Here is a 281,229-nt window from a genome sequence, read left to right on the forward strand (position 1 = left end):
ACAGGAAGAGATTGTACAGGTAACAGATAATTTTTGCTAATATAATTGTGAAATTAATTTAAAATATTTAAGGATCAATTAAAATAATGTATTCGACCAAACTAACCAGAAATTTTTGTTTATTAATACGACGTTTCGACCATATATCGACTAACTAACAAGATTAACGAGTTAGTCAAATCATGGCGCAAGAATAGTTTGATAAATGAAATGACATATAAACATTTAAATTGCACGAATGGTAATTTACCGCGTTGTTACGGTCTGCCGAAGATCCATAAGGACGGTTTTCCATTAAGAGTTATAGTATCCGCTCTTGGAAGCCCGGTATACAACATCTCAGGTTACATCCACAATATTCTGTACAAATCGATAAAGAAACCGAATTCATATATCAAAGACGGTTGGTCCTTTGTTGAAAATATTAAGAATACAGATATCAATGATGACAACATTATGATTTCGTTGGATGTAACCTCATTATTTACAAATGTTCCCAAGGAATTAGTTATAAATGCTGTAAAGAAGCGTTGGGACGATATCGCAAAAAACACGAAATTTAATTTATCTCAATTTATATATGCAATAGAAGCGATTTTGGATTCAACGTGTTTTTCGTTTGACGGACGTTTTTATGAGCAAATCTTCGGCACACCCATGGGTTCTCCGCTATCATCCGTCCTAGCAGATATGGTGATGGACGATCTGGAGACACAATGCTTAAATTCACTGAGTTTTACCGTTTTTATTTACTATAGATTTGTTGACGACGTTTTTGCAATAGTGCCACGCACAGGAATGGACGAAATTCTAACGACGTTCAATAATTACCATGAACGCTTGAGATTTACTTATGAGATGGAAGTTGATTCGTCGATTAGTTTTCTAAACGTTAAGATCATTCGGTCGGATAACAGACTTATTACCAATTGGTTTAGAAAACCCACATGGTCTGAGAGATACATCAATTATTATTCGAACCACCCGTTAAAATATAAAATCAACACTATCTACAATTTAGTTGACCATGCAATTTTATTATCTAACGACTGCTTCAAGCAAGAAAATATCAAGCTAGTACATGACACCTTAATCAATAATTGCTTTCCAGAACATATCATACACAGACACATTCAAAAAAGAATCAATTTTTTAAAAAATCGCGACCATAATGATACTGTTGACGTGAATCCCACTCGTTTAGACAAGACTCATTTTATTACAATACCATACGTAGATAATACGAGTCACGACCTGTACCGTCTATTGCGAAATAGTGGCTTTAATGTCGTCTACAAAATGACAAAAAAACTAAATAATTTAATAAGACGCGGGAAAGACAGCTTACATTATTTTAATGCCATCACGTCGATAAAAATAACGATCCTCAACAGCTAATAACATATCTATTAATGTGTCTGGAAAGCTGGATCTTGGTATAAATAATCTTTGTTGTCCATTAGGAGCATATAGAATGGAGATGATTTTGGGATCAAGCCGAAATAATCCAAAATTATTCTTTGTGTCTTGATTATAAATGCGGAGTAACTTTTCTTGATTAAAAAAAAAGGATGCATGTATTTCTCCTTCTTCTCCGCTTGAAAAGTTAAAAGGTCTACGAAATAACAATGATAAGACAAGTGTTGTATACAAATTAAACTGTAAGAATTGTAATTTATCATACATTGGGCAAACAAAAAGACATTTACGTACGCGAGTGAAAGAACATTGTAATAATATAAAGTTACATGAAATCAATCACTCGGTTATAAGCAAACATAGATTGGAAGCTGGACATGATTTTGACTGGTTGAATCCTAATATTTTGCATAATGAAAAATATGTTCGAAAGGGGGAAATTGCTGAGATATTCTATATCAAGAAACTCAATAATTTAATTAACCTACAGAAAGACACAGAGAGTTTAAACAACATTTACGACAAAATAATAAAGGTCACTTAGTTTCGTTTTTCCTCCCGATGTATTTAGTTTCCTGACGAAGTCTCACATGGACACATCAATTTGTCTCTAAAGTTCAAAATCTAGTTAACGTTTTTTTCGCAAATGTGACTTGTGTAGTTCACAAAATTATCGTCTATGCCTATCTCCTGATCGGTATGAGAATTTTTCACACCCTAATTTCGTGAGCGTACTATGTATTCTAACCGTTAATTAATTAATTATAAATCTTTATTCCAGTATATACTTGATAAGGACCACAACCATATGGTCGAAACGTCGTATTAATAAACAAAAATTTCTGGTTAGTTTGGTCGAATACATTATTTTAATTGATCCGTTGATTAATTGACTAGCGATATTAAGACATTTTATATTTTTAAAATATTTAAGTAATTATTTTAAGTGATTTTTTTTTGCAGGAGAATGTTTCAGGAGAGATGAGAAATCTGAATGAAGATCAGAATGGAGATCAAAATGACGATCAAAATGATGATCAAAATGGAAATCAAAATGGGGATCAAGATGGAAATCAAAATGATGATCAAAATGGAAATCAAAATGGGGATCAAGATGGAAATTAAAATGGTGATCAAGATGTAAATTTTGACGTCAATTTTGATGAGCTGTTCGCATCCTTATAACGGCTTAAATTTTATATTGTTTATATTTTTATTATTATTAAATATTATTTTATTAGACACACACACACACACACAATTGTATTACACACACTTAATAAATTTTATATTTTAATTGTGAAAAGAAAAAATTGCAATTATTTATACGCCTTTCCCTTGCGCTCCCATCCCTTGCGCTATCTCTCTCGCGCGCTAGTTGTAAGTATTGCGATATTATCGTTCTCTCTTTCGTACGCGTTGTCTTGCGCTATGATTCTCTCTCGCACGCGTTGTTCTCGCGATATTATCGTTGTCTCGCTCGCACGCGTTATCTTAGCTATTATCGTTCTCTCTCGCACGCGTTGTCTCGCGATATTATCATTCTCTCACACACGTTATTCTCGTTCTCTCTCGCACGCGTTGTCTCGCGATATTATCGTTCTCTCTCTTTCATATGCTCGTCGCTATCACTCACTTACCTTTGCGTCGTCCTTCTCCCACCTATGCGTCATCTTACAATGCGTCGTCCTTGTCCCACGTTGACGCCATCCTTGTCGCACGTTGACGCTATCCTTGTCACACGTTGATGCCATCCTGGTCGCACTGTCCTTTTCCCACACGTAGCGCTATCCTTTTCCCACCACCGTCTTCTTTCCGCGGATCCCCCTTCCCCGCGCGGACCCTTTTGTCCATCGGTCACGCCGCGGATCCCCCCCGCGCGGACCCCCTCGTCCATCGGTTGTGCCGCGGATCCCTCTTCCCCGCGCGTGACGTCACCCCCCCTCCGCGTGACGTCACCCCCCGCGCCGCAGTTCCCCTCGCACCTCACCCCCCCTAAGAGGACCTGAGTTAGAACCCGCCTTGTTACACTACTGACAGGTTTTTATGTCCTGGTTTTGAACATAATTGACAGGTGACGGGTTTTTCCTGCATTACATTTATCATTTGTCGAGCTTGAGGATCGCGACATTTGTCAGCACCGTGCCCTCGCTTCTTACAAATCTGACATATTAATATTTCTGTACCTAGATCGGATTTATGGTGATTTTGCGGTGAAAATTGAGAGAGTTTTCGACAATTATTCGCTACATGCCCTTCTTTGAAACAGATCTGACATGTTTCCCGCAACCGATTAGTAGGTAATATTTTTGTTTTGTTTGAGTCACTGCTCTGTCCCTGTCGCAAGTCTGTCATTACCCGCAGTTCTCTTTCTATTCTTAAGGCGTCGGCGACCGTTTCTTGCACATCTAAATCCCTCGCTATTCTTTGTTCGATTTCAGGCTTAAGTCCCCTTATAAAACATTTACTCATGTCTTTTTCTAGCGATGTCTTGGTAGTTTGGTCCGGCAATGTATTTCCGGGTCCTCTATACGCCTCTAATATCTGTTTCCCTAGGATTTTGACGCGGTTAGCGTAGGTAACTACATCCTCGTCATTTTTCTGATAAATACAACCTAATTCTCCTTGGAGTTGATAAACGGTTTTTACCGGCCCATAAATTCGTTTTAAATAGGCAGTTAAATGTGATACTTTAACGAAATCTTGATCTTAAATGTTCGGCGCGCTTCGCCTACTATTCGAGTTCTTAAAATTTTAGTAAACTGCGGTTCGGCTTCCTTAGGAAGCATCGATTTTGCTTCTTCGCATCCCTCAATAAAATAATTGAGCGGAATGTTGCTGCCATCGAAGAAGGGGACAGCGTCAACCGCATATTTTAGTGTGGCGAAAGGATTTTGTTGCGTCATGGTTATAGGGTTTTCAGGATAATTTTCAAAGTTATTACTATCAACTATTTTACTTATACTAGCGTTTGCGGCGGTTGATTCGGAATCGTCGGAAGACGGCTTGGGCGAATCGGCAATTAGGGTATTTTCAGTTAAGTTGGAAGAATTTTCCTCAATAAATTGAACTTGTTTAGATGTCGCTTTAGGGGTAGATATGTGTAGGGGAGTAGAAATAGATCGAGTGTTTTTCGGTTTACTATATCGCTCTAATGCAGTTTTATAAAGATCTTCTATTTCGTCTTTATTGACTTTACTTCGAGTCCCGTCACTCATTCCGGTTTCCAAGATCGCACATTTCAATCCCGGACGAGCCCCCAAAATTTATCAATATGTTACGTCCAGACCCTTGAAAGGTCGGGCCATCTGGAAGGACGCAACCTACTTACCCGGTGACACACTTTGCGGGCGTGTGTACAGATCGGGTCGAGCGCACTGTCAGGGGCCTGGCACATGTCAGTGACCAGAATGGTCCCTTTAACTCTGTGAGTGTCCTAGGCCGTTACGCTCGTCGGCTTTTCGGTAAGAGAATCGAATCTCTTTTACTCGGAACGGGACCTTGTGCGATTTCGGTCTTCAGGGAATGAGAACGGGTAGAAAAATAAATGAAGAGTTTATCGTAAATTAGAATTTATTCATTAATTAATTATTTGAGAGATATGAAACATATTTACAGTTATATAAAAATCTTTTAAAAATACAAAATATAATTATTAGGCAATTATAAGGCTAAAGGGGAGAGGACAAAGGGTCAAAGATTTTCAAATTGGATAGTGGACAGCGGGAATTTTTTCCACAGAGCTTGGATTGGGACTCCTAGTGGAAAGTGGGAACCGAGGAGGTACCAGGGGATGATTGAGTTGGAAGGGGCGGTGGTCAGGTAATGCAATAATTCTGCGTGGTCCACTGGACCAGGGCCCACGCAGAAGGCTCCTTCTGGTAAGGGGAAATCGAGGAGGGGGAACTGAGATAGGAAATAATTTAAAGGATCAGGATGGGGAGGTTCAGAAGTTTCATCAAGGTTAGGATATTCCGACGGGGAATCGGCAGGGAAGTCGGAGTCGTGGGAATCTTCTTCAAGGTCGGGAAGATCTCTCGCGAAATCTTCCAGGGCCTCGCCGAATTCTGAAGATTGTGAAGGGTGGAAGGGGAAGGAGGGTCTGACTCAAGGGTGATAACAGGTATAGGGGAAGGAGAGGGAGATTCTAAGGAGGGTGCGGGAGAAGGCAAAGGAGAGGGTTCAAAAACAAGGGTAGAGGGAGTAGCTGGGGAAGGAGAAAGTTCCGGTGGGGTCGGGGTAGGAGATCTGCGGCCTGAAGCAGACGACGGCGCGGGGCCCGAAACAGGTGTACAGGAGGAGGAAGAAGGATGATCTGGGGAAGAGACTGGAGAATAATTCGGGATAAGGGGTGGGGAAGAGGGGTTAGGAGGGTGTGTGCTAGTGTCGAGTTTTATACTGCTAACGGCCGAATCAGTATTAATATTATTTAAGGTATCGCCATTAGTGGGTTTCGGTCAAGATTGAGCCTGTCTCTCTCTCGACCGTTTGTTCTGCCGATTCCGCCACCGCAACGCTGCCCGCCGTTTACCGGGGCGAGGCACTAATAATAATTTGATGCTGAATGAGGGATAGCTTACAGACTTGATGTTAGACTAACTATTATTAATTCTATTACTGTTGTCATTGGGAAATGATGGCTAAGACTTACGGCCGTATTCATAGTCCTTCCCTATTTTAAGGACGGAGGAAGCCTCCATGAAGGATTCCTTGAATCTGCAAGGCCACCTTGTTTCATAGATAGACCTCGAGTCTCCCTTTCAGAAGGAAGGAATGTTTTAGGGATTTTTAGTGATCGACTGGAGGCAGCACCGTTTTATGCTGCCTGCAACTAATTTTATTATGAAAACTTTTTCGTATCGTTAATCGTGAAGCATTGTTGAATATTTTTGATAAATTAAATCGTAATCAAGTATTGTGCAATAATGGATAAAGATAAAAATGTTCATTATACGGAGCAGGAGCGAATGCTCTTGACTCAGCTGATCTTGGAAGAAAAAGTTATTGAAAATAAGAAAACCGGTGCAATAGATTTGAAAGATAAGGCGGATGCATGGGAAAGAATTACAAAAAAATATGCTAGCGAAGGTTGCATGCCTCGCTCCACCAAGCAACTGAAGAAATGCTGGGACAATATGAAGCAAAAGTAAGTAATAATAATCTCGGTGGTAAATAGTAATGATGATTGATAATTAATCAGTTTATTATAAATTTGTTTTGAGTATACATTCTCCTCCTAATATATATCCTAAAAAACCACTTCAAATATGAAAAACATACAGGTAATCAAAAAGCTTATGAATTAGGTTGATATTAATTATTAATATTACTTAATATGAGTTAGAATTCTTTGTCATTTTAATAACACATTGCTATAATAAAACATATAAAAAAAATATACTAATAGTAAAGTAATTGATTTTCAGATCATCCGTGATGAAAAGGAATTAAAATTAATAAAAATTCGAGAAGCAATTGAGCAGCAGCGGGAGTTTCATGTTAAAAAAATAAAGATTGCTGAAGCGGAGGAGAAGATTGTTCTGCTAAAACTTTTAAAGGAGGAAGAGGCGCTTAGACAAACTGCGTAGCATTATATATTAGTATATTATATATTAATGTTATATATTAGTATATTATATATTAGTAACGTAATAATATATATGATAAATATTAATAATATAATAATATATATGTTAAAATATCAAAATATATAGTTTTTAAAATATAAAGCTGTTACTATCTTAACCTTTTAAAACTATCCTATAGATACAGATACAAGTTTCTAAATATTTAGTTATTATTCTTATTAGTGAGTGTAACGTAAAATGATATTTATATATATTTACGTATAATAGAAACTATATTTACTAGAAATGATAAAATCTTGTTTAAATTTTGAAATCACTTTAAATGAGAAACATTCTATTTTAGTTTTGCTAAATAAATAAAACACTTTTTAAATTAAAATTATTTTTTAATCCATATGTACAGGGTGTTGTGCTTGAATACACGGCAGTATGACGGATTGCCTATCCCGTCGGAGTCGGTCGATCGGTCGAGAAATACGCGTGCCGATATTATCGATGAATACGTGCGCGGATAAAACATAACAAGCGGGCGTGCTGTATACGGCGCGAAGCCTACGAGTCGTAAGTTGTTTATCTCATAATCTGTGAACTCTCAACGCGCCTGTGCTAAATCCTTTTTTAATGTAGTAATGGTGAGCTGAGGGAATAGCGGGAACTTAAAAGTGTTAGAATCTTGTTCACAGTTTGAAGGAAATAATGTCACATACAAATAATATAAATAAATATAAATATAAATATAAATAATAATATAAATAATAATATAGTAGGTATACAGAGCCGGTTCTAACCCAGGGGCTCCGAGGGGAGGTGAGGGGCGAGGGGGAACCGCGGCGGGGGGGTGACGTCACGCGGGGGTGACGTCACATGCGGGGGGTGACGTCACGTGCGGGGGTGACGTCACGTGCGGGGGATGATGACGTCACGTGCGGGGGTGACGTCACGTGTGGGGGAGGGGGTATCCGCGGCGCGAGCGATGGACGAGGGGGTCCGCGCGGGGAAGGGGGATCCGCGGAAAGAAGACGGTTGTGTGAAAAGGATAGCGTAAAGTGTGTGAAGAGGACAGTGCGACAAGGATGGCATCAACGTGTGACAAGGATGACATCAACGTGTGACAAGGATGGCGTCAACGTGGGACAAGGACGACGCATTGTAAGATGCTGCATAGGTGGGAGAAGGACGATGCAAAGGTAAGTGAGCAACGAGCATATGAAAGAGAGAGAATGATAATATCGCGAACAATGCGTACGAAAGAGAACGATAATAGCGCGAGAACAACGCGTGCGAGAGAGAACGATAGCGCCAAGAGAACGCATACGAAAGAGAACTATAATATCGCGAGACTTAGAACGATAATAGCGCAAGACAACGCGTGCGAGAGAGAGCGAGAGAGCGCGAGAACAACGCGTGCGAGAGAGAACGAAGATATCGCGAGATTTACAACTAACGCGCGAGAGAGAACACAACGAAGATATCGCTATACTTACAACTAGCGCAAGCGAGATAGAGACGCAAGGGATGGGAGCGCAAGGAGAGGCGCGTAAATAAATTTTTTTTTAATTAAAATATAAAAATTTATTTTAAAATGTGTGTGTAAATACATTTATGTGTGTGTGTGTGTGTGTGTGTGTGCTTAAAATTAAGAATAACAGTAATATAATAGTAATAAGAATAGTAATAATAGTAATATAATAATCTAATAAATAATAAATCTAATAAATAATATAATAATCTAATAATATAATAAAAAAGATATAAAAAAGATATATATTGGGGGGTGCGCCGGTCTAAGGGGGAGGCCGCTCCTGCAACAGAAAAAAAAATGATGTGTTAGTAGAAGTATATTACGATAAGATTTATAAAAAAATACTTACATCTATCGATCCATTCCTGTTCCTCCACTCCTTTTTCCTCCTCCTCCTGCTCCTCATTCTCCTCTTCTCTTTCCCCATCCTCCTCTTCCTCCTCTTCCTCCTCCTCTTCTCTTTCCTCTTCCTCCTCCTGCTCCTCTTCTTCTATGATCCATTGTTCCTCTTCTATTTCTTCGTGGGACTCTTCCCCGAAGAGCCGCCGCAGGTCGAAAATATCTTCGACCTGGTGACTCTCCGGGGTGTCGCCCCACATATATGAAAAGTGGCTTCTCCTAGCCCGACGCACCGTCCGCACCCATTGCCGACGCTCTATATTGATAAAGCCTGGAATTTGAACCTCATCCTGGAACTATATCAAAAATATTTATTTAAAAATACACAATTTTAACAATTTTTATAAAATAATCATAATACATTCAATACTTACATTCCATAGGAAGGTTAGTTTTAAAAACACAATGCACAATAGATCAAAAAATGTTCTTTTCCACTGGGGGTAGATGTTTGTACGATCCATTTTTTTTTCTTCTTTTACTTATACTTCGTGCACGATTCAGAACTTTTTGATGAGAGAACGAGGTCTCGGCACGAGATTTTATAATAGAGATGTGGCATTATCACCATATCAAAAACGCGTCGTAAGACAAAAGTACGGTACCATGAAACTCAGCATGGTATATAATATAATATTAATATTATCATATCGCTACTTTGTGAGGAGACAACGAGGTCTCGGCATGAAACTTTAGAATAGGGACATATTATTATCGCTTTACCAAAAACGCATCGTAAGACAAAAGTATGCATGTTCCCATGCAACTTAGCATGATATAATATAACACTATAATATAATGCGTCAACCCTGCTCGAACGGTAATGAAACGATCATCGAACGGCAATTGAACGCTCGTCGAACGGAAACGAACGCCCGTCGAACGGCAATTGAACGGCTATCGAACGGAAACGAACGACTGTCGAACGCAAACGAACGCTCGTCGAACGGTCATCGAACGGAAATGAACGACCGTCGAACGGCTATCGAACGGTAATTGAACGGTCATCGAACGACTGTCGAACGCCCATCGAACGGAAACGAACGCTCGTCGAACGGAAACGAACGCCCGTCGAACGGAAACGAACGACTGTCGAACGCCCGTCGAACGGAAACGAACGCTCGTTGAACGGTCATCGAACGGTAATTGAACGGTTATCGAACGGAAATGAACGGTCATCGAACGGTAATTGAACAGTAATCGAACGCCCGTCGAACGGAAACGAACGACCGTCGAACGGTTATCGAACGGTAATTGAACGGTCATCGAACGACTGTCGAACGTCCATCAAACGGAAACGAACGCTCGTCGAACGGAAACGAACGCTCATCGAACGTAAAACTATATGCAATTATCAAATATTTAAATGTTTTATCATGTACCACAATGTAGTATCGAAATACAATATCTGCGGCAGCTGTGTCACGTACGGAAACATGATACTGCACACGTACATAGATAGAGATGAGGAAAGAAAGGAGAGAATAAGAAAGACGATAAAAGTATATTGCATCATCAATTTATTATAAATATGGATTCGATGAATCATTATCATGATGTTTCAACCACCAATTATAAATCTTAAATACATTTTGTAAAGCGCAATTTTTTATATGATTTTCACAACGTACAGTATTCTTAAAATCTAACTTATTTAAAGAAGCTACATCCTCATAGTCTGCATCCAAAGTTTCGATAATCACATCGTTTCTCGCATCATTGTCCAGTATATCTGCTAACCATTGCCGTTTTTCGTGTTCTTTAACGTACACGAGAGGTGACGCATCATCATCCTCCCCCGTTGCACCCATCACCGCTGTCGTAATTAAACGTTTCGATTTCCAATATGGAACGTGTCCATCATTCCACGATAATCCATGGTGATTTTTCATCAGCCATAAAACCTGACATCTCTCAGATTTTGTGAGCATGTGCCATGGTTCGGGACATGTAAAAATGTAATGAGAAAGTATGGATCCCTTTCTCAGAACCGCAGCTTCCTTCACGACAAAATTTTTCCCAACGATAAATCCTTGTAGATCCACAAACGTTGGCGGAGCCATGATGACAAGATCCGATCGCAAACTGATGTCGATCGTCAAACATCTCAATCTTTTATATTTTTCATCATATGCAATGGAGGGGATATTTGCTGACTTATGTAATTTTGCGGACTACATTGGTCAATGGATTATATTCGACAACCCGATCGTGCAAGATCAGACAGTAGGCGGTAGTATTCGCCGGTATATTTTCCCTGCATTCAAACTCTATTCTCACGTCCACGGTAGCAGTTTTGACAGACTCGTTTTGTCGCGAGCAATCAATGACTGCGAGAGGACCGCAATGTAGAAACTTTGAAATGGTTAATAGCGTTGGATCATCATCGCATCCGTAATAAGATTTGCGAAAACGAGAGTACATGTTGAATAGGACGGCGAATCTATTTTTTTCAAAATCTAAATTTAAATCATCGTAGGAATAAAATTCCGAGTTTAAATAGAGTTTAACGTTGGTCAATTTGCAGTCGTCGAACAATGTAACATCTTGTGGCACTGAATTCTTTTTACCAGTTTGCAGTGCAAAGATCACGTATCGTGGTTTCTCTAGCTGGGAGGCAGCTTTCACGGTCCACGAATGCTTAGTCGTGCTATGCAGCAGAGGAAATTCGTATAGATCCCAAGATCGGAAACTCATGTTCAAGTATCGTCCGCTTTCCAACATTCGCAACATCGACAATTTATTAATCTCGTTCAATATTACATGAGGCATACGCCACTGTATCTTGAGTAATTCAATCTCTGCTTCCGACGATGGGTGTCCGAATAGACAATTATTATCGTTGCGCGAACGTATCAAAATCAATTCGTGACGAGCGTTAATCACAACGCGTTTATAATCTTCGCAAAATCCCAGCAACATGTTGAGCGGTACGCAATAGTTGAAATAATTTTTGTCACCGTTGTACGTCAAATCCCACGCATTCTTCAAGTTTATATTTTTCTGGTGCGTTAGAGAGACATAATTTTTGAGCGTCGAAGTTATTCCAACATTTCTGTTGCGATCAATCTCTACTCCGTCGAGTCCGTATCGAAGCTCATCAAACATGAATGCGGCGCAATTGTTTCCCAATACAACCTTCATTTCGTCATTCGCTTTACGCACATTAAACCATCCCTCGATGTAAAGAAAGCTTTCGCACGGTAACGTGTACAAATCCTGATGTTGTATAGGTATTCGTATCTCATCGCTGTATCCAAGCGTCGTATTTGCGTACGGATTGTACGTATGAGTCTCAATCTTGACGATGCGATCGTCAAAGACTGGCTCACCTCCGATATTCAAAATATCAATCATTCTTTTCGTACCATGAATCCCAATGATTTTAAAAATTCACGATTCAACGCGTTCAGCTTCTTCTTAACGGCTATCTTATTATTGTCACCCGATACTGCAATAGTATTGTCCCTCGTAAAAGTATTGTCTCTCGCGTGCTCCGTTTCGTTCAGCACGAGCATACTATGTTTGTCGCCGCCGTATATGCAATCTTACGGTAATTTCCTCTCCTCGAAAATCGAGCAATCGACCTCTTTGATCCACAATACGTATCGTTAAATCCGTAATGCTCCGTACGATGATCGGCAGATAAATGATCTGTGCCGGCGTTTCCGATATCTTATATCCTGGTGGTACGCTCGGTGAAAATTCATGTATCGTGTGTACGTGCATGCCATTGCTGTACGCACCAGTAGTCACGTTACATTCTATACGAATAATATTTACGTTTTTAATATTAACCGGTTCGTCCGATTCATACCACTTGCGAGGTTGCAATATACGATTCGATGAGAATCCAAGCAAGGATCCTACATTGTCGGGTTTGGTAAAGTTTATTCTGTCGGCGCATTTGATTTCGCTCTTTAGCGTGCTATGATTGGCGCGGAGCGCTATTGGATATTCCTCATCATAATCGTTTTCAATATCTCTGGAAAGGTGTTCATCTTGCAAAATTGCGCGTTTGAGATAGTCATTTATAGCGTGCAATTCGTACGATCCTTCGGGAATCGTAATTTCTTTGTCGTCTTTGCTACAGTAAAATTTATTATTCGAAAAATTTACGTTCGGAATCGTATGATAAGTTTCGAAATCCGTTAATCCGAGCTCGTAATCGGCATCGGTCAAATTTATAGCGGGAAAATAGCTTACAGCGAGAACGCTGCTTCTGCCAGTCAACGTAAGTGTCAGTGACATGTCGAACGAATACTGAGTCGTGACGATGGATTGTTAGGCTTTAAATTGATCGTCAACTGTTTGAAGAAATTTTAAACACAACTGTCCACAGATGCTCTGATTGTAACTTTGATAAGATGTGTAATTGTATTCAATTTTCACTCGTCCGAAATATCGCACAAGTTCCTTAGGTGGTCGAAGATTTCCAAAACTGTCGAAATATACGACACGATCTCCCCTCTTTGCGTACACTACCCAATGAGTACCAGGGCCATCAACGTCATCCAAATTGACGATACCGCTCTCGTTTCGTCGTACACCGCTTATTGGTAAATTATTGCGCATGAAAACATCTCTAAAGAACGGTATGTGCATACGTTTCGCCAATTGTTCCAATTGCACGTTAGTTGTCGCACCCGTAGGCATTTTCAATGTTTTTTCGACGTTTTTTTTTCTCTTAGACTTTGTTGAGAATCCCTGTCCACGCTTGTACGGAGCGAGATAAAGTCCGCGACCTTCCATAGCGCGATTGTGACGCTGCAACTTTTCCAGCTGACGTTGCGCCGCCTTGCTATCGTTTACCGCCTTTGCGATTCCCGCCGCACCGCCGACTAAAGAACCGACAACTCCCAACAACGGTAAAAGTGGTAAAATACCACCGCGTTTCGCTACTGGAAGTATTCGTTTTTTCCTCCTCTTTGTCGTCGATGGCTTTTTCATCCCCATGCCGAGTTTTGTCTTTGTCTTCATTGTCGCCCAAACAGTCGTAGCGGCTGCTCTTTCGCCAAGAGTCGAATCCCTCGCGGTAATGCGTTCTCGCGCTCTTGCAGCTAGTATGCGATCCGCGACGTGTCGTTGACCGAGGTCGTTGCTTCGCGAGTAAGCAATGTCGTGCTCGTGACAAGCGGCGTCCAATGGATTGATGCCTCGATCGCCTCTAGCCAATCGTTTCTCTAATCGAGTTCCCGGGCCACAAAACTGATAACCGGGAATATGTAATTCGATGGGAAGCGCGTTTATCGCACGATTTAAGAGACCGCTACCTCTTACGATTCTCGCTGACATTCGTAGCAATCTTTTATTAACGGTGGCGGACCGTCGATATGTGTTCGCTGCCACGGCTGATTGTAATGTCGCATGCACGAACGATATTGTCGAACCTCCGAATCAGCCTTTATATATTCTGGAAGCTTGTTCCACAATCGTTCCACGTAATCACCAAAATTTTGTAGTAAAACAATCTTTGGGATATACTGCAGTTGTCCAGCGGTAAGCCAGAGAATGTCTCTGTTATCCGACAGAAGGAGAAACATTTTTGATACTGAGCGGTTTCGAGTTGAGACACCTCTATAAATAGGTCTCCCCCTCGTGATCATTCGCAAAATTGATTCGAAAGAGAAAACATGCGGTTCGTGCGACAATCAAGGCGGATAATCAAAGTATCAAATTTCGACGATAGACTAATATCGGAGAAAAAAGTACGCAAGCATGGAAACATGCTACCGACTACTATACGCGGTATCGTTTGCGGCCCTTCAAACTGCGGTAAGACAAACGTGTTGATTAGTTTGATAGAAAGTCCGTACGATGTACGTTTCGAGAACGCGTACGTATACTCGAAATCGCTTCAACAACCGAAATATAGATACTTGGAAAATTTATTAGCACCTATAGACGAAATTGGTTATTTCACATTCTCTAATAACAGCGATGTCATTCCACCGAGCGAGGCGCTTCCGAATTCCATCTTTATCTTTGATGACGTGGCATGTGACAAGCAAGATACGATAAGAGAGTACTTTGCAATGGGTCGACACTCGAACGTCGACTGTTTCTATCTTTGTCAAACGTACGCCAAGATACCTAAGCATCTTATACGCGACAATGCGAATCTTTTGATTTTATTTAAACAAGACGGCACAAATTTGAAACATGTGTACAACGATCATGTAAATACCGACATGTCTTACGACGATTTCCGCGCATTGTGTCAGAAATGTTGGCAACACAAATATGGCTTCGTAGTCATTGATAAAGACAGCACGTTGATCAATGGACGATATAGAAGAGGATGTAACGATTTCGCGATACCGTAAAGCGATCAGTCGTCATCGACACATCGATCGAGCATCATGAACGGCGATCGTGAAAAGATTGCGAGAGAGATTGCAAAAACGAGCGAATCAATTCGCAAAAAGTATCGTGCTTTGAAAACTGGTAAAATGGAGGAAGACGTTGCATTGGAAAGACAATTTAAGCCAATTACCGAACCTTTAAAACAGCTTGTCGAAAATACTGTGGAATCTGATGCGCCGAAAATCGAGCCATTGAGTTTGACGTTCGGAGAGAAGCACGAGGAAAAAATAAAAGAGTCAAATCAAGGAATAAAGCGAGCACGGATAAATATGCCGATAAACGATTCGCCGATATATTCGACACCGAATCGATCAAAACGAAGGAAACAATTTTCTAATATGGCTACTGTTTCTACTCCGATAAAAGTACAACCGCGTCAAACAATACCATCCCCGTCCGTCGAAGGAATTTACGAGACCACGCCCGATTCGTTTGTAACATCGGTCCGACACGAATTAGAAACGTCCGAAGGTCAGAAAACGTTCCGAGATCATTTTGGTCCACTAGCGCAAAAATATATAGGAGCTATCATGTTGATAAAAATAAGAGTATGGATTACATCTACGGTGTTAAATTTACCAGCAAAGGAATGATGCTCGGTGATAAACGTTTCGATGTGGACATGGAAGATAATATAATTATCGATGGAATAAAATATACGGAAACCGAAGGTATCTACGATTTGATTTTTAGAAAATTTCCCAATCATAAAAAATACACTCAAGACGATTTGTATAAATATCAAAGTATATTAAAAGCAACAAATGCGCATAAACGTGACAACAAAGTTAATAATCCTATTAAAAGTAACAAAGGATACAAGTACAAATATATAATTGCACCATTATTCCCCGATAGAAAGGTGGGAAGAGGTCTAGATGCGCCGCGCACCATGACGCTAAGCGACAACATGATCGATTACGTGCATTGGAACGATCCCAACGAATTGGTAGATCGTTTGCGATTGCTGGATGCCTCGCGTCGAGCCGGCAACAATGCTCACGACAATGAAATCTTGTCAATTATCGAAGAACTTCGCGAGGCTGACATTATTATAAATTAAACTGTGCGTCAACGATACGTGTCATTTGATCAAAGTTCTCGGTACCGAAATGTCGATTAATAAATTTGGATTATCGCTCGGAACGTCGAATAATTTGTACTATCAATGGAATGGATTATTGAGAAACTACGTTCGCGATAACGCTCTCTGCCAGACTACTACCGGCTTTGACGCAAGGTCGCGCAAGATTCAACGTGTAGCGCAACCGGAAACTGATACTGACGCCGTCAATAAACGATACGTGGATAAACTTTTGAGAGATCGACAGGGAGAAATTGAGCAAAAAATTATCGCGCTCGAAACAAACGTGCAGGCGCTACGAATAATGATGGACGAGATAAAGAATGTGCTGAGATATGCAACATCTGACTCGACACAGTAAACGAGACATACTAATATCGCAATATTAATTATGCCTCGATCAAACGTGCGAAAGAAGAAAAACACCTCCGAAAAGCGACAACTAGTCGAGGAACTACATCCTCCGGCGAGAAGAAATTTTCCACGAAGACGCGTCATTGTACGCGGATACGACGATCTGTGGCAGGCGGACGTGATCGACATGCGTTCATACTCTCGACTCAACAAGGGTCATAAATATATACTCACAGTTATCGATGTGTTGAGCAAGTATGCGTGGGCCATACCGCTCAAGAGTAAGAGCGGAAACGAAATGTCCGAAACGATTGCAAAGATTATTGGAGATGATAAAAGGTGTCCGAAAAATTTTCAAACCGACAGAGGAAAAGAATTTTACAATGCGAGTGTGCAGAAACTCATGAAGAAACACAACATTAATCATTACTCGACATATTCCGTTATGAAAGCCTCGGTCGTGGAACAATTCAACCGTACTTTGAAAAACAATATGTGGAAAATGTTTACGCTCAACGGAAATTACAAATGGATCGACGAGCTATCTCGACTCGTTGCAGAGTACAATACGCGAAAACATCGCACCATCGGTATGAGACCTGCCGACGTCACTCCAGCGATCGCTGAAAAACTTTTAAATATGGTGTATAGCAACGTAAAAATTGCGGCTTCGACAAAATTTAAAGTAGGCGATTCTGTACGCGTGAGTAAATACAAGACCATCTTTGAAAAAGGTTTCACACCTAATTGGACGACCGAAGTTTTTAAGATTGTCGAGGTGCAGAAAACTAATCCCGCGACATTCATACTCGAAGATTCGCGTGGAGATCTCGTCGCTGGAGGATTCTACGAATACGAACTACAACGCGTCGCTAATCCCAACGTATATCTCGTGGAAAATATTTTGCGGGAAAAGGGTGATGACATATACGTGAAATGGTTGGGAATGGATAAATCATAACTCTTGGATACATAAAAATAATGTATTATAAATATTTATTAAAATATATAAAATATGTGTATAAAAAATATAAAATTTATTAAAATATAAAAATATATAAAATGTATAAAATATAAAAATATATACATGGTTATGTACAAAATATACAATTAATAATAAACAAAATATACATTTATTTACAATGGTATTCTATAATGTCCCCACGGTAACGTATCGATGGTTTCGGGTACGATATACCGCTTATCGTCGTACGGACTCAGAGCAATTTTCGTCTAGCAGATCGTGTATACTTGATGTAATTTAGATCGTATACACGACTGCTGACGCGTCATTTCAATTTCTTCGTTTAAACACCGCGTGTAATCGTCAAACGTTATCGTTCTCGCGACAACGTTACTCTTGACACCTTTAACTTTCTTTGTGTCCTTTTTCCCATTCACTCGTAACGCGTACATCTTTGCTCTGAGCCCGACGAATTCGGTCATTATGGTACCGTTGTTTTCGTCCTTCATTAGACCCGGTACCTTTTTATTTACAAGCGGTATACCGTACGCATTATCCACTGCATAATCGCTCGTGTCGAATCTCACGATATCACACTTCATATTCTCATACACATCCGCGCACTCAATGTGATATATGAGACTATCCGTATCGGTGTACATTACCCGGCATTTGTCGCGATACATTGGCGTCATATACTCGTGATGAAACTCGTACAAACATGTCTTGGATATGTCGAGTTTGGACATACCCACGTAAATCGGTTTGTAGAATTTCACCTCGAGTTTACGCAATTCCACAGCGATTAAGTTTTCTGAAAAAACGCTTCTGCTGTGGAAATTTGGTTTCGCGATCATTGCCTCTGCGCCGTACCGACCATCCCACTTTATTAATAATTTAACATCGACACGATTGCGCACATTTTCCATCGTTTTATCAAACCGCATTATTCATTAATTTATATAAATTTTTTTCGAAATCATTTTTAGCCAATGTTCTAAAATGTGTATTTAATTCTATGTAATTTCGAAGCCACGGAGATTGTGAAAACTGTAAAATTCGATATATTTTTGTAACGCGAAGACCGTGACGCGTACACTGCTGCAGGTTGCGATAGTGTATCACGTAACGCTTCTTATCGTATAGCGTTGCAAGCAGTTTGAATTCCCGCTTGCCAGGTGGTTTGTCGCGTGTCGGGCAAAACGGTAGGTCAGTGTGCGCATCGTGAAGATGTTGCGGGTACTCGAGGTCCACTTCGAGGACATAGCCTGTAGGCGAATCTAGCGCGATGGATGATACGTTAAAATTGGACACGTCATCGACCCATTGAAAATCGGCATAGGGCAACGGTTGACACATTGCCTTTCCGTACAAATTATTTACATCAAAGTACATCAGGTACGATGATGGTTTTGATGGATCGTACGACTCCATGTACTTGTTATTAGCGCGAGCGTATCTACCCGAACATTGACTCAGACCGCCGCGTATACCACGTTCGATGAACATAACCATGTCGATGTCAGTAAGCAACTCGAACGTAATCTTTGTATGCTTCAACATGGCGTCTCACGTGTATCCGGGGAGAGTATAGTAATACGCGGGGTCGAGTCCGTAACTTTCGATACATTTATCTCGAAAGTTTTCGAAAATGTCGGCTAATAACAAGACATCAATTTTGAGGTACAAGTCGCTATATTCGCCTAGCGTCCGAATGGAGAATCGCGTCCAGATGTTCTCGGCGTGCGTGTAATCGGTCTCGGATACAGTGTCACCGGTCAAAGAACTGTAAAATGATTCGCGCGGCGGTAAACACGTATCTTGCAACTTGTCAACAGAGTCGATGTATTCGTACGGAAATACACCTTTTCGCGTTAACAAATTGAAATTTTCTGTTGATAAATTTTGAAATTCTGATTTAAAAATTTTGAGTTTGTCTTTGTCCAAAAATGATGCCAATTTATCGAGACTCGATGCGAGAAATTTGTATGAATCGATGAAACGTAATTTTACATGATTTTTTGATTCTTCTTCCATACAAACATTTTTAGTAAACGAAATATATTTCTCTTTAGTTATTGGTAATAAATCGATTCTCCCTTCGAATGCTGTAGCTATTTCCTCGATAATGAAATGTGAATCGTAACCGGATAAATTGTGAAAGACTATGGGAATGCAAAAACATTCCTTATAATTTAAATTGCAATTTGAGTGTGCTGGACCTCTGTACCGCCCGGTCAGATGGCAATGATCGCGGACGCGTGTATCGTCTTCCGCGAACGGTTTTTCGCATATATGACATTGAGTGGCGCTATGGAATTTCTCCCACTCTTCGGACGTCAAATTTACCATGGGGACATTTGTTTTTAAAATATTTTTTACACGTAACGCTAAATTTTTAAGATCTTCAACGAACCATGCTATACAATCGGCGCTACGACGCGAATGGTACGCCGATAAAGATTCGTCGAACGAACAATGTACATAATAGGCTAAACTAAATACCCGATGGTGTTGATATGCGTTTTTCTCTTCTTCCGTCTTGGCCAGAACGCATTCCAAGTCGGCGTACACGACGAATGGAAGCCGTTCCTTCCGATTAAAGTTGTTGAACGATAACCACTTGTCCTTATCGCTCGGCAATCGGACAGCGCAATCGTTCATCTTTCCGCAGTCGACCGTATGCGACTGCAACTTGGTGTCCGAATTAAAATAATGCATGCATCTGTAAAAGAAAAATTTTTTAAAGATTTATATAACAAAGTGTATAACCTATAAATATTCAAATAATATAAATTAAACTTACCGATCGCAGATATATTTCTTGTGATCCTTTTTGCTCAGTTGCGAGCTCACGAGCCGGGATAAATTCTTAATCCACGCAAAATGTCCGACGCTGTTGTCGTCTTCAATGTACAGCAAGTTGATATGCTTATCCCGCTTCTGCTCCGTAAGACGCATCGGGACAATGCTGTTCTTGTCTTCGATGCTGTAGACGTTGATCGAAATGTTATTAACATGTTCAAAATTTTTTATTTGGTTTACAGTCGCTGGAAACTCAATGTCCCGGAGATTCAGCACTGTCGTGTAATGCGGATACGATGATTCCCGTCCCGCCTTTCTTTCGGCGGGGTATAGTGCGGCGACCACTGCCCACGCGAAACACGCATTGTCCTTTGATTGCACGTTAATCACTGCTCTTTTCAACATAATCTCCCGCGGTAATTTGATGTGACATCCCGCACGCATAGGATTATACTTATTTATATTTACAGTTAAATTTAGTATTCGCGACAAAGCCCACCCGCTATCGCGTTCCTGAAACTCTTCCAGAGATGCTAGGGTGGGTTCGATAACGCGCCGTTCGTACCACTCGCGTAAATCGGATGTGCGAAAGAGTTCATAGTTTCTCGTATTGATACTTTTGTTGGCGTGTTTATCCCCAGCCACGAATTCGCCGTTAAATATTGTGTTCACTTTCACACAATTGTGTCTTTTCATAACGTTCTTCACATGTTCTATCACAATGTCTTTGGCGTCATCGAGAAATTGGCGAGGTTCGATGTGATTATAATTTATCACCGCACCAGTCGATACGTGACTCTCGAACGCCGTATCAATCTCACGCCACACAAGTCCATTTTGACGCGTGCTGCATCCGGCACCCGCGTGTACGAAACGTCCACGTACCGAATTTTTCAACCCTTCGAGGCGCGCGATCCGAGCAATCAGCGATTGTCGATTTCCGATCGATAATCGCGGTCGCTTGATTCGACTTTGCTCTTCCAACGACTTGATGTATTGGTCGCATCGTTGCTCCCACACAATGTAGTCTTCCAGCGAATCAATCAATGTGGATTGCTCTCGCAAATTTTGTTCCTCCATATTGTATCAGACTTGTGAAAAGCGCTTCCCAATGATAGTTCCGAATGTACTTTAGCAAAAATACTGGCGGGGTGTGCCTCTTGATCATGATTTATATACTGTCTCGTGCATATCATCGAACATTCTAGAATGATTTCATCTTAAAAAATTCCCCGGAATAGCGTGTGCAATTTAACCTTGATAATTTCACGTTTTGTCACGTACATTTGAAAAATCTGACGTGGTTGCATCAGGAGCAGCCGTACATCGGCGCTCGATTTTAGCACATTCAGCTAAATCTTTGTCTAGGGGTGATGTGCAATTTAACCTTGAAAATTTTACGTTTTGTCACGTACATTTGAAAAATCTGACGTGATTGCATCAGGAGCAGCCGTACATTGGCGCTCGATTTTAGCACATTCAGCTAAATCTTTGTTCCGATGCGCAATTTAACCTTGATAATTTCGCGTTTTGTCACGTACATTTGAAAAATCTGACGTGATTGCATCAGGAGCAGCCGTACATCGCTCGATTTTAGCGAATTCAGCTAATTTTTTGTTCTGGGGATGATGTCATCGCAGCCATACATCTGCGCGACAAAATTTTAGAGGAAATTAAAATGATGCGTTGGCAATAATCCCCTCTACATTGCAATTTGCGATACTATTTGAATTGATATTAATTCTAATACGATCAGTATTACATCAATCACGCGTGTGAAAGGTTCGCTGAAGAAATCAACATGAATTTTTACGTTCCGATTCGAAACGATGAAACTCCACCGTAAGAAGCAAAAATGCGACACGTAAGTTTCGATCGTTTAAAAATTTTATTTATTAATTTTTTTTAAATATTGATCTAATTATTTATATTTTTATAGCATTCAGCCTCATCGTGCGACTCGCATACTTGGAAGAAGATACGCTCTAACCCCAACGTCGTACAAGTATTTGGACATTGGAATAAGCGTGGGAGCTGTATCGTACGTGGAACTGATTCTCGGCGATAATCGAGGCAATCAAATAGTATTGCCTTTTTCAACGTGGAATTTGTTGATGCAGAAGCAAGCAGACGTTGAACAATTTCTACAATCGACTGCTCTCCCATTAAGGATTGGAGATTTATCGATCGAAATGTATCAATCGAAAATTGTAAAACTCACATTATGCGAAAATTCTTTGTACATGAAACCACAAACATTATTATGTTTATTTAATTTTGAAAATTGTATCGATCATATGCACAATTGGTTATGCGAGAATACGTATCTCGTGAATGAAAAATTTAAACAATTTGAAACTGTATTACAACGTAACAATATTACTACTGTATGCGATGCTGTAAAAACGATACGCGAGAGTGATGTCCTTAACAGCGAATCATTAATCGATTGCGAATTATTAACATGTGCTGTAAATGATATTCTTTACGATGCTTGCAATAAATAATTATTTTTATTCCATCTGTGATTTTAATTCTTTCCTTCCATATGAATAAGAATAGTTATACTTTTCTCAACACGCTCCGCTAAAGATGTAGAGAAATGCTGAGGTAGATGAGACGTGATGCTCTAGTTGGAATGAGACAAAAGATATTAAAAGGTATATAATGAAGAGGAGTCTGCGACATTAGAATATTATTTCTTTTGTTGTTCTGTGCTTGTCACAAAGTTGTGGAGAGTGTGTGAGGAAGAAAAGTGAAGAAGAGACAAAATTATGTGTATTCCTAAACCATACAAACCGAGGTCCGATCCACGCTTTCACTCCGATCTCTCGAGAATACACATTGCAAAATGTTTCTGGACCGAGTCCTACCGACGTCGAAACCGACACTACTGCAAGGATTGTCGGTACGGATTTTATCGAAATTATGCATTAAAACATAATTATTTCCACGGGTTCTTCGAGGGACCGTTTACACCGTTTAGGTGCTGTCACTGTGGCACGGAGGTAACGGTGATAAGATCTGTCCTAGACTGTAAGGATTGTTACCAGGAATACTGTCATACGTTCCGTACCCTCAAGAAGCAAGGATATGATGTGGATAATATGTCCATCATAGTATATAATACTGACCGTATGGAAATATGGAAGATACATTTTTTACCGTCTGAACCTCCTAGTATAGAAGAACAACGAGAGGAGTTGCTGGAACCTTATTATATGCTGCCTACTCAGAGCGAGAATTCGGCGACGCGTAACGACCTCTTCTTTCAAGAAACATAAATTGTAAGTAACTTTCAATTTATATTACATGAAAAGTATCTTACAATAAATTATTAAAAACTAATGAAATGTCTCTTTTTCTGTTGCAGGAGCGGCCTCCCTTTAGCCCGGCGCATCGCCCCCTCCCCCTTATATATATTTTTTTATTTTATATTATTATTATATTATTATTATTATTATATTTCTTAAATTTTATGTTTTATATCTTTTATTATTATTATTATTATATATTAAGCACACACACACACACACATACACACACACATAAATGTATTTACACACACATTTTAAAATAAATTTTATATTTTAATTTAAAAAAAAATTTATTTACGCGCCTCTCCTTGCGCTCCCATCCCTTGCGTCTCTATCTCTCTTGCGCTAGTTGTAAGTCTCGCGATATTATAGTTCTCTTTCGTATGCGTTCTCTTGGCGCTATCGTTCTCTCTCGCACGCGTTGTTCTCGCGCTATTATCGTTCTCTTTCGTACGCGTTGTTCGCGATATTATCATTCTCTCTCTTTCATATGCTCGTTGCTCACTTACCTTTGCATCGTCCTTCTCCCACCTATGCAGCATCTTACAATGCGTCGTCCTTGTCCCACGTTGACGCCATCCTTGTCACACGTTGATGTCATCCTTGTCACACGTTGATGCCATCCTTGTCGCACTGTCCTCTTCACACACTTTACGCTATCCTTTTCACACAACCGTTTTCTTTCCGCGAATCCCCCCTCCCCCACACGTGACGTCACCCCCGCACGTGACGTCATCATCCCCCGCACGTGACGTCACCCCCCCCGCGTGACGTCACCCCCTGCCGCGGTTCCCCCTCGCCCCTCACCCCCCCTCGGAGCCTCTGGGTTAGAACCGGCTCTGTATACCTACTTAATATTAATATTAATATAAATATAAGTATTAATATAAATATAAATATTAATATTAATATTAATATAAATAATAGTAAAATAAGTAACATAATAAATATTAGCATAATATTACTATGTTTGTTATAACGCGTTGCGTAACACGGCTGCACATGTCGAAAAGCGCGTTGAGGCGTTAAACTAAATCTTTGATTTTGGATCAAGGAAGGTTTGTAATGAGGACAATATGAAGGACTTATTCGATGGAAAAAATGACGGAGGTAGAGAGGAAGATAAAACAAATGCGGAGTTTTTGAGACATTCCACGTTCATATGTCGGCTTAGATTCATTTTCGTTGAAAAATTAGATTACAAGATTCAATACTATTTATTAAATTGCTCATCATTGTAATTTGTGAACTGTATTTCAAGATCGACAAAAGTGCGAGGGGAAAGCAGATATAAATAAGGACAACACGTTTGGCGTTATTATAAATACATTTATTTATAACAAATGCTCAAAATAACCACCGTTATTCTCCAGACAAATAGCCACTCGGCGCATAAAATTTTCGCGTACTTTTGATAACATTGCAGGTGTTATCGTAGCGCTTGTTCGTCGGATACGATCGATAAGTTCTTCTCTAGTACGCGGTAATGTTAAATATATTTGATCTTTGAGGTAACCCCACAAAAAATAATCCATCGGAGTCATATCCGGAGAACGCGGAGGCCATTCAAACAAAGAACTTCGAATGCCTATCCATCGATTGGGGAAAGTGCGATTCAAATGAGTCCGCGTCAAATATGATGTATGAGCCGGGTGACCATCCTGTTGAAATATTATACGTCGACGAATATCTAGCGGGACGTCTTCTAGCAACCCGGGTAGATGATCTTCTAAAAATGCGGAATAACTTTCCGCATTAATAGTCTCGCAAAAATGTGGGCCGATGACATACTCATCAACGATGCCCATCCATACATTAACGGCGAACCGTCCCTGCACATGCACCTCTTTGTGGCAGTGTGGATTTTCTACGGCGTAATGATGCTCGTTGTGACGATTTACTTTACCATCGCTATGGAAGGTGCATTCGTCCGTCCATAAAATTTGTCTTAAGAAAGCATCATTGTCGATATTATCTATATCAACCTGCAAATAAATCATTATTATATTACATTACATTACATTAGCTAAATTCTTTCCTTTCATTCTGACATAATTTCGATGCACTTTGCTCACCTGCTCAGATATCCAGTTACAGAAGGCCTCTCTACGAAGGAAATCTTCACGACGTAACAATTGAGTTGTGTGACGTTTGTAAGGTTGCATTCTCAAATTTTTCTTTATAATACGATGTACCGTCGTGTGATTCATTTGCAGTTCTCTTGCAATAGCCCTTGTACTTGTATGCGGATTATCAAGCACTGCCATCCTGACTGCATTAATTGTTTCGTCATTTCTACGACGCACGTTGATTCTTAGATTTGGTGCATGCAGTGATCCATATCTGCGCATCCGCTGCTCTAATTGTCTGAAAATGCTATAGTGTGGATGGCGCCTTTCCGGAAAACGTGCTGCATAGAGTGCTGCAGCTTGCCTTTCATTGCGTTCATATTGCGCGTAAATGAACACCATGTCAGTAAGTTCGACGTTCCCGTATCGAGCCATAACACTTCCTTTTCTGCTTTCCTCTTTAACGTGATTATCGGACACAGGAGCAATAATCGCCGAAGCAAATATTTAAAATATTAATTTAACATTTAATATGTTTAACCTACAAGTATGCTCCTTAAATAATTCAAGGAAAGCGCGTACAGATTTTCAATTATTTTACGTGTTGTGATATAGCTACGTTGTCATAGTGATACAGACAATTGCTCCTGTGTCCGATAATCACGTTAAAGAGGAAAGTAGAAAAAGAAGTGTTATGGCTCGATACGGGAACGTCGAACTTACTGACATGGTGTTCATTTATGGGCAATGTGAACGCATAAATGAACACCATACAAACATTTCACATTAAAAACATTTCCTTGATCTAAAATCAAAGATTTAATTTAACGCCTCAACGCGCTTTTCGACATGTGCAGCCGTGTTACGCAACGCGTTATAACAAACATAGTAATATTATGCTAATATTTATTATGTTACTTATTTTACTATTATTATATTAATATTAATATTAATATTTATATTTATATTAATACTTATATTTATATTAATATTAATATTATTATTTATATTATTATTTATATTTATATTTATATTTATTTATATTATTTGTATGTGACATTATTTCCTTCAAATTGTGAACAAGATTCTAAAACTTTTAAGTTTCCGCTATTCCCTCAGCTCACCGTTACTACATTAAAAAAGGATTTAGCACAGGCGCGTTGAGAGTTCACAGATTATGAGATAAACAACTTACGACTCGTAGGCTTCGCGCCGTATACAGCACGCCCGCTTGTTATGTTTTATCCGCGCACGCATTCATCGATAATATCGGCACGCGTATTTCTCGACCGATCGACCGACTCCGACGGGATAGGCAATCCGTCATACTGCCGTGTATTCAAGCGCAACACTCTGTACAAATGTAAAAGTTTATGGTCCATACTATAATATATATTATACATACATATGTATATATTTTAATTAGATATTTTATCTTGATTCACATTATTAAAACATGCACATTGTAAATATAAACTAATATAATATATTATAAATATAATTGATTTGCAGCACTGTTTCATGATTATGAAAAATGCCTTAAAATAAAAGCATTTCTATGCGCAAATCCTATGCCATTTTGTTCTCTATTTACAATATCTTCAAATACATTTTCATTGAACTTGTCTTCGACCACTTCGCCTAGATTATGTTAAATGCATACATTGCGCAAAACGGCAGTCGCACAAACAATTGCCACTGATGTGCTCAATTTCGTTCTTAAACCGTAATGCAGACATGGAAATCGACGTTTCCAAACTCCGAACAATTGTTCAATGATAACTCGGATTTTCTTGTGTGCAGTATTGTACCGAACTTCTGCATCTTTCTCAGGTCTTAAAACAGGCGTCAGTAGATAGCTGCGGCAAGCATACCCACTATCACCAAGTAAAATTCCATCCAAATGTCCCAGCTCGAAACGACAGCGCAGACCGCTTCGATCAAATATTACGGCATCATGAGTTGAACCTGGATGTCTGACAACTATATCAAGAATTTCTTGTTGGAGTCCAGCTACAGCCTATAAAAACAATAAATTATAAAAATTATTAATTTATTATTAAAAATTATTTAATATATAAAATTTGACATGCAAAATAAAACAATTGAAAAAATATACCTGTACATTAAGAGAAAACCATCCTTTTCGATTCCGGAATATCTCTCCATTATTCCCTCCAGGATTCGCAATGCGTATATGGGTGCAATCGATACATCCTATTACGGATGGAAAGTTGGCCACCTCATAAAATTTATTTTTATTAACCCGACGTTTTTGTTCAGTGGAAAAATTAATATATACACTCAAATGTGATGCTAAAATTCTAGAAACTCATGCAACAATTCTCGATACTGATGCTTGGCTGTATCCTCGCAAGTCTCCATTAACAATCTGCAATTAAAACAGCATACAAATGAAATGAAAATGAATTATCTCTTTATTTACCACAGTGTTAGAATAAAATTTACAAACCTGAAAGCTGCTCGTTGCATAAAAACGCAGTGTTATTAAAAGCTGCATCAACGGAGAAACTGGCAGTCCACGATTATTCAATCGCCTTAAGCGAGCATTTACCAAAGGTAATAAGATCTCAATCACAACTCCTGTAACGATGCATCCCAGTGCATCGTTACGATTCCCGGCAATTCCATCCGCCAAAAGCTGCCGCCTGGCAGAACACCCGCCGGGCAGAGGCAGGGGCGCGGTGCGCCCACCTTTTTTAATCCGTTAATCTTAAATCGGCCGAATACCGCCGATCATAGCCGACGTGGCCCAAACCACCGATCGGCGAAAACCCGTGTTCGGCGCACAACCCGAACCCCTCCGAACGGGCCCGACCGCACCGTTTCCGAAAAACCGTTCGGAAGGGGTTACGCCGCCGCGCGCGCCGACGCGGGCAATTAGCCGGTGTATAAAAAGGGCACATTTCGGCGTCTAATCACCATTCTCCTGATCCGCTCTTAGCTGTACGCTACAGAAGCAAAGCCTGAGAATTCCTACCGAGCACCAACTACCACGGACGAAAGGTCTCCGTCTTGGCCGAGTGATCTCGATTCCAAGGTACAGGTGTATCCGCCTAATCCTGCAGCTCGGCCATCACGGAAGGTGGAGCTCAGAGCCGCCCCGAATCGAGTGCTCTCGACCCAGCTGCAACGCGAATCCCATCCTTCGCGACGCGATCCTGTTCTGCGCATCAGAACTACCGCAAGCGCATCGCGCATTCCGTTATCACGGCCTCCGCCGCCGTCGCTAAAGCGCATCGCGCAGTCATTTATCGCGGCTTCCGCCGCCGCCGTTAAAGCGCAGTCATTTATTGCGGCCTCCGCCGCCGCCATTAAAGCGCATTCACTTATCGCGGCCTCCGCCGCCGCCGTTAACGCGCATTCACTTATCGCGGTCTCCGCCGCCGCCGTTAAAGCGCATTCGTTTATGGCGGCCTCCGTCGCTGCCGTTAAAGCGTATTCAGTTATCGCGGCCTCCGCCGCCGTTGTTAAAGCGCACCGCCTAAAATAAATCGAACGCCGGCTTTAAGCTAAACATCTGGGAACAAATATTCCCACGAAAGCGACCGTCGATCCCGAGAAACTGAAGATTCTTGGAAACGCCGGGATTCCTCGCGGAAAAAGCGTTGCAAAAACATGCGCTGTCTCGCGCGTCGTAAACACGAACAGGTGTTCGAAACCGAGACCGGATCTCGAACGAAATTGCATTCGCGACGTTTACCGTTTACCGCGTGAATTGTAATTCAGCGAAATTAACACACACATACACACACTCTGTACATTTATACATTACATTTATACATCATTACAAATACATACATTCAGTCACACACATCGCGTATTTTCTTATCAAGAACCTTACACCGGCGATCTATCCGCAGCACGAAAACGACCGAAAATACGACCGTTACACTTCTTTGTTGAATCTGTATCTTTTCCGAAAAGGAATATCTTCAAAAAATTCCACGGGATTTTCTCAATCGCGAATGTATCTTTTCGGAATCCGCCACAGAATCCGATTCTCTGGATTTTCATCTTCAAATCCATCGTCAGAATCATTTAAAAATTCATTGTCCATTATCCCATTTTCTCTTTATACACTTTCAGTTTCAGAGCGCGACAACAAATAACCACAAAACCACAGATTGAAATATAACGAAACTAACTTTTGGAGGTTATATTTGGTTATATTTTGCGTATCGTCTGCTAAAAAGGTCGCATCCCCTCCTCAAGGAAGCTCGTGACCTTCCTTGAGATTAGGGAGCCAATAAGATTCCTTCGGTCAAGGAAAGTTTATGAAACGTGGAACGAGGAACAAGGAATCCTTATTCCTCAAGGACGGACTATGAATACGGCCGTTAGACAAAATAATAACCCGTTCCGAAAGATTTCACTCTTAAGTTTAAATTGATTGTACAAATAAAGAGATAGTTAATTAATAAATAGAAGAGAAATGAAAGGAATTAACATGACTCGGAAATGGTTTCAAAGAAAGATTTCAAATTTAGGAGACCTCAAAACGGAATCGGCTCTCAGATACTCAATTCGGATTGGGAATTGTTCGCGAATCGCCTTACGGAGATTCCCGGCGAACAGGGAATTGTTCGCGAATCGCCTTGCGGAGATTCCCGGCGAACAGGGAATTGTTCGCGAATCGCCTTGCGGAGATTCCCGGCGAACAGGGAATTGTTCGCGAATCGCCTTGCGGAGATTCCCGGCGAACAGGGAATTGTTCGCGAATCGCCTTGCGGAGATTCCCGGCGAACAGGGAATTGTTCGCGAATCGCCTTGCGGAGATTCCCGGCGAACAGGGAAGAATGATGGGTGGATTAGGAAGGGGAGTGGGACAAGGAAAAATAAAATGATTATCGAATTATTGAAACTTATTTTCTCAAAGCTGGATGTGGAATATTTCTTTCATTTATCTATCGGTCAAGGATCATTCCCAATGACAATCAGTTAACACGAGAGGGGGAAGACGATAAAATTAAATTAGACTTACTAATTATAGTGAGCGTTGAAATGTGCTGAGAAAAATTTGATCTGGCCGGAGCTGGAAGCGCACGTGGCTGGTTGGTGGTTGATGATGAATGGAAGGCTCGGTCGGTCCAACGTGTACACCTCACTCACTTCACTTTACTTATCGAAAATGATTCGTGAATTTTAGCGGCACGTGAAGAGAGAGTTCGTTCACTGATAGATATTGGACATCGGAATTTAGAAAAAGATTCTGTGTCTCCGACTTCAGCTCGCGAGTTTTAAAGTTTTTGCTCCTCCTCCCTTCTGGATGGTGGGGAATCTTTTTTAGGCAATGAAATAATTTCTATTACTCCCTTCCTAAGGTCAAGGAGCTTGATTTTTAGGAGGAGAGGGGTGTCTTAAGATTTTAATTGGTTAAGCCCTTTGGCTCGAGACTTAGCTTCATCCAGTAGAGAGTGGGAGTGAGCTGATTATCTTATCGCTTGATGATTTGGCGATTCGGAGAACGCTTGAGGGTGGCCTGTCGAACGAGCGCACGTGCACTATCAATTTCGAAAGGTTTGTCTTATGTTTATTATTTGTCAATCTCCCGAGGACCAGCGGATCTTTGTTTTAATAATCCCTGAGATAGAGCGGTTTCAAGAGTAAGCTATACCAATGAATACGGCTGTTGGAATTTCTTATAATAATTTCGTGTCTCTTAATTCGAGAATTTATTTAGCGTTCCGTTAGCGCTATCTCGACTGGCCATTCTCTGAATTAGATTTGTTAAAGTTTAATGGCGATACACGCGGGTTAGGTTGCGTTCTTCTACGCGCTATCTTTATTTCTAAGAAGAATCGCTTTGCATTCCAAATGCAAGTCGATCCTTGTTCTTCAAGGTTTCTTTCTTCCACGATATCGTTTCGAGGAAAGAAAAGAATCGTGGAGTCCACCGGACGTAACAATAATTTTGCATATGTATTTAATAATTTCGCAACCTCTAATTCAAATTGCGCACGTTGCTACTGGCGCTGCTGCGTCTTCTGGAGTGCCTTCAAAAATCCTACCCGTAAGGTAGAGTAGCTTTTAATTGCCCAATCAGAACAAAGAAATCTTTGCTCTTTTTCTTCCGATTGGTCAATTAAAAGCGACTTTACTCTACGAGTAGGATTTCTGAACGCACCCCTGCACGTAGCGATCACAGCATGAGAAGTTTACACAACCATTTTGTAGAATAACAGACATATACGCTTGTATGCAGTTTAGTGCATTATAAATCAATTAATTAAGGTAAGTGATTGAAAAAATGCTAATAATTATTAGAAATAGAAAATTTAATACTTTTCGAACGAATAAAAGCATTAGGTATGAATTACAAATAATCTCACATTAATTCTCATAAATACTGCTATTTTTTCAGATGTATTTTGTTGTATTTTGCCATGATTGGTGTGCGACTGTACCAGCATGCTGGTTAAATCTTAAAATACATAAAGTACAATGGCCCCCGAAAACTAGTAATCCAGCGATGGAATCTAAAAAAGCGACTAATCTAAAAGATAATTGGGCAGCCATCAAATACGCAAGAGTGTTAGGATCGTATAGTAAGTTCAATGTAATGTTAATAAATGATTACTTATTATCTTTAACACTTTTTCCCCTCCCAGTAAAAACAAGCTAACATAACATCAATGTTATAATTTCCCACTCAACAATGTAACTATTATGTACAAGGCATGTTACGTTGGAGTTTCATCGTTGAGGAAATTATAAAATTAATGTTATGTTGCTATTAGCTTGTGTTTACTGGGCTGATTATTATTAAATTTATATAAATTAATTTTCTCCAAGGTAATTACGAAACTGCCAGAGCAGCAGAAATTGCTGCTGTTAATTTATCGACTAACGATGATGAAGAGCCATTACAAAACATTACTAACTAAAGTGATCAACTTCCGCAGAAACGCCTTCGAAAAGAACCGGCACATTTAATTTCATCTGATGATGAAGAAGATGCTGATAATGAATCGGAGAGTAGTGTATCAATTTGTTATTGTCTATACATTTATATATTTTATAAATGCACACTATAAGTTCTTTATACTTTTTTCTTAGCCATTACGACTAAAATTTAAAAAAATGTTCCCAAACCTACATTTGCATATAATGTTGATGATAAAGAACAAAAAAATTTGGTGGAATCTAAAGCAAAAGGTAAAAAATCTTGTTTAATGTTAAATAGATCATAAAAAAATAATTTCCATTATTTTTTGCATATCTAGTACTTGTCTAAATTTGATATTTTACCACTCTGACGTTATCATTGTATTTTTATTTAGTTTTATGTGTATAATTATTTAAGTCCAACAAATGCCTCTAAATGTCAGAAAGTAAAGAATATTGAAGATCAAAATATATTTGGAACCTGACAATAACAATAACCATAAGGATGATGAATTACTCGAAGACACAGAACCCTTGGATTACGGAGATTATTTTGCAGACCCAGTACAATCTGAAAAAGCTATTGATTTAAAAAAAGTTAAACCTGTTAATAAATGTGACAAAAATCTCAATTCTGATTAGTTTTCCCAAAAAATATAAAAATAAGATTGCTGTGTCAAGTTTTGTAATATTCATTCTAAATTTTTATATTTTTAGATTCAGTTTATTTCCAACCACGCAAAGATGTTAAACCAATTATTCATAGTATTGTTAAAACCAGTAAATTGTACCATTATGGCCAGTTATTGTACCATTAGGACCACCTGACAAATTCTAATCATAGCTATAACAAATTTTTATTTTTTTTACAAAATATGCAGCTTTATATAGTTATGATTATTTTGTAGTTATTGTAATGAATATATCTTGAAAATATCGGTTTTGTTTCAATAGATATACCAATGCGTGTGATAAGCCAAGAAAAGCCTAAGTCTTCTCATGTTTCTTCAGTTGTAAAGCAAAAAACTACTGCTGCTACTGTTAAAGATCCATCCTCCACGAAGTGTCATACACATTGTTGTTGTGAGTATAAGAGTCCATGTAATTTTGGCGATTTTCTAATTAAGTTTTTTCAATAAACAGCTTCCTAAACTTTATAAAATTTTGATAATGATTTTTTAAATATCAAAATCTACAAAATTTTTTTTATTATATATTATGTAACGCCCCAACCTCCTTAATAAGATAGAGGTACCGACTAAGCATGTTTTTTAAATAACTTAAGAGAAGACTCATCTTGATTATTTCACTTATCAACAAGAAGTCTTACAGCTTACACATAACTGACTAATGCTATCTTTCTATTTACAGCTGCATGTCGTCACAATATGGGCGCGTTCAGCAGATACAACTGTTGCACAACTGTTAGATGAGTGTCTGCTGAACGCACTTCGCTCAGTTACCGCTACTCAACATGTTTAGGGAGCGGACGCCATTTTTTCCATCAAACTTTTTCTCCGCTACCTAAGCGCAACATGTTGTTAAACAATATGGCGGCACATTTGAAAAGTGACACATGTCAAAACACGGTTAATGTAAAATCATTTTTTTGAGAAAATGAGTTGTGAACGAGAAATGTATAGTGTAAATTATATCATCGGTGATGCGCAATATAGTATCACTGATACAGAAGAGATCCATACAAGATTACAATCAGGTAAATACATATATGTATAAAAATATGCCGTTTGTATCTCCGCTCTCGCTCTCTTTCCGCTCGCGCTCTCTCTCTCCGCGCTCTCGCTCTCTCTCCTCTCTCTCTCCGCTCTCTCTCTCTCTCTCTCTCTCTCTCTCTCTCTCTCTCTCTCTCTCTCTCTCTCTCTCTCTCTCTCTCTCTCCGCTCTCTCCGCTCTCTCCGCTCTCTCCGCTCTCTCCGCTCTCTCCGCTCTCTCCGCTCTCTCCGCTCTCTCCGCTCTCTCCGCTCTCTCCGCTCTCTCCGCTCTCTCCGCTCTCTCCGCTCTCTCCGCTCTCTCCGCTCTCTCCGCTCTCTCCGCTCTCTCCGCTCTCTCCGCTCTCTCCGCTCTCTCCGCTCTCTCCGCTCTCTCCGCTCTCTCCGCTCTCTCCGCTCTCTCCGCTCTCTCCGCTCTCTCCGCTCTCTCCGCTCTCTCCGCTCTCTCCGCTCTCTCCGCTCTCTCCGCTCTCTCCGCTCTCTCTCTCTCTCTCTCTCTCTCTCTCTCTCTCTCTCTCTCCCCGCTCTCTCTCTCTCTCTCTCCCCGCTCTCTCTCTCTCTCTCTCTCTCCGCTCTCTCTCTCTCTCTCTCTCTCTCTCTCTCTCTCTCTCTCTCTCTCTCTCTCTCAACAACTTAAGTTAACCGAAGCGAAGCCACGTGACATATGCTATCTGAAGCTTGGAGCTCAAGTCGTTCAGCAGACACGATCTATATCATAAAGCGCTCACTGATCACTCGCTCAACCGCTTTGCAACTGTTGGAATCTGCTGAACGCGCCCAATATTGAAAGAATATTGCATAAACTTGAAGCTTTAAGTATGTTTCTTATGGACTCTAATCACTTTAATCCGCAAAATGCTAATGCCCTACCACAATTTCCTATACAAAATATAGAAAGTTTAAAAGCATTTAATAAATTATTAGATGACGATGCAGGAGCACGTACTCAATACGTTAATAATTTTTAAATTCTACTTACTACTTGAAAAATTTGCTTTAGTTTCAACTATCATAAATTCTTAAAATTTCTGGTTGTAATATATATCTAACCATTTTGTTGTATATTTATATATTTATTAATCTTTATTAAGTAAAAGCGTACAATCTTAAGAATAGGCAGCGAAAAGTATATAATCAAAGGTACAACTGAACAAAAAAAAAAGGGTAAGAACAAAGAAACTACTTTTAGCGCCACATGCCGGCTTATTATCATTGGTCGAACCAATCAGCAGAGTTCGCTGTCTAGTGAGATTAATAATAAATGTTTAGCCAATAAAAGACTCGAGTCTGCCGCTTTACACAACACTCCCACTCGAGAGACTCGAGCCAAGCCCCATCATATCTCTGAATTTAATGAAAACTCCTTTTGATAGCGCCTTCGTTAATGGATCTGCAAGCTGCTTATCCGTTGGTACATATTCCATCTTAACTCGTCCATCTTCAACTTCATCCTTTACGAAGTGATATTTATTATCAATATGTTTTGTTCTACGATGTTGTTCTGTATTTGCGTTGTATTTAATCATTCCTTGATTATCGCATCGAAGTATAACAGAATTTTCTTCGCTTCTTTCAATAGATGCAAGTAGACGACGTAGCCATTTTATCTCTTGTATTGCACTTGCAGCAGCTAAATATTCGCTCTCTAAAGTTGAGAGTGCATTTACTCCCTGCTTACGTGATCCCCAAGTTACTGGTTCGTTCCCGTACATCATTATATAACCACTTGTACTTTTTCGGTCATCTTGATCACCGGCCCAATCGGCATCGCTGTAGGCAATTAAAGAATTAAAATTATTCTTATTTGAAATGAAACTATAAATGATTCCAAGATCTGCTGTCTTCTTTAAATAACGCAGAATCTTCTTTGCGGCTATCCAATGCTGTTCGCCAGGATTTGATTTAAAGCGACTCAGCATATTAACACCAAATGCGACATCCGGTTTCGTTAGATTTACCAGAAACTGAAGACACCCTAAGAGTTCGTTATACGGTTTGTTTTTCATTTCTCTTTCTTCTTTGCTTGTAGTCGGACTCATCGCTTTTGAATAACGCACATTTGGATCCACCGGTACTGATAACTCTTGTGCGTCATTCATTAGGAATCGGTTCAGTATCTTGTGAACATATTCGAATTGATGTAATCTTAAACTCCTCTTGACTCTGTTCCGCTCAATCTCAAAACCGACGAAGTATCGAGGTTCGTTGACTTTAATCTCAAAAGAGTTCTTCAAATCATCTAGAAAACTATCCAGTACAGACTTCGATTTACTTATCACCAAGCCATCATCGACGTACAATAGTAAATAAATGATTTCGCCATTACGCTGTCCTATATAGAGACAATCATCGGATGGTGAGCGCTCCATTTCAAATCTCTGTAACAAAGAATCAAATTTTCGATTCCAACAGTTTGGGCTCTGCTTAAGTCCATACAAACTTTTGCTTAATTTCATGAGACGTTCGGTGTCTGGCCATGATCCATCTGGCAGTATAATCCATATGTCTTCGCGTAGCTCACCATGAAGAAACGCCGTCTTCACGTCAAATTGTATCATCTCTAGGTCTTCCATCGCTACTTTTGCAAATAAAACACGACATGTATCATATCGCACGACAGGAGCGTACGTCTCTTCATAATCTACCCCTTCACATTGAGTGAATCCACGAGCAACTATTCTTGCTTTAAAACGGTCTTTTTCACCAGGTACATGTTTTACCTTAAATACCCAGCGACAGGAAATAGGTTTACGGTCCTTTGGTATGTCAGACTTGAACCATGTCTTATTTTTATTATGAGCATCGATCTCTTCAAGTATCGCTGCCTCCCACTTCTTTGCATCAGGTCCATTTAAAGCTTCTTGATAAGTTCTTGGCTCAACAATGGCCACATATGCTCCATTGCTATAACGATCTGGCCTTTTTATCTTCGTTCTGTCGCGTAAAACCTTTTGTTGATAACTCGTCGACGACTCGTCCAATTCAGATGACGTTCTGTCATTTATTTTATCTTGTAATTCCTCTTGCGTATCTTCATGTTGTTGATCTTCTAGATGTTGCGCTTCAGGATTATTGTTGTCTGGCTTCTTCGCATCATCTTTAATTTTGACGACCAATTCATTTGAATTTTCTATTTCAACGGTCGAGTGTTCAAATTCAAATTCAAAATTGCCTGCTTCAATTTCGTCAAAGGATACCGTTGAGGCTATCTGCAATTTTCTCGATTTCGGATTAAACACCTTGTAGTTGTTGGAATCATCCTTATATCCAACGAAGATCATTGGAACTGCTTTCTTGTCGAGCTTCTTTCTTGATATCTTAGGTATTTGAGCCATGCATTTGGAACCAAACACATGAAGATTCTTCATGTTTGGTTTTCTTCCATGCCAATGCTCGAAAGGCGTTTTGTTACTCTTTTCTGTGGTCACTCTATTCCGAACTTGTGCTGCCATTAACACGGCCTCCGGCCACAGAAATTTCGGACAATGTCGACCATAAATCATTGATCGCATAGACTCCACCAAGGTCCTGTTCTCTCTTTCGGCCTTCCCGTTCTGCTGTGGAGTATGTGGCGCTGTAGTCTCAAACGTAATTCCACGTTGTTTGAACTGGTTCAGCAAAGTCGAATTTACGAACTCCCGACCATTGTCCGATCTAAACACCTGCAATTCACGACCGAATTTATTGCGTACTAGATTTAGATACTGAATTACCTTTTCAGCGACTTCTTCCTTATTTCGTAACGGAAATACGACGCGATATTCTGTTGCATCGTCTTTTAGTAGCAAAAAATAATATTTTCCGCCAAGTCCTTCGACGCTAAATCTTCCACACACGTCGCTGTGAACCATCTCGCCTGGTTCTGTCTTCCTGGGTATTGTGACTGATCGATGACATACGGAAACTTGCTTCCCATATTCACAAGCCTCACAAAAGAATTTTGTTTTATCACTGAGCTTCAAATTGGCAATTGTTCCATTTTCAGGCATTTTCTTTATTGTCTCAATGCTTGCATGTCCTAATTTTTCGTGTACAAGTTTGAGCGATTCTCCTTCAGGTGCATTCACCTCCGCCGGCCAAATAGTTTTAAATTTCATGCGTAGAATTCCTCCATCCCTGATGCCCATACCAATTAGTAGTATTAGTTAGTTGATTATTGAGGAACAACTTGATATTTCCCTCTTTCAACTTTATATCGATTCCACGTTCCATTAAGACCAAAAGCGAGAATAAATTCTTTCGTAGTTCAGGTATCCAGCGTACATTCTTAATCGTCAGATTTTGCCAACCTGATCCGATCCATGCCTTCACACGCACATTACCGATGCCTTTTGATCTTACTTGATGATTATCAGCAAGCGTAACTAATTCTCCTCCTCGCTGTTCATCTAACGTTGTGAACAGCGAGGAGAATGTGAACATTTTTCGATCATACGCCATGTGAAACGTTGCGCCACTATCCGCAATCCAAGTCGCACTGCCGAACGCACAATTTGCTTCTATAGGCATTATGGCATCTGACGAACCAAGTACCGCTACTCCATCATCTGATTTTCCTGATGATTTCTTTAATTTTGGACATTCTGACTTATAATGGCCGTTCTTACCGCAACTGAAACATTTAACATCATTAATATTCTTTTGTCTGAATCCGTATGCTCTCCCACTAGAACTAGAATATTTTTCTTCCTTATTTCTTCGTGACTGTTTATCTTTATTGATACCACCAGTTTTCTTTTTTGACGCGTTTAACGCCTGCGTATCCTCGTTATCCACAAAGCGAAAGTCAGCATTCTTTAGAGCTGCAAAACATTCTTGTAATGTTTGCTTATCGTCATCACGCTGATCCCAAGAGTTGCACCAATGTAAATAATTGCTTGGCAATCCTGACGTAATAATTGCTACAACGTGTTGATCATCGATTGTGCCTTTCGCTGCTTTAAGTTCCGTCAGCAGCTGTCTAATCTCACCAATATAGTCATCAATCGTCTGATCTTCTTGCATTCTAACCGAACACAACTTCCTGAAAATTCTACATTTTCGCTGATTAGACTCCTTACCATACTGATTCTGTAGATAGGTCCATATTTCGAATGCACTGTCAAGACCGCTAATATGTTTCATGACATTCCTGGTCACCGTTCGAAGAATAAGGCTTCGAACATGCTGGTTCATCTTATTCCATTCAGCCTTCCTCTGGGATACATCTGCGAGAGGTGCCGTTAAGATAACCTCTGACCAGTCCTCGTAAATAATGGCCTCGATCATCACCTTCCAGAAGAAGTAATTATCGTCACCTGCCAACTTCTCAATCGTTGCAATTTCCGATTGAGCTGCCATGTTTCTAATTTACACTAGTATAGTCCGTTTTTATTAGACTTAACCTTAAATGCACAATGCACTTTTCCTTTAACCACGCTTTTACCGTGACGCAGTGATCTCACACAAGCGTTTTTTTATTTTATATACAGGCGCAGTAGAAATCGGACTGGGCCCATAACCTGTTGTATATTTATATATTTATTAATCTTTATTAAGTAAAAGCGTACAATCTTAAGAATAGGCAGCGAAAAGTATATAATCAAAGGTACAACTGAACAAAAAAAAAGGGTAAGAACAAAGAAACTACTTTTAGCGCCACATGCCGGCTTATTATCATTGGTCGAACCAATCAGCAGAGTTCGCTGTCTAGTGAGATTAATAATAAATGTTTAGCCAATAAAAGACTCGAGTCTGTTGCTTTACACACACAACACATTTATTTACTATTTCTGTAGTACACACACACGCACATACACACGCGCGCGCACGCGGCTTTTATTTACGTTCATTTGACATATCAAGAATTTCTTTTTAGAAATTTAACCAAAAATTTTGATTTAATTTATTTTAATTATTATTTACTTATTATTTTACTTATTATTCGTATGTTACTTAAACAATATTTTTTCAGAAAAAGATGATTCAGATCAGAGGCGGCAAAGACATTAAGAAACATGTCCGTCAAATACTAATCACCATATTAAACGACGATTTGGCATGCAAACTGTCGTGGACAGGTCAAAAAAAAACGATCGGAGTCAAAGACATGAAATTTGTGGATGTTTTTATAGGTAAATAAATTTCGAATCAGACCGATAATTTGTAATTCATATTAGCGTGACCAAGGCTGTAAATGAACAGAACAGTGAATGAACATCATTTAAATTTAAGGAGGTACAAAAGGAGGAGGTGCGAAAGTTCCTTTGTGAACTTTGATAATTAATTGTTTTATACACGATATAGTTAATAAACTCAATTGACTATTGATGAAGTTTCAAGGCCCGACTCGATAAGCGCAAATTATTGTGTCAAATCGGCGTAATAAAATAAAGTCTCATGAAAAAACAAGTAATAAAAAAGAAGTTCACAAGATATATATGTAATACAATAATACTAAGTATTCAAAAATTTTTATACATTACTAATAGGATTTATTAGATATTAAAAACGTTTTTTTCAAGTCCCATTTAGAAAGATGCTTGGCAGTATCTTTTACTTGACTGGTATGCATCGACGGTACCTCCTTAAGCATGTAATCAAAATTTTTCCTCATAACTACATGATAAAAATGGTTAATAACTACTTAAGTCGTCATTCTTTAAATATTAATTGTAATTTTTTAAATTTCTCCATTATTAAAAAATAAAAACTGTTATTGTTAACTGATTGGTTAAATCGTTTATTCACTAGCTTGGTCACCCTATCTTTTTTTCATTAAAATCAATATTCAAAGGTGTTTACACAGCTTAATTATAATTTCAGAAGCCATGATCGCTTCGGAGGCTTGCACCATTCATGAGGTCCAGACAATAATACAAAGCTGGCTTCAGCATGCCGGCGATCGCGTTCGATACCATTAAAAAAAACACAATGCATAATTTATATTATATATATATATATATATATATATATATATATATATATATACAGGGTGACCCATTTTAACTTAGGCAGCCAAATAACTCGAAAAATAAGCAAGATAGAGAAAAATGTTTTAGACAAAAGTTGTATGGTTTCGAGGGGGCCATAAGATGGTATCATTGGTTTGACCTTGAAGAGTCATTTGAAGGTCACGTGAAGGTCACTTCAATTTTTTTAAATGGAATACCCTATATATTTTTGTACATTCTTGTAGCTTATTTCGAGAGCTTTCCAAAACACTATAATTAAGTACCTTTCCGTTAAGTACTTTTTGAGTTATGATGCTTGAAATAATTTCTTAATTTTACATAAACCGTAAAATATCTTGTAAAATATTCATTTTTCGATTATCTTACCTTAATACTTTTATGTACAAAATAATGAGAGGAATCAATTGGTGTAAAGAAAACACATAGTTGTTTTTAAGAAAAAATATGGAATTGTTAATTGCAAATTACATATTTTTTCTTCGAAACAACTATGTGTTTTCTTTACACCAATTGATTCCTCTCATTATTTTGTACATAAAACTATTAAGGTAAGGTAATCGAAAAATGAATATTTTACAAGATATTTTACGGTTTATGTAAAATTAAGAAATTATTTCAAGCCTCATAACTCAAAAAGTACTTAACGAAAATGTACTTAATTATAGTGTTTTGGAAAGCTCTCGAGATGAGCTACAAGAATGTATAAAAATATATAGGATGTTCCATTTAAAAAAATTGAAGTGACCTTCACGTGACCTTCAAATGACTCTTCAAGGTCAAACCAATGATACCATCTTATGGCCCCCTCGAAACCATACAACTTTTGTCTAAAACATTTTTCTCTATCTTGCTTATTTTTCGAGTTATTTGGCTGCCTAAGTTAAAATGGGTCACCCTGTATATATATATATATATATATATATATATATATATATATATAGAATGATATAAATTATGCTATGTATTTTTATAAACATATATGTGATTATGCTTTACTTGTATTATTTATAAGGCATAATTTATATTTTCTTTATAAATTTATAAATCAACAAAAATCAAATAACTGAAATAAAACTTTTTTTAATACATATGTATTGAAATAATAATATCATTTCCGAAACATCAATTCTCAAAAAAAGAGTTCTTATTGTCGTCTTTAAGAAATCAGAAAAAAGAAGTCTTTAAGACATCTTTTTGAAGAAGTCTTACTTATTTCTTAAAGTGGCGCATTAGACTACTTTCTGAAGTCATTAAGTCTTCTTTCAGAAAATATATTCGGATGTCTAAATCTTACGTGGGAACTCTTTAAGAGTTCTTTTAGAAGTCATATTGCTGTGTGGGTCATAAAAACGTCAATTCGTGACGTCAAGAATAGACAGTGAATGACCAATTTGAAACGTCAAAATGACGTGTATTTGCTACCTGGGAACCTACCTGAAAAAGAACATGAACTTGTTCATGATGTCCAAAATCAATCTCAAGATAAAGAAGTAAGTGTGGAATATGATATATAAAATTTATAAAAGATTAAATATATTTAATTGTTTCTTTATATGCACACACATTAATTTTAGGTAACTACAAATGAAACTCTACAATCTAATACATCGCCAATCAATACAGCTTGTGAAAATGAAGTTTATAGAAAGAGAGAAAATGAAGACAAAACGTTTAATGAATTTAATTAGAGAATTTATCTCAATTTAATTCGGTTACGTAAACAAAATAAGGCTTTAAAAAAGACAGTTCAAACATTAAAAAATAAAATTAATAATGATAAGTATAAGCAAGCTTTAAGTAAGATGCTAACTGATAATCAAATTGAGGCATTATGTACAAAAAACCGCAGTGTAAGAAATTGGTCAAATGAGACCGTTCAACGTGCCCTTAAATTAAAATTGACTTGTGGCACCATCGGTTATGAAGAGCTTCTTAAATAAAATATGCCATTGCTATGTCTTCGCACTTTACGACGAAAACTAGAAAACTTCAAATTTGAAAGTGGCATTTCAAATGAAATGTTTGAGTTTTTAAAATTTAAAGCATCTTATTTTCAAAATAATATTGATAGAGAATGCGGATTAGTTATAGACGAAATGAGTATAACACCGCAAAATATTTATGATCCTTCAACAAAAAAAATGCTTGGAAATATATCCAGATAGCACAGAACATTCTATGGACGTTCATTTTATGTCCATTTTACATCTGCACGTCCATGGACATGAAATGAACGTTTATCGTACATCCGATTCCAGACATCCGTTAACGGCCAATATTTGGACGTCCACAAGATGTTCAATCTTGGATGTCAAAGTTTCGCACTAGCACACAAGGATGTGTTAGTTCGTTCGTTTACCGCTACGCGACGTGCGATGCGCAATCTTTCTCGTATTTAAGTTTTAGTTATGAGAATTATATAAAGTTTGCAAAGGGTAATAAATAAAATTAAAGATATATTGTTCAATTTAATTTCTGATTACAAGAGCTTCAGATATTAAATTGATTTTATAAATTGGACAAGTAAATGCCCGGCGAATAAACGAAAATAATCCGGTACCTATTTAAACTTGGTTGTTGCACTTTACATTTTTAAATTACCTATTTAAAATGTAGAGTGCAATAACCAAGTATAAATATAAATAAAATTTTTACATGAATTTTATGTAAAGTTTTATATGAAATAGATAAATTATATTATTTTATTATATTATTTAATTTTGTTGGGCCAAAAAATGTATGTTTTATATGTTATAAAGGATGCATAATGCGATTTATTTATGTATAATAAAGAATAATTTTTTATATATGATTAAATTAGGTCAAAATCCATACATAATTATATCTACACAATTATACATAATTAAATATAAACTTTTTTCTGAGTTTATGAATTTTTGATGTTTATTTCAACAATAATTTGGAAGAGTAGGGCACTGAAAATGACGTCCATTTTAGGTCCTTTTTTGAGTATTATTTTGAACGTCCGAAGTTGTGACAAACCGACACCTTATGGGCGTTCAATGGATGTCCGTCGAACTTAATTCACACGTCTTTTGGATGTCCCAATGTCCGAACTCGGACATCCACTGGACGTCAATGGGACGTATCTGGGTAACGTTTCCAAATCAAAAAGGTACAGCAACGCATGTTTTAACATTTATGATTGTAGGTACTGCCAACCGTTGGAAACATGTTGTGGATTATTTTTTTTACAGGAAACTCATTTGATGGAGAAATTTTAAAAAATATTATTTTTCAGATAATAAATAAAACCGAAGAAATTGGTTTATATATTAATTATGTAACCTCCGACATGGGTCCTGGAAATATAAAAGTATGGAAATCTTGCGGAATAAATGTAGGACGGTATTCGGAACCTAAGAATTATATACTACATTCATCTGATCCTAACAGATATTTATTGCGGATGTACCACATTTGTTAAAAAATTTAAAAGAATCGTTAATTAATAACGGATTTTTTATTTTGCCACAAGATTTTGTTTTAAAATATAAATTACCATCTAATAAAGTTGAAATTGCACATTTTAATGCTTTAATGAAATCTCAGGAAGATTTAGAATTTCTTTTAACACCTAGATTGAGTATTAATGATATTAAAAGTAATTCTTTTAATAAAATACGAGTAAATAAAGCGAGAAATGTATTTTCAACAGACGTTAGCAGTTCATTAGAATTTCTAGCAGACGAAAATCATAAACCAGAATTTCTTGCTACTGCATGGTTTGTGAAAAATATATCTAAGTGGTTCTCGTTAATGACCTCAAGAAATTGCAATACAGCATTAGGTGTAAAAAATCAAGAAATATATAATGCTAATATTTCATTTTTATTCGAAATTATTCATCTTTTTATGAACATAAAAATAGGCCAAAAAGAAACATTTAAGCCTACTCAAAGAGGAATTATACTTTCTACGATCTCAATCATTAATCTTGTAGAATATCTTTTAAAAGATCGTAATTTTAAATTTGTGTTAACTGGTCGTTTAAGCCTACTCAAAGAGGAATTATACTTTCTACGATCTCAATCATTAATCTTGTAGAATATCTTTTAAAAGATCGTAATTTTAAATTTGTGTTAACTGGTCGTTTCACACAAGATTGTATAGAAAATTTATTTTCACTTTTGCGTAATAAAAATGTTATTCCAAATTGTTTGCAATTTAAAAATGATTTAAAACTTATCGCTATATCAATGTATATGAAATCAATTAAATCAGGAAATTATGATTATGATGAAAATGAATCTTTTTCTGTTGACTTTTTAGATTATTTATCCAGAACTTACAACAAACATGATGTAAATAATAATAATTATTCTATTGCTTCCTCTGCAATTATAAGTAAAATTCCTTCTTTTGATACTAATGTAACAACAGAATATAATAATAAAGAAAAGAACTGTTTATATGTATAATATAGTAGGATACTGTTTGAAATCTGTTGAGAAAACATCCATTACATGCTGTAACTGCACATATGTATTAATAAGAACCCAGAAGAAGTCTATATCTAAGACAACTAGCGTTATGGCGTGGCCGCATTTCCGCACTTTGAACCACTGTAGCTCTAAAACGGCTCATAGGATCGGGTTGCGCCCGTGACAACTTTTGATCAGCATGACTCAAAGTACAAAATGGCACAGTTTTATCAAATATGGCCGGGACCGAATTTCCCCATGTTTTGTGCGGAGTCCTTTAACTCTGTTCCAGCAAATCATATTCTAAACTGTCATAATTTGCGCCACAAATTATTTAAAAAATTTGCTACACCGATTAAAATTAAAAAATAAACATAGAAATGTACTATCTAAATCTAAATATTACAATATAAACTTAAATTTAAACGGGCCATCAAAGCCAAACGCGGATGGTAGTGCGTAAGTTCAACGAGAATTAAGTTTTCGTTGAAACTTATTTGTGTGCACAGGGCACAAATTTTCTTGGTATGATACCAAGCAAATTTAAATAATTCTCAATTCGAGAAATTATTTAATTATTATCTCTCTTTTCCCCCCTGTAGTGTTGTAGGCGAGAAAAATATCCGGCAAGCGAAAGACTCGGGTTCGATTCCCCATTCATCGACTTTCAGCCCGATATTTTTCTCGCCTACAACACTACAGGGGGGAAAAGAGGGATAATAATTAAATAATTTCTCGAATTGAGAATTATTTAAATTTGCTTGGTATCGTACCAAGAAAATTTGTGCCCTGTGCACACAAAAAGTTTCAACGAAAACTTAATTCTCGTTGAACTTACGCACTACCATCCGCGTTTGGCTCTGATGGCCCGTTTAAATTTAAGTTTATATTTCAATATACAGAGCCTAATTTCTTATAGTTATCTAAATATTACAATAGTAAATCGATGGCGATGCATCATTTTTTTAAATAAAATAATGCATATCTCTTTATATATAAATAATAATATATGTAATGTTGTATACTTTATAAGTATAATTTATACTTTAATAATATATTATATTTTAATATATATTTTAATATACATATTGTTTAGAAAAGTAAATAAAAAAATATATATTTTAATAATAAATTATTTTCTAACCATCCTAATAAATTCTTTTCTAACCATCCTAATTGCCATAAAATTGGAACGATCTATAACCTTGTTGATAGAGCAATGCTGCTTTCTCACCCCGTATTTCACAGGAAAAATGTGGAGATTTGTGTATATATTCTGTTGAGCAACGGTTATCCTGTACATCTAATTTTTAATGAAATTAATCGCAGAATAAAAACGATTTACAACAAAAAATTAATTCAGACAATTAACACCACGGATAATGAGAATAATAACAATTATTTTGTCATTCCTTACATTAACAACATTTCGGATTTAGTTGCATCCAACATTAAAAGGTCGGATTTTATAGTTGGGTATCGTTGTCTCAACAGACTGGATAGAATTATTAAAGTCCAAAAAGACAAGAATGAACATTCATCTGAATCTAATGTTGTTTATAGAATTAATTGCAAAGACTGCGAAGCCTCATATGTGGGCCAAACAAAAAGACAATTAAGAACTAGACTTAGGGAGCACGTAAAGAATATTGCGTTAGAATCTGCGAGGCATTCGGTGGTCTCAGAACACATTCTCAATACAAAACATACCATGGATTGGGAAAATGTTAAAATATTGGACATTGAGTCTAACTACAGGAAGAGACTTATCTCTGAAATGATACATATTAAAGAACAAAAACATGGTATTAACTATAATACAGACACCGAATTACTCGATAGCGCATATTATGATGTTTTAAACGAGTTGTCCAACGGATAATCGTTGCTTTGTCCTTATTGTGTCACCTACACATTATTGATGTTTACCGTGATTATGACATTTATTATCAGTCGTGTTCTTGACTTCGAAGTGATGGGAAGCCTGTGGGAATATCTTGAGCTTTGTAGAGACATGTTTATGACAAATTATGTAAGCAGTTTTAACTTTTTTTGACCGTTTTCATTCGTTTTTCATTTATCATGGACAATATGTAGTATTTTATTGATTATTAATTCATTAATATTTATTAATTTAATTCATAATTTCTTTTTCTTAATTATTCTCAATTAATATTCAGTAACAATTATCGAATTTGAATAATACAATTACAGCATGAAAATGATAGACTCGGACACAGCTGTTATGGCCAGTTTCAAATCAGGAGCTTCTCGCTTCCCAACGAAGAAGTTGTGATTGAATAGGAGGCCAATTGTCACTCCGGGTCACTCATTTGTTGTGCTGCCGGAACATGTTCTTTTGCAGGGGTTCTTATCGGCTTCTTTTTATTTATTTATAGCGCTCTAACGATTGTTTCTTTTTATACTTATGATTTCTTTATCTCTATGCGGCACTTCATTGATTTTGTTATATTTCTTACTGAAGAAGACTAAGTAAAGTCGAAACGTTTTTGTTTTTTATTAAACGAATTTATTATTATATGTATTTATTTTATTTAGACCTTAGTAATTAGCTCGTATTATTGGCCCTGGAATTTTTAATTTTTATTATTGCTTTGCAACACACGAGCAGTATTAATATTATTATTGTTGTAATTTTCGTTTTATGTTTATACGCTGGCCTGAGAATGCGTTACAATAACTTTCCGTTCAAATATCATCGGTTTAATTTTAAATTTATTTATCACTCATTCGGAGATCAAACAACAGGTCAATTAAAACAATGGATAGATACGAATTATAGAATTGTTAGAGCGAGATCCAAGTTGAACTTTTTAAAACAATGTAAATTTTATGGCGTGTTTCCTAATCACATTTATGGTGTTTGTACTACCAAGTTTATATTGCATCATTTCAAATCAGAGAAAAAACTAGAGGGTTTGCTATATAAATTCAGAAATGGGATCTTGAATATAGAAATTGGGGACTTATACAGACTAATTGACTCCTTACAAAATAAACTCTTAGATAACACAAGAATCGTATCCTGCAGCCTTCCTAATTACATATGGAGAGAAATTTGGAAACATCATTTTATCTCTTTTAAGAATTTTCAAAAAAAGCTATATTATACCCATAAAAACAAATTTTTATGGTTACCTCAAAAAAAGGAAGATGACTACATGGATAGTATTGAGCCGATTAAGCTTCGTCATCCTATTAAGGACAATAACATGCCACAAGTCTTGATATCCACGAATGACAAACATTTCACAGATTTAAATAGCACTAACACTAACAATTTAATATTTCCCAATCATTTTCAGACAAATCCATCTAATCCGTTAAACTGCACAAATAACAAATGGTTCATTAATCTAACTAACACTGAGATACCAACTAAGGTATCTAACTTATTACAACTAGGGAGCAAATTTAGCCTACCTATTAATAATAATAAAAAGTTGGCCATTCATGAATTTATCAAGGACTTAGAAGGTAACTCGAAACGGTCGAATATTAAGAATTTAATGACAGTACGCAACATTATAGTCCCTCAATTTTCCCGTTTTCTACATAATAGAAATAAAATGGACCGGACACAGGATGAACTTTTTAAATTGCATAAATTCACAACTAAGTTTTGTCAGGACAATCCAAATATCCTTTTCACAAGAGCTGACAAGGGCAATGTCACGGTTGCAATGACCAAGGAGTATTACATTGGCAAGGTGGAGAATCTACTGAATGATAGCAATACATACTCCATTATCAAAAAAAATCCATCCTTAAAGATAGAAAGGGAGTTAAATAACACTCTTAAGAGGTGGTTAAAAAAGGATTACATCTCTAAAAAAGATTACTATTTTTTAAGATCCAGCGATTCTCTCCTCCCTAAAGCATATGGCCTTCCGAAAATTCATAAAGAAAACATTCCCTTCAGAATCATCGTCTCCTCTGTTAACACCGCTTTATATTCCATTGCTACTTATCTACACAAGGCTCTATCAATTAGTATTCCTCAAGCCAAAAGCAATGTAAATAATAGTTTTGAATTATATGGCACACTTTCTGGTAAGACAATAGATGCGTCGAATATATTGATATCTTTAGATGTGGTATCGCTATTTACTAACATTCCTGCAAATCTTGCAATTGACAGTATTAATAACAGGTGGAATTTTATTGAAATGCACACGACAATTCCAAAAAGTGAGTTTATCTCGATGGTTACGTTCATATTGTCTTCCACATATTTTACTTTTAATGACAATATTTATAAACAATCTCATGGGACTCCTATGGGCTCGCCATTATCTCCTATTATAGCAAATATAGTTATGCAAGATTTGGAGGAATCGATACTCGGCACATTGGATGTCGGTATTTCAATTTACCACCGCTATGTCGATGACATTATTTTGGCTGCACCCGTTAGTGAAGTCACCAACATTTTGAACAAATTTAACGGTTATCACGAAAGATTGCAATTTACAGTGGAATATGAGGTGGAACGCAGCATTAGTTTTCTGGATTTAAATATTAAGATTTTCAACAACACCATTTACATTGACTGGTTCCACAAAAAAACTTTTTCAGGGAGATTATTATCTTTCTTTTCTAACCATCCTAATTGCCATAAAATTGGAACGATCTATAACCTTGTTGATAGAGCAATGCTGCTTTCTCACCCCGTATTTCACAGGAAAAATGTGGAGATTTGTGTATATATTCTGTTGAGCAACGGTTATCCTGTACATCTAATTTTTAATGAAATTAATCGCAGAATAAAAACGATTTACAACAAAAAATTAATTCAGACAATTAACACCACGGATAATGAGAATAATAACAATTATTTTGTCATTCCTTACATTAACAACATTTCGGATTTAGTTGCATCCAACATTAAAAGGTCGGATTTTATAGTTGGGTATCGTTGTCTCAACAGACTGGATAGAATTATTAAAGTCCAAAAAGACAAGAATGAACATTCATCTGAATCTAATGTTGTTTATAGAATTAATTGCAAAGACTGCGAAGCCTCATATGTGGGCCAAACAAAAAGACAATTAAGAACTAGACTTAGGGAGCACGTAAAGAATATTGCGTTAGAATCTGCGAGGCATTCGGTGGTCTCAGAACACATTCTCAATACAAAACATACCATGGATTGGGAAAATGTTAAAATATTGGACATTGAGTCTAACTACAGGAAGAGACTTATCTCTGAAATGATACATATTAAAGAACAAAAACATGGTATTAACTATAATACAGACACCGAATTACTCGATAGCGCATATTATGATGTTTTAAACGAATTGTCCAACGGATAATCGTTGCTTTGTCCTTATTGTGTCACCTACACATTATTGATGTTTACCGTGATTATGACATTTATTATCAGTCGTGTTCTTGACTTCGAAGTGATGGGAAGCCTGTGGGAATATCTTGAGCTTTGTAGAGACATGTTTATGACAAATTATGTAAGCAGTTTTAACTTTTTTTGACCGTTTTCATTCGTTTTTCATTTATCATGGACAATATGTAGTATTTTATTGATTATTAATTCATTAATATTTATTAATTTAATTCATAATTTCTTTTTCTTAATTATTCTCAATTAATATTCAATAACAATTATCGAATTTGAATAATACAATTACAGCATGAAAATGATAGACTCGGACACAGCTGTTATGGCCAGTTTCAAATCAGGAGCTTCTCGCTTCCCAACGAAGAAGTTGTGATTGAATAGGAGGCCAATTGTCACTCCGGGTCACTCATTTGTTGTGCTGCCGGAACATGTTCTTTTGCAGGGGTTCTTATCGGCTTCTTTTTATTTATTTATAGCGCTCTAACGATTGTTTCTTTTTATACTTATGATTTCTTTATCTCTATGCGGCACTTCATTGATTTTGTTATATTTCTTACTGAAGAAGACTAAGTAAAGTCGAAACGTTTTTGTTTTTTATTAAACGAATTTATTATTACATGTATTTATTTTATTTAGACCTTAGTAATTAGCTCGTATTATTGGCCCTGGAATTTTTAATTTTTATTATTGCTTTGCAACACACGAGCAGTATTAATATTATTTTTGTTGTAATTTTCGTTTTATGTTTTAATAATAAATAAATATTTTATATTAAATCAAAATTCTTATATACAGGGTGTCTCTGAATGGTCTGTATAAACTTCGTGAATAAGTTCCAGGGACCTAAACAAGCAGAAAATGTCCCATAAACATGGGGTCGGAAACGCTTGCTTCTGGAGTTACGACGGTTCGAAGTTTTCCTGCAATAGCTGGAGAAATTATCACGTCAAATCGCATAGGTGTTACAAAACTGTTTAAAAACATGAATGAATCAAATTATTCATTACCCAGTATTAAGTGCGAGCCGATCACGTGTTATAAGAAAACTATTTTAAAGGTTATTATCGAAGACGAAGGACAAGGCGGAAAGACTCAACGAAATCAGCAGAAATAAGAAAGGCTTCTGTACGAATTGATGTATATTCCGAAGATTAAAATACAAGGTATAATTAAAACAGAAAATATATTAAATTATTAAAAGCAGCCGAACCCCCGGCTCCTGATCCTTCGGCGGCCTAAGATATTTTATATCTCCCGACTGCACCCCACATCCCGTGCCGCTCCCGATCCAGCCACTTGCGCCTCACATATTTTTCTAGTCTGCGAATATTGTTTTCTAGCAATTATTCGTTAGGCTGAAAAATGTGTGAATGCTCTCTCCACAGGATATGCGTCGATGCCGTTGCCACGGATGGATTCTGTCGCTCGTTGATCAAATGGGCGTAAAGACACGTCCGACCTCCTCCCACATACATCCCTATCTTTCTCTGGAAGATAGGGCCCGCCGCCACGGCACAACATTTTGGTGGCAGCGGTGGGATGCACGCCGGAAGAACCGCCGAATTCAGACCACTAACGGCTGGAACGGAAAAGAAAAATACAAATTAAAAAATACATCAAAAGAAAGCCTAAGAAAGCAAATACATTAAAGCGGATGGACTAAAACAAGCCACCGAACACGCAACACATACGGACGACGGAAAGCAGATAAGGGATCACGGTCAAGCAGCTGAAAGCCGAAAGGGGACACCAGCGCTCAAGGACCAGCACCGATCCACAACCTTCGCAGAGGCAACGCATCGCCGACGGACAACGCCTCACCGTGGGACAACGACCCAACATATCAACACGCAGCGTCAGCAATCGAGCGACCCAATACGCGACCATGCGAACCATCGTACTACTAATGTAAGTCGCAAATTTATAATTAAATGTCGGAACAATTAAAGCGAGTTAGATTCCAAAGCCCGCGATTTTTGAGCGAGCCAGCACGATTGGCAAATAGATTAGGACTTGTAACACCGATACAAGTAGCGGAAGAAGCTGCTCGTGACATCCGAAATAGCGTACGAAAAAATTTAGAAGACTGCTATTCGAGTTCCGAATCGTCCGAAGCGCGCGAACTAGACAATAATGATAATTTCGAACGAAACGAACGAAGCGTTAATCGAGTCACTTTTAGAAGAACTTATTCACCATTATCCGTCGATCTTAGTATTTTCGAGCCAAATCCGGAAAGAAATATGGATAATATCCAGAGAAAGATAGGGATGTATGTGGGAGGAGGTCGGACGTGTCTTTACGCCCATTTGATCAACGAGCGACAGAATCCATCCGTGGCAACGGCATTGACGCATATCCTGTGGAGAGAGCATTCACACATTTTTCAGCCTAACGAATAATTGCTAGAAAACAATATTCGCAGACTAGAAAAATATGTGAGGCGCAAGTGGCTGGATCGGGAATCGAACCCGAGTCTTTCGCTTTCCGGGCAACTGCTCTAGACCACTGAGCTATCCAGACCTCACACCTAATACTGCTTTTTAACACAGTGATATGCGACTCCAGAGCGATGTTGGTATCTCACTTGATGGATGCAATGCCGATTACCACGGAGGATCCCTGAAAGGTCGCTCGCTGATCAAATAAGTGCCGGTGGAGGTATTCGCGTGCATGCTGGCTTCCGACTGGCCTTCCGTATGAAACGGCACCGACGAGCACAACGCCGTAGAGTGACCACATCCCCCAAGATCCATCTAGTATATACTAAAATCCCCACTGTACCAAATAGCAGTGACGGATGGACCCTAAGATAGGGCCAGGGCAGGCCTCCAGAGAAAGATAGGGATGTATGTGGGAAGAGGTCGGACGAGCCCGAAGTCGTCGATAGAGAAATCGAACGCTTATGTACACAAGCCGGACAAGAGGCTGCCGCGAATTACGAAGACGCAGATCACCCGGCCGAAGACACGAGTAATATCTTGTTAGCCGAACTCGTACATAGTTTCCGCGAAATGCAAGAAGAAATAAGAAATTTACGCGAACAAATGCACAACATGCATACTAATCGAGGAAATTTTAATGAAACACGAGCAAATCCAGATGACATTCCCCTCGACATAACGTACGGTCGCACTGAACGAGATGTAAGACATAGGCGTAGCACCGCTCCGCACTATTTACTGTTGAAAGAAGCGCGAACAATGATTCCAGAATTCGATGGAACATCGCGACATAAATTACAAGAATTCTTAAATGCTTGTACATACGCGGTACAAAATATAAATCCCGCAGACGAAGAATCATTAATGCAAGCAATTCTATATACCAAATTAAAAGGCAAAGCTATGCAAGAATTCGAGACGCGAGACATACAAACGTTCGAAGAACTGAAGCAACAACTTGAAACTTGCTATCAGACAAAACAGAGCACGACACATTTACAGATAGAATTTAATTCTTTAAAGCAGAAATCGAGTGAAACTGCTTACGCTTTCGGGCAACGCGTCGATATATTAGCCATGAAACTATATGAATCCATGGTGGAAGGAGAAGAACGCCCTCCTTCCTTCAAAAAGGCGATTCAGGAAACAATTAAAAACAAGCATTAATAAATTATCAAATCGGATTGCGAGATGAATTAAAAATTGTCGTGCGTTCACAAAGATACACCACGCTCCAAGAAGCAATAAACGGCGCGAGCGCGGAAGAAAAGCTGATCGGGCCGACAGTAACCCGAGCATACGGCTTCCCTAACAAAAACAAAAACGACATAAAACACACGCGACCTAATCGCGATACAGTTATCCAATGTTATAAATGCGGAAAATCTGGGCATTACGGACGTGATTGCAGAAGTAGCAAATTTACGTTACCAAAACCGGGAGGAAATCCGCGAGTAAATACTTTAAGTAAATTTTGTAAATATTGCAAAAAGACCGGACACACCCGTGAAGAGTGTTGGAATTTGAATGGACGTTCCAAAATAAATAACAATAATAATAATAACAATCCTAACCCGTTTAATAAAACTAATCGCCAAGAAGACAAGCGTGAGCAAAAGGCTCCGTATAGGCAACGGAAAAAGAGCACTGACTCTGCCAGCAATAGCGAAGAAGAGCAGGAGGAAGCAAGAAAGAAGCAACCGCGATCTGCCTTAGAATATCGGATAACGCATATTAAAGATCTGCCTGCACCGACCAAAGACGAACTGCTGCAAATAACACTACCAATTCGCGAAGTAAAAAACGGAAAACTAAATATGTTGTATGATTCCGGATCGACAATTTCTTTAATCAAATTAAAAAATCTAATAGATAGCGCACTGATCTACGAGGAGAAAATTGCACTTACCGGAATAAGCGGACATAAAGTATATACACTCAGGAAAATGTACGCTACAATTAAAATTAATAACCATAAAATTAAACACGCTTTTTACATAGTAAAAGACGATGTAGCAGTAGAGCACGAAGGAATCCTAGGATTAGATTTCCTTAGAAAGCAAACGGCAAAATGTGACTACGAGAAAAGTCAAATAACGATAAAGGATAGCATATTAAAATTACATCCATGTAATAAAATTACTTTGAAGCCACATAGCGAAACAATTATACGAGCCGCAACCAACCACAATCAGATAGGGATAGTCCGAACTGAAGAAACAGCACCAGGAGTTTATTTTGGAAGCTGTCTGGTAGAAACAAAAAAATTTTCATGCCCTGTAAGCATAATAAATATAACAGATAACGTGATTGAAATGCCCACTCCAATAGTCACCCTGGAGGACATGGAGAGAAACACGAAGGAAATAAACATAATAGAAACAGGAAGGAAAATTAAAAATACCATTCCTCGTGAACAACAAATCTGACAATTACTGCGAACGCAACATTTAAACGCAGAAGAGAAGCAGACACTCTTAAAACTCTGCGAAGATTACAGTGACATATTCCACTTGGAGGGAGAACCACTGACATGCACTGCGACGGTAGAGCATGAAATAAACACATGTGTCGACACCGCGCCGGTGAACGTGAGACCATATCGCTTGCTAGAGAAACATAAAACAGAAGTCAATCGACAAATAAATGAAATGCTAAAAGACGAAATCATTCAAACTAGCACAAGTCAATGGAATGCACCATTGCTAGTGGTACCGAAAAAAACAGACGCATCAGGAAAACCGAAGCTCCGAGTAGTGATAGATTTTCGGAAGCTAAATGAATTAACAATAGGAGATTCATTTCCTCTGCCTAACATAACTGATATTCTAGACCAACTAGGAAATGCAAAATATTTCACTACATTAGATTTAGCGTCAGGATATCATCAGATCCCAATGAATGGTTGAACGGGATAAAAATAAAACAGCTTTTTCAACTCCCTACGGTCATTACGAATTTAATCGAATGCCGTTCGGACTAAGGAATGCGCCAGCACATTTCAAAGATTAATGAATTCCGTCTTAACATGAATACAAGGACTCAGATGCCTGGTATATCTCGACGATATTGTAATATACGAATCAAGTTTACAAGAACATAATGAACGACTTAAAGAAGTGTTAAAAATTACGAAATCTAATCTAAAGTTGCAACCCGATAAATGCGAATTTTTGCGCAAAGAAGTAATTTATCTGGGACATATAATTTCAGAAAATGGAATATCACCCGATCCATCAAAATTAACCGCAGTAAAAGAATTTCCGATCCCAAAAAAGGTCAAGGATATTCAATCCTTTATAGGGCTAGCGGGATACTATAGGAAATTTATAGAGAATTTCTCGCGAATCGCTAAGCCGCTCACAAAGTTAACCAAGAAAACAGAAAAATTCGAATAGACAACGGAGCAGCAAGCGGCATTCGAAAGACTAAAAGAAAAATTAATGACTGCACCAGTGCTAAAATATCCCGACTTCACAGAAGAATTTATTGTGACCACTGATGCCTTCGACTATGCGATCGGAGCAGTGTTATCACAGGGAAAGGTAGGCAACGACCGACCGATTGCTTACGCCAGCCGACAAAAGCGGAGCAAACCTATAATACAACCGAAAAGGAATTATTAGCTATCGTTTGGGCAGTAAAACATTTCAGACCATATGTTTACGGAACAAAATTCAAAATAATAACTGGCCACAAACCGTTAATATGGTTATTTAATGTAAATGACCCCGGATCGAGATTAATCCGATGGAGATTGAAACTCGAAGAGTATGATTATGAAATTATATATAAAGCCGGGCGAGCAAACACGAATGCCGACGCCTTAAGTCGCAACGCAATACCGGGACTATCCACAGAAAAGGATGACCAAGACATTTTATTAATAGAAAAAGAAGAAAGAGAAGAAGAAACCAACACAGATAACAAAAAGATATATTCGGAAACAGAGAAAAAACAAATTCTAGCCGAATATCATGATGCATCTATAGGGGGGCATCAAGGAATCGAACGAACAATAAAACGAATTCGACTTCAACATAATTGGAAAGGTCTAACAAAAGATGTCGAACAATATATAGCAAAATGTGAATCTTGCCAGAAAAACAAATTATCACGGAAAAATTAAGTGCCGTTAATAATTACGGATACGCCCAATAACCCATTTGAAAAATGCGCATTAGATATAGTCGGACCGCTAACAATTACGACTAACGGAAATAAATATTTATTAACCTTTCAAGATAATTTAACAAAATTTAGCAAGGCAATACCGATTCCGAATCAAGAAGCGAATACAATTAGCAAAGAATTTGTTACAAAAATAATACTTGAATACGGAATACCGGAAAAAATTCTAACGGATCAAGGAACTAATTTTATGAGCGAGATATTTAAAAATACTTGTAAATTATTAAAAATAAACAAAATTCAAACAACCGCGTATTACCCAGAAAGCAACGGCGCGTTAGAACGATCGCATCGCACATTAGCCGAGTATCTACGACACTATATAAACGAAGATCAAACGGACTGGGATGAATGGATACCGTTCGCGATGTTTACCTATAATACAACACCGCATACTGCTACAGGATATACACCCTTCGAATTGGTGTACGGACATCAAGCCGAAATTCCGACAGCATTGACAAAACCGCCTAAACCGACGTATAATTACGACGATTACGCGCAAGAGTTAAAAGAAAGATTGAGAGCGACTAATCAACTCGCGAAAGAACATGTCAAAGAGGAGAAAGAAAAAGCTAAAAAGAACTATGACAAAAACACAAAGGAAGCTCATTTTAAAATAGAAGATAAAGTACTAGTGTACGACGAAACGTTACGACGAGGACGATCGAAAGCTCGAATCATTATGGACAGGACCATACACGATTATAGAAAAGAATTCAGACGTAAATTATACAATACAAAGAAGAAGAAAAGCAGTGCGCATACATATAAACAAATTAAAGCTATTTATAGAAAATTAAAAATAGACTCACCGAAGGGGAGGCTGCAAGGGGCGCTCCGGACCTGGTCCAATTTTGAAGAATGCACGGATTTTGTCGCCCCGCCGCTTGGACTCGATCTCAACGAAACGAATGGCATCCAGTCGTCGGGCTAACTTTAAAAATGCCCACAGCCCTGGCAGCTCCTCAGGGGACGTAGGCATCACGCGTTCCCCCGTGAGCACATTCACGTGCACGGTTAACCCGTACGGCTCATTCGAGCCGTAAACGCGCGAAAAAGCCTAAAAAGTGGGTCTGAGGGCAAATTATCTCCACAGATATATATAGGTGCCCGTTCGCGCGGTCGTGAAGACCACGACGCACTCGTGATGCACAAATGCATTAACGTTAGACATCACAAACTTTTCGTCAAGAAGACAGCGAGAGACTGAAGCTCGCAAAAGAATATAAAGTATAGCAGAGCTAGTCAAGGAAAACTAAAATCATTCTCACACAGATAAGAATAGCAAGAAACAAAAGAATATGACACTCGCAGAGTGCATAATATAATACTTAATATATATTATTACAGAACACTAACACTAGGGATCAACCCCGTTCTCACCAAGCAAGACGAAACCCGCCTTCCGTTTGAAGTGACAGAATTTGATCGCACTCCAGGAATTTATTACGAGAAGGTTGGACACCTACATCAAATCCAGAAGACATGGAAACTCATTATCAAATTAGATATAACAGAACTAAATGATAGGACTTGGCAAATAAATAAATATATAGAACAAACAAACGAAATGTACGATAGCATAAGAACCGAAACTAATATCAAACGAACATGTGATAATTTAAAACACATTATCAATAATGATTCTAATACATTAGCCAAAATAATAACATTAATAAACACCTTATATAAGACGCCAACAAACAGACGAAGAGGCCTCATCGACGGAATAGGTTCAATAACAAAATCCTTATTTGGAATAATGGACGCAAACGACAGACATTTAATAAACGAACAGATACAATTATTACAGAACAACCAACAGTATTACAACACGCCGCAAAAAACCAAATCAAAGTTTTAAATACTACCATAATTCACTTAAACAAACTAGAAAACATATTAGATTACAATGGTAAATTAATAAATCATTATATTCGGGAATACACTACACGCGAAGAGATCGACGAACACTTTACTGTTATTATAGCAATGATAACAGATTTAGTGAGAGATGCGAAAGACATTTCAGAATATCTGACGTATGTTCAGAAAGGCATAATGCATCCCCTGTTAACGCCGATAAACGAAATTATGGTTCATTTAAAAGAAGCGGTATTACAATTACCACGAGGTAGCTACTTTCCATTCGACATAAAAATTGACGAATGGCTAACGATCGAGAGTTATATAAAAGTAAGCGCGTATAGCGATAAAACAAATATATACACGATCTTAAAGTTCCCAATAATTACGCAACCAATATTTGACGTTTTAAATGTAATTTCGTTACCAACACTTAATTATGAAAATAAATTTATGTATACAGAAATAACTAATAGACTAATAGCTACAAATAAAGAAACACGTACATACTTAATTTTAACAAAACAAGATTTAGACGAATGTATTAATAATAATAACATATACCTATGCGAAAAAAATCAGCCGATCTATCATGTAAGCGAAAATACACCGTGCGAAATCAAAATATATACACAAAGACAAAAGGACCACGAAAATTGTAACATAGGCCATATGATAGCAACCCGCACAATATGGATCACATTACAACAGCCACACTCCTGGCTATATTCAACCGCCTCCGAGCAGCAAATTACGATAACATGTAATACGTATCCTGAACACAAGAGGATAATTAAGAAATCAGGTCGAATTACTCTACACGACAATTGTAAGATGACAACTACAGACATGACGATACAAACGGAAAAGCACATACAGTACAATTATAAAAACATTCTTACCAGAATTTAATATAACAGTTTCAAATAAAAGAGATAATGACGACAAACTTAAAGACATAATACATGATCCATTAGAGTTAAAAAATTTAAACAATAACAGAAGAAATAAATAACGATTTAAAGAATAACAAAAATAATTTCTTCAAACAAAAACAATTTATTTACCCAATGGCATCCAGCGGAATAACCACTATAATTATTATAATATTAATATTAATAATATGGATAATATTAATAATATTAATAATATGGATAATTATCCAAAATAGGAAAAATAAACCTAAACAAACAACTGTTAGAATAGTAGATGAAATCGACAAATATCAAGCATACGGAATGCCTAGACCAATCTTAAAAAGAAGTAAAAGCACACGGTTTTAGAAAAAAAAAATATAGGCTAGATGTAAGAAACGATTGTAATCAACATTGTAAAACGGGAAAAGACATTATATTATATTTAAAATTGCAAAAATTATAGAAAAACCTCGTTTCAACCTCCGTTTTTCTTTTTTAACGGGGGAGAGGTGTTATAGTCTCACAGATTATAACCCGTACATAATTAAAATATTAAACGTTAGCATAAAATATTATTGCTAAATGTGATATTGAGCATTCACCTCATAAAGTCACTGTCTCAGCGAACCACCAGCGAATTCGCCAAAAAACGCGGAAGTGCAACGAAGGATTTCGACACCAAATCATCTTCGCTTGCACTTCAACTTGACCGCACCATGACCCCGTGTGGCCATGTTACTAAACGGTCCCCCTCTCAAAAAACCTCCTCAAACAAGGGTTTAAATACGAACCACCGGAGGAGCACAGCGAACAGTTGTAAAGCAAGTGTAACCAGTATTAAGTGCGAGCCGATCATGTGTTATAAGAAAACTATTTTAAAGGTTATTATCGAAGACGAAGGACAAGGCGGAAAGACTCAACGAAATCAGCAGAAATAAGAAAGGCTTCTGTACGAATTGATGTATATTCCAAAGATTAAAATACAAGGTATAATTAAAACAGAAAATATATTAAATTATTAAAAGCAGCCGAACCCCCGGCTCCTGATCCTTCGGCGGCCTAAGATATTTTATATCTCCCGACTGCACCCCACATCCCGTGCCGCTCCCGGCACAACAATTAATACAAATTTTATATTAATATATAAATTATAAATAAATAATAAGAATATATATACAGGGTGATTCTAAATAACTTTATGCTTTTGCAAAAACATAATCTTGACCGAATTCTAAGACGATTTTTCCTTTGGCAAAATTTCGTCCGAAGCTTAGTTTTTGAATTATTAAAGGAAGTAGTTAACGTATGACGGGTCGAATACAAGAGGCAGGCAAGGGTGACGCGATTCACCGTCAGACGCGGGTGCTTACGCGGGGCGCCTGCTGCGATCAGCTGGTCGCTATACACATACAGACACACATGCGAACACATACATTCTGTCTCTGTCTGTCTGTCTGTCTGTCTGTCTGTCTGTCTGTCTGTCTCTCTGTCTCTCTGTCTCTCTCTCTCTCATTCGCTCACTCATCTGTATTTTTTTTTTTTTTTTTACGAGAGAGGGGAAAATGCATTTTATGCATACCCACCGGTCGATCCAGTGAGTTATGTGGGACTCGAGTACCAAGTCGAATTACCAACTCGGTACTCCCTACCCACTAAAAAACCCTCTCTTTTCACGAATATCCTTTGACACACTGTCCCTCTGACTTCCCGAGATCTGTTTTCACATAAAGTCAAAAAATAGTTATTATTACCTTGTTCGATGACTTTTGATGTATTGCTGTAATTGCTTGAAGGAGAAATGAATTTTCCGATAGATCGTACGTTCTCAAATTTAACGTAGATATCACGTTGCAAAAGACAAGAAATCCACACTAAATTATTAACTGAAAGTTTTTCTTCTTTCATGAACTGTATTCTTTTATAAACTTTAACGTAATCACATTTATTTACTCACTCGATGAGACGAGAAATTTATTAATGACTCTATCACTAATCACTATTAATCACTGTCGAATAATAACTGTTGGCGATTAAAAATCACTCGATGAAAGAAACACGCGCGGACACGTTACTACACGACGCGATGACGCGACAATGCGACAATAATTATTCGGCGACTGCAAGCGGTTTTTTGTCATGGTAGGTTGCGGTAGGTTAAGGTACTACTGGCGCTATCGAACGCGATCATATGTTCGATTGAAGAATGCGGTAAACATAATAAACATTTAACATATTAATATTATTATTATCATGAATGTGTGTGATATCCATACATCGTATGATATCTATTTCAAAATTAATTAGATTAAATAAGTGTTTTTAAAATATTTATTACTTTTACTATTATCATATAAAATATTAATATTAAATATTTATTTAAGATAATAGTAAAAGTAATAAATATTTTAAAAACACTTATTTAATCTAATTAATTTTTAAATAGATATCATACGATGTATGGATATCACACACATTCATGATAATAATAATATTAATATGTTAAATGTTTATTATGTTTACCGCATTCTTCAATCGAACACATGATCGCGTTCGATAGCGCCAGTAGTACCTTAACCTACCGCAATCTACCATGACAAAAAACTGCTTGCAGTCGCCGAGTAATTATCGTCGCATTGTCGCGTCGTCGCGTCGTGTAGTAACGTGTCCGCGCGTGTTTCTTTCATCGAGTGATTTTTAATCGCCAACAGTTATTATTCGGCAGTGATTAATAGTGATTAGTGATAGAGTCATTAGTAAATTTCTCGTCTCATCGAGTGAGTGTAAATAAATGTGATTACGTTAAAGTTTATAAAAGAATACAGTTCATGAAAGAAGAAAAACTTTCAGTTAATAATTTAGTGTGGATTTCTTGTCTTTTGCAACGTGATATCTACGTTAAATTTGAGAACGTACGATCTATCGGAAAATTCATTTCTCCTTCAAGCAATTACAGCAATACATCAAAAGTCATCGAACAAGGTAATAATAACTATTTTTTGACTTTATGTGAAAACAGATCTCGGGAAGTCAGAGGGACAGTGTGTCAAAGGAAATTCGTGAAAAGAGAGGGGTTTTTAGTGGGTAGGGAGTACCGAGTTGGTAATGCGACTTGGTACTCGAGTCCCACATAACTCACTGGATCGACCGGTGGGTATGCATAAAATGCATTTTCCCCTCTCTCGTAAAAAAAAAAAAAAAAATACAGATGAGTGAGCGAATGAGAGAGAGAGAGACAGAGAGACAGAGAGACAGACAGACAGACAGACAGACAGACAGACAGACAGAGAGAGAATGTATGTGTTCGCATGTGTGTCTGTATGTGTATAGCGACCAGCTGATCGCAGCAGGCGCCCCGCGTAAGCACCCGCGTCTGACGGTGAATCGCGCCACCCTTGCCTGCTTCTTGTATTCGACCCGTCATACGTTAACTACTTCCTTTAATAATTTAAAAACTAAGCTTCGGACGAAATTTTGCCAAAGGAAAAATCGTCTTAGAATTCGGTCAAGATTATGTTTTTGCAAAAGCATAAAGTTATTTAGAATCACCCTGTATATACATTTAATTTAATTATAACATCATTATTAAACATAACTTAAAGCAAAGTAATTATTCGTTATATTATATACAAAACAGAAGTATCTAATATATACGACAGCTTATACATAAAAAAATTGCATAAAATTTAATTAAGTATGCAAATTAGTACAAATATTATATACATAATTTACGTTATTAAATTATGATATTTATGGAAATTATTTGTTATATTGTTAATTATATATATTATTTATCATAGAATTGATCATATTTGTTTAAAATTTTTTTTTCTATATTTTTTTCATGTATGTATATATGAAATTAGTTTAAAGAAACTATGCTATTTAATAATATTAAGACAAATGAAATAATAATAATAAAATTAAATTGTAAAATTTTTGAAAATAAGTTTATTTTGTTTGATAACAATAAAAATTTCAAAAATCTGGCGCGAGTTGACGAAAAATGGCGGACCAATCAGAAGTTACCCCTTTATGTCCAGACCACAGACGTCTATATATAAACTAGACTGCTAACTCCTTATGTACAAGGCTAAAGTCACTAGATATACAAAGTACCGCAATCATTCGCCATTTTGGCTCCAATAAGCGGTTCATTCAAATTATATATTTACATGACCCCTTAATGATAATGTATTTTTGGCAATTAATTTTAGCCTTTTTTGCATTTTTTGTTGTTATTTTCGCTTTTTGGGATGCGAAATAAACGAAAACCTTTATCGCTTTGATTTCTATAGCCTTTTACACAACAACCTAGTCACGAATGCTTCTCAGATTTCACATACATGTTAGAAAATTGCACTTAAAGTGTACATACATACGTAACAAAAGTGTGCACTTGTACTTTTTGGCGTCATTTTGGCTCCAAATCCTTATACATTGAGTCTTATGGATTGCGGATATACTTTGGATATCTAGTGACTTTATACAAGACCACTTGACTTCTTATGTACTAAGCGGCTTATATACTGTCACATGACTGTCACTCATTTTGCGCATGCGCTTTGACACATATATAACCCTGTATATAATCTTTTTACCTGTTCGCAATGTTGGATTCTCTACGTTACTGTCTGCATATACATTACTGTCTGCATATAAATCTAAAGCACCTAAAGAAAGAGAAATATGTTTTACCCATAATTTAATTTCAATATTTATGTAATTGATTATGCAATATATGTATATACTTACGATTATTCTCAATACTTTCATTATTTAAATTCTGAGATGGTATAACATCTTCTTTTAATCTCAATATTTTTGATGCATTTGTAAAATTGATATTTTTGAAATGTAATTGACATACACGGCTTGATATTGTCGGTGTCCAATTTTCTTTATTAACTGCCTTAATCTATTGTGGCAGTATTATGGGTTCAGTTGTGGGAAATCTATATTATTTAACAACATTTTATTTATCACAATTTATGATGAAATATTCATATTTATATTTATTCTCAAAAGTATTGCAATATAAGTACTTTTTTGCTTGATAATACTTACCTAAAAAAGGCGATTTTATTTTTAGTGTTGTCGCACATACAAATAGCACATTTATATACCATGATGACCTTGATTTTTCTAATTTTTTAAAAATTATTCCCACAAATTTTTTCCACAGATTGGATTTAAAGTAAGGTTAAGATTTTCACATGTATTCGCCATATGCAAAAATGACGCAATCACTATGTGCGCATGCGCGAAATGAATGACTTTTGTACATACTTTTTGTGGTCACTTTACATCAGTGATGCCAGATTCCGGCCTTTCGGTAGCATGCGGTAGCATGGAGGGGATAATAGAAAGAGACAAAACATCATTCTCTCTCGCTCTTCTCTGCGAGAAAAAAGCGAGACACGCACGTCAAGTCAAACCCAGTCAATCATCATCGATAAGCTATCACCTTCTAATGTAAAATCGAGAATTACAGTATATAATTAATATGGATATTGTCGTAAATCTTATTGTAGAAAATGCAAATAAGAACCAGGAGGATATTGTTCTGCGGATTAATAGAAGAAGAATACATGACACTGCCAATCCATTTGCGTTACCAGAAAAATAATTTCGAAGTCTTTATATATACAGGGTGTCCCATTTTAAAAGTTCCACCCTCATAACTTTTCAGGATCAACGTTTGAAGGAAAACGACTCGGATAAAAGGTGTAGGGAACAAAGGGGGCTATCTAATAGTGACCTTGGATTCGACATTAAAGGTTATTTTCAAGGTCATTTGAAGGTCAGCTTCCGTTTTTTAAATGGAAACCCCTATTTTTTATTACTCATTCTTGTAGCTTGGCACCTTGTAATGGCACCCCCTATTTTTTATTACATATTCTTGTAGCTGACCTCGAGAGCTTTCCAAAACACTATAATAAAGTATTTCTTCATTCAGTACTTTTCGAGTTATAAGGCTTGAAATAATTTCTTAATTTTATATAAACCATAAAATATTTAGTAAAATATTCATTTTTCGATTATCTTACCTTAATACTTTTATGTACAAAATAATGAGAGGAATCAATTGGTGTAAAGAAAACACAGTTGTTTTTAAGAAAAAATATGGAATTGTTAATTGCAAATTACATATTTTTTCTTAAAAACAACTATGTGTTTTCTTTACACCAATTGATTCCTCTCATTATTATGTACGTAAAAGTATTAAGGTAAGATAATCGAAAAATGAATATTTTACAAGATATTTTACGGTTTATGTAAAATTAAGAAATTATTTCAAGCCTCATAACTCAAAAAGTACTTAACGAAAAGGTACTTAATTATAGTGTTTTGGAAAGCTCTCGAGGTCAGCTACAAGAATATGTAATAAAAAATAGGGGGTGCCATTTAAAAAAATTGAGGTCACCTTTACGTGACCTTCAAATGACTCTTCAAGGTCAAACCAATGGTACCATCTTATGGCCCCCTCGAAACCAAACAACTTTTGTCTGAAACATTTTTCTCTCCCGGGCTTGGTTTTCGAGATATTCGACTGGATGGATTAAAATGGGCCACCCTGTATATATAATTTCATAATTATAACATATATTTTCAACATAATAAAAATCCATTGTGACAAACTTTTCTTTACCATAATCCTTTTATTTTCACCTGCATAACGCAGGCGTCCCCTACCAAAGTCGGCATGTTCTTTCATGTAATTTAAGAAAATTCTTTTTTGATCTTCCGAAAAATTCATTTTCTTTCACTTATATTATCTTCAAACAAATATTTTGTCATTTATCATTAAACGTAATATGTTATATGCATACGTAATAATATTAATGACATGTCGACCGGTTCTAACGGAAATCTAGTGATCTCACATTTTCACTTATTAATTCTGGGGGTCGATTGTGTATCACACAACTTGGTGAAAATTACAAGTAAGCAAATGTGCTAGAATATTTATAATTTCATTAGTCAATATCTAGTAAATTTGCTCACTTTTGTAATTTTCACTTAATAATGTGATACACAATTGATTCCCTGTAATGCCGGGAGTAAATTCCCGTGAAATGAAAATGCGAAAAGTGAACAAATTCACCCAAGATACGTAATAGGCCCCCTGCTAGCATGACTATTTTATGGCCTGCCTTACACCGTACGTCTTTTGATACGCGAATCAAAAGTAATGCGCACCAAACGTTTAATTCGACTGCGTTTACATCAAATGTATAAATACATGCGCGCGCTTTAAGGAATGCAGCTAAAGTACGCAATAAAGTACGAAGAGTCGACAAGTGATACACAGTAATGTTATATAAACGAAAAATGGCCGACCAGTCAGAAATAATCCTTCGTTCTTTGATGCACAAGTGTTTACAGTGCCACACATATGCTTGATTCGCGCATTATTTTGATACGATACGCCTTCTCGATGCGAATCGTACCAACTCAAACGGCATTGTTTACACCATACATTTAGTACGAACATAATATTTGATACGCGTATCAAACGATCGGTGTAAACCAGGCCTGTGACGTCACAAGGTTTACTATAGCATCTCGTAGCGCTAAGTGAACCAACCGTAGTGCTGTTACAAATGCTCTGTAGTACTTGTAGCGCTTACTGAACCGCAGCCTGTATATAATATTCTTCATCAGCTTATTTGACGCATGCGCAGTACAGTACTTTTAGTACATACTTTTTCGGGACACGAATATAAAGCTAGTATATAAGGAGCTCGCAGTCTAGTATATTATATAGAAGTCTGTGATCCAGACTCCTATTTCTAGAGACTCTGCACTCTACTATTTCTTCCCTAGTTTTTCCCATCACCCACCTGGGAGTTGCTGGGAGTGTTTTCGAACACAGCCATAAGAAGTTAGCAGTCTAGTAATATATAGACGTCTGTGAGTACGTTTACGACAACGTTAATCAAGTTTAGTAACCGCTGTTGTAACTACTGGTGTTAGATGCCGTGTAAACCGTGCTTTACGCCGATGTTATTACACCAGTTGTAGTAACGCTACTCCTGCTGAAGAAAAGGAATCGACTTACAAATCCGGCTTTAAGAGGACGTGTAAACGCTACGAGAGTTATAACAATCGTATTGCCAACCTGAATAATCAAGTATCAACGAGTGACGAGTACTAGTATACAAAAACTGTCAAAGTTAAAGTAAGTGTGTTAAAGAGGAATAGTGATAAAATAAATCCTTGCGTGTAAACGAACATCACTTTTAGGGAGTTATAACTACGATTGTTACTAAACCAGATTAACGTTGCCGTGTAAACGTACTCCATGATTGGAACGCACTTTGTGTCACTGTGGCCGGTATTTACAATCTGAGGGTCGATTGTGTATCACACAATTTGGTGAAAATTACAAAAGTGAGCAAATATACAAGAATATTTATAATTTCATTAGTCAACATCTAGTAAATTTGCTCGCTTTTGTAATTTTCACTTAAGGGTCGGCTAAAGTGACGGGCAAACTTCGAATTGATATTGGAGACCTCACGCGGTGACAATGCGAAACTCCGGTTTCAGGGTTACCAACCTGAGAAATAAATTTTCGATCTCTATGTAGAGGTGTATGTCCGTACAAACACCATTGCATTGCTCACGCGGACGCACCGCAGAGAAGAAAGACAGAAAAGGATCGATAATCATGCTATCCTTGTTCCTCTAACATATTGTTTTACGACCGAGATACGGCCTGAAAATGCTTTCTGGCCTCTCGTGGCAGAAAGCAGTAATGCAACAAGATTAACGGGCGCCCACTTTTTGTGAATTTTATATTTGCATGTATACATATGTGTATATATATGTTTAAATTATAATTAAAATTATATATGCGATTAAATATTATATGTTGATAAATAATAACAGTAGGATCATAGATAATAGGGTGAACAAATATACATATATACAGGGTGGCCCATTTTAATCCATCCAGTCGAATATCTCGAAAACCAAGCCCGGGAGAGAAAAATGTTTCAGACAAAAGTTGTTTGGTTTCGAGGGGGCCATAAGATGGTACCATTGGTTTGACTTTGAAGAGTCATTTGAAGGTCACGTGAAGGTGACCTCAATTTTTTTAAATGGCATCCCCTATTTTTTATTACATATTCTTGTAGCTGACCTCGAGAGCTTTCCAAAACACTATAATTAAGTACCTTTTCGTTAAGTACTTTTTGAGTTATGAGGCTTGAAATAATTTCTTAATTTTACATAAACCGTAAAATATCTTGTAAAATATTCATTTCTCGATTATCTTACCTTGATACTTTTACGTACAAAATAATGAGAGGAATCAATTGGTGTAAAGAAAACATAGTTGTTTTGAAGAAAAAATATGTAATTTGCAATTAACAATTCCATATTTTCTCTTAAAAACAACTATGTTTTTTCTTTACACCAATTGATTCCTCTCATTATTTTGTACATAAAAGTATTAAGGTAAGATATTCGAAAAATGAATATTTTAATAGATATTTTACGGTTTATGTAAAATTAAGAAATTATTTCAAGCCTCATAACTTAAAAAGTACTTAACAAAAAGGTACTTAATTATAGTGTTTTGGAAAGCTCTCGAGATAATCTACAAGAATGTGCAAAAATATATAGGGTGTTCCATTTAAAAAAATTGAAGTGATCTTTACGTGACCTTCAAATGACTCTTCAAGGTCAAACCAATGGTACCATCTTATGGCTCCCTCGAAACCAAACAACTTTTGTCTGAAACATTTTTCTCTCCCGGGCTTGGTTTTCGAGATATTCGACTGGATGGATTAAAATGGGCCACCCTGTATAAGATACGGGTGCCTATTAGACTTGGTAACTTGTTGCTTTCTCATATCGATACTTCATATATTATGGACAGGATCATCAGCGGGATAGAGAGATAGCATAATGTCAATTTTATTTTGATTATTTTTTTAGTAACTCCATAATCATAGTATCATAGATCAATAACGATATTATCTTTTTTCAATTATATCGATATCGTATAAACACATACTGGTTCATAAATATTAGTAACATAAAAACGTTTATCAGTAATACGTAACGACGAGATGCAAGATAGGTCTATCACCCTGTAGGCATGCATACATATATATACACATACATATACACTGAGCAACAAAATTAGCGCAACAAAAATTTTTATCAAAATTTCACTCAATTTTAAATAATCATAACTCCGCGAAAAATGGTCGTATCAGAAAAAATTTTTTTTTATTTTAAAGTTTGAAGACTCTACTTTAAAGTGAATTTGTCATATTTTGACTTCCTCCTTTCCTCCCTCCCGCCATCTCCTTATAAGTGAGGTCATGTTTTATTTTAAAAAGTTTGCATATTTTGACGCGCTCCACGGGATGCAATGAATTTTTCTCGCAAACGTTATAAAAATTACCGTAGAATATAAACTTTTCCGCACAAATTAAAAACAATTGAAGTCTGTACGATTTTTTTTGGCGGAGTTATGAATGTTGACATGTCAAAGTTACCCATGCATTTTAGTCTGTTTATGCCTGTTACCGCCAGCATTAGCGTTACCCAATGCACGCCACGAGGAGGTTGCTGGTCGGATTTTGTCGTGTGTGTGTGTGTGTGTGTGTGTGTGTGTGTGTGTGTTGGACGAAAGAAATGAAACATATTGCACGGAAGAAATGTGTATGTTATTGCATTTAATAATGTGTATTCCCGCCTCGTCTTTGAATAACTTCCTGAAGACGTTCGTGCATATTGATGCAGGATCTTATTGCATCTTGAGGAATTTCGTGCCATATGCATTGTAGTGTTAACTCCAGTTGTTGAAGAGTAGTTGGCGGTCTCTCGAAACACACACACACACACACGATGCACAAAATCCGACCAGCAACCTCCTCGTGGTGTGCATCGGGTAACGCTAATGTTGGCGGTAACAGGCATAAACAGATTAAAATGCATGGGTAACTTTGACATGTCAATATTCATAACTCCGCCAAAAAAATCGTACAGACTTCAACTTTTTTTTAATTTGTGCGGAAAAGTTTATATTCTAATTTTTATAACGTTTGCGAGAAAAATTCATTGCACCCCGTGGAGCGCGTCAAAATATGCAAACTTTTTAAAATAAAACATGACCTCACTTTTAAGGAGATGGCGGGAGGGAGAAAAGGAGGAAGTCAAAATATGACAAATTCTCTTTAAAGTAGAGACTTCAAACTTTAAAATAAAAAAAAAATTTTTCTGATACGACCATTTTTCGCGGAGTTATGATTATTTAAAATTGAGTGAAATTTTGATAAAAATTTTTGTTGCGCTAATTTTGTTGCTCAGTGTATATATATATATATATATATATATATATATATATATATATATATATATATATGTGTAGACTCAAGTTCAAGTCCGTGCACGTTAATAATTTTTTTTGTAATATATTTTATTTTAAAAAATATTACATTTTTTGTCAATTTAAGGATAATTTTTAAAACATTGAAAATATTTTTGTTTATTCATAATTACATATATATATATATATATATATATATGTAATTATATTGACAAAAATTTACCTTAAATTGACAAAAAATGTAATATTTTTTAAAATAAAATAAATTACAAAAAAAATTATTAACGTGCACGGACTTGAACTTGAGTCTACAGAGTGATAGACCAAAAACATTGCACTTCGCCATTACGTATTACTTATAAATGTTTTCATGTTACTAATATTTATGTGCCAGTATGTGTTTATACGATATCGATAAAATAATTGAAAAAATATCGTTATTGGTAAATATAAAATAAAATAAATATTATATATCTATATATAATATACAAGTAGAAATACTTATTTATTCTTTATTTTAATATATTTATTCTCATACACATCCAATAATTCAATTTATTCAATATACATATGTTCTATAATTTAATATATATAATGCAATGTATTACGTATATGATTATTGGAGTATTGGAAGATGTCAGACAATAACTATTGCTATCCTTATTCTTTCATCATATGTATGATGAAGAGAAAAAAGAATAGTAGCCGGTTTTTATCTGACATCTTCCAACAGTTATATTCGTGTGCGCAGTATATTGGTACCCACACAGCACATGATATCGTACGAATATTCTATATTCATTCTGTGAATGTACGTACTGTACGTAATATACTGAGAACATCTCTATAATATCTTGTGTAGTATATTATTTTTCGTATATTCACAGGATATTATCAGAACATCTTGTGTAGTATATTATTTTTCGTATATTCTCGTATATTCTCAGAATGTACTTTTAATATCTCTTATAGTATATTATTTTTCGTATATTCTCATAATATACTATTGAATTACGCGCATTTTTACTTATGACCGGATATGTATGCCATTTTGGATACGTAATTTCCGCTATTGCCGTCATTTGTCTTTTCCTTCTTCTTCTTCACTGACCACGTGCAAGTGCTATGTGCAATCTGGTGCAATTATATTACGATTGTGATTAATCGCAGGTAATCCTTTTTATTTTCAAATAAATTAAATGTAAAAAGGGTATTTTATAAAAGCTATTCAATGATTTATTAATACTTCATAATTATAAACACACAAATTAACCTCATTAATGCAAATTATAACCTCACAATCGAATATTATAATGTATCAAAAATATGTATTTTTATGTGAAATTCTTATTATTATGTTACAGCATTTGCACAAAAAAGGACGTCATTATCAATTGTCGTATATTATATCAATTATCATTTTGTGATCTCTGCAGAATCTTTCTAAAGAAAAAGTATCTCCGCATACACACATATATATATATATAGATGGGATATGTAAAAAATAAAAGTAAAACTCTGGATTCGCAAAAATCAAGTGAGTTTTATAACATATTTTAATTATATAGTGTGCGATTAAGTAAGAGCTAAGTTATTACTGCAATTAATTTTTAAAATGATTTTAAAAGTTAATTGCAGTAACAACATAGAGCTTATTAAATATATGTTAGATATTAAATGTATTCTTATGTGAAATTATTATTATATGTTACAGCGTTTGCACAAAAAGAACATTATTATCAACTTCGTGATCTAATACTTTCTGGGAAATAAGAAAAATTATATACATATATATACGTGGGATATTTACAATATATATTTAAAACAAGGAAATATAAACTGCGGACTCAACAAATCACAACAAATCAAGTAAGATTTAATGATATTTTTTAGTGTAAGTAAACTAGCTGTTATTGCAATTACTTGTAAAACGATTTAAAATTACTAAAGTCTTATTTAAATTCACTACTACACTAAATTATTTTATATTTTACAAAAATGTTTACGTATCAAATATATAATTATGTATATATAATTTAACTGGAAAGTACTAATTAATGCTAATGTTAGAGGCAAAATGAATTTAAAAATAACTAAAATTTATTTATTAAATTACTTAGAAATGTTCCAATTGTTTTATATGTTTATAGTTTTAAACGCTCATCTGTATACATATATTGTAGAAATGAGGTCGAAATTTTTTTTTCAATATTTAACTTGAAATTTTAAAAAAATTAAAGAAATTTTATTTATCAATAATTCATAAACAATTTTAAAAACTTTTCCAGGTGCAGTAAGAAAATTGCACAGCAATGCTACAGACGAACAGATTTCAGCTCCAATAAAAATATGGTTGGCTCATGCCAAAGAGCGTATGCAGAGACAAACATTGAATAGTGAAAAGGACTAAAATAGTACTTCGTTGAATTTTTCTTCAGTCTTTTCTTGAATCTTTATAATTTATAATTTGTTTTGAGTTATTGTTGACAACGTTTATAATTACGGTGATTATCCGTCCTTTATTTTAAGTAGCTATTCTTTAGATTTATTCATTTTTCAAAACTCACACACACAATTTTGTCCTAAGTTTTCTTTTGTTTTATCAGTACTAAAATTTTTTTAGTGAATGTTATAATGTATGTAAACTCTTTTATATTCATTAAGAAGAATTCTATGAAAATCTCGCCGGTGGGTGCTGGGACTGTCAATTTTTAAATGACAGAGTCCGCACCGACGAGATTTTTAGAGTTTAAATATATATATAATATAGCTAAACATATAAACTATAAAAATGTCATGTTTATGTAAATGTTTAATAGTATGTGTTAAAGTGTTTCATATATATAAAGTATATTATAAATATATAAAAGAATAAAATTTTATAATAAATAATAATAAGTAAAATGTTTATATAAAAAAATATAAAAGTGCAATTATATGTTCAAATAATATATGTGCAATTATAACATATATTTAAGAAATTTGAATAAAAAGATTTTATATGTGAACAAAATGTTAATATTTTACACCAATAATCCATTTATAGTATAAATATAAATGGATTATATATATATGTACCGTAAACACTCGAAATCTGTTTTTCCGTATACTTAGTAGTCAAAATTTGTATATTTTTACTAGTAAGTATATGAAAAAACGGATATGGGGTGTTTACGGTAACATATATCATTTATATTTATATATAAAATATAGAAAATATAAGTTAATCTATAGAATGTCTTGAGTATATTATTAGTACATTATTAGTACATATATGTATATACCAATGTCATACTCAAGACATTCTATAGATATACTTATTATATACTAAAAGATATTTTCAGTATGTACTGAGAAGCAGGAAAAATCGGACATAGTAGCATTCTTAGTACATACTCAGTATATCGCAGTATGTATTTCGAATGTTCCTGGAACATACGCAATATACTTTTGTGATATTCTCAGAACATTCTCGGAATTTACATGTGCTGTGTGGGGTATTGTATCTATACAGATGTTACCTATACATACGAAGTGTAAGAGAGAGAAAGACAGAATGATAGTCTTTCCTTATCAAGCCGCCAGTATGTTACCACAGAAATTTTCCCATATGTGCGTTAAATATAAATCTAGTAATATCCGCTAAAGCGTTATTTCTCCTTGAAATAGTTATATTTTTCCATGAATTTTTTTTAAATATATTCCTTATAGAATGAAGTCGGGCGCTACAGAGCCAGATTTTGCATTTTGGTTCTTAAAAATTTATAATAAATAAAATACGCGAACTCTCGTACCTAGCTGCACCTAGAGGTCTAAATATCAGAGAGGCGCCAACTCGTGCCTCCTTCTGATTGGTGGTGAGCTATCCGTTCTTAAGATGGCGGCTACGGTGACAAAGTGGGAGTAAACCTAGGGAATACTCAGGTAAACTAACCTTACATCTGTATTCTAGTCATCGCAAAGCATTTGTTTATAGGTGACAAACAATTAAGTGTGTACTAAAATACTGACTAATATTGAAACACCGTCACTACCACTATAACATCACGTGCGTTTAGGATCTGAGATGGCGGCGCGGCGGCATGGTGGGGGTAGTTTGGCGTCTCTCTGATATTTAGACCTCTAGCTGCGCCTGACCCGCTACTAGGCACGCATCTACCATTTATTAGCAATTTTATTTTGACTTTTTATCCAAAAAATTGCTCTGTAGCGACCTGCTTGAGGTCCTACTGATTACAAATATCATAATTTTAATATAATTCTCTCTGTATTTTGGCTAAAATAACGCTTTTGCGAATTGATAGTTCCCGACTCTCCGCGGGAGGTCTCCACCATGCCTTTAGCCGACCCTTAATAATGTGATACACAATTGACCCCCTGGAATGCGTTCGAAAATATCCCCTGTGCAGCGTGAGACTAAGGGCCAGCGCACAAACATTGCCGTAGCGCCTTACGCCACCTTACGTAAGAACCTTATGTTACGTGACACGTAAACCAATCCTACGGCAACGCACAAGAAATTCTTACGTTACGTTAATTACGTTAATTACGTTATCGCGTATACATAAGACTCGAGACATAACACACAGTATTGTGCGTTACCTAAGACAAAGACTTAAGGCATAAAACATAGTTTTAAAATTATAAGGCAGCCATTCTGCTCAGGCCCAAACATGGGCGCCGGCAGAATTACTTTTAGGAGGGTGCACTCAAAAGAGGATGCACTGGAAAAACGGTTTTTTCCCAGTTCATAATTATATTTTTGTTAACGTCGTTTATGTTATTTATTGAATTTTAATAAAGATTCATTACTGTGTCAGCGTTCATAGAAAAAGAGTGCAAGAGGAGACTGAATTTATTGATAATGTGACAAATGAATTTGGAAAGCAACCAAGACGGCTCAAGTTTTTGTTCAAACATTGATTTTTCTAAAATTGATTTCCCAAAGGCTTATTACAAATGTTAATTAATATTTAACCATTGCATTTTTGTTCAATTGAAAAAATTATCGATATTATTCTATATTACATGATTTTTTTATTGAATTTTTTCTCTGTCCCTTCCCCACTTATTTCATAGGCCAGGGCCAGGGGGTGCAAGTGCACCGCTTTGCACCCCCCTTCCGGCGCCCATGGGCCCAAATATCGTTTCATTATCGGCGGGCTGCATCATGGCGAATGCGCGGTTTCATCCAAAAGTCCAAAATAGAGCAACCTTAAAGGGTCGTCTACAATGGCCGTAGCATTGTGGCGTCCCTCCATCTGGACAAAATACAGATGAATGGGTTTACGAACGCACTAGCGCCATCACATACCTCGCCCCGATCCACCAAAGACATAGAGGCACTCACTCTAGTGTGTCTCGTCGTCCGAAGCGGACGTAAGTTACCAAAGACTGAAACCATAGTTGTAAATTCCTTTGTTGTAAAATATATTTTTATAAAGACAAACTGAATGTATCAATCCACCCGGCATCGAACGACAGTTAATAGGAGGTCTTTAATAACCTGACTCCCTATAGTGGTAACCACCGACGTGAGATATATTTTTTTTTCCCGCCTCGCACCACGTGGCGAACGAAGACACGTGGCGATATTTAGGCAAGAGGTATGCCGATTGAACATTCGCCAACAAGACTAGTCAAAGGAAGCAACACCGAGCACACGACGTCCGTCGAGGAAAAACCATTCGACAACCCTTATCCGGAAGCTATGAAAAACGACGGAGAGGGATCAAAAAGCGCAAACATCGACGCAGTCCAGGCAGTGCGCTTACCACCATTTTGGAAAGACAATCCGGCATTATGGTTCGCACAAGCCGAAGCAGCTTTTGCAATACACCGAATAACAAGTGACGAATCAAAATTTCGCTACACAGTACTCAATGCTGATCAACCCGTTCTTCCCTTCGTGGCGGATTTGATAACTAACCCACCTGAGCAAGACAAATATCAAACCTTGAAAGATCGCATATGCTCGATTCTGGGAGAGACAAGTGCAACGAAGATCAGAAGACTTTTAGGCTCACATGAACTAGGAGACGAGAAACCCTCCATCTTCCTACAACGTCTACGGAATTTGGCAGCAAATCAGGTAACGGATGAAATTCTAAAATCTATATTTATGGAACAACTCCCAGAAAGTGTGCGTACCATCCTGGCAATTAGCGAAGTTCAAGATTTAGCAAAGCTAGCGGCCCAGGCAGATAAGGTGGTAGAAATGGTCAGACCAGCAGCGACAGCAATCCAGACTATCACCGAAAAACAGACAGACGTAGACAACCAGATCCTGCAGGAGATTGCGGAACTGAGGAAACAAGTCAAGAAACTCTCCGTAAGAGATAAATATAGGCGACGCAGTAGATCGCGAGGACATTCCAGCGGCCGAGAACGAGCAGACAACCGCGAACGTTCACATCACCGTCAAGACCGCGAAGGTAACGCCGAGTACTGCTATTATCACAACAGATTCGGCGACAAAGCGTTTAGATGCGCACAACCTTGCACATTTAATAAGCCGAAGGCGGTGGAAAACTAAACCCGCCGTCGCGAGTACAGGCGGTCGTCGACGGGGTGGTTAGAAATAATAAACGCCTGGCAATAACCGACAAGAAGAATAGCATTACGTACCTTATAGATACGGGAGCAGACATCTCAGTAATCCCGAAGAGGATGATGAGAGGAAAGCTCACACCCGTAGATTTTCAACTGTTCGCAGCAAACAACACAATCATAAATACTTACGGCAGCAGCTCACGAGTAGTGGATTTAGGACTACGACGCTCATTTAGATGGCAGTTCATCATAGCTGATGTCCGACAGCCGATCATAGGCGCAGACTTCCTGGCGCACCACGGGATTCTACCGGATCTAAAGAACAGAAGACTGGTCGACGAACAGACTCTACTGAGTACCAAGGCAAGGATAACCACAGGGAAACAGCCCACCGTTGCCACAATAGACAAAGGATGCAAAGTCAAGGAACTCTTACGCAGGTACATCGAAATCACACGTCCTACAGCGCTCAAGAAGACCGTACACGATGTGAGACATCATATTGTGACCAAGGGATCACCATTGGCAGAAAGACCACGCAGACTGCCCCCAGAAAAGTACGCAGCCGCGAAACGAGAGTTCGAGACGATGTTGGCACAAGGAATATGTCGCCCCTCTTCATCACAATGGGCAAGTCCGTTACACCTAGTACGTAAAAGCAACGGAAAATGGAGACCGTGCGGAGATTTTCGTAAATTGAACAGTGTGACGATCATGGATAAGTATCCTCTACCTCACATACAGGACTTTACATACCACTTAGCTGGATGCACCGTTTTCTCCAAAATAGATCTTGTGAAAGCATACTTTCAGATTCCAGTAGCGGAAGAAGATTGCCATAAAACTGCAATAACTACACCATTCGGATTGTATGAATTTTACAGAATGCCATTTGGTTTGCGAAACGCAACGCAAACTTTCCAAAGATTTATTGACGCAGTTCTAAGAGGACTCGACTTTTGTCACGGCTATATCGACGATCTGTTGGTAGCATCAAGAGACGAAGAGGAACACCGAAGACATCTCGAGCAAATATTTCAACGTTTAAAGGAGCACGGACTATCTATCAACGTGACAAAAAACGAATTTGCGGAAAAAGAGGTCGAATATCTCGGATACACAGTCAACAAAGAAGGAATACGTCCGACGAACGATAGAGTAAAAGCCATCGTTGATTTCAAGAAGCCGAACAATATAAAAGAGCTTAGGAGATATCTTGGGATCATCAACTTCACAGATTCATCAAAAATGCAGCAGCCATTCTAGCTCCATTAAACGGATACCTGACAGGAGCGAAGAAACGTAACAAGCGGCCAATAGAGTGGACTACACAAGCAGAGGAAGCCTTTCATGAAAGTAAAAGACGTTTAGCAGAGACTACCCTACTGGTTCATCCACGAGGAAACGCCAAACTACTCCTCAGAACAGACGCTTCCAACGTAGCCATGGGAGCGGTATTGGAGCAGTATCAAGAGGGAGAATACAAGCCATTAGGATTCTTCTCTAAGAAGTTATCTGAGGCACAACAAAACTATAGCACATACGACAGAGAACTCCTAGCAATTTATTCCGCATTAAAATTCTTTCAACATATGGCAGAAGGACGAAACGTAGTTGTGTTAACGGATCACAAACCACTACAATACGCGTTCTCACAAGCTTCTAATAAAGCCTCTGAACGGCAAAGGAGACAATTAGACTTTATAAGTCAGATTACTACTAATATTGTCCATATTGCAGGGCATGAAAACCAGGTAGCGGATGCACTGTCACGAGTAGAAGCAGTCAACCTACCAGTTATCGTCACAACAGACGAACTTTACGAGGAACAGCAGAAAGACGAGGAACTCAGAGCTCTACTGGAGACTGAGACATCACTCTCACTAAGGCCACTACGGTTAGACGGAGGAGACAAAACCATATACTGCAGTGTCAACAAGGAAATTCGAATATACGTACCGAGAGTATTACGGAAGCAAATTTTCGACAACATACATAATCTGTCACACCCAAGTGGAAGGACAACAAAGAAAACAATCGCACAAAGATTCGTTTGGCCAGGTATGCAGAAAGATATTGCTAACTGGGCCAAGACATGCTTACCGTGTCAGAGAGCGAAAGTCCACAGACACAATCACAGAATTCCAGAGCGAATTCCAGTCCCGGACGATAGGTTCCAACACGTACACCTAGACATCGTAGGACCGCTACCCAACTCTAAAGGAATGAGGTACTGTTTAACCATGATCGACAGGACAACAAGATGGCCGGAAGCTACACCAATAGCGGACACATCAGCGGATACTGTAACAGACGCATTTTTTAATACATGGATCGCACGATTCGGAGCACCATACATGATTACAACCGACAGAGTAGCGCAGTTCGAGCAATATTTGAAGCGATGGTCAAGCTAATAGGAAGTCGGAGAATCCGAACGACAGCGTATCACCCGCAGGCAAATGGGATGATCGAGCGATGGCACCGATCGCTCAAGGCAGCAATCATGTGTCACGGCACCACGGATTGGACTAATGTACTTCCTATGGTACTTTTAGGATTGCGAAACAGTTACAAGGACGACATTAAGACATCCGCAGCAGAGATGGTCTACGGAAAAACACTACAGGTACCCGGTGAATATTTCGCAGCCGAGGAGCCCACTGGATGCCCGGACATGTTCCTGCAGAAACTACGCGAGCGAATGCGGCGAGTAGGACCGAAGCCCACAGCGCATCACATCAAACAAAAGGCCTTTGTTCACAAGGAATTGGAGGACTGTACACATGTCTTCGTCAGGGTCGATCGAGCGACCAGATCCCTAGAACAACCATATGAAGGACCTTTTCCCATAATCAAAAGACTGACTGATTCTTTGTACAGGATCAACTACAAGGATTGACCGACTGAGATCAACATTGACAGATTGAAGCCGGCGTTCATTGAAAGGGCTAGGGAGAACCAACAATTATCTGAGGATAATTCCCTTCCAGAACCTTCGCCAGCTGAGACAGAGAAAGGACATCTTGCACGAAAAATTAGATTCGCGACTCCATGAACGGAGTCACTAAGGGGGGAGTGATTGTGGCGTCCCTCCATCTGGACAAAATACAGATGAATGGGTTTACGAACGCACTAGCGCCATCACATACCTCGCCCCGATCCACCAAAGACATAGAGGCACTCACTCTAGTGTGTCTCGTCGTCCAAAGCGGACGTAAATTACCAAAGACTGAAACCATAGTTGTAAATTCCTTTGTTGTAAAATATATTTTTATAAAGACAAACTGAATGTATCAATCCACCCGGCATCGAACGACAGTTAATAGGAGGTCTTTAATAATCTGACTCCCTATAGCATAAGGTTGTAAGGCCGGCGTCCCATGGAAATATTCAGCGGAACGGAAAGTGAGGAGCCAGGGCGACCAATCACAGCCATTCCGTTTTTTTTGCGGTGCTTTTTCTATGGCTGTGATTGGCCGTGTTGGCTCCGCGCATTCCGTTCCGCTGAATAATTCCGCTCCATGGGACTTCAGCCTAAGGCCGTAGTCGTAAAAAATTGACCAATCACAGTTGATTATTCTCCTGAACTTCAACTGGAATTGGTCAATTTCTTACAACTACGGTCTTACAACTTTATGCTACGGCCATTGTAGACGACCCTTAAAGCCATGGCACACAAAAAAACGTAAGCAGTAAAACGTAGTCAGTAAGCAAATTGACCAATCATGATTGAGCAGTAAGGCAGCCGTATTAAAACGTAAGAAAACGTAAGAATTCCGATTGGTTCCTTACTGACTACGTTTTACTGCTTAGGCTGAGTTTCCACTGAGCGCGTCTCGCGTCGCGTCAGCCGGCGCGTCACGAGTTAACCAATCAAAACATCCCATTTTATTGCATAATTTGTGACGCGTCTTTTTGAGTGACGCATTGGTAATGCGTCGTCTACAATGAGATTTTAAGGCGTAAGATTTAAGAAATTGATCAATCACAGTTGAGTATTCTCTTAATACTTGATTGTGATTGGTCAATTTCTTAAGTCTTACGCCTTAAAATCTCATTGTAGACGACGCTTAAGGGCCCTGGCACACAAAAATACGTAAGGCTGAGTTTCCACTGAGCGCGTCACGCGTCGCGTCATCCAGCGCGAGCCAATCAAAACATTCCATTGTAATAACACGGAGGCCGTGTTCCGAAATTGCTGCCAATTTACTGCCAGCACTGAAAATATGGGTACTTTCCGATTCACGCATGATGCGCATGAAGTGACAGAAAATGTATAGTTCATGTCACGCATATTATACATTTTCTGTCACTTCATGACCTCCGGGAACTTAGCCGGGCAACTTCGACTTTTTTAATTTTTTTTTTTTTAATCGTTTGTTGGTCGTTTGTCGGTGATTGTTGGCCTAATTTCAACGTTTGTTGGTTTATATTTTTTTTTAAACAAAAATATAAAAATTAGCGTGAAGTTAGCCGGAAAAATTTCATTTTCGTTCAAAAAGCGGTTAAATCGATACGCAATCATTCGCTGATGATTGTTGGTTTAATTATAACGTTTGTTGGTTCGGTTTTTGCCTTAAAAACGAAAAATAATCTCTTTTATTAAGACCGCATTTACAAAAGTCGTTAGGATCAATCACAGTTGAAGGTTAAACAGTTCTCGAATATGATTGTTTAATTTCTTCCCAATAACGTATGTCATTGTTTCTTACGACTTTAGGCTTAAACATCTATATAAACTTGGCTGATGCCTTTCCGCATTCCATTTTCGTATCACATAAGTTTGATACGTATTGTAAATATTGTAAATATATAATTAGGAATAAGTTAAAATTACATATGCGTGGTTCTATAAAAAAAAACAGAGGTTGAAAGGTTTGTATCTTATGTATTTTCTGATATATATTACAATTTCTTATTTAAGTAAAAATGTATATAGCTATTCATTTATATAGCTCATGCTATTTGATTTATAAAGTTGATTTATGTTTATTAGGAGATTATGCTGCTTGGAAATTTATATTTGAAGCTGAGCGTGGCAGAACACATGACTCAATAGAGATACCCAATAATGTAGACATAACTTTTTGCATCGGAGAAGTGGCATATGTTTGTAGCAGTATGTTTCTTCTTTCCGTCCAATAAGTGAGTACAAAAGTTAGTTTTGCATTAATTAAAATATATTGTTTTCTAATTCTTCTATATGTGATACAATACGCTGATACATAGTGAATTAATACAATTAAGTTATTCTTATATATAATGTTAAATTGTACAATGTTCAATTGTTTTCAGTTGGAAGTTACAGAATTCGAATTTAAAAAAAAAGCACAGCACAATCTTTTTTAAACCATTGAGATAAAAGAAGTATTATATATTCAAGCACATGTTAATGATATGAATGAACAGGAATCATCGCACTATGTAAGTGCTTACTTTATAACAAGATATCGCACATTATTAAATTTTATAATTGTATCAAGTCTCTTTATTAATACTTATTTCTCTCTTTTGTTTTTATAGATTAATTTAGATAATGGCCATTTTCTATTCGATCTAAATACTAAAACTGAAACAGATCTTCTAGAACCGAATTATTCTTGCTCGAGTAATCATTTTACTATAGAAAAGTCTTCTGGATTCTTAGATGCATCAGAGTAAGTTTAAATATTTTATTCATATATTTGTTACACATTAATTGTAAGTAGGAATAATATTTCATATCCAATCTATTACTTTTTATATTATAGGTCACGTACATTTTCCAAATTTTCCGCATTCCATTTTGATACACATACAGATACACCATATGATATACAATATACAAAATTAAATCTTTACATATTTCTATGTATAATAAATTTCCAAATCTGATTTTATCAATAGAAACAATAAGAGATCCCAGAAGACAAATATTGAAGAGTATATAGAATAACTGCTTTTCAAATAGTAGGATATGATGATGACATTGATTACGTTTTATTCACATCAATATCTAACATAAATAATCAAATAATATTTTCTATATTGCTTTATATAGTTATTAGCAACAACATATCTGCACAGTAAAATGATAGAAAAAAAACCGCCTCAATTCACCTACTATATTGTAGATCAAATTAAGATGTGGGAAAATGAAAGATTCTTGTTTAGTGAAGGTGTTTTATACAGTCAATTTCTTTCACAAACTGATTTTGAGATTCTTAAAAGATCATGCACTTTCTATGGGAGTATGAAATTAATATTATATTATATATACATATTATATGTACATATATATACATAAATTAATATTTGGGAAAGTGAAAGATAATTATTTTAGAAAGAATATTTTATGAAATATGAATACAGTTTATTACTACAAAATTTTATGACAAATATCACAATTGAGACATATTGTATCTTATAGGAAAGGAACTATGGTAATCGCTAATGCTGATCATGGTGACGTAAAAAAGTTTAAGAAACGATATTCAAAGGGTTCGAGTTAATATTGCGTATTAATAAAATCTAATTGTAAGCATTTTACATACATTATATTGTTTCTTCAGTAGCAATACTTACAAAAAAATATTGTCTCAAAGAAGTGCCTAGAAAAATTGGAAAATAAATTATTTTTATTTTGACATTCTAATAAAATAAGAAAAAAACTTGTTTTAATCAATGCCAAAGCTTTTCTCAGATCGGATTTGATAATATAATTATGATATAACGAATTATAATAAAGTAAATTTTTATATAATATTTATGTAATAATATTGTCTATATTTTTTTATCTACTTCTGCAAATCATCACATTTATACAACAAAGAATTATTTAAAATTCGATAATTCATCATAATAAAACTTATTGTAATCTTGTACATCGTATAATAAATAAATGTCATGTTGAAAAAAATTCAGCTATTACTCTGGCATTCTTTTAACATTAATTTAACATTAATTTAAATTTTTGTAGCAAATGTAGCACATTAGGCTGGCTCTTTATATAATGTTTTCAATCAATATTTGTATGATGGACAAAAATAATTAAACATATATTTACAGTATTAACATTCAATATTGCAAATGATGAAATTAGACATGCAATTAAAGTGCAAACTGATAATCCTTTGTACATATATTAGATATTCAAGAAAATGTAATTAAATTCAACCATAATTAGTTAAAATGTAATGTTTCGTAACTTTTGACCATGTTATATCGAGAATATTGAGAAATCATTGCGAATAAAATATAAGAATATTAAGTAATGCAGTATTACTCGTCATAGTTTTATGTAAAAATAAAAAGTGTTAGACGAGTCGCGCAAAAGCCGTCCACACTTTTTAAGCAAGACGTCGAGAGAAAGAAACTTTCTTCTTTTTTTTCTCATTCGAGCGGTTTCCAGGCTTCAGCCAAGTTTATATAGATGTTTAAGCCTAAAGTCGTAAGAAACAATGACATACGTTATTGGGAAGAAATTAACCAATCATATTCGAGGACTGTTTAACCTTCAACTGTGATTGATCCTAACGACTTTTGTAAATGCGGTCTTAATAAAAGAGATTATTTTTCGTTTTTAAGGCAAATACCAAACCAACAAACGTTATAATTAAACCAACAATCATCAGCGAATGATTGCGTATCGATTTAACCGCTTTTTGAACGAAAATGAAATTTTTCCGGCTAACTTCACGCTAATTTTTATTTTTTTGTTTAAAAAAAAATATAAACCAACAAACGTTGAAATTAGGCCAACAATCACCGACAAACGACCAACAAACGATTAAAAAAAAAAAAAATTAAAAAAGTCGAAGTTGCCCGGCTAAGTTCCCGGAGGTCACTTCATGCGCATCATGCGTGAATCGGAAAGTACCCATATTTTCAGTGCAACAGTAAACGGCGGAAAGTACCCTATATAATATACGTAACTATATAATTTGCAGTACTGGCAGTAATTTCGGAACACGGCCGGAAAACATGTTATTACAATGGGATGTTTTGATTGGCTCACGCTGGTTGACGCGCTCAATGGGAACGAGCCCTCAGCCTCACGCTCACGTGAGAACATTCAAGAAACTTCTGGACGCCCTCTGTTCCATTTATTACCCCTTTCTATCATTCAATTGCGCAATCAAAGAATCGCAGCATCTATCGTAACTTGTCGAACGTAGTCGAGGGATCAAGGATCAAGTTCAGAACTCAGATTCGCACATTGCGAGATTATCTTTCGAGTCATTTCGCAAGTCAATCTAGTAAGAAACAAGAGAAAATGCCACGACGTGGACGCGCCGCACCTCCTCCAAGAACGTAAGTTAATATAATACAAATTTCATCATCTTGATATCGATAATGCGTCATTTCTGCATGGCGTTACATCAGTAGTCGTAGTCGTAGTCTCCCAGAAACGTAGATATCTTAAATGTCCATAATCCTGATTGTACTCGACTTCGACGAATGTCTCTGAAACTGTCTGAAACCTTTGTTTCGTTTCAGCGTGAGACCGGCCGTGACTGCATCTGCACCCGTACCCGCGCCCGCGCCCGCGCCAGCGCCATCCCGAGTCCCAGCTCAGGCCCCACCGTCGGCACCCATGGTGGCCCAGCCACAGCAACCCTCGCTCATGGGCCAGATGGCCGCTACCGCTGGCGGTGTAGCCATCGGATCCGCCGTGGGGCATACCATCGGTCATGCCATGACTGGACTCTTCAGTGGAGGATCCAGCGAGACCGCCGCTGCTCCTGCTGCACCGCCGGCTGCGGCCCAGGTTGCCCCAGCACCAGCCACCGGAGCTGCTTGCTCATGGGAGGTTAAGCAGTTCCTGGACTGCGCCGAGAATCAATCCGATTTGAGCCTATGCCAAGGATTCAGCGAGGCACTGCGTCAATGCAAAGTTGCCAATAGTCAGTAATCTTGTCGGGTGTTATTTTGTCACACTAATGTTATTCTTTCTAATATTGTTATTTTTATAAACAGTCCTGCTAATTGAATTTGTAATTGTCTTGTTTTCTGTTTTCAGATATCTAAATTAATGTAGAAGACGAAGAATCTAGAAATTCTCTGGGTGAAATTCAAGTATATGCTCTGTAATTCTATAGATAAAGATCCTATATGTACAATGAAAAATTTGGTTTATTTTTATCATTATATGCATTAATATTGTTAAATACAATATAAGACAACCCAGGATTTTGATCCATATTTTAGTTCCATGTATCCATGTTTTAGTTTATATAAATTTTAGAAAAACAAATTATATTTAAATTTTATACAAGTGACTCATTTTTAATCTTCCTTAAACTATAAGTACTTAAACTAAAAATACATGTAACAATAGCATAATTTAAAAGAAAAAAATGTAAAGTATAGTTGGAAATTATATTAACGAGAGAGAGAGAGGGGAGGGCGCGACCTTCGGAACACCCAATGACGTATATAACTAGACCAAGCATTCAGAGAGGGGTGAAGCCGGAAATTGGCAGTTTAAGACAGAGTGAGAACGTTGAACGGCATCTATGCTTTCCTTTTCTATCATACAAGAAGCAAATGGCCGTCCCAAAACTGTCAAGAGCTATATATAAGGTGATACAGAAATAAAAATGGAATCGAAATTTTCATTTATCTTGATACATTATTGATATTAATACTATTTTATGCAGTATACACATGATCATAATACAAATATTGTTATATTTATTTAGTAATAAAATTGATTTTGGTGCATAATCGATGCCACAAATACAGCAAACAGCCATTTTGTCCTTTTTTTAATGCAATATTTGTAATATTTTTTCCAAAAAATTTATATATGTATATATTTTTACGTGTATTTTTACCAATTTTACTCATATACTGTTTCGCATGTCCAATTTGCGTTTGTGTCATGTTACTTTTGACAGTCTATAGAATAGAAAGAGAAAGCATAGAGGCCATTCAACGTTCTCTCTCTGTTTTAAACTCTCTCTCTGTTTCAATATCCGGCTTCACTCCCCTCACCTATAAACTATATGAAAGCTTGGTCTAGTTATATACGTCATTGGGAACACCGAATTAAGGCTGCGGTCAAAGAGACACTGAAGATGCTTCGAAGCGTTTGATTGACCAATCAGGTTCAAGAAATCTTTACTCCTTTTATCCTGATTGGTCAATCAAACGCTCCAAAGCATCTTCAGCGTCTCTTTGACCGCAGCCTAAATCATACTTTAATACAATATACTACTCTATCTAAAGAGTACTCGGGTAAAATATTAGAGGCCATTCAATGCTCAGCCATTTTCGAAAAAAACCGATTGAAAAAATACCGTGTATCTTGTATACAGGTGAGTTTCGAGCAGTTACCGAAAAGGCAGCGTAGCTCGGGTGGTAAAGACCGAGGCTATTATGCTGAAGGCCCAAGGTTCGATCCTACTCCTTCGAACTTTTTTTTCAATTTTTTTTTATAATGCAATATTAAAATATAATTAATTTGATCAAGTTTGTGTGCTTCTTTTTAATTTGCACTATCAAATTATTTTAATTTAAAATATATTTTATATATTCCGATATAAAATGAAATATAAAATGCCATTATTATATTAAATATAAATTAATATAAACACTAATTATTTAAATAAAGGTATAATTTAATAAAATGAAATTACAAATGCAAAAAATTGTATTCTTTTATTTATTATCACTATCATCTAGGCCGAAATTCATAGTCCGATCTTATATTTAAGATTGTCTTAAGTCTGGTCTTAGGTCGTCTTAAGATTCTGTTCAGCCAATGAAATAGCCGTATAACATTTTCAAATCTTACTTAAGATGATCTAAAATATAAGAACGGACTATGAATATCGGCCCTACATTCTCTCTAGATCGAGTACAATTGTTGGGTGATAACTATATTTAAATAATGGCGTTTCATATTTCTTTTTATATCGGAATATATAAAAAAATTTTAAATTTAAAAAAATTTAATAGTGCAAATTAAAATACAAAATTGATCAAATTAATTATATTTTAATATTGCAGATTGCATTATAAAAAAAATGAAAAAAAAAAGTTCAAAGGACTAGGATCGAGCTTTGGACTTGCAGCATAATAGTTTCGGGCTCTACCGCCCGAGCTATACCACCTTTTCGATAAGCGGTCGAAATTCACCGATATACAAGATACCGGTATTTTTTCGATCGGTTTTTTCCGAAAATGGCTGAACATTGGCCTCTAATATTTTACCCGAGTATTCTTTAGGCAGAGTACTATATTGCACTAAAGTATGATTTAATTCGGTGTTCCGAAGGTCGCGCCCTCCCCTTGTAAGATCTGACGTGATAATTTTTTTTTTCAAAGATAGGTAAGAATGCATCATAGAAAAATAAAGATGACATTAACAAATAATATACAATGCATCACGTTTTTCTTCCTTATTTTATATATATTACAATACATTTAAACAATAATTTATATTATAAGATGAAAATAGTTCTTACAAGATGATACATATCGGAAGAGAAAACAGCAAATAAAAACTGGAGTATTCTGACCAGAATAAAATAAGCGCACATTGCTACACAAAAGTATTTGCACTTATCGCGTAATTCTCTCTCTAATACTTGGCTATTTTATATTTTGAAAATTAGAGTATGATTTATGAATATATATATGTATATGTACGTACACCGCATATTCAGCCTATATAACGCGATTATCTATAATAACGGATTTCTCTTTCTTTATTCGATAATAGGAGGCAGTTAAACGCGCACGAATAGCACGAATATGGTAGACTATCTTTTTTCTGTATTTAATACGCGCATCATTACGTAACCAGCGACCGTAGCGACTGCGATTCCGAGTCCTGCTTTCCACCACACCAAGGAATCCCCTTGCATTAGGCCGAATTGATTTATGTGTCTGAAATGTCCAAGTACAAAACTTTGCTGTAATAATTCGAATGTATGAAAAATTTCAAATGTTTCAATATGCTAAAACTACAAAGTCATTCTTAAATAATCTTAATTATTTTAACGATACACCACGAGCACATATAAACACAAGTGTAGATGAAATTCTGATCACAATTATGACAATGAAGTTTTATCATATGCGATAAGCAACATTAGATCGAAAGAGAAATCTCTCCTGTTAAAATATCTAAGCACATAAATTAAACCTCATAAATTGACAAGAAATTTGCGAGAGATTGACCGTGTTGCATGCTCATGCTTCAATGAAAAGCGGTCGATTTATTATTAAGCTACGACTCGTGACAACTGAATCGCGAGCAAGAAATATACAAGCAATAATACGAAATAAAACCTTGTGAAAGAATTCCACCACTGAGAGGGTGAGGTTTCGACAAGCAACATGTGGACCATACGCCTCAAATGGCTGAAAAGAGCCAATATGTTGTTACGTATAGTTTTATCCGTGCGATGACAAAATTTTCTAATATGTGAGCAAATCGCCCGACAGTACATTTAACTGACAAGATGGAGTTAACGCTTCAATGTGAATGCATGCATTGACAGGAATGTTGACACAATGATGATGGTCAAATGCAGTTTTTACGATTTGCTCAAGCTTCTAGATCTTTACACAGTGCGAATTGAAATTTGGACCAACCTGTCTCTGTAAAATAATACCCATGCTCCTTGAAAGCGGCTAAACACGAAATATCTTTTTGTTAATACCGATTGTTTTTTTTTAATTTTATATTACATTATTATCTTTCCTTAAAATTAAAGAAAATATAAGAAAATAATTGGGGAGATACCTTGAAAAAGATATAGAAATAAATGCAAATCATTGTTGCCTCAACATAACTTCACATGTGAATATAAATATAAAAGAAGAAACAAGCGAGAAAGCTCTAAGTCTCGATATAATCGATATACTTTTAAATATATCGACTAAAAAGAAAAAGAAATCGTCTATTTTTTCTAAATTGAAAAAGCCTCGAAATCTATCTGGCAGTTTCGTTACTCTTTCCTAATTTGTGACATAGAAAATTTAACTTACGGGAATGCCGCCATTGTAGCTAGTTTGACGAAGATTTCACGGCGTATTGTGCGCGAAATACTGTACGGCTGTGGAGGCATCAGTTTGTATTTGCTGCAAAAAGCAGCCGGTTGCAGTAGATATCCTTGTTTCACTTCGGAAAGGTCGCTTTTGTTCGCTACTATCAGAACAGGAATTTTGCTATCGGCAAAGTATTTCTGTAAAAGCATACATACGTTTATCATAAAAATCATATAATCAGTCTAATGAGATCATTACATTGGATATGAGAAAGTACTCACGATATAGATACGTGCTATATATTCGAACGATTTTGGATTACTGGCATCGTAAACGAGAGCCGCCGCATCGCACTGTATTTCTGCTGGCGTTAAGGCGTCCTGCACATTCAGCACGTTTATATCCTTCAACACCACCATCTTTTCCTGCCCATATACATGCAACGTATTCACAGTAATATGGGCATTTGACGGTACCGTCTCATCATTTAATTTCTAGAATCATACAAAGATAATTATAATACATGATCAAGATTTCTTCTCTAACCAACTATTATAATATTATTAATAAGTGATAATTTACCTCAAGTTTAGGATCGATAAAAGTTCTACATAATGTAGTTTTTCCACTACTTTTCGGACCTATCACATGACAGGTGTAAACGTTTCTACTCGATTGCTTCTTTGCTAGATCTACTTTCTTTTCACGAGTCACGATGATTGAGCTCGTTTGAGACTCGTTATGATACATATTGTAACCTAAATACGCCATATATTCCAAGGTCTTACGCACGTTCGTCAGTGTCAGTAGCGCCCATTGGCACATGTATCCTTGGAACGTAATCCATCCCTAAGCATTATTATATAAATTAAATTATGTTCAATTATATTTTACTAATATATAGCTTTCCGGTTCTCAGAAACAGATATACCGGTTTTTTATCATTTTACATATATGTTTTTTTACATTTTACAAATATTTTTCTAAGAATAATAAAAGCGAGAGTAAACCTTTTCGTTTGTGGGTACAGTGTACTTGTATTCGTCGCCCCATGGTGCGACGAGGCAACGCGAGAACAATGACTCCATTTCTAAGGGCGAAAGCGCTCCGTCACGATCGCGATCATGTTGCATAAACAATAATGTCAAAAACTCCTGTCCCTTATGTGATAATTCAGTGGTGCAGCCAGGCGGGACTTTTAATCTAAAATAAAGATATTTAATTATTAATATGAAAATATATTAATTTAAAATATATTAGTAACGTAACTCTATTGACTTCTTTATACATACGAAGGATGAATATATTCTTTTGACATTTGCAGCTCGTTATCATATCCGAATTTTCGTAACACAGCCCAAGTCGTTTCGTTCCTTCCGCGTTGTATGAATAAACATTGTAAATACATAAAACCTATATATAATTAGAGATAATTATATTAATAGCTTTAGTATATCTTGTATAAGTTTAACATTGAATTAACTGCATACCTTTCATCGTGACACATCCGTTACATATACCATCACAAATATTTTTTGATAACACAGCTTTTACATCCTCCAGTACTTGTGGTTGTAACGGTGTGTTGAAGCACCACTGTTGAAACGCGTTCAACTCCATATCGTTTAAAAGACCATCGTTATCTACATCGCATATCTATAAGAAAAAAAATAATGTAATAGAGAATTTGTAGAAATAAAGAGGCCAATACATACAATATATTTATTATAATATTACTATATGCAATTATTTTTGAAATTAATAATTGTTCAAGAAAATAGTCAATAGAACTATAGTTTAAACAGAGTTGCACTCAAGACTGTAAGCAACTATATTTTTTTAAAAATAAAGACATATATATAATTCTTTTAAAATAATTTATATAAATTACTTCTTTCAATGATTTTGTGTAAAACAATTTACTATAAAAATATTAAGATACACAGGTATCAAAAAATATATATTTTAGAAAATATTTTTACTTTTCATATTATAAAATAGAATATATATATATATGTAGAGATAAAAATAAAAGATATCCTGCATATCTATGGTGTATACTTACTTTAAAGACTCGCTTTAGGGCAGTTTTGCATTCCTCTGTGAGCTAGAATAGGAAATATTAATAAAGTTTAGTCAGAAAACTTAAATTAAAAAGCAACCAAATATATATATATATATATATATCACCTCCTGTGTGTCATAATTGTACAAAGGTGTGGTAGGGTGCAAAACTGCTTTTTGTGCATAATAAAATGTTTCTGAAACATTTTGAAGTGTTTTCGCCGAGCACTAAAAACAGATAAATTATATTTCTTTATAGCTTTCCTCCAGCTTCCTTCATTATATATCATATTAATCAATCTTACCTCTATGCAGCTCTCAATCTCTGTAAACTCTTTCATAATGGGGTATACAGCCTAGAATTGCAAATGGAAACAACAATTATTAACATTGTTATAATAAAATAAATGCTTGCTATTTAAACCTCTTTACAAACCTCAATAGTAGAATAATCTACGAGGTCGATCTTATTGCCTACGAGCACAACTGGACATCGATTGTCAGGCGAACATCTTCTGATTAAGGGTAACCAATAGCTAGCGGCTCTATCCAGAGTATCTTCGTCGTCCACAGAGTAAACCACGCATATCACATGCGCCTTCTGAATCTCTTCCGCCAGCTGATCATCCGTTTGCTCCACCGCTGTATACATGTAGTATAATAGTGAGTGACAAGTAATAAAGAAAGGAATGTATATACAGAGCACTGTATGATACCTGAATAATCGACTATATGCGTCGGCACCTGTTCTGGCGTGACGTCGGCCGGTATCGTGATCTCCTCAGCCTTGCTGGGCACTTCCTCCGCGTATTCTTCACTCACCAGAGACAATATTAGGGAGGTCTTGCCGACGCCTCGCTCGCCGATCAACAATATTCTCACGTTGCGCCGAGGCGCGACCGGACGTTGCACCATGCTGTCTAAGCACCGTAATGATTATTGCATACAGCTTTCGCCGTGTTTCAATTCCTCGTGGATGGCATCCTTCCGGAGGAGAGAGAGAGAGAGGGAGGGGGGGAGAGAGAGAGAGAGAGAGAGAAAGAATTTCAATTAACACCGCAATGTATAACCTATGAGCGGACGTCAACAACCCGCAACACTCCCGTCGAGTGTCATCGATCGTGATTCTCTTCACGGTGACATTTTGATGGCGATGAGGACGACGATAAGGATGACGACGACGAGGATCAACGAGGCATCTTTTCTATCTTTACCTCTGCTCGTTGAAAATGATTATTTTGCACTATGTCTCAATGTTTTTTGGAAAAGAAGGATTGTGGCCAATTGTGATTACAGTTGAAAACAGACTGATAGTAAACTCTGATGGATTCACAGGACTAAAACGTGTAGTAGCGCTTCGAGGGTGGTCTTTTCAAGGTTACCTATGCCACCGCAATGAATGGTGTTATGTGTGTATGTATCTGTGTATAGCGGTACCGCATGTACACGATGCGCGCGCGCGTGTGTGTGGGGGGGCTCGTTACACTTTGCACTTTAATTATTTCTCTTTCGCTTTCCAGTACACGCGCATCTGTGACATATAACGGATAAGAAAAAAGATATTTTTTTTACGTCTCATCTCTCCTGCTTAGAATAATTTTTACATACAATATAAAAAAATACTACAGCAAAGTGTTGTATCAGAATATCATTATTTTCGTTTATATCGAACAGAGCGCACACGTCACACACACACACGTACGCACATACATACGTACACACATACACGTACACACACACGACACACACACACATACATCACACATATATGCACATACGCGCGCACTCGCACACCCACATATGCAGAATTTCATGAAAAAAATGACATGTATCAATATATCTTGTACTTGCTGTATTTTTCTTCAAGTGTAAAAATTTACAATTTTAAACAAAATAATTATACATAATTATATAATAATATAATAATATAATTTATTTTTATACATTGAAAATGAAAAAGGACTGAAATTAATAACCCAGACAGCACCCAATATTTATAAAATATGTACAAAATATTTATAATAAATTATTTGAATATTTTATAAATATTTATCAAAATATTTCATAAATGTTTTTGTGGTCTCAGATTCAACAGATTATAAAGATTTATCATAAATGTAATAAAAATTTTTATCGTGAATATTATGTAGTAAATATTATAAAATACTTTTTAAATTATTATAATAAAGATTTTTAAAGCTATCTTTATTTTTTTTATAATAGTTTTTTACGAAAGATTTTTGATATAAAAAATAAAGCAAGCAAAAGGTTGAAAATTAATAAAAATTTTTATTTTACCAGTTTAAATTCTTTTTTTAACTAAATTATTTTACAAAAATTGCATACAAATGGCAATGGTTGACAAGACCGATTAACAATATAAATTTTGATTAACAATAAGTGCTTAACTTACAATATAATGCGTAACTTACAACAGAAAGTTATTTTATAATTAATTCAGATATTTATATTATAATGAAATAAAGGTCCGTTAGATAAAATCAATACAAGTTAAAGGCTTCAAGGACCAAAGCATTGGTGACATGTATGCAAAAGTAGAACGGTTATTTCACTTCATGTAGCAATCCATGTGAAAACGTTTATTTAATTTAAACACGACAAACGCTGCGTTTCGATCCAATTCGGATCCTTTTCAATGTCAGAAAACAAAGTAAAAATAATAAGCATAAAATAAAAATAAACGTCAATGAGCAAAACATAATAAAGTATACAAAAGTTTCGGAAACGCAAAACAGAATAAAAAGTGCTTACAAAGTCAAAAAAGTCGGAAGCGAAAAAACGTAAAATAACGGATAATTCAAAAAATTGATTAGAGGAGAGCGCAAAATATTAACAGTCATAGTCGAAATGTCGCAACAAAAATCGGATAAAAAACCCCTTTCCTCCCATATCCGCAGTGTACACCAAAGAATACGCCGCTCACCTCGAAAGCAAAAACCGAAAAGAAATCCGGAACACAAGTCACGATCATTTCCAATTAAAAATGAAAGGTAGTTAAGGATGCGTCAATCGATGAAAATTAGAATCTTGATGGTCCTTAGGTGATGAAGATTGTGTAATAAGGCTTAAACGAGGTGACCGCCTGTAAAAGAAAAACAGACGGAGCAACATTCTCCAGCGACAATTCGGAAAACAAAAATTAAATATTAAACATCCGAAGATAAAAACATGTAACGTGCAATGTAAAAGTAATGTAGATCTAATAACAAAATTATTATACATACGGGTCTCAAGATTGAACGCAATCACAGACATTCAACAACTCCCACAAAAAGGGCGAGCAAATTAAGAACACCGCTGTATCAAATGGCGCTGAACAATGGTGTAAGACACATATATAGCCTAGTAACCTGAAGCGTCCGAAGAGGGGGGGGGGGGGGGAAAGAGCGGACCATCACAAAAGGAAAGAAGACAGAACGAAAGACAAAACGGAATTCTCTTTTTTAATTATTAATGCGAAAATTTTTTTAAAATTGGCAAATACAACTTATCCAAGAATTCGGTGTCACTCTGAATGTTGATGCCATGATTCTGACTAGAAATGTGCAACATTTCCCCAATCAATCTCTTTCTATATCTCGGCTTCTCATCCAAAATGGAAACATTTTCCCAATCAAAGTCATGGCCTTCAAGTCTGTGGAGGGACACAACCGAAAGCGAACCAGAAGTTTTATTAATATCAGAACGATGTTCTTTATTTACCAGAATTAAAGAAAACACATAGTTGTTTTTAAGAGAAAATATGGAATTGTTAATTGCAAATTACATATTTTTTCTTAAAAACAACTGTGTTTTCTTTACACCAATTGATTCCTCTCATTATTTTGTACATAAAAGTATTAAGGTAAGATAATCGAAAAATGAATATTTTACAAGATATTTTACGGTTTATGTAAAATTAAGAAATTATTTCAAGCCTCATAACTCAAAAAGTACTTAACGAAAAGGTACTTAATTATAGTGTTTTGGAAAGCTCTTGAGATAAGCTACAAGAATATGCAATAGAAAGTAAGGGGTTTCATTTAAAAAATTGAAGGTGACCTTTACGTGACCTTGAAGCAACTATTAAAGGTCAAACTAATGACACCACCTTATGTCCCCCTTGAAACCATACAACTTTTGTCTGAAACATCTTTTTCTAAAATTAAAAATAAGAAAGTTATTTGGGGTGAGACATTAAAATGGGACACCCTGTATATGTGTCTTACACTATTGTTCAGCGCCATTTGATACAGCGGTGTGATGTTTTTAATTTGCTCGCCCTTTTTGTGGGAGTTGTTGAATGTCTGTGATTGCGTTCAATCTTGAGACCCGTATGTATAATAATTTTGTTATTAGATCTATTCAATTATATATATATATACAGGGCCCATTTTAATCCATCCAGTCGAATATCTCGAAAACCAAGCCCGGGAGAGAAAAATGTTTCAGACAAAAGTTGTATGGTTTCGAGGGGGCCATAAGATGGTACCATTGGTTTGACCTTGAAGAGTCATTTGAAGGTCACGTGAAGGTCACTTCAATTTTTTTAAATGGAACACCCTATATATTTTTGCACATTCTAGCTTATCTTGAGAGCTTTCCAAAACACTATAATTAAGTACCTTTTCGTTAAGTACTTTTTGAGTTATGAGGCTTGAAATAATTTCTTAATTTTACATAAACCGTAAAATATCTTGTAAAATATTCATTTTTCGATTATCTTACCTTAATACTTTTATGTACAAAATAATGAGAGGAATCAATTGGTGTAAAGAAAACACATAGTTGTTTTTAAGAAAAAATATGGAATTGTTAATTGCAAATTACAACTTTATATAATTCCCATAACTAAAACTTAAATACGAGAAAGATAGCGCATCGCACGTCGCGTAGCGGTAAACGAACGAACTAACAGATCCTTGCGTGCTCGCGCGAAACTTTGACGTCCAAGATCGGATATCTTGTGGAAGTCCAAATATTGGCCGTTAACAGATGTCTCAAATCGGATGTCCGATGGATGTTCATTTCATATTCATGGACGTGCGAACGTAAAATGGACATAAAATGAATGTCCATAGGATGTCCTGTGCTGTTTGGGATTATACTAGTAGTTTTTTCGTATTCTTTTGTATAGAGTTTTTTCCGAGGGGGAGGTGGCATTGTATAACAAGATTATTTTTATATGATGGAGAAACGAATCAATTATATATTTATTAAATATTTTTTGTCATTTCTTTCCTTATTTTATCAGTATTTATAACGTAAGTATACAAATTTATAATTGCGAAAGACAAAAATAAGATATTTTCGAAAGAGATGATTTTATTATATAAGATCATTAAGTCTAATAATATATAAAATATAAAATTACAAAAAATATAAGGTGATATATAAAAATATTAAATAATTATTGTTGCACATGGAACATATATAATTTTTAATAAAATGCGCGTGGTACTCGTTGTTCATCCGGAACCGTTAATAACGCAAAATCCTTTTACAATGAAAATTTTCTCTCGTCTTGAAAGGAGAGTACACCAGGATTTTCATTGTTTATTTTTATTTTAATTGATTTGTATGTAAAAACTTTTCATAAACATCGTGTAAACGTTTCAAATGTTACGTTTCTATGTTATGTTTCTTAGATGTTTTAGTGACGTTTCAGTATAACTTAGAAACTGTTTTGAAACTTTGAAACGTTTCTGCAACATTTCTGTTGAGTTTTGTGCTGTGTGGGTAATTACGATTTACTCTAACATACATTGCTGAAAGGGTCGCCATCTTGGTATCGTTAGCAGTGAGACGTATTTTTGTGTGCCTCCTAAAGATTTTATCAATCAGCCCATTTCTGGGCTACTTTGAGTGCTAAATACTAATAGTATTTGTTATTTCCACTGTGTGCTTCCTCTGGATTTTCAAATTATTGGCGGCCCCACACGTGCAAAGCAAACAACAGGGCAAATTCAACAGCGGGCGTCATCACGCCTTTGTTCTTGGCTTCGGCCATTGTGCTACATTTTGCCTCGTAATCTTCCTTCACCTCCTTTTCCCCCCTGGAGAGAGGATTTTACCGGCTTTTTCTAACGACCCAGGACTACAACATCATCTTACTATTTGTAAGTACACTCTTACTTATATTATTATTTGAGAGTGACTACGAATATGGACTTAAAAGATTCTGATATGATCGCCGCTCTTGAATCGCTTATTTCTGAAGCCGGCTCTCCACCCGCGCCTCGTGCAAAGATCTTAGGCAAACGACCTAACGAAAAAGAATATTCACCAACCTCCACCAAAGTCTCGCGTTCGAGTACCGAAAGCAACTTAACCTCTCATCATAAATCGATCTCTGGATCTTCATCGTCATTAACGGACACTATCCGCAACAACAGATATTCCGAAAATAATGCTGGACCATACGATGTCCACATACAGCGCATATCTAATCCGAAACCACAACTTCATCCAATATTCGTAGGAAGAGCTGTGTGTGAACTAGGTATAGAAGACATTCTCGAGATCAAAAAGATAGGATTCTCCAAAGTATCTATCTACTTTAAATCTAGAGACGCCGCCAACGCTCTAATTAACGATAGAAGGCTATCCGTTAAAGACTTAGAGGCTTTCATCCCTCCTTTCCGCATCTCTAGGAAAAGCATTATCAGAGATGTACCGCTGGACCTTACTGATCAACAAATTTTACACAATATCACAAGCCCTATCAAAGTCGTTGTAAACAGACTAAATCGCAAAATCACAACAACCTCTCACTCGGATTCTCAAATAGATATATCTTCAACAGCCTCTTACTCCCCGTCTCTATCAGTGTCGCTTACTTTTGAAGGACAAAAAATTCCTAAGCATATTTATATGTACCACGTTAGTTATCCTGTATCGCCATACATAGCGAGAGTCTCATGATGTAATAATTGTTATAGATTTGGATACATAAAAGCTAACTGCAAGAGCCAGCCTCGCTGCTCACATTGTGGAGAGAAGGGACATTCCTTCTCCGAAGAACATTGTCAACAAAGACAACAACCACCAAGGTGTGTCTGTCAAGGCGACCATCGAGCGGATTCATCCACTTGCCCAGAATTTTTGACGCAAAAAGAAATAAGGAAATACGCCGCCCTCAGAAATATTTCCTTACTGGACGCAAGAGAAATCTTCAAAGGTAACAGATCCCCACCCCCTTCTCCTCATCCTCTGAAGAATTTCCTGCGCCAATTTCCTCTCATTCCACAACTCGTCCCTTACATCCTAATTCACACTTATCACCCTCCTCATTTGGTCATACTTCACCCTATCTCTCTTACGCCCAAGCTACAAAAAATTTCTCCCCTCCCAGCCCCCAATCCCCTCCCTCCCCCACCCCTACTCGCGGTTCTGCCTTATTAGGACCTGCCTCCCTCCCCCAGCTCACTCGCTTCACCAAAAATCCTTACTATCCCCCTCCCTCTCACAAATCTCCTCGTCTTAACGTATCATTTCCCGTACTCCCTTCTACTTTTTTAACTTCATCCACCAATCATTCTGCTTCTTCCAACCCTCCTCCCTCAAATCCTACAACAACTCCTCAGGCTGCTTCTAAACTTATTTCTTCCCTCATTATTGAATTATTACCTCTACTCACCTCTTCTAATCTCTCCGAATTTATCCCCATTATTATTCAATTCTTTCGCAATCTTCCCATTAATTCAGCCAATTCCCCCCCTCCTCCTGTATAATATGACCAACAAAACTACTCATAGCAACCTCACTTTATTCCAATGGAATTGTCACGGTATAATTAACAAAAGGGATACCCTTACTCAAATCTGTAGTCAATTTGATATCCTTGCGCTATCCGAAACTTGGCTCTCCTCGGACAAAACATTCTTCTTAAATGACTTCCACATTCTGCGGAAAGACGGGCCTTCCAACAAATCCGGTGGTGTCCTGTTGGCAATTAAAAGGTCTGTCCCGTTCACAAAACTCGATTCTATCTTTTCTTTAGACGGCGTTCTTGAGACGATCGCTGTGAAAATCACTTCTTCGTATAATGATATATTCATTATTTCCATTTATAGACATCCATCCAACTCTCCCCCTTCTATCTGGGAAGAACTTTTTAACTCAGTACCTACCTCTGGACAGATCATCATTACAGGTGATTTTAATGCGCACCACACTTCTTGGGGCTGCAATCGTTCCGACTCCATGGGCAATTCTTTATTCGATTCCTCCCAGGACTTCTCACTCTCCTTCATCAATGATGGCTCCCCTACATATATTTCCTACTTCATACACTTCTCTTCAGTTATTGATCTTACCTTTGTTTCCTCCGGCTTAGTTCCTTTCTGTTCCTGGAGATCCTTTGATGACTCGCTTGGCAGCGACCACATTCCATCCATTATTACTGTTAGTCATCCCATACAATCCCGCTCTTTCTTCTCTCACAAACTTCATACCTCTAAAATTAACCGGAAACTCCTCTTTTCCACTTTTTCACTCGTTTTCCCTTCTCTCTCCAATCGCCTTGATTCTGTCATTTCCCCAATAGAAAAATATGATATCTTTTGTAACTTTCTTAAAGATACAATCACTTCCTTACTTCCTGAAAATAAATCCTTCACCAATAGCTCCCCCGTCCAAGGTCGCAAGGAGAACAAATCAAACAACAGAGTCCAATCTTCCCAACTCATTCGACCTCCCGCCCCCTGGTGGAACGAGCAGTGTTCTGAAGCTGTTGAACTTAGGAAGCAAACCCTGCGCGCGTTTCGCAGAAATCCTTCCCGCTCCAACTACCTTAATCTAAAAAAACAAGAAGCAGTCACAAGAAAAGTCCTTCGACACGCCAAACGCATGGGATGGAGATCCTTTTGCGAGTCCATCACTTCTACCACCAGCATCTCTGCTCTATGGCGAGTCGTTAAGAGATTCAAAAACAGATTCCTCAATCCAACTACCTCTCTCCCTCCTTTCAGCAGTGGCATGTCGACTGAAATTCAGGATTTAATTAACTCTATCTCTCTTCCTTCATGCCTACATAAACTTTCTATATCCCTCTTTTATCCGAACCACCCTTATTCTTGTCACATCTTCGACAATCCCTTTCAACTTGAAGAACTATATCATGTCGTTTCTTCATTTAAAAACAAGAAATCTTCCCCTGGCTCAGATCAATTAGACTATCTCATCCTTTCTAATCTTCCTACTGAATATTATCCCCTCTTCCTCTCAATTCTAAATAGTCTCTTCTTTTCCGGAGACTCCCTTGAAACGTGGAGTCACTCGTTGGTCTATCTCATTCCCAAAACAACCCCAGGTAAATTTCGACCCATCTCCCTCACTTCTTGCTGTCTCAAAACTCTCGAAAAACTTATTCTTCTCAGATTAGATTGGTGGATAGAGAGGTATGAAAAACTCCCAACTTCGCAATTTGGCTTTCGCAAATTTCGCTCATGTCAAGATAACCTATCCATTCTCACTACAGAAATTCACACCAGCTTCACTCGAGGCACTTCCACTGCACGCCTTTTTCTTGATCTTTCCAATGCCTTTGATGACGTCATTCCCTCTATTCTTATTTCCGACCTCGTCGACCTGGGCCTACCCCCAACCTTATGCCACTTTATCTATTCGCTCATTCACGCTCGTAGGCTTCAATTCGTAGTTAATGGTGAAATTACCGACGTGCGTTACACTTACAAAGGAGTTCCACAGGGCTCCATCCTCAGTCCTATCCTTTTTAATATATATGTTTCAAAACTGAACAAACACATCGGCGAAGACTGTGAGTTAGTCCAATTCGCTGATGACATTGCTATTTTTGTTAGCTCTCTTCATGTTGAAAAAGCTCTTACAGAGCTAGAAACTTCGGCTAACAGAGCCGTTAAATACCTCTCTTCTAAGGGACTCACAGTCTCACCCTCAAAATCCTCTTTAATTGTCTTTACAAAGAAACATATAAACCCTTTTGCTTTTCCCATCAAAGTGGCAAACTCTACTATTCATTCAACCGACTCTTACAAATTCCTGGGAATCTCCCTCGACTATCGTCTCTCCGGCAACAATTATATTCGCACTCTTTTCACCCGCTATTCGAAGCTTCTCAACATACTCAACATGCTGAGGGGAACCTGGTGGGGAGGAGCGCCTTCTTCTCTTTTGAACATCTACAAAGCTTTAATTAGAGGCTCCATGGAATATGGCTGTCTTACCTTTCCTTTCAACAATCATTCCTCTATGCGCCACCTTGAAAACATTCAGCTTCGAGCCCTTCGCGCGTGCCTAGGCTTGCGCAAGACCACCCCAACGAATATTGTTCTCGCGGAGGCCGGGGAGGGCCCCCTGAGATTCAGATTCGAACTTCTCACCTCTAAATACATCTTAAAAATTTTTGCCTTGGACTCTCACCCACTCATAGACAAATTATTTGCACTCCTCTGGTACTCGCGTAAATCTCGGAGGACTAATCCTTCTGAAAAATTCCTTTTGTTTAAAGCCTTCAGTCCTCTTCTTCGCATAAAGCCTTACATTTCGAAATTCGACTACTCTGCTGTTTACTCCACTGATTATAACGCTCTTATTTCTCTCCCTTCAATCACCATCATTCCTTCGGTCGAAGCAGAGAGAATTAAAAATGCTCCTATTCCCCAAATCATTTTTCTCGAAATCTACAAGAAATTAATATCTTCCTGTACATGCTTCTACACTGACGCCTCCAAAAATGATTCCGATGATTATGTAGGATTCGCTACATATTCCCCCTCCCCCCACCAACAACTTCTATTCAAAACTCATTCTCATTCATCCATCTTCTCCGCAGAAGCTCTTGCTATCCTCTATACTCTCGAACATATACTATCCAAATGAATCACGAAATCTGTCATCTTCACTGACTCCAAAAGCGTTACTGAAGCACTTCTCTCTGTCAACCTGGCTCATTCATACAATTACGTCATCTATGCTATTAAACAAAAGCTCTTCGATATCAAGCTAGCTGGCTATGAAAACACCATCATTTGGATTCCGGCACATACAGGCATCCTAGGGAATGAAACCGTCGACCACCTGGCAAAAAGAGCCATCTCCACAGGAAAATTATCCGAGAGACAACTTCCTCACTCCGACTTCTTCTCCATTCCCCGAAGAAAATACATCGAAAGTTCTTCTAAATTACTCAAGATTCAAGGTAGACACAAAGGGACAAAATATTTTACTTCCTTTAACGAAATTACGCTAAAACCCTGGTTCCACAAGCTCAAGCTCAATAGGGAAAGCATAGTAATCTGCTGCAGACTTAGGAGTGGTCATTACGCTCTCAACTATAGCTTAAAACGCTGCAATCTGGTTCCAGATCCTTCCTGTCAATGCGGTTTCTCTACTCAGGACGCGGATCACATCTTTTGGAACTGCCCTCAATATGATACGCAAAGGATATTACTTCTAAAGCAATTATCAAGATTTAAAGAGATAACACGACCCTACAAGACTCAAGATATTCTAACTAAGCCTTTCTCTGGGGTTATTCATGTATTGCTTTCCTTTCTAAAATCTTGTAACCTCCACCTCTGAACAGAACATCCTTCTGATACATCACCTTTTATTTACTATATCATTCTCTCGCTCAAACCAGTTGTTGGCCTGAATTTACTGATCGCTCACAGATCAGAAGTGGCCATTAAAATCTAAGGAAGAAGAAGACATTGCTGAAAAACACTATAATAGCTTAAAGAGAGTCATTTTTTATATGATAACTCAATTAAAATAAAATAGCTGTCTTTAAATCATTGTAGTTTTCCAGCAAAATACATAGTAAAATAAATCATACTTGTATGTTTATGACATATAAACTGAAGTTCTACTATTTATTCTACTATTTATCATTTTAATGAATTGTGTGCTTTCACCTTTAACGGCCTTGGCACACAAAAATACGTAAGCAATAAAACGTGAACAGTAATAAATCGGAATTCTTACGTTTTAATATGGCTGCTTACTGTTCAATCGTGATTGATCAATATTTTGCTTACTGACTACGTTTTACTGCTTATGTATTTTTGTGTGCCACCGGCATAAAGGTGAAAGCACATAAAATTGCATAGGCGCATAACCATAAGCATAAGGAAATTGATTGGTCCACAAATATATGCATAAAAAAATGAACCAATCAATTTTCTTATGCTTATGGTTATGTGCTCCTGCAATTTTATGTGCTTCTACCTTAAGGCCTCCGCTACAATGGGTACTTTTCGATTGACACATGATGCGCATGAAGTGACAGAAAATGTATAGTTCATGTCACGCATATTATATATTTTCTGTCACTTCATGCGCATCATGCGTGAATCGGAAAGGGCCTGAGCAGAATGGCTGCCTTAAGATTTTAAGGGCCTGAGCAGAATGGCTGCCTTATAATTTTAAGACTATGTTTTATGCCTTAAGTCTTTGTCTTAGGTAACGCACAATACTGTGTGTTATGTCTCGAGTCTTATGTATACGCGAACGTTTATTTCTTACAAACGTTCGCGTATACATAAGACTCGGAACATAACACACAGTATTGTGCGTTACCTAAGACAAAGACCTAAGGCATAAAACATAGTCTTAAAATCTTAAGGCAGCCATTCTGCTCAGGCTCTAAAACTATGTTTTATGCCTTAGGTCTTTGTCTTAGGTAACACACAATACTGTGTGTTATGTCTCGAGTCTTATGTATACGCGAACGTTTATTTCTTAGGGCCTGAGCAGAATGGCTGCCTTATAATTTTAAGACTGTTTTATGCCTTAAATCTTTGTCTTAGGTAACGCACAATACTGTGTGTTATGTCTCGAGTCTTATGTATACGCGAACGTTTATTTCTTACAAACGTTCACGTATACATAAGACTTGCTGTATTTTCCCTGTATTTTTGGAAATTCAAATTGTGAAGATATAGATTTACTAGAAATTCCACATAAAATAAAATTAATAACTGCCTTAGTCCAGCGCTATTTAAAAATACGATTGTATTCATATGCAAAATTTTATACTCAAGAAATATTAAAACCATTGCGAAAGAGACATAGGCTTACTAAACAAATTTTATTTGCATGTGAGTAATAATTTGTATTTACCCACACAGAAAATAATATCTATTAGATATCTATTAGATATTCTCAATGGGCATTAGGGATATCCACGAATATATAGGAAACATTTATTAGACGTGCTTTAGATATCCAGATGTCCGCCATTCGAGATCTCATAAATATCCATAGGATATCTACATAAATATCCACTAGATATTCATACAATATTTAGTGGATATTTCTGTAGATATCCATTGCATGTATACTGGATATTCATCAGATTTCTGCGTGGATATTTATTCAATGTTCCATAAATATCTACAGGATATGTAAACCAATATCCTGTAAATATCTATACAATATTCAGTGGATATTTATTATATATAGATACATTTATTACGTATATATTGATATTTATTTTTGAATGGATATTGATTTAATGTTCAGTATATAGATACCATATATAACGGAATTTAAAAAAAAATTAACCGTCTGCGGTTAATTATATGGAGCTCTGGAGCTCCTCGCAAAAGCTAGAGGACATGCGGCTATAATAGTCTGCGCTCTTTGACCGATAAGCCGTGACTCGTGGAACCTGTGCTGCGGCCTTATATACTGTCTTAGATGGATCTCACTTTCGGGTTAGGCGTTTTCCTTTTCGCCACCTAGCGGCGAGGCGTGAAGCTCGTGGAAGTATATGAATATCCATTGGATATCTTTGGTAGATTTTCAGTAGATATGGATATGTGGATTTTATATGGATGTCCAATGGATATCCTTGATAGATTTTCAGTGGACATGGATATGTAGACATTATATGGATGTCTAATGGATATCCTTGGTAGATGTTCAGTGGACATGGATATGTGGACAATATATGGATGTTCAATGGATATCTTTGGTAGATTTTCAGTAGATATGGATGTGTGGATTTTATATGGATGTCCAGTGGATATCTTTGATAGATTTTCAGTAGATATGGATATAGGGATTTTATATGGATATTCAATGGATATCATCATTGGTTATTCAGGTGATATAAACATTTTAGACATCTTTCAGATATCTATTGGTTATCCATATCCAGTGGATATGGACATTACTGGATATGTAGATATCCAGTAGATATCCATTAGATATTTTCTTCTGTGTGGGTAAACTTACCTTTTTCAATAAAATAATTATAATCAATATTAACAGAAGTTTATTATTTAATGTTTTTATGTACAAATATATACACAAGTACTCCTTTGAATTCTTTGAGTATTTTTTAAATATTATTTTATTAATTTGGATTGTATTATTGTAAATACAAATTTTATATATATATATATATAAAATTTGTATTTACAATAATACAATATAATTAATATACAGAGTGTCCAAAAAGTTCCGATACAGCTGAATATCTCACAAACGGGGCATTTTAGAAAAAAATGTTTCAGACAAAAGTTGTATGGTTTCAAGGGGGACATAAGGTGGTTCCATTGGTTTGACCTTGAAGAGTCATTTGAAGGTCACGTGAAGGTCACTTCAATTTTTTAAATGGAACACCCTATATATTTTTGCACACTCTTGTAGCTTATCTCGAGAGCTTTCCAAAACACTATAATTAAGTACCTTTTCGTTAAGTACTTTTTGAATTATGAGGCTTGAAATAATTTCTTAATTTTACATAAACCGTAAAATATCTTGTAAAATATTCATTTTTCGATTATCTTACCTTAATACTTTTATGTACAAAATAATGAGAGGAATCAATTGGTGTAAAGAAAACACATAGTTGTTTTTAAGAAAAAATATGGAATTGTTAATTGCAAATTACATATTTTTTCTTCAAAACAACTATGTGTTTTCTTTACACCAATTGATTCCTCTCATTATTTTGTACGTAAAAGTATTAAGGTAAGATAATCGAAAAATAAATATTTTACAAGATATTTTATGGTTTATGTAAAATTAAGAAATTATTTCAAGCTCATAACTCAAAAAGTACTTAACGAAGAGGTACTTAATTATAGTGTTTTGGAAAGCTCTCGAGATAAGCTACAAGAGTGTGCAAAAATATATAGGGTGTTCGATTTAAAAAAATTAAAGTGACCTTCACGTGACCTTCAAATGACTCTTCAAGGTCAAACCAATGGTACCCTCTTATGGCCCCCTCGAAACCAAACAACTTTTGCCTGAAACATTTTTTTCTAAAATGCACCGTTTGTGAGATATTCAGCTGTATCGGGACTTTTTGGACACCCTGTATACATAATATATAAAATGTAACTATATGTGTATATATCTTGAAAAGTATCATATGCCATAATTCCGATTAATATATAACACATTCCAATGGGTTACTATGTCATGTATAAATTGCACTGAAATATATACTAACTGGAATGAGCGCTGGCGTACAAAACCATTGTCTTCATGCGTGACGAGAGAGAGGTCTCAAGTTCCTCGGTTATCTTTGTCTAACTTACATTATGGTCAAGAGTGGGGAGGATAGCATACAGTCCAAGCAAAAAGTCATAACATCAGAACACTGAAATATATAAGTTACAGTGTAGCTAATAAAGACTAATAATTTTGATTCAGACTGTATTAAACAAGGACAGAGCGATACGAGAGACACCTTGACATGCTCTCTCTCGTCACGCACCGACAGGCCCAGCGCTCATTCCAGTTAGTATATATTTCAGTGATAAATTGTACATAATATATAGGTACACTAATGGCGTCCAAGTTAGCAGTCTAGGGGATAGTATATATGTCTATGGTCGTAAGTCGTAGGCAAATTGACCAATCATGGTTGATTATTTTTGAAATAATCGACTATGGTTGGTCAATTCGCTCACGACTTATGACTTGCGACTCATTGGTCTAGTTTCCACCGAAGTCTTCAATCCGATTCTGCTTCGGTGCGCATCGGATTTAACATACTGTTTCCATCGAAAGTAGAATAGAAGTGAGGAAGATTAAATTTCAGTGCAGCCAACTTAACTTTTTTTATTTTGGATTGCATGTGTGTGTGACGATCATATAGTTAGCAGACAAATTTGATATTCCCTATTATCTATTAAACCAATCGCTTGGGAATCGTTTGGGCACATTTAGGAATAGATTCTCATAGTTTAGGAAATAATAGTTTATTTATAATTAATTAAAATAAATTGAGCGTATAGTTAGCAGACATAAATATTTAAAAAAATTTCTTTTTTAATTAACGTGAAATTATTTGGGAAACATGTCTGTAATATTTCTAACGTTTGGGAAATAATTATTTTATTTGAAAATCGGTAAATATGTCGATGAAAGGAGCCCGCCTCGATTACCTTGACCTTGACATATGTTGTCAAGGTCACTGCCCTGACTAACATCCAAAAGGTTTTAGCCGTCGCTCGCTGTTCGTTAAAAAGTTATTAGTAAAAGAAGTTAGAAAGAGAATATAGATTTTATTGACACCGTGTAGATAGAACTATCCCACATAGCATCTATGTTCAGAAGACATTCACAGGACATCCTGAAGATGTCAAATCTCCCAAAGATGTCTTCTGGATATCTTCTGGACGTCTTTTGGATATGCATGCTATGTGGGTATAGTATGAAAATACAGTTCGAAAGTATTTTTCACGCAAAGTATGCTTATAGTCCGAAATATGTAAACATAACAATAATACAGACTTAAGCTGTAGAAATATTCCTTGTATTTATAGTACTTGCAGAACTCTTAATACGTGAACATGAGACTTCACGAGTTTCTCCGTTTAACTAATAATTACGAAGAATTAGTTTCTTATCTTTAATAATAATATTGCTGAATAAAATATAAATATAAACATAAATTTGAATATTTTTCTTTCTCCGACCATGCATGTACTTAAATTTATATAGAATTTAATACAATTTAATATAATTAAAAAATATCACAAATGTATGTGTACACACACACACACACACGCGCGCGCGCGGGGGGTGCAAGGGGGGCCAGTAGGGGACGCATTGCGAAGAGTTCAATCACAATGAATATATGCTGTAAGTTGTAAAGCGAGGTCCACCTTGCCTTACCGGCGGGGTGGTAGCGGGAGGGGGCCCGAAGGCCCTCCTTGCACCCCCCGCGCGCGCGCGTGTGTGTGTACACATACATTTGTGATACTTTTTAATTGTATTAAATTCTATATAAATTTAAATTGTATTAAATGTATTTAAAATTATTATTTTTTCATATAATAGCTAAAATAGTAGGTTTATGAAAAAAATGCATATAAATTTTTTTGTAGTTTTTCAGCGGCTTTATTTTCTGCTTAAAATTTTTTTCTCAAATCAATATTTTCGGAGATAAAAAGCATTAAAATTGTAAAATTCTTTTGTTAATAACTTTTTAATAAACAACGAGCGACGGCTAAAACCTTTTGGATGTTACTCAGGGCAGTGACCTTGACAACATATGTCAAGGTCAAGGTAATCGAGGCGAGCTCCCTTCATATTTACTGGTTTTCAGATGAAATAATTATTTCCCAAACGTTAGAAACATTACAGACATGTTTCCCAAATAATTTCACGTTAATGAAAAAAAAAATGTTTTTTTTAATATTTATGTCTGTTAACTATACGCTCAATTTAGTTTAATTAATTATAAATAAACTATTATTTCCTAAACTATGAGAATCTATTCCTAAATGTGCCCAAACGATTCCCAAGCGATTGGTTTAATAGATAATAGGGAATATCAAATTTGCTGCTAACTATATGATCGTGTGTGTGTGTGCTAAAGGTTAGCACATGAAAAGTAAAGGTTGGCACTATTTATTATCAAGCGTTTCCACCACGGTCTTAGGCCGGTATTCATAGTCCGTTCTTATATTTAAGATCGTCTTAAGTTCATCTTTAGATATTGTATGTATCATTTCATTGGCTATGGATTATCTGAAGATGAACTAAAGACGATCTTAAATATAAGACCGGACTATGAATACCGGCCATACATACAGGTCTGGAAACTCCGGTGGTGGGAGGTGTCCCGCTTTTTGTCTTCGGTTTGTGTAGTTTGAATATTGGCCGCGTGGTTCGCAACATGCATGGGATGTTAGTTAAACAAGATGGCGGTATTTGGTGTCCACAGCACGTCCGTCCACAGGTTCCACTGACGCGGTCTTATTATTATTTTATATTGTTTTTTTTAAATGTTTTATTAATAAGTTTACATAATAAGCGATATAAGTGGTAATCGGAAAGGATAAACAAATGTATCTTTGTCAAAAGAGAATTGCGCGCCTGAACATCCCTCGATTGCAACGACTTGTGCGGACATACAGGAAACTATCAATTTCGAGCCACTAAGCGGGACACCTCCACCACCGAAAAAGTAAACCAGTTTCCAGACCTGTATGTAAGACCGTGGTTTCCACGAACTAAATTTGGTATCAGTTCACTGCCACTCCGATAAAACTTGTAGAGCGAAGCGGGAGTGAAATGAGTACGGTTAGTCGCGTTTCCATCGACTTAGGCCCAGTTCCACAACTTATTCTAACCGAAGTTTAGCTCGTTAAAGGAGGATTTACGTTGCGTCCCAAATCCATTGTATCCAATCGGACGTCATACATCCCCACACGGAACTTGACATCCATTGGACGTCTATACAACCTTCAGAACTCCATACGACATCTATGTCCATGGTGGATATTGAATAGATTTCTAATGGAAGTCCATATTACCTTTCATGGTAGATATCTTCTACAAATCCATCATGGATGTCTACTGGATGTCTTATGGATATATGATAGATTTTTACATACATATATCTCTAATAGAAATCTATATTACCTCCATGGTAGATGTCATCTACAAATCCATCATGGATGTCTATTGGACATCTGTTATAGATATATGACAGGTTTCTACATACAACTATATCTCTAATAGAACTCCATATTACCTCCATGGTAGATGTCATCTACAAATCCATCATGGATGTCTACTGGACATCTGTTATGGATATATGACAGGTTTCTACATACAACTATGTCTCTAAAAGCCATGGCACACAAAAAAACGTAAGCAGTAAAACGTAGTCAGTAAGCAAATTGACCAATCATGATTGAGCAGTAAGCAGCCATATTAAAACGTAAGAAAACATAAGAATTCCGATTGGTCGATTTCCTTACTGACTACGTTTTACTGCTTACGTATTTTTGTGTGCCAGGGCCCTAATAGAACTCCATATTACCTCCATAGTAGATGTCATCTACAAATCCATCATAGATATCTACTATACATCTGTTATTGATGTATGATAGATTTCTACATATTATTTCTCTAAAGAGCAAAAAATTTAATTTTTATTTAAAATTCTTAGCTAACGTTTTAAAAGTATTATTTTATAAGTCGGATTTTATAAGACAAGTAAATGTCCGGCCAATAAACGAAAATGATCCGTTCATTATCTATTTGTTACTCCATATAACGTACATATGATATCCATGAAAGCTCGACAAAATATTTATAATTACTCCATATAACGTATATCTGACATTCATAAGAGCTCCACAAAATATCTATAATTACTCCGTATAACGTACATATGACATCTATGAATACATCTAATGGATGTCGAATGGAGGTATGAAATGCGGAACTGTGGATGTTAGTAGATGTTTACAGAACGTTTCATGGATATCTAATGGAGGTTTCGAATCTCCATGATAGACGTCTAGTGGACATCCATTAGAGGTTTTTGTTCCGTGTGGGTCGGACATTGAACGCAATGTAAATTCTCCTTTAACGAGTTAAACTTCGGTTTGTGCACGTAAGTTGTGGGACTGGGCCTTAAATTTGATTCTACGCCGCACTAGATGCGAATTAACGCTTCGGTGGAAACTAGACCACTGTTGCGCAGCGCTTCGAAATCGTTCCGTTTTATCAATGCGCATGAAGCGCTTTAATTATTCGGAACGGTGTCTGCGCATTCTATGCGCTAATACGATTTGAAAATGGTAAAATAGTAAAAAAAATAAATAAAAATAGAATAAAATAATAAATACAAATAAAATAAAAAAATAAATAATAAATATAAATAAATAATAATAAATATAAACATAAATAAATATTAATAATAATAAATATAAATATAAATAAATAATAAATATAAATAAAATAAAATAATAAATCAAGGTAAAATAATATTAATATTAACTTGGCTTGCTTTCTCCATATCATTTTTATTTAAAAACAAAGTTATTATTTCATTAGTTTCTTCAATTAAAACTGGAAATTCATATAATTGTTGTTTTTCCATCGTCACAAAGAATCTGTTATCTGTTATTGCGTTCCGAATTAGGGCCATCACACACGAAATTGCATAGCTGCATATGCATAACATAAGACCATATGGATCAATGAGCATCGAGTATTATGTTATGTAAGTCAATATGGCGACTTAATACTCGATGCTCATTGGTCCATATGGTCTTATGTTATGCATATGCAGCTATGCAATTTTGTGCGTGATGGCCCTTACGCATAAAACGCATAGATCGCATAAACGCATCAATGCATCAACTGCCTCAAGTCGAAAGTAGAGGCAGTCAATGCGCTGAAAGGGTGCTAAGAATTCAGTACGGTTAGTACAATCTAGAGAATTCTCAGCGCTACTAAAGCGCTACCAATGCGCGCATTGGTTAAATCGGAAGGATTTTCTATGCAGTCTACACGCTTCATGCGTAATTCGGAACGCACCCTATATATAGGTACACTAATGGCGTCCAAGTTAGCAGTCTAGGTATAGTATATATGTCTATGGATTGAACTCAACAAGTCGATAAAGCTATATGTTTGAATTCACCAATCACATTCGATTGCTACTCAGTGTTCCGATTAGGGATTCCGTGCGCGCTCATGTGCGGCTCTGTGCTTGCGCAACCGTGAGATTACAATAAATAATTTCAAAAGTCGCGCATGTGCAGAGCCGCACATGCGCGTGCACGGAAACCTTAATCGGAACACTGTTGCTACTAAAAAGGTGGAAGCACATAAAATTGCAGGAGCACATAACCATAAGCATAAGAAAATTGATTGGTTCACAAATATATGCATAAGAAAATGAACCAATCAATTTTCTTATGCTTATGGTTATGTGCTTTATGGCCTTCACACATAAAATTCCATAAGCACGTAAGACGTAAGCAGTAAGAAAATCAACAAATCGGAATTCTTAAGCGTCGTCTACAATGGCCGTAGCATAAGGTTGTAAGGCCGTAGTCGTAAGAAATTGACCATTCCCAGTTGAAGTTCAGGAGAATAATCAACTGTGATTGGTCTATTTCTTACGACTACGGCCTTACAACCTCATGCTACGGCCATTGTAGACGACGCTTTACATTTTAATGGCTGCCTTACTACTCGACCGTGATTGGTCGATTTCCTTACGCTTACGTCTTACGTGCTTATGGAATTTTATGTGTGAAGGCCATTAAGCCGGTTATACAATAGCTGTCGTAAGTCAGGTGTCGTAAGAGTTAACCAATCACAGTTGATTTTAGAGAAAAATAATCGAATACGATTGGTCAACTCTTACGACACCCGACTTACGACATCTATTGTATAACCGGCTTTAAGCGTCGTCTACAATGAGATTTTAAGGAGACTTAAGGCGTAAGACTTAAGAAATTGACCAATCACAGTCAAGTATTAAGAGAATACTCGACTGTAATTGGTCAATTTCTTAAATCTTACGCCTTAAATCTCCTTAAAATCTCATTGTAGACGACGCATTAGCCGCTCACTGAGCGGCTAAGTAGCAATTGAATATGATTGGTTTCTATCTTTGAATTCACCAATCACATTCGAGTGCTACTTAGCCGCTTAGTGAGCGGTTGTGCTTCTGGATGCACCTTATGACGTATTTATGACGTCATACCACCTCAATATAGTTAGCAGACAAATTCAATATTTCGCATTTTCTATTATTGCATTCGTTTGGGAATCATTTGGGCAAGTTTAGGAAAGCATTTTCATAGTTTGGGAAATAATAGTTTATTTATAATTAATAAAAATAAGTTCGGCGTATAGTTAGCAGAAATAATTAAAAAAATTTTTTTTTTTTTTTTAATCAACGTAGAATTATTTGGGAAACACTTCTGTAACGGTCCCATAGTTTGGGAAATAATAATTTCAATGTAATAAATAAATAAAAATTTCACGATCATATAGTTAGCAGACAAATTTGATATTCTCTATTATCTATTAAACCAATCGCTTGGGAATCGTTTGGACACATTTAGGAATAGATTCTCATAGTTTAGGAAATAATAGTTTATTTATAATTAATTAAAATAAATTGAGCGTATAGTTAGCAGACATAAATATTTAAAAAAAAAATTTTTTTTTTTAATTAACGTGAAATTATTTGGGAAATATGTCTGTAATGTTTTTAACGTTTGGGAAATAATTATTTCATCTGAAAATCGGTAAATATGTCGATGAAAGGAGCCCGCCTCGACCTCCGGGAACTTAGCCGGGCAACTTCGATTTTTTTAATTTTTTTTTTTTTTAATCGTTTGTTGGTTAATTTCTTACGACACGGCATGGAGCACACACACACACACACGGGGTGGAGGTGCAAGGGGGGCCTTCGGCCCCCCTCTCGCACCCACCCCGTCCCCCTCGCTTCGCGTGAAAAGTTGCAAAGTGGAACCTCGCTTCGCGTGGAAAGTTGCAAAGTGAAACCTTGCTTCGCGTGGAAAGTTGCACCCTCCTGCACCCACCCCGCCAGTAGGGGTGCCTACGGTAGGGTGCAACTTTCCACGCGAAGCGAGGTTCCATTTTGCAACTTTTCACGCGAAGCGAGGGGGACGGGGTGGGTGCGGGAGGGGGGCCGAAGGCCCCCCTTGCATCCCTCCCTGTGTGTGTGTGTGTGTGTGTGTGTGTGTGTGTGTGTGTGTGTGTGTGTCAGCTCCATGCTTGTCGTAAGAAATTAACCAACAAACGATTAAAAAAAAAAAAAAATTAAAAAAGTCGAAGTTGCCCGGCTGTGTTCCCGGAGGTCGAGGCGGACTCCTTTCATCGACATATTTACCGATTTTCAGATGAAATAATTATTTCCCAAACGTTAAAAACATTACAGACATATTTCCCAAATAATTTCACGTTAATTAAAAAAAAAAAATTTTTTTTTAAATATTTATGTCTGCTAACTATACGCTCAATTTATTTTAATTAATTATAAATAAACTATTATTTCCTAAACTATGAGAATCTATTCCTAAATGTGCCCAAACGATTCCCAAGCGATTGGTTTAATAGATAATAGAGAATATCAAATTTGTCTGCTAACTATATGATCGTGAAATTTTTATTTATTTATTACATTGAAATTATTATTTCCCAAACTATGAGACCGTTACAGAAGTGTTTCCCAAATAATTCTACGTTGATTAAAAAAAAAAAAATTTTTTTTAAATTATTTCTGCTAACTATACGCCGAACTTATTTTTATTAATTATAAATAAACTATTATTTCCTAAACTATGAAAATGCTTTCCTAAACTTGCCCAAATTCCCAAACGAATGCAATAATAGAAAATGCGAAATATTGAATTTGTCTGCTAACTATATTGAGGTCGTCATACCTATTGCTAGAATGCTTTGAAGCGCTCGATTGACCGCACTCGAAACGTTCCAAAGCATTTGCAATGGCTGCGTTCAGCAGGAAAAGCTGCTTTGCAACTGTTGTAAAATTCGTGAATCTGATTGGTGTATGCTCTTAGATTCAGTCAAAATTAAAAACATACACCAAAAAAGGCTCACGAATTTTACAACAGTTGCAAAGCAGCTTTTCCTGCTGAACGCAGCCAATGGCCGCATTCAGTGGACTCAACTGCTAAGTAACAATCGAACATGATTGGTTTCTACTTTCAGATCTGACCAATCAGCGTCGAATTACATCGGAAAATCTAGTAATGTTGCCCAACTGTTGAGTCCGCTGAATGCGGCCAATGATACTTTGACCGCACCCACGATCAGGGAGACGCTCTGGATGCTTTGAAGCATTTGATTGACCAATCAGGACAAAAGGAATAAAGATTTTTTTAACCTGATTGGTCATTCAAACGCTTCAGCAAAGTGTGAGTGAGGGGGAGAAATAAGAGTTTTTAATAGCCGCATTCAGCAGACTCAACCGCTAAGTAGCAATCGAACATGATTGGTTTCTACTTTCAGGTCCGACCAATCAGCGTCGAATTACATCGGAAAATCTAGTAATGTTGCCTAACTGTTGAGTCTGCTGAATGCGGCCAATTTCAGCATACCTAACGTTATATTCCGAAACAGAAACAAATTCTCCCAATATGGATAAAAGAAAATTAATATTTAATACAGGCTTGCATAAAAATTTACAACCAGTCAGTCAATCATTAGAGCGAACTAGTTCTAATTGTTCTATTATGAACGATAAACAAACAAATTTTCATGCAACCAAGATTGCAATGCAAGAAAAGGTAGATTTATTTTGTGATGGAAAATTATCAAATATTGGATCATCAAGATCATTAAATAGACAGTCAGTGGTAAAAACTAAATCCTTTGTCGAAAATAAAGAAATAAATTTTTGTGAAACTGAGGAAGATGTATCGAAAAAGGAAAATTTCATTGTTGACAATAAATTGTTGAAGACTAAACCATTAATATCAAAACAGCTTAATAGCCAAATATTACAAAACACATCTGCAACAAGTCAACAAGACAATGATGATCATTTGTCAGGGATAAATAGGCCCTTACATACTGTTAATTATTCAGTTAGACGGAAACGTAAAGTTGCTTGTTCACCAGAGGAAGCTTCAGAGAGCGATCTTGACTTTTCATATAATGAGCATACAGCTATAAAGAAGAAACGGAATGAAATTATACTCGATAGAAATTTGGAACATGATGCCCATGATGTTAATCTCAATGATTCTTCTGGAAAAAGATTTTCTTTGGGTTCTAAGTCATCAATTACTGAATCTACTTCCCAAAAGAAACAGAATAGATGTGAAGAATCTCTTTCACCTACAAAGTTAAAGAAATATAAACTTAACAAGAATTCAGAGCAATATAGAATTAACAATGAAGAATATCTTTCAAAAAAGCAAAATTTCTATATACCACCTATTTTTTCTAATTTTTTACAGAAATGTAGTATCACAATATCAAATGATAGTACATATGTACTTAGTAAGTTTTTAATACTTTTATATTTAACTTTTATATTTTATTAAAATAATGTTGAAATTTTTTTCTTTATATAGATGCTCCTTCAGCTATTGCTAAATGGAAGATGAGAAACTTATTAAATTCAAAGCAATATCAGAAAAAAGATATAATTAATTCAATAGAGGAATATATTAGAAATGAAGATAGTTTTGAAAAAATGTTAAATGATATGGAATTATCTACTAATAATAAAAGTTTTAGTATTCTAAATAAGATATCTTTGGCAAGAATACTACTAGAAGTTACAGAAATTCAAACAGAAATATATAATATATTAATATCTAAACTTAATGAATCTATTCTTTTAGTGTAAGTATATATATATATATATCATATATATATATATATATATATATATATATATATATATATCGTGTGTATATATATATATATATATATATATATATATATATATATATATATATATATATATATATCAGAACAATATCAAAAATTAAATTTTTCTAATTACACTGATTTTAATTTTTTATTTATATAAATACATGTAAATTATATATAAATTGAATTGTTTCATATACAAGCATCCTACAAGAAGTATTACAAGATATGTTTTCTTTGGTATTAGATATATTAAAAATCACAGGTAGAATTTATAGGTTTGAGAGGCAAAAAAAGTTAATAATCTTAAATTTTAACTAATGACATTTTTCAAGGTCGTGTAAAAGTCAACCTAATTCTTTTTAAGTGGGACTACTCTAATTTTTCATATAAATAGTTCTTCACAATATTTAGTATAAGAAGTTATAAGGACAGGATAATCAAAAATTGAATTGAGTTTATAAAATATTTTATACTTCAATTTTTGACAATTTTACATAAATTGTGAAATATCTTGTATTCACTTTTTGATCATTATATTCTTGTAATTTTTTGTGCCGAATATTGCAAAAATTTATATAAAATTATTTCATTAAAAACTAAATTAATCTGCAGAAAAATTATTTCATTAAAAACTAAATTAATCTGCAAAACGATTTTAGTTAAAATTTAAGATTATATCAACATTTTTCTCTCTCAAAATCCTATAAATCTTATCTAAATCATTTTTTTGTGCAATGTCCAGTTTTGGAAAAAGCAAAGTTTTGTAACATTTTATATGAAACATCTTATTTAATGTAATTGTAATATTGAAAAAATAATCATATTTTAATGAATTTGACATTTTGTGTATTTTTATAGAGATACTCCAGAGAAAATACCTTGGGCTATACCATTGTTACATCAGTTTCGTTTTTTGGATACTATAACCAACGTTGATGTAGTAACTACAAATATAGAGCAATTATTAGAAACATGTCCATTATGGTTTCAATATGAACTCATTTTATTCTTGCCTGATATTTTGTCAGATATTCAACATCGAAATATTGCTGAAATACTAACAAAAATGTTGGAAGAAAATTGTGAATTGACAAATGTAATCTTAAATTGCATTGCTAGTTTTAATCTTGATAAAGAATATTTAGAAGAATATAAAATTAAAGTATTACATTTGTTAAAAACAAATATAAAAATAGAATTTATTCCAATTGTTATCAGGTATGTATATATATATATATATATATATATATATATATATATATATATATATTTGTATCTCTAAATTGTTATTACATATGATATAACATTTACTTATAATAACTTTTCCAATTTCTAGATTTCTTCTTAATAATTATACATGTTCTAATACTGTTAAACAAATGTTACTTATACTACGTAATATAGAAATGCAGCCTCTTGTTGGAGATAAAGTTGAGGATTGTTATAAACATCAAGTACAAATAATTCAAACATTAAAGACGTTTATGTTATTAGATAAAGATATTATAAATATTGCAATAATGGTAATAAAAGATATCAATAAAAACCCCAAACCATTAGATTTAATCATTTTACTTCTTGTATTCTCTGGAACAATAAAACAAAAAAATGCTGAAGCCTTATTAAAACAGAACATCCGTTGTGGTTTTTATAGAATAAGTCTGCTTCATACACTTTACAGTGATTATAAAGAGGTTTGTATCTTTTAAATAAAAATATATATGCAAAATCTCTATTTAGTAAATATATATGGATTGTTATGCTTATATATTTGTTTCCAGGTCATTCGGATATTACAATTATCAATATTACAATTAGCAAGTAAATTGCTAAAATCTGAAGAACAAGTGTTTATTAATTTTGCAATTGAATGGTTCCGATTGCAGTTTCTCAGTCAGAAAGGGGCCTTGTTTAAACAACGTGAGATTATAGAAAAGATTATTTTACTTATGGGTAATAATGATCAAACTGTAAAACATGCGATGACTATACTTTGTAAAATGGCAGAGAATACAGTTGAAAGAGATTGTTTAGTATCTCAATGCAATCATCTAAGAATTTTATTAGAGAAAATAGATTGTTTTGGACTTGAAGAAATTGGCACTTTGAGTGATTTATTGCACAAATTATGTTTAATTGACAATGCTACTTTAGAATCCTTACGAGATGACTTATTTATATTGTTGCAAAAGCAATTATCCGCCGCCAAACCAATGTAAGCAAGTATAGAATTAATATAATATATTTTATTTTACTATATGAGATATATAAATATTTAAATAATTTTCAGTACAAAATGCAAAGGTGTCATGGGAGCAGTAATGGCAATAAAACATCTAGCGGGAAAAACAGAAAGCTGTGATAAAGCTATAAAATTATTTAGTATGTGCTTATTATTTTGTCTTTCAAATTCTTGTATGATATATAAGAAAGTATATAATAAGTTGTTAAATTCGAGAGACTTATGTTTGATGAAGTTTAAAATATTCTTTAATGCATTATATTTTTTTTTATAAAATAGTGATAGATTAAAAAGAAATTTAATATGAATATTTTTTTGTGTGGGTGTGTGTATACATAGATAAAGTAATGAAGAGTGTGAAAAGTTGTTCTAAAGCACAACCTTTGTTTTATGACCAATTGGCACAAGTAATTGCAGAAACTGAAACTATTAATGTTAATTTTCTTCACAAAATTACCAACTACATTGAAGACGAGTTTGTTAATACATATATGACAGATAAACCACAATCCAGGTAAATGACATCTTAAATTTTTGTGTGTTATGTTTTTTTATAAATATTATAGAAAAAACCTATAAAATTGATTTAATTTCATAAATATTTATTCTAAACGTCATAAGTTGCAACACATACGCGCGCGCGCTTGTGTGTGTGTGTGTGTGTGTGAGAGAGAGAGAGAGAGAGAGAGAGAGACAGAGAGAGAAATTTATTTATAATGTTTACATACAGGATGATATAAATATATATTGTAATATGTAATTTTTGTTTATATTAGTGAAGATTTAGTACCTAAATTTGGACTAAATAATGTAGAACATGAACCAGAAAATTATGTACTAAATTTTGGAAACAAAAGAAATGGTCCAATTGCACCAATATTGTTTAAACTTCTCAAGACATGTTGTATGAAGACTAACGCGCATGGAGAATTGGAAGCTATAGATGCTCTTTTAGGGTGTAAAATGTTAATGCCACAAAATTTTGATATACCAGAACCTCCAATATTAGATCTTATTATGTGTGGTATTAATTGGTGAGTATTCAAATTAAATTTCTTTTTTTTCTATAATATAAAAGTATGCACATAATTTCTCTTTAATATTTTGTCAAGTCTAACTGAAGTAATTAATTGTGAAAGGAATATTATTTTACAGGCTTAGGGAGATAATCACAGGCTTTGTCACACAAACAGATCCTTTATTACGAGAACAAGTATTAAAACGTTTAGATACTTTGATATATTTGCAAGGTGAATTGAATATGCTATTAACATTATGCGACGTTAAATATCAACCTCCACCATGTTACTTTCATTATTTTCCACTACCACAATTTATCAAAATTGAAAGAAAGACTAGTAAAAAAGGAAAGAAGCCTATGAAAGGAAATAAATTGAACATTTCTGTAAATGTAGAAGATGAATCCAGAGAGATAAGTTCTATATTATGTTCTAAAAATCCAGCATATTTCAGAAAGTTTGATGCAAAGGTATTAATAATGACTTTTAGCATAGCTATATATGGAATATATGTTTCAACAAACGGAGTTATTCTAAAGACATCCAATTGAAAAAAAAAAAAATTCGTATAAATATATATTCTCGCTTTTATATCTGAGATACAATGTTTCTAAGTTATATTTGTTTATTGCTGCATTGAGTTTTATTTCATAGCTATCAATTGTACATACTTTGTAATTTTGCCATAAAATCTTGTTGATAAAGTTTGCATTATTAAAGAATTTAAAAGTTAATTAAAGAATAAGATTAATTTGCAAAAATTTATTTTTAATTATTAATTATATTTAAAAGTTAGAGGAATATGTTATTTTTTTAAAGCATTAATAATTAATAAATTAGAAAAATCTAAAAATTGATAAAATTAATATAATCTAAAAATCTTATAAAATCTGAAAATCTTATAAAAAGATTTTATATACAGGGTGTTCATTTTAAAACTTTCCACCCGTTTATTTCATGATTGACTATTTTTTGCAAAAAATGCCAAGATATCAATTTTGTTTTCGAGGAGGACATTTAAATACATTAAATATAACGAAATTTTTTCATCCGCTTCGTGGGAGTAACTACTTCTTCAAGAATCTTAAATGGGTAATAGGGCTCAAGTGGTATATCATTTTAAATGTCTTTTGATTCTCTATACTCTCTTTTCTTTTTTTTTTTATTTAAGTGAATATTTTTCGAGAAATCGCACTTGGAAGTTTGAGTGTAAAAAATGTTTTACATACAAAGATACATGTTGGAGTAGAATTTATTTATTATAACAAATATTCAAAATGTTCTCATTTATTATAACATGTTCAAATCGTTTTGTAAACAATATAAACGATTCTCAAATTCTGAACGAACATTTTGAAAGTTTCTACAGGAAGCAAGCTCTGCATGCTTGTACAATTCGATGCAAATCGTTTACATTTTTCACTGATGTTTCATAAACAACGGATTTTAAGTGCCCCCACAGAAATAAATTTTTTTCAAAATGTTCGTTCAGAATTTGAAAATTCTTTATATTATTGTTTAAAAAACAATGGAGAACATTTTGAACATTTATTATAATAAATGACTAATAAATAAATTCTACTCTAAAATGTATCTTTGTATAAAACATTTTTAACCTAAAACTTCCAATTGCGATTTCTCGAAAAATATTCACTTAAATAAAAGAAAAGAAAAAGTTTTATAGAGAATCAAAAGATCTAAGAATTAAAATGGTATATTACTTGACCCCTATTGCCATTTAAGATTTTTGAAGGGATAACTACCCCGACGAAAGAGATGAAAAAGTTTTGTTACATTTAATGTATTTAATGTTCCCCTTGAAAACAAAATTGACATCTTTTGGCATTTTTCGCAAAAAATAGTCAATTATGAAATAAACAGATGGAAAGTTTTAAAATAAACACTCTGTATAATTTCTGAAATCATTAAATATTGACTGTTTCTTAATACTGTGTCATTATTATATCTCTAGATAGCCCATCTTTTGGATGTTAAAATAAATTCACAATCATCACAATCTGAGACAAAAGGCATATCGATAAAACAAGTTTGTTTTCTTGTAAGAGAACTTTTAGCAATATTTGAAAATGAACCTTCCAAATCTTTTGTGAAAGATTTAATACATCTATTACCAAAAATTTGCTCAAAATTAGAAGATGTTGTTGGCAGATTGAGACAAGATAATACTTATGATTTTAGAAAAGCAGCAAAACTATTATTATGTCTACTCGCTACAATTTTTAATTGGAAAGGATTTTTGAGTGTAACATATAATACATTGCTAAGAGGTACGATAGTTTTGCTGAAAGTTTGAAAAGAAATTTATATTATAAAATTTTATTATAAAAATTGTATACTTATATTTTATCAATAAATTATATATATATTTTTTTTCTAGAGGGATTACGTAGTTTAGCTGGACAAATTAATGCAGAAAATGTACGATTACGATCTTGTAAGGAACTTGTTACGGAATCGTACAAATATTTTGAATCATTGTCAGACATTGCTACGGAAATATCGTTAGCTACCGCTCTTGTTAATATGTGTCAATCTTTAATGAAACATTCTGAGACTTATACTCAACAGCATAAAAATAAACATGGTAAGTAATACATAAGTTTTTTTATTGAATACCAAGAATTTTTTAAATTCTTTATTATATATTTTATTACTACTATTCTTTTCTATATATTTTATAACTTTAGCAAAACTAGCTTATGGATTTCTTTGTCTGGAATGGCCTGAGGACAGATATACTGATTCTCAATATAAATTATCCATTATTCAATTATTAAATAATTGGATAGATAATGAACCGTCGCCACTAGATACGGTGACATCAATTTTGGAATGGTTACCAGACGAAGTTTCCAATTTTGAAAATATGCAAAGTATTTTAACAAGAATGCCTTCTCTAAATAGAAAGATTTTTCATTTATTATACAAAAAACTCTTTGATGGTTTAAATAAAGGTATCGATATATCACTATCAGCAGTCAATTCGTAAGTATAGTTATGTTATTCTTATTAAGAAATAACTTTTTTTTCTAGAATAACGAAGCTCATTATATTTTGTTTTAAAATAAGTATTTAACGAATTTAAATTAGTACATAATACAATTTTCATTAAGAATTTGTCAATATAAATACATTTTTTTTAGAGATCCAAAGAGAATCAAAGTATGGTACAGTATTGCATCAAATGTTCAAAAACTTGTGCAAATTTGTAAAACATTGAAAACAAATGTTAATATACAACTATATTTAAGATACATGCCTCTTGTAATAAAACAATTTTTAAATATTGGTATGCCAATATTAGAACATAATTTAAAGTATCAAACAGATGATGTAACTTGTATTCTAAAAATGATGCAAGGTAAAGATTAATTTTTTTGTGAATGAGACATATGCATGGCAGATATTTTAATTACATAAGATATTATCTTAATTTTAATAACTTCTCTGGTGAATTTGAAATGCCAATTTTTTAATAAAGCACATAGAAGATCATCATTTATTATAATTTTATTTATAACTAAGTTATACATTTATTTAATTTTATTTGTAAGTTACTTAAAATTAAAATATATCTTTTTATGATCCTATTAATAGGAGAAAGCATTCTGTTTTTTTGGTTAATTTAAATTATAAATAAAAAGTAATTTTACTTCAGATAAATCAATATCAAAATCGTCAAAATTTATTCGTAAAATTAGAATTATGAATTATTAACTATGTATATATAATTAACAATATTATATATAATTAACAATAAAAAATATTCTTTTTTAATTTATATAATGTTACTTTTAGGTGGTACACGATATTTACATGCTATATGTTGTGACTGCACAGAAAAAAAGAACTTACCATTGACTAAATATTCTTTTTTAATTTATATAATGTTACTTTTAGGTGGTACACGATATTTACATGCTATATGTTGTGACTGCACAGAAAAAAAGAACTTACCATTGACTAAATATGTGCCTGCAGCAAAATCTATATTGGAGAAATTAATTTATAGTGTGAAAGGAATGTTAGTTCTTAATGATAGTGCAGCAGCTTTTTGGATGGGAAATCTTGTTAATAAGAATTTAGAGGGTCGCGAAATTTTTTCACAGGTTTTTGTCTAAATTACTTTAAACTCTGCGAAGTTTTATTATGTTTATAAACTGAAAGAGAAAAATAAGTAAAAATTTTAATGAAGCATTAATTTATTACATTTTTAGACATCGTCAGAAGAAACCACTTTATCAGAAATTAATGCAGCTTCTGATGAATTAATAAATGCATCATCTGAAATTTTAGATTCTGACTTAGATGATCCAATAGAAGAAACAGAGATTGAAGATAATGACAATGACATCGATGATTTATAATTTTTTTACACAATGGGTAAGTTAGAGAATAAAGTAAATTTCCATAATACATATAATATTGTATATAATATAATGTAATATTGTGAAAAATATTTGTAAAAATTTGTGTACTAATGATGTATTTTAGATAAAAATTTATTAATTTTTTGCTATTACATTTTATACAAAAATTTAGAAAAATTACTAAAATTTAAAATTTGTGATATTTTTAGGTCAACAATGGAAATAAAAATTCACAAAATCTTAATATAAAGAATTAATAAAAGATAGATTAATAATAAATATTCATTTAAAATTAATATTCTATTAAACTTATTAGGATTATATTAAGATTATTACAACTATGTTAATATTATATATTCACATGTTATTATAAGATAGCCACTAAGAAACTATTTAAAAAAATGAAGTACATATATTTTATTTACATATGAAACAATACACTTATTCATTATATTACAAAATCTAAAATAACAAGTTTTAATAATTTGTAAAATATTATAGGAATGGTTTATATATGTTTTCCATAATTATTTCAATAAATAAGACAATATTTTGTAACAAATAATATTGTTATTTTCTTTTGTTATATTAACGATTGAAAACAAAAATGTTGAAATGAAAAAATGTCATTGAAAGTAGTGAAACAAATAATAAATAATAATAATAAAATAAATTATATAAAATATAAATAGTAATAAATAATAATTTTTATTAAGAATATCTTATAATCTGTAGCACACATTTGTGATACATATTCTTGATAGAATTGAATATATTTGGATATATTTGGATATAGATTTAAATATATCCTATTTTTTTACTTTTATTATTATACAGAGTGTGCCAAAAGTGTGGAAATGGTCGAACATTTCATAAACGATTCATTTTAGAAAAAAAAAGTTTATAAGGTTTAAGAAGGCGCATTCAATGTCAGTATATATTTGACATGGATGGCGTTGTCAAGGTCAGATTAAGGTCAACTTAATTTTTTTTAATGTAAATTATATTTGTTATTATGTATTATTGTAACTGATGTCAAGACGTTTTCAAAATGATAGAATATTAAAGCTCAATTTCGTTCAGTACTTTTCAAGTTATCAGTTTCACAAGTTTCAAGTACCGTGTTATTCGAAATGTATGTACTACGCGAAGATTGCATGGTTAGGTTTATAGTTACCGTATATGAACAGAAAAGCGCATTTCGTAGCTTTTCTGTTCATTCTCCTCCAGCCATGATATCCCCTCTCCTTCAATGGTGCGAGAGAGAAAGAGATCCGATCGCTATCGCTCTCTCTTTCTAATGTTTAAGAGTCTTTTGCGCAGTCTAGGGCCCGTATTCAGAACGCGCTTATAAAGATGTTAGTGCGTTGTTATCCAATAGAAGTATCTGTTTTATGTAAAACAGATGGTTTTACATAAAACAGATACTTCTATTGGATAACAACGCACTAACATCTTTATAAGCGCGTTCTGAATACGGGCCTATTTCTATAAGTCTATGGGTAAAATACATAGATTTATATTGTTTGAATATGTTAACTATTTAAAGTTATTTCACATATTCTAATATATTTTTTTATGTAGTATTAGAATTATGTTGTATTAGAATTATATATCGCACTTGCACCCATACAGCACAGAAGCTTGCATCAACATTGCTGCAACGTTACAACATTGCTCACTACCGTATAATGTTGCAAAAGTAATGCAGAGACATTATTTTGTAATATTACTTTGGCAATGTTGCAGCAACATTTTAACATAGCGAAAATGTATAACATGTGTTTCTTTACTTGCCGCTACGCGACGACACCAAATTTAACTAACTCGTATTCGAATTCATCTAAAGTGGATATAAGGTCTACAAAGGACTAATGTAGTAATTATATTTCTTGTCTTGTGTCAGTTTAATTTCTTATAAACTGACTTAGTTTATTTAATATTCTGAATCCTAATGAGGGATCTAGATTATTAAACAAATAATTTGTTTAATAATCTGGATCCCTCATTGAGTTTCAGAATATTAAACAGATTTTTCTCAATTGAATGGATAAATAGAAAATAGTTCATTTGCACGTATTAAAATATTCTGGTGTCGAATGTATATAAAATAATTGTATGTATATTATTGAGATAAATATTTAAGAAACATTTAATAAAAAACTAATAGATGTTTTTTTAAAGGCATTTTTTCCTATCTTTCTTAAACATTTTTTATATTTTTTTATATTTTCAAAGTTTATTTATTAAATTTAAAACGGTGTCTGCATTTGTAACAAAACGCGTTTTAATATTACAAATAAGTTGCACCGTAACATTGCTACAATCTTACATTGCAATATTCCTAAAAGCGGACATTTTAATGTTGCTGCAATCCCACAACAATGGTGCAGCAACATTTTGCAGTGAATTTGCAACGTTGCAATATTGCGGTGAAAGATTGCTGCAATGTGTATGCAATCTTTGTGTGCTGTATGGGCAATGTGTATAATACATTACGATTTTAAATTGTACAGAATGCAGAAGAGATTGTTACATAAATTAATCTATGGTGTAATATTGTACATACACACATAGATATATAATTTCAAAAATTATTTACTTTACATCATTATAATAGTTTAATTCATATTTATTCGAATATCTATATAGTGATTATAAACACAGATTATAATTGATTTAAAATATGACCTATAAATATATATTTTTAAGTTCATTTTAGACGATATAATTTCCCGGTAAAAAATTTTTCATATATAATTAGACAAAATTGATTATATCTAGTTATACAAACTTATATATCAATTTTGTCCATATAAAAACAGATATGCTTATGTATAAATGGATATGAATATACCCAGATAGCAAAGTCTGTAGAAAGCATATCATGCCAAGTGTCTGCTATCAACTAATGTTAGCAAAACGGCTACAAATTTGGTACTGAAGCTGTTATTACCAATTAAGTTGACAAATTGATGTCAAAACTCGAACAGAGTCTGCTCACAGAATCTGACGCAGATTGGTGGCAGAAACCAAGCAGAATCTACTAACATGACTTGATATCAGATTGTCGGCAAAAATCAAGCAGAATCTGCGTGCGCGCAATTTGACTGCAGATTGACAGCAGAAGTGGAACAGGGTTTGCATGCGTGATCTGATGGCAAATTGGCAACAATCTGCATTTGATTCGATAGTTCCTTCGCTTACCGCTATGTGATGTATTTTCTCGCAATCAAACTGTCAGAAATATATATAAAGTTGCTATTATTAATAAAAGATCAAAAATATAGTAACTATTTCTATCACTTTAATTTCTGATATGTGATACAAGCAGATAAGATTCAGAATATTAAACTGATTGGAATCAATAGGATAAATGGATAATTATTCATTTACTGCCTATTTGAAGCATAAAGGAAGAATTTAATTCTAAATCAATTATATCTCAAGTTTTATAAGTTAAATTTAATTATTTTCACCATTTACTTTATTATTAATTTAATCAAATTGAGTCCTTTACTATGTGAGATATAACTACGATATAACATATTACATATTATATGTTGTATTAGAGGAAAATTGTAATTAACCGATAACTCGCCGATAATAGTCTTATTTAACATCTGTAGTAATTAATTTTATTGTATTTATATTACTTATTTATATGAATGACCAGAAGTTGCAGATTCTGCTCGGGATCTGCTGCCAATCTGCCGTCAGATTACGCGCGCGCAGATCCTGCTCGGTTTCTGCCGACAATTTGACATCAAGTGATGTTAGCAGATCCTGCTCGGTTTTTGCTAATAATCTGCTGTCAGATTCTGTGAGCAGGTTTTGTCAGCAAATCGTGAGCCTATTGCGGACATAACGGATGCCAATCTGCTAGCAACTTTTGTGGAAATCTGTCGCCAATCTGCTGGCAAATTGCGCGCATTTTGCTTACCGGGTATATATATTTGTATATTATTATATAAAGGTATATTTTTATAATGAAAGTAACAAATATAGGTTTTTTGTTTTTTATTGTTGCGTGCTTATTACAAATTATTTACTAAGTGTTACATCGCATTTTTATTGTCTTACATTTAACTAGATACAGTACAATATCCTTTGTAATCACGTATATATATATATATTGATTTCCGACATTGATTTCCGACATTCACCCGACATAAAAAAAAATTATATTCGTATATTTATTTCGAAATTTTATTACTTTTTTTAACTAAATTTGTTTTTTAAGATGCAGCCTATATGATGATTTTATCTGAAAATTAGCGTTTTTTATAATGGATTAAATGTTTTCTCGTATTTAAAAAACACACTTACCTTGGTGGGACTCGAACTCGGGACCTCTGGATCGTGAGCCAACTGCCTTACGTGGTAGACTACTTCTTCATTTAATTTAAGTGTTATATATTATCTACATATGTCATAACTGGCGCAAATATATAATTTTCCATAAATTATTTTAAGAACCAAATTTATCATTAAGAAACAAATTCAGTTTTAAGAAAGTAATAAAATTTCGAAATAAAAATACGAATATAATTTTTTTTTTAATGTCAGGTCAATGTCGGACACCAGTTGTCGCGGTATTGCCAACGTTGACCCGTAAGTCGGCATCTGGCAAGAGTCGGCTAACCTCGCTTGGGCCGATGTCGCGCCGCGATCGGATAGTGACAGTCGGTTGCCATGATATCGCCAACGTCGATCCGAGAGTCGGTATCGGGCAAAAGTCGGCTAACCTTGCTTGAGTCGACGTCGCGCCGCGATCGAATAATGACAGTCGGTATATATATATATATATATATATATATATATATATATATATATATATATATGTATATACCTGAAAGCAACAGCGAAACGGTTGTAGAAAGCATAATATTAGAAGAAAATTTATTTTACATTTATTTATATCAACAGTGAATTTTATGATTATTTATTTATTGACATCGTATCTAGATCTTTTGCATGCATATAAGTATATCCCAATCACAGTTATTAAGCACAAAACAAAATGTTTCACCTATCCGTTGTTCATGAGTGCATTGAGGAAAAGATACATATACATTTCGATCAAAATTTCTCGTTTATATAGAATCGTATACAATTATGCATGATTGTATCTGAACTATATTTGTTACTTATATATATTTATATATGACGCAAGACTTATATATATTAAACTAACAGAAATCCATATATAATTATACATAAAACATTGTGAACATCATATATAAGTATGCAAAATGCGCACTTATATATAATTATATGTAACAGTTATTGCACTTATATATAAATATATATAATGTCCTGTACTCTATCATTTATAATTATACATATTTTTGCACAATTATATATAGTTTTGTACAATTATATTCAATTCTGCATGAATATACATGAAAAATTTTTTACCGGGTTATATATATCTATTTTGACAAAATTTAAGATAAAATTCCATTTAAAATAAAATGTGTGTCCTTTAGTACAGACAATTAACATTCGAAAATGCATATAAAACAAATTAATTACAAATATATATATATATATATATATATATATATATATATATATACATGTATATATATTAAATTACAAAGATATTAAAATATATGTCAGGATACACACTTAACATTAAAAAATATATTACATAAAACATATATAAAATTATAAATAGCATTTTATTTTGAATTTAAAGAAGAAATTAATTAAATTCAAAATAAATATATATAAACCTACACATATATGTAACCAGGGTTGGAAAGTAACTCGTTACTTGTAACGAAGTTACAGTTATAGTTATTTTTTTGCGGTAACTCTAACTTAACTCGTTCCTTTTTTTCAATTTGTAACTGTAACTTAACTCAGTTACATATTTTCGGTAACTAGTAACTAATTTAATAATTACTTTAATAGTTACTTTATATATATATATATATATATATATTATATATAAAGATATAAAATATATAATATATAAAGATTTAATATATATATATATATATATATATATATATATATATATATATATACCCCAATAGCCAAGTCTGCTAAAGCAGATCTTGTCAGGTAATCTGTTACAAATTTTTGTCGACAGAAAGATTACAGAATTGATGCAGGTTCTAATATATCATGTGATGTTGGCAGAATGTCAACAGAAATATAACAAAATCTGTTCACATAACTGGACAACAGATTATCAACAGAAACCGAGCAAAACTTGTTGATATAATTAACGGCACATTGATGGCAGAAACTGAACAGGATCTGTGCGGCGCAATTTTGACAGCAGATTGGTAACAAAAATCGAGCAGGATCTGCGCAATGAAATTTGATATTAAATTGTCAGCAGAACCCGAGTAGAGCCTGCTGATGTAACTGACGGTAGATTGATGGCAGAAATGGAACAGGATCTGTGCGGCGAAATTTGATGTCAGATTGCCTGTAGAAACCGAGCAAGATTTGCGCACACAATATCTGATAGCAGATTGACGGCAGAAGCAGAACAGGGTTTGCATGATTCGATAGTTCCTTCGTTTACCGCTATGTGATATATTTTCTCGCAATCAAATCTCTGTCAAAAATATATATAAAGTCGCGATTATTAATAAAAGATCAAAAATATAGTAACTATTTCTATCACTTTAATTTCTGACATCTGATACAAGCAGATGAGATTCAGAATATTAAACTGATTGGAATCAATAGGATAAATGGTAAATTATTCATTTACTGCCTATTTGAAGCATAAAGCAAGAATTTAATTCTAAATAAATTATATCTCGTTTTATAAATTAAATTACTTTTACTTTATTATTAATTTAATTAAATTGAACTAGTCCTTCGTTATGTGAGAATAATTACGATATAACATATATTATTATACATTATGTATTATATTATATTATTATACATTATGTATATCAGAAAAAATTGTAATTAACCGATAACTCACGGATAATACTCTTATTTAGCACCTGTAATAATCAATTTTATTGCATTTATACAACATTAATATAAGTAAGCCCAAATCTTGTTCGGTTTCTGCTGTCAATTCGCCATCAGATTGCGTGCGCAGATCCTGCTCGATTTCTGCCGACAATCTGTCAGATTATGTTTACAGATTCTGCTCGGTTTTTGCCGCCAATCGAGCGTCAAGTCATGTTAACAGATCCTGCTGGATTTCTGCTACCAATCTGCTGTCAGATTCTGTGAGCAGGCTTTGTCAGCAGAATATAAGCTGAATGAGGACGCAGTTGATGTCAGTCTGCTGATATACTTTGATTAAATCTGTTACCAGTCTGCCGACATACTGCTAACATTTTGCTTACGGGGTATATATATTTTAAATCTTTGCAAATCGTTGGACCGCCTTGCACTTGCGCATAAACGCTTTTATCGATACTTTATGATCCAATGCATATGCTCCCATTTTTTATTAATAAAAATTTTAAACATATTGAATCATTTAACATATCTTCCCACACGGAACAAAAACCTCTAATGGGTGTCCACTAGATGTCTACTATGGAGATTCGAAACCTCCATTAGATGTCCATGAAACGTCCCGTAAACATCTACTAGACATCCACAGTTCCGCATTTCATACCTCCATTCGACATCCATTAGACGTATTCATAGATGTCATATGTACGTTATATGGAGTAATTATAGATATTGAATGAAGCGTTCATGGATGTCATATGTACGTTATATGGAGTAATTATAGATATTTTGTGGAGCTCTTATGGATGTCAGATATACGTTATATGGAGTAATTATAGATATTTTGTCGAGCTTTCATGGATGTCATATGTACGTTATATGGAGTAACAAATAGATAATGAACGGATCATTTTCGTTTATTGGCCGGACATTTACTTGTCCGACTTATAAAATCGATTTAATATCTGAAGTTCCTCTATTGAAACTGTATCAGAAATTAGATCGAAATAATACTTTTAATTTTATCTGTCGCCTTTTGCAAGCTTTATATAATTCTCATGACTAAAACTCAAGTGCGAGAAAAATAGCACACCATAGCGGTAAACGAACGAACTAGCGCGATTACTGATTTTACAGTGAAATTTTACTTCCACTGACTATAATTATTAGTGAGATATAAGATAAAGTAACACAAAATAATATTTACCAATACTAGGAAAAATAATTAATAAAAATTATTTATGTTAAGAGAAATGTGTACACATCTATCATACATCCATAACCGACATCTAATGGACATCCATGATGAATTTACAAACGACATCTATCGTGGAGATAATATGGATTTCTATTAGAGATCCATTGAACATCCACCGTGGAGATAGAGGTCACATGGAGGTATGGAGGTTATATGGACCTCCAATGGATGTCATCTTCCGTGTGGGTTAGTATTTCATGATATGTGTTACATATGTATTAATCATTATAATATGTAGAGTATTTCATGTATGTTATAAATATTAAAAAAACTAACTAAAAGATATAGTAATAAATATTTGTAATTTGGATTATTTGTGATGTATATATATACACATATATAAAAAATATAGTAAAAAAGTAAAGATTAATTATATACATATACTATCTATCTTAAAATAATAAAATTATAAGAGCGATGCAATAAAATTATATTTTTTATAAGTTTTCTTTCACATTAAATAAAAATTTTTATTTTATTTAGCTGTTTTTAAATTAAAATAAAATATATATTTCTCTCTTTCAAGTGAATACCATTCTAAAATTCCCTATAATTTGCAAGAATTAAATTAATACCTTATAAGATTGTCATTAAATTTTTATTACTGCGTGCAGATTTAATATTTTTATTTCCATTCCAAGGAAGTAACTACAAAATAACGACTCGTTACTTTTTAAGTAACTGTAACTGTAACGCGTTACTTTTTAGAATCGGTAACTTGTAACTAATTACTTTTATAAAGTAACTTTCCCAACTCTGTATGTAATATATATAACATATATAATATATATTATTATATATAATGTATTATAGTATTATACCCAGTAAGCAAAATGTTAGCAGGTTGGCAGCAGATTGGCAGCAAATTCGATCAGAATCCCACACCAGAACCGTAGTCATCTCTGTCCGCATTAACCCGGTAAGCAAAATGCGCGCAATTTGCCAGCAGATTGGCGACAGATTTCCACAAATGTTGCTAGCAGATTGGCATCCGTTATGTCCGCAATAGGCTCATGATTTGCTAGCAAAACCTGCTCACAGAATCTGACAGCAGATGTTAGCAAAAACCGAGCAGGATCTGCTAACATAACTTGATGTCAAATTGTCGGCAGAAACCGAGCAGGATCTGCGCGCGCGTAATCTGACGGCAGATTGGCAGCAGATTCCGAGCAGAATCTACAGCTTCTGGTCATTCATATAAATAAGTAATATAAATACAATAAAATTAATTACTACAGATGTTAAATAAGACTATTATCGGCGAGTTATCGGTTAATTACAATTTTCTTCTAATACAACATATAATATGTAATATGTTATATCGTAGTTATATCTCACATAGTAAAGGACTCAATTTAATTAAATTAATAATAAAGTAAATGGTGAAAATAATTAAATTTAATTTATAAAACTTGAGATATAATTTATTTAGAATTAAATTCTTCCTTTATGCTTCAAATAGACACCCTGGCGAAAATAAGAAACTTTATAAAGCGTTAACAACCGTTGAGTGAGGGTTTTCTGAGAGTTTATATGCTTTTCAAACTTTGTAAGAGCACTTACATAACGCTGTTGGGTTTTGAATGCTTATCAAACGCTGCAGTGTTGCAATTTTTGTTCTACAAACTCTTTATATAATGTTACATGAAAGTTTTGCAATGCTGAGGTAACATTTTTCAGAGTACGTTCAGTAAACGTTGATACATCTTCGTGTACAGAGTTTACTCAGACTTTTCAAACGTTTACGTTTACGCTATAACGTACAAACGTCTTTTAAACGCTGCAGTGTTGCAATTTTTGTTCTACAAACTCTTTACTAATCGTTTTTAAACTCTCGACGAACTTCCACAAACGTTCATGTAAACGCCAAACAAACGTCTCATTTTTGCCAGGGCAGTAAATGAATAATTTTCCATTTATCCTATTGATTCCAATCAGTTTAATATTCTGAATCTCATCTGCTTGTATCAGATATCAGAAATTAAAGTGATAGAAATTAAAATGATAATTACTATATTTTTAGTCTTTTCTTCATATTTGCGACTTTATATATATTTCTGACAGAAATTAAATTACGAGAAAGTACAGCTCACGTAGCGGTAAGTGAAGGAACTATCGAATCATGCACACTCTGTCCTCTGTTCCGTTTCTGCCGTCAATCTACTATCAGAGATTGTGTGCGCAGATCCTGCTCGATTTTTGTTATCAATTTGCTATCAAATTGCACCTCACAGATCCTATTAAATTTCTGCTATCAATTTGCCGTCAGTTATATCTGCAGGATTTACTCGATTTCTGCCGATAATTTGACATCAAATTTCATTGCGCAGATCCTGCTCGGTTTCTGCCGACAATCTGTTGTCAAATTGCGTCGCACAGATCGTGTTCAATTTCTGCCATCAATCTGCCGTCAGTTATATCAGCAGGCTCCACTCGATATCTGCCAAGAATTTGATATCAAATTTCATTGCGCAGATCCTGCTCGGTTTCTGCAACCAATCTGATATCAAACTGTGTTGCACAGATCTTGCTCGATTTCTGCCACCAATCTGCTATGATAATTTTAAACAAATCCTGTTCAGTTTCTGCTATCAAATTATGCAGCAGGTTTTGTAACATTTCTGCTGACATTCTGTTATCATTATTTGATATAACAAATTTTTTATACAATCTGCAATCTTACTGTCGACAAAAATTTGTAGCAGAAATTGACAAAATCTGTTTGAACAGACTTTGCTGACTGGGTAGTATTAGATAATGTATAATATTTTATATATAATATACACTCGTCAACAAAATTATAGGTAATTTCATGTCAAATGTTCGCATAACTTCAAATAAGTATAACTCCATTAAAAATGGTCGTATTTAAAAAAATTTTTTTTCATTCTCAAGCTTAAAGCCTCTATTTTAAAAATCATTTATCAGATTTAGAATTTATTCTCCCCTCTCTCGTCATCTCTTTAAAAGTAAAGACGTGTTTCGTTTTAAAAAATTGCATAATTTGATGCATTCCGCGGGGTGGAATAAATTTTTCGCAAATTTCATGATAATCATCGTAAAATATGGACTTTTATGTGTGAATTAAAAAAAAATGAAGTTTGTACGATTTTTTTCGCGGAGTTACGACAATCACATCAGTTACCTATACATTTTTGTTCATTTACCGCCAACATTAGCATTATCTGATGCGTATCATGAGTATAGTCCGGATTTTGGTGCCGCTTTTCCCACTCCAAGTGTATGCTAGCGGCCGAGCGCCGCGAAAAGCAGTACCGTCTATGCCAGTCTAGTGAGGTAGCAAAGAGGGCACCGTCGCGTAGAAAAAAAAAATATATATATATATATATATTAACATAGAATATGTTTATTTAATATTATACATAATATACAAAATAATATAATAAAAAAATAGTATATATATTATATAAAATATAAAATAATATAATAAATTATTATATTTTCTTACATTCACCGGCATAAACGGTACTGCTTTTCGCAGCGCTCGGCCGCTAACATGCACTTGGAGTGGGGAAAACGGCATCAAGATCCGAACTCTGGTTGTGACACATCAAAGTTACCTATACATTTTTATTCATTTATCACCAACATTAGCATTACCTGATGCGCACCACGAGGAAGTTGCTGGTCGGATTTGGCGCAGCGTGTGTGTGCGTGTGTGTGTATGTAAATGTTCACATTTAAAAATCCCAGACAGCACACAAATATCCGAAGGACATCCATAAAACGACCATTAAGGATATTGAGGATATCCACAGATGATCCGTTTTACGTTGTTCGGACATTCAATGGACGTCCGTGGTATATCTGTTTATGAAATTGGTGGACATGCTTTAATCCCTAAATAATAATATAATTTATCTATTTCATATAAAATTTTACATAAAAATTTTATATAAAAATTTTATTTATAATTTATACTTGCATATTGCACCTTACATTTTAAATAGATAATGAACGGATTATTTTCGTTTATTCGCCGGACATTTACTTGTCCGACTTATAAAATCAATTTAATATCTGAAACTCGTGCATTTAGATCAGAAATTAAATTGAACAGTATATTTTTAATCTTATTTGTTACCTTTTGCAAAAACTTTATATAATTCTCATAACTAATACTTAAATGTGAGAAAGATAGCGCATCGCACGTCGCGTAGCGGTAAACGAATGAACTAACACATCCTTGCGTGCTCAGTAGTGCTCACGCGAAACTTTGACCTCCAAGACCGGACATTTTGTGGACGTCCAAATATTGGCCGTTAACGGATGTCTCAAATCGGATGTACGATGGACGTTCATTTCATGTCCATGGACGTGCGGACGTAAAATGGACATAAAATGAATGTCCATAGGATGTCCTGTGCTGTCTGGGATGTGTATTGCCGCCTCGTCTTCGGATAATCTCTTGCAGACGCTCATGCATATTGTTACAGGCTCTAATTATTGCCTGAGGAATTTCATTCCATATTTGATTTAACGCTGTGATCATTTCCACATTCCCGTCCTTCAACACACACACACACACACACACACGATGCATCAAATCCGACTAACAACCTCCTTATGAATTCAGAGTCCGGATCTTGGTGCCGTTTTCCCACTCCAAGTGCATGCTAGCGGCCGAGCGCCGCGAAAAGCAGTACCGTCTATGCCAGTCTAGTGATGGTAGCAAAGAAGGCACCGTCGCGTAGAAAAAGAAAATATAATAATTTATTATATTATTTTATATTTTATATAATATATATACTATTTTTTTATTATATTATTTTGTATATTATGTATAATATTAAATAAATATATTCTATGTTAATATATATATATTTTTTTTTCTACGCGACGGTGCCCTCTTTGCTACCATCACTAGACTGGCATAGACGGTACTGCTTTTCACGGCGCTCGGCCGCTAGCATGCACTTGGAGTGGGAAAACGGCACCAAAATCCGGACTCTAGTCATAACTCCGCGAAAAAAATCGTACAAACTTCATTTTCTTTTTAATTCACATATAAAAGTTCATATTTTACGATGATTATCATGAAATTAACGAAAAAAAATTATTTCACCCCGTGGAATGCGTCAAATTATGCAATTTTTTGAAGACGAAACATGTTCTTACTTTTAAGGAGATGACGAAAGGGAGGGAGGATAAATTCTAAATCTGACAAATGATTTTTAAAATAGAGGCTTTAAGCTTGAGAATGAAAAAGAAATTTTCAAATACGACCATTTTTGACAGAGTTATACTTATTTGAAGTTATGCGAAAATTTGATATGAAATTACCTATGTCATAATTTTGTTGACGAGTGTATATTAATATTGTTGGAGAATCTTGTGTGGAATTCGCGTGTCGACCAAAAACGAGCACGTGGTTGAGAATCAATAAATGTACACCGATTTTACTGAGGAATATTGTATATAATTAACTAATATTCAATACAAGAGACTGCCACGAGTGTCGAGTCGATATTTTATAAACTGTCTTTCCATACAGGCAATACGAATCAGAGACGTACAAAAATCTATTACAAGAGAGCACTATTCGCCACGAGGCTCGATACGGAAGTGAAGAGCATTTCTCGCGTACCATCCGGGTGCTCTTTCTCCCAAATTCGCAATTCATTCTTACGTCATATCAGTCTACATGCGCGCCGATCTTACGTCATATCAGTCTACATGCGCGCCGATCTTAAAATTATTTTCCAACATCCTCTTCTAATTTTAATATCTCGCTTAACTTATGCAACTCGAAAAAACAAATAAAACAGATATCCAATCACAAAAATATTCACAAAAAACTCAAACTTAAAATTATCTGGAGATCTTCTTTAATACTAGTTAACTTATCATTACTGTTACATTTTATATTATTACTATTACTACTGTATTTGGACTTTCACTAACCAATAAATTTTAATTTACTAAAGCATTTCTGCATAAATCAAATTTCGTTTTATTCAATGGTTTTGTAAATAAATCTGCCAGCTGTTTATCAGTTGGACAATATTCTATTTTAATAATTTTTTCTTTTACCTTTTCATGTATAAAACGATATTTGACATCGATATGTTTTGATCTCCGATTTATTACGCCATCTTTTATTAACTTGATTGCGCTTTGATTGTCTATATTCAACTTAGCTGTTACTGTTTTCCCAAGAAGTTCTTCCAGCAACGATTTTATGTAGAGAATCTCCTTGCAGCAGTCCGCAGCTGCTATATACTCTGCTTCAGTACTTGAAGTCGCTACGATTGGTTGTTTCCTGGAACACCACCAACAGCTGATCGGTCCGCCGGAGTAGAATATTATGTACCCTGTAGTGCTTTTTCTCGTTTCTGGATCTCCAGCATAATCAGCATCGCAGTAGGCCTCTATTTCCGTTTCTTCATGTGTATCGTCATAGTTTATACCCAGATTTAAGGTTCCATTCAAGTACCTGAGAATTCGTTTAACATCTGTTATTCTTTTATCTGTTGGATTATTTACATACCTGCTAACAAATCCCACAGCTTGTCCAAGATCGGGACGTGTTTTGGTAGTCAGATACAACAAACTTCCAATTGTTTCTCTGTACGGATAATTCATCTTTGATTCTGTTTCGACTTCCTCTTCCATTTTGCACAACGGTGTACTGACTGGTTTGGATTTATCCATTCTGAACTTACTTAGAATGTTTCTGGAATAAGAATTTTGTGTTAGTTTTAATTTATTTGGTGACCGTTTAATTTCGATCCCCAGGAATAATCTTGGTTGTTTATCAATTGTCATTTCATAAAGATTGCTGAGATCTTTCAGCAGCTTTTCTATTTCTTCTTCATTGTGTCCAAGTAATATTGCATCGTCCACATATATTCCTAGAATTAGTGTTCCTTTTTTATTTTTGAAGATGCATTGTTCGTTTTTCAATGGTTGGAGACCTCTTTCTTTGAGCGTATTCGTAAACGTCTCATTCCATTTCATTGGAGCTTGTTTAAGTCCATATAGCGCTTTCTTCAATTTGCAGATTTTGCCTCCGTAGTTATATCCTTGAGGTGGTTGCATATATATATCTTCTTCTAAATTTCCGTACAGAAAGGCTGTCTTTATATCAAATGTTATTATGTGAAAGTTCTTTTTAGCTGCCATCGCAAATAATATTCTCAGAGAACAACTGTTGACTACTGGACTAAATACATCTTCGAAATCCACTCCAAAATTCTGTTCGCAGCCTCTAATGACTAATCTAGCTTTATTCTGTCCATTTTCTTTAGTTTTAAAAATCCATTTGCTGCTGAGAATTTTTTTGTTTCCTGCTTCTGCTCTATTTACAACTATCCAAGTGTTATTTCTTTTCAATGATTCCTTTTCTTGTTGTATTGCTTGTTTCCAATTTTCTTTGTCTGGTCCTGTGGTAGCTTGTTGATATGTCATTAACATGAAATAATCACCGTATCTTTTTGGTGCTTTTCTCTCTCTTTCTGATCTTCTGGGATACTGTTGTGTTTCATTTTCGTTCTGTTGAATTTGTGTCTGTTCTTCCGCATCTTCATAGTCTGTATTTTCTTCTGTGTTTGTGTTTTCTTCTGTGTCTGTATTTTCTTCTGTGTCTGTGTTTTCTTCTGTTCTTCTTTCCTCTTCTTCGTTTCTTTCTGCCTCTTGGTCCTCTTCATTTCTCTCTTCTTCTTCTTCAATTTGTATTTTCTTGTGTTTTATTTGATTTTTACTCAGTTCCCTTTCGTCTCTTAAAGTTTTTTCGAATCTTACGTCTCTTGATATAATTATCTTGCGTTTTTCAATGTCCCACAGTCTATATCCTTGCGGAGCGTAGCCTACAAACTTGTATTTTTTGCTTCGATCATCAAGTTTCTTCAACGGACCCAACATTTTCGCGTATGCATCACAGCCAAACAGTTGTAAATTTTTCAAATTTGGTTTTTCTTCCGTCCAATTCTCATAGGGGGTTTTTATCAGTATTTTAGTTGGACTTCTATTCAATAGATAAGTCGCTGTAAAAATTGCCTCTCCCCACATTTCTTTCTTCATTTTTGACTCCGTCAGCAGTGCCCGGGCTTTTTCCATTAATGTTCGATTTAGTCGCTCAGCTGTTCCATTCATCTGTGGTGAATATGGTACTGTGTAATTCATTTCGATTCCTTTTTTTTTGGCCCACATGATTAAGTCATTATTGACGTATTCTCGTCCATTATCACTTCTAATTTGTGATATTTTAGAATTCCATTTTGTTTCCACACGTTCTGTATACTCCTTCACGGTTTCCGTTACTTCATATTTATTCTTCAAGAGATATACCATCGTAAAATGAGTATAGTCGTCGATGAATGTAAGCATATATTTCTTGTTGTCCCACGTAGATGGATCAATTGGTCCACATAAGTCTGTGTGAATCAATTCCAATGGCCGCTTTGCTCTGATTCTTTCTTTATTAAATGGTAATCTTGATTGTTTTGCTTTCATGCATGTTTCATACAAATCTTCCGTCTTCTTTAAATCCTTTTCCGTGACGTCCATTCCTTTCGAGATAGTAAGTAGTTTCTTCATATTTTCAGTGCTTAAATGTCCTAATTTTTTATGCCATTTTTCTATCAAGTCTTTCCTTTCTGTTATAAGTGAATGATTCTTTGCATCTTGTTGTAGGGTGATTTCGTACAGTCCATTTTCTTTTATGTCGCCTTGAAGTACCTTCTCATTCTTATATGTTACTATTACATTAGCTTTTTTAAATGTTACTTCGCCATCATTTTCTGTAATTGCTTTTACCGACAATAAATTAGCACTCAGATCTGAAACGTACATGACCTCCTTCAATGTACATTTTTTAAAAGACATCGAGCCAACCTTTTTTGCTGTCATCGTTTCGCCTGTCTTAGCTACTGCTATTCTTGAATTTATCCGTTTCACGTTGTTCAAATGTGACTTTGTGTTTACCATATGAGCCGTTGTTCCAGAGTCCACGACCCATTCTGTTTTCCTCGGCGTCTGTGTCAGGAAGGACACTTTTTCTGCGTTGTTCCTCTGTTGCTTCGATTCTCGATCTCGAAAATAGCAGTCCTTCTCTTCGTGATTTGTCTTCTTACATATTTTACAGAATAAATTTTTCTCTTTAGATCCTCCTGTTTTCGGACAATTTCTCGCAAAATGACCCGGCTTATTACAGCTGAAACAGCGTTTTTCTTTATTATTCGACTCACGGCGCTCTTTTTTACATGCTCTGGCAAAATGTCCTTTCTCATTACATCTGTTACATTTTTTTTCTATGGTTTTAAACGCGACTAGATTCCCTTTCTCTTCCTGTTCGTGATTCCGCATTTCCTCTAAGAGAAGTCTCGAAGTTAAATTTTCAATTGTTTTTTCAGCCTCAGACGTCGATTCCCACGCGGTGACAAACGACTTATAGTTTTCAGGGAGCGTTACCAATAGTTTTGAAATCAGCATTTGATTTGATATTTCTATTCCTAAAGCTCTAATTCTGTAAACTAGGTTTTGTAATTTACTGACATGCGTGCTCACGTCTTCCGTTTTAACCATCGTACAATTAAAGAATTCTTGCATTAACACGTATCTTTGTTGCTCATTATCGCGTTGATAGACGTTGCTTAATTTCGTCCACATCTCGCGAGCAGTATTACAATTTATTACATGCATTAACGGTTTTTTATCCAGCGACAGAACTATAATCTTTTGAGCATTCGCGTCTTTCTTTTTCCATTGTTCGGTATCTTGCGGTGGATCTTCTACTATATTGAGCAAATCATGCGCTCTTAATAATATTGTAACTTGGAATTTCCATACTTGGAAGTTTTCAGGCCCACTCAATTTCTCTATATGCGCCACATCATCTTGCGATACCTTCGCCATTGTTCTTCTCACTTCCTTTTTGTTACCGGAGTCCTTTCTGTTTTCACTTTCGTCTTTTACTTTTACTTTTGTCCTTGTTCTTTATATTTTTAACACTCACGCACTCGGTTATACGGAACTGGGCCCATAACCTGTTGGAGAATCTTGTGTGGAATTCGCGTGTCGACCAAAAACGAGCACGTGGTTGAGAATCAATAAATGTACACCGATTTTACTGAGGAATATTGTATATAATTAACTAATATTCAATACAAGAGACTGCCACGAGTGTCGAGTCGATATTTTATAAACTGTCTTTCCATACAGGCAATACGAATCAGAGACGTACAAAAATCTATTACAAGAGAGCACTATTCGCCACGAGGCTCGATACGGAAGTGAAGAGCATTTCTCGCGTACCATCCGGGTGCTCTTTCTCCCAAATTCGCAATTCATTCTTACGTCATATCAGTCTACATGCGCGCCGATCTTACGTCATATCAGTCTACATGCGCGCCGATCTTAAAATTATTTTCCAACAAATATGAAATGTGTGTGTGTGTATAACATATATATGTATATACATGAAATGTGTTGTGACGTGACACTTGGCGGTCCGTCACAAGGATCGCGAGATCCGACCGAGAATGAATTTGGGCCCTCGTTCTCCCCTAATTTAGGGAGAGAGCGGCTATTGGAGGCGAGATTATACTCGCCTTCCGTGCGTACAAATTTATTTGTTAGCGTTAAGATTAGGCTTAAGAGCGGGCACGATGGGAAACGCTGACGGGATCTCATCCGGTGGCTCAAAATTGAGGAAGGAGTACAGGATACAAGGAAACGGGCGAGCGGAGGCGCCGACTAAAAGGAACACGCCAAGCTAAGTATTATTATTTAATTGCGTCAATAATAAAGTCCACTTAAGACTACCGCTGCCGCCCCTGTAAACATTCACATGCCCAGCAGGTACGGGGAACAATTGAGGGGAAGGCCAACCAGCGGACGAAAACTGACACTGAGACCCCGAGTCGGAGTCATCTCGGCCGGAACAGCGCTAAAGAAGAACATTCTAAATAACGGCGAGTGGCTGCCGAAAGTATCCCTCCTGACGGGCCTCGACGAGAGGAATTATGGAAAATAAAAGAGGAAACGGGGTGCGACAAGCACATGTACAGTCCTGAAGGCCGCAGGATTAAATGGGCCACACGACGATCCTGAGGGTTGCGGAAGCGCCACAGGTGGCCTAGTTACGCATTAATTTGCTAGCGTGATTCCGACGGGCCTTCCGCTCGCCACTGTTCGGCGGACCGGCGAAGGGAACGACGGCCCAAAATCATCGATCCGACACGTGGATGCCGAGAGCACGGAGAACCGCCAGGAGTCACCGGTGAGACAAGCGTCGACCCCATCTGGCCGTCTTTGTTAAATAATTCAGGTAGAATTAGCTCGAACAATGTCGGTGCCGTATAGCTGCCGTCATTAAATTTATTGTGAAATTCCTTTTCTGCGTTCTCGATATTTGCGTCTTAGAGTACGACGGCCGGCCGAAAGACTTTGTTCGAGCTTTCGTAAAATTAAGTGCCCTCTCTCCCAGTTGCGCGCCGACAGTCACTGTAAATGTTTATTTGTACAATTATTACTGTTAGCTGTAAAACTTTGTCTGTTAAAAGTACTGTAACCGAGCTCACCCACAAAGGCGATTGCGATATCCAATAACCGACAAATACGTCGCGGCATCGGCTCGCATATTTCCGAGGCTCAAGTCATTTGATACTTTATTGTTATTGATAGTTTTTCGTGTCTCGATTCAACCGTTCCTGTTAGATACGTTACTAGTCGCTAAATTTTTTTCGTTGAAGCGGCAGATCTGTATAATCGGTTCGCATCTATATTCGCTTCTGTTAACTGCGTGTGCGGCGGGTAGATTCGTTATTATAATTAATTATTTCTATTCGCGAAAGACGGATGTCATTAAAGGAGTCGACACCGCGGTGCTCATTATTAAAAGTTATTTGGGGATTCGTAGCTGCCGAAACTCTAACAAGTCTCGTTTAGCGCGGAATTCCGGGACTTTTCTTGTATACTTTTTTTCTGCCGCGTGACATATGATACCGCGGTGATCGCGCTCGAATGCCGGCCCGTCGCTGCCGGCTAATAATCGGATAATCAATATTATAAAACCGCTTTGCATCTACACGAATCTGTCTGTCATTAAAATTTATTCATATGTTAAATATATTAATTCTTGTTATTATAATATTATGTTTTATTTGCAGCCACCCTGTATTCTCGATCCTTCCTTGTGAACTGTTAACACGGACTCCCCCCCTCTGCCAATTTCGAGACGGGGCTAGTCGAGCGTCCGTCGCGATTTTTCTGAGAATTTTGCATTCTTTGTGTACTGCCGATACGGTAAATTTTAGAGCGGTGCGGATTACCGCACCTGGCGCCCATATATTTGATTTTGGAGAGAAACGTTTTTTTTTGTTATGTAAGGAGATCGCGCCGAAGGTGTGGGCCAAAAACACCGGCCACGTAAAATCATTAGCCCTTAAAGAATTAACGGTCACAGTGTATATTCAATTTATTTACAAGTAAGTCTATATCTTAAATCTAGAGCTACTTAAATAATGATTTATTTGATTATAAGTATTATTCCACAGGTACTACTTATGTTTAAGGTATGTCCATAAACGTCAAATAACTCGTAGCTGATTGAAGTTACAAGAAAGTTTAATAAGAGAAATTTGCATAGTTTTAGTCTACAATAAAATGCATATAAAAAAATGTTTTTTAATCGTAATTTTTTCAAGTTATAAAGTTATCGAATTAACGTTTTTTTTTAAATGGATACTTATACTTTTTTATATATTTATGTGGGAGTCCATAGAAATTAAAATCATATTTAGTGAAAAATTGATACCATGCATTGTTTATGAAACAATCAGAATCTAAAGCATTAAAATAATCAATTGCATTCTAAGTATTTTTAAATTTGAATTGGAATGTCGAAGATTTTAAAAAACTTAATAATTTTTTTGGAATTTTATGAAATATTTATTAACAGATATAAATTGCTCGAAATCTTGCTCATGTTTGATACAGCAGTTGACGCGTTTCAAAACGTTTCTTATCGTTGATAGCATTATTTCTGCTGTAATGCCTTGAATAACTGTAGAATAATCTTATATTATAAATATTTTTTATTACAGTATTTCTGTGCTGTAATGCCTTGAATAGTTGTAATAATCTTACATTGTAAATTTTTAGAAGCAGTTGTATACAGGGTGAGCCATTTTAATTAACGCACGCAATTATTTCGGAAACAAAGCATTTTAGAGAAAAATGTTTCAGACAAAAGTTTTATGGTTTCAAGGGGGCCATAAGATGGTATCATTGGTTTGACCTTGAAGAGTTATTTGAAGGTCACATGAAGGTCACCTTCAATTTCTTAAATGGAACCTACTATTTGTCATTGCATATTCTTGTAGCTTATCTCGAGAGCTTTCCAAAACACTATAATTAAGTACCTTTTCGTTAAGTACTTTTTGAGTTATGAGGCTTGAAATAATTTCTTAATTTTACATAAACCGTAAAATATATCTTGTAAAATATTCATTTTTCAATTATCTTATCTTAATACTTTTATGTACAAAATAATGAGAGGAATCAATTGGTGTAAAGAAAACACATAGTTGTTTTTAAGAAAAAATATGGAATTGTTAATTGCAAATTATATATTTTTTCTTCAAAACAACTATGTGTTTTCTTTACACCAGTTGATTCCTCTCATTATTTTGTACGTAAAAGTATTAAGGTAAGATAATCGAAAAATGAATATTTTACAAGATATTTTACGGTTTATGTAAAATTAAGAAATTATTTCAAGCCTCATAACTCAAAAAGTACTTAACGAAAAGGTACTTAATTATAGTGTTTTGGAAAGCTCTCGAGATAAGCTACAAGAATATGCAATGACAAATAGTAGGTTCCATTTAAGAAATTGAAGGTGACCTTCATGTGACCTTCAAATAGCTCTTCAAGGTCAAACCAATGATACCATCTTATGGCCCCCTCGAAACCATAAAACTTTTGTCTGAAACATTTTTCTCTAAAATGCTTTGTTTCCGAAATAATTGCGTGCGTTAATTAAAATGGCTCACCCTGTAGATAGTATTTTTTGCGGTGGGTCGTTTAGCGATCCAGTTTCGCATTTTTTCAATTACTTTTTTTAACAACAAATACCAGATTTTTTATTTCTACAAGGAACATCATCTCATGGAACATCAATAAGTGTAGAAATATGAAGTTATTAATTATTAATTGCAAAAATAAGATATATAAAAACAAATAGTTAAAATTAGTACTTTTTCACGCAGAAATGCATTTTCTACTAATTGAGAAAATGAAAAGAACAAATTTTTTTACAAACTTAGTACACTCTAAAGTATTTTTCAGAATTTTGCACCATATTGTTTTTGTTATTAATTCTATATAAAAAGTACAATTTTCTACTAAATCCAAACTAACAATTGTATTTTCTTCAAAATTGTCCTTTCTGTTTGAAACTTTTTTCTTAAAATTTTCTTGTTTTTTCGTAGAATCCAAATCTAATGGAAAAAATTTATAATGTTTTATTTAATTATAATTTATAATTTTCTGCCATATTAGATCCGCCATTTTGAATTTTTTAAAATTGGAAATGTTGACATTCAATTCAGAATCAGTAACCAAAAAAAATCCCAGAAAACGAATTTGCTAAAATTTTGGATGTGAAGAAAAATATATAGCTGAAAGGATACATGTCAAGCAGAGAGAGAGAGAGAGAGAGAGAGAGGGGAGAGAGAGAGGGAGAGAAGGGAGGAGAGAGAGAGAGAGAGAGAAAGAGAGAGAGAGAGAGAGAGAGAGAGAGAGAGAGAGAGAGAGAGAGAGAGAGAGAGAGAGAGAGAGAGAGAGAGAGAGAGAGAGAGAGAGATGCAACAATCAATGAGAAATGTCATAAAACGTGTGGACTGCTATATCGAATATGATGGACAACATTTCGAACAATTTATATGTTAATAAATGTTTCATAGACAAATAGTTTATTTATATAGTTTTTTAATTTCTTCCACTCCTTCCAATTCAAATTCAGAAATACTTAAAATACAGTTTATTATTTTAATACTACAAATATCGATTCTTGTAAACGATATATAATATCAATTTTTCACTACGACATGTGTGATTTTAATTTCTACCGATTCCTACTACATAAATATGCAAAAATATATAAATAGAATATCTATCAAAAAAACAATGGTGACCTTCATAACTTGAAAAGAGTAAAAAATTGTTTTACATGTACTTGGAATTAAAAACTATGCAAATTTTTCTTGTTAAACTTTCTTGTGATTTCAATTGTTATGAGATATTCGCTCGGATTACATTTATGGATAGATGTTGTGTGTGTGTGTATTATGTATATATATATATATATATATATATATATATATATATATATATATATATACATAATACACACACACAACATCTATATATATACTATATATTAAAATATTTTTATACTATTATACACATAAAAATAAATATGTGCGCGCGTATATAAATAAATGTACACACATACATACACACAAGCGTGTGTATACATAAATATACAATATATAGGTTTTCTATATTCTATACCTTTCTTTCTAAATTTGTATATCTTCAATAAACTCTTATAAAACTATTTCAGCTCTCTTATTTTCTTTTTTCTTTTTCTTTTCTATTTTCTTTCTCATCCTTTTTCTTTTCCTTTTTTCTATATTTCTACTTTTTTTTCTCTATTTTCTTTTTCGTACCTGCTTGCTCTCTATCTCTCTTTCTCTATATCTGTTCTCTTCTTTCTTTTTTCTGTCCTTTTTTTCTTCTCCCTTGCTATTTTTCTTTTCATTACTTTTAAATTTTCTTTTTTTTTACTGTCTTTCATCTCGTCCATTTTTCTCTTTTTCTTTCTTTCTTTTTCTCTTTCCGTCATCTTTTCACCTTTTTCACCTTTTCTCCTTATCTAATGTTACCTTATCTCCTCTTTCTTTTCCTCTTTCTTACTTTTTCTTCTTTTTTTCTGCTTATATTTTTTTGGCACATGAATTCACTTTATGTTATATTTAAAATCATTTAATAATTATTCTACACTTTTTAATCGAGAAACATTATAAATAATAAATATTTTATATCTATCTGTTATTAACTGCATAATATTGCTTAGTATATGCAACATTTATACACGTTTTATATTATAAATAATATTTTGTACAAAATATTATTTATAATATAAAACGTGTATAAATGTTGCATATATTAAGCAATATTATGCAGTTAATAACAGACAGATATATATATATATATATATATAAATTACACATAGAAAAATTAATAAAAATTGCAGAAAAACTTTATATTGCTTATATATCTCTATTATGAAATTTATACAGCTAAAAATATTTTATATCAATATTTATATCAATTTCTATATTAATATTTCAATATTTGTTTATTTATTAGAAATTTGTTGCAATAAAAACTAATAGATTTTCCAAAATGCTGCTAATCTCTTTTTGATAAGAAAGTTTCTAAGAAAAATTTATACATCATATATCTTTTACAAATATAGATACATTTCCATGAAATATTTGTAGAAAGATAGGAAACATTTTTTTCTCGCCGAAAATTATTTAATTTAAAAATATTATATAATTTAGGGTAATTATTTATTTATACGGACCACCTCTCGATTTCAATAATTTTCACATATGTTATCAAGATCATCACTCTGAGTAATGTTGTGAAGGTTTTAGTCGGCGGTCATTGTTTATTAAAAAGATATAAATAAAAGAAGTTTCATAAGTTCATTGATACATTTATCGAAAGAAAGGTCAATTTACATAATTTCACATAGATTTGTAACTTTCTAGCAAAGTGAAGTGTATTCCGCATCACAAACACGGATTAGGTTAGGTTATATCTTCTGAAAGTGGTGCCCTCCGCAGGGGGAGCTGTATCTACGCATGTACTTCCTAAGATGAAGCAAAATTTACTCTTAATAGAGGTCAAAATTAAGTGAACTTTACTTCATCTTGGAAAGTACATGCGTGGACAGTGTGTTCCGCCCCCCTATGGGGGGCTCCACTTTCAGAAGATATAACCTAACCCAACCCGTGTTTGTGATGCGGAATATACTTCACTTTGCATAGAAAGTTACAAATGTTATATTTTTCGTGCACACATAGTTTAATAACTCATCCTATTTTATTGTTAAAGCGAGAAATTCGTAGAAGTTTATGTTAACTGTACAATAATCTGTTTTGTACTAACTCACCTTTTCTTAAATATTTTTAAAGTCATAAGAAATATCAAAAACATAGAAGCCTATCATTGTTCCACTATCTGATTTCAATATAAGAAAGATAAACAATGTCAAACGACAACATAGTTTATATACGATGTCATAAAATTACCCATATAGCATCTATGTCCAAAAGACATTCACAAGACATCCTGAAAATGTCTAATCGCCCAAAGATATCTTCTGGATACCTTCTGGACATCTTTTGCATATGCATTCTATGTGGGTACATATTATTCATTAGACATTTTTTGTTTATAACTTTTTAATAAACAATGACCGCCGACTAAAACCTTCACAACATTACTCAGAGTGATGATCTTGATAACATATGTGAAAATTATTGAAATTGGGAGATGGTTCGTATAAGCAAATAATTACCAAATCATTCCGTATTTTTTCTTAAGCAGTGTATATTCCTTAAAAATATAATTTTATTTTGATGATTAAAACATTAATATTCTAGTTACTTTGTATTTAAAAATGTGATATTTATATCTTGTAAAAATATAATAAATTTGCAGTAAATATAAATTCCTTGAAATACATTACATAATTTCGATGATGATTCAAATACAAATTCGATTTTTACAAATGAAAATAAGTAAAAAATATCATTCATATATATTTTCCAATTTTGCAAATAGTTTATTTTAATATTAAACTATATGTTCCCATTTTTTCATTATGTTATACTATTATATTTTTAAAGCTGTATAATATCGAGACATGAAAATATAAAATAGTTAAAATAATGTAATATATTACAATTAGAATTGTGATATTGCACAAACTGCTCGAAATAATGTGCCTTTCTTCTAATTTTTATAATTTTGTATACAATGTTATCACAGAGATAAAGAGCTATGATTCTCCAATGGACTTAATAAATTAAGATATAATATCTCTCGACTAACTATATTTAGTTTGAAAAGTATAGCGTTTCCAACGCCAATACCATCCTATTTCAATCTGATTAAAGCCTGTGTTGAGAATCGATAATCCGATAAAAAACGTTGTGTGAATCAAAGCCCATAATTGGAAGATCGGAGAAATAATGAGTAACAGTATTGCCATACCTGAAAATGATGAAAAAATTTATTTTTAATAAAAAGATTAATATAACTAACAATTTATTTAATAATATAACTAACAATTTATTTTTAATAAAAGAAATTATTTTTTATTATTCTTTCCTAATGGTGAAAAAAAATCTGGATACATTCCAGAAAATGTACCTGTTAATATACTCCAGAATCCTAATGCTGCTTGTAATGGTAACGTTTTCATTACCGTTACCGGCCAAATTTCAAAGGGAAATGCTTTTTGTTCATAAAATTGCTTCAATATTCTTTCCTTGACGGACCATCTATCCTCCAGCCATTTTCTCAAAGTCATATCGTGTATTGGTATATCTGCGGATGATATTCGTCTTATATGAAAGTATACCTCGTCCGGGAATTTACCCCTGATTAAGTCGATCTCAGATTGTGGTATGCGGTCCGGATATGCTATTGTTAAGTCGTAAACAGCATCGAGATAATTCGCTCGCTGAAGATGTTGGACTAAATAAGTGAAGCCCGTAGTTTTCGGATGCAGAGTGTATATATACTGTGATAAATGACGCTGTACAGCATATTTGTTCGACTTCTCCTTATTGTTCTTTGTCAAATCAGTGCCCTCGGGAAATATCAGCAACTGCGAGCGGTTATCTAACGCGATCAAGTAATCGAGAGTACGTGATAATCGCCCTTGATCTTCTTTCCAACGTCGCGTTATGTAAAGGAAACCATTTATTTGCATCATCCATCCTGTTAGAGATGCATAAAACGATTATATATATATATATATATACAGGATGAGTAAAAAGTCTCGGACCAGTGAAATATCCCAAAACAAAACGTTTTAAAAAAAAATGTTTCATATTAAAGTTGTGGTTCAAAAAGATCTATTTACCGATTTTATCAGTTTCATCTTGGGAGATGTCTCCAAGATTAATTAAAGGTCAAGTTGAATTTTTTAAATGGAACTTCACATTTTCATTGTACATTCTTGTAGCTTATTTCGAGAGCTTTCCAAAATACTATAATAAAGTATTTTTTTTATTAAATACTTTTCAGGTAATGCGGCTTGAAGTAATTTTTTAATTTTACATAAACTATAAAATATCTCGTAAAATATTCGATGATCTTACTAAATACTTTTACGCATAAGATAATGAGAGGAATCAACTGATGTAAAGAAAACTCATAGTTGTTTTTAAGAAAAAAATATGTAATTGCAAGTACATAATTTTTCTTAAAAACAACTATGTGTTTTCTTTACATCAGTTGATTCTTCTCATTATTTTATTCGTAAAAATATTCGGATAAGATAATCGAAAAATGAATATTTTACGAGATATTTTATAGTTTATGTAAAATTAAGAAATTATTTCAAGTCGCATCACTCGAAAAGTACTTAATAAAAAAATACTTTATTATAGTGTTTTCGAAAACTCAAGATAAGCTATAAGAATGTACAATAACAAATGAAGGGTTCCATTTAAAAAATTCAACTTGATCTTTTCCTGATTTTGGCGACGCCTCCCAAGATCAAACTGATAAAATCAATAAATAGATTTTTTTAAATCCTATAACTTTTATGAAACAGTTTTTTTCTAAAATGTCTTGTTTTCGAGATACTGATCCAATATATATATATATATATATATATATATATATATATATATATATATATATATACTCATATATATATACAGAGTGTCTGATAACTTTTTGCAATACCGAAGTGTGAAGGTATAACAATTACATATTTGTTCTTAAAAATAATTGTATGTTTTCTTTACACCAATTGATTACTCTCATTATTCAGGTGTCCCCCTCTGAACCCTACAATTTTTGTATGAAACATTTTTTTCCATCTTACTTTTCGAGCTTACTTTACGAGATATTTGCGTGCGTCGATTAAAATGACTCACCCTGTATATATTTCTAATACGATTTCAAAAGAGAAAGAAGAATATTAAATTAGAATATTGGAATATTAAAATTAGAATGTGTCAAATTGATTATTAAAATTTAATTATTTTATTAATTATGTTAATCATTTATATTATATAGATTACAATTACGATATAACATTACATTTATGACTGGAAAATTACAAATACCGACTTATCGAGATATTTATGCCATAATATCTATAATATTTAGTTTATAATTTTTAGTTTAGATAATGCTGCATTTTTTGTTATATTTTTTTGTTACAACACGATAGCACTTCATGATTTGAGTTTTGCTGTTTTTGTGCTGTTGATTTCGGTAGACTCTGCTTAATATTTGCTCCATATTTGTTGTCACATTGTAATTCTTGATAATGCTCGACTTTTGTTATATATTTGCTTTCACACTATGCCAACAGCTTATATTAGTAGAAAGTAAGCCATTGTTTTAATAGAAAATAAGCAATGCGGACGGAGTGGATAGGAATCTACTAAATCATGGTTGCATTTGCTGTCATATTGCCAATATGCTGTTGGCATTTTGTTATGTGGGATACTTTATCTTTTTGTTTATATATTAAAAATCACTATCGAGAAAAAATATGACATAAAATCGCTATTTAAATTTTAAAAAAACATGAAAATATGTTCTTAATTATAAAAAAGTTTTAAATTAATTTTTTCTTCGGAAATAAAGTAATATGAAAATACATTATTCTATATTTATTTTTTCATATAAAATCATTATCTTCCCATCATTGTTTCAGCAATTAAATATGATACAATATATAGGATAAATTAAAACATATTACCAGGACCAGGAATATGTCGTAGAGGATCCTTTAAAATAAATTTCAATTTATGACAGGCTACATTGGGCATACACGCTTGGTACATTGCCGCCCATAAGAAATTCCAATCTACCCTTGTTCTGTGATTCATCACGAGGACGGCCGATTCATCAGGAGATATATGATCGCCAGACACAAAAATTTTTACACCAAGCACGTTCATCAAAGCCTATAAAAAACATTTAAGATTCTATAAATTTAAGACTCTAAGCGACTATATCGAGAATGAAACTAAATATTATTATATATGATTTTGCAATACGACTTGTGATATTATTAATTAATAGATCTACTTACAGTAGGATAAAATTCCCAACATGAAAATAGGAGCTCTGCACATTTTCGAAATCTTGACGGACTAAATAACAACAATGGTAGAAGTGGACAGGCAATGAATAAAAATCCTGCTGCTATACTACCGTAACACAAAGAACAATATAATACACCACGTAAAATACCGCGCATTACAGTCTTGAAATCCTGAAAATATGCAATTTATATTTATGCATATTTTTAATAATATATGCAATATATATTTTATATATTTGAGTATAATAAAATTTTCAATTGATTTCATGTATAATTCGCCACTTGCATTTTGCTTAGAACACTTAATGCAGTTGCTTAGAATACTTATTGTTCGAGAACAATTATTAACAATTACACAAGAACGCTAAAAAATAATATTAAATATCTCACATTTGATCCGTACAAAGAAATATGGAAATTCAAATTGATTTTTCATATTCTTCTAGAATAGCAAAAAAATCGTATTAAAGTGTGATATTTGGAAACTCACTTTCACATGTGCACTGTGTAATGGAAGCACTTTTTATGAACATTGAATCTCTACTGTTTCCTTGGAAAAAACTGGTTTTTATTGGCTTCCTCCTGATTTTATTACACAAGGGTTTCTCTCTGTTCTACCCCTTTTACCCTCACTCTCTGTCTGGTCTTTATCAGGTTGAGTTAGTAGATGCTGTGTTGGACCATTATTGATTTGTTGAGGAGGGCGTCTCAAAAAGATTGAAGATTTTAATTGGCTCTTCATCTAACAATAAACTATTTTGTATACATATCATATTATTGATATTTTTATTCTGCTAGGTTTTTTAAGATTTAGTTTTAGCACAATATTTATCAAGAAATACAATACTGTCTCGCATTAAGTATAGCAAAAAAGCTACGCGCAACAACAGCGAGATGGAAGCGCATATCTATACGCGAGCGTATTTCATTTATGTATCTTATTTTTTATCATAATAATGAATTTTAATAACGGTTAAATCAATTATAAGCTTATAATAAATTTAATCAATAGCTTGAGTTTGTTATATATAACGAAAATATTTTTATTTTATTCTACATGCTCTATAAACAGATACTTTTATTATATAAAATCTTAATGAATTAAAATATCTACTAAGAAACCTGGTCATTGTTCTCATTATTATTAAAAAAATTATTTTTAAAAAAAGTTAAAAAAATGAAAATTATAATTAAATCAAGCGACGTTGTAGCGTCGCGACGCCAAGTACATAAAAAACTGGATCCGAGCATTGAGAGTCACTGTTCTCGACGCGACGCTACAAAGTAGCTTAGCCAGAATTTTACGTCAAATAAACTTTCGATTAAAATATCTCAGAAACTAAAGTCGTAATCAAAAATCTAACGCCACTTTTATTATATGTATAATGTGAATATAAGCTTTCTATTGACCAGTTTGAATAAAATTGGTGCAGTCAATCCCAAGAAATGATGACCACAAGTTAGAATTGTGACATTTTTCATTTTTCTCCATAATAAGGTTTAGACTCACGAACATATCTTCGCACGCACACATTCAAAGCGATTTTGTCCCTCAAGCGGCGTTCACACCGCGCATATATGATTATTCGCTTTGGTGTGCAAAAATGCTTTAAGAGACAAAACCATTTATGTACATGTGCGTGCATACCTATGATATATGTATATGTGTGTGTATACGTGTGAGAGATTAATTTATCGCATAACAATTTTCAAAAACCTCTCTTGGGAGTAAAATCTAATATCTCGAAAATGGTATATCACAAAAATATCAAAACTCTGCCGTAAGACTTCTAAGAAGACTAATTTATCGTATAATAACAATTTCCAAAAACCACTCCTTCGGTATGAAATCTAATATCTTAGAAATAGTGTATCAAAAGAATATAAAAACTGTACCGTTAGATAAAACTTCTAAGAAGATTAATTTATTGCATTATAACAATTTCCAAAAACCACTTCTTGGAGGTAAAATTTAAAATATTGTGGAAACGGTGTACCACAAAAATATAAAACCTGTACCGTTAGATAAGACTTGTAGAAAAACTAATTTGCCGTATAATAACGTATAATAACAATTTTCAAAAACCACCCCTTGGGAGTAAACTCTAATATCTAGAAAATATAGCCTTGTAAAAATACGCGACTTACGCCCTTAGTTAAGATTTTTAAAAATGCATATATATTTTCTGCAGAAATAATATAAATTTTTACAAAAAAGCGATGAGATCCCTCTAAAAAAACCTTATAAAGGTAAAAAATATGTCAAGTATATAAAAAAATCTTTAAAAAAATAAAAAATCTAAAAGAGTGATAAAAATAAAATATTTAAAAATCGATATGAAATCAATACTATACTATTAACCAAGTACAATAAATTATGTGATATTAATTCGTAATTGATACTAAATGAGTTAAGATTACTTTAATTCCTAAAGCACTTTTTATATGAAGTATATAATTTAAAAAAGTTTTACACAAATTCTAAATCGCATAAACGACGTTCAGGTCGAAGTAAGATATGAAAACTTAGCGTGCCGCTCTTCCTCCCGCCGTTTACATATCTTGAATAAAATAAAAAATGTTAATATACAATATATATTTATTAATCCTTTCAGTTAGTAAATACAATTTACATTTTTATAAAATAAGCTTTAGACTACGGATATGTAACTGATAGCCTGTAAGCTAGAAACGACCCGCGAGGCTTTTCAATCCGGTTTGCAACAATCAAACTTGACTTATAGAGAAAATAAAAAATTCACAAAAAAAGGAGATTTCACTTTGCCTAATATCTATGTGATGATTTCTAGGTAATATAGAGGAGACAAGATATACAGAGTGAGTCATTTTAATCGACGCACGCAAACATCTCGTAAAGTAAGCAAGATGGAAAAAAATGTTTTATACAAAAGTTGTAGGGTTCAGAGGGGGACACCTGATGGTAGTCTTGACTCTGACCTTGGAGTCCAATTTAGGGGTCAACTTGATTTTTTTAAACAGAAATCCCTATTTTTTATTACATATTCTTGTAGTTTATCTCGAGAGCTTTCCAAAACACTATAATAAAGTATTTTTTCATTGAGTACTTTTCGAGTTATGAGGCTTAAAATAATATCTTAATTTTACATAAACCATAAAATATCTAGTAAAATATTCATTTTTTTATTATCTTACCTCAATACTCTTATATACAAAATAATGAGAGTAATCAATTGGTATAAAGAAAACACATAATTGTTTCGAAGAAAAAGTATGTAATTTGCAATTAACAATTACATATTTTTTCTTAAAAACAACTCGAAAAGTACTCAATGAAAAAATACTTTATTATAGTGTTTTGGAAAGCTCACGAGATAAGCTACAAGAATATGATATGGAAAATTGATAGTTCCATTTAAAAAAATCAAGTTGACCTTAAAATGATCCCTAAATTGGACTCCAAGGTCAGAGTCAAGGTTACCATCAGATATCCCGCTCTGAACCCTACAACTTTTGTATAAAACATTTTTTTCCATCTTGCTTACTTTACGAGATATTTGCGTGCGTCGATTAAAATGACTCACCGTGTATAAGTTTGAAATTTTAGCTACGCGCGGTTCGTAGTGTCTACTATAAAAAAAGTCATTTGTACCCTGAAGTGCCTGTTATATCGTTCGTATTGTTGCCGCTTTTCCGCGTATGTGATTGGCGGTCGATTCGAGGTACGAGGCGAACTTGATCGCGGTTATGATCCCAGATAGCCAAATATGCGCGAACAGATTTAAGCAGAACCTGCAGTCAATTTATGCTGTCAGAGAGAGAACAAAATTTGATACAGAAGTTGCTCTATTAAACGCGGTTGTCAAATTGGTGTCAGAAATGCGACAGAGCTTGCTGTTAGGCAATGTGAGCAGACTGGCAGCAAAAACCGCGCAGAGTCTGCACATACCTGACAGCAGACTGGCAGCAGAAATCGCGCAGAGCCTGCGCACAAAACCTGATAGCAGATTGACAGCAGAAATGCGACAGAGCCTGCTGACAGGCTATGTGAGCAGACTGACAGCAGAAATCGCGCAGAGTCTGCACCTACATGACAGCAGACTGACAGCAGAACTCGCGCAGAGCCTGCACATATAACCCAATAGCAGACTGACGGCAGAAATGCGACAGAGCCTGCTGACAGGCTATGTGAGCAGACTGGCAGCAAAAACCGCCCAGAGTTTGCGCACATATCTGACAGCAAATTGACGGCAGAAACCGAGCAGATCCTGCGCACATAACTTGGCAACAGATTGATAGCAGAAATCGAGCAGACTCTGTACATAACCAGCGGTTGAATAGACGCGCATTTAAATTTTAAATCTGAATAATAGGTCTTTTAATTGAACTGACTACTATATTAGTTAAAAGGTTATCTCTTTCCTTCTAATATGGAGTAAAAAAGAATTCATGACAATTTCTTTTTTATTCCACATTAGAATAAGGACAGAAATAAACTCCAAACTCGTGCAGCTAGTTCAGCTGAAAAGAACAGATTCATTATCGAAACGTGACTTTTTATTTTTTGAAGTATGAGAATGCAAATATAATTATTAAAATATAATAAGAAAACAGTATTTTATTTACACACACACACACTCACACACACATAATATACAATAATATATAAGATATATATTTTACACATTCGCACATATATCACATTTAATCATATATAATAGATTTGTTTCTTCACCCCGACGTCATCTTCAGAAACGAAGAATAATGCTATTCTTTTCCACACCCACTTCCTTGTCCTTCGATGCAAGTTTACCTAAACATAAAATCACAACATAAAATAGGCGCAAGGACATACCTTTCAATTAAAATGGCGTTGAAAAGTGCCGATTTTTTATTACGTATAAAAGATACGTTTCAACGTTTTATCATTAAAAATAGCACTGAAAAGTGCTGATTCATCTGTCTGGAACAGACAGAGATCAAGATATCGATTGTGTAACTTTTTCTAAAGTGAAAACGTGAAAAGAGAAAAAAGAAAAATTTCCGCCACTCACGCATTGATTTTAAAATGATATCAATGTGTGATTGGAAGAAATTTTTCACTTTTTACGTTTTCACGTTAGAAAAAGTCACACAATCGATATCCAAACCACAGGTCTCTCTCCTTCTCCTCTTCCCCAAACCCTCCTTTCCCTCATCCTGTCTTTTCGCTCTTCTTTCTTCATTTCTTCTTTGTCACCCATTGGTCCTTTGCCACGTTCTTCATATTATCCTGTAAATAAATCTGCAAAAAAAACTTACAAGTTAATTTTAAAAAAGAGATGAAAGCTATTAAGATAAAAATATCAATGTCTCAAGTGTATTTAAATTTGGATGCTGATCATTTTTTATGTTTAATATGAATATTTCTTAATTTTTAACAAATGTATACATATATATTTTGATTCATATTCTAATTCATATTCTAATACATTTTTAATTCTAATATTTCTACTTGCAACATAAAATATGTATTCACATGATGTGTGCATACATATATTAAATTTAAAGTAGAAATATTAGAATTCAAAGGTAAAAGCAATACGAATGTCCAGTCGTAAATCGAGATGTTTACCTTATGCAAATAATAAGTTATTCATCATCTACTTCTTCAGGATCTTCTTCTCCTCCTCTCTCTTCTTCTCTGCCTCTCTCTTCTTCTTCCTCCCAAAAATCCCGGTTAACTCTTGATGCTCCGACTCTCCGTGCACGTGGACCACGCATCCTACTGCGATATCTTTCCTTCGCAACGCGCAGAGTGTCCCGCATCTGCGTCTGAAATTCTGCTCGCGTTGGTCTTTGGAAATGTCGATTCCTGCAAATAGCCTCTGAAAAAAGGAACATTATATACAGTGATGGGAAAAAGTTCCGGAACGGTTAAATAACTTTTGAACGGTTCAAGATAAAGGGCTAAAATTTATTTGAGTTCAATGGGACTATAATATCGATCGTTTAACGACAAAACCCCTCATCCAGCCCCCAATGGGGGGCAGGGGGCGACGGGGGGGCGAATTTTTGTAATGGCACGGGGGGTCGAGTGACGGCTCATTTGAAAGGGTTTTTCAAGACGAATACAACGGATTTTGGAAAAGTTCGCTACGATTTTTTTTCGCGGACTTATGATGATTTAAAAGTAGTCGGTTGCGACACCCCACGAACGGACGGGATAAAAATTTCCATGGAATTTTTATCGATTCAAAATTGTCTCAGACGCGCGCGCGCGCGCGCGCGTGACTGTGTGTGTGTGTGTGTGTGTGTGTGACTGTGTGTGTGTCCTGCTCTCGGCGTCACCCAGGATCAACGACGTGGACGTAGCAGGAAACTAATCCCTTCGGGGTGTTGGTTTAACGTGAGTAATCCCCTAGCCTCTCACGTGCGTGTGTGTGTGTGTGTGTGTGCGTGTGTGTCACAGCATAGACAGGGACCCCATAGCTCGTCATTTCCATGGTATTTATTGACTCCAAACCTCCTCTGATCTGTGTGCGTCTGCGTATGTGTTGTGTTTAATGTATTAAGTGCTCAAACTGACTACTTTTAAATCATCATAAGTCCGCGAAAAAAAATCGTAGCGAACTTTTCCAAAATCCGTTGTATTCGTCTTGAAAAACCCTTTCAAATGAGCCGTCACTCGACCCCCCGTGCCATTACAAAGATTCGCCCCCCCGTCGCCCCCTGCCCCCCATTGGGGGCTGGATGAGGGATTTTGTCGTTAAACGATCCCATTGAACTCATATAAATTTTAGCCCTTTATCTTGAACCGTTCAAAAGTTATTTAACAGTTCCGGAACTTTTTCCCATCACTGTATATATATATTTACATATGTATATATAAAATATAATATTAATATCTTTTAAGTAAAAGCGGAAAATTTTGTACCATAAATGGCCATGATGAAACGAGAGCGTTGTATAAAGGTCGCTGTCCTTCTTCTCGGCCCCACCAAGTGAAAGATCGCGTCAATTGGTCTGCAAAGCCTTCCTTAAAACATAGATTTACGGCTTCCTTTAAGTGAAAGCCGCCGATATATTGGAAGTAATTAACCTGAAAAGATATATTAATTGAAAAAAATATAAAATATAATAAAATATATATATATATATATAAGTATATGTGTAATAAATCAATACTTATATATATTAAAGAAGTTAAAATGTTCTCTTTCCTCCACCTCCTCTCTCTCTCTCACACACATACAAACGAACACTTACAACATCGGAATATCCATTGTCATCAATATTTTGAAATGCGTCCATTTGGTCCAACGTTGAAATTGGAAGTATAGCTGGCTTCTGTGCAATGGAATTGCGATTTTGAACGCATTTCAAAATTTTCTCCAGGAGGCCATTCATTCTTCTGGAAATGAAAGGATTAATCAATAATTTTGAAAGAAAAAAAAGGACTTTTAATATTTAAATACAATACATTTCATAGTTACTTCAATTCTGACTCCACGCGATTCATTTGTTCTTCTTTCCTGTAATTATATATAAACATTTTCAAGTACATTTTTTTCACACTCATATTTTTTTATTTACTTTACAAATAAGTAAAATACTGTACAAATAAGTAAAAATGAGGGTACCTCTTCTCGTTAAATTGTTTTTGGTATGGGATTCCCTGTGAATGATAGCCAACATATTCATCACGGGGATGGTGACGTGATGAATCTTGCTGCTGCCTGGACCAGGTTTCTGCAGATGTCTGAAACTCGGATAAGGTATTATTAATATAATGCGATTTATCAGAACCCCCCCACCTGTGACAAGTGTAAATCTGTTTGTGCATTGTGTGTGTGTTGCTGTATGGTAGATGTCTGTGCATGTGTATTTTCGTATGCCCGTGTTTCTGGTGTGTATCTTGTGTGAATTGAAATGTTTGAGTGTGTTTGTATGTTTGTGTTCGTGCATTGTGATGTATATTGTTGTTCTGTATATTGTTGTGTATGTGGTTGTGTCAAGCATGTATTAGTAATAGAATTTGTAGGACTCTGATTATTTAATTCCCTGTTGATGTCGGCGATATCTTCGTTGATTACATCTGGTCCTGTGATGGTAGCTTCTGCTGTGGTCCTCCTTTGCTTTCTTGGACTTTCATCAGACGATGTTGTTTGGTACCGCACAGGTTTAGGAACCACGCGCTTTGGCCGATCCATATCGCTGTAAGTATATAAAAACACATAATATATATAAATTTTTTGTACATCACAAATATGTCTGTTTTTGTCATTTCTACAATATGCATATATATATACATTATTTATAATATGCAACATATATATTAATAATTTGCTAGAAATTTAGATACATTATAAAAATATAATGGTGTGATAAAAGAATACGTAGCACACTTTCTATTATCTGTGTGCGTATCATATATAACTGCGACAATGTATTTCGATGATTCCATTATCAAGTGATCTATATTTTTCCACAAAAGCATTTTGCATTCACTTCATTGAATTGAAAATGATGATCTCTCTCATCTCTCTTACACTGACACATATACATTTGTATATACTTGAAAGTCTGAGAATTGTTGCAATTTTTAAAATTTTTTATGTATCTTTAAAAAAATCGTTAGCAGCTAAATATAATTGAAGCTATTGATATTACTCGAGTAACTATATTCTGCAACAGATGAAACACCCTGCATATAATGCAAAATTTTTATTTCAATGTGTGACAACAATGAGGCAGGGTTCTAAAAATTGCCAGTTATATGAAAATCTATATGTGTGTTATAGATTTTCATTACTATTATAGCTGCGTGAATATCTAACAAAACTAATATATTTTTCAAGAATTATCTTTCTTCTTAAATCCTAAAACTCTTTATTTCGTTGTCTATTATATATAAACTATAATGCGACTTCAGCATGGATAATTATTTATAAATAAGTGGATAATAATTTAAAATAAGAATGAGTTTCATATTTACGTGTTTTTCCTGTTGCAGATACGGAAAAAATATGGTTTCTTCGCAGAACAATTCGCAAATTCGTCGAGTCCAACTCACTGTCTTAATAGTTGAACTCGGAATGACCGGTATTAGGTGTTACGTATAGCCGTAGCATACCGCGAAACTCAATATCCAATCATGAGTTTCTTCAATATGGCTCTACCAATCTGAGATTTCTCTTTTGGCACCTAACCGCTACTGTAATTTAGCCTATTTCGTCGTTTACGCACGTGGTTGCGGTATTATCGGTTAGGCGCCAAAAAGGAGATCTCAGATTGATGGAGCCATATTGAAGAAACTCGTGATTGGATATTGAAGGTTTGTTCGCGTCGCATGCCCCAATATGCTCCTACTCACTCCAACGCACTTTGATTTACTCATTCCGATGACGCCAACCAATTGAAGTGCGTTGGAGCGAGTAGGAGCATGTTGGGGCATGTGACGCGAACAAACCTTGAGTTTCGCGGTATGCTACGGTTACACGTAACATCTAATACCGGTTATTCCGAGTTAAACTGTTAAGACAGTGAGTTAAACTCGACGAATTTGTGATTTGTACTGCGAAGATACCACGTTTTTCTTGTGCCTGCAGTTTCCTGTGCCTCTAACAGAAAAAAGATACGTATATATAAATATGAAACCTCAGATTAAATTATCTACTTCGCGAAAATCACTGCATAAATTGTCCATAAGACAACGAAGTAGGGTTATGAGTCAAGTAAGAGAGAACTTGCGCTTGAAAAATTCTCACACGTGTAACGTTGCACAATTGAATAATTCCTCATTGCAAAATATTTCTACTTCATCGGTTGTAGAATGTAGTTCTTCTAATCTTGATACTTTACAGAATAATAGAGACATTTGCATAAATGTCAATGAGGATGATACGGCATCTTGTTCTTCTTCCATTTCACATGATTCTCAAACATCTCCATTTTCTACTTCTGAAGAACCATCTTTTCGTGAACATTTAGCATCTTGTTTTGTTGAAAATAATATAACGCATTCGCAAGGTAACAGTATCTTGTCAGTTCTGAAGAAACATACTTGTTTCTCTAATAATTTGCCCACAGATGTTAGATCTCTTCTAAATACACCACGACAACGTGTTATTATATGTAATGTTGAACCAGGGCAATACATTTATTTCAATCTTGAAACAGAAATTATTGAAAGTCTTTTGAATGCTTCATTTATAGCTGTTGTTAGAGAATTAGAACTCGATTTTAGTAGCCACATGATCCTAACATTTTCTTTGAAAAATTTGTTGTCGATGTTAGAGCAATTATGGCTAATGGAGGTATAAATTTTCGTGGCAGCAAAATACCAATAAAATTAAGATGTTTTATAGCTGATGCACCAGCTCGTGCTTTTATTTTAAATCATCGTGGTCATATGTCTCGTTATCCCTGTTCAAAGTGTAAAGTTTCTGGTATACTAAGCGATGGTCACTATGTCTTCAACGGTATGAATCATCCTCTTCGCACTGATGAAGAATATGTTTTATGTATAGATGAAGATCATCACAAAGAGGGCACAAGTCCATTATCATTACTACCAATAGGAATGATTTCTCAAGTCCCTTTTGAATATATGCATCTTGTATGCTTAGGTGTTATGAAAAAATTGTTATCTGCGTGGATACAAGGTAAATATTCACGAATATCAAAGCTTTCGGGAAGAGATATTTCTAGAATTAGTGATCGTTTAAATATTTTTAAAAAATATTGTCCTACGGAATTTGCAAGACGTCCTAGATCTTTAGATGTATATTCTAAGTACAAAGCGACAGAATTTCGCCAATTTCTTCTTTATATAGGGCCAGTTGTGATGTATAGTATATTGAACGAACATTTGTACAAGCACTTTTTACTCTTACATGGTGTTATAAGAGTCTTAGTTTCAAAGTGTCCCTCGAGAAAACAATTAAAATTTGCAGAACTCGCGTTGCACAAATTTGTACTTCGTTGTAATTCTCTTTATGGTCCAAATTTCAATAGCTACAATGTTCATGGTCTTCTTCATCTCACCGATGATGTTAAACGTCTTGGTAATTTAGATTCATTTTCTGCTTTTCCATACGAAAGTAATATGTCGATTTTTAGAAAGTATTGCAGGAAACCAAATCAACCTCTTCAACAATTTTTCAATAGAATGATGGAAATACGACAACACGGGCTATGTCAAAATCTCAATATTGAGTCATCCATTCGCGTATCAATGTCACATAATACTGATAAAAATAATCCTCATTATACTAAAATACAATTTAATGGAATATATTTAAGTACTGACTTGCGAGATAATTGCTGCATTTTGCTAGACGGATCAATCTGTATCGTCATAAATATTGTTGAAAATAATAATTCATATAATTTGATTGTTAAACGATTTTTAGAAGTAGATAATTTTTATACCATTGGCATGGAGTCCTCAGCCTTTCAGATATATAAATGTGGCAACATTAGCAGAGAGTGTATTACAATTAATTATAATGAAGTGAACGCAAAATGCTATAGAATGCCTTTATGGGAAAATAGATCACTGGATGACAGTGACAGTGATGAAGACGAGATGGAATCATCGAAATACATCGTCGCAGCTATGATACACACGGAATAGATAGAAAGTGTGTGATGTATTCTTTTATCATACCATTATTCTTATAATGTATCAAACATTTCTAGCAAATTATTAAATATATAAGTTGCATATTATTAATAATGTATATATGCATTTTGTAGAAATAAAAAAAACAGACATATTTTTAATGTACAAAAAATTTATATATATATTATGTGTTTTTATATACTTACAGCGATATGGATGGGTCAAAGTGTGTGGTTGCTAAACCTGTGCGGTATCAAACGTCTTTGGATGAAAGTCCAAGGAGGCGGAGGAGAAGCACAGCAGAAGCTACCATCACAGGACCAGATGTAATCAACAAAGATATCGCCGATCAATAGGGAAGTAAATCAGAGTCCTATAACTTCTATTATTAATACATACTTGACACAACCACATACACAACAATATACACCACAATGGACAAACACAAACATACAAACACTCAAACATTTCAATTCACACAAGATACACACCAGAAACACGGACATACGAAAATACACATGCACAGACATCTACCATACAGCAACACACACACAATGCACAAACAGATTTACACTTGTCACAGGTGGGGGGTTCTGATAAATCGCATTATATTAATAATACCTTATCCGAGTTTCAGACATCTGCAGAAACCTGGTCCAGGCAGCAGCAAGATTCATCACGTCACCATCCCCGTGATGAATATGTTGGCTATCATTCACAGGGAATCCCATACCAAAAACAATTTAACGAGAAGAGGTACCCTCATTTTTACTTATTTGTACAGTATTTTACTTATTTGTAAAGTAAATAAAAAAATATGAGTGTGAAAAAAATGTACTTGAAAATGTTTATATATAATTACAGGAAAGAAGAACAAATGAATCGCGTGGAGTCAGAATTGAAGTAACTATGAAATGTATTGTATTTAAATATTAAAAGTCCTTTTTTTTCTTTCAAAATTATTGATTAATCCTTTCATTTCCAGAAGAATGAATGGCCTCCTGGAGAAAATTTTGAAATGCGTTCAAAATCGCAATTCCATTGCACAGAAGCCAGCTATACTTCCAATTTCAACGTTGGACCAAATGGACGCATTTCAAAATATTGATGACAATGGATATTCCGATGTTGTAAGTGTTCGTTTGTATGTGTGTGAGAGAGAGAGAGGAGGTGGAGGAAAGAGAACATTTTAACTTCTTTAATATATATAAGTATTGATTTATTACACATATACTTATATATATATATATATATTTTATTATATTTTATATTTTTTTCAATTAATATATCTTTTCAGGTTAATTACTTCCAATATATCGGCGGCTTTCACTTAAAGGAAGCCGTAAATCTATGTTTTAAGGAAGGCTTTGCAGACCAATTGACGCGATCTTTCACTTGGTGGGGCCGAGAAGAAGGACAGCGACCTTTATACAACGCTCTCGTTTCATCATGGCCATTTATGGTACAAAATTTTCCGCTTTTACTTAAAAGATATTAATATTATATTTTATATATACATATGTAAATATATATATATATATATATATAATGTTCCTTTTTTCAGAGGCTATTTGCAGGAATCGACATTTCCAAAGACCAACGCGAGCAGAATTTCAGACGCAGATGCGGGACACTCTGCGCGTTGCGAAGGAAAGATATCGCAGTAGGATGCGTGGTCCACATGCACGGAGAGTCGGAGCACCAAGAGTTAACCGGGATTTTTGGGAGGAAGAAGAAGAGAGAGGCAGAGAAGAAGAGAGAGGAGGAAAAGAAGATCCTGAAGAAGTAGATGATGAATAACTTATTATTTGCATAAGGTAAACATCTCGATTTACGACTGGACATTCGTATTGCTTTTACCTTTGAATTCTAATATTTCTACTTTAAATTTAATATATGTATGCACACATCATGTGAATACATATTTTATGTTGCAAGTAGAAATATTAGAATTAAAAATGTATTAGAATATGAATTAGAATATGAATCAAAATATATATGTATACATTTGTTAAAAATTAAGAAATATTCATATTAAACATAAAAAATGATCAGCATCCAAATTTAAATACACTTGAGACATTGATATTTTTATCTTAATAGCTTTCATCTCTTTTTTAAAATTAACTTGTAAGTTTTTTTTGCAGATTTATTTACAGGATAATATGAAGAACGTGGCAAAGGACCAATGGGTGACAAAGAAGAAATGAAGAAAGAAGAGCGAAAAGACAGGATGAGGGAAAGGAGGGTGTGGGGAAGAGGAGAAGGAGAGAGACCTGTGGTTTGGATATCGATTGTGTGACTTTTTCTAACGTGAAAACGTAAAAAGTGAAAAATTTCTTCCAATCACACATTGATTTCATTTTAAAATCAATGCGTGAGTGGCGGAAATTTTTCTTTTTTCTCTTTTCACGTTTTCACTTTAGAAAAAGTTACACAATCGATATCTTGATCTCTGTCTGTTCCAGACAGATGAATCAGCACTTTTCAGTGCTATTTTTAATGATAAAACGTTGAAACGTATCTTTTATACGTAATAAAAAATCGGCACTTTTCAGCGCCATTTTAATTGAAAGGTATGTCCTTGCGCCTATTTTATGTTGTGATTTTATGTTTAGGTAAACTTGCATCGAAGGACAAGGAAGTGGGTGTGGAAAAGAATAGCATTATTCTTCGTTTCTGAAGATGACGTCGGGATGAAGAAACACATCTATTATATATGATTAAATGTGATATATGTGCGAATGTGTAAAATATATATCTTATATATTATTGTATATTATGTGTGTGTGAGTGTGTGTGTGTGTAAATAAAATACTGTTTTCTTATTATATTTTAATAATTATATTTGCATTCCCATACTTCAAAATAAAGTCACGTTTTGATAATGAATCTGTTTTTTTCAACTGAACTGACTGCACGAGTTCAAAGTTTATTTTTTTCCTTATTCTAATGTGGAATAAAAAAGATAAACTCATGAATTATCTTTTTTATTCCACATTAGAAGGAAAGAATTAAACTTTTAACTATAGTAATCAGTTCAGTTGAAAAGACCTATATTATTCACATTTAAAATTTAAATGCACGTCTATTTAAAGAGCTGGTTATGTATAGAATCTGCTCGATTTCTGCTGTCAATCTGTTGCCAAGTTCTGTGCGCAGGATCTGCTCGGTTTCTGCCATCAATCTGTTACCAAGTTATGTGCGCAGGCTCTACTCGGTTTCTGCCGTCAATCTGCTGTCAAATATGTGCGCAGACTCTGCGCGGTTTTTGGTGCCAATCTGCTCACATTGCTTGTCAGCAGATTCTGTCGCATTTCTGCCGTCAATCTGCTACCAGGTTATGTGCGCAGATTCTGCGCGATTTCTGCTGCCAGTCTGCTCACATTGCTTGTCAGCAGATTCTGTCGACAGAATACGAGCTTATAGCGGACACAGATGGCTATGGTTTTGGTTTGGGTTTCTGATCAAATTTGCTGCCAATCTGCGCGCATATTGCTAGCATTTTGCTATCTGGGATAATGACAGTTCGTATCGTGTCAGTTTAACAGTGATAAAGGTTAAATGTTGTGGTGATCGCGGTGTTAATATTTCTTAAGAGCTTGTGCCGTGTCACGCAAGATTTAGTAGAAAATATTTATAAACGAAGGCAAATTTATAAATAGGAAGGATAGAATGAAGCAGTGATGAATGAAAGAAAGTAAGTATATATATTATATTGTGTGTAATTAATAATTAATAATTAATAATTGTGTGTAATGTCCTGTCAATATTCATATGTTGTTTATGTTCAGTATTGTTAAATAGTATAAAAGGAAAATATTCATTTCTTTAGATGATAAATAATGATAGTTGTTTTACACGAATCCGTTAAAAGAAAAGATAAAAAAAGGGTAGTCGAGAAGACGCTATTTAGGTAGTCGAGAAGACGCTCTGGATGTTTTGAAGTGTTTGATTGACCATTCAGATTAAAGAAATCTTTCCTCCTTTTACCTGATTGGTCAATCAAACACTTCAGAGCATCCAGAGCGTCTTCCCGATCGCATCTTATATATATATATATCTTTATATATATTATATCTTATATTGTAAGTATATGTATAATGGCCTGTATATGTATAATGGCGACGGTGCCAGGCCTTGGACGGGATCGGACGTTTGTATATTACGTGTACGAGTCCTTTATTCGCATCAGTTCGCAATTTTTGTGCTTTCCTCTTTCCAAGAGGATTTGATTTTTGATACTGTTCTTTTGCCATTAACAAATCTAGGAGTATGTCAGAATAGATAAGATATTCATGTATAATTGTACATTTTACAGGATTACATGTACGAGTCCTTTGTTCGCATCAGTTCGCAATTTTTGTGCTTTCCTCTTTCCAAGAGGATTTGATTTTTGGTACTGTTCTTTTGCCATTAACAAATCTAGGAGTATGTCAGAATAGATAAGACATTCGAGCGCCATCTTTGCAACAAAGTTAACTACACGTGATTTTATGCGAGCCTCGCGTATTTCGTATCAAACAGCCCATCTCTGGGCTAATCAATTGTGATTTTCGGCAGAAAGTTATCCTTTTTTTGAGTGCTATCGCGGTTACTGTGGGTTTTGGGCGCCAACCGATCCTTAGTCAGAAATTCGCTAAAGTACATCGGATACACGACCGTTAGTACGGTTCTTTCGAGAACGGCCATCTTGGGCCTTTGTTCTCCCCCTTATCCTTTGTTCTCCGCAGCATCTCTCCTTGATATCTTCCACCCTAGTAATTCACCTCACTCATCATGACCTCCGAGGGTAGCAATCACCCATCTAAGGATACACAGATGGATTACGAGGAAGACTCACTCCTTACTCAATCTCTCAGCTCACTCATTAAAGAATCCGGACTGAACGACCAAGTAAGTCTCAAGAATTCTAATGCAAAAAACTCTGTTTCGAGCAATGACTCGCCCACAATAAATCAACGCAAACGACTCTTAGATATAGGAAAGGCGAATCTAAATGATTCTCTAACCTCTAACAAAATTCATATTAAGGAAGCTAATTCTACTCCCACGACACATTCTCCATCTATATCAGGCTCATTAATTACTATCAACGATTCTATCCTGAAAAATAGATACTCTGATAATAACCATGGCCCGTTTGACATCCATGTTCAACGGATCAGCAACCCTTCTGTGCCTTTGCATCCCATCACGATTGGCAGACTTTTCAACAAACTTAAAATTGAAGGAATTATAGAGATTAAAAAAGCTGGTTATTCTAAAGTCTCCGTATTCTTACAAACAGGAAAATTTGCGAATTCTCTTACTGAGGATTCACGTCTAAATGAGAATGACTTAGTCGTTAGCTTCATTCCTCCATTTCGAATTTCCAGAAAGGGCATCATCAGGAACGTCCCTTTAGAACTAACCGAAGAACAAATTATGGAAGGCATCAAGAGCCCTATCAAAATCCTCGCAATTAGAAGGCTGAACCGCAGAATCATCAACCACCCCAGACCTGCCACGGATCAGCAAACAACCAACGCTCATTCTTCCTTTGAGGATATTCTTACTCCTTCTTATTCCGTAGAAATCACATTTGAAGGCCAGAAATTACCCACATACGCTACTCTATACTATGTAAATCATCCTATTACACCATACGTTTCCAGAGTATCAATGTGCCACGCTTGTTATAGATTCGGACACATCAAGGCATCCTGCAAAGGATCCTCAAGATGTTTTCACTGTGGTGAGAAAGGCTATGTAGCCAACAAAGACGACTGCCCTCATTGGCAAAAACCTCCTATATGTGCTAACTGCAAAGGAGATCATCGTGTCACTGACCCTAACTGCTCGGAACTCCAAATACAGAAAGACATCAGGGAATACGCCGCATACAGGAACATTTCCATCGCAGACGCCAACTATATTGTTAGAGGTAAAAGATCACCGCCCCCCTTCTTTTCCTCCTCAGATGAGTTCCCATCTCTTCCCTCTCGTTCTTCACATCCCTTTTCCTACAATAAGATTGCAGATAACTTGCCCTCCTCACGACTTTCTACTCGTACATATGCTCAAGCAGCATCTCGCGCTTCCTCAGACAATCACTTCGCCCCTGTGCTAATTAAATCTAACTCCCTACCGATACTTACCTACAAGCATCAAAAGTTCTGTTACAATAACCTAACCTCTCCATCATCTTTCTCACTACCTGGTTCTGGAACCTCCTCATCTTCTCCCTCTGTCTCCTTCTCCTTACCGTTACACAAATCCCATAGCGGTACTAGTCATATCAAGTCAACTAACTCCAATAATAATAATAATAAGGAAAACCTCTCTCAATCTCCTCTAAATAACGCGAACTCCATCAGAACTTCTTTCGACGTCAATTTTTATAATCTCATTAAAAAGTTTTCTAAGTCTATCATGACTCCAGACATACCGGTGGAATTCATAGAAAAAGCAACCTTAATTATTGAAGGCTTTCTAAAATCACTAGACTCTACTACTCCATCTCTTCAAGTTGATGAATCCTCAATTGCTTAAGGAACTTTCTATTTTTCAATGGAATTGTCGCGGAGTCTTCAATAAGAGAGAGGTTTTGGCTGACCACTTAGACTCTTTTGACATTTTTGCATTCTCTGAAACCTGGCTCACCCCAGAACGTAAATTGTTCTTTAAAAATCACCACATTATTAGACGAGACGGTACCTCTAACCATTCTGGTGGGGTTTTATTAGCTGTCAGGAGAAATATAGCATTTCGTAAAGTTGAATCCATCCCCTCTTTTCCAGGCATTCTAGAAACAATCGGCGTTGAAGTTCTAGCCGTTCCCAAACCTCTCATCATCGTATCTGTCTATAAACATCCAGGTCATACGGACCCACTTCTTTGGGAGAACTTTTTCTCTTCTTTAAATTGTTTTTCCTCGGCTCACATTACTATTACTGGAGACTTTAATGCCCATCACACGGCGTGGGGTAGTCATCACTCGGATAGCACAGATAAACTTTTACTTGAGTCCACACAAGAACACCACTTCTTTCCTATAAACGATGGCACCCCTACTCGTCTCGCTCATCCTCGCAACCTCCCGTCTATTATCGATCTTACTTTTGTTTCCTCAATGACAACTCTTTTTGCAACTTGGGAATCATTTGAGGACGCCCTGGGCAGTGACCACATTCCTTCCATTATCCGTATTAATCTATCAGTAAAAAAGGTTTCCACCTACTCCCACAAACTGAGTCTATCCGGGCTTGACTGGAAAACATATCAATCCACATTGATCTCCTTAGCTCCTGATCTCCTACCTCAACTACAAGACCCTAATATTTCTCACCTAGACAAATATGAAACCCTTATCAACTCTTTTAAAAACACTGTATTATCCCTTATTCCTCCGAAACAATTGAATCAAACTCAAAAAAATTTCTGCTCGAATCAAAACCTCTCCTCACAGAAACGTTCGCCCCCTCCTGCTCCCTGGTGGAACGACACTTGCTCAGAGGCAGTTCTTCTTAGGAAACAAGCTTTTCGTCTTTTTAAAAAGTTTCCTTCCCAAGATAATTACCTTAATCTTAAGAGGCAGGAAGCCTCTACTAGAAAAATTCTACGTACAGAAAAACGTAAGAGTTGGAGATCCTTTTGCAAAGATATTTCCTCTTTTACCAACTTAAATACACTTTGGAGACTAATCAAATCTTATAAGAATAGATATCTAAGTTCTACCTCCTCTCCCCCTCCTTCCACTAATTATGAGATGCCTAATGGCATGCACAACTCCATTTCTGCCTTATGTCCGTCCTCTTGTGTTGCTCCTCCTCCAGAATTTTCGCTTTACTACAATCTCCGCCCGCAAGCCTCTGTCTTTGAAGCTCCGTTTTCTATCACAGAGCTTTGCTATGTACTTAATTTAATGGAAAAAAAGAAGACCTCTCCAGGCCTGGACCAAATTACGTACTCTATAATCTGTCACACTCCTGCAATTTATCTTCCTGCGTTCCTTGATATATTAAACGAGATCTTCTCCACTGGAAATTTTCCAGACTCATGGAAACGCTCTTTAGTTTTCTTAATCCCCAAACCGGTTCCTGGCAAATACCGACCAATTTCTCTTACATCCTGTGTACTTAAAACTCTGGAAAGACTCATACTCATGAGACTGGATTGGTGGCTGGAAAGATATAATAAACTTCCAAACTCTCAGTACGGTTTCAGAAAATCGCGGTCATACCTGGATAACCTTTCTATATTTACCTCTGAAATTCATATCAGTTTCTTGAGAGGAGGTGCCACGGCTTGCCTATTTCTTGACTTGACTAATGCCTTTGATGATGTCATACCTAATATTCTTTTCGAAGATCTCATCCAAATGGGTCTTCCTATTAATCTAAGCAAATTTATATATAACCTTATTCACCTAAGAACTATACAATTCTCAATTAACGGAGAGCTTTCTAAGGACCACTATACCTGTAAAGGAGTTCCACAAGGTTCTATCCTTAGTCCCACTTTATTCAACATTTATGTTGCTAAACTTAAAAACTATATAGGTGAAGACTGCGAGATTATTCAATTTGCTGATGATATAGCAATTTTTTCTAATTCTGTCAACATAGCCAAGTCTCTATCTAATCTTGAACTTTCAGCTAACAAAGTGTTTAAATATCTTTCGTCTAAGGGACTCTCTGTTTCTCCCTCCAAATCCTCCCTCATCCTCTTTACGAGGAAGCACATAAATCCGTCTGCTTATTCTATCTTAATTAATAATTCGATCATTCATTCCTCTGTCTATTGTCGATTTTTGGGGATCATCCTCGATTATAAACTCTCTGGTAAAGAACATGTGTCATATATTCACAAACGCTGCTCCAATCTTCTTAACGCTATCTCATCTCTGAGAGGCACCTGGTGGGGAGGTGAACCCCGCACTCTATTATGCATATACAAAGGCTTAATCAGAGGATCCATTGAATATGGATGCGCCTTCTTTCCATATAATAATTCTTCCCTTATGTCTAAACTCAACAGTATTCAATTTAAAGCTTTAAGATTCTGCCTGGGTCTCCGCAGAATCACTCCTACCAATGTAATCTTGGCTGAAGCCGCAGAGGGCCCCTTGACAGAAAGATTTAAATTTCTGACGACTAAATACATTCTCAAAATCTTCTCTCTTTATTCTCACACCGCTCTCAACAAGCTTTCTGAACTGCACTGGTACTCCACTAGGAGAAAAAGGAAAAAAGATCCCGAGCAATCCTTCCTCCTATTTCACTCATTCAGACAAATGCTAAAACATAAAAGAAATATAGCAGACTTTGATTATCCCTCTCCCTATTCAGTCTCATTCGAAGCGCTTACGTATATTCCGGATATACTCTTTACTTCCTCTAAACAAACTGAGGATATAAAAAACTCTGCGTTTCCTACCCTCACTTTTTTGAATATATATCATTGTCTCACAGTCGATAAAATTGTCTTTTACACTGATGCCTCTAAGCTGGATACGGGTTCTCCGGCTGGTTTTGCTGTTTACTCTCCTTCAAGAAACATCCAGCTCATGTTTAGAGCTCTTTCTCAATTTTCAATTTACTCTGCTGAGGCCCTAGCCATCCTATATACCCTAAACTATATCCTCGATAATCATATCCTCAAGGCGGTGATCTTTTCAGATTCTAAAAGTGTTTTAGACACCCTTACTTCTTACAACTTTGGACACTCATGCAACTACATCATATACATTATCAGAAATTGTTAGAAATGAAGAGACTCGATTACACTGTATCCCTTATTTGGATACCTTCTCATAGTGGCATTCTCGGCAACGAGACAGCAGACTGCCTGGCAAAAAACGCGATCACGAATGGCACGATTATTAACGATCCGGTTCCTTACTCGGACTTCTATTCAGTTGCTAGAATTATTTATCAGGATGACTCCACCAGAATCTTGAAAAATCAAGCTCAGCACAAGGGCAAGAAGTATTTCCAACACTTCGCCGAACTACAATCCAAGCCATGGTTCTACTACATCGAAGCGGATCGTGAAGCTATAGTCACCTGCAATAGGATTAGAAGTAACCATTATTCTCTCAACGCAAGCTTATTCAGATGTAATATCGTACAGGATCCATCGTGTCACTGTGGCCATCCATTTCAAGACGCTGACCACATATTCTGGCAATGCCCTTTACTCACCGCCACTAGAGAGGTCTTCATAAAGCAACTTCTCAAGAATAAAGTACATCCTCCGTTCCAAATGCAGGAAATCTTGAGGAAACCTACCCTCGGAGTTGTCAATACCGTATTCTCATTTATCAAGAAAAATGAACTCTATATCTAATCACAATAGTTTCCACACTGATAAATGTACACTTTCCTTTCTTCTCGCACACTTCCCTTTCATATAAAATTTGAAACATCATCACTCTCTTGCCCGACATCTACATCCTAGCTTAACTCAACTCAACAACTTTCTTAGACAGCTACGACCAGATCACTTCAAGGACAATAATCATTCAACCATAAACCAAATAAGTTCTCAACCTCCATCCAATTTACCAGTTGATGGCCGGATTACACCCTTAAAGGGACGAGGCCAACCAAACTGCAGAAGAAGAAAAAGAAGAAGAAGATAAGACATTCATGTATAATTGTACATTTTACAGGAATGCCAGAGGGTTATAGTTTCAACTCACCTCTGCAGGAAACATTCTTTAAAGATGATGCTAATCATAATCCACAGTAATTCGATGAACAAATCGTTTCTGCAGGTTTCGTAATGGATGGCATAAGGAAATAACAAAAAATAAAAGTGGATATTATGAAACATATTACTCTTGTTATTTTTGAGATTTTTGAGTGAGTTTGCGCTGTATATAGTGCTTCGATAGATATGAAAATAAATTTTGGTGTGGATCCAGATGGTGCAATTTTAGTTGCTGATATATTATTGATAATGATTCCTGGAGACTGTGGACTTCTGGAGATGAGAAACTGATGAAAGACAAGCAGGTAAAAATCTTTTTAGTGAGCAATTTATGTTTTTTGTTATTATGTTTCAATGTTACACTTTTTTATTTAAGAGTATTTAAGATTGTTTTATCTGTTATCAGGTATACAGAGACTTATCCTATGTAATACAACAATTGAGAAACAGTAAAACAGCGAGTTACAAAAAGTCGAGCGAGAATTATCAAATCTACCTACTTTGACTGAGATACAAAAGAAGCTCTCTGTGTTTTATCAAGTTGCAGTTGAATATCTGGAAGACGTTAAATTTTTAAATCCCTGTTTGTTCGAATTTAAAAAATCAGCAAAAGCTTTGACCGAAGGCAGAGTCTTGTTAATATCATACGCGAATCATTACAACAAATTAGGTTTATTACTGCAAGTCGTGCATCATAAAAGTTCTACTCAATACTTGTTGTCAACTTGAGTATTGATACTCAAGAATGCGGATGCATCCAACTCCAAAGCTGCTGAATTCAAGAGTCCTCAGATGTACGAAAAATGATTGGCGAAATTATTGGCTTAACGAAGAAAAGGCTATTTGTTCCGAGCACTAATGCAGCGCACGAGGTAACTTTGTACTCATGGCATATATTGAAAACCAAGTGCCAGATAAAAGTCGATTGCTTTTTAGTGCTGAATGATTGGGAAAAGCGGCAAATCTCACGATTTAAGAATTAATATAACAAAGCAGCAAAAATTTTTATATCTTATTCATTTGCTATTTCCTTTCTCTAGAAACGACCCACCAGGGCAGACTTGTCAAATGGTGGTTCAAGAATTAACTTCTTTATCATTTAATGCTGCTGCCAATGCTCAAATTTTATGTCCTTATGTCGAACCTATATCGAAAAGCAATTTTCAATTAAGAATAAAGCATAGAGACAAGTTAAAAGTCAAGCTTAACGACATGAGATGTATAGAAATACCAAATTTCGAAGAACAGTTTAGACCTGTATGCGAAATCAACTCGAAGATAAAAAACGGCAACTCCGGCTTAAACTTAACGATGAAGGTATGGCACTGTATCTAGATTATCTGAATATGGTGGCATTGCTCAAACAATTGAAAAATATAGATAGCAATGAAAGAGGTTTATTATGATAAAAGTATTTCTATATATGTAATAGCATTGCATGTGAATAATATTTCTTTCTAACACAATTAATATTGATTTGCAGTTGCTTTAAAAGGAAGAGTCGCTTTGCAAATGGGTAGTAACGAATTGCTGATAACGGAGCTGGTTCTCAAGAATGTGTTAACAGTTTTACAACCAGCAGAAATAGTAGCGCTGCTATCAACACTGATCTTTCAACAATGCACAGATTCAGAATCTACACTCACACCGAATCTTGCTAATGTACATGTCATCAATTGTCTTTTTTTGGAATAAATAATTAATAAAGTTTAAAGAAAATTACATATCGAATAATTAAGAGCATCGGAAAGCTAAAACAATGTTCTTTTTTCCAGGGTTGTGAGATAATGAACAAGGTGCATGCGGAATTGGAACGTTTAGAGCAGCAATATCAATTGTCGACTATACCGCCATTAAATTTCGGTTTGGTGGAAGTTCTGTCTACGAATGGGCGCAAGCTAAATCGTTCGCGGAGATCATGAAAATGACGAATGTTCAAGAGGGAATTATCGTTCGATACATACAGCAACTCGGCGAAACCTTGAGAGATGTTAAAGATGCGGCTGCGACTATAAGTGATCCGATTTTGAAAGAAAAAATGGAAGAAGCCTCGACTGCAATCAAACGCGAAGTATAAAATAATTTAAATGTCTAAAAGACATTTTAAAAAATTCTCTCTTTTTAATAATTTTTTATTTTCACATCGTAAATAGTTGGCAAGCCAAGTGTGACTTATATGTTTAAAATATATTATAATTATATATTTTTGTTTATATATTTAATGTCTTAACAAGATATATTGTGTGTGTGAATATGACAATTTGTAGTGAAAAAGGTAAAAATTTTATGAATGTGAAAAATGCTTATTTTACAAAAGTTGTTCAATTTTTTTCGGTATATTTACAAATCTAACACTTGAAACTTATAATTTTCTGTTTTTCCTTCGTAGAAATTGAAAAACATATACAAATATAGAAAATATGTACAATAATAAACTTATTTTAGAAAATCGTACTAAAAAAATCTTTAGGATATTCTCTCTTTTTACCTAAAATTTTTAACAAAAATATCTAAAAGATCAGAGAGAGACTGTTCAACAAATTTTTTATAAGATTCGAAATAGACATTCTGTGATATGTATCTTCAATTTTCATTTTCATAGATTGTATTCTCAACAACCGTCATTCGGTCCTGCTTGCCGTTTGGCAAAACGATGGTTATCAGCACAATTGTTAGATGACACTCACGTATCGGAAGTTGTAATTGAATTGCTTATGGCGTCAATATATTTAATGCCAGAACCTTATAAATTAGCTCAGATGCCGCAAGTGGCATTTCTACGATTTCTAGAAGTTGTTGCAAGATCTCATTGGAATACTGATCCTGTCATCATTAATTTCAATGGTGAAATGACTAAGTTTTGATATATTTCCAATTTTTCATTACTGTAAAAATTTTTGCAAATGAATCATTATAAAATAATTACTTAAATAATTAATTAAATTACTGAAATAATTGATAAATTTTTCTCTTTTTCTTTTTTTACCCGGAAAATTTATTATATATTCTATTTATTATTCTATTATTTATTATATATATTCAGATATATAAAAAGATAAACAGAAATGCAATCTCTTTTATTCCAAATTTATCTATGTGTAATTGCTTTTGAGCTTATTTACATAATATATATATTAATATATTACATTAATTTTTTTTCCAGATGAAATCTCCGCCGTAGAAACATTATTTGATACAACTCGCACTTCGTTACCACCCTTATTCATATCTACCTCTTATGATCAACAGAAATCCTTGCGGACAAGGAGAGCGCCATCTCAGTTGATTTTAAATCGTATGAGTGCACTCGCGAAGGTATCATTAAGATTATTTCACAATCTATTGTTCGATAATATAGATATAAAACCTATATTTCGTCCTTCATTGCAGGAATATGATTGTTTGTTATATCTGAAGTCAAATATGAATCCTAGAAAACTGCAGGCGGTCGATGTATCCAATAATGTGGAAATAATTGATCTGCATCCGTATAAAGCGCATTCACTTAAAAAAATTCCAGTCATAGACTTTGATCCTGTGCAATGTTTTCTGAAAGATCTAAGAGTTAGTATTTGAAATAATTAACAAGCGATTGTATTGTTAAATTGTATGAATGGGTTTATACACGCTTTAAAAACAAAAAAAGAAAAAAAATTATATATTTGTATTATCATGATTGACGCTACTGCTATATCTAAATCATTTTTTGTATTCTACATTTATTTTTCTTTTATTTCTCCAGGATTACAATGATTATGCCTTATTCTTCCATGACACTTATAGTGGTATAGTGATTGGAGTTCTGTTGAAACCCGATGTTTTCGAGCGTGAGGATTTTAAAGTGGCAGATATTGTAGAAAACTCGACAGCAATAGTAAACTTGTTTTAAATATATCGGCATGTGAATAATATTTCTTTCTAACACAATTAATATTGATTTGTAGTTGCTTTAAAAGGAAGAGTCGCGTTACAAATGGGTAGTAACGAATTGCTGATAACAGAGCTGGTTCTCAAGAATGTGTTAACAGTTTTACAATCAGCAGAAATAGTAGCGCTGCTATCAGCACTGATCTTTCAACAACACAGATTCAGAATCTACACTCACACCGAATCTCGCTAATGTACGTATCATCAATTATCTTTTTTTTTAATAATTAATAAAGTTTAAAGAAAATTACATATCAAATAATTAAGAGCATCGGAAAGCTAAAACAATGTTCTTTTTAAATTATAAAATATAAAAGAGTAATTTTCTATTCATTTTGTAATGTTCTTCCATAAAATCTGACATTTTTAAAATATGAGCTAAAGGATAGGATTTCTATTGACATGCGCTTTTAGTATTATAATTATTTTTTTTTACTAGATAAATATATAACCAATAAATGTATCTATTTAATAATATTTAATATTTTTGTGTTAAATACAAAATATTATTTTATAAAATATTCAGTTGAATGTATATAGTTCTTAGTTATACTGTAAGATAAGAGAGATAAAAAAAAATAAATAGAAATCTTCTAATAATATGAAAAGTGCATGTCAATAGAAATCCTATCCTTTAGTTCATATTTTAAAAATGTCAGATTTTATGGAAGAACATTACAAAATGAATAGAAAATTACTCTTTTATATTTTATAATGTAAAAAGAACATTGTTTTAGCTTTCTGATGCTCTTAATTATTTGATATGTAATTTTCTTTAAACTTTATTAATTATTAAAAAAAAAGATAATTGATAAATTACATATTATATTACTATAAATAAACAAAAAATATTATAATTATATTATTATTTATTTATACAATAAATAATATATTATATTATTATAAATAAAAATATATAAAATATAATAATATTATTTATTTATTTATATTTTTTATTTATATTATTTACATTAATTCTCAATTCCGATCACTTCACTTTTGACTTTTTTTGCATAATTTAAGTCCTCGTTTGTTGTGTGTAATTATTCGATAAATTATATGTATGTGAAACGCTAAAAGAAAAGATAATGTATTTAATGTATTTACATTAATTCATCGTTCTATCAATATTCAAGTTTTCTCTTTCTTTTAAAAATAATAATGAAATCTTGAATGTATAAAATTTATTGAGTTATGCGGTAAGCTTCACGAAATGATGTGTTTTGTTATGTGATATGACAGTTTGTGTTATATTGTACGAGGTTAAAAAAAGTGTTGCGCTTTAAAACTTCTGCAAATTTATACAAGAGTAAGTGTGTAGAATATTAAATTAAAATTAATATTTTTTATTGTTAAATTAAAATTAATTTTTATTTCTATTGTTAACTAATAAAAAAATACAAATTAACTTTTATATATTACAACTTATATGTACAACTTTTTTCATTAAATACATTAGATAATTAAATACGTGTAAAAAATTAAATATTAAGAATGTAGCATACAATTTCTATTATAAAATCTTTAATTATAATATTAAATTTCTTCACGCACAGGCAAGAAGCACAATTGCAAAAAAGAAAAAAAGTATATCATGTATACCATATCCGTTCTAATCTGACACACGCCAGTATCAAGAAAGTATATAACGCCTCGATCGATTTCGGTCGATTGCAACTATCAACAATTTTTGCCTTCGTGAGAGCAACCGCATCTCGTTTCATCATACACACGAGTTAAAATCGACGCGACTAAGCTCGACTAGGCTCGACTCATCTTGGCAGCGCGAAGCAAGTATACTAATACAGATGCTCGGCTCAGTAGTAAACACGAAAAATAAAAGAAAAGTTAAATTTTTATCATTATCTTAAGTCCCCCTTGAAACCATACAATTTTTATTTGAAACATTTTTCGTATGTTTTATGTTTTTCAAGATATTTGCTTGCGGAAATTAGAATGGGACACTGCAATGTATACAGGGTGGTGAGTCATTTTAAGTTACCCACCCCAATAACTTTTTTATTTTTGATCGTACAAAAAAATGTTTCAAATAAAAGTTGTTTGACTTAAAGGGGGACAATGATGGCAAAAATTTGACCTTGGATAGTCATTTGAGAGTTACATAAAGGTCACCTTCAATTTCTTAATTATAAATTCCCATTTTTTATCGCATATTCTTGTAACTTATCTCGAGAGCTTTCCAAAACACTATAAGAAAGTATTTTTCTCTCAAATATTTTTTAAGTTATAAAGTTTGAAGTTAATAATTTTTTGACATAAAATATAAAATATCTTGTAAAATATTCAGTTTTTAGTAATCTTACCTTATACTTTTATGCTTGGAATAATAAGACCAATCAATTGGTATAAAGAAAACACATAGTTACTTTTTTAAGAAAAATTACGCAGCTGTATGTTTCAAATTACATATTTTTTTTAAGCAACTATATGTTTTCTTTGCATCAATTGATTAATCCCATTATTCCATGCATAAAAGTATTAAGGTAACATTACTGAAAACTGAATATTTTACAAGATATTTTACAATTTTATGTCAAAAAATTGTTAACTTTAAACTTTATAACTTAAAAAATATTTAAGAGAAAAATACTTTCTTATAGTATTTTGGAAAGCTCTTGAGATAAGCTACAAGAATGTGCATTAAAAAATATGCATTTCCATTTAAGAAATTGAAGGAGACTTTGTAATCTTCAAACGACTGTCTAAAGTCAAACCAATAATTTTATCTTATGTTCCTCTCGAAGTTAAAAAATTTGTATGAAACATTTTTTCGTATCTTTCATACTTTCTAAAATATTTAAATGGATAAATTAAAATAAGCCACCTTGTATATGTATATAAGATGTTTCATTTATCTCTTACACCTTAAATAATTTTTTTATTTTTGATTGTATAACAAAATGTTTCAAATAAAAGTTGTTTGACTTGAAGGGGAACAGAAGATGTCGCTACTAATATTTTTTTAAAAGATGTTTGTTAATTATGTTTATTATGTTTATTTAAATAAAATATGTTTATTTATTTAAATGTTAATTATGTTTATTTAAATAAAATTACTATATTTTTATATATAAATTGATTCTACGTAACATTCTGTGTAAAAAGTTATAAGGGTAAAATGACTAAAAAATGAATAGTTTACGAGATATTTTATATTTTAATTTGACATAATCTTACGTAAATTATGAAATATCTCATAAAATATTCATTTTCCAATCTTATCTTTTAATACTTTTATGCACAAAATAACGAGAGGAATCGATTGGTGCAAAGAAAACACATAGTTGTTTTAAAAAAATATATAATTTATACATAACCATCAACTACATATTTTTTTTTAATAACTATAGATGATTTTTTTACATCAATCGATTTCTCTCATTATTTTGTGTATAAAAGTATTAAGGTGAAATAATAGGAAAATGAATATTTTACGAGATATTGCATAATTTACGTAAAATTATGTCTAAAGTATCTCGTAAACTATTCACTTTTTGGCCATTCTGCTCCTATAACTTTTATACAAAATATTGCTTAAAATTGATTTATATTAAAAAAATATAGTAGTCTCATTTAAAAAAACATAAATAACCTTTAAATCACTTTGAAAAAAAGCCTTTTGAAAAAATGTCAGTAGTGGCGTCTTTTATCCCCTTTCAAATCAAATAATTTTTATTTAAAATATTTTGTTGTACAATTAAAAATAAAATAGTTAATATTTGAAGTGTAAGAGTTAAATAAAATATCCTATATATGTATGTATATATATATATATATATATATATATATATATATATATATGTATATATGTATATTTGTATACAAAGGATGTCCCAAAAGTCTGAAAACAGTCGAATATTTCATAAACTATATACATGTTAGAAAAAATCTTTCAGACATAACTTGTAGGGCTTTAAATGGCACATTATATAGTAATATTAATGTAACCTTGAATAGCACCATTAAGATCACGAAAAAATTGCTTTGAATTTTTTTAATGAAAATCCCCTGTACTTTTATTTGCATATTCTTGTAGCTTATCTCGAGAGCTTTCTAAAAACTATAATAAAATATTTTTCTCTTAAGTATTTTTTGAGTTATAAGATTTGAAGTTTACAGTATTTTGATATAAAATATAAAATATTTAGTTTTTTGTAATCTTACCTTAATACTTTTATGCATAGAATAACGAAACCAATCAAATGATGTAAAGAAAATATAATTGCTTTAAAAAAGAAATTACATAATTTGCAACATATTTTTTTTAATCAATTACACAGCCACACAAAAAAAAAAATTTTCGGGTTCGGGGGTCAGACCATGTTTACTATATGTTTTTGGGGTCGCTGAATCCGAATCTGGGGTCAGAATAACCCCATCGGGCCAGGGTTTCCCATAACCTCAAAAAACCCCTTTTTTGAGCCATATAACGATAAACCCTTCACATATCAAACGAAACCTGTTCATCTCTGGCATTCTGTATTAATACATTTCGTCGCGGATGTTCAGAATAGTTTTTACCAGCGGAATCAAATGTTATAAACCCATAAAACCATTAAACAACGATAGAACCGTCGGCATTAGCGTTACTCGATGTACACCGCGGGAAGGTTGCACGATCGGATACTATAACTCAAAAAGTACTTACTTAAGATAAAAATATACTACTCAAAAAAATTAGGGGAGCACTTTAAAAATTGCAAAATTTGATGATTTTCAAGAAGTCATATCTCTGCTTAGGGAGGTCGTAGGACAATGTTCCTAGGCGCATTTTAATAGGTGAAGCCTCTACTTTAAAGAGAGTAAGGTCGCATTATTCGTTTCATCGAACTATGTTTCGTGTGAGCTCCAAAATCAGATCGTAAAAAAATTCTGAAAATTTCATGACTTTATAGTCGTCCACGGATAAAACAAGGATGGAACCAAAAATGCCACTACATTAGCTTTAAAGTAGGAAGCTTTTCCTTTAAAATGTCGTCAAGAACATTGTTCTATCGTACTTAGGAGCCGAGTTATAACGCGAATGTCGGCGGTATTGCTCAAAATTATGCAAAACGCAAGATTATTTGAAAACGCGATAACTCGGCTCCTAGGTATGATAGAACAATGTTCTTAGCAGCATTTTAAAGGGAAAGCTTCCCACTTTAAAGCTAATGTGGTGATATTTTTGGTTTCATCCCTGCTACAAAGACGACTACAAAGTCATGAAATTTTCAGAATTTTTTCACGATCTGATTTTGGAGTTCACACGAAACATAGTTCGATGAGATGAATAATGCGATCTTACCCTCTTTAAAGTAGAGGCTTCATCCATTAAAATACGCCCAAGAATATTGTTCTACGACCTCCCTAAGCGAAGATATGACTTCTTGAAAATCATCAAATTTTGCAATTTTTAAAGTGTTCCCCTAATTTTTTTGAGTAATGTATTATAGTGTTTTGGAAAGCTCTCAAGATAAGCTACAAAAATATGCAATAAAATGTAGGGGTTTCCATTTAAAAAATTCAAAATAATTTTTTCGTGATCTTGATGGTGCTATTCAAGGTTATATTAATATTACTATGTAATGCGCCATTTAAAGCTCTACAAGTTATGTCTGAAAGATTTTTTTCTAACATGCATAATTTATGAAATATTCAACTGTTTTCAGACTTTTGGAATACTCTATATGTATACAGGATGTTCCATTTTAAAAGTTCCACCCTCATAACTCATCAGGATCAACGTTTGAAGGAACACGACTTGGATAAAAGTTGTAGGGAACAAAGGAGGCTATCTAATAGTGACCTTGGATTCGACATTAAAGGTCATTTTCAAGGTCATTTGAAGGTAACATTTAATTTTTTAAATGGAACTCCCTATTTTTTACTTATTCCTGTAGCTTATGTTGAAAGCTTTCCAAAACACTATAATTTAGTTTTCATTAAGTACTTTCCAAGTTATGAGGCTTGAAATCATTTCTTAATTTTACATAAACCGTAAAATATCTTGTAAAATATTTATTTTTTGATTATCTTACTTTAATACTTTTATGTACAAAATAATGAGAGGAATCAATTGGTGTAAAGAAAATACACAGTTGTTACGAAGAAAAAATATGTAATTGTTAATTGCAAATTACATATTTTTTCTTCGAAACAACTGTGTGTTTTCTTTACACCAATTGATTCCTCTCATTATTTTGTACATAAAAGTATTAAGGTAAGAATCGAAAAATGAATATTTTACTAGATATTTTATGGTTTATGTAAAATTTAGAAATTATTTCAAGTCTCATAACTCAAAAAGCACTCAATGAAGAAATACTTTATTATAGTGTTTTGGAAAGCTCTCAAGATAAGCTACAGGAATAAGTAAGAAAAAATAGGGGGTTCCATTTAAAAAATTGAAGGTGACCTTCAAATGACCTTGAAAATGACCTTTAATGTCGAATCCAAGGTCACAATTAGATAGCCCCCTTTGTTCCCTACAACTTTTATCCGAGTCGTTTTCCTTCAAACGTTGGTCCTGAAAAGTTATGAGGGTGGAACTTTTAAAATGGGACACCCTGTATATGTATGTATACATACACATATATATATCAGGGTGTCTCCTGCGTCGAGGTCAATCGCTCAGGAGATGAATGGGAATCTAAAAACAAGAAGCGTCGTCTACAATAGGTGGAATAAGCTTGACGTAAGAAGTAAGAGTAAGCGTAAGATATAAAAATAATGCATTTCGCCCTTACTTCAGTTCTCTTAAACCGAAAATAGTTCTCTTACTCTTAAGAGAACTATTTCCGATTTAAGAGAGCTGGAATAAGGGCGTAAGCGAAATGAATTATTTTTATTTCTTACGCCTATTCTTATTTCTTACACCAAGCTTACTCTACTTATTATAGACGATGCTAGAAAGATAGTTGATATTGTTAAATATAGATCCAGAAATGTGTTGTTTTCGAGTTATTGCCATTCTTACGTTGAAATTTGAAATTGCTTTGTTTTCGAATTTTTTTTATCAAAATTGAAATAAAAGATAGTTTTTATGTTTTATAACATATAATTAATTTAATTATGTGTTATGAAATTCATTAAAACCATCTCTTGTTTTAATTTTGACAAAATAAGATTGAAACATTTTTTAATACATTATGTTCAATACTCATAATGGAGATTATAAATTTCCAATGAAATTTATCTAATATCTATATATTTAAACATATAAATATTTACTTATTGCAGTTTAAAGAGAAAGAAAAAGAGAGAGAGAAGAAAGAGAGAGAGAGAGAGAGAGAAAGAACAAAAGAAAGTGAAAAAAAAAGAAAAGTAAAAAAAAAAGAAAAAAGTAGAGACACAAAAAGGTTTGTATATATTTTTTAAAATTATTTTAATATATCCAATTGTCTTTTTACATGATTTTTATATTTTTTTTAAGTAATTCTTTTTACACGATTTTTTTAAATAATTAGATTTTTTAAATTATTTTATAATTTTTTATGTATATATACAAATCTTATAATATTGTAAAAGTAGAAAAAAATTAAATTATTTACATAATTATTAATATTTAATATTTTCTTTTTCAGAGATCCAACGGAATAAGTTAAAAGTAGAAAATAAGCTAATCATAATATTGAATTGAATTTTATTTTTATTTATTTAATTATTTAATTAAAATTGGCTTTAACTTGAATTAAAATTAATTTTGATTTAATTTGAAATTGACCTTAATTTGAATTGAAATTGGCTTTGACTTGAATTAAAATTGGATTTGACTTGGATTGAAATTGGCTTTGATTTGATTTAAAATTGGCTTTGACTTGATTTGAAATTGGCTTTTACTCGATTTGAAATTGGCTTTGACTTGATTTGAAATTGGATTCGATTTGATTTGAAATTGGCTTTGGCTTGATTTGAAATTAGCTTTAGCTTGATTTGAAATTGGTTTTGACTTGATTTGAAATTGGCTTTGACTTGATTTAAAATTGACTTTGACTTAATTTGAAATTGGCTTTGATTTAATTTAAAATTGGCTTTAATTTGGATTATTAAATTGAAATTGATTTTGACTTAAATTGTTGAAATAAATTTAAAATTAATTTTTATAAAATTATTGTATTCAATTATTTTTGATTTTTAAATTAATGTCAAGTTGAAATATAATTAAACTAATTTGATAATAATTATATAAACGAAATTAATATTAAATTAAATTATTATTAAATTAAATTATTATATTAATGTATATTTATATTGTGATATTAAATTGAAATTTTAATTATTTTAATTATACTTTTATTATTTAATTATTTGATTATTTCATTATCTTATTATTTATTACTTATAAGTTGAATTTTATGTACAAAAAATTAAATAAAAGATTTATTATCATTTTTATTTGAAATTTATATATATTCTATTATATTTTATTATATTATTAATTTGAATTGATATTATCTAAATAATAATTATGCCTCGAAGAAAGATAGTTCGATCTGTTGAAGAAGAAGAGAAATATCAACGTAACAAACGAGAAAGAAAGGCAAAATGTCAAGCTGAAAGACGAGAAGCAAAGCGAAAAACGCTTATGAAAAATTCTCAATCTTTGTCAAATGATGAAATTTGCTCAAATATAACACAAACTTCTGTAAATTTTTCAAAAAATATAGTAGTAGATTCTCAAACTTCTACTTTACTTACAGAAGTAATATATTCAGCAAATGAAACAGTTACTACTGCGTCACAAGCAATTAATACATCAATCATTACAAATGTTCCTATGATAAAAAATAATAATGAAGTTAGTATAATAAATAATAACATAAAGTTATTTAACATTAACGATGATATTAATATAATTAGAAATGTTCATAACTTAAATATAGAAACTCCAATAAATAGCAATACTATTTGTTCAATACCTAACACATCAAATAGATTAATAAACTTAGATGATAATAGGATTGCAAATTATATTAATTTACAGGAAATAACATCACAAAATGATATAATAAATGATAATAATAAAAGTAAACAAATAAGATGGTACGAAAAAAATCGAGCTTTAAAAAAAGGATATACGGATATTAATCATCACATTATTCAATTAGAAAATATTGTAGAACATTATATAGGAGAAATGAATTTATATTGCGAACATTGTGGTGCGAAACATTTTAATTCTGAAAAAGTAGTTAATAAAGAAAGCTCATTTAACGATTGTTGTAGCCATGGGACTATTGAATTAAATCCTTTACCTCAACCTCCGTATGAACTTTATAAATTATTTACTGGAAATCATCCAAAATCAAATCATTTTTATAATCGTATTCGTGGTTACAATAATACATTTTCATTCGCATCGTTTAATGCAAATATAGCAGATTTTAGTGCAAAGATATGGACCTTATTGTTTTAAAATTCAAGGACAAATCTATTATCAAATTAATACCACGTTATATCCGGCACCTAACGAAATACCAAGTTATGGACAACTCTTTATTGTGGATAGTAATGAAGCAACAGAGTGTCGATTACATCAAAATTCGAATCTTGATCAAGAAATTTTATATTCAATAGATAATATAATGCGTACAAATAACATTTTTTGCACAATCTTATCGAATGATGCACGAAGAAATTCAAATGCAACAGCAAACATCTGATAACAATATACGTGAATTACAATTAGGATTTTTAACTAAAAAAGGCATCGATCGTGGCCGATACAATGTACATAAGATAAATGAAGTTGCAGCAGTTTTTTCTACTACAGCAGATGGTGAAATTCCTGAAACCTATGTAACAATTTATAATAAAAATACTAAAACATTAAAACAAGTCAGTACGATGGATCCAAATGTAGAACCATGGATTTATCCATTGTATTACCCATACGGTAATCAAGGTTGGCATGATAATTTACAACGTAAGAATAGTAATAAACGAGTAAGTAGAGCTGCATACGTAAAATATCGAATAGCTATACGTGATAATTTTAATATTTTCATTATGGGAAGACGATTATTTCAACAATGGCTTGTAGATAGTTATATAAAAATTGAAAAAGACCGAATTAATTATTGTAAACAGAATCAAAAACAATTGCGAGCTGAGACTTATCAAAGATTAATTGATTATTTAGCAAACACCGCCAATAATAACGATGCTCACATTGGAAAAATGATTATACTTCCATCGACATTTGTGGGTTCACCGCGTAATATGTTGCAACATTATCAAGATGCGATGGCTATTGTTCGGAAATATGGAAAACCAGATATCTTTGTTACTATGACTTGTAATCCAAATTGGCGCGAAATTAAAGAAAATTTACTTCCAAATCAACAACCTGCAGATAGGCCAGATATATGTGCTCGAGTATTTAATATAAAAAAAAATTATTTAATCGATGTTATCGTTAGACAAAAATTTTTTGGTGAAGTTTTAGCATACGTTTATATAATAGAATTTCAAAAACGTGGATTACCACATATACATTTATTGATTACATTAAAATAGAATTGTAAAATATCAAATTCTGAAATAGTTGATAAATTTATTTCTGCAGAAATTCCTGATCCTAATGAAAATGAAAGTTTACATAATGTTGTAATGAAACATATGATTCATGGGCCATGTGGAAATTGGTGTTTAATAAATGATAAATGTTCAAAACATTTTCCAAAACCATTTCGACCTGAAACAACTATGGATGAAGATGGTTATCCACAATATCGTCGAAGAAATAATGGATTGCTGTACGAAAGACCTAGACGATATGTTGTTGATAATAGATATGTTGTTCCATATAATCCAATACTCTTACTTTTATTTAATAGTCATATTAATGTTGAAATAGTTTCGAGTACAAAATCTGTAAAATATTTATATAAATATATTTATAAGGGTCACGATGCTGCGTCTATAATTATTGGAGAAAATATAGATAAAACAATAATATATGATGAAATTCAAGATTTTATCGAAGCTCGATATGTTGGACCCGTAGAAGCGTGTTGGCGCATTTTAAGTAAACCTTTACAAGAAAAAAGTCACGCTATATTTCGTTTACCAGTTCATTTACCAAACGAACATAATGTTATAATCGATGATAATATTAATAATGATGCGATAAGATTTGCTGTAGAACGAGTAACAATTATTGGATTATTTTCAGTTAAATGCTCGAGATGAGGAAGCAAAACAATATTTATACAGTGATATTCCATCTCATTATGTATTTAAAAAAATTACAATTAACGGCAGAACTATTAATCGCTGAGAGAAACGTCAAAGATATTTTAATTGTATTGGTCGTATGTATTCCGTTAGCCCATCTCAAATAGAATTGTTTCATTTACGTATACTTTTACTACATGTTAAAGGAGCTACAAGTTTTCAACAATTAAGAACAGTTAATAACGAGATACATCAAACTTTTACTGCTGCATGTTTAGCATTAGGACTCATAGAAGATGATGAAGAATGGTATCGCGCAATGAATGAAGCAAAAATTTGGATGATGCCAAGACGACTTCGTAATTTATTCGTACGAATTTTTATTCATTGTCAACCAGTTCATCCGAAAAAGTTATGGGATGAGTTTAAAAAAGATATGTCAGAAGATTATATAAGACGATTTGGACCTATAATAGGAATAAAGAAGGTTTATAATTATATTATTAATTTACTTCAAAAAGAAGGATCAAATATTGCTAATTTTCTTGAAATTGAACAAGAGATAGAAGAACAAGAAATAAACGACGAAGAACAAATTGAAGAAGATATATCGATAGGTATGCGACAATATGAACAATTAAATATAGAACAAAAAGAAATTGTTGATACTATTTTAATAGCAACAAGTAACAATAGTAATAACTGTTTTTATATTGATGGTCCAGGTGGATCTGGTAAAACTTTCATTTATACAACCTTGTATTATCTACTTAAAAGTAGAGGAAAAATAATTAATACGATGGCATTTACTGGTATTGCTGCAACATTACTTCCAAATGGGAAAACAATACATAAAGTTTTTGGATTACCTGTACCTCTTTTCGCTGATTCTACATCAAACATTAAAGTTCAATCTAAAGAGGCTGAAAATTTAAAACTTGTAGATATTTTTATTATAGACGAAGCTCCTATGGCACCACGCTATGTATTAGAAATAATGGATCGAACATTACGTGATATAATGCAAAATGATTTATATTTTGGTGGTAAAATCGTTCTTCTTGGTGGAGATTTTAGACAATTATTACCTGTAAAAGAAAGAGCTACGCGTTGTGAAATTATAAATTTATCGATAAAATTTAGTATTCTATGGAAGCAATTTAAAATATTTTCATTGACACAAAATATGAGAACTTTACCACAGGAAAAAGAATTTGCACAATTTTTACTAAATTTAGGTAATGGTTCTTTAAATGATCATTCAGATAATATTCATATTCCAGAAAAATGTATAGCAAACGCAAATTTGGATATGGTTAAAGACATGTACGGAGACATTATAAAACATAAACAATATAAAACTATGGCTAATTACATTATATTATCTGCAAGAAATGTCGATGTTAATGAAATAAATGAAAAAGTAGTAAATTTGTTGGATGAAACGTCGGAAAGAGTTTATACAAGTATAGATACTCTTGAAACGACTGGAGATAATCAAGATATATATGAAACAATTCCGATAGAATATCTCAACTCTTTAAATCCAATGTGTCTTCCACCTTATCAATTATGCTTAAGAAAATATACTATTGTCATGCTTATTAGAAATCTTAGTATCAGCGAAGGTTTATGCAATGGTACAAGATTATTGATTTTAGATTTAAGTAATAACTTATTACGCTGTGAAATTTTAACAGGTAATAAGATTGGAGAAATAGTTTTTCTTAATCGTATCACTTTATATTGCGAAAATGTATATCCATTTACTTTTAAAAGAAGACAATTTCCAGTGAAATTGGCATATGCTATGACAATAAATAAATCACAAGGACAAACTTTCGAAAAAATTGCAATAGATCTTCGAAAAAATATTTTCAATCATGGACAACTGTATGTAGCATTTTCACGAGTTCGTTCTTGGGATTCATTAAAAGTTTATTTAAAGGATGATAATTTGTCCAGAAAAATAAAAAACTATGTTTATAAAGAAATATTTGATTAGTAAAACATAACAAACGAAAAAGTGATATATAATTATGTTATAATAATGTCAAAGATAAGAAAGTAAATAAAAATTAAAAGAATTTTTGTTTTAAATATTTGTATGTGTAATTTAATTAAAAAATAATAATTATCGTTTTATAACATTTTAATTGCATTTAGAATAAAAATTAAAAAATAAAAAACAAATAAAAAATTTTAATATTAATTTTAATTTTTTTAAATTAACGAATGAAACTTATATTTTAATTGAATTTTAAAATTAATAAAATTTATTTAAAATTAATTTATGAATTCATTTAATTTATAATAATTAAAATAAATCATCATTAATTATTAATTACTTATTAATCATTTGATTATATTTAATTTTTTATATAATTTAAGTAATGACCAAAAATGGCGCGCGCGTTAGCGCGCGCTGCGTGCTAGTCCCTTTCTAAAAAAGGCATGTTATATCGATAGTCGAAAGTCTCGAAGTGATTGTTGCCTCTTTTCCGTGATGCTGATTGGTTATCTCGATGCGCGTTGTCGAGTCGCAATCGACTCGCGCTGTTCAATTAATTGTATTATATATTTGACAGTTCTTGGTTAAGAATCTTGGTTAAGAAAAAGTTATAAGAAGACTCGTGAACGTACAGGTAAGTTGTGTAATTTATAAATGTTTCATTTAAATGAAGAAGAAGAGACGAATATATATAAATGTTGCATGTAATTAATATATATATGCTTTATTTAAAGTTGAATAAATAACGAATGAAAGAGAAGAAGAGAAGAAAAAAGAATTTTATTTAAAGTTAAAGCAGAAAAATAGACGAGAGAGAGAGAGAGAGAGAGAGAGAGAGAGAGAGAGAGAGAGAGAGAGAGAGAGGAGGAAGAAAGGAAAAGAAATATAATATCAGGTAATAATAAAGTGTGTTTAATTTTATTATTAATATACTATTGTATTAAGAAATCATGTTTAAAGGTTCGACTCATTAAATTATATATTATAAAAAATTTTAGAAAGACTAGCATTTTAAAATTAACATTTTCTTTGCAGTCATGCTTAAAAAATTTACGTTTTAAAATGTTTCATTTAAATGAATAAGAGACGAATAGACGAAATAGGCTATTTTGATATTTTTATTTATGCATAAAATAATGAAAGGATATATATACACGTATATATATAATGCATGTAATTTATATATAAATAATGTATGTAATTAATATGCTTTATTTTAGTTTGAAGAAAAGACGAAAAAAATAGAAGAAGAGAAGAAAAAAGGATTTTATTTAAAGTTAAAGCAGAAAAATAGACGAGATAGAGAGAGAGGGGGGGGGAGGAGGAGGAGGAAAAAGAAAGGAGAAGAAATATAATATCAGGTAATAATAAAGTTTTTAATTTTATTAATATATTATTATGTTTAGAAAACATATATTTAAAATATTTTGATTCAGTAAATTATATACTATAAAAGATTCTAATTTTAGAGGATAATTTAGAAAGACTAGCATTTTAAAGTTCTCATTTTCTTTGTAGCCATGTTTCAAAAACTTACGTTTTAAAAAAGAACAGTGATTTAAAGTGTTAAAAAAAATATACACTTATATTATATATTGTTAATTTCTGAAGAATTTGTTTAAACTAATTGTTATAACTAATAACTTTTCAATGTTTTTTTTTGTAAAAAATTTATTACGAAAAAAATCCTGTAATTCTTTTTCTCTTATTACTTTTGGATTTTCCGAAGACGTTAAGCGTTATAGATTAAGCATGACTGCAAAGAAAATATGAATTCTAAAATGTTATATTTTTAAATGTTATATTTTCTAAAATTTGAATTTTATATCATATTATTTAGAGAGTCAGAACTTCAGAATGTTTATTTTCTTTACTACGAATATATTAAAAATTTATATTTTATGTTTTATAATGTTAATTATTTTATGTTTTATAATATATATATATATATATATATATATATATATATATATATATATATATATTGTTACGCCCGGGGCGGGGACTTCGATATCTATCGAAGTCCCCGCCCCGGTCGCGCGGTAAAGAGATCGGCCGCTCGCGGACGCGCTAAATAAACAAGCACTTAAGGAAACTAATGAACTTTAATGCACTGCACAATTACAACACAAACGGTAACTCAGAACGTAAATACACAATAATAATAACACGGATCGACTCGTAAGAGAAACGCGTCGACACAGCCTGGCTCCAGACTAAAATGACAGCCGCCGCTGTCAACAACCTCTTGACAACGGACTTCTTCTCGTTCCACGACGGACTCGACCGCGACCCGAACCAGGGACGTAACACTTGCTCCCCTCTCGAAAGATTGTCGTCCCGACAATCACGTTGTGGTAAGTCTTCAAAGGAATCTCGTCGTATTTCAGCTCCCGACGTGTCTCCATGTTCTCCCTGAACTGCTGTTGCAGGTTACCGAACCACACGTCTTCTTGGGATCAAACGACTTCGCAGATTCCAACGACTTCACTGATTTTCTCCTTAGAGAAAAATCTTCAGGCAAGAGGGGGGTATCTTCCCGTGGACCCTCCGTTCTCCCAAGAGAACTCCTCAGGCCCCTGCCTCGGCATTCGCCCGAAGACCCACGGGAAAACCACGGGTCAAAAACCGTGGGTGAGGCAGCTTAGATCCCTTTCGGTTCCGCTCTAACTTCAGTTTCTTCAACTTTCACTTTTATTTCACCTTCTTTGTCGAGCTTCTGAAAGAATTTAAAAAAAAAGAGCAGAAAACTTAGCTTTTCTAAAATTAATTCTTATTAAATAGCGGGCTCCCGAAAACTCCTCCCAAAACTTTGTTCGTGAAAAGGGGCCAACCTATCGGAATGAATCACCTTACATCTGTGTCTATTCGACTTCCTTATTCCGAAGACAACATCACTAAGCTTTCTAACTATTTCATAAGGTCCCTCCCAATTACTTTGCAATTTAGGAGATTTTGCCCTTACCCTACGAGGATTATAGAACCAAACCTTTTGACCAATATTAAAATTAACTTTCCTAGCCCTTTGATCATAACGAATTTTGGAACGAAGAGATTGAAGATTCAGATGCCGCCTAGCTTCACTATGTACGTCATTTAATCTCTTCTTCAGTCTTTGAACGTAGCCTTCAGAAGAATCTTCCTCCCCTCTCTCTGGAGGGCTTCCCCGTAATAAATCCAAAGGCAACCGTAAATCGCGTGCGAAACAAAGTTCCGCAGGAGAGGCCCCCGTCGCCTCATGTTTGGAAGAACGATAAGCTAACAAATACATGGGAACCCAATTATCCCAGTCCTTCTGATCCTCCGCAACAAATTTAGCCAAATAATTCAAAATTGTTTGATGATGACGCTCGATCTGACCATCTGATTGTGGATGCAAAGCAGTCGTCCTAGTTTTCTTAATTCCCAAAAGGTGCATTATTCCCTGAAAAATATTCGATTCGAAATTTTTCCCTTGATCTGTGTGGCCTTCTAAGGGGACTCCGTGGCGGGAAATAAACTGCTTCACAAAAACATCCGCTATTGTAGAAGCTCTAATATTCTTCAAAGGGAAGGCTTCAACCCATTTAGTGAAACAATCGATGACCAGTAGTAAATAGCGATTTCCTGCTGCAGTCATCGGAAGAGGGCCCAGTATATCCATCTGAACTCTCTCGAAAGGAGAACCCGAATCGTAAACTTGCAAAGGAGATCTCCCCTTACCCGATGGGCCTTTCCACGCAGACTCTGCAGGAACGACACCAATCTTCCACATCATTCTTACAAGTAGCCCAATAAAACCGTCTACGGATTTTCCCCAATGTTTTGTTCACTCCAAAATGGCCTCCAGAAACGGAATCATGAGCCTCCTCCATAATCTGTTTGATGAAATTCCTGGGAACGACTATCTGAAAAATCTCAGATTTGAAATTCGGAGACTCCCATTTCTTGAATAAGATTCCCTCCCTTAAAATTAACGCATCCCAATAAGTCCAATAAATTTTCGCAGAAACGTCATGTTTTACCTCCTGCCAACTGGGGCGTACCCTAAGTTCTTTTCCTCGCAAAAACAAAACAATGGTAGGATCCCCTTCTTGCCTTCTCCGCCACTCCTCAAGATCCTCGCCTCCCAAAATTATTCGAGCAAAAGAACTTTCCTTCAATTCCACCTTCGCGCAATACGAACAACCGAATACAGAACAAGGGCGCCTTGACAATCCATCAGCATTCTGGTGAAGATGACCCTTACGATGGACTATCTCAAACTCGTATTGCTGTAATCTTTCCAACCACCGAGCTAGTTGCCCTTCCAAATCTCTGAAAGACATCAACCATTTAAGGGAAATATGATCCGTCCGAATCTTGAACTTTCTCCCATACAAATAATGGTGGAAAGATTTTAAAGAGGCCACAATAGCCAACAATTCTCGTCGTGTAATACAATAATTCCTTTCAGCTTTATTTAACACTCGACTATAGTAAGCAATAACCTTTTCTGCGCCGTCTTGGACTTGTGACAGGACCGCCCCTACACCGTGATTGGAAGCATCCGTATCTAAGATAAATTGTCCTTGCTCCTTGGGAAAGGATAAGATCGGTGAAGAAATCAACTTCTGCTTCAATTCTTGAAATGCTTTTTGGCAAGAAGAAGACCATTCGAATTTTACCTGATGCTCCGTAAGGGAAAACAAAGGTTTAGCCATTAACGAGAAACCTTTAATAAACTTCCTGTAATAGGAACAAAACCCAAGAAAACTACGAAGCTGCTTCCTATTCTGAGGAATCGGCCAATCCTTTACAGCGGAGATTTTCTCAGGATCCGTGGAAATTCCTTGCTCAGAGACGATATGTCCCAAATATTTCACTTCCCTTCCAAACAGAGAACATTTTTGGGGATTAATTTTCAAATTTGCCGAACGCAAGCGAAGAAAAACCTTTCTAAGATTAGACATCTCCTCTTCAAATGTCCTGCCAAAAACAATAACATCATCTAGATAAACCAAACAAACTTTCGATAGGAGATCTCGTAAAACTTTCTCCATCAGCCGCTCAAAAGTTGCTGGAGCATTGCAAAGGCCGAAAGGCATGACCCTAAACTGCCACAACCCATTACCTATAGAAAAAGCCGTCTTTTCCTTGTCCTCCGGGCTTACCTTCGTTTGCCAATACCCATTCTTTAAATCAAGAGTGGAGAACCAAGAATTCCCTGATAATTGATCTAGAATATCTTCAATACGAGGCAAAGGATATGAGTCTTTTACCGTAACCGCATTCAACTTCCTGTAATCTACGCAGAATCTAAGCGAGCCATCCTTCTTTCTCACCAAGACTACAGGGGACACCCATGGGCTCCGAGATTCTTCAATGACTCCCCGTTGCCTCATCTCTTGGATGATACGCTCGACCTCCTCCCTAAGGTGTAACGGGATTCTTCGAGGAGCCTGCTTTATAGGTTCCGAATCTCCCACGTTAATCGAATGCTCCAAGATCTCACAATTCCCTGCGATTAAATTTTCTGAGAACACATCCTGAAACTCCACTAGGAAATCGGCGAAAATATCTTTCTGAAAACAAGACAGATTTTTAGAGTTTTCTTCGAAAAACATTTGCAGAGAAAGGGGGACTTTTCCTTCCGAAATTCGGAAACAAGGAAATTCCATTTCATCCCTTTTCTGGGGTTTCCCGAATTCTGACTCGATGACCCTATCTAGTCCCAACTTCTCAAGAAAATCCGACCCTAATATACATTCGTCAGAAATGTTTGCCACCAACATCGGGATTTCCAAACGATACTTCCCTAATTCGATCTCAACGATAACCTTATATTTGACTGGAATGGTCTCTCCAGTCGGATATTTAAGGAAACAATTTTTGACCTCAAAACGACGCTTCGGCCCCTTAATCATTCTCTCACTTGCAACAGAAACGTCGGAGCCCGTGTCTATTTTAAATAAGCAATTCTTCCAATCAAGAAAACCTTTGTAAACAAAAGAGCTTTTCTTAGGTCTACTTATCCTAAAACATTGTTCAATTTCTGGGGCATTGGCCATTTTAGTCGAACCTGCCCCATAAAGTTCGACTAAACCTTGTTTCCCGTCAAAGACGGGCATTCTGACCGGAAGTGCCCCTCCGCGCCACATTGCCAACACTCTTTCTTCTGTAGATGGAATTTACTCTTTTTGTCTTTATAATTTGAAAACCTTTCTTTATTTCCTTCCCCTTCCTTCTTTTTATTCTCCTCACTCTGCCCGTAAATCTATTATTCTTGCTAAATTTGTTAATTTTGTTAAGTTTATTGTTAAATTTATTGTTTTCGTTACTTTGATTGAATTGATTGAATTTATTCCTCGTAAAACTATTCTCCTGAATGACGTTTACAGCCATCGCTCTTTCCACCGCGATTTTTAAAGAAGTGATATTCTCTAACTGAAGAGTTCTTCTCAGGAAACCGTCCAATAGCGCAGCTATAAACTGGGCACAAGCGATCTTATCCCTCACTTCGTGAGAACACTCAGGGTAAGCAAGACGCGAAAGCCTCTCCAGATCTGCACCCAAAGTGGCCAAATCTTCCGAACTCTTTTGTTTTCTGTTGGTAAACTGGGTATAGTAAGTCTGGGCCAAATGCCCCTCCCCGAAACGCAACTCTAACTTTGATTTCAGCTCGTCGAATTTCAGATTCTCTATTTCAAAAATCCCATCCAAAATTGAACGTGCCTTTCCCCTCGAACAAGCAGCCAAGGCCACGGTTTTCTGAGAATCGCTCCAGTTATTTGCCCGCGCTATCAAAACGAATTGAGTGAGAAACTCACGCAAGGGGACACTCCCGTCATAATTATCGGTTTTTAATTTTAGGCCCAAGCCGAGATTCGAATTTTCTAATCGCGGACTATTATAAGAAGAACTTAGCTGTTGGTCCTGTCGTAATCTCCCCTCTAGACGTCGGAGCTCGCTGTCTCGCTCCCGGAGCTGCGCCTCAAATTCGGCTCGCATCTGCAAGCGTTCCTCTCGCAGCTTCCGGATCTCTCGCATCGCCGCCTGAAGAGTGATCGTCTCTGCCGACGGGCTGGGAGTCGCGGCTCGTATCCTCTTTCGTGTAGAGACGCCCGTGGGATCCTGTTGCCCGATGTTTGTCGTCGACATTCTAAATTCAGCGTCCTCACAAAGTTGGCAAAATCACGTCCTGATTGATCCTTCAGTATCCCGTCGATCCCGGACGAGCCCCCAAAATGTTACGCCCGGGGCGGGGACTTCGATAGATATCGAAGTCGCGCGGTAAAGAGATCGGCCGCTCGCGGGACGCGCTAAATAAACAAGCACTTAAGGAAACTAATGAACTTTAATGCACTGCACAATTACAACACAAATGGTAACTCAGAACGTAAATACACAATAATAATAACACGGATCGACTCGTAAGAGAAACGCGTCGACACAGCCTGACAGCTGGCTCCAGACTAAAATGACAGCCGCCGCTGTCAACAACCTCTTGACAACGGACTTCTTCTCGTTCCACGACGGACTCGACCGCGACCCGAACCAGGGACGTAACAATATATATATATATATATATATATATATATATATATATATATATATATATATCCACACAGCACATGATATCATTCGAATATTCTATACTCATACTGTAAATATGCGTTACAGATGTAATATACTGAGAATATTCCTATAACATCTCTTATTGCATATTATTTTTCATATATTCTTAAAATATACTTTGAATATCTCGTATTAGTATATTCTTTCTCGTATATTTTCAGGATACTCTATAATATTGCATGTGTTTCTTCATTTTGCCGCTACGCGCGCCACCAAACTCGTACTTAATTTTTGATGAAATGGACATAAAGGACTGGTACTAACATGAGTTCCAAAGTTTCTTTTTTTTTTCTTTTTAGTCAGTTTAATTTATAATAAACTGACTTAATTTAAAATTTTTCATTTGTTTAGTAATCTGGATTCCTTGTTGGGATTCAGAATATTAAACAGATTATTTGAAATTAAAATGAGAAATAGTGTGTCTGCGTTTACTGCATTTATTAAAAATATTTCTATTACATATATGAATATACTATATGATATACTATATGAATATATATACATATAATACATACAAGTTCTCAGTATCTACATGTGCTGTTAGGGATATGTGTATTTGAATATAAAAAACTTGTATATGATACAATATTATATTTATAAAATAAAATAAAGTTTTTTCTACGTATGAATAATTTCAATTATTTGAAGAGAAAAAATTAGAAACTAAAAATTAAATATCCATAAAATGGCTTCGGAATGTCAAGGTTTGCTCACAATTTGCCAACAATTTGACGTCAAGCATTAGCAAGCTTTGCTCGGGATTTGCCATCAATTTGCTCTCAGGTTTTGTCAGCAAGATTTGCCAGCAAAACACGAGCGTATTGCGGACATAGTTGATGCCAATTTGCTGCCAAGTTTTGATCAAATTTGTCGTCAATTTGCTGGCAATTTGCGCGCAAATTGCTTATTGGGTATATAGCATAATTAATTACATAAATATTAAAATTAAATTATGGGTAAAACATATTTCTCTTTCTTTAGATGCTTTAGATTTATATGCAGACAGTAATGTATATGCAGACAGTAACGTAGAGAATCCAACATTGCGAACAGGTAAAAAGATTATATACAGGGTGTTCCTAAAAGGTCTCGTCAAACTTTAACCATAGATGCTACGTATCAAAACAAAGCAAAATGTCTATTTAAACATGGATCCGGAAATGCCCCCCTTCTGAGATAACACGGATGAAGTCACGTATCTTCATAGGCCTATTTGGCTCAATCACTGTAGTAGTGATTTGCATCAAATAAAATGTTCAAATCTGATGCAATCTTATATATAGTTGTTTTTAAGAAAAAATATGGAATTGTTAATTGCAAATTACATATTTTTTCTTCAAAACAACTATGTGTTTTTTTTACACCAGTTGATTCCTCTCATTATTTTGTACGTAAAAGTATTAAGGTAAGATAATCGAAAAATGAATATTTTACAAGATATTTTACGGTTTATGTAAAATTAAGAAATTATTTCAAGCCTCATAACTCAAAAAGTACTTAACGAAAAGGTACTTAATTATAGTGTTTTGGAAAGCTATCGAGATAAGCTACAAGAATATGCAATGACAAATAGTAGGTTCCATTTAAGAAATTGAAGGTGACCTTCATGTGACCTTCAAATAACTCTTCAAGGTCAAACCAATGATACCATCTTATGGCCCCCTCGAAACCAAACAACTTTTGTCTGAAACATTTTTCTCTAAAATGCTTTGTTTCCGAAATAATTGCGTGCGTTAATTAAAATGGCTCACCCTGTATATACATATATAAATTAAAGTATATATATAAATAGAAAGTCATTAGATTAAAATAAGAAAATATTATGATGATTATTTATTTTATTTTCATAGATTTTGTATGTAATATCGGTACATCTGAATTGAATAAAGCAAAACTTATTTCCAATACTAGTAATGTTATGACAAACACAGATAGTACAATAGTCGAAAAACGTAAAGCTATGGAACCATTAGAAGGAACAGATATAAATAAGTATCGTAAATTAGAAGAGGAAAATAAAAAACTTAAAGTTACAATAAAATCATTGACACAAAGTTATGAAGAGAAATTAAATAATCAAGCAGACATGTTTAAAATTTTAATAGAAAAGGAGAAAAATGCTTTGAAGGAAAAACTCTCTGTGGAAAAAAATAAATTTCTATATTTACTGTTGGATATATGTAAAAATTTCTTTTGTAATCACAGTTTCTTTTTGTATTATATGAGGTTGGTCACAATGTCTGGCTGGCGCTGCCGCCACGCTTACCGCGCGTCCCTTTTGCTTTTGTCTCCTTCCATGCGTCGACGTGTGCAAACGTGTGCTTGTCGCTTATGTATTAAAAGTCTAACATAAAGAACCAAAGAGTTACCAAAGACTAAAGTTTATATATAATACTAATTATAAGCTCAAATAAGTTTAATAATAAAGTTCTGCATTTCTCAGAGGAGTGTGTTAAACCTAATCTTATATTTCACGCTAACCAAAACCACGTGCTCTAACAGGTTATGGGCTCAGACCTCGTGTAAAAAGAAAGATGGCAGATTCTCGCTTTTCGATTGTAAAGCTGAATAACGGAAACTATCAGATCTGGAAATATAAAGTCGAGCTACTGCTAATAAAGGACGAGTTATGGCATACGGTAAACGAAATAAAACCAGATAATCCTGATGAGAAGTGGTTGAAGGCGGATAGACAAGCAAAAGCTACAATAAGCTTGTTGGTGGAGGACGACCAGTTGCGGCATATAAGGGACGCCGTATCCGCGCGGGAAGCGTGGCACGCGTTAAAGTCTTATCATCAGAAGGCATCACTCACGAATCAAGTATATTTATTGAAGAGGTTATGCAATATGAGACTTGAGGAAAGTGGTGACATGGAGACGCACATAAATCGAACATTGAATATGGTGGACGAGTTAGCTGCATTAGGAGAGGTATTAAAAGAAAAATTAATAATCGCTATGCTTTTAGCCAGTCTCCCCGAGTCGTATAGTACGCTCGTCACAGCGCTAGAGACCAGAGCGGAGGATGAACTAACCTTGCAATTGGTAAAAGGAAAACTCATAGATGAAGATAGAAGGCGCAGGGACATAAGAGGTTATGAAAATAAAAGTGAGGATACAGCTCTTAAAATATCTCACAAACATGCTACGCAGCAGAAGCAGGTACAGAAATCTAAAGAATTTAGCTGTTTCTTTTGCAAGAAACAAGGTCATATGAAGAAGGATTGTACAAAGTATAAACGATGGAAGGAAAATAAGGAGAAAGCAAATACAGTCTCAAATAAAAATCAAGGATCAGATTTCTGTTTCGGTGTAACTGATGACAATAAAGTGACGAACTATCAAGGATGGTATGTAGATTCCGGTGCCACCAGTCATATGACAAACAATAAAGGCTTCTTCAAAGATATTTATAGCTGTGATACTGACGAAGTAAAAGTAGCAGATATCTCAAGGTTCATGGTATTGGTGGAGGAAGCATTACTTGTCAAAATGACAAAGGAAAACACACCAGCGTTAATGTCAAAGATGTATTGTTCGTACCAGATCTAAGAGAAAGTTTATTATCAGTTAAGAAATTAACCGAAAAAGGATTGAAAGTCATTTCTGAAGATACAACATGCAATATTATGTATGAAGGCCAAAGTGTTGCAGTAGGTGATATTTACGGAAATTTGTACAAGCTAAAGAATGACAATAAGGTTCTCTCCGTTGCGCAAGTACATGATAAAAATTGTCAGCATCAATGGCACAGAAGACTAGGACACAGAGATCCCAAAACAATTAAGGATATGATAAATAAAGGAGAGATTAAAGGTGTGCATATAAAGGATTGCGGTATCAGAGAAGTATGTGAAACATGCCTCAAAGGAAAAATGACCAGGAACTCCTTTTCCAAGTCTTCACAGCATCGATCAGAAGAAATTTTAGATATCGTTCATACAGATGTTTGTGGTCCTATGCAAACAATGACACCAGGTAAGAAACGATACATATTAACTATGATTGATGATTACAGTCGATACACGATGGTATACCTCATTGGACATAAATCGGAGGTGCCGGATAAAATTCGAGAGTATATAAAGGCAGTTAAAACGAAGTTCAAGGCCGTACCAAAAGTCATTCACTCAGATAGAGGAAAGGAGTATGTTAATCAAAGACTCCAAGAGTTGTTCAAGGAAGAAGGTATCAAAGTACAGTATACAGTAACCTATACTCCAGAACAAAATGGAGTCGCAGAAAGGAAAAACAGGTCACTGGTTGAAATGGCGAGATGTTTACTCATCGAAGCAAAATTACCCAATAAGTACTGGGGTGAGGCTATCAATACAGCAAATTATCTACAGAATCGTATTATAACTAAGGCAACAGGTACTACTCCATTAAAAAGATGGTGCAATGAGACACCGAATTTAGAGGACATGATTGTCTTTGGATCGAAAGTATATGTACACGTCCCAAAGGAATTAAGAAAGAAATGGGACAATAAAGCTAAAGAATTAAGATTTATGTGTATTGCCGATGCAAAAGGTTTTCGTCTATTGGATCCAAATACGGACAAGATAAGTATAAGTAGAGATGTAAAGTTTTTGGAAAAGTCTTATTATGATAATTACAAAATTTTAGAACGTAGAGATTCTCAGGAAAGTCAGTCGGAATGCATAGTACCACTTGAAATTAAAGAGATGCCAAAGCAATACGACGTAAATAACTCAGAAATCATGATAGAAGAGGACTGTGACCATGAAGAGGATGATGAATCCATAGACTACCAAGAAAATATTTCTTTAAGAAGAGGTCCAGGCCGACCAAGGATCGTCAGAACAGGAATAAGAGGACGACCAAAGAAGAGTTATAATATGATTGTATCCGAGGAATCAGGAATGCTTGCAGAAGTCTCTATAAAGGAAGCAATAAAAGGACCGGACGTCGATGAATGGTATTCCGCCATGGCAACAGAGTTAAGGTCTATTATAGAAAATGATGCCTGGGGGCTAGTTGACAGACCAAAAGACAAAAACATTGTTGGAAGTCGTATGGTTTTAACCAACAAATGTCAACCGGATGGACACATAGAAAGGCGTAAAGCAAGAATCGTTGCACGTGGATTTAGTCAAAAGCCCGGGATGGACTTCAATGAAACCTTTGCACCTGTCGCAAGACTAAGTTCTGTAAGGTTTTTAGTAGCCATTGCAGCGCATTATAAAATGCATATTCATCAGTGTGATGTTACAACAGCATTCTTAAATAGCCCCATCACGGAAGATATATATATGGAGGTCCCAGAGCGATTAGATAATGTCTTACAAAAGTTAATCAACAACGAAGAAAAAGAAAGTCACATCAAGAGGAAGGCTCTTAATATGCTAAAAGAATTAAAGTCAGGAGATAAGGTATGTAAACTCCGAAAAGCCTTATATGATTTAAAGCAAGCCGGTCGTGAATGGCATACAAAATTTGATAAGGAGCTAAGAAAATATGGAGCACTACCCTCAAGTGCGGACCCTTGTGTATCATAAAGGTCAAGGGGAAGACATTATTTTAATATTTACATATGTCGATGATATAATAGTAGCATCAAAGGATTTGAGTAAAATACAAGACTTCAAGGATCATCTAAGTCAAGTACTTAAAATCAAAGATTTGGGAGAAATAAAGTATTGTCTAGGAATTGAATTTTCTAGGAAGAATAACAGTATTGTTCTAAACCAAAAAGGATATATTAAAGACTTAATTATTAGATTTAACATGAAGGATGCAAACCCAGCAAAAACTCCGATGGAGGCGAGTTTGAAGTTATCCAAACAAGAAAATCATCCAGAGGCTTTGGATATTCCTTATCGTGAGTTAATTGGATGTTTAATGTATTTGGCAGTGAGCACACGGCCAGATATCGCCTATGCGGTAAGTTACTTAAGTCAGTTCAACAGTTATTATGGACCAGAACATTGGACTGCAGCAAAGAGGGTCTTACGATATCTCAAAGGAACATTGGAGATGTCATTGATTTACAGGCCAAGTCAAGAAAGCCTTAAGGGCTATGTGGATTCTGATTGGGGTAACTGTATAAATGATCGACGTTCATATACAGGATTTGTTTTCTTTCTCAGTCATGCTTCAATTACATGGAAGTCGAGAAAACAGCGGACTGTTGCACTCTCTTCCACTGAAGCAGAGTATATGGGTCTAACAGAAGCTACCAAGGAGGCCATCTACCTACAGAGATTTTTGACAAAAATTGGATTAAAGAAGCTCTCCAAGCTGACAATCTACAATGATAGTGCTAGCGCACAAGAGTTAGCAAAGAATCCAGTTTATCATGGAAGGACGAAACATATTGATGTCAGGCATCATTTTGTGCGTGAGGCCTTAAGGAATCATAATAAGATTGGACTATTTATGTAGCGCAGAGATGATTGCTGATATATTTACTAAGGCACTACCCTTAAATAAGCATTATAAATGCATAGAGTTATTAGGTTCATTTTCATAAATTTGTGTCTCGTTTGCCTTTTATTCTTTTTTTTTTTAATTTTTAAGGGGAAGTGTTGGATATATGTAAAAATTTCTTTTGTAATCACAGTTTCTTTTTGTGTTATGAGGTTGGTCACAATGTCTAACATAAAAGTCTAACATAAAGAACCAAAGAGTTACCAAAGACTAAAGTTTATATATAATACTAATTATAAGCTCAAATAAGTTTAATAATAAAGTTCTGCATTTCTCAGAGGAGTATGTTAAACCTAATCTTATATTTCACGCTAACCAAAACCACGTGCTCTTACATTTACAAAAAAAAAGCAATCGAAAAGAAAGAAAACTTGAAACTGTAATGCAAGTATTTAAAAAATTTAAAATATTAAGTAATGAAACATACGACCTTTTCAGATATGAGTAGTGTATCTTCTCAACTATTTGAAAATGAGTATAAAAATAAAAAAAAATAAAGGAAGACGCTTTTATTATTATTAAATTGTACAAATGCATAAAAATAATGAATTATATATGTTTTATAAAATAATTCTGTATATTTTATTCATCAATTATATATTTTATAATAAGATATGCCCCGGTAAAAAATATTATACACATGTATATATATATTAGATATATATACATGCGCGCACTGTAATGTAAGTATATGTAATATAAAAAAATATAAGACTGTTTTATTAAATGCGTAATGCTTCGATAAAAAAATTTTATATTATCTTTATATATAATTTATATATAACAATATAAAATTATATAGAAATAGATAAAATTCTGTAAAAGTTATGTATAATTATATATAATTTTATATTGTTATATATGATTATACAGGGTGTTCAAAAAGTCCCGGACCGGGGAAGCCTCATAACTCGAAAAGTACTCAATGAAGAAATACTTTATTTTAGTGTTTTGGAAAGCTCTCGAGATAAGCTACAAGAATAAGTAACAAAAAATAGGGGGTTCCACTTAAGAAATTCAAGGTGACCTTCACGTGACCTTCAAACGACTTTTCAAGGTCAAACCAATGACGCCATCTTATGGCCCCCTTCAAGCCATACAACTTTTGTGTGAAACATTTCTTTCTAAAGTGCATAGTTTATGAAATATTCAACCAGTCCGGGACTTTTTGAACACCCTGTATATAAAGATATATATGAAAAATTTTTTAACGGGGCATTACATTTAATTAAAACAATCTTATATGTTTTTATATTACATACTTATATACTTATATAGTGCGCTCATGTATATACAGGGTGTCCCATTTTAAAAGTTCCACCCACATAACTTTTCAGGATCAACGTTTGAAGGAAAACGACTCGGATAAAAGTTGTAGAGAACAAAGGGGGCTATCTAATAGTGACCTCGGATTCGACATTAAAGGTCATTTTCAAGGTCATTTGAAGGTCAACTTCCGCTTTTTAAATGGGACCCCATATTTTTTATTACTTATTCTTGTAGCTTATCTCGAGAGCTTTCCAAAACATTATAATAAAGTATTTCTTCATTGAGTACTTTTCGAGTTCTTCTTCTTAGTCTTTTTGTTCGATTTCGAACAAAAACATAGTGATCTCTCTCTTTCATATACCTGTGTTGCGCACCAGATTATCACACGTATATGGGACCTACAGTTTAATGCCGATTCCGAACGGCTGAAAATAGAGAGATTCTCTTGGCAAGATTTCTCGGTGGTTTGCCAGTGCCTTCCGAGAGAGGAGCGAGCGTATACAATTATTCGGTTCTATCGGGAATCGAACCCAGGGCCTTTGGCTTTGTAGACTAGTGCGCTATCTACTGTGCCACGCTTCGCCACATACATTTCGAGTTATGAGGCTTGAAATAATTTCTAAATTTTATATAAACCATAAAATATCTAGTAAAATATTCATTTTTCGATTTTCTGACCTTAATACTTTTATGTACAAAATAATGAGAGGAATCAATTGGTGTAAAGAAAAAACATAGTTGTTTTTAAGAAAAAATATGTAATTTGCAATTAACAATTCCATATTTTTTCTTAAAAACAACTGTATGTTTTCTTTATACCAATTGATTCCTCTCATTATTTTGTACATAAAAGTAAGTTATGTAAATTAAGGTAAGATAATCGAAGTAAATTAAGGTAAGATAATCGAAAAATGAATATTTTACTAGATATATTATGGTTTATATAAAATTAAGAAATTATTTCAAGCCTCATAACTCGAAAAGTACTCAATGAAGAAATACTTTATTATAGTGTTTTGGAAAGCTCTCGAGATAAGCTACAAGAATAAGTAATAAAAAATAGGGGTTCCATTTAAAAAACGGAAGTTGACCTTCAAATGACCTTGAAAATGACCTTTAATGTCGAATCCAAGGTCACTACTAGATAGCCCCCTTTGTTCCCTACAATTTTCATCGGAGTGGTTTTCCTTCAAACGTTGATCCTGAAAAGTTATGAGGGTGGAACTTTTAAAATGGGACACCATGTATATACAAGATGTCCCATTTTAAATAAGACCTCAAATATCTCCCGAATAATACGTTTTACAGAAAAATGTTTCAGACAAAAGTTGTATGGTTTCGAGGGAGCCATAAGAAGGTACCATTGGTTTGACCTTGAAGAGTCATTTGAAGGTCACGTGAAGGTCATTTCAATTTTTTTAAATGGGATACCTTATATATTTTTACACGTTCTTGTAGCTCATCTCGAGAGCTTTCCAAAACACTATAATTAAGTTAGTTTTCATTAAGTACTTACCGAGTTATGAGGCTTGAAATCATTTCTCAATTTTACATGAACCGTAAAATATCTTGTAAAATATTCAGTTTTCGATTATCTTACCTTAATACTTTTATGTACAAAATAATGAGAGGATTCAATTGGTGTAAAGAAAACACATAATTATTTCGAAAAAAAATGTAATTGTTAATTGCAAATTACATTTTTTCTTTCGAAACAATTATGTGTTTTCTTTACATCAATTGATTCCTCTCATTATTTTGTACATAAAAGTATTAAGGTAAGATAATCGAAAAATGAATATTTTACAAGATATTTTACGGTATATGTAAAATTAAGAAATTATTTCAAGCCTCATAACTCGGAAAGTACTTAATGACAACTAACTTAATTATAGTGTTTTGGAAAGCTCTCGAGATGAGCTACAAGAATGTGCAAAAATATATAGGATGTTCCATTTAAAAAAATTTAAGTGACCTTCACGTGACCTTCAAATGACTCTTCCAGGTCATACCAATGGTACCATCTTATGGCCTCCTCGAAACCATACAACTTTTGTCTGAAACATTTTACTGTAAAACGTATTATTCGGGAGATATTTGAGGTCGTTATTTAAAATGGGACACACTGTATACAGGGTGATTCAAAACAATCTGATGTCTTTGAAATATGATATTTTTGAACGAATTCTAAGACTATTTATCCTCTTGAAAAATTTTGTCCAAAGCTTAATTTTTGAGTTATAATAGAAAATAGTTGGCTACTCACGAGTCCGATACAACGGGCAGGCAGGGACGGCGCAACGCGTCACGAGACAAATGCTCTCCCGTTTTCCCAGACAGTCAATTTTATTGCACAATATTTGATCCTTTGAAGTGTATTAAATTATTATTGCAGTTTCTAAACAATATTTAACAATATTATTACCGTCTGGGAGGGTTATAACGTAACGCTTAAGAATAAAATATTCAAACGTGAAATTACATAAAGTAACAAATAAACTGAAAATGGACGAATGAAAAACAAAATAGTAATCGCAATTTGATTAAATATTCTTATCTTTAAGAAAACTGACGAATTTTATTTCTTTCCGGGGATCGTTTATCTTATAAATAACAGCTTCTAAATTTCACTTGACTTTACACAATAAAAATATTACTATTTTAATAATCTTTATTATTACTTGCAAATATTTACTTCCGCACAAATTAAGACATAAAATTACACTATAAATAGCGATTAGAAGTCCCCATTCCTCTCTTTCTCTCTCTCTCTCTCTCTCAATTATTTTATTCTTTATTTATTATTTTGCGTTTAAGAATGTTGAACGAAAAATAATTTTGTCGCCCTGAAAAGGGCGGATTTGCATCGTTTTTATAAAAGATGTTCGAAGTGGCCTCCGTCCATCTCAACGCAGGCTCTCAGTCGTCTTAATATACTAATTTGGACATTGTCTAACATATTTTCGATCCCCAGAAAAAAATAAAATTCGTCAGTTTTCTTAAAGATAAGAATATTTAATCAAATTGTGATTACTATTTCGTTTTTTATTCGTCCATTTCTAGTTTATTTGTTACTTTATGTAATTTCGCGTTTGAATATTTTATTCTTAAGCGTTACGTTATAACCCTCCCAGACGGTAATAATATTGTTAAATATTGTGTAGAAACTGCAATAATAATTTAATACACTTCAAAGGATAAAATATTGTGCAATAAAATTGACTGTCTGGGGAAACGGGAGAGCATTTGTCTCGTGATGCGTTGCGCCGTCCCTGCCTGCCCGTTGTATCGGACTCGTGAGTAGCCAACTATTTTCTATTATAACTCAAAAATTAAGCTTTGGACAAAATTTTTCAAGAGGAAAAATAGTCTTAGAATTCGTTCAAGAATATCATATTTCAAAGACATCAGTTTGTTTTGAATCACCCTGTATATATACTGTTAAAAAAGAAAATTGGCCTTTACTAGATTTTAAAGCAAACAAACGAAAAGATGTTAATTCATGTTCCAATTTAAAATAACAGAAAACTGAAAGAATAACATTAGTATGTGAAAAAGAAATGTAAGTAATGACTTCTCTTTTAATTAAAAAAAACAATTATTTTAAAATAATTTAAAATTTTTTTAAATTCTAGGGGAGAACTTTATGTCTCAGATGATAATGAATAGAAATAAGTGTTCTATAACAATTATATAACTATTATAATTTAATAATATAACTATTAAGTGTTATTAATTAAGTTAAGGTAACAAATTGTTATCACATCATATTATCTTATGTTTTTATTTTCGTTACATTTATTTTTGTTAACATTTTTTAAAGTTTGGTGAATAATACTATCTAATATACTATCTAATATAAAAGAAAAATAAAAGTAAAATTATTATTAAATTAAAGTTAGTGAAATAATTGTCGAACTATGTTTTGTCTAATAATAAAACCATCTCCTGGCTGCCAATGAGATTCATTATAATGCACCTCCTCATTTTCGATTATTGCATCAGGTTCTGCTTCCTCTGGAAGAATATCTTTAGAACGTTATGATAAATTATGTAAAACTGCGCAAGCTGATATGACTTCAGTACATGTAACAAGTTTTAAAGATAATCCTCTTGATAAACAAAGAAATCGTCTTTTCCACACTCCGAATGTTTTCTCAACAACCATTCGCGTTCTTGAATGAATCATATCTGCAATAAAAATGTTTGTATTGTAGATAAATTTTGTATAAAATAATTTTTCGCAACTTTTTCATCGATGACATTAGAAGTGAAAATGTATACATGTTTAAAATTTTTAAAAATACATTCAAATAAAAATATATAATATAATATTTGCAATCAATCAGCAAATATGTAAAATAGTTTGCAAAAAACTTTTGCTTTAACAATCAATAAATAAACATAAAATTAACGTAGTAAAAGCATAAAAAGAAGTTAAAAAGATAAATTATAACATTAATTTTACAGTTACTTATTTCCCTGGTGAAAATTAAACGCTTCTCGAAGTGTCAAAGAAGCGTAAACGAACAGAATAAACGCTTCTTAGAAGCTTCATTGACTTCCCATTAACTCTTCGCGATTTTAAATCTTCGTGCATATTTCTCGAACGCTCCATAAAGTGTATACGAAGCATTCCGTTACGCTTCCCTTACGCTTTAATATTTCATGTTTTCCTTTACGTTTCCCAAACGCTCCATAAAATGTGAACGAAGCACTCCGATACGCTTCCCACACACTTCAATGATTGACATTTAGAAACTCTTCATTTACACTTCCTAAACGCTCCATAAAATGTGAACGAAGCACTCCAATACGCTTCCCGCACACTTCAATGATTGACATTTTAGGAACTCTTCATTTACACTTCCTAAACGCTCCATAAAATGTAAACGAAGCACTCCAATACGCTTCCCGTACATTCAATGATTGACATTTTAGAAACTCTTCATTTACATTTCCTAAACGCTCCATAAAATGTGAACGAAGCACTCCAATACCCTTCCTATACACTTCAATGATTGATTGACTTAGAAACTCTTCATCCACATTTCTTCAACGCTTAAACACTGCACAAAACATGTATGAAATACTTCCCATACTTTAACAATTTAAAGAAATTTAAAGAAATTTTTAAGGACGTCAAAGTTTCGCGCGAGCACGCAAGGATCTGTTAGTTCGTTCGTTTACCGCTACGCGACGTGCGATGCGCTATCTTTCTCGTATTTAAGTTTAGTTATGAGAATTATATAAAGTTTACAAAGAGTAACAAATAAGATTAAAGATACTTGAATTTAATATCTGATCTCGATACAAGAGCTTCAGATATTAAATTGATTTTATAAGTCGGACAAGTAAATGTCTGGCAAATAAACGAAAATAATCCGTTTATTACCTATTTAAAATGTAAAGTGTAGAATATTAACGGTACAGTATAAATACAGAGAGTATAAACATTTCATTCGTATTCGCCAATAAGTTTGATGACATTTCATTTACGTTCTTTAAAAATTATATTAGATATTTCATTCATGTTTGTCGGAGAGTTCGATAACGTTTCGTTTACGTTCCTTAAGGAGTTTGATGACGCTCCGTTTACATTTGAAGGATATTTCGTTCACGCTTGTCGGAGAGTTTGATGACGCTTCGTTAACGCTTTTCTAACACTTAATAGCCGCTTTCTTTAAGTTCTGATGTTTCAATTTACGCCTTTTAATAGCTTCGTTTATGCTTCTGTTACTTTTCCGTTACATTAGATTTACTCTCCAATTCATGCTTTGTTAACGCTCGGTTTACATTTTATTTTCGCCAGGGTTTATTGTTAAAGAAAAGAAAAATTTGTAGATTCTATTATATAAAATCTGTTCAATCAACTGCAAATCATTTTGCGGATATATATTTTTATTTCTACATATTTTGCAAGAATTTTAAGCATATATTTTCCCATTCCTAACATAATCAATTAAGAAAACTGTAGAAAGAAACCAAAAACTTAAAAATTAATTAAATTTTGTTTTTCTACTTTTGTTCTTCTTCGTTTTGTGGACTTCTTAACGATGTTGAAAGAAATGTGAGAGAAGGATATCCAGAATTTCCAATTATCATCCCTGTTAATTCGCGTTGTTGATAACGCATGAAAATTCTAGAATTTTGAAAAATTCTATTATCGTGTTGACTTCCTGGCCATTCTGGGACAAGGTCCAAAAATTCCATTCCATTTGTGGGCCCACAATATCCTTACAAAGAATATTATAATGAAAAAAATAAATATAAATTAAATAAACATTTTTATAATTATATTACATATTTTTAATTAAATAAATATTTTTCATTAATTTACCTGAACATTTAGAGAAAAATATCGGCTGAACTTCCGAAAACGACCCACGCTCAATTGCAATGAATTTTTGTAGAAACACTGTAAATGATGTCAAATGAATGTCCTTAAACGGATTTTTACCGATTTTTGCTAAAAATATTTAAATAAGGAGGGCGGAATCCACTGTGCCCACGTATACATTTTTCCACGCGAAGCGAGGTCCCACATGGGTTTGCAACTTTCCACGCGAAGCAAGGTGTAACCCGAACCCATGTATCTAGTTTTTTGATAGTGAAGCCCCCCGCAGGGGGGCGGAACCCGCTGTGACCACGCATATACTTTTCCATGCGAAGCGAATCTCATATGTTATCAATATGTTATCACATATGTTATCATGTTCTCATATGTTATCAATATGTTATCACATATGTTATCATGTTCTCATATGTTATCAATATGTTATCACATATGTTATCAAGATCATCACTCTGAGTAATGTTGTGGAGGTTTTAGTCGGCAGTCATTGTTTATTAAAAAGATATAAACAAATGAAGTTTTATAAGTTCATTCTTTGACTATAGAAACAAGGACTGCCAGTCCCCCACTTTTTCCATTCATAAACAATGCTACGAGTGTATACAACATCTTTGCGATATAAGCCCCGCCCCATCGACCAAAGACCGGGAAATTTGAACGATTAAACTGCATCTATTGTTGTATGTTGTGTGTATATGAAATCCAATATATATAACTTTTCGAAAAAATATAAAATTAGATTAGTTTGTTTTATTTTATATTATTATTAAAGAAATGTGCACATAAAATGTTTAATGCAGATTCTGCTATATTTTGTATATGCATTTGCATTATTTTGCTTATTTAAATGTATCAAATTATTTATCCATTTCTGGCGAAATTCTTCTTTACTGGGAAATCTGTAAAAGGAAAAATATTCAAAATATATCTCTATTTAAAACCAATTTAAAACCAATTTAATAATTACTAATAATAAATATTTAATTCTACTAAATAAAATTGTAAGATATGATATTTGAGATTAATTTTGAGTTACCCATACATTGGAATTTTAGATTTATAGATCTGCAACCATTTACAAAACAATAATTAACCATCTTGATATCTTTTATATTATTAAATAAACTTGAATTATTTTGAAAAAACGAGTGTTTTTTCACTTTGAATTGACACATGCAGACATTTGAACATTCATTTTAGTTCCTGCATTACTCAATGGTCGATGGCGGCGCGACACATCTTGGCTACAAGTCTGAACTTAGTTACTGGCAGTCCATGTTTTTATAGTCAAAGAGTTCATTAATACATTTATCGAAAGAAAAGTCAATTGTTGCATAATTTCACATAGATTTGTAACTTTCTATGCAAAGTGAAGTGTATTCCGCATCACAAACACGGGTTGGGTTAGGTTATATCTTCTGAAAGTGGAGCCCCCCGCAGGGGGGCAACATATTGTACCTACGCATGTACTTCCTAAGAAGAAGCAAAATTTACTCCTAATGGAGGTCAAGATTAAATGAACTTTGCTTCATCTTGGAAAGTACATCCCAGGTAGCAAGATGACGTCTCCAGACGTCTTAATGACGTACAATGACGTCATTAAAACGTTATTAAGATGTCATTTGACGTCACTCTGTTACCTGGGATGCGCGGACAGTGTGTTCCGCCCCCCTGCGGGAGGCTCCACTTTCAGAAGATATAATCTAACCCAACCTGTGTTTGTGATGCGGGATACACTTCACTTTGCATAGAAAGTTACAAATGAAACACTTTATTAAAATCGGGAAATTATTGAAATCGAGAGGTAGTCCGTATAAGTAAATAATTACTAAATATTTTTAGCATTAAATGTTTGTATCGGTAAAAATCCGCTTAAGGACATTCATTTGACATCATTTACAGTGTTTCTATAAAAATTCGTGACAATCGAGCGTGGGTCGTTTTCGGAAGTTTATCTAAAATATCCCTTTCTATTTCTATAAATTTCACCTAATCCTCTAAAATTATTACCCAATAATCTTATGTGAATGCAATCTATGTCCATATCCTAATTCTTTAAATAATCTTCGATTTTCTTGTATAGCTGCTTGGTTTGTCACAAATTTGGCATAAATATTTAAATAAGATGCTAATATAAGATATACAGGGTGACCCATTTTAACTTAGGCAGCCAAATAACTCGAAAAATAAGCAAGATAGAGAAAAATGTTTTAGACAAAAGTTGTATGGTTTCGAGGGGGCCATAAGATGGTATCATTGATTTGACCTTGAAGAGTCATTTGAAGGTCACGTGAAGGTCACTTCAATTTTTTTAAATGGAACATCCTATATATTTTTGTACATTCTTGTAGCTAATCTCGAGAGCTTTCCAAAACACTATAATTAAGTACATTTTCGTTAAGTACTTTTTGAGTTATGAGGCTTGAAATAATTTCTTAATTTTACATAAACCGTAAAATATCTTGTAAAATATTCATTTTTCGATTACCTTACCTTAATAGTTTTATGTACAAAATAATGAGAGGAATCAATTGGTGTAAAGAAAACACATAGTTGTTTCGAAGAAAAAATATGTAATTTGCAATTAACAATTCCATATTTTTTCTTAAAAACAACTATGTGTTTTCTTTACACCAATTGATTCCTCTCATTATTTTGTACATAAAAGTATTAAGGTAAGATAATCGAAAAATGAATATTTTACAAGATATTTTACGGTTTATGTAAAATTAAGAAATTATTTCAAGCATCATAACTCAAAAAGTACTTAACGGAAAGGTACTTAATTATAGTGTTTTGGAAAGCTCTCGAAATAAGCTACAAGAATGTACAAAAATATATAGGGTATTCCATTTAAAAAAATTGAAGTGACCTTCACGTGACCTTCAAATGACTCTTCAAGGTCAAATCAATGATACCATCTTATGGCCCCCTCGAAACCATACAACTTTTGTCTAAAACATTTTTCTCTATCTTGCTTATTTTTCGAGTTATTTGGCTGCCTAAGTTAAAATGGGTCACCCTGTATAGAAGGAATAAGGCAATAAGAGCCAGCACAGGTTTTTTTGCACGTATATTATGTAACGATTGATAGGTTTACAAATCATGCACCATTTCTTCGAATTACATTAAATATTTAAATGACGCGAACGTTTCGACCCTTTTTTTGGGTCATCTTCAGCGCAACGAATTAAAGGAATAGAGTACAATGGAATGAGATAATATAAACTTTCCGGTGTTAATTAAATCCATCGAGGTCGAATAAAAATAAAAATAAAGAATTATCGCACATCTTGTCACATTTGTTGTGTCATAGGTCGATCCCCTCCATGATTGGAAGACCAAAGAGGTATGAGTTGGTCCATGTTAGAGTCCAAAAATTAAAACTAAAAGTCCAAAAATTAAAACTAAAAATTAAAACTAAAAATGATTAAAAGGTGATCAACCCGAACACTCCAATCTGTGATATTAAATGGAATAAGTAGGTAATGAAAACTCACAGTAGGTCGATGTACCATGTAGATAAATAGATGTCAAACCGTAAAATCAAATAGATTAAATGGATGTAATTAACACGATGAAAGCAGTTGAACATTGTAATCCTCGACTGATCTGATAACCGACTCACAATGTACTAACGAAACGTAAACAGTCGAGGACAACTTTAAATGTTTGGAAGCTTGCTTAAAGCTGATATATAATTATGATGTAAGCATTCGGTGTCAGTCTGTAAATTTAAACTGTTACTTTGTCTTTTTATAAAAAGCATTTCCGATATGAGGCGCTTATGGAAAATTGGTTCATTATCTAGAACTCTAATCTCATCCCACTTAAATTCATGTCCTAAACCCAACCTGTGATCCGTAATAACAGAGTGACTTGAAGTATTTCTGGTTATATGTTTCCTGTGTTCTTCGATTCTAGTATGCAGTTGTCTGCCTGTTTGGCCTACGTAGGACGCATTGCAATCTTTACAATCAATCTTATAGACCACATTTCTCGATATCGTCTTCGGTAGAGGATCTTTATGGCCTTTTATGAACTTATTTAGTTTATTAAGACTAAAATAAGAAATTTTGACATTATCAATGCCTCTCACCATATGACTGAATTTTTCTGAGACTGGTGATAAAAAAGGCACTGTAAAATACCTGACAGGTTTGTCGTTATTATTATCTGTGGTCTTTTCTGTCTTATTTGATTGATCAATTAAGTACTTCAAGCGCTCGCGTATCGTCTGGAATATCAAATTTACAGGATAGTTGTTGTCTAAGAGAATCTGAACGATATAATTAAAATTTTTTTAATGGAAATGAGGATGAGAAAGAGAAAAGGCTCTGTCCGTCAGACCAACTATTGTACCCTTCTTTTGGCAAAGAGGATGTTGAGACAAAAAATTGAGGTATTTACCCGAAAAGGTTGGCTTGTGATACCAATCGAATATTAAATAACTGCTCTAAAATCAGAGTGATATATAGGAAATTGAGTTTGTCATTTTCCCCCACTTCCAGAGTGAACTGAATTCTTGGGTGAAAGGAATTGAAAATGTTTAACATATCATTCACAGATGCGGAAGGGACATACAAAGCCACATCATCAACATATCTGACATAAAATGACGGAGTGAATTTTAAATATGCCAGAGCTTTGTCTTCAAGATCCTGTAATACAATGTCAGCAATAATCGGAGATAAAGGAGAGCCCATGGGGGTACCATAAGTCTGTTGATAAATACTGTCATTAAAGGTGAAATATGTTGAGTTCAATAAACTTGACTGCTGTGATAAATTCAGGTTGAGAAATGGAACAGTTATCCTTAATGAAATCCCATCTCCTCTCAACACTGTCAATAGCTAAATCGATGGGGATGTTAGTGAATAAAGAGATTACATCAAGAGAAATTAGCTTATGTCCACTTTCTACTATAACCCCAGATAATCGTTCGACTAATTGAAAACTATTAGCCACATGGCCACGCGCTAGAGGGAAACTCTTGACCATAATTTTATGTAAATAGACTGCCAGGTTGTAAAGCGGACTGTTCAAAGAAGAAACTATTATCCTGAAAGGGCATTCAGTTTTATGTATTTTTGGAAGGCCATAAGCCCTGGGTAAAATGCCATCACTGGTGTATAATGTTCTGTATACGGAATTAGAAATATAATTATATTTCTTCCACCTACTCAACAGATCTCGTAATTGGCTAGAGAACTTTTTTATAGGGTCTTTTTTGAGAATGTTGTAAGTCTCTTTATTGCTCAACATGCTCTCTATCTTTGTTATGTAACTATCCTTGTCCAATGCTACTGTAACGTTTGTCGGCTCCCTTTGTCGGCTCTTGTTAACAATAAATTGGGGTTGTTATGTAGAAACTTCTTTGTCTCAATATATAATTGATTAACACTTTCGTGATAGGTAGAATAAAGTGGTCGATATGACGGCAATCTCTCAATGATCTGCGACGACCGATTTCTAATGTTCATTTGCTCACTAGTGGGTAAGAATCTAATACTGTTCTCGATAGTTTTAATGAATTCAGTCGTGATTTTCACTGGGTTTGTGATCGGTAAGCTAAAATTATCTCCCAGTTGGAGAAGAGATTGGATATCTTCAGGAATGGACGTGGAAGACAAATTCACAAACCAACCGTCAACGATCTTAGAGAGGGACTGGTGTTCTTTAAAACTAGTGGATTCTATTTTAATCTCAAAGGAGTTCTGTTCATTTTTTTCAAGTAGAGAATTAAGATAGAACTTCGGGATAGATCTTCTCTCGGTTGTTGTTGTTTGGTCGTGAGATGGAATATGACAGAAATAATGGATATGCTCAATGTCGGAAATGTTAGTATCAGTTTTTGACAACAAATGTTTGAATTTTTTGTTGAATTTAGCTCTTTCTTTATAACTGAAAGTACGTAACGGACCTAACTGTTTACTAAAAAATACTTCCCAGACCGACACCGGAATGTCACGATAAATCGCACGACATGTTTTAAATAACTGAACTTGAGTGAATCTTAACAATCTGTATGAATCTCTAAGCTCAGCATTGAGTAACCTTCTAACAAAAACCTTTTTTAGTCGTTTGAAACATTTGATGGATCGATGATCGAACAGAATGATATCTTTTGTTAGAAAATCACCAATATGACGGGGTGTAATATCATGCTCAATACAATCACGTAAGAAAGTTATCTTTAATCCGCAGGTCATCACGGTCTTCCTAAGTTTAATCCATTCCTTCAATAATTGAACAGAATCTCTACCAAGATAAAATTCAACTTCTTGAAAAAATGAATTGAAACGCATTTTGCAGCCAGCGTAAATTAACTAAGAAAATAAATATATGGCTCTAAAAATTTTAATAGATATATAAAAGGAATAAGGCGATAAGAGCCAGCGCCGGTTTTTTTGCACGTATATTATGTAACGATTGATAGGTTTACAAATCATGCACCATTTCTTCGAATTACATTAAATATTTAAATGACGCGAACGTTTCGACCCTTTTTTTGGGTCATCTTCAGCGCAACGAATTAAAGGAATAGAGTACAATGGAATAAGATAATATGAACTTTCCGGTGTTAATTAAATCCATCGAGGTCGAATAAAAATAAAAATAAAGAATTATCGCACATCTTGTCACATTTGTTGTGTCATAGGTCGATCCCCTCCATGATTGGAAGACCAAAGAGGTATGAGTTGGTCCATGTTAGAGTCCAAAAATTAAAACTAAAAGTCAATGATTAAAAGGTGATCAACCCGAACACTCCAATCTGTGATATTAAATGGAATAAGTAGGTAATGAAAACTCACAGTAGGTCGATGTGCAATGTAGATAAATAGATGTCAAACCGTAAAATCAAATAGATTAAATGGATGTAATTAACACGATGAAAGCAGTTGAACATTGTAATCCTCGACTGATCTGATAACCGACTCACAATGTACTAACGAAACGTAAACAGTCGAGGACAACTTTAAATGTTTGGAAGCTTGCTTAAAGCTGATATATAATTATGATGTAAGCATTCGGTGTCAGTCTGTAAATTTAAACTGTTACTTTGTCTTTTTATAAAAAGCATTTCCGATATGAGGCGCTTATGGAAAATTGGTTCATTATCTAGAACTCTAATCTCATCCCACTTAAATTCATGTCCTAAACCCAACCTGTGATCCGTAATAACAGAGTGACTTGAAGTATTTCTGGTTATATGTTTCCTGTGTTCTTCGATTCTAGTATGCAGTTGTCTGCCTGTTTGGCCTACGTAGGACGCATTGCAATCTTTACAATCAATCTTATAGACCACATTTCTCGATATCGTCTTCGGTAGAGGATCTTTATGGCCTTTTATGAACTTATTTAGTTTATTAAGACTAAAATAAGAAATTTTGACATTATCAATGCCTCTCACCATATGACTGAATTTTTCTGAGACTGGTGATAAAAAAGGCACTGTAAAATACCTGACAGGTTTGTCGTTATTATTATCTGTGGTCTTTTCTGTCTTATTTGATTGATCAATTAAGTACTTCAAGCGCTCGCGTATCGTCTGGAATATCAAATTTACAGGATAGTTGTTGTCTAAGAGAATCTGAACGATATAATTAAAATTTTTTTAATGGAAATGAGGATGAGAAAGAGAAAAGGCTCTGTCCGTCAGACCAACTATTGTACCCTTCTTTTGGCAAAGAGGATGTTGAGACAAAAAATTGAGGTATTTACCCGAAAAGGTTGGCTTGTGATACCAATCGAATATTAAATAACTGCTCTAAAATCAGAGTGATATATAGGAAATTGAGTTTGTCATTTTCCCCCACTTCCAGAGTGAACTGAATTCTTGGGTGAAAGGAATTGAAAATGTTTAACATATCATTCACAGATGCGGAAGGGACATACAAAGCCACATCATCAACATATCTGACATAAAATGACGGAGTGAATTTTAAATATGCCAGAGCTTTGTCTTCAAGATCCTGTAATACAATGTCAGCAATAATCGGAGATAAAGGAGAGCCCATGGGGGTACCATAAGTCTGTTGATAAATACTGTCATTAAAGGTGAAATATGTTGAGTTCAATAAACTTGACTGCTGTGATAAATTCAGGTTGAGAAATGGAACAGTTATCCTTAATGAAATCCCATCTCCTCTCAACACTGTCAATAGCTAAATCGATGGGGATGTTAGTGAATAAAGAGATTACATCAAGAGAAATTAGCTTATGTCCACTTTCTACTATAACCCCAGATAATCGTTCGACTAATTGAAAACTATTAGCCACATGGCCACGCGCTAGAGGGAAACTCTTGACCATAATTTTATGTAAATAGACTGCCAGGTTGTAAAGCGGACTGTTCAAAGAAGAAACTATTATCCTGAAAGGGCATTCAGTTTTATGTATTTTTGGAAGGCCATAAGCCCTGGGTAAAATGCCATCACTGGTGTATAATGTTCTGTATACGGAATTAGAAATATAATTATATTTCTTCCACCTACTCAACAGATCTCGTAATTGGCTAGAGAACTTTTTTATAGGGTCTTTTTTGAGAATGTTGTAAGTCTCTTTATTGCTCAACATGCTCTCTATCTTTGTTATGTAACTATCCTTGTCCAATGCTACTGTAACGTTTGTCGGCTCCCTTTGTCGGCTCTTGTTAACAATAAATTGGGGTTGTTATGTAGAAACTTCTTTGTCTCAATATATAATTGATTAACACTTTCGTGATAGGTAGAATAAAGTGGTCGATATGACGGCAATCTCTCAATGATCTGCGACGACCGATTTCTAATGTTCATTTGCTCACTAGTGGGTAAGAATCTAATACTGTTCTCGATAGTTTTAATGAATTCAGTCGTGATTTTCACTGGGTTTGTGATCGGTAAGCTAAAATTATCTCCCAGTTGGAGAAGAGATTGGATATCTTCAGGAATGGACGTGGAAGACAAATTCACAAACCAACCGTCAACGATCTTAGAGAGGGACTGGTGTTCTTTAAAACTAGTGGATTCTATTTTAATCTCAAAGGAGTTCTGTTCATTTTTTTCAAGTAGAGAATTAAGATAGAACTTCGGGATAGATCTTCTCTCGGTTGTTGTTGTTTGGTCGTGAGATGGAATATGACAGAAATAATGGATATGCTCAATGTCGGAAATGTTAGTATCAGTTTTTGACAACAAATGTTTGAATTTTTTGTTGAATTTAGCTCTTTCTTTATAACTGAAAGTACGTAACGGACCTAACTGTTTACTAAAAAATACTTCCCAGACCGACACCGGAATGTCACGATAAATCGCACGACATGTTTTAAATAACTGAACTTGAGTGAATCTTAACAATCTGTATGAATCTCTAAGCTCAGCATTGAGTAACCTTCTAACAAAAACCTTTTTTAGTCGTTTGAAACATTTGATGGATCGATGATCGAACAGAATGATATCTTTTGTTAGAAAATCACCAATATGACGGGGTGTAATATCATGCTCAATACAATCACGTAAGAAAGTTATCTTTAATCCGCAGGTCATCACGGTCTTCCTAAGTTTAATCCATTCCTTCAATAATTGAACAGAATCTCTACCAAGATAAAATTCAACTTCTTGAAAAAATGAATTGAAACGCATTTTGCAGCCAGCGTAAATTAACTAAGAAAATAAATATATGGCTCTAAAAATTTTAATAGATATATAAAAGGAATAAGGCGATAAGAGCCAGCGCCGGTTTTTTTGCACGTATATTATGTAACGATTGATAGGTTTACAAATCATGCACCATTTCTTCGAATTACATTAAATATTTAAATGACGCGAACGTTTCGACCCTTTTTTTGGGTCATCTTCAGCGCAACGAATTAAAGGAATAGAGTACAATGGAATAAGATAATATGAACTTTCCGGTGTTAATTAAATCCATCGAGGTCGAATAAAAATAAAAATAAAGAATTATCGCACATCTTGTCACATTTGTTGTGTCATAGGTCGATCCCCTCCATGATTGGAAGACCAAAGAGGTATGAGTTGGTCCATGTTAGAGTCCAAAAATTAAAACTAAAAGTCAATGATTAAAAGGTGATCAACCCGAACACTCCAATCTGTGATATTAAATGGAATAAGTAGGTAATGAAAACTCACAGTAGGTCGATGTGCAATGTAGATAAATAGATGTCAAACCGTAAAATCAAATAGATTAAATGGATGTAATTAACACGATGAAAGCAGTTGAACATTGTAATCCTCGACTGATCTGATAACCGACTCACAATGTACTAACGAAACGTAAACAGAAACGAAACAGTCGAGGACAACTTTAAATGTTTGGAAGCTTGCTTAAAGCTGATATATAATTATGATGTAAGCATTCGGTGTCAGTCTGTAAATTTAAACTGTTACTTTGTCTTTTTATAAAAAGCATTTCCGATATGAGGCGCTTATGGAAAATTGGTTCATTATCTAGAACTCTAATCTCATCCCACTTAAATTCATGGCCTAAACCCAACCTGTGATCCGTAATAACAGAGTGACTTGAAGTATTTCTGGTTATATGTTTCCTGTGTATGAATGCTTACATCATAATTATATATCAGCTTTAAGCAAGCTTCCAAACATTTAAAGTTGTCCTCGACTGTTTACGTTTCGTTAGTACATTGTGAGTCGGTTATCAGATCAGTCGAGGATTACAATGTTCAACTGCTTTCATCGTGTTAATTACATCCATTTAATCTATTTGATTTTACGGTTTGACATCTATTTATCTACATTGCACATCGACCTACTGTGAGTTTTCATTACCTACTTATTCCATTTAATATCACAGATTGGAGTGTTCGGGTTGATCACCTTTTAATCATTTTTAGTTTTAATTTTTAGTTTTAATTTTTGGACTTTTAGTTTTAATTTTTGGACTCTAACATGGACCAACTCATACCTCTTTGGTCTTCCAATCATGGAGGGGATCGACCTATGACACAACAAATGTGACAAGATGTGCGATAATTCTTTATTTTTATTTTTATTCGACCTCGATGGATTTAATTAACACCGGAAAGTTCATATTATCTCATTCCATTGTACTCTATTCCTTTAATTCGTTGCGTTGAAGATGACCCAAAAAAGGGTCGAAACGTTCGCGTCATTTAAATATTTAATATAATTCGAAGAAATGGTGCATGATTTGTAAACCTATCAATCGTTACATAATATACGTGCAAAAAAACCTGCGCTGGCTCTTATTGCCTTATTCCTTCTATATATCTTATATTAGCATCTTATTTAAATATTTATGTCAAATTTGTGACAAACCAAGCAGCTATACAAGAAAATCGAAGATTATTTAAAGAATTAGGATATGGACATAGATTGCATTCACATAAGATTATTGGGTAATAATTTTAGAGGATTAGGTGAAATTTATAGAAATAGAAAGGGATATTTTAGATGAACTTCCGAAAACGATCCACGCTCGATTGTCACGAATTTTTATAGAAACACTGTAAATGATGTCAAATGAATGTCCTTAAGCGGATTTCTACCGATACAAACATTTAATGCTAAAAATATTTGGTAATTATTTACTTATACGGACTACCTCTCGATTTCAATAATTTCCCGATTTTAATAAAGTGTTACATTTGTAACTTTCTATGCAAAGTGAAGTGTATCCCGCATCACAAACACAGGTTGGGTTAGATTATATCTTCTGAAAGTGGAGCCTCCCGCAGGGGGGCGGAACACACTGTCTGCGCATCCCAGGTAACAGAGTGACGTCAAATGACATCTTAATAACGTTTTAATGACGTCATTGTACGTCATTAAGACGTCTGGAGACGTCATCTTGCTACCTGGGATGTACTTTCCAAGATGAAGCAAAGTTCATTTAATCTTGACCTCCATTAGGAGTAAATTTTGCTTCTTCTTAGGAAGTACATGCGTAGGTACAATATGTTGCCCCCCTGCGGGGGGCTCCACTTTCAGAAGATATAACCTAACCCAACCCGTGTTTGTGATGCGGAATACACTTCACTTTGCATAGAAAGTTACAAATCTATGTGAAATTATGCAACAATTGACTTTTCTTTCGATAAATGTATTAATGAACTCTTTGACTATAAAAACATGGACTGCCAGTAACTAAGTTCAGACTTGTAGCCAAGGTGTGTCGCGCCGCCATCGACCATTGAGTAATGCAGGAACTAAAATGAATGTTCAAATGTCTGCATGTGTCAATTCAAAGTGAAAAAACACTCGTTTTTTTAAAATAATTCAAGTTTATTTAATAATACAAAAGATATCAAGATGGTTAATTATTGTTTTGTAAATGGTTGCAGATCTATAAATCTAAAATTCCAATGTATGGGTAAGTCAAAATTAATCTGAAATATCATATCTTACAATTTTATTTAGTAGAATTAAATATTTATTATTAGTAATTATTAAATTGGTTTTAAATTGGTTTTAAATAGAGATATATTTTGAATATTTTTCCTTTTACAGATTTCCCAGTAAAGAAGAATTTCGCCAGAAATGGATAAATAATTTGATACATTTAAATAAGCAAAATAATGCAAATGCATATACAAAATATAGCAGAATCTGCATTAAACATTTTATGTGCACATTTCTTTAATAATAATATAAAATAAAACAAACTAATCTAATTTTATATTTTTTCGAAAAGTTATATATATTGGATTTCATATACACACAACATACAACAATAGATGCAGTTTAATCGTTCAAATTTCCCGTCTTTGGTCGATGGGGCGGGGCTTATATCGCAAAGATGTTGTATACACTCGTAGCATTGTTTATGAATGGAAAAAGTGGGGGACTGGCAGTCCTTGTTTCTATAGTCAAAGAATGAACTTATAAAACTTCATTTGTTTATATCTTTTTAATAAACAATGACTGCCGACTAAAACCTCCACAACATTACTCAGAGTGATGATCTTGATAACATATGTGATAACATATTGATAACATATGAGAACATGATAACATATGTGATAACATATTGATAACATATGAGAACATGATAACATATGTGATAACATATTGATAACATATGAGATTCGCTTCGCATGGAAAAGTATATGCGTGGTCACAGCGGGTTCCGCCCCCCTGCGGGGGGCTTCACTATCAAAAAACTAGATACATGGGTTCGGGTTACACCTTGCTTCGCGTGGAAAGTTGCAAACCCATGTGGAACCTCGCTTCGCGTGGAAAAATGTATACGTGGGCACAGTGGATTCCGCCCTCCTTATTTAAATGTTTTTAGCAAAAATCGGTAAAAATCCGTTTAAGGACATTCATTTGACATCATTTACAGTGTTTCTACAAAAATTCATTGCAATTGAGCGTGGGTCGTTTTCGGAAGTTCAGCCGATATTTTTCTCTAAATGTTCAGGTAAATTAATGAAAAATATTTATTTAATTAAAAATATGTAATATAATTATAAAAATGTTTATTTAATTTATATTTATTTTTTTCATTATAATATTCTTTGTAAGGATATTGTGGGCCCACAAATGGAATGGAATTTTTGGACCTTGTCCCAGAATGGCCAGGAAGTCAACACGATAATAGAATTTTTCAAAATTCTAGAATTTTCATGCGTTATCAACAACGCGAATTAACAGGGATGATAATTGGAAATTCTGGATATCCTTCTCTCACATTTCTTTCAACATCGTTAAGAAGTCCACAAAACGAAGAAGAACAAAAGTAGAAAAACAAAATTTAATTAATTTTTAAGTTTTTGGTTTCTTTCTACAGTTTTCTTAATTGATTATGTTAGGAATGGGAAAAATATATGCTTAAAATTCTTGCAAAATATGTAGAAATAAAAATATATATCCGCAAAATGATTTGCAGTTGATTGAACAGATTTTATATAATAGAATCTACAAATTTTTCTTTTCTTTAACAATAAACCCTGGCGAAAATAAAATGTAAACCGAGCGTTAACAAAGCATGAATTGGAGAGTAAATCTAATGTAACGGAAAAGTGACAGAAGCGTAAACGAAGCTATTAAAAGGCGTAAATTGAAACATCAGAACTTAAAGAAAGCGGCTATTAAGTGTTAGAAAAGCGTTAACGAAGCGTCATCAAACTCTCCGACAAGCGTGAACGAAATATCCTTCAAATGTAAACGGAGCGTCGTCAAACTCCTTAAGGAACGTAAACGAAACGTTATCGAACTCTCCGACAAACATGAATGAAATATCTAATATAATTTTTAAAGAACATAAATGAAATGTCATCAAACTTATTGGCGAATACGAATGAAATGTTTATACTCTCTGTATTTATACTGTACCGTTAATATTCTACACTTTACATTTTAAATAGGTAATAAACGGATTATTTTCGTTTATTTGCCAGACATTTACTTGTCCGACTTATACAATCAATTTAATATCTGAAGCTCTTCTATCGAGATCAGATATTAAATTCAAGTATCTTTAATCTTATTTGTTACTCTTTGTAAACTTTATATAATTCTCATAACTAAACTTAAATACGAGAAAGATAGCGCATCGCACGTCGCGTAGCGGTAAACGAACGAACTAACAGATCCTTGCGTGCTCGCGCGAAACTTTGACGTCCTTAAAAATTTCTTTAAATTTCTTTAAATTGTTAAAGTATGGGAAGTATTTCATACATGTTTTGTGCAGTGTTTAAGCGTTGAAGAAATGTGGATGAAGAGTTTCTAAGTCAATCAATCATTGAAGTGTATAGGAAGGGTATTGGAGTGCTTCGTTCACATTTTATGGAGCGTTTAGGAAATGTAAATGAAGAGTTTCTAAAATGTCAATCATTGAATGTACGGGAAGCGTATTGGAGTGCTTCGTTTACATTTTATGGAGCGTTTAGGAAGTGTAAATGAAGAGTTCCTAAAATGTCAATCATTGAAGTGTGCGGGAAGCGTATTGGAGTGCTTCGTTCACATTTTATGGAGCGTTTAGGAAGTGTAAATGAAGAGTTTCTAAATGTCAATCATTGAAGTGTGTGGGAAGCGTATCGGAGTGCTTCGTTCACATTTTATGGAGCGTTTGGGAAACGTAAAGGAAAACATGAAATATTAAAGCGTAAGGGAAGCGTAACGGAATGCTTCGTATACACTTTATGGAGCGTTCGAGAAATATGCACGAAGATTTAAAATCGCGAAGAGTTAATGGGAAGTCAATGAAGCTTCTAAGAAGCGTTTATTCTGTTCGTTTACGCTTCTTTGACACTTCGAGAAGCGTTTAATTTTCACCAGGGAAATAAGTAACTGTAAAATTAATGTTATAATTTATCTTTTTAACTTCTTTTTATGCTTTTACTACGTTAATTTTATGTTTATTTATTGATTGTTAAAGCAAAAGTTTTTTGCAAACTATTTTACATATTTGCTGATTGATTGCAAATATTATATTATATATTTTTATTTGAATGTATTTTTAAAAATTTTAAACATGTATACATTTTCACTTCTAATGTCATCGATGAAAAAGTTGCGAAAAATTATTTTATACAAAATTTATCTACAATACAAACATTTTTATTGCAGATATGATTCATTCAAGAACGCGAATGGTTGTTGAGAAAACATTCGGAGTGTGGAAAAGACGATTTCTTTGTTTATCAAGAGGATTATCTTTAAAACTTGTTACATGTACTGAAGTCATATCAGCTTGCGCAGTTTTACATAATTTATCATAACGTTCTAAAGATATTCTTCCAGAGGAAGCAGAACCTGATGCAATAATCGAAAATGAGGAGGTGCATTATAATGAATCTCATTGGCAGCCAGGAGATGGTTTTATTATTAGACAAAACATAGTTCGACAATTATTTCACTAACTTTAATTTAATAATAATTTTACTTTTATTTTTCTTTTATATTAGATAGTATATTAGATAGTATTATTCACCAAACTTTAAAAAATGTTAACAAAAATAAATGTAACGAAAATAAAAACATAAGATAATATGATGTGATAACAATTTGTTACCTTAACTTAATTAATAACACTTAATAGTTATATTATTAAATTATAATAGTTATATAATTGTTATAGAACACTTATTTCTATTCATTATCATCTGAGACATAAAGTTCTCCCCTAGAATTTAAAAAAATTTTAAATTATTTTAAAATAATTGTTTTTTTTAATTAAAAGAGAAGTCATTACTTACATTTCTTTTTCACATACTAATGTTATTCTTTCAGTTTTCTGTTATTTTAAATTGGAACATGAATTAACATCTTTTCGTTTGTTTGCTTTAAAATCTAGTAAAGGCCAATTTTCTTTTTTAACAGTATATATACAGGGTGATTCAAAACAAACTGATGTCTTTGAAATATGATATTCTTGAACGAATTCTAAGACTATTTTTCCTCTTGAAAAATTTTGTCCAAAGCTTAATTTTTGAGTTATAATAGAAAATAGTTGGCTACTCACGAGTCCGATACAACGGGCAGGCAGGGACGGCGCAACGCATCACGAGACAAATGCTCTCCCGTTTCCCCAGACAGTCAATTTTATTGCACAATATTTTATCCTTTGAAGTGTATTAAATTATTATTGCAGTTTCTACACAATATTTAACAATATTATTACCGTCTGGGAGGGTTATAACGTAACGCTTAAGAATAAAATATTCAAACGCGAAATTACATAAAGTAACAAATAAACTAGAAATGGACGAATAAAAAACGAAATAGTAATCACAATTTGATTAAATATTCTTATCTTTAAGAAAACTGACGAATTTTATTTTTTTCTGGGGATCGAAAATATGTTAGACAATGTCCAAATTAGTATATTAAGACGACTGAGAGCCTGCGTTGAGATGGACGGAGGCCACTTCGAACATCTTTTATAAAAACGATGCAAATCCGCCCTTTTCAGGGCGACAAAATTATTTTTCGTTCAACATTCTTAAACGCAAAATAATAAATAAAGAATAAAATAATTGAGAGAGAGAGAGAGAGAGAAAGAGAGGAATGGGGACTTCTAATCGCTATTTATAGTGTAATTTTATGTCTTAATTTGTGCGGAAGAAATATTTGCAAGTAATAATAAAGATTATTAAAATAGTAATATTTTTATTGCGTAAAGTCAAGTGAAATTTAGAAGCTGTTATTTATAAGATAAACGATCCCCGGAAAGAAATAAAATTCGTCAGTTTTCTTAAAGATAAGAATATTTAATCAAATTGCGATTACTATTTCGTTTTTCATTCGTCCATTTCCAGTTTATTTGTTACTTTATGTAATTTCACGTTTGAATATTTTATTCTTAAGCGTTACGTTATAATCCTCCTAGACGGTAATAATATTGTTAAATATTGTGTAGAAACTGCAATAATAATTTAATACACTTCAAAGGATCAAATATTGTGCAATAAAATTGACTGTCTGGGGAAACGGGAGAGCATTTGTCTCGTGACGCGTTGCGCCGTCCCTGCCTGCCCGTTGTATCGGACTCGTGAGTAGCCAACTATTTTCTATTATAACTCAAAAATTAAGCTTTGGACAAAATTTTTCAAGGGGAAAAATAGTCTCAGAATTCGTTCAAGAATATCATATTTCAAAGACATCAGATTGTTTTGAATCACCCTGTATACAGGGTGTCCCATTTTAAATAACGACCTCAAATATCTCCCGAATAATACGTTTTACAGAAAAATTTTTCAGACAAAAGTTGTATGGTTTCGAGGAGGCCATAAGATGGTACCATTGGTTTGACCTGGAAGAGTCATTTGAAGGTTACGTGAAGGTCACTTCAATTTTTTTAAATGGAACATCCTATATATTTTTGCACGTTCTTGTAGCTCATCTCGAGAGCTTTCCAAAACACTATAATTAAGTTAGTTTTCATTAAGTACTTTCCGAGTTATGAGGCTTGAAGTAATTTCTTAATTTTACATATACCGTAAAATATCTTGTAAAATATTCATTTTTCGATTATCTTACCTTAATACTTTTATGTACAAAATAATGAGAGGAATCAATTGATGTAAAGAAAACACATAATTGTTTCGAAAGAAAAAATGTAATTTGCAATTAACAATTACATTTTTTTAAGAAATAATTATGTGTTTTCTTTACACCAATTGATTCCTCTCATTACTTTGTACATAAAAGTATTAAGGTAAGATAATCGAAAAATGAATATTTTACAAGATATTTTACGGTTCATGTAAAATTGAGAAATGATTTCAAGCCTCATAACTCGGTAAGTACTTAATGAAACCTAACTTAATTATAGTGTTTTGGAAAGCTCTCGAGATGAGCTACAAGACCGTGTAAAAATATATATGGGTATCCCATTTAAAAAAATTGAAATGACCTTCACGTGACCTTCAAATGACTCTTCAAGGTCAAACCAATGGTACCATCTTATGGCTCCCTCGAAACCATACAACTTTTGTCTGAAACATTTTTCTGTAAAACGTATTATTCGGGAGATATTTGAGGTCTTATTTAAAATGGGACATCTTGTATATACAGGGTGTCCCATTTTAAAAGTTCCACCCTCATAACTTTTCAGGATCAACGTTTGAAGGAAAACCACTCCGATAAAAATTGTAGGGAACAAAGGGGGCTATCTAATAGTGACCTTGGATTCGACATTAAAGGTCATTTTCAAGGTCATTTGAAGGTCAACTTCCGTTTTTTAAATGGAACTCCTATTTTTTATTACTTATTCTTGTAGCTTATATCGAGACCTTTCCAAAACACTATAATAAAGTATTTCTTTATTCAGTACTTTTCGAGTTATGAGGCTTGAAATAATTTCTTAATTTTATATAAACCATAATATATCTAGTAAAATATTCATTTTTCGATTATCTTACCTTTATTTACTTCGATTATCTTACCTTAATTTACATAACTTACTTTTATGTACAAAATAATGAGAGGAATCAATTGGTATAAAGAAAACATACAGTTGTTTTTAAGAAAAAATATGGAATTGTTAATTGCAAATTATATATTTTTTCTTAAAAACAACTATGTTTTTTCTTTACACTAATTGATTCCTCTCATTATTTTGTACATAAAAGTATTAAGGTCAGATAATCGAAAAATGAATATTTTACTAGATATTTTATGGTTTATATAAAATTAAGAAATTATTTCAAGCCTCATAACTCGAAAAGTATGTGGCGAAGCGTGGCACAGTAGATAGCGCACTAGTCTACAAAGCCAAAGGCCCCGGGTTCGATTCCCGATAGAACCGAAAAATTGTATACGCTCGCTCCTCTCTCGGAAGGCACTGGCAAACCACCGAGAAATCTTGCCAAGAGAATCTCTCTATTTTCAGCCGTTCGGAATCGGCATTAAACTGTAGGTCTCATATACGTGTGATAATCTGGTGCGCAACACAGGTATATGAAAGAGAGAGATCACCATGTTCGAAATCGAACAAAAGACTAAGAAGAAGAACTCGAAAAGTACTCAATGAAGAAATACTTTATTATAATGTTTTGGAAAGCTCTCGAGATAAGCTACAAGAATAAGTAATAAAAAATATGGGGTCCCATTTAAAAAGCGGAAGTTGACCTTCAAATGACCTTGAAAATGACCTTTAATGTCGAATCCAAGGTCACTATTAGATAGCCCCCTTTGTTCCGTACAACTTTTATCTGAGTCGTTTTCCTTCAAACGTTAATCCTGAAAAGTTATGAGGGTGGAACTTTTAAAATGGAACACTCTGTATATACATGAGCGCACTATATAAGTATATAAGTATGTAATATAAGAACATATAAGATTGTTTTAATTAAATGTAATGCCCCGGTAAAATATTTTTCATATATATCTTTATATATGATCATATGTAACAATATAAAATTATATATAATTATACATAACTTTTACAGAATTTTATCTGTTTCTATATAATTTTATATTGTTATATATAAATTATATATAAAGATAATATAAAACATTTTTTATCGAAGCATTACGCATTTAATAAAACAGTCTTATATTTTTTTATATTACATATACTTACATTACAGTGCGCGCATGTATATATATCTAATATATATATACATGTGTATAATATTTTTTACCGGGGCATATCTTATTATAAAATATATAATTGATAAATAAAATATACACAATTATTTTATAAAACATATATAATTCATTATTTTTATGCATTTGTATAATTTAATAATAATAAAAGCGTCTTCCTTTATTTTTTTTTATTTTTATACTCATTTTCAAATAGTTGAGAAGATGCACTACTCATATCTGAGCTTAAAAGGTCGTATGTTTCATTACTTAATATTTTAAATTTTTTAAATTTTTGCATTACAGTTTCAAGTTTTCTTTCTTTTCGATTGCTTTTTTTTTTGTAAATATAGAAATTTATTTTTTTCCGCAGAGAGTTTTTCCTTTAAAGCATTTTTCTCCTTTTCTATTAAAATTTTAAACATGTCTGCTTGATTATTTAATTTCTCTTCATAACTTTGTGTCAATGATTTTATTGTAACTTTAAGTTTTTTATTTTCCTCTTCTAATTTACAATACTTATTTATATCTGCTCCTTCTAATGGTTCCATAGCTTTACGTTTTTCGACTATTGTACTATCTGTGTTTGTCATAACATTACTAGTATTGGAAATAAGTTCTGCTTTATTCAATTCAGATGTACTGATATTACATACAAAATTTATGAAAATAAAATAAATAATCATCATAATATTTTCTTATTTTAATCTAATGACTTTCTATTTATATATATACTTTTAATTTATATATGTATATATGTACATATACAGATTTTTTTCACATAATTATCAAGTGATATAGTTTTATAATTTTAAAAAAGGTCTCGTCAAACTTTAACCATAGATGCTATGTATCAAAACAAAGCAAAATGTCCATGTAAACATGGGTCCGGAAATGCCCCCCTTCTGAGATAACACAGGGTGAAGTCCCGTATCTTCTAGGCCTGTTTGGCTGAATCACTGTAGTAATGATTTGCATCAGATAAGATTGCATCAGATTTGTACATCTTATTTGATGCAAATCATTATTACAGTGATTGAGCCAAATAGGCCTATGCCCATACAGCACAGAATATTGCAGCAATATTATTAATATTGTTGTAACATTGCAGCAACATTGCAATATTGCCGCAATATTACTGCAATGTTCTGTGCTGTATGGATGAAGATACGTGACTTCATTCATCCTGTGTTATCTCAGAAGAGGGGCATTTCCGGACCCATGTTTATATGGACATTTTGTTTTGTTTTGATACGTAGCATTTATGGTTAAAGTTTGACGAGACCTTTTAGGAACACCCTGTATACAGGGTGACCCATTTTAACTTAGGCAGCCAAATAACTCGAAAAATAAGCAAGATAGAGAAAAATGTTTTAGACAAAAGTTGTATGGTTTCGAGGGGGCCATAAGATGGTATCATTGGTTTGACCTTGAAGAGTCATTTGAAGGTCACGTGAAGGTCACTTCAATTTTTTTAAATGGAACATCCTATATATTTTTGTACATTCTTGTAGCTCATCTCGAGAGCTTTCCAAAACACTATAATTAAGTACATTTTCGTTAAGTACTTTTTGAGTTATGAGGCTTGAAATAATTTCTTAATTTTACATAAACCGTAAAATATCTTGTAAAATATTCATTTTTCGATTACCTTACCTTAATAGTTTTATGTACAAAATAATGAGAGGAATCAATTGGTGTAAAGAAAACACATAGTTGTTTCGAAGAAAAAATATGTAATTTGCAATTAACAATTCCATATTTTTTCTTAAAAACAACTATGTGTTTTCTTTACACCAATTGATTCCTCTCATTATTTTGTACATAAAAGTATTAAGGTAAGATAATCGAAAAATGAATATTTTACAAGATATTTTACGGTTTATGTAAAATTAAGAAATTATTTCAAGCATCATAACTCAAAAAGTACTTAACGGAAAGGTACTTAATTATAGTGTTTTGGAAAGCTCTCGAAATAAGCTACAAGAATGTACAAAAATATATAGGGTATTCCATTTAAAAAAATTGAAGTGACCTTCACGTGACCTTCAAATGACTCTTCAAGGTCAAACCAATGATACCATCTTATGGCCCCCTCGAAACCATACAACTTTTGTCTAAAACATTTTTCTCTATCTTGCTTATTTTTCGAGTTATTTGGCTGCCTAAGTTAAAATGGGTCACCCTGTATAATCTTTTTACCTGTTCGCAATGTTGGATTCTCTACATTACTGTCTGTATATAAATCTAAAGCATCTAAAGAAAGAGAAATATGTTTTACCCATAATTTAATTTTAATATTTATGTAATTGATTATGCTATATATGTATATGCTTACGATTATTCTCAATACTTTCATTATTTAAATTCTGAGATGGTATAACATCTTTTTTTAATCTCAATATTTTTGATGCATTTGTAAAATCGATATTTTTGAAATGTAATTGACATATGCGGCTTGATGTTGTCGGTGTCCAATTTTCTTTATTAACTGCCTTAATCTATTGTGGCAGTATTATGGGTTCAGTTGTGGGAAATCTATATTATTTAACAACATTTTATTTATCACAATTTATGATGAAATATTCATATTTATATTTATTCTCAAAAGTATTGCAATATAAGTACCTTTTTGCTTGATAATACTTACCTAAAAAAGGCGATTTTATTTTTAGTGTTATCGCGCATACAAATAGCACATTTATATACTATGATGACCTTGATTTTTCTAATTTTTTAAAAATTATTCCCACAAATTTTTTCCACAGATTGGATTTAAAGTAAGGTTAAGATTTTCACATGTATTCGCCATATGCAAAAATGACGCAATCACTATGTGCGCATGCGCGAAATGAATGACTTTTGTACATACTTTTTGTGGTCACTTTACATAAAGCCGGGTCTACATTGGTCATATCGTAAGGTTGTAAGGACGTAATCGTAAAAATTGTCCAATCCCAGTTGAAGTTCAGAAGAATAATCAACTGTGATTGGTCAATTTTTTACGACTACGACCTTACAACCTTACGATACGACCAATGTAGACCCGGCTTAAGCGAAATTGAAGGAGTTAGCAGTCTAGTTTATATATAGACGTCTGTGGCTTCGACCAAACTCCGATTAACTCAATCGTTGACAGTGAACTCTATACTATACTGGAATGTGCACTGCCTTTGTTAACGCTCGGGACATCGAAAGAAAAGGACAGATTGCTTTGGAACGATTTCTGTCTCCGTCTAGTAAATTTTAATTGGTCGATCATTTTATATGATCTTCGTTACAAACATGATCTTCGTTAGCTTCGTTACTTCATACATGTACGCACATGTATACCTCTTTCACACTGATCATCACTCAACTCAACACATATGCACTGAACGTAATCAATGTTTTCAGCTCGAAGAATACGACGATAGAAAAGGACACGTATTGTTCCACTTTTCCCTCTCGCTCGTCCCGTTTTCTCCTACGGCAGTGCACATTCCAGTATAGTATAGAGTTCACTGATCGTTGATTAAAGGGTTGCCAACATGACAAAATAATTCAGTGTGACCAATTGTATTTCTAACAATATACAGAGAGAAGCCAATATAATTGTAGAAATACAATATATCGTCAGAAATACAATTGGTCACACTGAATTATTTTGTCATGTTGGCAACCCTTTAATCAACGATTGAATTAATCAGAGTTTGGTCGAAGCGGCCCACTACGGGTTGCGGGCTTGATTGCGGTTGGAATTGACCAATCAGAATAGCCGGCTGACAAATTGCTTTGTTCTGATTGGTCAATTTCAACCGCAACCGAGTCCGCAACCCGTAGTGTGATTACGGCTTTCAGCTCAAACTAAATTTTTCAAGACTCATGTGTGCATGTAGGGCATTCTTAAGATAATTTTAGATCTTAAGCTGATCCTCACGAAGACTATTACGGGTCTGTTCTTTTTAGCTGCACTGTTGCACTAGTGCAATAAGTTAGAAAGAGACAAACATACTTTCTTTCACTCTAACTAATTGCACTAGTGCAGCAGTGCAGCTAAAAAGAACAGGCCTTATCTCAAGACAGATTTCAAGCAACGTTAAAGGTGCCATTTCATACATCGCTCTATCGCTCGATTTTAGCGATATAATGACGTCACGTAGTCGCCAGCGACGGGATTCTGTAGTTGGATTTTTCCAACTACAAGCGACATTCACGAGCGATAATTTTGAAATTTTAAGACTCAAGGTTACGTTCCAAAACGTAAGTAACCGAAGGGAATTTTACTCGATGACCGATTTGAACCAATCAGAAAGGCTTAAAAGAGTTTCGGAACGGCGATTCGAGTAAAATTTCCTCGGTTACTTACGTTTTGGAACGTAGCCCAAATGGATAATCAAAGAGTAAGTATATAATTTTGTAATAAATATTAAATATATATAATAATAATATTTTATAATGTAATTTTATACATAATAAAAATGTAAATATAAATCTGCTGATATATAAGGTTGTTAAAAATCTTTTGTGTAATGGCAAGAAAACATTAAAATAAACGAAATATTTTTATTTATAGAATATGTCATATGAAACTATTTGTAATGAGGATGAAGTACCGACGCATACATGTCTAGAAGGCTATTCCAATTTTATTACGGATGAAAATTTGTGTTTTTATCCTGTATTAGGTAGAATGTTTGTATTTATAAATTTTATATTAGTTAATTACAAAAATAATCTGTTTTATAATGTTTTTAGATGATGGAGTAACCCAAACACTTTTTTTTTGTATCGTTTCTTTTTTTCTTCTAAATAATAAAGAACTGCCGCTACTGCTAATCTTTTCTTTATATTATTCTGCTTTATATTATTTTCATTTATAATTTTTGTGCACTCAATCATCCAATTATAATATTTTCTTGCTTGTAACATTTTGTTTATATTTATTTTATACTATGCGTGTCTCAACGGAACTTTTCTTTCTAAATCGCTGCTGGAGCCCTTTTCATGCTCAATAGCTAGTCGCTAGCGACAATCTAGTTACGTGACTTTTTTATCGCTCAAAACGAGCGATGAGCGACACATGAAAAGGTACCTTTATGAATTCCGTCCTTTGTTTGTGTTATTCACTGAAAAAAGGTAGAATGACGCTTGTGCCGACTTGTGTCGTTAAATGGAAAGCACCCTTTGGCTGGTAGGTCTGGTACTTGCTAGAGTTCCTCAAGTAAGGGTGCAGTCCCGTGGAGCGTATTACGATACGCGCGTATCGGGCTTATTGAAAATCTGATCAATCGCAGACGTAACTTTCCCGTATCACAAACAGCGGAACGTCTGCGATTGGTCAGATTTTCAATATGCCCGATACGCGCGTATCGTAATACGCTCCATGGGACCCCACCCTAAGAGTTAGGACATCGCCTGATGATTTCTGATTGGTCGCGCCATTTATAAGGAAGCAGTGAGTGAGAAAGAGACAGAAAAGAAGAAGACAAAGCTATTTGAGACATGTCACGGTAAATAATGTATAGGTATGTATTAAAAATAATTCAAATATAACAAAGAATTAATTTTTATATTTATTTCATTTCATATAACGATTATTAAGTGATATTTATTAATAAAACGTATTCTTTTATTGTAAATTTATAAACTTAAAACTGAGATATAACTAACCTTAATGTAAAACTTTAAACTTATATATAAAAATAGTTTGGAAAGATAATTAATGAATACATAATGAAATCAGACTTGATTTCAGATTTGATTAATCATACGCATGAATCATTTATTTTTATTTGGCTCAATTTGATTTTATCGTGAAAGCAGCCCATTGCTCATTTATGTTACATGCATGGTACCCAGTGAGAAATAAATTTCGAATCGATGTCGATTTGATGTCGAAACCATTTGTCGAAATCACATCGATTTAAAGATCGATTTCGATTCGATCATGTCCATAATTTCGATATTTTTTCGACGCTAAAAGAAAATCGCCCCCCACCCTTGATTCTAATATTTGCCGATATATTATTAAGGGAATATTTTAGGAACCTATACTTTAACTATGACATTTATTATCAAAGCTGTAGATAACTTATTAAAGTTTCAGATAATCTTAAATCGAATCTACCTCGATTCAATATCAATCCCAGTGAGAAATGTTGGTCGAATCGATGTAAATTCGACCAACATTTCTCACTGGGAATTTGATACAAATTCGATTTGAAGTTATGTGAAACTTTGAACAACATGTATACAACTGTAAATAAGAGATTTTTACCTCCTAATTGAGAGATTATCTGAAATATAAATTATTTAAAGCTTTGATAGAAGTAAATGTCTTAGCCAAAGAATAGCTAAAAGAATATAAAATATACCATTACCATATTGATATATAGTTGTTATAATTTTGTTAATTAAAGCATTACATTTATTTCTTTATATTAACAATACATATTAAGTTACATAAATGAGTACATGGAGGCATCTGAAATTAAAAAGTTGCTAGTTATCACACTATACTGTATTCATATTATTCATTAGCCTAAAAATGTTTTAAAATCTAAAATTTAAATATTTATTTAAATATTTTTTAAATTCAATAAAAATTAGTTAAAAGGCTACAAGGACCAACGCAATGGTGGAATATATGCAAAAATAAAACAGTTATTACAATACAATAACCATATGAAAATGTTTATTTAATTTGAACATGACAAACGCCGCGTTTCAATCCAATTCGGATCCTTTTCAATGTCGAATAACAAAGTGAGTAATAAACATTAAGATAAAAGCAAAATTAACAGTCATAGGAGAAATGTAAATAAGTTTCGGAACAACGCAAAGTCAAAAAAAGTCAAAAAATCGGAAGCAAATATATGTACAATAACGGAAAATTTAAACCGTCAATCACAAAAAAGGAAAGAACGCATCGCATTAACGTATCGCCACAGAAAACCCGAAAGCAACTCGTACCGCATATCCCTAGTGTACCGTTAAAAACGAGATGATCCTCTCCAAAACAAAAACCGGAAGGAAATCCCACATACAAGTCCATGACCATTTCCAAAAGAAAAAACAGTCAAAGATGCATAAATCGATGACCAGTTGGAAACTTGATGGACCAAATATGTGCGAGTAAAAGCTTAAAAATATGACACTCTAAAAAAGAAAAAAACAAGACAGAGCAATAATTTAACAAACAATCCGGAAACTACTTAAGAGAATCCTTCATATAAAGCAAGAGTAAAATTAATATAATAAAATCACATACCGGTCTCTAAAGAGTGATCGCAAAATCAGTGGTTTTTTCGCCTATTTTTGGTCCCGCGATATTGGAGCTGAATTGTGTGTCAAATGATACCTTATGACAAGACATCAATCACAAAAAATTTTTAAGTTGAGGTGAGAATTGATTCCAGAGATATGGGAGGTCAAAGTAGTCAAAATTCATTAACTCGTCAGCCCGTACGCTTTAAAGCACGAATTTTTCTTTCAGTCCGATAATTTAAAACTTCGTACCCGGGGGTTTTGCTAGCTGCTGACAATGAATTTGAAGTCAGATTTTTAAAATTCATAATGGCCGATTTAATATGGCGGACCATGTATTTAGAAAATGTTTTAATTTCTTTTTCTTGTTAAGTAAATCGATTCACAAGTATGTGTGAAAACACATACTAAGATTTAGTTTTCTTGATTTTGTTCCTTGGAAATGGTTATGGATATATTACAAATATCAGGATTAGGTACATGTATCCCACGATATTGGCCATATCCAAGGAACCACACAATTGTCATAACGTTAATGAATTTTAATAACTTTGACTTCCCATATCTTTGGAACCAATTCTCACCTCAACTTAAAAATTTTTTGTGATTGATATCTTGTCATAAGGTATCATTTGGCACACAATTCAGTTCCAATATCGCGGGACCAAAAATAGGCGATTTTTGCGATCACTCTTTGAAAGTGATCTCAAATCAAAAAATCGAACACAAAGGGAGAGCAAGTTAAGCACAACTTAACGTTCCAATCAACAGAGCCGAACTGAGGCACATGGGAATCACATATAGCCAAGTAACGTTTGTTAAATTATTGCTCTGTCTTGTTTTTTTCTTTTTTAGAGTGTCATATTTTTAAGCTTTTACTCGCACATATTTGGACCATCAAGTTTCCAACTGGTCATCGATTTATGCATCTTTGACTGTTTTTTCTTTTGGAAATGGTCATGGACTTGTATGTGGGATTTCCTTCCGGTTTTTGTTTTGGAGAGGATCATCTCGTTTTTAACGGTACACTAGGGATATGCGGTACGAGTTGCTTTCGGGTTTTCTGTGGCGATACGTTAATGCGATGCGTTCTTTCCTTTTTTGTGATTGACGGTTTAAATTTTCCGTTATTGTACATATATTTGCTTCCGATTTTTTGACTTTTTTTGACTTTGCGTTGTTCCGAAACTTATTTACATTTCTCCTATGACTGTTAATTTTGCTTTTATCTTAATGTTTATTACTCACTTTGTTATTCGACATTGAAAAGGATCCGAATTGGATTGAAACGCGGCGTTTGTCATGTTCAAATTAAATAAACATTTTCATATGGTTATTGTATTGTAATAACTGTTTTATTTTTGCATATATTCCACCATTGCGTTGGTCCTTGTAGCCTTTTAACTAATTTTTATTGATTTTATCTAACGGACCTTTATTTCATTATAATAATTTTTTAAATTGAAGCCAGCTATTTAAACATACTTAATCATCCTTTGGCGGTCTTTGACGCAAGGATGTTCCGTCACTCTGTTGACGCCATTTTGCATTCGCAAGCCACGAACCAGCCATTTTTTCGGCAGTTGTCAATGCTTCACCTTCAAAACTTTGCAATAGAGCACCTAAAATTAAAAAAATTATTATTTATTACACCATAGTTTGCAGTGCATATAACAATTTTTTAGTTTTATATTTTAAACAGATTATTTTCTGACTAACGTATGCACTATAGTGTGTTTATATATGTTAGTCTCAAAATAATCTGTTTAAAGTGTCAAACTAAAAAATAGTTATATTTTAAAATTTATAAACCAGCTATCCTCTAATTTAAAGAAAAAAAATCACAATATAAAAAAAGACGAAATCAGTTTATACACTTTTTTCTGTTATTGTTATCAATCCAAAATAGAATCAGAATGGCAAAACTGTAAACATACAGGGTGAGCCATTTTAATTAACGCACGCAATTATTTCGAAAACAAAGCATTTTAGAGAAAAATGTTTCAGACAAAAGTTTTATGGTTTCGAGGGGGCCATAAGATGGTATCATTGGTTTGACCTTGAAGAGTTATTTGAAGGTCACATGTAGGTCACCTTCAATTTCTTAAATGGAACCTACTATTTGTCATTGCATATTCTTGTAGCTTATCTCGAGAGCTTTCCAAAACACTATAATTAAGTACCTTTTCGTTAAGTACTTTTTGAGTTATGAGGCTTGAAATAATTTCTTAATTTTACATAAACCGTAAAATATCTTGTAAAATATTCATTTTTCGATTATCTTACCTTAATACTTTTACGTACAAAATAATGAAAGGAATCAACTGGTGTAAAGAAAACACATAGTTGTTTTTAAGAAAAATATGGAATTGTTAATTGCAAATTATATAATTTTCTTCAAAACAACTATGTGTTTTCTTTACACCAGTTGATTCCTCTCATTATTTTGTACGTAAAAGTATTAAGGTAAGATAATCGAAAAATGAATATTTTACAAGATATTTTACGGTTTATGTAAAATTAAGAAATTATTTCAAGCCTCATAACTCAAAAAGTACTTAACGAAAAGGTACTTAATTATAGTGTTTTGGAAAGCTCTCGAGATAAGCTACAAGAATATGCAATGACAAATAGTAGGTTCCATTTAAGAAATTGAAGGTGACCTACATGTGACCTTCAAATAACTCTTCAAGGTCAAACCAATGATACCATCTTATGGCCCCCTCGAAACCATAAAACTTTTGTCTGAAACATTTTTCTCTAAAATGCTTTGTTTTCGAAATAATTGCGTGCGTTAATTAAAATGGCTCACCCTGTATATGCTATTGTGCCCATATAGCATAAAGGTGAATATAATTTCATAAAGAATTCCTTTTAAAGAATTCTTGAGGCTTTAGAGAAATGAATATGTTAAAACTTCTTGAAGAATTAGTTATAATTAGTTCATCTGAGAGCATTCTTCAGAAATTCATTATAATGAATACTTCGCGACTCAATATTGTGAATACTTTATGAATTTATAAGGAATTACAACTTTGCTACTCCATCACGCATGCGCGAGTATCCGAAATTTTGTCTCGAAACTTCGCATAACGAACGTGTTACAGGTTACAGCTTACAGCGTGTTATAGTGTTAATAAAAATACAGCGTTAATAAAAATGCATATTTTTTTTAATAATATATAATACATAATAATGCAGAAATCTCAGACATTTTAGTGAATTGGTAAGTGTATAATTGAATTGAGTATTTTATTATTTCTACAAGTTGCTTATTATATAACCTCAAAATAATCACGTGTAGTATGATTCTTTATTTTTATTATATTATATCCAGTAAACAGTCTGTTCAGTCATGGTTGAATCACGCATCAGATCGTAAAGAAAAAACAGAAAAAAAAGAGAATCATCGTGAGTTATTTATTAAAATTTTAATTTCTTGATCGCTTATACCCATACAGCACAGAATATTACAGCATTATTATTAATATTGTTGTAACATTGCAACAACTTTGCAATATTGCTGTAATGTTGTATACTGTATGGGATACGACCCGATAAAAACAATTACGTCACATCCTCGTCGAATCCATGTATTTTACGTGGCTTACGTGGATGCAGGTTTATCCACGAATTATCTACGTGGATACAACTTTCTTTTTTCATTATTACATCGAGGTACTTTATTCTCGAAATATCAATGTAGATTTCATGTGGATATTTCTATTGAAATTATGATTAATCATTCAACGACTCGGTAATATTGTAATGTTAAAAGATATTTTATTAAAATTTTTCAATTGTAATTTTGTATCTGAAATATTTCTGAAATATACCTGCATCATGTTTTTTTATAATATTTATAATATTTATATTATAATATTATAATATTTATATTTTATATAATATTGTATTTGCAATATTTCTGAAATCTTTCAGAAAGATAAAAAAGTTTGCTAAAAAAAAATATTATATCTGTATGTTTCTAAATATGTAATAGTACATATGTATATAGAATATGCTTCCTCGCTTTGCCGCTATGCGGCGCTGCATCAAATTAGCTAACTCGTATTCAACTTTTCGTCATAAAGTGTATATAGAGAACTGATACTAACACGGTCCGAAATTTATTTTTTCTTTTAAGGACCGTCTACGATGGAAGTAATATTGGTGGAGTGGACGGTGGAGTAAGGCGTAAGCGAATGGTTCTTTTCCATTTCGCATTACTCCTAGTCTTACGCCTTACTTCACTGTCCACTCCACCGATATTATTTTCATTGTAGACGGTCCTTTAGTTTAATTTAATAAACTGATTTAATTTAAAATAATTTGTTTAATAATGTGGATCGCTTGTTGGGATTCAGAATATGGAACAGATTATTTGAAATTAAACGGATAAATGGGAGATAGCCTATTTATTGCGTATATTAAAAATAAAATATAAATAAAAATAAAATTATTCTCATGGCCGAGTGTATTTATATACTTTTATAAATGTCCAAGATATTCACTTATCAAAAATGAAAAAAGTAATATGTCTCGAAAGTTCATGAAATTTTCACATAGATTCCACGTAGATTCTAGTACCGTTTTTGAGTGCATTATCTACTCGAATATCCACGTGGATTCAACGATATTAATCTACGTGGTAATAACGTGGATTTCACGTACTGTTTTTGTCGGGGATTACCTGAGATATACGATTCCAATTATGATGTTTCGAACATTTAATTGTTATAAATATTGATTCGTATGCTGCATTTATTGAAAAAATTTAAATGAATGCTATATAGGATAAAAAGAATTCTATTTTATTCTGTATGTGTGTACACATCCCAGTAAACACCAAGTAACAGTTAATCTAATAACTGTTAGTTATTCCCACTCAATACAATTGTTACATGTTACATAACAGTTATATTATTGAGTAGGAAATTATTACTATATTACTAATTATAACTATTACTTAGTGTTTGCTAGGATATATATATATATATATATATATATATATATATATATATACAGGGTGATTCTAAATAACTTTATGCTTTTGCAAAAACAATCTTGCAACAATAATCTTGACCGAATTCTAAGACGATTTTTATGCTTTTGCAAAAACAATCTTGCAACAATAATCTTGACCGAATTCTAAGACGATTTTTCCTTTGGCAAAATTTCGTCCGAAGCTTAGTTTTTGAATTATTAAAAGAAGTAGTTAACGTATGACGGGTCGAATACAAGAGGCAGGCAAGGGTGACGCGATTCACCGTCAGACGCGGGTGCTTACGCGGGGCGCCTGCTGCGATCAGCTGGTCGCTATACACATACAGACACACATGCGAACACATACATTCTCTCTCTGTTTGTCTGTCTGTCTGTCTGTCTGTCTGTCTCTCTCTCTCTCTCTCTCTCATTCGCTCACTCACCTGTAATTTTTTTTTTTTTTTTTACGAAAGAGGGGAAAATGCATTTTATGCATACCCACCGGTCGATCCAGTGAGTTATGTGGGACTCAAGTACCAAGTCGAATTACCAACTCGGTACTCCCTACCCACTAAAAACCCCTCTCTTTTCACGAATTTCCTTTGACACACTGTCCCTCTGACTTCCCGAGATCTGTTTTCACATAACGTCAAAAAATAGTTATTATTACCTTGTTCGATGACTTTTGATGTATTGCTGTAATTGCTTGAAGGAGAAATGAATTTTCCGATAGATCGTACGTTCTCAAATTTAACGTAGATATCACGTTGCAAAAGACAAGAAATCCACACTAAATTATTAACTGAAAGTTTTTCTCCTTTCATGAACTGTATTCTTTTATAAACTTTAACGTAATCACATTTATTTACTCACTCGATGAAACGAGAAATTTACTAATGACTCTCACTAATCACTATTAATCACTGTCGAATAATAACTGTTGGCGATTAAAAATCACTCGATGAAAGAAACACGCGCGGACACGTTACTACACGACGCGACGACGCGACAATGCGACGATAATTACTCGGCGACTGCAAGCAGTTTTTTGTCATGGTAGGTTGCGGTAGGTTAAGGTACTACTGGCGCAATCGAACGCGATCATGTGTTCGATTGAAGAATGCGGTAAACATAATAAACATTTAACATATTAATATTATTATTATCATGAATGTGTGTGATATCCATACATCGTATGATATCTATTTAAAAATTAATTAGATTAAATAAGTGTTTTTAAAATATTTATTACTTTTACTATTATCATACAAAATATTAATATTAAATATTTATTTAAGATAATAGTAAAAGTAATAAATATTTTAAAAACACTTATTTAATCTAATTAATTTTTAAATAGATATCATACGATGTATTTTATCACACACATTCATGATAATAATAATATTAATATGTTAAATGTTTATTATGTTTACCGCATTCTTCAATCGAACACATGATCGCATTCGATTGCGCCAGTAGTACCTTAACCTACCGCAACCTACCATGACAAAAAACTGCTTGCAGTCGCCGAGTAATTATCGTCGCATTGTCGCGTCGTGTAGTAACGTGTCCGCGCGTGTTTCTTTCATCGAGTGATTTTTAATCGCCAATAGTTATTATTCGACAGTGATTAATAGTGATTAGTGAGAGTCATTAGTAAATTTCTCGTCTCATCGAGTGAGTAAATAAATGTGATTACGTTAAAGTTTATAAAGAATACAGTTCATGAAAAGAGAAAAACTTTCAGTTAATAATTTAGTGTGGATTTCTTGTCTTTTGCAACGTGATATCTACGTTAAATTTGAGAACGTACGATCTATCGGAAAATTCATTTCTCCTTCAAGCAATTACAGCAATACATCAAAAGTCATCGAACAAGATTAATAATAACTATTTTTTGACGTTATGTGAAAACAGATCTCGGGAAGTCAGAGGGACAGTGTGTCAAAGGAAATTCGTGAAAAGAGAGGGGTTTTTAGTGGGTAGGGAGTACCGAGTTGGTAATTCGACTTGGTACTCGAGTCCCACATAACTCACTGGATCGACCGGTGGGTATGCATAAAATGCATTTTCCCCTCTCTCGTAAAAAAAAAAGATTACAGGTGAGTGAGCGAATGAGAGAGAGAGAGAGAGAGACAGACAGACAGACAGACAGACAGAGAGAGAATGTATGTGTTCGCATGTGTGTCTGTATGTTACTTCATTGGCAGGACGATCGTGTACCGCGATGGGGAGGGGACCTGGATTAGGAGGCCCGTCGTGCGAGGTGTTCCACAGGGGTCCGTCTTGGGCCCACTTTTGTGGAACATTGCGTACGATGAGGTACTAGGGAGAGTCCTTCCCCCCGGCTGCCACGTCATCTGTTATGCGGATGACACGTTGGTGGTGGCCGGGGGGAGGGACTGGAAGGACGCGACCGCGCTCGGCGCTATTGCGGTGGCCGGACTGGTCTGGGGAATAAAGGCGTTGGGCCTGAGGGTGGCCCCCCGGAAGACTGAGGCCGTCTTTTTTCATGACGGCTCCCGGGGGACCCCCCCCAGGCTCGCTTTCAAGGTGGATGGCCACGATGTATGGGTGGGGACCCGGATGAAATATCTGGGTCTCCACCTGGACGGGAGATGGACCTTCGAGGAGCACTTTGCCCAGCTGGCCCCCAGAATAGGGGGGATAGCGGCCTCACTGGCGAGGCTGCTGCCCAACCTTGGGGGGCCGGACGACCGTGTCCGCAGGTTATACGTGGACACGGTTGGTTCGGTGGCCCTTACGGTGGCACCGATCTGGGCGGGCGCTGCCTTGAAGTCCAGTAGGATAAGGGGCATACTACGGGGGGCACATCGCCCCATAGTACTCAGGACCGCGCGTGCGTATCGCACGGTCGCATACGCGGCCGTGACGGTCTTGGCGGGTTCCCCTCCCCTGGAGCTTTTAGCCCGTGCTCGGGCTGAGATGTACTGGGGAGTTAGCGAACTTCGGGGGAGGGGAATTTTGGTGGGGCCGGGGGCCAAGAAGGCCATCAGGCAAAAGGTGATGGATTTGGTCCTCGTGGACTGGCAGCGGCAACTGGCCGGGCCAGCCCACGAGAACCAGAGGGTTGTGAGGGCCGTACTCCCGGTCTTTGGGGTGTGGTTGAGGAGAGCCTGGGGGCGGATCACCTTCCGGGTGGCGCAGGTGGTGACCGGGCACGGGTGCTTCGGTCACTACCTGTGCCGCATCGGGAGGGAACCGACCCCTAGGTGCCACCATTGTGAGGGGGACCGGGACACGGCGCAGCACACCCTTGAGGCTTGTTCGGCCTGGGAGATGCAGCACCGTGCCCTGGTCGCAGTGGTGGGGGCAGACCTCTCCCTCGGCAGCGTCATAGAGGCAATGCTGAGGGGGGAGGAGGAGTGGAGAGCCATGACCTTCTACTGCGAAGAGGTCATGTGCGCCAAGGAGGAGGCCGAAAGGGACCAGCGGAAAATGCCCCCCTCAACAACAGCCCTGGGAGGAGGAGCAGCGGCTAGGAGGGTCCGGCGAGGAAGGAGGAGGCTTCCTGGGCTTCCAGCCCCCACGCAGGACGGAGATTAAATGGGAGACCTGATGTAGGCCTACCTTCCCCCTTTAAAGCATTGCTGGCGGAATGGTGGGGTGAGTAGGGAGGTTCCGGGGCTGCAGAGACCGCATGGCCTCCCCGGCAGCCCCCTCCCGCTCCCCCACCACAGCGTTAGAAGAGGCCAGCTTAGGGCCGCGGCGAGAGGGGCACAGGTGCAGAGCGGGGAGACCTCCCACCGGTGCAATACCCCCACTAGGCGGAGCCGGGAGGCGGACGGGTGTCCTCCCTCCCGGCTACTTTGGAGGTGAGGCGGTGAGGGGGGTCGCGGAAGAATGCCTGTGGCGTACCCGTGACTCCCCCGTGACACCGCAGTGGAGGACACCCACAGGGGTTTTAGCCGGTAGGAGTCCGGCATAACCCTCTCTCTCTCCCCGGGGAGGGGGGGTATCCTTGAGGATTTCCCCTGCGTAAAAAAAAAATGTGTGTCTGTATGTGTATAGCGACCAGCTGATCGCAGCAGGCGCTCCGCGTAAGCACCCGCGTCTGACGGTGAATCGCGCCACCCTTGCCTGCCTCTTGTATTCGACCCGTCATACGTTAACTACTTCCTTTAATAATTCACAAACTAAGCTTCGGATGAAATTTTGCCAAAGGAAAAATCGTCTTAGAATTCGGTCAAGATTATGTTTTTGCAAAAGCATAAAGTTATTTAGAATCACCCTGTATATATACATACACAGGCTATCCTAGACCACCCGTACACCCCTTTTCTTTTAAAAACTAAGCATTTTAGAGAAAAACGTTTTCGACAAAAATTGTATGGTTTTGAGGGGAACATAAGATGGTGTCATTGGTTTGACCTTGGATGGCATCGTTAAGGTGAGGTCAAGGACACCTTTAATTTCTTAAATGGAACCACCTATTTTTTATTGCATATTCTTATAGCTTATGTCGAGAGCTTTCCAAAACACTATAATAAAGTATATTTTCATCAAGTACTTTTCGAGTTATAAGGCTTGAAATAATTTCTTAATTTTACATAAACCGTAAAATATCTTGTAAAATATTCATTTTTCGATTATCTTACCTTAATACTTTTATGTACAAAATAATGAGAGGAATTGTTAATTGCAAATTACATATTTTTTCTTCGAAACAACTATGTGTTTTCTTTACACCAATCGATTCCTCTCTTTATTTTGTACATAAAAGTATTAAGGTAAGATAATCGAAAAATGAATATTTTACTAGATATTTTATGGTTTATGTAAAATTAAGAAATTATTTCAAGCCTTATAACTCGAAAAGTACTTGATGAAAAAATACTTTATTATAGTATTTTGGAAAGCTCTCGACATAAGCTATAAGAATATGCAATAAAAAATAGGTGGTTCTATTTGAGAAATTAAAGGTGTCCTTGACCTCACCTTAACGATGCCATCCAAGGTCAAACCAATGACACCATCTTATGTTCCCCTCAAAACCATACAATTTTTGTCGAAAACGTTTTTCTCTAAAATGCTTAGTTTTTGAAAGAAAAGGGGTGTACGGGTGGTCTAGGACACCCTGTATATATATATACAGGGTGAGTTTTAATGGTTGTGTCAATCTTTTTATCATACGGGAGATTACCGATCGCAATTTTAATAAATTGATTGATACATAGATGTCAGTTAATTGAATCGACCGTGTCGAAGACCAATATATAATGTGTACAATTAAAGCAAGTTAAAAGCTGAAATTATGTAGTGTGGATTTATTATTATTATTAAAGCTACGCATTTATTATTATTATTATTATTATTATTATTATTATTAAATGTATATGTTATTATATTTATTATTATTATTATTATTTTACTGTGATCAAATTAGGGATTTATTATTATACATATTCGATATATTAAAGCGGAAGAAATACATATTTAAAAATTCAATTAAAATTTAACACTTTAACGTTTTATGTAAAACTTTATTTCAAATTCCGCATTTATTTTTATGATAAATTTTTATTGTTTTATATGCTAAAAATATGCAGCAAAAAATTTTCTTCCTTCTTAAAATAAAATTACGCAATTGTTTTATAAGAATGTATTTCTTGTGGAACAATTGCGTGATTTTATTTCAAGAAGGCAGAAATACTACATATCTTTAGCGTATAACAATAATAAAAATTTTTATCATAAAAATAAATGCGGAATTTGAAATAAAGTTTTACATAAAACGTTAAAGTGTTAAATTTGAACTGAATTTTTAAATATGTATTCTTACTGCTTTAATATATTAAATATGTATACGTAGCTTTAATAATAATAATAATAATAATAATAAATATAATAATATATATATTTAATAATAATAATAATAATAATAAGTGCGTAGCTTTAACAATAATAATAAATCCATACTACATAATTTTAGCTTTTAACTTGCTTTAATTGTACACATTATATTTCGGCCTTCGATACGGTCGATCCAATTAACTGACATCTATGTATCGATCAATTTATTAAAATTGCGATCGGTAATCTCCCGCATGATAAAAAGATTGACACAACCATTAAAACTCACCCTGTATATATATATATATATATAACACTTTATGTGTGAAATTTTTACAGATGCGTAACTTTTGGTATAAGAAATAATGAATTGAACTACAAAAATATTACTAAAGCCTTCTTTATTATTTGGATTCTTCTTTTTTTAAAACTTCGACTGCTCCTTTTTTTTAAATGTTTCATATTTTATTGTATAAATTGTAATTTATTACAGTTATATTATTACGCAGTTAAATTAATTTTAATTTTATACACAGTTTATGTTTATTACATTGTTTATTATATATTATATTTACAGTTATTATTACACTTATATATTTATTATTACATATATTTTGTTTATAAATCTCTTTCATATTTTATTATATAAACTGTAATTTATTACAATTATATTATTACGCAGTGTTAAATTAATTTTAATTTAATACACAGTTTATGTTTATTACATTGTTTATTATACAGAGTGGACCATTTTAACCTTTAATGGAGAATAACTCGAAAACCAAGCCCGGGAGAGAAAAATGTTTCAGACAAAAGTTGTTTGGTTTCGAGGGGGCCATAAGATAGTATCATTGGTTTGACCTTGAAGAGTTATTTGAAGGTCACATGAAGGTCACCTTCAATTTCTTAAATGGAATCTACTATTTGTCATTGCATATTCTTGTAGCTTATCTCGAGAGCTTTCCAAAACACTATAATTAAGTACCTTTTCATTAAGTACTTTTTGAGTTATGAGGCTTGAAATAATTTCTAAATTTTACATAAACCGTAAAATATCTTGTAAAATATTCATTTTTCGATTATCTGACCTTAATACTTTTACGTACAAAATAATGAGAGGAATCAACTGGTGTAAAGAAAACACATAGTTGTTTTGAAGAAAAAATATATAATTTGCAATTCACAATTCCATAATTTTTCTTAAAAACAACTATGTGTTTTCTTTACACCAATTGATTCCTCTCATTATTTTGTACGTAAAAGTATTAAGATAAGATAATCGAAAAATGAATATTTTACAAGATATTTCACGGTTTATGTAAAATTAAGAAATTATTTCAAGCCTCATAACTCAAAAAGTACTTAACGAAAAGGTACTTAATTATAGTGTTTTGGAAAGCTTTCGAGATAAGCTACAAGAATATGCAATGACAAATAGTAGGTTCCATTTAAGAAATTGAAGGTGACCTTCATGTGACCTTCAAATAACTCTTCAAGGTCAAACCAATGATACCATCTTATGGCCCCCTCGAAACCATAAAACTTTTGTCTGAAACATTTTCCTCTAAAATGCTTTGTTTCCGAAATAATTGCGTGCGTTAATTAAAATGGCTCACCCTGTATAATAATATATTAAAGATATATATATATATATATATATATATATATATATATATATCTCTTTAATATATTATTAGTGTAATAAAAATGTAGAATGCAAGTACAAATACGTTATACTTTTTTGTTACTTCGAACATGCAACTAAACTTTCTAAAAGCATATATCCCAGTGAGAAGGCTAATGTCAATTCGATGTCAAAACGACGTCAATGTCCTCGATATCATGTCAACGGGTGCTTTACATCTAACAGAGATCGAAATTGTCGACTTTTCGATATATAATGGAAATGATAAATTATAAGTAGAAAACAGTTTATTTCTATCTAAAATCTAACAAATACTTTTTTTGAGCTTGTAATTTTTGATTTTTATTTAAAATCAAAATGAGGTCGAAATATTGAAATTTTCGATTATTACTTTTAGCGTGATAAGTTGCTGTATCGACAACAGCGCCAGCAGTGCATCACGTGACGTCATCTGACCGGCGATTGTCGAGCCGCTCGACTCGAGCGTTATCACGCGCCGTCTTGGGCCATTATTGTCTAATGACGAGAACGTTTCACGTGTGCGATTAATTCTGTACAGACTTTTCTTCGTTTGACTCTGTCTATATAATTATATCTGTGTTTGTGTGCACTTCTGTGACGGAAATTATTTAACAGAGAAGACAGAATTATACAAAATTTTGCATAATTGGCCATCATCATCATTTATTCCCTCATAATGGATCATACGGAACGCCCTGTAAGTATACTTATACATGAGAAAGATGTTGCCTTTTCCTAATAACTCAATCTAAAGGAAGTAATTAAAGACAAAAGTTCAATATATTTCGTACTTTTTATTATTGCAATCTCGTTTGGGCAAATTTAAGAGCATATTCTTACAGGTTAGGAAATAATAGTTTATTTATATAAATAATGAAAATTAATAATTGAGTGTATAGTTATTTCTTAAACTATAAGAATATATTCCTAAATTTAATCAATTATATTTTGCTTTTGCATTTCATACTCTGAATATTATACTTTTTCAGGTGCATTTGTGTCAAAAGAAGAAAAATTTAATCTAACTTTAGTGGAATCAGCAACTAGCCTGTGGCTAGTAAATGCTGCATGGCGCAAACAGGAAGATGGCTCTTCACAAAGATCTAAAAGTCACACATCACAAGAAGAATGTTCTATGTCAAGCCATCGCTCTTCGAAAAGCCAAAGATTGAAAGCGGACTCTAACTTAAGTCGTCGCACTCCCAAAAAATGTCACAGGCCCAAAGAGAAATCTCGATCAAGCTCACCCCAGATGGCACAAAGGTGAACATAAGTTCATAGGGAAATCATTTTAAAGAATACTTGTAGAATTAGAAAAATGAATATCTGAAGAATTCTTGAAGAATTATTCATAATCAGTTCGTCTTGAAATATTCTTTATAAATTCATTTTAATGAATACTTTGCGACAGTACTATGAATACTTTGAGAATTTATAAGGAATTACTTGTTATTTTTCCACGCATGCGCGAGACTGTGTGTGTTTGGTTCGGACTTTATCTCGTAATTTCGTGCAGTGTGCAGTGTGCTACGTGTATTTTGCAATAAAAAGGTGGTAATATATTTATATATATATTATATCAGACTACAAAAGCACAGTGCTACATAATTATATTAATAATTGGGTGTTATTGAATGGTAAGTATTAATTGAACTAAATATATTCCTACTACCTAACCTCGAAATAAACGCATGCAGTCTTTATTTTTGTTGTTTATTCATTCAGTAAACAAGCTGTTTTAGTTGGTTTGCCAACAGAGTCGATCAAAATCTCTATCTATTGATAAATTTTGATAAATATTTGTCTGCATGTAGTTCATGTTCTTTCAACAGGCGATTTCTGACTATATAAATACAAACTTCTATTATATGTTCATATATTACTTTTATATATTACTTTTATATAGAATGTCTTATTCCTTTAGTCTTTCTAATGTATAATATAATGTTATATAATTTCATACATATATTTTATTACAGATTTATCAAAGTCACTCACGTATTACAATAAAAGTTTTAGACGAAACTGAAGAATAACCAACTATTATAAAAAATAAAAGTAAGTTGTATTTTATATGCATTTAATATTTTGCATTTTAAGTAATAATAAATGAAAATGAAACGTCAAGTAAAACCATTTAACGAATTATCAAGATGGCAACGAAATAAACGTTTACGTCAAAGTATAGAATCAGATATTTTTGAAAATTATAATCTTGAAGAGGAAAGTAATATAAATATAGTCATCCCAACTGAAGAAGATATCATTGAGGAATGTCAAATAGAAAATCCTTTTATTCCATCACAATGTACAGACTTTAATGAAATTTTACAGTATTCCAGCAGCGATTCAAATAATTCTAATATTGAAGAAGTTGATTTAACCGAAAATATAGTGGATAATAATTATAAAACAATCAACATAACTATAGATCGTAACGAAACATTTGCATCAGAACTACAATTTTGGGCTATTTCAAATAATATTTCCAATAATGCTCTGTCAAAATTATTAACGTTATATAAAAAATATCACCCTAATGAAAATATTCCAAGTGATGCTCGAGTTTTCCTACATACATCGAAAGAATGTGTCAGTCTAACACAATGTAAACCATGCGGTAATGGAGAATTTCTATATTTCGGTCTTCAAAAAGTTTTACTCAAATATTGCAGACGAAACACATTTCATTTAATCAATAATTTTATAATAATTGATATAAACATTGATGGATTGCCAATTTCTAAAAGTACTAACAAGCAATTATGGCCAATTCAAGGTAAAATCATTAATGTAGACCAGCCTTTTATTATTGGAATTTATCACGGCATGTCAAAATCTTCATCTGTTGAAGAATTTTTAAATGAATTTGTCGATGAATACTGTATTTTACGAGATCAAGGTTTTGAATGGAATGGTAACCATTATTTTGTTAGAATTAGAGCTGTCATCTGTGACTCTCCAGCTCGTTCATTTGTGGAATGCATAAAATATTGTACTGGTTATAATGGATGTGAACGTTGTATAATAAAAGGGGACTACATTAATGATAAAGTAGTATTTGTAGATTGTTGTGAACGAAGAACTGATCACAGTTTTAAAAATAAACTTGATCCTAAGCATCATACTGGAATTTCTCCATTAGAGAGACTTGGAATTGGAATGGTCAGTGCTTTTCCACTCGATTATATGCATTTAGTTTTACTTGGAATAATGAAAAGATTGTTATTATTGTGGACAAAAGGTATCAAAGAATGTCGCATTAGCGGTCATAATTATAAAGTACTTAACGAGCGGTTACGTTTAAATCAAAAGTTACCCTCAGAAATATCGAGAAAACCGAGATCAAACTTGAATGAATTTCATAGGTGGAAAGTCGCAGAATTTCGTTTTTTTCTGTTATATTTCGCTCCATTCATTTTATATGATGTTTTACCAAATAATTATATTCTACATTTTTCTGCTCTTCATTGCGCAATTAGAATTTTATGCGATCCCTTAAACTGCGTACGTAACAAAGAATATGCTACAAAATTATTGATGTGGTTTGTGCAAAATTTTAAATGTCTATATGGTACAAAAAATTGTGTATATACCGTACATAATTTAATACATCTTGCTGATGATGTAGGTACATTTCAAGCATCACTAGATGATTTAAGTTGTTTTTCGAGAATGAAATGAAGAAGATAAAGAGATACCTACGCAAACATGATAAACCATTATCACAACAAACGAATATCGGAAGAAATCTTTGTTTCAAATGTTAAAACTTTGGAAAAGAAAACGTATCCAATATTAATACATAAAAATAAGACAAAATTAGCTATTCCATTTTGTAATGATGGTTCTTATGAAGGATTACTTTTTGAAAAGATCACATTACGCACAACAGCACCAAATAATATATGTTATTTAAAAGACGGCAGTATATATAATATAAAATATATCGCAACATTAAATTCGGAAATTTTCTGCGTAGGATATAAAATGATAGTTTCTGATGTATCCATTTATCCACTAGAATCTAATAAATTAGGTGTACATTTGATAAAAAGTGAAAGTAAAATATTAGAGAGATTTACAATCAATCATATCAAAGGAAAAGGTATAAAAATAATGTTACAAAATTCCGCATTTGTATTACCACTTTTACATTCCTCATTTTGATTTCTTTAATTTGTATTGAACAAACATTATATGTAATATTCTGAATTAATATTATCTTCCCTTATGGTTGAAACCATATACTGTTAATTTATCATTAAATTTTTTATTTGCTTTCCTATTTTTTTAAGTCTGTGTGTGTGTGTGTGTGTGTGTGTGTGTGTGTGTGTGTGTGTGTGTGTGTGTGTGTGTGTGTGTGTGCGCGCGCGCGCGCGCGCCTCTTATTTTATATGTTCTTATTATGAGAAGAAAAAGAATATTCGATAGTAATAATAAAGAGTTAATTAGATGAAAAAATGAATTAGAAATTCATAAATTATATATGCGATTATTGATATATCTACATATCTACAATACACATATGTGATAATCAGAATAGTTTTTCTTTTCTCCCTCCCCTCTTTTTCCAAATGAGTTACTGTTACTTTCTTTTATTTAAAAAATAAATTTTTAAAAAGTAACATGTTACTGGTGGTAATTAATAACATTCATTAAATTTTTTTAATTATTGTATAATACTGTAACAAGATTAAACTAAACATGAGATATTTATACTTGTATATAACTATTTTATTTTGTGTTTTTATTACTTTATAAATAATACAAAACTAAGTAATAAAATTATTAGTAATTTTCTTTTAGTAAATTTTTTTTGCATATTATATTCAGTAAATTTATATATATTTATTGTCTATGTGTATAAAGATGGTATAAAATAAATAAATGGTTATAGATGTTTTATGTTGTTCATGTTGACAATTGATTTTAATCTATCCCAGAAAACTGGTTAGATAAAGAAAAAAAAATTGTCTATTGGCCTACTGAAAAAATTCCATAATTACAACATGGATAAAAAAACGAGTACCATATAAATCTGAGTGGACAAAATACGATTATGCTTGTTTGTTTGGGCCATTTGGTGAGTATTAATAATTTAAAAATTGTACAATTTAAACTCTTGTAAAATGTATATTTTTTCTTTGATTCTTATTTATATCTGTATGTATATATATATATTTTATAAATTTTTCTAAATAATTTTTTTAATTTTCTACAGAAAATTATCAGGAGTGCAAAATTTTCGAAAAGCAGTGCACAGGGTATTCTTCACAAGACGAAATATTATACGACAAATTCACAAAAAATAATGAGCTGTCCCAAAAGCAATCTCGAAAAAAAAATCCAAAATTTGACGAAACTGAAGATGAACAAATCTCCTCAGAATCTGAAGGTAATGTTATATATATATAAAATGTGTGTGTGTGTGCGTGTGTGTGTGTGTGTGCGTGCGCGCGCGCGTGTGTGTGTGTGATTTCAACACATTTATTAAACGTTATGCCCTATTATTGAAATTATTATATCTTTTATATTACAATAATTTTTATGTATGCTTAATTCATAAATGATAAACAAGCAAAAAAAAACCTAAAATCATTAGTATAGCAAAATTACAACCGTTGCCATCAAAATTGGATTATATTGTCATGGGTAAGAGAAGTAAATTATACATATAATAACTAGACTAAACATTATATAGTGCATTAATAACTGTAGTGTGTATTAATATTCTGTATTAATATTGTCTTTTTTGCTATTTTTAACATAAAAGCTCAACTGTGTTATACAATTCCATTAATTGTTAAATGCAAGTATATAAGAAAGTATAATTTGTAATGAATTTGTTTCAAAAAAGTGTAACAAATTTTTTCATTTTGCACTTTATACTTTTCCTTTTTATCAGTAATATTATCTTATTCAGTAAAATTATTATTAGCTACTACTTCTTTATTATAAATATTTTATTCTAAAATATATATATGTATATATATTGCAGAGACATTAGGTTCAGCTACTGTATCAAAATCAAACCAATTTGCATCAACATCTGATAATGCCATAGATAATGAAGCTTCCGAATTTATTAATAATGCTACAAAGAAAATTTGTGACAAAAATATACCAACTATTATACCAACAACATCAAAACAATTAACAACAATCTCTGATAATGTCAGTCATAATGAAACTTCTAAATGTAGTAATATTATAACAAACAAAACTTCTGACACAATTTATGAAGGTAAATACATGCAATAATGTTAATTTAACATGTATTATTGAAGAAATTACACACACACAAGTAGATAGATTTCTTGAAATTAATCAGATCATGAATATAATATAGTATAAAAACATATATTTAATCTAGGTATTTAATTAGAATTATGTCTAATAAATGTAAAATTATTATGCGGGATTGTGCATGTATGTACATGCATAATATGTTTCATTCTTTTTTTAATTCTTTGTGCAGATGACAATGATGATGATTTTGATTTGGAAAACCCAGCAGCAGAATTGCCTGTACACACTAAACCGATTATCATTTCACTTGGTGACTAAATATATATGACACAATTGTTATATTGCAATTCAAACATAAGCATATTATTAATATATTGCAAGATCATAGATCTTATAAACTTGTTTAAATCTATGCAAAAAAATATATTCTCAATTTGGAAAACAAAAATGAATATTAACTATAGTAATTATAAAATACATTTCCGAGCCAATTTTTATTAACACATTTTCATAAAACTTTCACAAATCTCCAATAATATAACTTTTTATTCTAAATCTTTAAACTATTTTAATGTCATTTTATATATGTATATTTTATGTATATATGTATATAATGTACGAGTATGTATATACGTGTATATATATGTATACACACACACACACACACACACACACAGATGTCAAATATAAATAAATTTAGTAAAGTTTGTTTTAACATGATATTAAAAAATACATAGCTGTGTCTAAATTACAAAATATAACAATTTCAAAAATATGCTTATTATTACATTGCAAAAAAATACAAAATAATAGTGTCCCAGTAAGCAAAATGTTAACAAATTGCGTGCAAATTGGTAGCAAAGTTAATCAAAATTCCACACCAAATCCATAGTCATCTGTGTCCGCATTAAGCTCGTGTTTTGCTAGCAAACCTTGCTGACATAACCTGACAACAAATTGGTGACAAAACCCGAGCAAAGCTTGCTGACATGTTGACGTCAAATTGTCGGCAAAAACCGAGCAAGATCTGCGCGCGCGCAATCTGACAGCATATTGACGGTAAAAACCGAGCATGATCTGCTTTTGACTAAAGTGCAATAAAATTTAATATTACAGAATAAGTTTTATTGGTAAATTATAATTTTCTTTTCATAAATAACTATGAAATGTAATGTTATATCGTAGTTATATCTCACGTAGCAAATTCTCTTTCAACTTAATTAAATTAATAATAAAGTGAATTGTGAAAATAATTAAATTTAATTTATAAAATAGAGACATAATTTATATAATAATTAAACTCTTGATTTATGCTTCAAATAGGATAATTTTCCATTTATCCTGTTGATTCTAATCAGTTTAATATTCTCATATTAGGCTTGTATGAGATATCAAAAATTAAACCAATAGAAATATACTTTTGATCTTTTATTAATAGCCACTAGCAGGCCTTATATCTACTTCTAACAGAAATTTGATTGCGAGAAAGCGTGCATCGCGTAGCGGAAAGCGAAGGAACTATTGAATCAAGGCATTTAAATACAGATTATGTAGGTTCTGCTCGGTTTCTGCCACCAATATGCCGTCAAATTATGCGCGCAGATCTTGCTCGGTTTTTGCTGCCAATTTGACGTCAAGTCATGCAGCAAGCTTTGCTTGCTTTTTGCTGACAATTTGTCATCAGATTTTCCTGCACAGATTTTGCTCGGGTTTTGCCGCCAACTTGACGTCAAATTTTGTGCGCGCAGATCTTGCTTGGTTTTTGCCGCCAATTTGACGTCAAGTAATGCAGCAAGCTTCGCTTGCTTTTTGCCGCCAATTTGTTGTCGAATTTTGTCAGCAAGCTTTGCTCGGTTTTTGCCGCCAATCTGCCAGCTTAATCAGGTAATAACAACTCTTGTAGCAAAATTGTAGCCTTTTTGCTGACAACAATTTTTAGCAAGCACTTGGCGAAATCTGTTCGAGCAGACTTGACTAACTGGGGTTATAAAGATAACATTTTCTTAATTTTAATTCAGATGCCAGGAATAATCCAATTGATGTTAATGAAAATGACATAAATATTTCCAACATTTGTAAAGGTAATACAAAAATTATTTTAAATGAAGTTATCCGATAACATTTATTTGTATTCCTTGCATGATGATGAAAAGTAAAAATGCAATTCTCCAATTCAATGCAATACTTAAAATTATATGTACATACACATGTAATACGAATATTAAAATTAATTCATTTTCATATACATCCACAAAACAAGAAATATATACAAATTGGAGAATTTAAGTTCTATAAACGTAATTATTAACATAATTGATTGAAGTACAATAAGATAAAAATAATTATGATAATATAAAAACAATGATGTTAGGTATATGTCCTCAAAACATTAGCGGACAGTAACATAACAATATGTTATAATTTATGGTTCAACAATGTAACTGTAATGTAACATATCTTGTACATAACAGTTACATTGTTGAGTGGAAAATTATAACGTTTACTGTATATTACTGTTCGCTAGTATTTTGTGGGGATATATTTTTTTTATATTATCATAATCGTTTCCATCTTCTTGTACTTCAATCAATGATAATCATGTTAACAATTACGTTACTAAAAATTAAATTTTCCAAAATATTGTAAATTTGTGTATATTTCTTGTTCCAAATAAATATAACTGCAATGTTTGTGATATATAATTATCATGTTACATTTATTTATGAAGGTACATCACAAACAGTTTTGATGAATAAAAGGACATCAAAGACCACAAGAACTGTCAACAATATAATTTGCGAACAGATGCAATTGCTATCCTTGCATAAGTATAAATAAAAAAATGCATATAATTGCGAAGTTAAAAAAATTCCTAATATGTAAATGTTCAAAAGAAAATATATATATATATATATATATATATAATGTATTTTGGCAATTTTCCAGACAAGATAAATAGGAAATTGGATATAATAATACAGCACATATTACAATCAAAAAATAGAAACGAAGGAAATAATAATACACAATTGGAAAATGTTGAATTTTGCCAATTACAAACAAAAGAAGAATTTGATGCATTAGAAAAATCACTTGCGGAGGATGCAAAGAAACGAGAACAATTAGTAAGTATAAATACAATTTTTACATGTGTTAAATCTATCGAAAGCGGATTTTGTCAAACACGTGTTATTTACAAGTGTGTTATATACATGTGTTGTCAACAGAGTAGTGACAGAATCAACTTCTTGTAATGACTGTCATAATAAAATTATTTAAGAACAAAAATGAAGCAAATTTCAATGTGACTTGATAACAACCATCAAATGAATTCAATTTCTAGCATTAATTGAAGTATAACAAACACATTATTATAATAATGATATATATATATATATATATATATATATATATATTTATAATATATTGTCATTAGTAATGTCGTTAATACATTATTATATTATCGAAAACTATATATATATTTTGTTTATCTCATTCAATTATTTATTTAGAAAAGTGCAAATAATTTTTTTAATTTTATAGAAAACTTTTATAAGGCAAGAAGGTGGAAAAGACGCTGGAGATCATATAAGGCGAGCGATGAAGAGAATAATGGCAGATCCCTTAGCTGTGCAATATTCTTGGAGCGGACAAAAGAATACTATCCGGTTTAAAGATTCGTTTACTTCAAAACTTATTCTGAGTAAGTCGTAAAAAACTATAACATTCATACATACATTTTATTTAATTATATATATAAAATTGAACTAATTTTGTGTATAATACATATATACATCTTCCAAAATTATAATTATCAAATTTGTTATTTCTTCAACGCTTCTTTTCATGTACATTTCTTTTCCACCAAATGATTTAGTCTACGTAAAGCAATATAAAGTAATATTTGGTCTGTTAAAGATTCTGTAGCGTCCCTGCACACATCATTATGTATGAAAAAAATAGAAGATGCTTTACAATCATGGTTAAATCACGTATCGGATCGTATAAAAAAAGGAAGGGAAGGAAGAAGAGAGACTCGTGAGTTATTTATTCAAATATTAATTTGATCGAGTTTATGGTAATGAATATAATATTTCAATTACTATAAATATCGAACATCGCTGCAAAAGTTGAGTTCTACGTCATAATTGTCGTATATTTGAAGAAATTAAAATAAATACTATGTAGAATAAAGAAAATATTTTATTTAATTCTGTAATCGTACGTGTATGTAAATATATGTATGTATGACATTTTGTATGAAATTTTTCCAGATGCATGATTTAATATAAGAAATATTGCAACAAAAACTGTGGTACTTTCTTTTTAAATATGTGATATTTTGTGATAATATAAACTGATTAAATTACAGCATTTAAGTTGTTTATTATATTACATATATATTTACTTTTTTTAATTATATATGCATATAAAAATATAATATATATTGTATGCACATACATTTAATTTTAAATAAGAAGTTATATTAAAAAGAAGTTAAAATATTAATAATATTGTGTATTAATTTTTCCTACAAAATTCCTTATGTTTACTGAAAAAATATACTAAATCTAAAAAAATTATTGATTCAATATTTATAAGAAAATATTTATTTAAATAATTGATTTCAATATTTGCAAGAAAATATTTATTTATATTAAGCAAAAATATATTTGAATCAGCAAAATATACATGTATATTTTAATGATTCAAATATATTTTGGCTTAATATAAATAAATATTTTCTTCCAAATATTGAAATCAATTATTTTTTTAGATTTAGTATATTCTTTTAGTGTTCCAACTATTCTCATTGAATTCATAAAGTTTACATTTATGGAAATAGAAAAATACTATATGAATATTATATGAATATTATATAAATACTATATGAATACTATATGAATACTATATGAATACTTTAAGAAGTTCTCAAGAATTCCAATCATGGTGCATGTAACTTCCACAATCATTCTTATTGTATTCATCTATGAATTCCTAAAGAATTACAATTTAAAAAAGAGAAAACTTAAAGAATATTGTTAGAATTCACTGTGCTATCTGGGACTCTTTCTAAGAAAAAAATCTTAGTAGGCTTTGCTGTATTAATAAGTAGCATACTAAAACAAAAATTAAGTTTTATTTTGGTTTTCAAAATTTTATTTTAGTATTATTTTTTTTAAAATTCTATTTTATTTAGTTTTAAAATTTTATGTTGCTGTTGCGTCTCATATCTAGAATATATCTAGAATTATACTTTTTTATTTGTGTCCAAAGAAGAAAATTTTAAATAATGTAAATCTATATACTACTATCTGTTAATCTATCACTCTATAACTGCAATGATTATGTTTAAGAATTATTTATCTTTATTCTTTTTGTTGGCAATTATGTACCCTTCAGGGCTGATTAACATCCCAGACAGCACACATGTCCAAAAGACATCTAAAAGACGACTTAAAGACGTCTTAAAGTCCTCTAGACGTCTTTAAGACATCTTTTGGCCTTTTTGTGCTGTCTGGGATCGGTTAACTTTAACCTTGGTTTAAATTATATCTTCATCTTTTTGTCATGAACTTATCTGAAAGAGACAAAGATATAATTTAAATTGAGGTTAAAATTAACTGATTTTGATGAAATCGCCTCAGAGTTATTGTAACAACGTTTCTACAGCCTTATTGATTTAATGTTAATGTAAGTGTATGACTTAGAATAATCCATAGTTATAAGCATAACTTGTAAAATTTGTTATTAAGTTCTGGTTTTGGCTGTTAAATACTGACATTTTTTTATTTTTTAACATAAGTCTGACAAAACATTTGATTTATTTGTAATAATGTGTATTGCTATTTCTATCTTTAGTTATATGATATTTAAGCATTTTTGTTGGAATGAGCCAAAGTCTAAATAATAAATGTACAGTCTAAATAATGTAAAAATTCTGTCAAAATTAATGGCGATCGACGATCGATGTCGAAATCACATCAATTTGATGTGATTTCGACGTCGAAAACATCTCAAACGGGGGGATCAGAATACACTCGAATCGATGTGAATTTCGATGTGAATTCGACATCGTCATTTCGAGGTTGATTCGAGATCGAATTGATGCATCATTTCTCACTGGGATATAACCTCAGATTTGTTATGTGTTTTATATCATGATTATTACAGAAAAATATTACTAAAAACATACAAAAATAAGCTTTATTTTATATTTATTAAGTATAATTAACTAAAGAAAAAGGATTTGACCTTAGATTGAAAAGATTACCTTAGATTTCAAGGATAGATGGCCGGAGACACGCAGCTACACACACGAGATGAGATGAAAGAGACCGGTACTATAATACGGCAATCGGAGGTTATGTACCTAAATAATGGCGTTATCACAATCAATACATACGGGCTGCATCTCAAAGAGTCCCCGGTAAGCAAAATGCGCGCAATTTGCCAGCAGATTGGCGACAGATTTCCACAAAAGTTGCTAGCAGATTGGCATCCGTTATGTCCGCAATAGGCTCACGATTTGCTAGCAAAACCTGCTCACAGAATCTGACAGCAGATTATTAGCAAAAACCAAGCAGGATCTGCTAACATCACTTGATGTCAAATTGTCGGCAGAAACCGAGCAGGATCTGCGCGCGCGTAATCTGACGGCAGATTGGCAGCAGATCCCGAGCAGAATCTGTAGCTTCTGGTCATTCATATATAATTCATATATAATAAGTAATATAAATACAATAAAATTAATTATTACAGATGCTAAATAAGACTATCGGCGAGTTATCGGTTAATTACAATTTTCTTCTAATACAACATATAGGTAATATATTATATCGTAGTTATATCTAATGGTAAAGGACTAGTTCAATTTAATTAAATTAATAATAAAATAAATGGTGAAAATAATTAAATTTAATTTATAAAACTTGAGATATAATTTATTTAGAATTAAATTCTTCCTTTATGCTTCAAATAGGCAGTAAATGAATAATTATCCATTTATCCTATTGATTCCAATCAGTTTAATATTCTGAATCTTATCTGCTTGTATCACATATCAGAAATTAAAGTGATAGAAATAGTTATTATATTTTTGATCTTTTATTAATAATAGCGACTTTATATATATTTCTGACAGAAATTTGATTGCGAGAAAATACATCACATAGCGGTAAGCGAAGGAACTATCGAATCAAATGCAGATTGTTGCCAATTTGCCATCAGATCACGCATGCAAACCCTGTTCCACTTCTGCTGTCAATCTGCAGTCAAATTGCGCGCACGCAGATTCTGCTTGATTTTTGCCGACAATCTGATATCAAGTCATGTTAGCAGATTCTGCTTGGTTTCTGCCACCAATCTGCGTCAGATTCTGTGAGCAGACTCTGTTCGATTTTTGACATTAATTTGTCAACTTAATTGGTAATAACAGCTTCAGTACCTTTGTAGCCGTTTTGCTAACATTAGTTGATAGCAGACACTTGGCATGATATGCTTTCTACAGACTTTGCTATCTGGGTAGGTCCGAGATCAAGCAAATAATTTGGTAATGTTGAAATTAATAAGTGTTGTGATATAATTTTTTTCAGATGTCTTCGTCATTTAATTAAAATATTTCGGATGTGTACTGTACATTGCATAATCATGTTTTCTATAATTTTCAAATATACGGCAACAAACAAGCGAGCGATTTCCATGTTCTTTTCCATATTCTTTCCGTTTAATTCAAAATTGAAATAATCTAAAATTTTAGGGGATAATAGAAATTTTAGGAGACAAAACATGATTTTCTCTCGCTCTTCTATGCGAGAAAATCATATTTTGTCTCCTTCTATTACCCCCTTCATGCTACCAAAAGGCCGGAATCTGGCATCACTGATTGTAAGTCTGGAGCCAACTATCAAGCTGTGCGGACGCGTGTTTATTTGTGTGCCCGTTTTGTGATTATTCAGTAAGTTATTGAGGTCTTGTATAAAATCGTTGTTAAAATACCTATTAACATTCCCTTTAAAAATCCTTTTAACAGTTGTATTATTATTTACGAGTGTTCGAGTGCCGATTGCATCGATATATTTTGAGACCGCTCCGCGGACGCAAAATATGTGAATCATAAACATTCGTAGTTCTCATAAAGTAAATCTAAAATTAAATTTAGAATAGTATCTATATCAAATATATGAAATGTAATTAAATATTTTTAATTATAAATTGCTTCACATTTTCGTAAAATCCATTAATAATATAATTTTGTACTTTTTATTAATTTTCTTATATGTTTATTGCAAAACAAATTAGGAGTACGATTAATTTGTATGTATGTATTTTTCTTTGCTATTACTACGAATTAAGTTATGTACATTAATGAGAAAATATTTTGCGCAGTATTTTTCGTTATATAATTTTATTATAAAATCTTAAATGACTCACAAGGAGAATGATGACTTTCGATTTTAATGAAACTATTTTTGGGAGTGTGTAGTAACTTATATAACTAATTTGTAAGACGCACTTTTTCTATTAACTTATTATTTCAAATATTTGAAAATGAATAGGAATAGGCAAAAATTATATATAACAACACACAAAATTTGATTTTAAATTGTTTGTTATTTACAAAATTAAACACATTTACCCATATAGCACAGAATATTGCAGCAATATTATTAATATTGTTGTAACATTGCAACAACATTGCAATATTGCTGCAATGTTCTGTGCTATATGGGTAAATGATTATAAAAATGAAATTATAATACATATAATGACACACAAAATTAGATTTAAAATTATTATTTTAAAAATTAAACACATTTAAGTGATAAAAAATAAATGAATAAAAATAAATGAATGAAATTAATTGTCCGATTTATCGACAAAACATAAGCCACGATGATATTCATCATTGACATCTGAATAGATAGACGGAGCATTAGCTATCGATTAGGACGAGGGAGGCTTTGATATTCGCGGTAAGGGAGGACTCTATGAACTTCGGTTGAATTCGGTTATTCCCGATAATGATCGGTTAATAATTCGACTCCAATCATTGACGTCAACGTCAGTTCAGCTCACATGTATTGTGCGAAGTTGTGTTGTGACTAATGTCATATTATTTTTATATTTATTATATTATTTTTAAATTTATATATATTTAATATTGTTTAATATATAATATATATATTTATTTCTTTATTTCTTTATTTATTAAATAATATATATACATAATATTATATATATATATATATATATATATATATATATATATATATATTGTTACGTCCAGACCCTGGAATGGATGGGCCGTATGGAAGGTCGCAACTTACTTACCCCGTGACACACTTTATTCGGGCGTGTGTATGGATCGGGTCGAACGAATGTGAAGGGCCTGACACAGGTCAGCGACCGAAGGTCTCTATAACGCTGCGTTTTAAGCCTATTCGTTCGATGGTCCCTTTTCGATAAAGGAATTTAATCCTTATTACGCGGGATGGGACCTAGTGCGATCTCAGGATTTAGGGAAGAGAACGGGTTAAATAATTAAATTATACATTAAATTAAAAGTACATATATTATGCAAAAATAAAGAAAGAAAAATACATCTTAGCAGTTGTAGCTATGGGTGAGTAGGTATCTGCGTGTGTGTGTATATATTCTCGCGGGTGTTACAATCGTTCGGAGGTCATCAATCAGAATATACAGGGAAGAATTTACGTTAAGAATTAAATTCTGACTGGTTAATACAATATACATATAATTAATATAATATAAGAAATAAAGCAAAATGAAAAAGTGAATGTGTAAATAAAAAAAAAAGGATGAATAACTCTTACTAATTAAGGGAGGTATAGAATTCGTCGGTTGCGGATAAGTGTGTGTAAGTTACAGGAAGTGGGAAGTTATGTACAAATTTATTGGGTGAGGGAAAAAGCGAAGGGTCAGAGTTCTTCAATCCTAGCTGTGGAAGGAGGAAACCTCCTCCAGAGGGCTTGGATAGGGACAGCTAAAGGGAGGTGATAACCCGGGAGGTACCAGGGGATGACGGAATTGGAAGGGGCGGTGGTTATGTGATTTACGGTGGTTTGATTCAGTAGGTCTTGGTGGTTAACTCGGTCTGGGCCCACGCAGAATGTTCCTTCATGTATGGGGAGATCGAAGAAGGGGGACTGAGATAAGAAATAATTTAGAGAATCGGGATGGGGAGATTCAGGTGTTTCGTTATGGTGAGGATGTTCCGACGGGGAATCGGGAGGGAAGTCGAAATCGGGGGAATCTTGTTCAAGGTCGGGAAGATCTCTCGCGAAATCTTCTAGAGCCTCGCTGAATTCAGAAAACTCTGAGGAGGTGGAAGGGAAAGGAGGGTCTGAGTCGAGGGTGATGACAGGTATGGGAGAAGTACGCTCCCGGACAGGAGGTGAGGGGGAACGAGGGAGTTCGGGAGAAGGCGAAGGAGAGGGTTGGAATACAAGGGTTGATGAAGTAGCTGGGGAAGGAGAAAATTCTGGTGGGGTCAGGGTAGGAGATCTGGGGGGTGAACCAGATGACGACGCGGGGCCTGGAACAGGTGTACCGGGGAAGGTCGAGGAATGCCCTGGGGACGAGATTGGAGAATAATTCGGAATACGGGGTGAGGAAGAGGGGTTAGGTGTGTGTGTGTTAGTGTCGAGTTTTTTACTGCTAACGGGCGCGTCAATATTATCTAAGGTATCGCCATTAATAGGTTTAGGTAAAGATTGAGCCTGTATCCGTCTGTTCCGCCGATTCTGCCACCGCAACGCTGCCCGCCGTTTACCGGTGGGAGGCACTAATAATAATTTTGACGCTGAATATCTTACTGATTTGATGTTAGACTAGCTATTATAAAATATATCACTGTTGTCATTGGGAAAAGATGGATAAGCCTTAGGCAAAATAATAATTCGTTCTGAAAGATTTTACTCTTAAGTTTAAATTGGTCATACAAATAAAGAGATAGTTAAGTAATAAATAGAAGGGGAATGAAATGAATTAACGTGACTCTAAAATGGTTTCAAATAAAGGTTTGAAATTTAGGAGAAATTCGGTTTAGGATTTGTTCGCGAATCGCCTTGCGGAGATTCCCGGCGAACGAGGAATTGTTCGCGAATCGCCTTGCGGAGATTCCCGGCGAACGAGGGATTGTTCGCGAATCGCCTTGCGGAGATTCCCGGCGAACGAGGGATTGTTCGCGAATCGCCTTGCGGAGATTCCCGGCGAACGAGGAATGGTTCGCGAATCGCCTTGCGGAGATTCCCGGCGAACGAGGGATTGTTCGCGAATCGCCTTGCGGAGATTCCCGGCGAACGAGAAATGGTTCGCGAATCGTCTTGCGGAGATTCCCGGCGAACGAGGGATTGTTCGCGAATCGCCTTGCGGAGATTCCCGGCGAACGAGGGATTGTTCGCGAATCGCCTTGCGGAGATTCCCGGCGAACGAGGGATTGTTCGCGAATCGCCTTGCGGAGATTCCCGGCGAACGAGGAATGGTTCGCGAATCGCCTTGCGGAGATTCCCGGCGAACGAGGAATGGTTCGCGAATCGCCTTGCGGAGATTCCCGGCGAATGAGGGATTGTTCGCGAATCGCCTTGCGGAGATTCCCGGCGAACGAGGGATTGTTCGCGAATCGCCCTGCGGAGATTCTAAACGAACAGGGAGAGATGAGGAGGATGATTAGGAAGAGGAAAGAGACAAGAAGTAATTAAACGATTATTAAATTGTCGAAATTTATCTTCTATAGATTAGAGGAAAAATCAAGGCTCATTCCCAATGAAAGTTGGTTAACACGAGAGAGGGGAATTGAACTGTTAACGATAGATTACTATTGATGGTTACTATGGAATTTTAACTGATCGGGAGTATTATTGATTAAATTCTTATTACCTTAAAGATCTGTAACTCAACTCTTTAATTACTTAAAGATCGTTTCTCAATCGAATGGGAAGGAGAAATAAGGACTGAGAGAGGATTTAGACTTACTACTTATTGATAGCGTTGATATATATATATATAATTATATATATAACGATTTAGTCAAGGCGAGTCTCTAGTCGCGGTCGGAGAGGCCCCAATGCTGGAGAACAGGTGACCTGGTTGATGTTGGACTCTGTTCACTTCGTGCACTTCGCGTTTCCTTTTTTCGGTTAATCTAACTCGCGAAAGCTAAGACTCAGACGCTCAAACTGCGGAAGAAGTACTGGCAACTGCAGGAGAATTTTTGAGTACGGAAAGACTGTGTCTCGCGTCTTGCGCTCGAGTTTTTAAAGTCATTGCTCCTCCTCTTTTCTGGATAGTGGGAATCCCTTTTGGACGAATGAGATAATTTCAGTTGCTCCCCTTCTTAAGAACAAGGAGGCTGATTTTGGAGGGAAAGGCGGTTCTAAGATTGTAATAGGCTGCCCCTTTGGTTCCAAATTTTGGCTCTATCCAGCAGAGAGTGGGAGCTTAGCGGACAGATTTTATGACTTGCGAGAGTCTTTTCGCGTTTCGGTTAGCGCTTAAGGGTGGCCAGGCGAATTGTTTAGTTTCCACTTTTGATTACTAGCTTAAGATTCTGCAGCCTTGGAGGGTTTCTATTTTCATAGCTCCACGTGTGGAGCGCTATAAAAATTTTATTGCGGTTCTGGTTCCGATTTAAAATTTCTAAGTTCCAACGACTGACCATCCTTAGCTCTAGTTTTTCTTGTATATTTTTGCTTCGAGTCTCTCGATCTCAGATATCCGCTGCAAGGGTTAGATATACATATGTTTATAGTGCGATTCTTAAGAAGGATCGCTTTGTTACTAGAGTTCCGATGGTTCTAACGGACGTCCCAACTGTAAACATGTGCGAGTTCGATTTTATTACAGTTCTTTATTTTAGTGGAAATTTTCTATTTATAATAACATGCTGTCCGCGTAGTCTAGACTCATTTATTACTTTTCGTTTCCTTGATTTGGATATCGCCGAGAGTTACCCGCGCACATGGTTATCGTATAGTTTTTGTATAGCTTCAAAGAAAGAAAAGAATCACGACGTCCATCGGACGTAACACCCCCCGCCTTAGACAAATGTTGGGGGAGTACACAACATTTGCAAATAATACAAATATTCGATTCTTTTCTTTCTGAGAAAAAGAAGGAAATTACACGCATTATTATATACTTAATGTAACGTGTAAGAGTATAGTATAAGTGTATAAATTAATTATTATAGTATATGCTAGTTCTTCTTTCTCCCTTTTCTTAAAGGAAGGAGGAAGGAAAAGGCAACTTCCATAACCCCTTCCTTTTATTCCTTCGTCCTTCCTGCACAAGATTTCCATATACATATAAATATATATATATATATATATATATATATATATTTTTTTATAATAATGATTAAAATGTGAGTAAAAATATAAAGGTAACTTAATATAAGAAGAATATAAAGATAGTATATAAAAGGAATTGATAATTGATATTTTAGCGCAATTATATAGTAGCGCAAAAGAGGAGGCTGGAGCGAAGAAAGGACAGAAAGGATAAGAGAGAGAGATATGGACATATCGTCCTTGTCAGGGTTGATACCAGATGTGCGTATGTGAGAGAAACCAGGTTCTTCCTGTGTCCTTCGCTGTTACTCTTTTTCCTTTGGGGACGGGCAGGCACTCTCCTTGTTTGATCTAAATGAGCGTCGATGGTTTCCTTTCAGGTAATCGGAAGGAATTCGTGATCTCCTTAAGCTGTAGTTGATGTTTAATCATTGAAGAATTAACTGTAAATACTTAGAATGCCAGATTATGCGTTTTTTTATTTGTATATGTATATATATATATATATATATATATATATATTTTTTTTTTTTTTTTATAAAGAAAAAGAGTAAATAATGCGGAGATGAGCGATGCTACGTGGTTATGGTCAGAGAGTCTGGATCCGGTGTTGGGGGGGGGGGGAAAGGGGGAAAAGGTTTCCTTTTCACTATTGTTTTTCTTCCCATCGTGCGAAGACAGGTGCTCCCCATCCTTCATAGAGATATGCTTCATCGGTGGTTAAGTATTCTTCGATGCATCCTCTACATTCAACAGCTGGTCTGATTTTTATTATTATCTTATGGCATTGAGTGCAATTGGCTTGGTTTTCTGCCGAAATCCTGTGTATTAAATTATGTGATGGCACCATTGCGTGTTCTTGTTGATATTCTTCCGGAACCTGGTAGAAGCATGAACTACAAATTTTATAACCGTCCGAGATTCGTTGGTAAATTTTTCCTTCGAATGACACAACACATCTGAATTCAGATAGGTAACCGTAGATTTTAGGATGATAGCCTGGTCTTACGCCGTCGATCAATCCATAGTCTTCCTCTTGATTTTCAGGGGCCTGTAGGTGGTGATGTCTCGGCATTTCAATACTGTAAGCGATTGTCAAGTGTTCAGGGATGACTCTTGTTGTTTGTGACAAAAATTTGGATAAGGTAGCAGTTGTTCTATATATTTTTATTTTATTATTATTATTTTTTCTATATTTTTTTGTAGGAAAATATATGTTTTGTTTTATTATTATTATTTTTTTTTTTTGTTAGAGTGCAGGGGAAACATGCTCCATAATGTTCTTGCTGTGACGAGCTATTCCTAATTTAATTAGAGCTTCTTTAAAGTCGTACAACGCATCGAAATTTATTAATTGTAGTCGGAGATTAACTAGAGCAGCTCCTTTCCAAAGAGGCTGTACTACATTTATCCATCCTTTATTGCCCTCAGCGACTATGCGGGTAAGATTTTTACTAGTTTCTGGCCAGGTGGAAGTAGGGAGTTCTGGTCCTGTATAAGCTAAAGAACAAGCGATGGCTTGCCACGGTAAGTTTTTGAATTCATCGTCGAGTTCATACAGTTCATTGTGAGGCAGAGTTAATTTTCGGCCAATGTCCTTTAGAGAGATTTCGGCTGCTCCGATTATTCTGCTGACTCTGGTTACTATACCTCTGTGCCAGAGCTTGTTGTGCATTACGCTGACGACTTGGTCTTCATGTATGTTTGTCAGGAGTTTCTTATTGGTGGTCATTTTAACTTGTAATTTACTTTGTAATTTCTCGAAGATTCTTTCGTTATTTCGTAGTTGTACCCAGAAGAGTAACGGCGATTCCACGCATACAACTCTCACTTCTTGATGCCCTGAGCATAAGTGAGTGGTGTCGAAGGATTCGATTTCCATTCTCTATAAGGAGGGATAACGTCGTTGAGAAGATATTTCTGACAATGTTTTATTGAGGAAGTAACAGTGTGATTATTTTTATTGCTGTTGTATTCATTATCATTATTGCTACTATCCATATTATTATTATTATTATTACTAATACTTCGTTAAAGGGTACAATTAATAACTTATGTATAAGCCTTTAAGGGAAAGGCAACGTATAGTTTGTAAAAGAATACCAGTATGTCTAGCGAGGGCGAGGGGATGGAGGAAAGAGAGAGGAGAGAGAGAGAAAGAGAAAAAAAAAACAAAAAAAATAAATTTTTTTTTTGGTCTAATATCTAATGTAGATATATTGTATATATTTTCTTACATAATTTAGCTTGATGTATGCATTTTTTTTACATTGAATGTGGCGATTTAACAGGCTAATATATAGCAGTGTTGATGTGTATGGCATTAAAGTAAGAGGTATATGTTGATGCAAAAAAAAAAAAAAATATATATACAGGGTGACCCATTTTAACTTAGGCAGCCAAATAACTCGAAAAATAAGCAAGATAGAGAAAAATGTTTTAGACAAAAGTTGTATGGTTTCGAGGGGGCCATAAGATGGTATCATTGGTTTGACCTTGAAGAGTCATTTGAAGGTCACGTGAAGGTCACTTCAATTTTTTTAAATGGAACATCCTATATATTTTTGTACATTCTTGTAGCTCATCTCGAGAGCTTTCCAAAACACTATAATTAAGTACATTTTCGTTAAGTACTTTTTGAGTTATGAGGCTTGAAATAATTTCTTAATTTTACATAAACCGTAAAATATCTTGTAAAATATTCATTTTTCGATTACCTTACCTTAATAGTTTTATGTACAAAATAATGAGAGGAATCAATTGGTGTAAAGAAAACACATAGTTGTTTCGAAGAAAAAATATGTAATTTGCAATTAACAATTCCATATTTTTTCTTAAAAACAACTATGTGTTTTCTTTACACCAATTGATTCCTCTCATTATTTTGTACATAAAAGTATTAAGGTAAGATAATCGAAAAATGAATATTTTACAAGATATTTTACGGTTTATGTAAAATTAAGAAATTATTTCAAGCATCATAACTCAAAAAGTACTTAACGGAAAGGTACTTAATTATAGTGTTTTGGAAAGCTCTCGAAATAAGCTACAAGAATGTACAAAAATATATAGGGTATTCCATTTAAAAAAATTGAAGTGACCTTCACGTGACCTTCAAATGACTCTTCAAGGTCAAACCAATGATACCATCTTATGGCCCCCTCGAAACCATACAACTTTTGTCTAAAACATTTTTCTCTATCTTGCTTATTTTTCGAGTTATTTGGCTGCCTAAGTTAAAATGGGTCACCCTGTATATATGTATATGTGTGTATACTAATATTATATATGTGCATGGGTATATATAACGTGACTAAATGATCCTAATGTACTTTATGCGTAATAGTTTTGTAAACACTAAGTACGCAATACGTAATATATACAGGGTGAGCCATTTTAATTAACGCACGCAATTATTTCGGAAACAAAGCATTTTAGAGAAAAATGTTTTAGACAAAAGTTGTTTGGTTTCGAGGGGGCCATAAGATGGTATCATTGGTTTGACCTTGAAGAGTTATTTGAAGGTCACATGAAGATCACCTTCAATTTCTTAAATGGAACCTACTATTTGTCATTGCATATTCTTGTAGCTTATCTCGATAGCTTTCCAAAACACTATAATTAAGTACCTTTTCGTTAAGTACTTTTTGAGTTATGAGGCTTGAAATAATTTCTTAATTTTACATAAACCGTAAAATATCTTGTAAAATATTCATTTTTCGATTATCTTACCTTAATACTTTTACGTACAAAATAATGAGAGGAATCAACTGGTGTAAAAAAAACACATAGTTGTTTTGAAGAAAAAATATGTAATTTGCAATTAACAATTCTATATTTTTTCTTAAAAACAACTATGTGTTTTCTTTACACCAATTGATTCCTCTCATTATTTTGTACATAAAAGTATTAAGGTAAGATAATCGAAAAATGAATATTTTACAAGATATTTTACGGTTTATGTAAAATTAAGAAATTATTTCAAGCCTCATAACTCAAAAAGTACTTAACAAAAAAGTACTTAATTATAGTGTTTTGGAAAGCTCTCGAGATAAGCTACAAGAATATGCAATGACAAATAGTAGGTTCCATTTAAGAAATTGAAGGTGACCTTCATGTGACCTTCAAATAACTCTTCAAGGTCAAACCAATGATACCATCTTATAGCCCCCTCGAAACCAAACAACTTTTGTCTGAAACATTTTTCTCTAAAATGCTTTGTTTCCGAAATAATTGCGTGCGTTAATTAAAATGGCTCACCCTAT

At 34.0% G+C, this 281,229-nt stretch overlaps 16 protein-coding genes, 9 long non-coding RNA genes and 3 pseudogenes across 41 annotated transcripts; 21 read left to right on the forward strand and 7 right to left on the reverse strand.

Moving 5' to 3' along the window:
- Positions 1-210: 210 nt before the first annotated feature.
- Positions 211-2,544, forward strand: LOC145974220 (uncharacterized). Its single transcript, XM_083104026.1, has 3 exons — positions 211-950; positions 2,201-2,264; positions 2,383-2,544. The coding sequence occupies exons 1-3, from the start codon at positions 211-213 to the stop codon at positions 2,542-2,544; spliced, it is 966 nt and encodes a 321-aa protein (XP_082960152.1).
- Positions 2,545-20,498: 17,954 nt separating this feature from the next.
- LOC145974680 (uncharacterized) lies at positions 20,499-21,197 on the reverse strand. Its single transcript, XM_083104674.1, has one exon. It carries the CDS (start codon positions 21,195-21,197, stop codon positions 20,499-20,501), a length of 699 nt encoding a protein of 232 aa, XP_082960800.1.
- An 11,075-nt stretch (positions 21,198-32,272) lies between these two features.
- On the forward strand, positions 32,273-40,617 carry LOC145974679 (uncharacterized; annotated as a pseudogene).
- Positions 40,618-44,546: 3,929 nt separating this feature from the next.
- On the forward strand, positions 44,547-47,805 carry LOC145974221 (uncharacterized). Its single transcript, XM_083104028.1, has 2 exons — positions 44,547-44,614; positions 47,487-47,805. Exons 1-2 carry the CDS (start codon positions 44,547-44,549, stop codon positions 47,803-47,805), a joined length of 387 nt encoding a protein of 128 aa, XP_082960154.1.
- Positions 47,806-73,089: 25,284 nt separating this feature from the next.
- On the forward strand, positions 73,090-75,087 carry LOC145974743 (uncharacterized). The gene is made up of 4 exons (XR_014439781.1): positions 73,090-73,244; positions 73,439-73,611; positions 73,789-73,943; positions 74,363-75,087. It is a non-coding gene; the product is annotated as an uncharacterized LOC145974743 (long non-coding RNA).
- A 2,595-nt stretch (positions 75,088-77,682) lies between these two features.
- LOC145974222 (uncharacterized) lies at positions 77,683-78,609 on the forward strand. The gene has a single exon (XM_083104029.1). The coding sequence runs from the start codon at positions 77,683-77,685 to the stop codon at positions 78,607-78,609; it is 927 nt and encodes a 308-aa protein (XP_082960155.1).
- A 2,421-nt stretch (positions 78,610-81,030) lies between these two features.
- On the forward strand, positions 81,031-81,528 carry LOC145974223 (uncharacterized). The gene has a single exon (XM_083104030.1). It carries the CDS (start codon positions 81,031-81,033, stop codon positions 81,526-81,528), a length of 498 nt encoding a protein of 165 aa, XP_082960156.1.
- A 1,403-nt stretch (positions 81,529-82,931) lies between these two features.
- On the forward strand, positions 82,932-85,377 carry LOC145975214 (uncharacterized). 4 transcript variants are annotated; one of them, XR_014439912.1, is made up of 6 exons: positions 82,932-83,504; positions 83,626-83,774; positions 83,925-84,053; positions 84,153-84,286; positions 84,380-84,578; positions 84,670-85,377. It is a non-coding gene; the product is annotated as an uncharacterized LOC145975214 (long non-coding RNA). The 4 variants fall into 4 exon arrangements; XR_014439911.1 differs by having other exon boundaries at positions 84,380-85,377; XR_014439914.1 differs by lacking the exon at positions 84,380-84,578 and having other exon boundaries at positions 82,934-83,504.
- Positions 85,378-86,701: 1,324 nt separating this feature from the next.
- Positions 86,702-87,800, forward strand: LOC145975213 (coiled-coil-helix-coiled-coil-helix domain-containing protein 2-like). The gene is made up of 3 exons (XM_083105537.1): positions 86,702-86,921; positions 87,108-87,514; positions 87,631-87,800. Exons 1-3 carry the CDS (start codon positions 86,884-86,886, stop codon positions 87,636-87,638), a joined length of 453 nt encoding a protein of 150 aa, XP_082961663.1. The 5' UTR covers positions 86,702-86,883; the 3' UTR covers positions 87,639-87,800.
- A 2,201-nt stretch (positions 87,801-90,001) lies between these two features.
- Positions 90,002-111,828, reverse strand: Miro (mitochondrial Rho GTPase). Of its 5 annotated transcripts, none has more exons than XM_083105531.1 (15): positions 111,723-111,828; positions 94,394-94,597; positions 94,114-94,319; positions 93,983-94,033; positions 93,804-93,905; positions 93,679-93,720; positions 93,104-93,269; positions 92,906-93,026; positions 92,624-92,816; positions 92,196-92,462; positions 91,895-92,107; positions 91,614-91,810; positions 91,218-91,256; positions 90,912-90,983; positions 90,002-90,506 (listed from the first exon to the last, which is right to left on the reverse strand). In XM_083105531.1, the coding sequence occupies exons 1-15, from the start codon at positions 111,811-111,813 to the stop codon at positions 90,380-90,382; spliced, it is 2,091 nt and encodes a 696-aa protein (XP_082961657.1). In that variant the 5' UTR covers positions 111,814-111,828; the 3' UTR covers positions 90,002-90,379. The 5 variants fall into 5 exon arrangements, with proteins under 5 accessions (XP_082961657.1, XP_082961660.1, XP_082961658.1 ...); XM_083105534.1 differs by lacking the exon at positions 111,723-111,828 and adding an exon at positions 94,748-95,352; XM_083105532.1 differs by lacking the exon at positions 91,218-91,256.
- Positions 111,829-117,730: 5,902 nt separating this feature from the next.
- Fancd2 (Fanconi anemia complementation group D2) lies at positions 117,731-127,519 on the forward strand. Its single transcript, XM_083105530.1, has 17 exons — positions 117,731-117,853; positions 117,948-118,943; positions 119,018-119,291; positions 120,183-120,542; positions 120,661-121,018; positions 121,106-121,539; positions 121,615-121,706; positions 121,906-122,080; positions 122,343-122,600; positions 122,722-123,055; positions 124,558-124,873; positions 124,984-125,190; positions 125,294-125,591; positions 125,750-125,967; positions 126,507-126,715; positions 126,824-126,989; positions 127,186-127,519. Exons 2-16 carry the CDS (start codon positions 118,016-118,018, stop codon positions 126,971-126,973), a joined length of 4,611 nt encoding a protein of 1,536 aa, XP_082961656.1. The 5' UTR covers positions 117,731-117,853; positions 117,948-118,015; the 3' UTR covers positions 126,974-126,989; positions 127,186-127,519.
- A 3,157-nt stretch (positions 127,520-130,676) lies between these two features.
- LOC145974392 (uncharacterized) lies at positions 130,677-140,982 on the forward strand. Its single transcript, XR_014439656.1, has 4 exons — positions 130,677-130,922; positions 135,177-135,371; positions 136,029-136,104; positions 140,701-140,982. It is a non-coding gene; the product is annotated as an uncharacterized LOC145974392 (long non-coding RNA).
- Positions 131,154-131,738, reverse strand: LOC145974810 (uncharacterized). Its single transcript, XR_014439806.1, has 2 exons — positions 131,306-131,738; positions 131,154-131,243 (listed from the first exon to the last, which is right to left on the reverse strand). It is a non-coding gene; the product is annotated as an uncharacterized LOC145974810 (long non-coding RNA).
- Positions 140,983-151,402: 10,420 nt separating the features above from the next.
- LOC145974656 (lysocardiolipin acyltransferase 1) lies at positions 151,403-157,512 on the reverse strand. Its single transcript, XM_083104635.1, has 5 exons — positions 157,082-157,512; positions 156,580-156,762; positions 156,244-156,451; positions 153,666-154,238; positions 151,403-153,506 (listed from the first exon to the last, which is right to left on the reverse strand). Exons 2-5 carry the CDS (start codon positions 156,745-156,747, stop codon positions 153,340-153,342), a joined length of 1,116 nt encoding a protein of 371 aa, XP_082960761.1. The 5' UTR covers positions 156,748-156,762; positions 157,082-157,512; the 3' UTR covers positions 151,403-153,339.
- A 3,622-nt stretch (positions 157,513-161,134) lies between these two features.
- LOC145974811 (uncharacterized) lies at positions 161,135-165,720 on the reverse strand. Of its 2 annotated transcripts, none has more exons than XM_083104844.1 (7): positions 165,548-165,720; positions 164,193-164,766; positions 164,046-164,084; positions 163,819-163,963; positions 163,487-163,651; positions 162,185-162,437; positions 161,135-161,842 (listed from the first exon to the last, which is right to left on the reverse strand). In XM_083104844.1, the coding sequence occupies exons 2-6, from the start codon at positions 164,429-164,431 to the stop codon at positions 162,213-162,215; spliced, it is 813 nt and encodes a 270-aa protein (XP_082960970.1). In that variant the 5' UTR covers positions 164,432-164,766; positions 165,548-165,720; the 3' UTR covers positions 161,135-161,842; positions 162,185-162,212. The 2 variants fall into 2 exon arrangements, with proteins under 2 accessions (XP_082960970.1, XP_082960969.1); XM_083104843.1 differs by having other exon boundaries at positions 161,149-161,854.
- A 356-nt stretch (positions 165,721-166,076) lies between these two features.
- Positions 166,077-168,475, forward strand: LOC145974367 (uncharacterized). The gene is made up of 2 exons (XM_083104158.1): positions 166,077-168,197; positions 168,387-168,475. Exon 1 carries the CDS (start codon positions 166,856-166,858, stop codon positions 168,188-168,190), a length of 1,335 nt encoding a protein of 444 aa, XP_082960284.1. The 5' UTR covers positions 166,077-166,855; the 3' UTR covers positions 168,191-168,197; positions 168,387-168,475.
- Positions 168,476-168,801: 326 nt separating this feature from the next.
- LOC145974369 (uncharacterized) lies at positions 168,802-170,997 on the forward strand (annotated as a pseudogene). Its single transcript, XR_014439646.1, has 6 exons — positions 168,802-168,934; positions 169,043-169,081; positions 169,164-169,308; positions 169,476-169,640; positions 169,743-169,995; positions 170,797-170,997. The product of XR_014439646.1 is annotated as an uncharacterized LOC145974369 (transcript).
- A 378-nt stretch (positions 170,998-171,375) lies between these two features.
- LOC145974365 (uncharacterized) lies at positions 171,376-174,844 on the forward strand. Of its 5 annotated transcripts, XM_083104153.1 has the most exons (4): positions 171,376-171,878; positions 172,014-172,094; positions 172,316-172,349; positions 172,500-174,844. In XM_083104153.1, exon 4 carries the CDS (start codon positions 172,958-172,960, stop codon positions 174,710-174,712), a length of 1,755 nt encoding a protein of 584 aa, XP_082960279.1. In that variant the 5' UTR covers positions 171,376-171,878; positions 172,014-172,094; positions 172,316-172,349; positions 172,500-172,957; the 3' UTR covers positions 174,713-174,844. The 5 variants fall into 5 exon arrangements, with proteins under 5 accessions (XP_082960279.1, XP_082960281.1, XP_082960280.1 ...); XM_083104155.1 differs by having other exon boundaries at positions 172,316-174,844; XM_083104154.1 differs by lacking the exon at positions 172,014-172,094.
- Positions 174,845-179,916: 5,072 nt separating this feature from the next.
- On the forward strand, positions 179,917-180,941 carry LOC145974370 (uncharacterized). Its single transcript, XM_083104162.1, has 3 exons — positions 179,917-180,193; positions 180,360-180,538; positions 180,652-180,941. Exons 1-3 carry the CDS (start codon positions 180,136-180,138, stop codon positions 180,796-180,798), a joined length of 384 nt encoding a protein of 127 aa, XP_082960288.1. The 5' UTR covers positions 179,917-180,135; the 3' UTR covers positions 180,799-180,941.
- A 610-nt stretch (positions 180,942-181,551) lies between these two features.
- On the forward strand, positions 181,552-191,090 carry LOC145974368 (nucleolar protein 6-like). Of its 2 annotated transcripts, XM_083104161.1 has the most exons (8): positions 181,552-181,720; positions 182,040-182,191; positions 182,267-182,440; positions 182,619-182,750; positions 182,821-182,997; positions 184,360-184,593; positions 190,046-190,164; positions 190,390-191,090. In XM_083104161.1, exons 1-5 carry the CDS (start codon positions 181,591-181,593, stop codon positions 182,827-182,829), a joined length of 597 nt encoding a protein of 198 aa, XP_082960287.1. In that variant the 5' UTR covers positions 181,552-181,590; the 3' UTR covers positions 182,830-182,997; positions 184,360-184,593; positions 190,046-190,164; positions 190,390-191,090. The 2 variants fall into 2 exon arrangements, with proteins under 2 accessions (XP_082960287.1, XP_082960286.1); XM_083104160.1 differs by lacking the exons at positions 182,821-182,997; positions 184,360-184,593; positions 190,046-190,164; positions 190,390-191,090 and having other exon boundaries at positions 182,619-182,788.
- A 156-nt stretch (positions 191,091-191,246) lies between these two features.
- On the forward strand, positions 191,247-192,030 carry LOC145974499 (uncharacterized). Its single transcript, XR_014439705.1, has 2 exons — positions 191,247-191,603; positions 191,790-192,030. It is a non-coding gene; the product is annotated as an uncharacterized LOC145974499 (long non-coding RNA).
- A 390-nt stretch (positions 192,031-192,420) lies between these two features.
- Positions 192,421-193,247, forward strand: LOC145974498 (uncharacterized). Its single transcript, XM_083104362.1, has 2 exons — positions 192,421-192,751; positions 192,948-193,247. Exons 1-2 carry the CDS (start codon positions 192,428-192,430, stop codon positions 192,987-192,989), a joined length of 366 nt encoding a protein of 121 aa, XP_082960488.1. The 5' UTR covers positions 192,421-192,427; the 3' UTR covers positions 192,990-193,247.
- LOC145974224 (uncharacterized) lies at positions 193,052-195,705 on the forward strand. The gene is made up of 5 exons (XM_083104031.1): positions 193,052-193,241; positions 193,374-193,670; positions 194,191-194,471; positions 194,547-195,074; positions 195,685-195,705. The coding sequence occupies exons 1-5, from the start codon at positions 193,052-193,054 to the stop codon at positions 195,703-195,705; spliced, it is 1,317 nt and encodes a 438-aa protein (XP_082960157.1).
- Positions 195,706-215,085: 19,380 nt separating this feature from the next.
- On the reverse strand, positions 215,086-215,498 carry LOC145974891 (uncharacterized). The gene is made up of 2 exons (XR_014439840.1): positions 215,402-215,498; positions 215,086-215,332 (listed from the first exon to the last, which is right to left on the reverse strand). It is a non-coding gene; the product is annotated as an uncharacterized LOC145974891 (long non-coding RNA).
- A 17,734-nt stretch (positions 215,499-233,232) lies between these two features.
- LOC145975248 (uncharacterized) lies at positions 233,233-233,642 on the forward strand. The gene is made up of 2 exons (XR_014439924.1): positions 233,233-233,326; positions 233,396-233,642. It is a non-coding gene; the product is annotated as an uncharacterized LOC145975248 (long non-coding RNA).
- Positions 233,643-243,177: 9,535 nt separating this feature from the next.
- LOC145974890 (uncharacterized) lies at positions 243,178-261,942 on the forward strand. Its single transcript, XR_014439839.1, has 5 exons — positions 243,178-243,192; positions 257,776-258,096; positions 258,389-259,036; positions 259,379-259,457; positions 259,553-261,942. It is a non-coding gene; the product is annotated as an uncharacterized LOC145974890 (long non-coding RNA).
- LOC145974889 (uncharacterized) lies at positions 244,052-270,228 on the reverse strand. 2 transcript variants are annotated; one of them, XR_014439838.1, is made up of 4 exons: positions 270,058-270,228; positions 269,926-269,995; positions 246,419-246,555; positions 244,052-244,151 (listed from the first exon to the last, which is right to left on the reverse strand). It is a non-coding gene; the product is annotated as an uncharacterized LOC145974889 (long non-coding RNA). The 2 variants fall into 2 exon arrangements; XR_014439837.1 differs by having other exon boundaries at positions 269,926-270,222.
- Positions 262,300-267,919, forward strand: LOC145974887 (uncharacterized; annotated as a pseudogene). The gene is made up of 10 exons (XR_014439836.1): positions 262,300-262,485; positions 262,624-262,807; positions 262,978-263,054; positions 263,401-263,646; positions 263,881-263,961; positions 265,670-265,732; positions 266,380-266,479; positions 266,598-266,776; positions 267,195-267,354; positions 267,570-267,919. The product of XR_014439836.1 is annotated as an uncharacterized LOC145974887 (transcript).
- Positions 270,229-281,229: the final 11,001 nt, after the last annotated feature.

Source organism: Camponotus vicinus, unplaced genomic scaffold, assembly GCF_025532165.1.
Source record: "Camponotus vicinus isolate PSW18456_S1 unplaced genomic scaffold, iyCamVici1.0 SCAF_7, whole genome shotgun sequence".
Taxonomy (NCBI): Eukaryota; Metazoa; Arthropoda; class Insecta; order Hymenoptera; family Formicidae; genus Camponotus; species Camponotus vicinus.

Coding starts and splice junctions, on each gene's coding strand:
- LOC145974367 (XM_083104158.1), top strand. CDS start 166,856: ATGGCTAATGGAGGTATAAATTTTCGTGGCAGCAAAATACCAATAAAA.
- LOC145974680 (XM_083104674.1), bottom strand. CDS start 21,197: ATGAAAAGACACAATTGTGTGAAAGTGAACACAATATTTAACGGCGAA.
- LOC145974221 (XM_083104028.1), top strand. CDS start 44,547: ATGTCCGAACTCGGACATCCACTGGACGTCAATGGGACGTATCTGGGT. Junction 44,615..47,486: donor AACGTTTCCAAATCAAAAAG/GTACAGCAACGC, acceptor TGTTGTTTATAG/AATTAATTGCAAAGACTGCG.
- LOC145974222 (XM_083104029.1), top strand. CDS start 77,683: ATGCCGATTGAACATTCGCCAACAAGACTAGTCAAAGGAAGCAACACC.
- Fancd2 (XM_083105530.1), top strand. CDS start 118,016: ATGCGGCCAATTTCAGCATACCTAACGTTATATTCCGAAACAGAAACA. Junction 118,944..119,017: donor TGATAGTACATATGTACTTA/GTAAGTTTTTAA, acceptor TTCTTTATATAG/ATGCTCCTTCAGCTATTGCT. Junction 125,191..125,293: donor ACAGCATAAAAATAAACATG/GTAAGTAATACA, acceptor TTATAACTTTAG/CAAAACTAGCTTATGGATTT.
- LOC145974656 (XM_083104635.1), bottom strand. CDS start 156,747: ATGCGCGGTATTTTACGTGGTGTATTATATTGTTCTTTGTGTTACGGT. Junction 156,452..156,579: donor GTTGGGAATTTTATCCTACT/GTAAGTAGATCT, acceptor TGTTTTTTATAG/GCTTTGATGAACGTGCTTGG. Junction 154,239..156,243: donor ACGACATATTCCTGGTCCTG/GTAATATGTTTT, acceptor CATCTCTAACAG/GATGGATGATGCAAATAAAT.
- Miro (XM_083105531.1), bottom strand. CDS start 111,813: ATGCATGTTGCGAACCACGCGGCCAATATTCAAACTACACAAACCGAA. Junction 94,598..111,722: donor CCACCGGAGTTTCCAGACCT/GTATGTATGGCC, acceptor TACGGTGCTTAG/ACAGCATGGTGCAACGTCCG. Junction 93,027..93,103: donor CGGATGTGTCACGATGAAAG/GTATGCAGTTAA, acceptor AATTATATATAG/GTTTTATGTATTTACAATGT.
- LOC145974224 (XM_083104031.1), top strand. CDS start 193,052: ATGGCTATTGTTCGGAAATATGGAAAACCAGATATCTTTGTTACTATG. Junction 193,671..194,190: donor TAATGTTGAAATAGTTTCGA/GTACAAAATCTG, acceptor TACATGTTAAAG/GAGCTACAAGTTTTCAACAA. Junction 195,075..195,684: donor ATTTTAGACAATTATTACCT/GTAAAAGAAAGA, acceptor AAATTTTAACAG/GTAATAAGATTGGAGAAATA.
- LOC145974498 (XM_083104362.1), top strand. CDS start 192,428: ATGATGCACGAAGAAATTCAAATGCAACAGCAAACATCTGATAACAAT. Junction 192,752..192,947: donor GTAAGAATAGTAATAAACGA/GTAAGTAGAGCT, acceptor TTGATTATTTAG/CAAACACCGCCAATAATAAC.
- LOC145974365 (XM_083104155.1), top strand. CDS start 172,958: ATGACCTCCGAGGGTAGCAATCACCCATCTAAGGATACACAGATGGAT.
- LOC145974220 (XM_083104026.1), top strand. CDS start 211: ATGACATATAAACATTTAAATTGCACGAATGGTAATTTACCGCGTTGT. Junction 951..2,200: donor TGGTTTAGAAAACCCACATG/GTCTGAGAGATA, acceptor TCTTTATTCCAG/TATATACTTGATAAGGACCA. Junction 2,265..2,382: donor TTAATAAACAAAAATTTCTG/GTTAGTTTGGTC, acceptor TTTTTTTTGCAG/GAGAATGTTTCAGGAGAGAT.
- LOC145974811 (XM_083104844.1), bottom strand. CDS start 164,431: ATGCACAGACATCTACCATACAGCAACACACACACAATGCACAAACAG. Junction 163,964..164,045: donor CGCGTGGAGTCAGAATTGAA/GTAACTATGAAA, acceptor TTTCATTTCCAG/AAGAATGAATGGCCTCCTGG. Junction 163,652..163,818: donor ACAATGGATATTCCGATGTT/GTAAGTGTTCGT, acceptor ATATCTTTTCAG/GTTAATTACTTCCAATATAT.
- LOC145974368 (XM_083104160.1), top strand. CDS start 181,591: ATGGCGTCAATATATTTAATGCCAGAACCTTATAAATTAGCTCAGATG. Junction 181,721..182,039: donor TGTCATCATTAATTTCAATG/GTGAAATGACTA, acceptor TTTTTTTTCCAG/ATGAAATCTCCGCCGTAGAA. Junction 182,441..182,618: donor GTTTTCTGAAAGATCTAAGA/GTTAGTATTTGA, acceptor TTATTTCTCCAG/GATTACAATGATTATGCCTT.
- LOC145975213 (XM_083105537.1), top strand. CDS start 86,884: ATGCCACGACGTGGACGCGCCGCACCTCCTCCAAGAAC. Junction 86,922..87,107: donor GCCGCACCTCCTCCAAGAAC/GTAAGTTAATAT, acceptor GTTTCGTTTCAG/CGTGAGACCGGCCGTGACTG.
- LOC145974223 (XM_083104030.1), top strand. CDS start 81,031: ATGGTCAAGCTAATAGGAAGTCGGAGAATCCGAACGACAGCGTATCAC.
- LOC145974370 (XM_083104162.1), top strand. CDS start 180,136: ATGCGAAATCAACTCGAAGATAAAAAACGGCAACTCCGGCTTAAACTT. Junction 180,194..180,359: donor GCTTAAACTTAACGATGAAG/GTATGGCACTGT, acceptor ATTGATTTGCAG/TTGCTTTAAAAGGAAGAGTC. Junction 180,539..180,651: donor TCACACCGAATCTTGCTAAT/GTACATGTCATC, acceptor TCTTTTTTCCAG/GGTTGTGAGATAATGAACAA.